This window comes from Phyllopteryx taeniolatus, chromosome 9 (genome assembly GCF_024500385.1).
Source record: "Phyllopteryx taeniolatus isolate TA_2022b chromosome 9, UOR_Ptae_1.2, whole genome shotgun sequence".
In the NCBI taxonomy this organism is placed as follows: domain Eukaryota; kingdom Metazoa; phylum Chordata; class Actinopteri; order Syngnathiformes; family Syngnathidae; genus Phyllopteryx; species Phyllopteryx taeniolatus.
Window position 1 is genome coordinate 701,562 of NC_084510.1, and position 280,000 is coordinate 981,561.

General features: G+C 42.9%; 7 protein-coding genes and 1 long non-coding RNA gene across 30 annotated transcripts in view; 4 read left to right on the forward strand and 4 right to left on the reverse strand.

The window, feature by feature from the left end:
* Positions 1-31,778, reverse strand: part of csnk2a4 (casein kinase 2, alpha 4 polypeptide) — a 46,888-nt gene extending 15,110 nt beyond the window's left edge. The window contains exons 1-9 of one of the 6 annotated variants that reach the window (XM_061785467.1): positions 31,624-31,778; positions 27,081-27,544; positions 26,879-26,980; positions 19,545-19,695; positions 13,683-13,733; positions 12,601-12,660; positions 12,417-12,500; positions 5,660-5,770; positions 2,044-2,145 (exon numbers count right to left, since the gene is read on the reverse strand). In XM_061785467.1, coding sequence (XP_061641451.1) covers positions 2,044-2,145; positions 5,660-5,770; positions 12,417-12,500; positions 12,601-12,618 — 315 coding nt within the window. In that variant the 5' untranslated portion in view covers positions 12,619-12,660; positions 13,683-13,733; positions 19,545-19,695; ... (1 more) ...; positions 27,081-27,544; positions 31,624-31,778. Of the gene's footprint in view, positions 1-2,043; positions 2,146-5,659; positions 5,771-12,416; positions 12,501-12,600; positions 12,661-13,682; positions 13,734-19,544; positions 19,696-25,426; positions 26,079-26,878; positions 26,981-27,080; positions 27,545-31,623 lie in introns of all 6 variants that reach the window. The other 5 variants (XM_061785465.1, XM_061785466.1, XM_061785463.1 and 2 more) reach the window with 5 other exon arrangements.
* Positions 31,779-32,272: 494 nt separating this feature from the next.
* On the forward strand, positions 32,273-58,148 carry LOC133483774 (uncharacterized). 2 transcript variants are annotated; one of them, XR_009790199.1, is made up of 5 exons: positions 32,273-33,285; positions 42,401-42,512; positions 46,905-47,042; positions 56,340-56,498; positions 57,802-58,148. It is a non-coding gene; the product is annotated as an uncharacterized LOC133483774 (long non-coding RNA). The 2 variants fall into 2 exon arrangements; XR_009790200.1 differs by lacking the exon at positions 46,905-47,042.
* LOC133483773 (transcription factor 15-like) lies at positions 34,342-38,893 on the reverse strand. The gene has a single exon (XM_061785471.1). The coding sequence runs from the start codon at positions 38,476-38,478 to the stop codon at positions 37,927-37,929; it is 552 nt and encodes a 183-aa protein (XP_061641455.1). The 5' UTR covers positions 38,479-38,893; the 3' UTR covers positions 34,342-37,926.
* LOC133483770 (transcriptional repressor scratch 2-like) lies at positions 43,062-57,074 on the reverse strand. Its single transcript, XM_061785462.1, has 4 exons — positions 56,832-57,074; positions 55,446-55,583; positions 47,580-47,748; positions 43,062-45,347 (listed from the first exon to the last, which is right to left on the reverse strand). Exons 1-4 carry the CDS (start codon positions 56,991-56,993, stop codon positions 44,617-44,619), a joined length of 1,200 nt encoding a protein of 399 aa, XP_061641446.1. The 5' UTR covers positions 56,994-57,074; the 3' UTR covers positions 43,062-44,616.
* A 1,269-nt stretch (positions 58,149-59,417) lies between the features above and the next one.
* On the reverse strand, positions 59,418-72,456 carry ube2v1 (ubiquitin-conjugating enzyme E2 variant 1). The gene is made up of 4 exons (XM_061785470.1): positions 72,327-72,456; positions 71,320-71,468; positions 64,835-64,960; positions 59,418-60,682 (listed from the first exon to the last, which is right to left on the reverse strand). Exons 1-4 carry the CDS (start codon positions 72,346-72,348, stop codon positions 60,539-60,541), a joined length of 441 nt encoding a protein of 146 aa, XP_061641454.1. The 5' UTR covers positions 72,349-72,456; the 3' UTR covers positions 59,418-60,538.
* A 7,293-nt stretch (positions 72,457-79,749) lies between these two features.
* Positions 79,750-242,262, forward strand: plxnb1b (plexin b1b). 9 transcript variants are annotated; one of them, XM_061785764.1, is made up of 43 exons: positions 79,755-80,138; positions 99,754-99,814; positions 153,576-153,625; positions 154,069-154,122; positions 154,264-155,431; positions 159,414-159,596; positions 163,726-163,854; positions 164,133-164,233; positions 164,960-165,092; positions 175,666-175,822; positions 181,746-181,854; positions 183,014-183,122; positions 185,033-185,665; positions 185,735-185,911; positions 186,317-186,451; positions 186,610-186,732; positions 196,697-196,790; positions 196,904-197,070; positions 197,211-197,362; positions 197,483-197,588; positions 197,979-198,115; positions 199,488-199,664; positions 199,777-199,984; positions 200,063-200,305; positions 200,716-200,895; positions 201,013-201,161; positions 203,173-203,273; positions 210,013-210,230; positions 210,311-210,489; positions 210,575-210,641; positions 212,407-212,553; positions 212,673-212,838; positions 219,261-219,364; positions 219,479-219,563; positions 225,104-225,270; positions 228,355-228,515; positions 228,684-228,831; positions 228,905-228,969; positions 229,079-229,154; positions 232,201-232,396; positions 236,849-237,069; positions 239,689-239,763; positions 240,324-242,262. In XM_061785764.1, exons 4-43 carry the CDS (start codon positions 154,106-154,108, stop codon positions 240,426-240,428), a joined length of 7,068 nt encoding a protein of 2,355 aa, XP_061641748.1. In that variant the 5' UTR covers positions 79,755-80,138; positions 99,754-99,814; positions 153,576-153,625; positions 154,069-154,105; the 3' UTR covers positions 240,429-242,262. The 9 variants fall into 9 exon arrangements, 5 of the variants coding, with proteins under 5 accessions (XP_061641752.1, XP_061641748.1, XP_061641747.1 ...); XM_061785763.1 differs by having other exon boundaries at positions 185,033-185,911; XR_009790237.1 differs by lacking the exons at positions 239,689-239,763; positions 240,324-242,262 and adding exons at positions 232,459-232,733; positions 232,825-232,860 and having other exon boundaries at positions 79,756-80,138; positions 185,033-185,911; positions 232,201-232,367; positions 236,849-236,970.
* Positions 242,263-249,770: 7,508 nt separating this feature from the next.
* On the forward strand, positions 249,771-260,877 carry si:dkey-19e4.5 (UBA_like_SF and PTH2 domain-containing protein). Of its 3 annotated transcripts, none has more exons than XM_061785769.1 (7): positions 249,772-249,952; positions 250,920-251,036; positions 251,228-251,299; positions 251,405-251,476; positions 257,311-257,408; positions 259,766-259,880; positions 260,007-260,877. In XM_061785769.1, the coding sequence occupies exons 2-7, from the start codon at positions 250,926-250,928 to the stop codon at positions 260,091-260,093; spliced, it is 555 nt and encodes a 184-aa protein (XP_061641753.1). In that variant the 5' UTR covers positions 249,772-249,952; positions 250,920-250,925; the 3' UTR covers positions 260,094-260,877. The 3 variants fall into 3 exon arrangements, with proteins under 3 accessions (XP_061641755.1, XP_061641753.1, XP_061641754.1); XM_061785770.1 differs by lacking the exon at positions 249,772-249,952 and adding an exon at positions 250,641-250,765; XM_061785771.1 differs by lacking the exon at positions 251,405-251,476 and having other exon boundaries at positions 249,771-249,952.
* Positions 260,878-278,981: 18,104 nt separating this feature from the next.
* The window catches only part of setd5 (SET domain containing 5), an 81,955-nt gene continuing 80,936 nt past the window's right edge, over positions 278,982-280,000 (forward strand). For 5 of the 7 annotated variants that reach the window (XM_061783973.1, XM_061783971.1, XM_061783975.1 and 2 more), the window contains exon 1: positions 278,982-279,448. The gene's annotated coding sequence lies outside the window, so the exon portion shown is untranslated. The remainder of the gene's footprint in view (positions 279,449-280,000) is intronic. The other 2 variants (XM_061783977.1, XM_061783979.1) reach the window with 1 other exon arrangement.

A 280,000-nucleotide genomic window follows, 5' to 3' on the forward strand; every position in this document is an offset into this window, starting at 1 on the left:
GCTATAGGGCGCCAGTTACTTGAGCCGGAAGGAAGTGTTTTTGGTGTCCAGGATGCAGCTGAAAGTTGGTTGCTTAAACCCCTATTAATTTTATTAATGAACCTGTATATGAGACCTAAGAAATGTGACCAGCTCTGGCTGATAGGCCATCATGGTTCAATAAATGCAATTTGAGATATTCATATTTTCTAATTCCACATTTAATTCCCTTCAAAATGACATATAACTCATGGAAGTACCTCGAAACAACACGTAGTGTACTCATTCAATGATTCGGCGACCTTTTTGGTCCGTTTTTCACTTTTAGAGGCCATAATGAATTGCTACCAACTGTTACGAATCATCCAACAGTTATCTTTTAAATATACGCGTTACCATTTGTTAAAAAACAGATTACACAGGGGTGTCCAAACGTTTTTCTCAGAGGGCCACTTTGAAATTATTAGACGTTGTAAAACCACGCATTATTCACCATACCACTATACAAGACGACTGATGACGCAGAATATGTATCCTAGTTTTAATCATCACATGGAAAACGTTTCGAAAGAGCAAGTACACGTTACAATTCTGGGACAACATTTCCTGGATTTATTATTATTGCCAAAAGTATTTGCTCACCCAGCTGAATAATCGGAATGAGGTGTTCCAATCACTTCGATGGCCACAGGTGTATAAAATCAAGCACCTAGGCATGCAGAGTGTTTTTAGAAACATTACTGAAAGAATGGGTCGCTCTCAGGAGCTCAGTGAATTCCAGCGTGGAACTATGATAGGATGCCACCTGTGCAACAAGTCCAGTCGTGAAAGTTCCTTGCTCCTAAATATGCTTTGTGTGTTTAGCAAGTTTTCCAATGAGACTTGACTTTTGAAAATAGGATAAAGATTAAGAAAGTTATGAACGTTTGAAACTTGGATTTAACAAAAAAGGGGGCTGTGTAAAATGTTATTTTTTAGTCCATGCTGGGAAGCCCAAAAATGGACGGCGGGGCGCAAATGGGCTGTAGTTTGGATACCCCAACAGTACAATGTGCTGGCATCCTTGTTGTTTTGGTTTTCTTGCCGTCCGCATACATTGAATCTGCGGACTACTTTGACCTCCCTATCTTAGTGTCGCCGTCGACACGCAGCACCTGTTCATATCTGTTCTGCAGCAGCAGCTGCTTTTGTTGTTTATTCGTTTTCATGGGATTATACAGTAGCTGCACCCTCTGACCCATCCATCCATTTTATGAACAATTTATACTCAACTTATGCTGGCCCCTATCTCAGCTGACTTCGGGTGCGCGGCGGGGTACACCCTGAACTGGTCGCCAGCCAATCACAGGGCATGCGCCCTCTCAATGAAAGCATTTTTTTCCATGGAATTAAGGTAGGAAATTCACATAGATTCCAACTCATTTATTTCTCTGGTGTTTGAATCTGACGATCGATAGTTTTTACGGGCTCGAGCTCACAATACGCCCGTGCTACTTCCGATCGGATTCACGCTGGAGGGTGACATTATGGTGTACTTTCGCCTGTTATTGGTTGCTACGGGCATTTATATAAATAATTTATGGAATGAAATCAAAGGCGAGGAATCCCCAGTTATTTTGATACCAATTTGGCTGGGGGGTTCCGCTCACTATGAATTGGTGAAAAAACATTTATGATGCTCATTGTTTACTAATTATTTGTTTTCATACACTTCGGCAACAATTTTACCTTTGAGCTGCTGGGAAATGAAATTAGAGATGTTCAGAAAGTTTTTGGGGAGACATCACAAAATCGAAAATATTCACCATCTGTTCTATTTTTGTCCATGAGGTGAAACTTTACCTTGCGGACTCTTTAGCCAGAGCAAGCAGAATAATTATTATTGTGCAGAGGTTCAACAACATTTTGTTTAACACTGACATTTAATTGAAACAGATGGCGCTAGTGAGGTATGAATGAATCTTTGCGTAATGAACCTTATAGCAAAGCAATTGGGCCCTGAAGCCTCATTGCTTCATGAAGCTTTATTTCACTACTTGAGGTCACCCTTCAAACTATGATTACCTGGTCATAGTTGTCATGGCCGTGGAAGAAAGGCTCTTTCCTGAAGATCATGCTGGCCAGCATACACCCCAAACTCCACATATCCAGACTGTAGTCATACATCTAAAACACAAAGATGTCAATCTTGCTGTAGCTCTGCGCACAATTATTTGAATAATAAAGTACAGTGGACCCCCGCAATTAGCAGGGGATAGGGACCGGGGCCTGAAGGCCAATAGCAAGAAAAATATATATTATTATTGCATTGAAAGGTGAATAGGTGAATCTGCGGGTGCCGAACCACGAGTACGCGGGGATCCACTATACATGCATTTAGCTTTATATAAACATGTCCTGTCCATGTATAAATCCACCCAAAGACATCACCGGTTTCACTCAAAGCATCAAGACCGATTAAGTATACAAAACTTAGTTTTTACCCAGTATGTGCTGTACTGAAAATATTTTTACACAAGTACAGATGGAGAGCTGATACTTTTTATACATTACCCTAATAGCTACATTACCTACCATAATTTCTTGTGTATAATACACTCGAGCATGATACGCACCCTGAAAATTGACCCCAAAAATCAATAAAAGCCTTCTTCCCATGTATATTACACACCCATGACTTTCTATGCATTGATAGATTTATATGCAATATATGTTAGTGGTGACCCTCTCCTAATTTTGTTTTTCTCATCAATTTTGATCAGTAATATTAATACTAAGGTTTACTTGTTCTTAATGTATTTAATACAGTGGCACACCCTACTGTTTTGTTTTGACACTGCAGCTTTATGGCGGTATTTTCCACCTCTTACATTGGCCAGGCACATCAACCAGCTTGCACAATGTACTGAAAGCTAGAGAGGTCATGTGCCCGGACAACATGTGCAAGATAATTATGGGATTAGGGGACGAAATGACATAATACAGCAATTTAACAACTATACAACGGCGCTAGCCACCTTGTTTTCTGTCAAGTTAGTCCCCTAATTTAGTGCTTCATACAGTACATCTGCCAAACATTCCACAAGAATATTGTAAGGAAATATTTAACAATGAATAATTTCAAATTATGTCCAGGCTGTATACAGGAGAATAGGCTGAATCAGGTTTGCGCAATAGTATTTTAGTTGGGCCTTTGTAAAAAATTCAGATGACATCAAAATGGAACCCTAATGACATATTTTAATCCAATTACACGTTTGTCACTACAGCACACACTGGCATACAAATTTGGCTAGAACTTAAGAAAGAAATGTAGTTGATGGCGTTCTGTATGTCTTGCCGACTACTTGCTTTGTCACATGGTATGTGTTTGCTAAATGACTCAGCGAGGGTTTTCTGAGTGTGTTGTGCAGATCCATCCATTCATGGAACAATCATGGATGGATAGATGGATAGATTTTTTTTCATCCCTTGAGGGAAATTTGATTTAGTAGCTTCATATCAAAGTTTTCAAACTTTTCCACATGACTAGGTGTTTCTTATGAAGAGTGAAATGGAAAAAAGATCAAGGTTTACACGCGCACTCACTTGTAACTTTGAAACGATGATGTGATGTCATGACCACAGAATCTTTTCCCGGTGACAAGTTTAGCAGCTGGTATTGGTAATATAGTACAGGGTTTAAATACTGTCAGTAAAGCAAACAGCTGTGGCAGTAGGGCTAAGCTAGCTCGCTCTTCCATTAGCCTCACCAGCAGCTGGGATGACTTTGACAGTGCAATTTTCTTGGTATATGTTATCCAAAATGAATAAATCCTCCAGGGAATAGACAATAAAAACTGGCCGCGTTTGGGAAGCCAGCACGTACATAGGTGGCCTGTGTCATTTTCCTGTTGGCCAACAAAAAGCTATACATGCGTTCCATTGAGGTCCATTGCGACAATGCACCCACTTGTTAAGCTGCTAAACTCCTGAAAAGGTTGCTCGGCCTGCTAGTTTGAGAGTGAGAGTTTGTTTTGCTTGCCACAGAGTCACGTGATTGAATCATGTCCGCTGATTTAGCGATTGACGACTTTCATGCACTTCCTCCTCTCTCTCCTCTTCCTATGCTGTCCATTTAGAGGCAGTAAGACTATTCAATAACGTCCAATTGGACATTGTTAAAACAACGTTCATGATAATATCAAAGGCGATATATATGACCCACCCCTAATCATAGCCTTATTACTTAACACAGAACATAGGGTTAGATGAATTATAGTATTTTGAATGTGAATCTAAACACAATACAAACTTATAAATTACAAGATATAAAACTAATTTATGGCTTTTCTAAAACAAATGTATTCATATACCTAATTTCACTGTTAAGGAATTTTCTCGCTTTTACTATACCCATGTATACGACCTATGTATGACTTTGAAGATTTTTTTGGGGGGGAAAGTACATTTTTATTCACGAAAAACGACAGTTAAGTCATTTTTAATTTTCTGTTACTGAAAATAGATAAATAAATACCAATGTGCTTCCTAAAAAATTATTTTTTTCTTGTTTTCCAAAAACTTTCAAATATGACTTAGGCAACTATGCTATTTGGCTGATAATATGCAATAGAGTGTTTGTATATTGATAAAACAAAGATACAGTGGGTACGGAAAGCATTTAGACCCCCTCAAATTTTTCACTCTGTTATATTGTGGCCATTTGCTAAAATCATTTAAGTTATTTTTTTCCCCCTCAATGTACACACATCACCACATATTGACAGAAAAAAACGGAATTGTTGACATTTTTGCAGATTTATTAAAAAAGAAAAACTGAAATATCACACAGCCATAAGTATTCAGACCCTTTGCTGTGACACTCATATTTAACTCGGGTGCTGTCCATTTCTTCTGATCATCCTTGAGATGGCTCTACCCCTTCATTGGAGTCCAGCTGTTTGATTATACTGATTGTTCTTGATGAGGAAAGCCACACACCTGTCTATATAAGACCTTACAGCTCACACTGCATGTCAGAGCAAATGAGAATCATGAGGTCAAAGGAACTGCTTGAAGAGCTCAGAGACAATTGTGGCAAGGCACAGATCTGTCCAAGGTTACAAAAAAAGAATTCTGCTGCATTTAAGGTTCCTAAGAGCACAGTGGCCTCCATAATCCTTAAATGGTAATCCATAATCGTTTGGGACGACCAGAACCCTTCGTGACTGTTCTTGAATGGCCCAGCCAGAGCCCTGACTTAAATCCAATTGAGCATCTCTGGAGAGACCTGAAAATGGCTGTCCACCAATGTTCCTGGATCTGGATCTGCAAGGAGGAATGGCAGAGGATCCCCAAATCCAGGTGTGAAGAACTTGTTGCATCATTCCCAAAAAGACTCGAGGCTGTATTAGCTCAAAAGGGTGCTTCTACTAAATACTGAGAAAAGGGTATAAATACTTATGGCTGTGTGATATTTAAATTTTTCTTTTTTAACAAATCTGCAAAAATGTCAACAATTCCGTTTTTATCTGTCAATATGGTGTGCTGTGCGTACATTAACGAGGGGGAAAATGACCAAATGATTTTAGCAAATGGCTGCAATATAACAAATAATTTTTTAAAATTTAAGGGGGTTTGAATACTTTCCATACCCACTGTATGTTCTCCTTGAACACCCTCGCAATCTCATCTGTACCTGATAGTCCACCAAGAGTTCTGGTCCTTTAAAGTAGCGTGAGGCGACCCTGACGTTGTACTCCTGTCCTGGGTGGTAAAATTCGGCAAGGCCCCAGTCAATAAGACGTAACTATAGACAGATACATTGAACAGTAAATGATAGTTTGTGACATATACATAGACATGTGGACATACACAAAATGATGTGCTCTAAAAATAAGTTTCAAAAAGATTGGTTGGAAACAGCCTTACACAGCGATGACAAGGCATAATGGTGATTTGACCTTTTCTACCTCGGCCATTTTGTTTCTAATATCATTAGGATTTATTGTTCTAAGTTTAAATAGCAATGTGACAAGAGTTCCCAAAAATGAGTATTGTTGTTGTTATTGCTGAGTATTGTTGGAATGGCCAGTTCAACCAGAGTATAACGCACTGGTTAAAAAAACAACAACTTGGGGTGGGTAAAAATATAAATTCATCAATGCATTGCAATATGATTTTGCTTCTACCCATATGATCCCATGTGATCAAAACATGAAGTATTATCTGTATTTTGTTAGTTTTTTTTCAAATAATTATTCTGAAGTTAAGCACTTTATTTGAACACGTAATAGTTTATTTTTATTTACTTGCTCTTACTTTGAAATTCTCAGCCCTACTTTTATTTAGTAAATGAGAAAACACAGTTGTGCTCATATGTTCACAGTTGTGCTCGTATGTTTGTTTACCCAGGCAGAATTTGTAAGATGGGTACAATTCTTTAAAGAAGACATGTGAAACACATTTAATTTTATTTGAATGTGATTCAACTTAAACTGTCAAGCATTTCAGAAAAGCATTAGTATTCAACAAAACACAACCATAAAGAAATTAATGATGGTTGTTGTTCAGTCCTCAGTTGTACTTAAAAAAAAAAAAATGTTAATTAAAGAGAAATATTCACAAATTCTGCCACGGTATGTAAACATATGAGCACAACTGTACATATATGTAGTCATATTGGAATGAAGGTGTAGGCTACACCTTTTTCATAACCTCTAGGTGGCGGTGGCATCTTAGAATGAAAGTGTACACCTCTCTCACAACCTCTTGGTGGCGGTGGCATATTGGAATTAAAGTGTACAGTTTTTTCATAACCTCTAGATGATGGCATATATTTATAAAATGTGAAAGTTTTTGTTTTCATTTTCCCCTATACTTATGTATAATCCGCACTATTGACTTTGTACAATATTTTGAGAAAAAAATGCGGATTATACATGACAAATTACGGTACTCTGATTGGATTGCTCACCATCACTCATTTAAATATGGAAAACAGCATGGGTCTGATTGGTCTATATCACTCCAGCTAAATGCACAGAAGCTTTCCCTCATGTTGAAAATACATTTCAGGGTTTAAAAAAATAAAAATACAAAATAAAAAACTAGAGCTGCGAGCACTCTGGCCCCATTGGGGTAGTGGCACTTTAGGGTATTGGCATGATGGAGTAGGGGCCGCAAATGGCCAGAGTGGTAGGTTGAACACCACATTGTAGGACAAGTGCAAAGTTATGGCCCATTCAAATCTGGGAAAAGGGGCCACAACTTCACCATGAAAAGGTAATAGGTCACTTCCTGTTGGGTTTAGGATATGGGTTGTAATGACATAATTGGTGGATGAAAACATAATGTAGGGCTCTGTAACAGGATTCGACACCCACGGTTTGCATGCTGGCCACCACCTTTTATAAAACATGGGCCACACAAGAATGGAGGATGGCCTGCAAATGGCCCCAAGGCCATAGGTTAGGTATTAGTGTAGTAGTATACTACATAAGGTATCATACAGTTATAGTAGTACTATAATTACTAGTACTACTTCTAATGTACATCCTCCATAATGGACAAAATGCGACCATTTAGGAGTAGTCTAGACTCCTGCACTGTAACAGTGGCCGCACATAAATGAAGGACGGGCAGCAAATGGCCCCCGGGTGGCAGGTTGGACACCACAGCTGTCAGAAAGATGCAAAGCCGTGTAAAAGGTTATATTGAGAAAAGGCGGGCCGCACATGAATGGAGGATGGCAAAGTGCAAGTGCAAAGGTATAACCCATACAAATGTTGGAAAAAGGTCCACAGCTGTATACTGAAAAGGTAATAGGTCACTTCTTGTTCGGTTTGGCATATGGGTTATTGTTCGTGTCGGGGTGCTACACGTGTCTGAATTTTCAAATGCCTAGGTGTGACGTCGCGCGAATAGGTCTTTGATGAACTGGAATCATGTTCTGTTTTGTGGCGACATCAGAAAAGCTAAGGTTGAAGAGGCGTTTTCGTCATATACAGTGGGCACGGAAAGTATTCAGACACCCTTAAATGTTTCATTGTTATATTGCAGAAATTTGCTCCAATATTTTTAAGTTATTTTTTCCCCTCAATGTACACACAGCACCCCACCCATATTGACAGGATTTTTGCAGATTTATTAAAAAAGAAAAACTGAAATATCACACAGCCATAGGTATTCAGGCTCTTTGCTCAGTATTTAGTAGAAGCACCCTTTTGAGTTAATACAGCCTGGAGTCTTTTTGGGAATGATGCAACAAGTTTTTCATACCTGGATTTGGGGATCCTCTGCCATTCCTCCTTGCAAATCCTCTCCAGTTCTGTCTGGTTGGATGGTGAACGTTGGTGGACAGCCATTTTCAGGTCTCTCCGGAGATGCTCAATTGGGTCGTCGTCCTGTCCCTGCAGTTGAAAAGCACCCCCACAGCGTGATGCTGCCACGACCATGCTTCCCTGTTGGGACTGTATTGGACAGGTGATGAGCAGTGCCTGGTTTTCTTCACACATACCGCTTAAAATTAAGGCCAAAAAGTTATATCTTTGTCTCATCAGATCAGAGATTTTTATTTCTTGGACTCCTTCAGGTGTTTTTTTATTTAGCAAACTCCATGCGGGCTTTCATGTGTCTTGCACTGAGGATAGGCTTCCGTCGGGCCACTCTGCCCACCAGGTCCCGACTGGTGGAGGGCTGCAGTGATGGTTGACTTTCTACAACTTTATCCTATCTCCCGACTGCATCTCTGGAGCTCAGCCACAGTGATCTTTGGGTTCTTCTTTACCTCTCTCACCAAGGCTCTTCACCCTCGATTGCTCAGTTTGGCCGGACGGCCAGCTCTAAGAAGGGTTCTGGTCGTCCCAAACGTCTTCCATTTAAGGATTATGGAGGCCACTGTGCTCTTCGGAACCTTAAATGCAGCAGAATTCTTTATTTGTAACCTTGGACAGATCTGTGCCTTGCCACAATTCTGTCTCTGAGCTCTTCAAGCAGTTCCTTTGACCTCATGATTCTCATTTGCTCTGACATGCACTGTGAGCTGTAAGGTCTTATATAGACAGGTGTGTGGCTTTCCTAATCAGGTCCAATCAGTACAATAAACACAGCTGGACTCCCGTGAAGGTGTAGAACCATCTCAAGGATGATCAGAACAAATGGACAACACCCAAGTTCAATATATGAGTGTCACAGCGTCATGTCAGTGTCATGTCTGAATACTTATGGCTGTGTGATATTTCAGTTTTTCTTTTTTAATCTGCAAAAATTTCAACAATTCATTATTTTTTCTGTCAATATGCGATGCTGTGTGTACATTAAGGAAAAAAATTAACTTGAATGATTTTAGCAAATGGCTGCGATATAACAAAGAGTGAAAAATTTAAGGGGGTCTGAATACTTTCCGTACCCATTGTAGATAGACAGTGCTGTGAAAAAGTGTTTGGCCCCTTCCTGATTTACCCACTGTATGCAGAAAAAGGTTTAGATCTTGGATTCCAGCTCATGAAAAATGGGAGCAAAAACAAAAGTGTATTATTTTTGTTCAGTATATGAACTAAACACTAGGTCATTTTTGGAACTATGAACTGGACTTTGAACTAGTTCGAGTTGGAGTAGAAATTGAACTTGCCCTTTGTTTTTGTTTTTTGTCCTGTTCGACTGTTAGGTCAAGCAGAATGAAGGCTCTGTATCCCTTTTATGCCGGAACAGTTTTACTGTGTCACAGTGGAGTTTTTAAGATGCCGCTGTGGTTTTCATAGTATTATAATGGATATTTATTGAGAATCACAGTCGATCAGTCGAACAGAACAAAGTTTCTAGAGGGGAGTGAGAGATGAGGACAAAAGACAAAGCACTAACTGTAAACAAGAAAGTAAATCATTATATACCTAGAACAATGACATTAGATATGAGTGTTGTATGGGGCAGTAGTGCTACACCCTGTGTGGGAAGGACAGGACAAGATAGGACAAGGGTCGTGACCGGCTGTACAACTGAAGTGTGGTGGGAGTGGCTATGTAAATTATAAACGTTTATAGGACGAGTGTGAGTGAGGGGATACTGTCGCAATAAGTGAGTGGCCCCACACCCAGCGAAAAAGTCTCAGGGGTGTGTGCCAGCAGACACATGCAAGTGAATTGACACCGTTTGGCATGCACAATGACTGACAGAAGTGTCCTGTAATTGCTGTGCCTGGGAGAACCCCACCCAATCAATCGAGAGGCAGGATCAGGCCCAAGAGTCCACCCGGCGGACGGGACATGTCCCACACCGAGGGACTCATTAGGCGCTCCGCCACCACCACCACCTCCCCCAGGAGAGCAAGACGCCACCCCAACCAACAAGGCCCACGGTGCAGCCAGTCCCAGCACAGCCTGAGGGTGGGATGCTGTCCCTTGTTTGTTGGAAAGATGGGCTGATAGGGGCGCCCGACAAGGGAACGATAAGTGGGGGGAACAGCTGCGGGGCATGAGAGGGGAGCCCCAACGCCAAGCAGTCATCCGTCCCAGGGGGCCCGGCCTCAGGAGCACTGCCACGAAGCTAGTGAAAACCCACCTTCCCCCTCTGTTACTATCTCCCTACCCCGTGTATTAGTGGTGTGGTTCATAACACTGCAATCTAACAGCCAAATCCCCCCCACCCAAGACCCACCGCCCCCCAGAGATGGGTGTATGTGGTGCATTATAAGAAATGGGGATGAATGTGTGTGATGTATTCAAATCCTGGGGGGCAGGCAAGGCAGTGGGGCACGGCGCCAGGACAGGAAAACAGCACTGACGTGCTGAAAACCGGTCCGACACACGCATCGTCCCGACCCCATACCAGTCCCCCATAAACCCCTGGATATGTGTGTGCCTAGATGTGACAAGTGTGAAAAATATTTACACTGAGTGGTGTGAGTGTGTGCTCGCTGAGTGATTAAGAGGCATGGCTCCTGCAGGTTGGCCCCATCAGGCAGGACAACCACGGACAAAGAGGCCCGCCCCACCCAGCCCCGCAGCACCGACCCCAGTACTCCCCCCACATTCCAGCCAGCACCCACTACCCCCGCCCCCAAACCAGGCAGGGACGAAAACCGCACAGCAGGCCCCGCAGCCCGCAGGGGACCACCCGGCCCCCCCACGAGAAGAGGAGGCGACCGCAGCGGGACGATGAATGAACTTTCCCAACATTCATCCTGTATTATTTCATATCCCAATATATATCGCAGGCCTATATTGCAGATTTTGATTACAGTTGTTCCTCTATTTTTTATACTGTTTGTACAATATTTTTATGGTATCCATTGCGCTTGCTCTCTCTCAATGTATTTGTTTAAATGTGTTTGAATTTTTTAGGGTGTGTTTATACAGTGGGGCAAAAAAGTATTTAGTTAGCCACCAATTGTGGAAGTTCTCCCACTTAAATATATGAGAGAGGCATGTAATTTTCATAGGTATACCTCACGTATGAGAGACAAAATGAGAAGAAAAAAAATCCAGAAAATCACAGTCTGATTTATTATTAGAATTTATTAGCAAATTATGGTGGAAAATAAGTATTTGGTCACCTACAAACAAGCAAGATTTCTGGCTCTCACAGACCTGCAACTTCTTCTTTAAGAGGCTCCTCTGTCCTCCACTCGTTACCTGTATTAATGGCACCTGTTTGAACTCATCAGGATAAAAGACACCTGTCCAGAACCTCAAACAGTCACACTCCGAACTCCACTATGGCCAAGACCAAAGAGCTGTTAAAGGACACCAGAAACAAAATTGTAGACCTGCACCAGGCTGGGAAGACTGAATCTGCTATAGGTAAGCAGCTTGGTGTGAAGAAATCAACTGTGGGAGCAATTATTAGAAAGCGGAAGACACACAAGACCACTGATAATCTCCCTCGATCTGGGGCTCCATGCAAGATCTCACCCCGTGGGGTCAAAATGATCACAAGAACGGTGAGCAAAAATCCCAGAACCACACGGGGGGACCTAGTGAATAACCTGCAGAGTCTCCTCCTCTCCGGTTTGGGAACTATTTTTGATTTCAGCGTAATATCGGAACACTTTCAACTGCCTAGAACAAAAAAATACACCCAATCGGAGCATTTGTAATCTAAATCATTTGTAAGTCTCTTTAATCAAAACTTAGCACGTGTTAAAATTGCTGGGGGGACCATTTATCAGCCAGGTAGCTTCAGTGTATATATAGTCGTAGAACAATATTCTATGGGTCTTAAAAAGTCAGTCAAAATGCTTTAAAATGGCTGGCACGCTAGGCGTTGCGTTTTCTGAAACGGCTGGCACTGAATGTGTTCAAGTTAGCTATAAATGTGATAGCTGAAGAATCTTGCAATTGTAAAATTGATGTGTCAGCAGCAAGAATTCACTCTGCATTGCTGTTTTTTTTAATCATTAATTTAAACATTAATTAATCTTCACTAATACATCGGGTGCCAGGTGTTCAAGAACTTACCTTATGGTGTTCATGATCAATCATCACATTATGCGGCTTGACATCTCTATGCATGATTCCCATACTGTGGCAATAGTCCAGAGCCTATTGAAAATAGCCATACATCAACTAGCACAAAAGATCATTTGGAAAGAAAACGGAGCCTATAGGTTTATCTGCAGCAGACAATTCAAGGTCGACTCACCTTAAGGATCTCGTACATATAGAACCGGATGTCATAATCTGTCAAAGTTTGGTACAATTGCTGGGGATCAAAGCAAAGTCATCAGGGTGGGATCATATTACACAGAATAATGACTGTATGACTACAACAATACATCACTCCGTGGAAAAAAGCAGTCAGAATGCACCAGTGATTGAGGATAGAACTGGAATACATGGGACTGGACAATAATGGTCCTCCATCAGATACGGTGTCGGAAATTGGAATGTGTGAAGTGTGCAACCACACAGGGCAGGCAACCCCCTCCCCCCCGCTGATGAATGGATTTACAATGGTAATATGAATTTACCGATTTCACATCCATCCATCCATCCATCCATTTTCTGAGCCGCTTCTCCTCACTATGGTCGCGGGCGTGCTGGCGCCTATCCCAGCTATCTTCGGGCAGGAGGCGGGGTACACCCTGAACTGCTTGCCAGCCAATCGCAGGGCACATACAAACAAACAACCATTCACACTAACATTCACACCTACGGGCAATTTAGAGTCGTCAATTAACCTACCATGCATGTTTTTGGGATGTGGGAGGAAACCGGAGTGCCCGGAGAAAACCCACGCAGGCACAGGGAGAACATGCAAACTCCACACAGACGGAGATTGAACCCCGGTCCTCAGGACTGCGAGGCTGACGCTCTAACCAGTCGCTCACCGTGTCGCCCCGATTTCACATATATAGGAAAAAAGAAAAAAATGGTCGATGGCAAATGGACTGCACTTATATTATATAGCGCTTTATATACACCATCACAGTGCAGAAAGCGCTTTACAAAGTCTCACATTCATCCACTCACACACAGATTCATACACCAGTGGGCGACTGCTGCCATGCAAGGCGCTGCCAGGCCCAGTGGGAGCAAATTAGGGTTCAGTGTCTTGCCCAAGGACACTTCGACACGCAGACAGCCGGGATTCGAACCAGTGACCCTTAGGTCACTGGACGACCTGCTCTACCTACTGAGCCACAGCCGCCCCGCAGCAAAAAGCAAAAGAGCAACGAAAGGAAGCTTTAGAATTTAAGAATATTTTAAAGAAAAACTTCTCACCTTGAAGTCAGTGTTGTTAACGTGTTCAAAGACCAAGGCAGGTGTACGAGACTGAAAAACAACAAAGACATTTATAACACTGCAGATAGAAGTGACCTACTGGGACTGACGAGTATCACATTGCAGAACGTTTCCTAATATGTCCAGGTTTTATTTTGCATTTAATCAGGATATATTTTGTTTATTTTAGGTTCAAGTCTGGGTTTTGGAAATACCTTTTCAGTTAACTAGTAGTAGTCCTCTGCTGTTCCATTCTCTCAAAACATATCAGTACCACTGGAAAGTCAAAACCGTGCCCAGAGCAGGATCCCTCTACCATGAACATGGTCCCAAAGAAATTAAAAATTTCACTAAGAGGCTTGACAGTGTCGGTATCGGTGACGTGGATTCTTTAATGCATTGGTGTTGGGTTGACATTCACTAGAATGGGTAGGGATTTCACTTTTGACCTCAACCATCTTGTGTGAGGTATCTTTCAAAATCAGTGTGGCTCTTACTTAGAATTATCCATAAAAGTTGTGAAGTGAAGGTTGGTTTAAAATGATGACTGGTGGAAAACAGAAAGCTATGTTTCCCAATAATTAATTTGCCAGCAGACATCCGTCCATTTTCTTCCGCTTATCCGAGGTTGGTTCAAGGGGGCAGTAGCTTTAGTAGGGACGCACAGACTTCCCTCTCCTCAGCTACTTCATCCAGCTCTTCCGGGAGGATCCCGAGGTGTTCTGAGGCCAGCCGGGAGATATAGTCGCTCCAGCATGTCCTGGTTCGTCCCCGGGTTCTCCTCCGGGGGGACGTGCTCGGAACACCTCACCAGGGAGGCGTCCAGGAGGCATCCTAATCAGATGCCTGAGCCACCTCATCTGGCTCCTCTCAAAGTGGAGGAGCAGCGGTTCTACTCTGAGCCCATTGCGGATTACCGAGCTTCTCACCCTCTCTCTAAGGAAGAGCCCGGACACCCTGCGGGGGAAACTCATTTCGCCAGCTTATATCCGGGATCTTGTTCTTTCGGTCACGACCCACAGCTTGTGACCATAGGTGAGGGTAGGAATGTAGATCGACCGGTAAATTGAGAGCTTCGCGTTTTGGCTTAGCTCCTTCTTCACCACAACGGACCGATGCAAAGTCTGCATCACTGCAGCTGCTGCACCGAGCCACCTGTCGATCTCCCGTTCCATTCTTCCCTCACTCGTGAACAAGGCCCAAGATACTTGAACTCCTCCACTTGAGGAAGGATCTAATCCCCGACCTGGAGAGGGGATGCCCCCCTTTTCTGACTGAGGACTATGGTCTCAGATTTGGAGGTGCTGATTTTCATCCCAGCCACTTCACACTCGGCTGCGAACCGCTCCGAACCGAAGCACCCCCCCACAGGAATCCTCGAGGGACACGGTCGAACGCCTTCTCAGACTCCACAAAATACATGTAGACTGGCTGGGCAAACTCCCATGCAGCCTCGAGGACCCTGCCAAGTGTAGAGCTAGTCCACCGTTCCATGGCCAGGACAAAAACCACACTGCTCCTCCTGACTCTCGACTTCCCGACGGCCCCTCCTCTCCAGCACCCCTGAATAGGCTGTGGAGTGTGATCCTTCTGAAGTTGGAACACACCCTCCAGTCCCCCTTCTTAAAAAGGCGCGGAACATGGTCCACTCTGACTCAATGTTCCCCGCCTCCCCTGGAACAGGCGCAAAGTTCTGTTGGAGGTGGGAGTTGAAACTCCTTCTGACACGGGATTCTTCCAGACATTCCCAGCAGACCCTCACAATACGTTTGGGTCTGCCAGGTCAGACCGCCATCTTCCCCCACCATCGGAGTCAACTCACCACCAGGTAGTGATCAGTTGACCGCTCCGACCCTGTCTTCACCCACATGTCCGAAAGTCTGATGGCACAACCACAAAGTCGACCATCGAACTGCGACCTATGGTGTCCTGGTGCCAACTGCATGTGTGATGCTTGAACATAGTGTTCGTTATGGACAATCCGTGATGAGCACAAAAGTCCACTAACATTGGGGGAAGGTCGTTCCTCCCGATCACGCACTTCCAGGTCTCACTGTCATTGCCCACGTGAGCATTAAAGTCCCCCAGCAGAACGCTGTCCTCCAGCGCCCCTTCCAAGGACTCCAAAAAGGGTGGGTACTCTGAACTGCTCTTTGGTGCAAAGGCACAAACAACAGTCGGGACCCGAAGGCGGAGGGAGGCTACCCTCTCGTCCACCGGGGGTGAACCCCAACGTACAGAGCCAGGGAGCAATAAGTATACCCACACCTGCCTTTCACCGTGGGCAACTCCAGAGTGGAAGAGAGTCCAACCCCTCTTAAGAGGACTGGTACCAGAGCCCAAGCTGTGTGTGGAGGCGAGCCCGACTATGTATCGTCGGAACTTCTTGAGCTCACACATCAGCTCGGGCTCCTTACCTGCCAGAGGTGACATTTCACGTCCCTAGAGTCAGCTTCTGTAGGCGGGGATCAGATCACCACGGTCTGAGCAAGGGAAACCTAAATCCATATATATTGTTCCTCATAGGGGTCTTTTAGCCGTGCTTTGTCCCGTCCCTCACCTAGGACCTGTTTGCCATGGGTGTCCATACCAGGGGCATGAAAACCCAGACAACTTAGCTCCTAGGATCATTGGGACACACAAACCCCTCCACCACGATACGGTGACGGCTGCAGGAGGGGTTTGCCAGCAGACATTGAGCGAAAAAAGGACATTTCATAGCTACCATTTAAACTACAGTATTTAGCTCCCAGGCATAATTAAATCATCTACCTTACCATTGCTCCTATTGGTCAGTAACTTAGTCACTGTCACTTTTGTAACCATGTGTACTTGACAAACCATCTGAACAGGCTTAACCCTTACGTAATGTTGTAAAGAAAGTATTAGTGGAGGGTGTTCCCTGATGACAGAAAGACACTAGACAGCTTCATGACCCTTAAGGTGTTTTATACTTGACATTTTTGGTGATTTTTTTTCTTGCAGGATTCAAGTTTTAAGTTTAGCTTTTGTGAGTGCCATCCTCAAAAAGGCCCAGCAGAGGATGTACTTCCTGCGGCTTCTGAGAAAGCATGGCCTGCCACCGGAGCTGCTGAGACAGTTCTACACAGCGGTCATCGAATCAGTCCTGTGTTCTTCCATCACAGTCTGGTTTGGTGCTGCTACAAAAAAGGACAAACTCCGACTGCAACGGACAATCAAAACTGCTGAAAGGATTGTCGGTACCCCCCCTACCCACCCTTGAGGACTTGCACGCTGCCAGAACTAAGACTAGGGCGTGCAAAATCCTCTCGGACCCTCCCCACCCTGGTCACCAGCTCTTCCAGCTCCTTCCCTCAGGTAGGCGCTACCGATCAATGCAAACTAGAACTAGTAGACATTCCAACAGCTTCTTCCCTCTTGCAATCAACTTCTTGAACAGCTAACTTACAATTCCATTACAACAAGCTGCCAATTTTTTGACTTGAGTTCGTTGTCACATTTCTGTATTATGTATTACTCGTGCACTCACTGTAGTTGTCTCGCCGTGCTGCACTATTTGCATATAGTGGCCACTCATGCCAGAGTAGCATCTGCTCCATTTGCACACTGATTGAGGAGTATCTGTAACATTTGCACAACCATTGTCCCAGATTATCGCAGTACTCGTCACTTTAAACCGCATACACTCCTTGAAGTCTCAGTGCCCTTTGCACAATGGTCATTGCACCGGACTATTGCGATATTAGCCATTCGAACTGAGGACTCTGCATCTTTTTGCACAATTGTTGTTTGTTGTTGTTTTTTGTCAATGTCTTTATGTCTCCAAAGTGTTCTGTAAATTGACTGTCTGTTGTACTAGAGCGGCTCCAACTACCGGAGACAAATTCCTTGTGTGTTTTGGACATACTTGGCAAATAAAGATGATTCTGATTCTGATAGTCATTTGTGGATAATGGCTCTCACTGTGGTTCGCTGGAGTCCCAATGCTTTAGAAATGGCTTTATAACCTTTTCCACACTGAAAGATCTGTTACTTTTGTACTGATTTGTTCCTGAATTTCTTTAGATCTCGGAATGATGATTTTTCCATACAGGGCCATGTAAGTTTGGATTTTTTTTCGTCCTTAATAAAAAAAACATTTTAAAAGTTTGTGTTTACTTGTGTTGTGTTTGACATTTAAATTTGTTTGACGATGGGACACATTAACGTGTGACAAAAATGCAAAAAATAAATAAATCAGGAAGGGGCCAGCTGTCTACAGTGGGTACGGAAAGTATTCAGATCCCCTTAAAATTTTCACTTGTTATATTGCAGCTATTAGCTAAAATCATTTAAGTTAATTTTTTCCTGAGTGTAGACACAGCACCACATATTGACAGAAAAAAACAGAATTGTTGAGATTTTTGCAGATTTATTGAAAAAGAAAAACTGAAATCACACAGCCATAAATATTCAGACTGCTCAGAATTAAGTATTTTTCACACCTGGATTTGGGGATCCTTTGCCATTCCTACTTGCAGATCCTCTCCAGTTCTGTCACGTTGGATGGTGAACGTTGGTGTACAGCCATTTTCAGGTCTGTCCAGAGATGTTCAATTGGGTTTAAGTCAGGGCTTTGGCTGGGCCATTCAACAACAGCCACAGAGTTGTTCTGACGCCACTTCTTCGTTATTTTAACTGTGTGTTTAAGGTCATTTTCTTGTTGGAAGGTGAACCTTAGGCCCAGTCTGAGGTCCTGAGCACTCTGGAGAAGGTTTTCGTCCAGGATATCCCTGTACTTGGCCGCATTCATCTTTCCTTCGATTGCAACCAGTCGTCCTGTCCCTGCAGCTGAAAAACACCCCCACAGCACGATGCTGCCACCACCATGCTTCACTCTTGGGACTGTAATGGACAGGTGATGAGCAGTGCCTGGTTTTCTCCACACATACCACTTAGAATTAAGGCCAAAAAGTTCTATCTTGGTCTTATCAGACCAGAGAATCTTATTTCTCACCATCTCGGAGTCCTTCAGGCAATTTCTTTTAGCAAACTCGATGCGGGGTTTCATGTGTCTTGCACTGAGGAGAGGCTTCAGTCGGGCCACTCTGCCATGAAGTCCCGAGTGGTGGTGGAAGGCTGCAGTGATGGTTGACTTTTTAGAACTTTCTCCCATTTCAGGACTGCATCTCTGGAGCCCAGATATTTGGGTTATTCTTTACCTCTTGGCTCTTCTCCCCCAATTGCTCAGTTTGCCCGGACGGCCAGCTCGAGGAAGGGTTCTGGCCATCCCAAACGTGTTCCATTTAACATTATGGAGGCCACTGTGCTCTTAGGAACCTAAAGTGCAGCAGAATTATTTTTGTAACCTTGGCCAGATCTGTGCATTACCACAATTTTCTCTGAGCTCTTCAGGCAGTTCCTTTGATCTCATGATTCTCATTTGCTCTGACATGCACTGTGAGGTCTTATATAGACAGGTGTGTGGCTTTCCTTATCAAGTCTAATCAGTATAATCAAACACAGCTGGACTCCAGTGAAGGTGTAGACCCATCAAGGATGATCAGAAGAAATGGACAGCACCAGAGTTAAATATATGAGTCTCACAGCAAAGGGTCTGAATACTTATGGCTGTGTGATATTTCAGTTTTTCTTTTTTAATAAATCTGGAAAAAGTTCAACAATTCCGTTTTTTTCTGTCAATATGGGGAGCTGTGCGTAAAAAAATTAACTGATTTTAGCAAATGGCTGCAATATAACAAAGAGTGAAAAATATAAGGGTGTTTGAATACTTTCCGTACCCACATACACATATATCTATAAACACACACATATGTACACGAACACACACACACAGACACACACACACACACACACACACAGTATATTAGGTTCCCTCACCCGGTCGTGGGTCACCGGGGCCCCCTTCTGGAACCAGGCCTGTTGGTGGTGCTCGATGGCGAGCGCCTGGTGACCGAGCCTACATCCATGCGGCCCTACCGGGCTCAGCCCAAAGAAGTAACATGGGTCCCTCTTCCCACGGGCTCACCAACTGCAGAAGGGACCAAGGGGGTCAGGTGCAATGTGAGCTGGGTGGCGGCCGAAGGCGGGGACCTTGCGGTCCGATCCAAGGGTACAGAAGCTGGCTCAAGGGACGTGGAATGTCAACTCTCTGGCAGGGAATGAGCCCGAGCTGGTGTGCGAGGTTGATAAGTCCCGACTAGATATACTGTATTTTCACAACCATAGGGCGCACCGTATTAAAAGGCGCAGTCTCAGTTACGGTGTCTATTTCTGTATTTAACACATACATCAAGCGCACCGTATTATTGGGCGCAGGCATGGTGAAACATATGCTATCTTAAAACATACGGTAGCATGCATGCACGCTAAAACAATGTTTTTAAAAAGGCAGCGGGAGCAAAACTGACTTCGGTTGTACTTTAAGTATTTAACGATGTACTCGCGTTATTTTTTTTGCGTTTTGTTGTAGTCAGTCTCGTTGCCGGGGGGCTATTCAGCAATGATGCCGGCTTTCGCAAGAGCTCAGACAACAGTCAAAGCAGATACCTTAGCCCAAGCATCCACAATCCATTCACATATGGTGGCGTAACTCGCTTGGCGTTGCCTCCCAGTCTTAGTTGCACTTGGTTTTTCACAGAGGCTGTGAGATGGGCGCGCATGGAGTCACAGATCAACAGGGACGGTGACGCGTGGAAAAAACTATCCGGTCTCTTTACGTACACCTCACTCAGCCACTCTCTCATTTTCTCCTCGTCCATCCAGCCCTGTTGATTGGCCTTAACGATGACTTTGGGTGGAAACTTTTCTTTAGGCAGCATCTTCCTCTTAAAAATCACCATAGGTGGCAGTTTCTGTCCATTACCATGGCAACCAAGCACAACAGTAAAAGCCGACTTCTCGTGCCCCGTTGTGAGTATCGCTACCGTGGTGGTCCCCTTATTCTCTACAGTGTGGTTCACCGGGATGTTGAAAGTGAGTGGCACCTCGTCCATGTTGGTGATGTAGTTGGGCTGGATGTCTTTGTCGGCAATCTTTTTACTGCAGTAGGAGCGGAAGATGGCCAGCGTTTCCTTGTAATCCACCACGGTAGTCCTTGCCCGGATGGATCGATAGCGCCGTTTCATAAAACGAAAGCACCAAGACGGACCTCCTTGAAAATGTTCTATTTTCATTTCTTCTGCAAGCGTTATTGCCCTCAGTCGAATGGTGACTGTAGAGACGCTTCTCCTGGCTGTTCTTTGCTCATTAATCCATTGCTCTAGTTGGTCTTCCAACTCGGGCCACCTCACATTCGTAAGCAAAGCCAAACTCAGCTTCGTCTTCTTGACTTGGCGAAGCTCGTTTTCCTGCTTCCTCCACTTGCGAATCATGGATTCGTTGATCTTAAATTCTCTCGCGGCTGCTCGATTCCCATGGTCCTCCGAGTAACTGACAGCTTGCAGTTTAAATTGTCCTTCGTAAGCGTGTCTCTTCGTAGGTACCATTTTCGAGGGTCCTTAGCCAAACCGATGTTTTGCACAATGCACATACCGGCGCTATATAACTACTGGGGCATGTCTTCAGCGTCCTGCTTCACGGTTACCCTTCCCCCTTTACGTCCGCATGCTGTAGTCAGTCACGTCCGCCTTTTCTCTATATAAGCAGCGTGTCGGCAGGAAATGCTCCCAGTCAGTCAAGCCGAGCACTCATCACACAACAACATTTATAGATTTTGGAACTTGGTGCACACATAAGACGTGCCGCATTATAAGGCACCCTGTCCATTTTGGAGAAAACTTAAGACTTTTAAGTGCGCCTTATGGTTGTGAAAATACAGTAAGTCAAACTCGCCTCACCACACAACTTGGGCTCTGATACCAGTCTTCTTGAGAGGCGTTGGACTCTCTTCCACTCTAAAGTTACCCCCAGTGAGAGGCACCCAACAGGCTTGTGTATATTGCCCTCCGACTCGATGCTTGTACATTGGGGTTCACCCCGGGGACGAGAGAGTAGCCTCCTTCCGCCTTGGGTATGGGGATGGGCTCTGACTGTTGCTTGTGCCTATGCACCCAACAGCAACTCAGAGTACCCACACTTTTTGGAGTCCTTGGAGGGCGTGCTGGAGAGCGCTCTTGCTGGGGACTCCCTCGTTCTTCTGGGGGACTTTTAACACTCACTCGGGCAATGACAGTGAGAACTGGAAGGGCATGATTGGGAGGAACGACCATTCTACCAGAGAGCTCTACAACTCTACAGATTATGTGTGGGTGGGACTTTACCTGATTTATATTTTTTATGGTGCTTCTGGGTGATAGTTTAGATGGACATCTACAACCCCAATTCCAATGAAGTTGGGACGTTGTGTTAAACATAAATAAAAACAGAATACAATGATTTGCAAATCATGTTCAACCTTTATATAATTTAATACATTACAAAGACAAGATATTTAATGTTTAAAGTGATAAACTTTATTGTTTTTAGCAAATAACCATTAACTTAGAATTTTATGGCTGCAACACGTTCCAAAAAAGCTGGGACAGGTGGCAAAAAGACTGAGGAAGTTAAGGAATGCTCATCAAACACCTGTTTGGAACATCCCACAGGTGAACAGGATAATTCGTAACAGGTGGGTGCCATGATTGGGTAGAAAAGGAGCTTCCCTGAATTGCTCAGTCATTCACAAGCAAAGATGTGGCGAGGTTCACCTCTTTGTGAACAAGTGCGTGAGAAAATAGTCCAACAGTTTAAGGACAATGTTCCTCAGCGTACAATTGCAAGGAATTTAGGGATTTCATAATCTACGGTCCATAATATCATCAAAAGGGTCAGAGAATCTGGAGAAATCATTGCATGGAAGCGGCAAGGGCGAAAACCAACACTGAATGCCCGTGACCTTTGATCCCTCAGGCAGCACTGCATCAAAAACCTGTCTTAATTGTCTATAGTGTTTTTATCAAACCTTTTTAGTGAATGAACACCATATCACAAGCATGTTAGTCAACTGGTGTACGGAGTTGTTGAGCCGGCACATCGAGGACGGCTCAGCAAGCAGGGGACCCAACCAGGGGGCCGCCACCGACCACCCAGGGAGGTCACAAGCCCGACCGAAGCACCCCTACCAGTCCCAAGGGGAGGGGCAAGCCCACAGCCATCCACCCTAATGGGCACACACCGGAGCCCAGCATCCCGACACGAAAAGCAACCTCACACGGCACTGACGAGCCCCCATCCCTTCAATGGATGGAACCAAATGCCACAAAATGTCGATTCCCTCCCCACGAGACACAAAGCCAGCACCCGCGAGACTACGAGACAACACCCATGCGAACCACGTCCCAACCCACTGCGGCGCAAAGCTACCACAGCAAAGCTCCAGCCCAATGCCAAGTCCCCCCCTGCCATCAGCGCGCATGCCCGCCCGAAGACCAAAACAAACGGCAAAAACCCTAAGCGCAAAAGCGCAACGAGCTGCCCCAACGCTGGCACAGACAGACTCCACACCCTCACCCATCGAAGCCCCGTGTGGCGCAGGCCGAGGCCCGGACCGTGCCAGACGTCACACGCTGCGAAAGTCCCCCCCCCTCACAACACAATCCCACCCCAAGCATCGCACCAAGGTGTCTGGCCACCAACACCAGCAGAGTCAAGACACACCCCCGCCCACCACCGCTGCAGGGCACAAGCACGCCGCCACGTGCCCCCCGCCAGCCTCGCCGTCCCCCGCCACCACCTCCCTGGTGCGGACGGACCGCAGGTACCGAACCAAGACCCGAAATCTCCAAACCTAAACGACCCCATGAAAACCGGAACGCCAGCCCCAACCGGCCCCAGAGCCCCGACACCCAACCCCAGGGGGAAGCCCACCCCACGGCAAATCCCCCCACCCCCCAAAAACAAATGTAGGCCAGTGACCAGAGCAAGGCCAGAAGGGGGGCCCGACAGAGGCGGGGCGGGGGGGGCGAAAGAGGTGGGAGGTGCTGACACCCCACCATGAGGCCCCAAGTCAGCTGGGGACCCCACACAGCCTGAGGGAGAGAAGGGCGACGACCACGGCGGTGCGCACCGGGAGGAGGGAAGAGGAGGGCACGGGCCCGGGAAGCAGCAGCACAGGCCCCAAGCCCCACCCGGACACCACGATGAGATCCCCGGTGTGGGGTCAATGGGCACCACCCCAGTACCCAGGGATGGAGAGCAGCCCCAGGATCCGCATCCCTCAGGAGGGCAGCACGGACACGACCGGACCCAAGAGCGGCAAGGGCAACAGGCCCAGCGTCCCCAGAGGTCAACCTCGCAAATCCAGAAGGATAGGGTTAAAGTGCATGCAAGTGACCCTTTGGCGTGCATAGGGGTCTAAATGACAAGAACTGATTTGGTCACATTACATTGGATTTACATTACACTTTACATTTCTGTATGACACTCTTTCACAGGCAAACTGAATCAAGCTTCGAGGTTCACCATTTTAATGAAAGGTGACCAACTTTTCTTAAAGTTACCCATTTGCTTATTACATTTGGCAGAGGAATTTTCTAGTGTCATATACTCTACGACTAGGTTTTGGCATTGGCTAATGTTGATAGCTTGTTTATTTTTCCAGTTTAAAAGTATTGTTTTTTTTTAGCGATAGAATTGCAGGAGTTAGTTGTCATAGTATTATTGATTTTTAACCAATTGATAACACATTCTGATAATTGCAAAAATGTCTTAATGAGGTTAAAAACTGTTTGAAGTGATGCCTTGGGTTCTTGTAAATAAAGAAGGATATCATCTGTGTAAAGATTAATTTTGTGTTCTGACATAAGAGTACTGATACCTTTAACATTAGTGTTCTGCCATATTGCGATTGCTTCACTAAATAGTGAGAATAGCAGGGGCGAGAGAGCGCATCCTTGTCTAGTTCATCTTTGTAAAGTGAAACTCTGTGATGTGATCCCATTTGTGGTGATAGTTGCTTTGGGTGAGTTGTACAACGTTGCAATCCAGTGAATATATGATCCACTACACCGATTAACAAGTGCACTTCGGCAAGTGACTCCACAGGTGAAAATGATGCGCTTACATTACACCTTCGTGGAGGCTCGCTTTTCTCTTCAGACTGTGGCTGTTTAGGAACAGGTACAGAGAAAATAAGAAGTCTACAGAACCCCTTTAAAATGCCAGGATTTTGTGTTACAAAAGAGAAATAAGCCCAAGATAAATCCTTTCAAAACCTTTTCCACCATTAATGTGAATACAAACTATACAAGTCAATTGAAAAAAATAATTTAGAGAGGGAAATCAAACAAACAAGTGTGCACACGCTCTTACAACTGGGGATGAGGCTGTGCTGAGAATTAATCTTAACCGTATTCAAATTCATGTTAAATGGAAGAGAGCACACGCCTGCCACCATTTAAAGTGCCTGATTAACCAAAAATAAAGTTCTGATACTCTAGTAGGCTTTTTTTTTTTTAAATCAGGTTATAGGTGACAATAGTGGAAAATGTTGTAAAATTATTAAACTTGGTCTCATTTTATTTTATACCACAAAAAAACTGGCATTTAAACAGGGGTGTGTAGTACGATAGTCCCACCAGAAAGTATTCATACCCCTTCCGCTTTTCCACATTTTGCTGTTACAGACTTATTCTAAAGCTAATTTGAGTATAGTTTTAACAAAAAAAAAAAAAAAAAAAGAGAAACCTACATAACATATCCCATAATGACAAAGTAAAAACATATTTTCAGACAGTTGAGCAAATGTATTGAAAATGTAAACATTTAAACATAATAGGTACCTAAGTATTCACGCCCTTGGCTTAATATTTTGTTGAAGCACCTTTGGCAGCAATTACAGCCTCCAGTCTTGGGTATGTCTGTACGAGCTTGGCACATCATTTTCTCCCATTCTTCTCTCCAGATCCTCTCAAGGACAGTCAGGTTGGATGGGCAGCGTCGGTGGACAGCCATTTTTAGGTCTTTCCAGAGATGCTCGATTGGATTCAAGTCAGGGCTCCCGCTGGGCCACTCAAGGACATTCACAGGCCGGTCCTGAAGCCACTCCTTTGTCTTCTTGGCTGTGTACTTTGAGTCATTGTCGTGTTGGAAGGTGAACGGACGACCTAGTCTGAGTTCCAGAGCACTCTGAAGAAAGTTCTCTTGAAGAATTTCTCTATTTGGCAGCGGTCATCTTCCCCTCTATACGGACTAGTTGCTCAGTTCCTGCAACAGAAGGAGGGGGTTTTTGTTCACATCTCTGACGAAGAGCCTTTTCCCCCGGGTACTTAGCTTGGTTGGACGGCCAGATCTAGGAAATGGTCCTTGTGGTTCCAAATTTATTCCATTTCCGAATAGTCGAGACCACAGTGCTTTTCGGGACCTTCAATGCTGCTAAAATTCTTTTGTATCCTTCCCCTGATTTGTGCCTTGACACAATCCGGTCTCGGAGGTCTGCAGACAATTCCTTAGACTTCATTGCTTGGTTTCTGCTCTGATATGCGCTGCCAACTATGAGACCTTTTAAAGACAGGTGTGTGCCACTCTAAATGATGTTCAATCAACTGAATTTACCACAGGTGGACTCCATTCAAGTTGTAGAAGCGTCTCAAGGATGATCAGTGGAAATCAGATGCACGTGAGCTTTAATTTTGAGTGTCATAGCAAAGGGTGTGAATACTTATGTACCTATTATGTTTGAATGCTTACATTTTTATAAATTGACACAAAAGTCTGAAAATGTATTTACTTTGTCATTATGGGATATTATGTAGATATTTCCCCTAGAAAACTACTCAAATCAGCTTTACAATAAGTCTGTAACATAGCAAAATGTGGAAAACATGAAGGGTGTGAATACTCTGGTGGCACTGTATATACACTCTCCATTGTAAAGGTGGGTGAGATAAGCAATGACCCATTGCACGCGACAAAACTGCTCCCCAAAGTCTGGAAATTTCCACGAGTGTCCTAAGCAGATGTTAAGTGCATTGTAATTCTTTATCCTATATGTATTTTGACCTGAAATTGTCAAAGACCTGGGAAATATTTAAATTATAGATAATTGCATTTCTCCGTTCAAAGAAATCCAGAGCCATAACATGCCAAGAACATAGACTGTTCAAATGGAATTAATGAGCTTACACAGATGACAGCATCTCCACGCTATTACACGTGGTGACAAGAGAAATAAGTCTATAATTGACCTGAACATTACTAAGTGCACAGTATGTCAATGACCTAAAATTACTTACCACAGGGTCTTTCACAATGTCTATAAGGGAGATAATATTAGGGCCTCCTCGTAAATTCTCCAAAATCTTGATCTCACGCTTTATTTTCTTTTTCTTCACAGGCTGTTGGGACATAGATTTGGCTAATGTTTGTGGAATCAAACTATAGCTAAAATCAATAAGTGAAGCAACGAGGGCAGCAATTTCTTTTTTTTTTACTTACCTTGAGGATCTTTACTACAATCTTCTCATTATTGGTGATGTTGATGGCCTCAAAGACTTCACTATATTTGCCACGGCCTAGCTTTCGCACCAGCTGAAAGTCATCTTGGTTACTGTGAGTACATCATACAGGTTGGAAATTGCAGCTGCGACATGCTGAAAATCGAGTGAAACAGGCAACAACCACTTTACCCCCATTCCACAACGTGGGATTCATAGTCCCAGTACTCCCTCGGCCGGTGAGTGTTGACCTCATTGTACACTCTGGCCCGGCTTGGCACAGGTCCTGACATGTCCGACAGCTTGGCAGAGTGGGTGGTGGATTCCCTCAGCAGCGGAAGGCTCAGGAAGGGAGAGGTACGAGGGAAGGTATGGGATGTGGAGTTTGATTAAAAAAGGGAAAGGGGTATGGGGGAGGGGTTACTTGAGGACAAGGGAGGGGGCACCAGGGGCACGTGGTCGTCGCTTTAAAAAACAAGAAAACGAATTAAATATGGCCAATTACATCAGTGTGATCTGCAGTCCAGATCAATTCATATAGTTTCCCATTACAATAATGTGTAATGTGTATGTATGTAGTAATTTGAATTAGCTTGTTCATTTTGTGCTCAATCTTAATTCTCGGGGTGGGAAAATTCATCAATTCTTGGATGCAGTGTGATGCAGATGTAAACAATTCTGAATTGATTCAACATTTCAATGAGCGATTATTAAATAACTTGAATGTGTAAAGCTGTCGGATGCGGCGCATACAGCCGAGCAGGTACGAATTTTTTTACAAGACAAAAATGTAGTATTGCTTTATTGACTGTTTTCCAAGTACACACAGTTTGCTCCACAGATACAGTGGGGCAAAAACGTATTTAGTCAGCTACCAATTGCGCAAGTTCTCTCACTTAAAAAGATGACAGAGGCCTGTAATTTTCATCATAGGTATACCTCACCAATGAGAGACAAAATGAGGGGAAACAAATCCAGAAAAATCACATCTGATTTTTAAAGAACTTATTAGCAAATTATGGTGGAAAATATTTATTTGGTCACCTACAAACAAGCAAGATTTCTGGCGCTCACAGACCTGTAACTTCTTCTTTAAGTGGCTCCTCTGGCTTCTACTCGTTACCAGTATTAATGGCACCTGTTTGAACTCATCGGTATAAAAGACACCTGTCGACAACTTCAAACAGTCACCGTCCAAACTCTACTATGGCCAAGACCAAAGAGCTGTCAAAGGACACCAGAAACAAAATTGTAGACCTGCACCAGGCTGGGAAGACTGAATACCAATAGGTGAGCAACTCAGTGTGAAGAAATCAACTGTGGGAGCAATTATTTGAAAATGGAAGACATAAAAGAGCACATCTCCCTCGATCTGGGGCTCCACGCAAGATCTTGCCCCATGGGGTCAAAATGATACAGCCAGATCTAGCCAGTCTCCGGATGTCAACCCCATAGAAAATCTTTGGAGGGAGTTGAAAGTCTGTGTTGCCCAGCGACAGCCCCAAAATATTACTGCTCTAGAGGAGATCTGCATGGAGGAAAGGGCCAAAATACCGGCAACAGTGTATGAAAACCTTGTCAAGACTTACAGAAAATGGTTGATCTCTGTCATTGCCAACAAAGGGTATAAGACAAAGTCTTGAGATTAACTTTTGTTATTGACCAAATACTTATTTTTCCACCATAATTTGGAAATTATATTATATTAACGTTAATATAATACAAATTTTGAATATGAGATAACCTTTGTTAGTCCCACGGTGGGGAATTTGCAACATTTCAGCAGTAATAGTGGATACAGGATATACAAAAAGAGCATGCAAGACTTTTGGCTGCAAATGCATCTGCCATTACAAAGGTGATTTAAAAAATACATTAAAATAAATATTGAAGCCATAATGTATCAACGATTAGAATGATGGACTAATGATTGTGTTGTGAAATTGAACAATAGGCAGAATTATATTTATCCTATTAGACAACATACTGCAATAACTGTCCCACGGTAATGTTCTTAATGTTAACTATATAGAAACTTTAAAATAATATATATTCAGACCAATTGTTCTGGAAGTGAATTTCTATTGGTTGGCACCTCTGCAGTCATAGCCATGAATGCCATTTTACTAATAACTGGCAGAGTTTTACAATTAATAATTGGCAGGTTTGATTTATTTTGATAGTTTAACTAATGTAAAGCGCTTTGTGTTGCATTTTTTTGTATAAAAAGCGCTTACAAATTCAGTTTGATTGATAATTTTTTCCCCATGTTTCGGCTTTTGGGTTTCGGGCGAGAATGTTCTTTTCGGTAGGGACGTAACAATATACACGATGCGGCAATATTGCAAAATTAAAAGTGGCTCGATATTGTCGCGATCTTATCTCCGTATAAAATAATGAGTTGCGTTTAAAGTTTTGTTTTGGGCACTACGGAGTAGACACTATGCTGGTGTGAGGGAACTCTCTTCAAATGAAATGTCCACCTCTATCCATCCATCCATTTTCTGTACCGCTTCTCCTCACTAAGGTCGCAGGCGTGCTGGAGCCTATCCCATCTATCTTAGGGTGAGAGGCAGGGTACACCCTGAACTGGTCGCCAGCCAATCGTAGGGCACATACAGACTATCATTCACACCCACCGACAATTTAGAGTCTTCAATTAACCTACGGTTTCGTTTTTGTGAGCAGCACAGCAATAATACTGTTTTTAGGTAGTGTATGAATGTAAACATTGGATGGACGGGGATAGAAGTGCACGGTATTATATGATATGAAGCTGTCTTTTTCACAAAAACGGGGGAAAACGGACAGAAACTACTAAAATCTATTGAGAAGGACTCAACAAGACTCCTGCTTTCACCTATTTGCCCCATATGTACCGTGAAACTTCCTGCAATACCATGAGTCTTCTTGCAATACCGTGAGCTTTCCCAGGATATCGCAAAATTTATCGTACCGTGAGATTAATACCGTGATAAAACCGAACCATGAGATAGAACTATCGTTACATCCCTATTCGGTGCATCGCTTAATACAAGCTAATGTAAGTAAATGCATGTTGTTGTTTTTTTATATAGAATATAAAAATGGGTCATTACAAATACTACTGTAAAAGTAGGACGTGTCACTGTCACACAGTAAGAAAAATGTATATAAAAAAAAATGCATCAATTCAACGTGCTGCAATAAATCCAATTGCAGCCCCGTGAATCGTATCGAATTGAGAGATCGAGGCAGCTTTTTATCCCTACTCAAGTCCAGAATATACAAGGGTATCATTTGCTGCTAGCTGGCAATGGGCTTGACGACAAAAGAATCCAGAACCATGGTAAACCAGAAACTCGGGGGACTGCTGGTGTCCCAGTGGTTCCTATATAAGCAGAATTTCGTTCACTTTACGAACCTACTCCACAAAAATGTGCCACTTAGGATACAAGATGACCGCGGCTGTGAAAGTCAAGGGTACAACAAATCAGTGTGTAAACAACTAGACTATGTGGTTATCTTGGAATACCGACATGACCACCACCTCCGACCACTGCTGCGCATTACTATCAGCCATTTAATAATTTCCTCTGCGAATAAATCACTTCTCGACTGTGACCAAAGTTACACAACTGTCAAACCAAATTTTTGAACTGTGGGTGTGTTGAGTCCAGATCAGTGTTTAGAGCTGGTAAAATGATGATGAAATAAAAATGGTTTTCATTTAAACCTGGCGTGTTACAACATGAGTGACGTCATTCACTACATCATCGCATCATCTAGGGTCCACTGGTGAAGGGAGACCTCCTCTTCCATCTATAACTAAGAAGGTATGTAGGACGACGTTTTTTTGTTTATTTTGTCGTCTTTTAGGCTGTGGCTCTGAAGAGATTTTGGCCCTCGGTATGTTCCACATATATTGAGGGTTGACTTGTGACACTTTTTCCTGAATGGTGATTGTGAGCGAAGAAGAAGACAAATATCATACACCAGGTGTTACTTCTCATGTCATTCAGAGCCATGCTAGTGGGAGCAGAGGCGTTGGTGTAATGCAATTCTGTTCTGATTGATGTTGGCTTGATAGGTTGGACCGACAAACGAAGCTCTTTCATTTGGTTATTCTGTGACTAACGTCATCTCAGTAGCCATCTAGTTTCAAGTGCAGACAGACGCGTTCAAATTGAGAGTCTTGAATTGACCTACCAAGCATGTTTTGGGAATTTACTCGGTTTGTGTTTAGTTTGAATCGTGGGTTATCGGCTGCTTGGTAAGACTCTTCGTACAGAATTAAATGCATTGGACCACACCCACCTGAATACAAGTTGGTCATCAAGTTGTGCTCTACGTGCATGTGTAAAAACAGTGTTTTGAACGAGAAGACAACACATTGACATGTGAGACGGTTTCAGTAGTTGACCGGGTTTACTGCTCGCTAACTCGTCCGCGTTGGGCGGACCCTAGACATTAGCATTAGCCTTAGCAAACGTCAAAACTTTCATTGTTTTACCTGTCACACCTGACTGGTTAAGAGCATCAGCAGATATACTGTAAATGCTTACCCCCCGTGATCAACAAGACCCCCAGAAGATCAGTTGTCAACTGTAATGGTCAAATTTGGGACAGTCGCCGGTATGTGTCCTGTGAAGTGCGATTTCTGCTGTATCAGAGACAATATGGCGGATTCCCCCCTACGTCAACAAGTACCGGGAAGGAAGCCTCAGAGGGACAAGCACCTCCAATCGGCATTTTGTAGTTATTAAGTTCAAAAGATAAACGTGAAATATTCTTTGTGTTCATCCATCCTTCTTGTTCCTGCTTATCCAGGGTCAGTTCTCAGGGGCAGCAGCCTGAGGCCTGGTGCAGACATAAGAATTTTCAAAATGGGAAAACTGTGTTTATCGCTTACAGACCCCACACGTGAAGATTTAAACAAATCAAGCATTGAACCGTGGTGGTTGTTTCGTGTGTGGTGTGCGAGTCGCAACACCACATAAATAAATAAACTTTCTGTTCTACCACCCACCGAGAATCCGGTCCTCAAGGCAGGGGCGGAGCCAGAGGGGAGGCGGGGGTAGCGCTGGACCACCCTGAAATATGATTGGACCCCCCAGATCATTGACATATCGCGGCACTCTTCTTTTCCTTTCGGCTTGTCCCGTTAGGGGTCGCCACAGCGTGTCATCCTTTTTCCATGAGAGCCTATCTCCTGCATCCTCCTCTCGAACACCAACTGCCATCATGTCTTCCCTCACGACATCCATCAACCTTCTCTTTGGTCTTCCTCTAGCTCTCTTGCCTGGCAGCTCCATCCTCATCATCCTTCTACCAATATACTCACTCTCTCTCCTCTGGACGTGTCCAAACCATTGCCGAAAGGAGCTGTTTGCATTTTGAAATCAGTGACGCCTTTTGACTGCTAAGTCCCTCCTGTACAGTAATTGGCGCTATGTACCACAAAGAGTTGTAGTCCACATTTATTAGGTGAAGAAGAAGAATCGCCGCAGAAGAAGATAATCTACGACGTCATTCTAAAGTAAGGTTTACGACTGTGGTGTCCTACCTAATGAGTCACTGCTTAGAAACAATTTTGTGTTCAGATAGCAGATCGTTTTGCTAGCAGCCACGGGTATCAAGCTAAAGTTAGCATGGAGTGACATCTCATGGCGGTAAAAACGAAAACTTATCACTCAGCGCTTGCAGTGTTTCAATAAGCAGCAAATAGGTATAGCCTACCTGTAATTCAAGTGAATTCTGCCTTTTTATTTCAGTATTTTGTCTGTTTTATTTTATTATTTGATTCAAGAAGTCTGCATTTTTCAACTACAAAAAAAAGAAGTCTGCTTGTTCATGTTTCATATAGATAAACTTCATGTTTTCAGCATAAAGGCTTTTGTATGACTGGGCTATTTTTTGTGTGAAATAAATTTGAGTTGCTAAAGAATGTCAAAAATGTAGGTTGTGACTTAATGACTAAGTTAAATTTTGGGTCCTGAGGCAAAACCAGTTGGGAACCACTGAGAAGCTGAACGTTTGAATATTAAACAGTGGTCTATTTCCCCTGACGTTTTTTAGGCTTTAAGTGGGGATTTGTTAACATTGTTCAATTATAAGTGATGCTAAGAGTAACAAAACTGGCCTATTTTTTCCCCATAGGGTCTGTTGAGAAATGGAAAGACAGGGGGACAAGACATATAACTTCTTTTTAAAGAGAAGCAAGTCAGGTAACTGAGTAAATATCTTGTGTGTGCGTGAGTAACTGTGAGTGGGTTACTCTGGTTATTGAAAAATTGTTGCAGTTGTTGAAGTTGTCTTTTTGTGTACACTGTGTTGTAAACATTAATAAACCTTAATTTATGCGCACAAACCTAATCTTCTGTGTGCTTAGTATGTACGTTGGAACATTTAGAGACTCAAGGCTTCTTTATACTCGCGCAGACAGCGACCGCGCTGACGTCACTGCGGCTATCCGGCGCGTAGTTTGCCTTTATACTCGAGCGCAACCCACACGTGCAGTTTTGACAATGTACTGCAGTTCACCTCCAGGTCGAGAGTGTCGCTTACTGCTGGTATTGGCTAGGACACCACAGGGTGGAGTTTCCTCTGCATTTTTGGGCCATCTCTTAGCCGTTTTTACTTTCCTTTCAGTAGCAAGGAACAAAGCAACAACAATGGCGACCGTGAAACAGCGTCTGCTAGAACAAATGGACCTAGATGACCAGGTGATACGTTTAACTATGCTGCAAAATTGATCGAGAAGGCGGCGGCGTAGGTGGTATGTAGAACCGAGGGGCACGCTGAGTAGGTCATCACAGCATGTGACTATAACGGACCAATCACAAGAGATGCTCCCCGCGGCGTTCGACTCGCAGCAATTATTTTCAAGCTACGCAGAGGGGCCACGCGCGGCAATTCGTCGGTCACGTGATGCAATGCTGGCATTGTCGGCCGCTTGACCGCGGGAGTATAAAGAGGCCTTCAGATTGCAATTCATTGGTTGAGTAACAATAGTCTGCGACCCCCTGAAATAGTCTTGGCCACCCCAAGGATAAAAGTCTAGCTCCGTCCCTGCCACCAGGGCACAAATCTCACATGATAAAATGTGATCCGAAGAAGAAGGAGGAGGAGGAGAGACTTTTTATTTACAGCCACTTCCTTGTCCTTGTTGAGGACGCTTCTTGATTGGCTACATTCCGTTTCATGTCACAATTAACAGAGTCATGTGTAAATCGGTGTAAGTTGCCTTTCCCCACACACAGGGCCACCCCTGGCCAAATACGGACCCTAAGGGAAGTTTTATTTGGATCGACTATTGTTAGGCTTGGGGAGTAACGGGATTACATAATCACATTACAGAAAAGGGTACCTGTATTCTATTACAGTTACAGAAAAAAACGTAATAAGATTAAAGGTACATTTATTTTCAAAATGGAGTTATTTTGCAGGATTACAATTTTAAAACAGGGAGTGGACAGTCGTGTCGGCGAGGGGAGGGGTTAAACTACCGCTAACCGGAATGGAACAGTGGTGAATCTTCCCAGGAGTGGCCAGCCTACAAAGATGACCTCAAGAGAACAGCAATGGGTTCACTTGGGTTCTGCCGCAGGATAACGATCCAAAACACACCAGCAAGTCAACTTCTGAACGGTTTAAAAAAACAAAATGAATGTTTTGGAGCGGCCTCGTCAAAGTCCGGACTTGAATCCGATTGAAATGCAGTGGCGTGATCTTAAAAAGGCGGTTCATGTTCGAATACCCTCCATTTTTGCTGAATGAAAACAATTCCGCAAGGAAGAGTGGGCCTAAACATCTCCACAGAGATGTGAAAGACTCATTGCCAGTTATAGAAAAGGCTTGATTTCAGTTGTTGCTGCTGAGGATGGCCCAACCAGGTTTAGGGGGCCATTATGTTTTAGCACACGGCCAGGAAACTGAATAGTTTTTTTTTTGTTTTTTTTGCTTAATAAATGAAATCACCATTTTAAAAAAGGCTGTTTAAGTTCACTTGGGTTATATGTGTCTGATATTTACATTTCTTTGATGATCATAAACATTAAACGTGGGGAAACTATGCAAAAATATAAGAATTTGAGAAGGGGGCCAATGCTTTCACGGCACATACATACATAGATACGTACATAGATGCATACATACAGACCCTTTCCAAAAAAATTTGAATATCATGAAAACATTTATTTATTTCCATAACTGCGTCAATTTTTTAAAATTGTCTCAGTTGGGTTCAATATGGGGAAGACTGCAGACTTGACAACTGGCCAGAAGACCATCATTGATACCCTCCATAGGATGGGTAAGCCACAAAAGTTCATAGCTAAGGAGGCTGGCTGTTCACAGAGTGCTGTGTCCAAGCATATCAATGGAAGGACAAAATGTGGCAGGAGAAGATGCACCGGCAAAAGAGATGACCGTGGCTTCAGCGGATTATCAAACAGAGAAGATTCAAGAATCTAGCAGAGATCCAGAAAGAGTGAAATGAGGCGGGAGTCACAGCTTCAAAAACCATCACATTCAGACGCATCCGGGAGATGGGCTACAACTGTCTGGATCCCCGGGTCAAGCCACTACTGAGCCTGAGCCGACGTAGGAAGAGTCTCAACTGGGCCAAGGAGAAGAAAGACTGGACTGTCGGCCAGTGGTCCAAGGTCCTCTTTTCCGATGAAAGGAAAGTCTGCCTTTCATTCGGGAATCAGGAATCAGCAGGACCTGGAAAAACTGAAGTGTTTTCAGCTGGAATGTGCAGCTTTAACTGTGATTATTCCATTTTGTGGCTCAGCTCGTTGGCATATGTCCAGCAATGTCATCAGCCATCACAATAGATGCAACACAGCTAATTTGTGTCTTTCCTGTTGTGCCTGGATGCTATTCCCAGAGCTGACCCTGATTCATACCTTCCTAATTGGCACTCCGTATGAACTACCACCCTCAAAACCGCGCTAAGGCACTGCTGAAACACAAGGATTCCACAGTGATCGCACTGAGGGAAAAGATGAATGGCTTCCTCTGTTGTGATTCTTCGGCATTACTCAGATTGATTAGTTCATCCACACTGGAAATCCCCGTGCAGGTTTCCACCCCTGAGCAATTACAGGCAAAAGATGACAACAATAATACAAGTTAGAATGAGTCTGTCAAAAAAATTCAATCAATACTATCCTAATGCAATCAATGTGTTGATTCCGTAGTGTCCGAGATTGTCGTTATTTTCCTCGGACTGTGCAAAGGACCAATTTCCAAAAACAGGATTGAACTAAAAACAATGCGTGTACAGCTAAAACTAGCTATAATCTAAATGTTTAGTTTGTTTTTCAATTGTATAAGTATCTACACAAGTGAACAAAGGCTTAAACATGAATGGATTTCACAGCACTGCATTGTCATACACAGATTTGTGCAACATGTAGAGCCAAGCAAGATCCGATGCCATACACGTGTCAAAATATATTTCATTCTTATGTAAATGTGAAAGTCAAGCATAATAATGTTCCTAAATGACGTAGGTTCCCTCTCACTCATTACACCCGGCCGGGACTGGGGATCTATAGAACATTTGTGAATATAAAGTAACAAAACAAATACATCTCCCTGATGACGGTATGAAATGTGGAGCTAATCGCTGCTTTCCCAAGTAGGGTTTGCTATTGCTTTAGCATGTGCTATAAATGCAACTTTATTTGGTGAACACTTTCATGGATGAAACAAAAAAGCTGTGCTGACTCCCAAAACATCAGGCGAGCTGATCAGTCCGCCATCAGACGCTGTTGAGCAATCAAGCAAAAGTGGTGAATTTTAATAGCGTCCATGTAATAATTGTCTGCCGGACACATTAGGCAATGTGAATGCAAAAGCAGCAAAAACATCAGAGGGTAATGTTGGAAATGGCCAGGAAGAAGAAATACTAGCTCTGTAGTTATTTTCTTCCAACATTCTTTTTGCTCTCCTCTGAAGTCACACCGTGGAAGTGTTTTGCTCATACAGTTTTTGTTTTTGGCTCAACGCAGCTGTTTGTGAGGCCTGCTGCAGAAACCATTTACGAGCCTTTCGTATCATTTCATATTCAGTGAATGATTGACTTTGCAGCATTTCTTAGTAGTTGAGTGCACATAAACAATAGAGTATTGGACTAGCGTTATGAAATTTACCATGTTTGACAATAAACATGAACTGATCACCAAATGATGTTGCTATTTCATACTTGATTTTTTTTCCCCCCACATTAAAATGATCCACTGTTGGCATTGTGAAGCATTAGTAGAGGCGCAACTCATCTTGTTTGGTGATGCCTCTTCATGGGCAAAAACAAATAAATAAATCAAATGACAAAATCAATATCACAAAGTGAACAGTGGCTGGTAAAGAGTCTCGGGTCTCTGGTGGCGGGCGGTGCAATTTTCAATTCCAGGGGAGAGTTTTATCGAGAGTGGAATTGAATTTTCACACGGTCTCGTCCGTCTTTTGCCTCCGAAGGAAGGAAAGCGCTGTCAGTCGGAATATTTCAAAGCTGCAGTGTTCGGATCATTTCAGTATACTCGATAGGCTGCTATCCAAAGGCAACATTGCTAGGTTCAGTGGCAAAGACAGAAGGCCTGGATTGCGAAGAAAATATTTCCTGTGTTAACGTATCGTTTGTATAGATTGATATATAAAATGCCGTGATTAAGACACATTCGCAGAGGTATGATCAACAGCAACAAAATCACTGGATTTCTGTGGACGTCGTATTCTCTAGCGGCCATTCTGAAAATGCGGCGCCCGGGCCCCTTTGGGTGCATCAGCACAGTTCAGTTGTATTTCTCTTTGATGTTGAAAATTTCCCCTCAAGTCACAATTGTTTGTGCAATATTTATTTAGCTCCAATTTCTTTTGGATTTGATACATTCGAATGGAATGATGACTTGAATAGTTAGATTTTCTTCTGAACTTCTGCCAATTTGGCGTCCTTCTCCGAAAGCGCCTCTCCTTTCGCGGCGGGCGGCGACGGTTGCCCCCGTCCGCTGTCTGCTGTGGCAGAATGTGCAGATGCTCCGGGGCCGTCCGGGGTCTCCGCCGCCCCTCCCCTCCTTGTACACGGCGCTGAGGCACGGCGCGCCGTCCTCTCTCTCCTCGTCCACCCCCAGCACGTTCGTCAGGTGCCAAATATAGCTGGACGCCAGGCGCAGCGTTTCGATCTTGGACAGTTTCCGGTCCACCGGTTCCGTGGGAATGAGTGTCCGCAATGCGCCGAAAGCCGTGTTGACGTTCTGTGTCCGGTGCCTCTCCCGAGCGTTCGCCGCGTTTCGCCGGGGGCCGCCGTAGCCCCGGTCGGCGCTGCCTTCGCTCTCGCCGCGGTGCCCATTGTCCTCGTCCGACGCGAGGGTCGGCTCAACGGAGAGGGAGAAGGAGAAGGAATGCGCGGACATCGGCCTCAGCGTGGCGATTAGAGCGAGACCGCTCTCTTGCTCTCCAGTCTGACAGCTGCACGCAAAGGAGGCAAATGCCCCTTTCTGCGAGACGTATTGCGGGAGTGTCTTCCATGGCGGGGGTGGGCCCTCTTGCAGGGGCGGGGTCGACCCCTTCCGGAAAGGAAGGAATAGCCCTACATTCGGGCGCGTGCACACATAGCCCACCGGGTGGTACTCAAGCACCTGCCCTTTTGCCCTGGCCTGGATTGGAAAAAAAAGGCCGTCTTAGATAAGATACGGCTTCCAGTTCTCGGTCATGTCACTGCCCTATTTTCTTTGTCATGATGACCGTTTTAGCGGCGTTCCTGCTTCAGTCGATGCTTCGCAAATGTTTCGGACCCTTCTGTGCAATAGAGATCTTTGCAGAGCACGGGTTATGTTGGGAGATGTGACGACAAAAATGGCAGAAAAGGCCTACTAGAAAATGTGAAAATGTATTTGGGGTACATCAGAGATACTTTAAATGGTGGCATGTGTGTGCAACCTAATATGACTTTGAACGTGCGCGGTTAATTCCGAAGCCAGCCATATCCCCAGTTCTAACATGGTGTGCTCACTGGTGAGACCACATTATCTTGTTGTTTATTTTCACCTCCTCTCAAAAAGATTTGTTTTTCTGATTGGGTTGTAAAGGTCATAGGTCACATTAAAGTGGAAAAGTTTGAAAATGATTTAGTTTGGTCTAATTTCTTTTACATTACCAAAAGCTGGCATTTGAGCAGGGGTGTGTAGACTTTTTATAGCCACTGTTGCTTCACTTCACCTCCTTTTTTAGTAATTGTACTATTGACTTGAGAGTTTCAACAGCAATAAATAAGTTAAATACATATGACAGTTTTTTTTTTTTCTTACTCGTATGAATAATTTTGGCAATGGGTGCCCTTTTTCGGGTTTGAGCACCCGCCCCCGAAAACGTCTGCGGACGCGCCCGCGTATGTCTCCGTCCTGAGCCGGCGCCGCGGTCGTCCCGGTCCCCACGAGGGCCCCGCCTGAACATGCAGCCGCCCGGCGTCCAGTGATCGATCCGGATGAAAGCCGCCGACAACGCGGAATGAGAGAAAGGACCAAATGAGACACATTGGAACTGTTCCTTCTGTACGTGCGTTAAAAAGTGCGTATGGCGGAAACACGGTTGAGCCCAGGATTGGCTCGTGTCCTCAGAGGGTCACTGTGATGGGTTAAGTGCTGAGGGTAAATAAACTGTCAGCCAGATGCGGAGGCTGATGAAGCCTGAACGTTCTTGGTGCAAACTAAGCAAATGGCTTCCAGACTGACTCGTGCTACGCAGGCAGAGTGGGACTGAGTGGCGGCGAGCGACGTCCCATCAAAGCGCCCGTTTTTACAAGCACCACATCTCAACACATCGAAGCGGGCCACCTGCGTCCGGCCGCACTAACAGCCGTGACCGGTGCAGAACCTGGCCGCGCTCATAGAGCGGGACACCGTGGTGCGTTACCGCATTCGGCCTGCCGGCAGCACGACCCCACTGCGCTTTCTTTCCCTGGGCGCCTCTGCCAAGTCCCACTTTGGAATCATATGTACTACGGCCTCGAAATCAAGCTAACTATTCAATTGTGCGTTGTGAACACTTGTAATGTTTAAATACTCCAATTTCCTGTACCGCTTTCTCGTCACGCGGGTCGCGGGCGCGCCGGAGCTTCAGCTTTTTCTGCTTCAGTTGCGGTGCTGCCATGGACATCTGCGCAGCTCCTTGGGCTCAGCTGTCGGACGCCGAACACTGATCCATGATCAACAGAAACTATGCGCGCTGAGTTAAAATGGCGTCGGCCATAAAAGACAGGCTAGAAATCGTGAAATATTTTTGATTTTTACTGTATATGATCCATTTCTCAAAGAGTAAAGCAAAATTTGGCCACTCTGTACAGTAGCCAGAGCATGATTTTTTTATTGGACCCTTGCTCCTATCCGACCACTCCATTCACTCCCGTACGTCCTTTCCAGTTGTATTTTACAGATCCTGACCCGCTGAGCTGTCATGGCAGGCGGGGCATTTTGTCAGTAAAAGTTCAACAAACGGCGTCAGCGCCTCAGTCATCCACATCTCGATTCAAAGGTAGCGCACAGATGCTCCTCGGTGTACAAAGGTGGCGACAGTCGGCATTTCGGGTTGCAAACGCCACGCGATGGACTGGTCTGCGCAGCGGAATTTGGAATAATTTGGATACATTATCACGCTGCAAAACAAGGCGCGCTCAGTGACCGCCATACATACTGTTTTGCATGTCATTGTTGTCTATTCGTGGCATAGAAGGGTTTCATTGTGCGATGTTTGCAAAGACGAAATATGCTGTGCACCTTTGTAAACCGAGGGCCCCCTCTTTACCCCGTGGGGCTGCTAGCTTGAGAAAGCAGCTGCTTCTTGATCCCGGACTGATGTGCAAGGTTGTCATCTTCTCCTACGGGACCCCTAAACTGACAGAACATCGCGTCATCCGGGAAGTTGACTCACTGACGACAATTCGTTTCGCGAACGCCACTCTGCGGCCTTTAATGTCCACGGGGCCTGCTTTTGGTGCTTCTCCAGCACTTCCTCTAAAGCCACCTGGGACGTCTGAGGGAAGGCTTTTGCTGATAACGGCTTCATCCAAATCTACGAGTTGGTAGTAAATCTCTGTCTGACATATTGTAAAAGACTTGCGTTGAGGTCTGATGAAGGAGGCTATAAAAAGGCTCCGCCGCCGCCGCGTGTTGTGGAGACGCCAGTCATGTGCTCCTTGTTCATTGGTAAGCAGTTAATTAATTTTACTGGAGTATTTGAATTATTGGCAGTAATACTTGTCTCTCAGAAAAGAAGTCCAAAAGTGATGTATATCACACTTTTAATGCCAGATTGTCTTTAGCGTTATGGACCCAATTAAACTGAATAATTTGCAACATTTTCTGAAGATGCTAATTCCATTTTTTGAAATGGGATTTTCCTCTTATTGATTAATATGAGCAAAAGTATTCCCAACTTTTAGTATGTGTTCTGTGCATGTGTGTATCGCATGGCTTGTAAGTTTTCAGTGTTGACCATTGTGTCTAAAATAGCTGGATCCAGGCCGAGGTCTATTGAGACGCATACTTGTTATTTCCCACGAGGCTGAAGGGGCCGAAGGTCACCGAGAGTTTAGTATGGAGCTTGGTCTGGAGCGGCACGCCCGGTTCTCATGACTCCTGACCCGGCGAGCTCCCTGTGGTCGGGCCGCAGCAATTTCCAGACATGAATGAAAGGACGCGGGTGCGTCTGATATGACCCGCAGTGCTGTTGAACACCGTTGAGTTTTTCTGCAACAATTCTGACTCGACCACAAAGGAGGCCAGGGTTGAGTTTGCGAGGTGCTCCCTCTGTTGGCGAGAAGGGGTAACCATCCATCCACTTCCTGCACCGCTTCTGCTCCCTCACTCGGGTATGCTGGCGCCTCTCCCGGCTAACTGCGGGCGAGAGGCACGGTACACCCTGAACAGGTCGCCAGTCAAGTCACATTCACACCTACGGGCAATTTAGAGTTGTCAATGAACCTACCGCGCATGTTTTTTGGGGTGTGGAAGGAAACCGGAGTAAAGCCACGCGGGCACGGGGAGAACATGCAAACTCCGCAGAGGCGAGGCCTCAGAACAGGCAGATGTGCCGCCTAAGAAGGGGTAACCAAATATAGAAATATATATATTGTCGGTAGCCAACCCAGAGATGTTAGGGGAGGGGTGTTATCAGTTCCGAAGCGGAATAAGAGAGAAAAAGGCACCGTCACACAATGATGCATTTCTTCTAGTCACGCTTTTTGCACTCCATTCTTCTTTTCCACAATAATAATAATGGCTGTTATAACTGGGGACGCCGATTGTGTTTGTAATGATCTGAATTCTTTGTGCTTCTCAGGTTCAGCGTCTACAACTCATAACTCCAAGTTCACCGCATAGTTGAGTTGCCGATCACCTTAAACGAGTGACACGAGCGCACGAGTTTGTGTGGGAAAAGGGCGAGCCGGAAGGTAAACGGCTTTCAATTCTTTTCAAACTGACCGAGTTCAGCTGTATTCTAGTTTTCTGGGAGGGGCCAACATTGACTCCATATGTGTGATATGATTTGAAAATCAGAAAAATAACCAAATTTTTTTTTATACGTTTGCTCCTTTCACCTAATATGGCAACTTGTCCATATGTAACCGCGCCACGTGGAATGTCAAAACGCGTCCGGTGTGAATGCAGCGTGACACGTGACTTAAAGACTTTTCGGATGCAAGCGGGGATAACCGAACTAAATTAGAAAATAATGTGAGGACGTCATGTGAACTGAATGCGCTGGAAGGAACCATTACAGTTGCAAGTAGATATATATATATATATATATATATATATATATATATATATCATATACATATACTATGTTTGAGTTTGTCACAGCTTTAACAACTTTTAAAAAATCTGTTTTTTTTCTTGTATTTGTGCATTTGAAGCCGTTTACTGTGTATTGTTTGCATAATTTGACAAACACCAATAAACGAGAGGGATATTACATGATTTCATTTCATCGTCTTTATTGTTTTCACCAAGCTGATGAGCGAGAATAAATATAATACGGCAGAATATCTTTTCTCCAGTTCATTCGGTCCCACAATAAATAAGAATAAATACCAAGAAATAGTTGAATAAATGAATCCATCCGTCCAATTTGTATGCTGCTCATCCTCGCTAGGGTTGCAGCAGCCAATCGCAGGGAAAGAGCACATTCGCTACGGTATACCAGGGGCGTCGCTACTTTCAGTGGATTCGGGTGTCCCAGCCCTGAAAATGATTTTGTCAATAGGGTGGGAGGGGGGGGTCGAGGCTTTAGCCCCTCTAAAATCAGCCTAGCGACTCCAGTACAGCAAAAATAAAAAAGAAATCATTCACACCTAAGGGCAATTTAGTCCTCACCTAATTTAAGAAGCATATTTTTGGAATGTGGGAGGATGCCGGAGTACCCGGAGAAACCCCACACAAGCGCAGGAAGGCTGGAGCCTGGAATGCAGACCCCCCCCCCCCTCCTCCCCGCCTCACAAGGGTCGGTGCCGCACCAAATTAATGCATACAAAAAAAATAAACCATTATTCAATTTAAAAATGTTGATGAAAAAAAAAAAAATGAATGTAAATGGAATGAATGAATTGAAATCAAATTTATGGAAAAAAAAAATTGTGAATCATTTTTATATGATTTGATCAATCATGGTGAAGACGTGGCCCACCAAATTTCCTATTGAAAATCATTTCATTTTACTGATATGAGTATTTGAATTATTGGCAGTTGTTATCCATCAAAAGGTAATTGGTTCGAAAGAAAAAAAGTAGCATTTTTCCATCTTTGAATGCCCAAATGTCTCCAGCATTTGGTGTCCGACATGAAGTTGAATGATTTGCACGGTTTTCTGAAGATGCTCCTTACATTTGGGGATTATTACTTCATATGCCTTTCCCACGAAAACATCCTCTGTTCGGTGGTTCTTTTCCAAACGGTCAGTGTTTGTCACTCGTGCTGTCTTTAGCGTTTAACGCCACTGGAGAGACAGGATGAGGCAGCCATTTTGTATTCGCACAATAGCGGACAGCAAAACAAATGGTGCCATTTCGGAGATATGAACGAATATGTGAAAGTGTCAGAACTGTTGCATGTGTTCACCAAAGTATAAAGACGAGAGTGCAACGGGTTTCGTGAGTAGTTGGGATCATCGGAGAGTTTGAATTGTGTAATCGCACAATTTGGATGTCTTTACCGTGATGCACTCATGTCCCCTTCATTCGGTGAGCCACCAGCATTTCAATAAGGATCCCCTTTGCTATGAATGCCTAAAGTTTAAAATCATCCAGAGACATCGACCCATGTAAAACCAAAGAAATTGCTAAATTAGAATTTTTTTTTTTTCCACAAGTGTCTTTGCCATTATGGATTCAATTAGAATTCAAATAACCCTTGGCACAGAATTCCTGAAGAGTTGGAATCATCATTCAAATGTTGCCGCATGAATCAAGAGGCGGGATTACGTATGCGTGCGTGCGTGCGTGCGTGCGATGAGCCAGCAGTATTCCTCTTGGCAGGAACGGTTCCCTTGTCAGTCAGTCAGTCCGAGCCGCAGCCGTCCTCTGCTCGGCGCCCTCTGAAGCACGCCGACTCGTAGTGCTTGTTCAAATAAGACTTGAGCGCGAAGCTTTTGCGGCAGCGTTTACACGCGTAGCGCTTGAAAGCGGAGTGCGTCTGCATGTGGGCGCGGAGGTTTGAGCGGTCGGCGAAGGCTTTACCGCAGTGGGCGCAGGCGAATGGTTTCTCGCCAGTGTGGGACCTCATGTGGCCCTGCAGGAGCCAGGGCCGGCTGAAAGCTTTACCGCACAGCGTGCATCCGTGCTTCAAGTCGTGGGTCAGCATGTGCATGGACAGCGCGGGCATGGACACGTACAGCTTGCGGCAGGTGGGACACTTCCTGGCCTGCCGGCTGTCCGGGCTACGGTGAGTCTGCTTGTGTCTGCTCAGATTAGAGGAGGTCGCGTAACATTTGCCACACTCACCGCATACGTGGCCACCTTTGCTTTTACGTTTTGAACCGCGCTCCGCTGACCTTCGACTCTCGCCGCCGTCCGACGGACACTTCCGGCCGGAGCGTCCGTCGGAAACGAGGAACGCGTCGACGGCGCTCGCTACCGGTTCTGACTCGACCGGGCTATCCGGATCGTCCGTGTCACGGTCGGAGAATTCGTCCCCGGTGCTGCCACCGACGCATCGTTGGGAGTACGACGCCCCAGAGGCCGCCTTGGACATCTCGGTGTTTTGCAACATTACGTAATCCCGAATGTAGCCTGGGAAAAGAAGGACACATTTCACGTAAGGAGGAAATGAAATCCCCAACTCTTTGACTCAAAACATTCACCAAAATGAAAACTGTAGCGCTACATTTGATGACGGTGATGACAGTGACCAATAGGAAAGGCCCGCTGAACCTTTTCAAATCAATACATTTTACTGATATCTGTTATCCATAAAAAGGTCCTAATTGTTTCTCAGGAAAAAAAGATTTTTCAAGTTTTGAATGCCAAAATGTCTTCACCATTAGGCGTCCGAAATGAAATGTCACGATTTGCAACATGTTTTCTGACGATGCTCATAACACATTTTTGCATATATCGGATTATTCTCCAATTGCTTGATCTGCCCTTTTTTCCGTGAAAACGAACACAAATGCGTCTTCGTGTCTTCAGAGTTACATTTTGTGCTTCGTTTACAAACCCGCTCAAACTTTCTTTCTGGTTAGCGCCACTGGGGAAGAGCCCCATTATGTTGTGGCAATCCACCGGAGGAATTTGTGAGGTCAAGTGCCAGGATGAGGCAGCCATTTTCCATTCACGCAGCAGCAGTCAACAAAATGGTGTCATGAACGAACATGTATGATTGTATGATTTGGTGAGAGTGTCACAACTATTGCATGTCTGTGCTGTTATTACAAATTATATTATAAATTATACAATATGAAAATGGCCAATGTGAGAAGTGTCACCTGGAGCACTGTTGTACAAGGACTGTTCACTCGCTGTGGACAGGCTTGAATGAAACTACTGTCTCGCGCGAAACGGAGTCCTTCGTCATCTAATTACAAAAATGAATACAGGAAGCGTTTTGTAAGAGGCCGATTCAGCAGGCTTTGAGTATGAAATATTCATGAGTCCTTAGTGCATAGTCGTCCGGATCAATACAGCTTGTGATTTCAACAATACCTTAAAAAAAAAAAAAAAAAGCCTTTCAGAAAGGACTATGTAGGAATGTAAGTCCAACATAATGTGCTGACTTTGGCAAAACATCCCGAGTGCAAGCATTTGGCTCCCAATCGCTCCACCTGTCGCCGCCTCACAGCTGGGGCGGCATCGCTGGCGTGAAAGCGCAGCGCCTCAGTTTTAGCTGGGAACCCCCCCCCCCGCTAAATCATTTTAATCACATCATTGTGCCGAGCTGTCCCATTTTTGAAGGGGTTCGTGAGTATGCTAATGGGTCAAACCGAGTGACAGGTGGTGAGCTGCGTTTTGGCCCAGGGGGAAAAGGAGGGTCTTTATCTCCGAGCGTGTGATTCGGGGTGGGGGGATCTTGACAGCGGTCTGTGGTTTTATTGAGCCCCACCGCCACAGACACAAAAACAAAGGCAAGAAGACAGCTGGCACCCCGAATCTGGGGGGAAAAGATGATTCCGTTCAAATGGGCTCGGTGGAAAATCCGGTCGTGCATTTCTTGAGATGCTCCTCGCCGCCAAATACAAAGCAGCGCATGCTGCTAATATCACAACTCACAGCGATTACAATCTACTGCTTGCCAATGTACTGCTCATGTGGCACTTTATCAGATTACCTGCAGCACTCTCTCTTTTCCAGTCGATACCCATCCTGCTCAATCACCTCTGACCGCTCCACACGGGGATTGTGTTGCCGCAATCCCACTCCCTGTGGCTACCTAACATCCTGCATGATCAGACGGAGAGATGAGCGAAGTGGGGGTGGGGGCGAGAAGAGGTGAGATTCGAGGGCACCTGCAGCATTTAAGCGCGACTCGGTCCCATGCGGCGGTCTGTTTTCGTTTCATGTCTCTTTGTGATTTGCATTTGGAGCCGACAAAAGCTTGAATCCCACATACTGTACACACATCAGCATTATTATTGGAGTCCCAAATTCAGCTAAAACCAAAGACCGATCTTTCATCGACTTTGAGCATTAATCTGACGGAGCCGGTGAAAAAACAACCTCTTCGAGCATCCCGAAATGAACAAATGCTACTAGACGACACGGCAAAAACGCAAAAATGTATCTTATTTCTAGTGAAACCATCTTACCTGAAGATAGTTTTGACTTTTTTCCCAAATTTTCAGCAAGACAAAAATATTAGTTTTAAGATACAAGAGGTTTTTTTTTGATAGTCAATTTATACTCGTTCCGTTGGCAGATTTTTAGGGACAAAATGAATAAATTCACAGAAATAAGATGCGTTCGCTTGGTAATATTTCGCGTTTTTGCAGTCCAGAAGTATTCGGGAAGAAGTGCAAATCAACTCACCGTTTTCACTCAGATGTACAGCCAAGTTGGTGGCTGACTCTGTGATGGCACGTGTCACAGAGCAGGAATCATCCCAGTCATGCTGACTGTGGTGATAGTAGTTGGAAGGCAGGGAATCATGAACCTTGGGCTGCTTCACCAAAAACGAGCGGGGCATTTTGTTCCCGAACTAAGAAAAAAAAAAAAACGACAACTTCAGCCTCAGCAACTTCACATGGACAAATGTGAAAAGACAAACAAACGGCAAACAAAGTACAGAAAAGCTTTGACGTGTCCGCATGAGCTCAGCTTTATAGGAAGGGAAGAGAAGAGGGGAAACAAATGTGTGAAAAACACCAGGAACAGAAAAAGTATCGACAGGCTGGAGATGAAGATGGAAAGCGGTGAGGAGGAGGCAGAGGCACAGAAAGAGAGAGAAAGAGCTAAGGGGCGGAGGAAGCGGGGGGATAGACGGCTCAACGAGCTGAGCTCAGCACGACTGCAGCCTTTTATGTGCGGGGCACGAGCCCCGAAGATCAGGTGGCGCTTCGGCGGAGGGAGCTGCTTAGCATTAATCCATCGAACGCCCCGAGGGACACGCATCACATTAACGCCGGCCGTCTGTGCGTTCTCCCAACCAAAGCGGAAAGCATCACCGCCGCAACTCCTACCGCGTGCTCCTCCCCCTTTCACCCGTCCGAGTGGGGACAATAGATGTGCGGGGGCACGCGGGCGACACGACACAAAACATCTTGTCGACCATTGTCTCTCAATGAAGTAGCGAAAACGGTTTACAGTATACCACACCGAACACACGCCACCTTCGTCTTTGATCATGACCACACTTACAGTATCTGAAACTGGAAATCACACGAAATCTTTACTTCTATTTATTTTTTGCAGTGATAGACAGGTTGATTGAGGTCTCTAAGTTGCCCTTAGGTGTGAATGCGTGCGTGAATGGTTGTTTATTTCTATGTGCCCTGCGATTGGCTGGCGACCTTTCACCCAACAATCTCAAAAACTTGCTTGAATGGTGTTCGAAAATGAGGAATTAAAACAAAAGCAGGACCTTTCGCCTTAATGTACAAACAAAAACATGCAACACTGTATGACAGGACCGATGGTGAAAGGACATTGATAACTTTGCATTCCTCGCAGCTCTAGTTGACTGCATTAACAAAATAATTTATCTCTGTCCCTCTGCTGGTCACTTTGAATATTACGGTTGATTTACTGTATATTACAGTACACCAACATCGCAGCATACCCTGCGATGTGAATAAAGTGCATTGTGATGACGATATATACACACACAGACACACACAAACACAGAGAGGCTGAAATAAGTACAACCCCAATTCCAAGGAAGTTGGGACGTTGTGTTAAACAAATAAAAACAGAATGCAATGATTTGCAAATCATGTTCGACCTATATTTAATTGAATACACTACAAAGACAAGATATTTGATGTCCAAACTGATAAACTATTGTTTTTAGCAAGTAATCATTCACTTAGAATTTTATGGTTGCAACATGTTCCCAAAAAGCTGGGACAGGTGGCAAAAAAGACTTGAGAAAGTTGAGGAATGCTCATCAAACACCTGTTTGGAACATCCCACAGGAGAACAGGCTGATTGGGTAGAAAAGGAGCTTCCCTGAATTGCTCAGTCATTCATAAGCAAAGATAGGGCGAGGTTCACCTCTTTGTGAACAAGTGCGTGAGAAAATAGTCCAACAGTTTAAGGACAATGTTCCTCAACGTACAATTGCAAGGAATTTCAGGATTTCATCATCTACGGTCCATAATATCATCAAAAGGTTCCGAGAATCTGGAGAAATCACTGCATGTAAGCGGCAAGGCCGAAAACCAACATTGAACGCCCGTGACCTTCGATCCCTCAGGCGGCACTGCATCAAAAACCGACATCGTGTAAAGGATATCACCACATGGGCTCAGGAACACTTTAGAAAACCAATGTCAGTAAATGCAGTTCGGCGCTACATCCGTAAGTGCAACTTGAAACTCTACTATGCAAAGCAAAAGCCATTTATCAACAACACCCAGAAACGCCGCCGGCTTCTCTGGGCCTGAGCTCATCTAAGATAGACTGATGCAAAGTGGAAAAGTGTTCTGTGGTCCGACGAGTCCACATTTCAAATTGTTTTTGGAAATTGTGGACGTCGTGTAATCCGGGCCAAAGAGGAAAAGAACCATCCGGACTGTTATGGACGCAAAGTTCAAAAGCCAGCATCTGTGATGGTATGGGGCTGTGTTAGTGCCAATGGCATGGGTAACTTACACATCTGTGAAGGCACCATTAATGCTGAAAGGTACATACAGGTTTTGGAGAAACATGCTGCCATCCAAGCAACGTTTTTTTCATGGACGCCCCTGCTTATTTCCGCTCCACTATGTCTGGAACAAAAAAATTAAAATGAGTCACTGGATATGACTTTCAACAGCCTCCTTTATCAGCATAAAATAGGCTGGTTAAAGGGTCAGGATAGAGTAGTTTTTTTTTTTTTTTTAAGGAGGAAAAATGTTTTTCAAAGCTACCTGGCTCTGTGTAAAAACATATTTGTTAACTCATGAATTAAGTCGGGCTAATCACATTTTTTTGGAAAGCTGAGTTAATTTTCACTGACTACATCCAATTCATACAGGTCACAATGGAACCCAGGACAACATCTAAAGAACTGCAGGCCTCCCGATTGACTAACGAGAAAAAAGTTGGCTGAAATGTAACATTTCAGAAAAAGAACATCAACATTAGACAATCTAACGCTTGTTAGAAAGCCACATCTGTTTGTTTATATTTAAGCTGAATATTCATCTTGCAGACAATGCAAGTATGTCATGCACACTGTAATCGCAAGATGACAATGTTAGCATCATGCCGGTCAGTAGAGACCACTAATGTTCCTCGCTCTCATCGACGAACAGCTTCACACGATAGGCTGTGCAACGAGGGAATAAAACCTCCTGTATGCCAAATGTCAACGTGAAGGGAGCGCTTCTTGGATAATTTAAGAAGAAAAGAATATCCATCCATCCATTTTCTGAGCCGCTTCTCCTCACTAGGGTCGCGGGCGTGCTGGAGCCTATCCCAGCTGTCATCGGGCAGGAGGCGGGGTACACCCTGAACTGCTTGCCACCCAATCGCAGGGCACATACAAACAAACAACCATCCGCACTCACATTCACACCTACGGGCAATTTAGTGTCTCCAATCAACCTACCCTGCATGTTTTTGGGATGTGGGAGGAAAGCGGAGTGCCCGGAGAAAACCCATGCAGGCACGGGGACAACATGCAAACTCCACACAGGCGGGGCCGGGGATTGAACCCCGGTCCTCAGAACTGTGAGGCAGACGCTGTAACCAGTCGTCCACCGTGCCGCCGGCTAAAAGACTCCTATGATGAAAAATATAACCGGATTGAGGTTATAACATGTAAACATTCACAGGACAGGGAGGACAAAGGAGATAAACCTCGAGGCTCCATATTCTCCAAGATAGCTCATCACAGCAACCGAGTCATCAATGAGACAAGATTGAAGGTGTGGCTTCAAGCTGATCTGGCCAGCTTTAAAAAACACACACCAGGTTAGAATTGTCTCCTGTCCTGATGTGGAGCATGCCTTGCTCAAAGACCTCGCAGAAGACCTACCATTAAGAATTGTTAACTTGTATAAAACTGGAAAATGGGTATTTTCCCTCACAACCCTAAAACAGGATTAGCGTGACTGAAATTTGTTTTGCATTTGTAAATAATGTATTTACTTTAGTAAAGAAACCAACCGTCTTACAGATGTCTGCCATCGCTTTATTGCTATTTAGATAAGGAACGCCATGAAAACTAGAAAAACCAAAATATTAAAGCAATCCCATGAATCAATTTGTAACTCATTTGCTTTACACAAAGCTCAATAAAAGAAGGAAACGATGCACGTTAAAAAGCGGCAGTAGAGAAATGACAGATGATAGAAGTAATCCACAAGATTTTTTTTTAAATCAGGTGTGATGACAGCCAAATATGCAGATTTCAGAGACTTTTATTTTGAAATACAATATCGTGGAGTCGTTGGTGGTCTCATGTCCCACAGATCAGGACTGGTCTTGCGATACCGATGGGATTCTTTTTTATATTTTGGGGATAAAAGATATACTTGCATTCATGTATGCAGATATCAAATAAAGTTTATTATTTAATGCATCTCAAGATTCGAATGAACCTTGCTGGTTGCATTCCCGGTTGCGTTATAACAGAGAGCTTTTTTAATATCATTATTTTAAATCCGAAGCATTGACGTCCCTGTCGGCCTATTGGCGGTAGGCTTTTATTTGGAAGGTGGCTTTCGCCGCTAGTTGGCGACTTATTACCGTAATACCTAGTATGAACAAAAATTAGGGCGGCTGGCTTGACTTCTTGTTTACGAGCGGAGGCTGGCTTGACCCCAGTTCCAAACTGACATCGCAATGAGACGTTGAGGGTCGGAGAGCTTTGTAATGGCACCTCGTACTCGCAGGTTTGTTGGAAATGCATTGACAGCACAGCAAAATGAACAAAAATAGCGGTGACGTGTTACATGACAAAAGCAGTAGCGCCAGTTTGTCTCGTCAGACAAGCGTCACAAAAAGTTGACTGCTCATTACTAGCTAACATTAGTTAAACAGCAGACTCGCTAATAAACAGGTTGAGTCAAAACAACATATACCTGTTTGAATTTGTTTACACTGAACAGGTACAGTATATTTGCCATGTTGCAAGAAGTTAGCGATTGGCTGGCGACCAGTTCAGGGTTCAGCTGTGAGAGTAACATTAACAAGACATTTGTAGGGTTGGGGGGCGGGGGCACCCGCTGAGGACATGCGATAACGAACCAAGAGAAGACGGAAAAGGGAAGGATGGGATGTGAGAAAATGAGCAAGGCAGTGCTACTGACGAGTGGGGCGGTGGGATTCTTTTTTTTTAGTGTCTAAACACCTGGAATAACCCCTTTATAACCTGCCACAGTGTCCTCCAATGTGGAATGACCTTTCACTCCTACGCTGATGACAACCAACCACTCAACTCCCCCCACCCCCACCCTACCCCCCTCCTTTGGGTTCAAATTCAACACATAATCAACTGATAGTGCCAGTGAGGGTGACATTGTCTCTCCAAGTATCATTGGCTGGCCTTGAGAGCACTTATCCTAAATGGCTCTTCACCAAATAGCCCCTCAGTGTAGGCCAGTTCAATTGCACTGTCAAAAGGAGAATTACCTGCCAGGCGGGCCCAAATGGGAACTCTTAACTGATAAAGGACAGCAGGAATCATTTAGGATAATGTCTCCATGTTAATTTAACAAGGATGACAATTCAAGGTTAAATTGCTGTTTCTACATGAACAAGAAATGAAGCTGATGCTGTAGATTTGTCTTGAATTGGAGAGAGAGCAGGAGAGAGAGAAAAGGAGAGTGTGTGTGTGTGTGTGCCTGCTGGACAAGGTGCATTTGTGCTAGTTGTTGGGGGGGCTCTCATCCTCACACCCTCTTTGTCTCCAGGCCATCTGCTGGGATTTTGTAATTGCTGCGTGCGTGGGTGGGTGCGATTAGTGGGTTGTAGCAGGGGACATTCCAAAACCTAAAAACATTTCCCACTATGGACCCACGCAGGGCCTGGTGAGTCAACCCACAGGAGGCAGCAGACACCATGTCACATTCAGTCACACTGGGAGAGAATTTGCAGCCTTGGCGACCACCCGTGCTAGGGTCAACTCTTGGGATTTGGGGCCCTGGGACTAAATGATCACTTTTTGGCCTCACCACTTCAATGCCACAAATGGAGAATCCGATTATCTAGGGCCCTTGTCATCACTCTTCTCCCGCTTACTGCACCCCTGCCCTGCCCTCAAATTTCTCCCAAAGTCACTCTAGTTCATTGGTATTTTTTTTGTTACGCAGTGGAGCCATTGAAATCTATTCATGCCAAAACTATAAATAAGAACAGAGCAAATGGTAAATTGACACCACCTCTCAGCGGCAGTATTTGTATTTGCACCTTTGGCATTGGAAACCTTGAATAATCTTTGAGGTTTTAGTTGAGTTGACCCAGTAACATCGTGACGGCTACATCCGATGCACGACTCTCAGATCACCGAATTCATATAAAAAGATCAAGAGGAGCTTCAGCGGGAAGAAGTAAGTAGTTAAGTCAGCACAGAGCTCAAAGGAGCAAGCGGCATGCATGGAGCTGGTCAGACTGGGTTAGCAGGATGTCGCTCCTCTGAGATCTACAGTTAAACTGGTGCTACCTGAACATCTGTGAAGGAACACACCTACCACACGTGTTTACGTTTTGACATCTAACTATTCATTCAATAGCAGTGTGGGAAAGGGTTGGATGTCTCTCATTGTCACTCTAAAAGACAGAATCACATACCCTGCACATTATAATAGTTAGTGTATTATTTGAACAGTGACTGGACCAATACAATAAGATGTGGCCACTGACGTAATTGTGGACTCGGTACTGTACACGGGACACATGAACAACACAACATGAAAAGGAGGCAGATGACATTCAACTCTGTAAAGTCTTTGTCAATATTCTCATGCAAGTATTTTGTGCAAGGATTTTAACCAGCTGGACGACTGGTTCGAGCGTCTGCCTCACAGTTCTGAGGTCCGGGGTTCAATTCCCGGCCCCGCCTGTGTGGAGTTTGCATGTTCTCCCCGTGCCTGCGTGGGTTTTCTCCGGGCACTCCGGTTTCCTCCCACACCCCAAAAACATGCGTGGTAGGTTGATTAAAGACTCTAAATTGCCACGTAGGTGTGAATGTGAGTGCGGATGGTTGTTTGTTTGTATGTGCCCTGCGATTGGCTGGCAACCAGTTGAGGGTGTACCCCGCCTCCTGCTCGACGACAGCTGGGATAGGCTCCGGCACTCAGCGGCTCAGAGAATGGATGGATTTCAAAGTATATGTTTTCTTTGTGTTTTTTTCTCTTTGTTTTTAAATGCCTTTTAATCATGTAAAGCACATTGAAATACCTCATGTATGAAATGCGCTGTAGAAATACATTTGCTTTGCTTTGCTGTGTGTGAGGAGAAACGCGGTATTGTATACAGCGGTGCGTCTAACCCTGATGACAATCCGAAAGTCGAGCTCACTGTCGATAAAAGCATACGCGCTCCTTTGAATGCAGCAGAGCTTTGACCACGAATGGTCGGTCATTTGTTTTGCCATATTCCAGAGGTAGACAAAAGCCATAAGAAACACAAACACAAACAAGGTTTAGGACAAGGCAGGAAAAAGAAGAAGCTAGAATTCAAATCTATCCAGGAAAGAGGAAGCTATGTGGTGATGTCAGAGATGAATTGTTAAAATGATCGCAAAAGTGATTCCTAGGGATTTAGGATGCGCGTTTCCCATTCCATTATTTAGTTAGGAATGGGATGAGGAAATATCCATGACTCAATTATCCACTATATATGATTGATCTCACTGCACAAAATGGTTCAATGTTTACTCTCCCATATAAATAAAGAGTTGTTTTAATCATAATTTTGCCCACACTAAACCCATTTGCGGACCAACCTTGGACAGAAGCATCCGTGACCAAAAACATGATACAGTACATTCCATTCAGTGTCATTTTAAATGCATATCACTTTGCGTAACATCTGTTTGTTGTCTTAAGAATACAACATGATGTTGCTTGACTGTGGAAGTTTTTGTGAAGGCAGACACACTACGTACGTTCTGTATTCAAGCCATTTATTTTTTTTTGTACACATTTTAGTCTGATATTATGTCACCTGGAAAATGCATATGAAGTTTAAATTGTTTTGTCTTTTTTGTTGTGACTGAAGTCACTGAGGTTGAAGGGGTTCACTCACCTGACGTCTGTGCAGGCAGCATGAGTTTGCGTGCGGATGCTTGTCAAGTCTCTTTATGTGGCCTGTGATTGGCCGGCCACCAGTCCGGCGTGCGGTCTGCCTTTCGCATGACGTTGGCTTGTGTGGGCTCGCCAGTTCCTAGTAATGCCGAACAGGATAAGTATAATTAGGAATGCGAGTAAGTATAATTTGACATATTAATCAAGAAATATTCAGATGCTTTGTCAGATCTATGATTCTTAAAGAGTAGTATCCAAAAGAGTCCACGAATTAGATACAAATACAATTTACAACCTGCGATTTGGTGGCGACCAGTTCAGGGTGCACCCAGCCTCCAGCGTGCCCGCGACCCTAATGAGGATACGTGGTACGGAAAAGGGATGGATGGATAAAATTTACATTTATGACATGATACAGTCAAACATACACGATTAGAATGAAGCTTGTTATGCATACAACCAGTTGAAATGTTTTTTTTTTTTTTTTTTTTTTTTTAAATCCAGTACAGTACATTTGTATTCATTTTCAAATACAGTTGAGTTGTACTCAACTTTTAGGTACAGTACTACCCATCCATCCATTTATAAGGACATTTCATCCTATTGTTAGTCCCTCGACACACCTACGGACAATTTAGAGTCTCCAATTATCCTACCTTGCAAACTCCACACAGACGAGGTCGGGGATTGAAAACAGTTTTTGATACAACGCAGCAGTTTAAAGGAAGAAATTATCAAAGGAATGAAAAACAAGAGATTCATATTTTCAACAGTCTGTAAAAAGTGGCTACAAAACATTTCTTAATGACATAATTTTATATATATTTTATAATATTTTCCATTTATTTTAATGTTGGCTAATTTCATGTTTTTTTTTGTCCTGTTTGGCTGTTAGGTGGAGCAGAATGGAAGATCAGCATCCCTTTTATGCCTGAACGAGAGGAGGAAGCGGGCCCGAGGAGCGACAGAGGGGCCCCACCGCCCCCACCAGCAGCCAGAGCAGGTGACCCAGGTGGGCACCAGCTGCCACCGCTCCAGCACCCATGGAACATGGGTGGGTCACCATCAGACCACCAACACTCCTCTGATATTTAACCTGATGGATTGTATTTTTTAACAAAAATAAGCAAATTCAATGCATTTATCTGCTGTTAGGAGTTCTGGAGCTAATTTGGGGGAGGGGGGGGGGCTTGTCAACCACAGCAAACAGAGTGCGAGTATTGTTGAAGTTCTTACTGATGATTACAGAAAAGTGTTGCTGTCGAGCCCTGACTAACTCTTGGTTAAAATTACAAAGACTTTGTCTGTAGAGGTCGTAGTCAATTTGGAGTTTAGTTTTTCTCCAGTTATGTTTTGCTTTCCTACACTTTGATTTAGAGGTCTTTACCATCATTGTGCTCCTCCACGGTGTTCTAGGTCGCCTCAAGATTGTCTTAGTTTTAATAGGAGCGACAGCATTCATGACATTTGAGATTTTCCAGGTGAAATTATCCAAAATTTCATCAACTGTCTCAGCATTCACAGTTTGAGGCACAGCAATGGTCTCCATAAACTTAGTGGCGATGCTCTCATTTATGTACCTTTTCTTAATAGACAAAGAGGTTGTCTGAACTTTTGGGAGAATCTGTAATTCAAAGAATACACACAAATGGTCAGAAATAGCCATATCCTTCATGTCAACTCATAGAATTTCAACATCCTGAGAGATGACCAGGTCCAAGATGTGACCTGGAGTGTGGGTTGGACTCTTAATATGTTGAGAGAGGTCAAATGTGTCTTGTATAGCAGAGAGTTCTTTCGATTTATTTTCCATGTTATTGTGCTACATGAATGTTTAAGTCTCCCATTATGACAAAATAGTCAGTACAAATAACTGACAGTAGTTCTGAAAAATCCTCCATAAATTTTCCGTTGCATCTTGGAGGCCTATAAATTATTAAAACAATAACCTTTAGGTCACCTTTAACTAAAAAGACTGAAATATGCGAAAGAGCTCAAATAAACCAGTATCATTTCTTTACCCTGAAATAATGAGTTAAAAATAACAGCAACACCACCACCTTTTTCCCTCTTCGACAGTTGTTCATAAAATGAAAACTTGCTGGAGTTGCCTCATTTAAAATGGTATTACAGCTACTTTCTGTTAACCACGTTTCATTTAGTAGCAAAAAGTCAGTCATTGGTTGTAATGATGCTATTAATAAACATTGATTACCCAGTGACCTGATCTTGGAAAGATGCAGAGATAATTGGAGACAATGGTTTGATCGATTCCCATTTTATCCTCACTAAGTTTGTAGTTCTACTTTTTTTGTGCCATATTTCTTTGACCAACTTTCTGTCCCTTGTAATTACAGGGATGAAAAATGGGGTCTGACTTATTCTGGATAAGACCCCGCCGATATCAGTCAGATTTTTTATGGCGGTTTCTGGTGAGGGGGGATGGGAGGAAGATCTTGGCTTGGTGTGTGTTGGATTCCAATATTGACAACAGCCCTCATCCTGTCCATCACACCTAACAGTTTTTCTTTTTTTTTTAATAAATCAGCAAACATTTTAACAATTCCGTCTTTTTTTCCTGTAAATATGGGGTGCTGTGTGTACATTGAAGAAAAGAAATGAACTTAAATGATTTTAGCAAATGGTTGCAATACAACAGAGTGAAAAATTTAAGGGTGTCCGAATACTTTCCGTACCCACTGTATATAATTTTCTGGAACGAGCAGATTGTTACATATTCAGAACTGATTGGGAGAAGCGACCATTGTTTTCATGCATATAGTGCTCATTTATTTTTGATTTTCCCAAAGCATGAAACAGGGGCGAAGACAGGAATTTTTCAGTGAGGTGGCCCGAAAGTGACCAGAAATCTTTTTGGGGTGGCCACAAATTCAAATTGTCGCCAAGGGTGAGGGGGCAGATCGAAATTAGACCGGAAAAGGTTTTCCCGATAATTCACATCGCATGTGCGGGGTTGGCCAACAGGGTGCGGCCACCTCTGGCATAAAATTCCAATTGACAATGGAACCTCATTGTCAATGCATCCATTTTCCATAACACTTATCCTCATTCGGGTCACGAGTGCGCTGGAGCCTATCCCAGCTGACTTTGTGCAAGAGGTGGGGCACACATAGACAACCATTCACACTCACATTCATACCTACGGGCAATTTAGAGTCTTCAATTAACCTTAATTAACCCAATGCATGTTTTTGGAATGTCGGAGGAAACCGGAGCACCCGGCGAAAACAGTAGCGTTGTGTATTTTTGTCAAGACTCACCTCCCAGGCACACGCATACATACTCCCACAGCATCTAATGAATGTGTAACGCGCTACACTTCATTATGTATTGGTTGTCTTACATATATTATATAGGTATACATAATTTCATATGTAAATGTATGAAATTTATCTGATTATGACAGCTAACAATGTCAAAATGTTAATCAAAACATGACAACATTGGAAGTTTCTTTTATAGTTAAGAGTCTGGAATGAATTACTAAAGATGATATACTTTGTAATGCATTTATTTGTTATAGGAATAACTGTTGTAAATTGCAACTCAAGAGGTTCCAGTGCAGCGCAGTAGGCAACATGGCATTGACATTCCATGGCTGTGTAGATATGGTCAGTTCCCATTTTGATATTTTGCCATTTCGTTTAAAGAGTTCAGAGTTTGGTTAAGACTTTGGTCATGACACTTTATGGTTATACCTTGTGACCAATAAAGATGGTAAAGAGCGTGGAGTTTAGTTCAAACTTTGGTCATTACACTTTACTCTGTATGGTTCTACCTTGTGACCAATAAAGATGGGAGACAGACCTTTAAATGCAGTATTGTTTTCAACCACGTGAGAGATAGAAATGTGTTTTGGGAAAGTTTGTAGCATTTGCATTCTCTGCTCACTAACAATTTCTAGTCCTTTGCAAAATTTACTTAAGGCCTTGGGAAATCACAACACAAAGTGCAAAAGTAATAACATTTAATTCAAACAAAACCATGCAACAGGTCCCCATCACCCTGATCGATTTCTCCTGTTATAAAATAAACATCCAAAGCCATACATTGCTCAGTGGGCACTCACTACATGTAAGTTGACTACCTTCAGGTTGTACACAAAGGTGACACAGAACAGCCCAGAAAATAAAACCAAAAAAAGAACCCCAGAGAGAAAAAAAAAAAAAAAAAAACTGAAAAAAACCTGAAACCAGGAAAAAAAAGAGAGAGAAAGAAAAGTGAGCACAAGCCACTGTAAATTGGCGATCCAGAAAAGTGCCAAATACAAACTCTGTTCTATGCAGAGGTCTCCCCACCCAACCCACAGAATTAATCACCATCACAAAGCGCTATGAACCATATGACACACACGAGTGATGAGCCTACAGTGCGTTTGTTGATGCACAAGTTGCTGAAGTTCCCCTACTCCCGTGAACCAGACATGCACTTCTTTAAAGAAGCCCCAAATAATTCACATCTTTGGGATTGCAAGAAGTGGGGATCGAATTGAAGACTAAAATAGCCTGTCAGACTCAGTGAAGTATTGTTTGGGACATGGGACTTTAGTTCAGACAAAGAGGAAAAAGTGTGTTTTTTTTGTTTTTTTTTGTTTAAAAGAAATTGGAATGGTCTTAAAACGGAACCTCATTTAACACTCAGGGTTTTACTTAACAGCACAGTGATATAAATCCCTAACCAGAGAACAGTGTCAATCATGAAGAATGCACACGGTTATTTAACAATCTTGATGATAACACAGAGGCCCAAAAAAAAAAAAGAAAAGAAACAAAATGCACAGTATTTTGGGGGATTGTAAAGTCAGGTCGTCTTCTGTAGACCGAAATGGTTAACTGGGCACTGGGTGATGAAGTCACCTGTCTATTACTCCCGCTTCCAATGGGGTGTTTTCAATGAGGGCGCTCGTAGTCTAGGATATTGGACAAAATGACAGTTGTGTAGCCAAAGTGGTAAAGCCCGTGTTGACGATGTGGGATGTGGTGTATGCGTGTGCCTGTGCGTACGTATGTATTTATTTGTGTGTGTATATGCCTCTGTGCATGTACATGACAGGGAGGAGTAGGGGCAGATGCATCAGTTGTACGTTTGGCCCTCAGGTGGCTGGGAAAGCTTGAAGTTCTCTTTCATTGTCATATGTTCTTTGAGCTCCAGGAGCACTGTACGCATGGTGTAACTGTTTTTCCATCTGCACAGGGAGGTCAGAGCCTTTATGTCCACCTATAAAGAACAGCAAATTATAGATGTGTTAGGTAACCCATTATAAACCCAATAGGAAGGCTACATTTACATACAGTGCCATGAAAATATTTATTTATTTATTTTGCATAGGTTCCCCACTTTAACGCTAAAGGTAAACAAATGTAAATATCAGACAAACACAACCAATGTAAACATAAAATGCAGTTTTCAAATGGTGATTTTATTTAAGGAAAACCACAATCAAGCCCGATTACCTCCAGACCTGTTCAATTAAGAAATCACTTAAATAGAACCTGTCTGACAACATGAAGAGATGAAAAAAAAAAGGAAAAAACCTGCAACAAAATGCCGCAATCCAAAGAAATGCAAAAACAGATGACATCACTGGTGCTCGGGAGAGGACTGCTTGATGTATGTTCACGTATTTTAAATACAAACAAATGTTATGTAGCCAAGCAAGCTTGTGCTAGCACTAATGATTGTACGTAAACACGGCGGCGTTCCGTCGAATCATCTTAAAAGGCGTCGGTAAACATTGGTTGGTGCGCATGAATTAATGTTGACAACGGCAAGCACGGGAGGCGATGCGCCGGTCACTATACGCAGTCCTATTGGTTGACGATGTGCGCTGTCGGAGAGTTGTCGTTGATATGTCACACTACACGCAAGACATCCCCCCAAAAAATTATAGTAATAAATAAAAAATAAAAAATCAAACATTCAAGACTTTTCATTTTGGCATTGTAGGGCCGAATCGCTGGTCGTGGACTATGTCACACTACAGGAAGTTTTGTCATTCCTGACAAAATACGTCGGGTCCAATCTGGGAAATCGGCGGCGATAGCTAATCAGGCCAATATCAGGGCTAGAATCCTCTAGTCTGAACTAGACATTAAGAGTAAAAAGTACACAGTGAAATAATTACTCAAGTACTGAGTAAATAGCACAAAAAAATAAAATAATAATAATACATTTGCAATTTCCTGCACTGTGTTTTCTCAAGTTATAAGTGTGCTGAAATTTGATGCAGCCCTATGGGAGGCACAAGTGAGTGCAAACTGTTGGCCGGTCCCAAGCCCGGGTAAATGCACAGGGTTGCATCAAGAAGGGCATCCGGCTTAAAACTTTGCCAAACAAATATGAGCGTTCAACTAAAGAATTCCATACCGGATCGGTCGTGGCCCAGGTTAACAACGTCCGCCCCCGGCACCGTTAACCTGCAGGGCGCCGGTGGAAATTGAGCTACTGTGGGTCGAAGACCAAGGAGAGGTGGAAAGCGGGTTCTTTTTGGCAGAAAGGGAAGAGGAAAGCACAGAGCCTAGAACTGAATGTGGGGACTTTGAATGTTGGGCTATGACAGGAAAATCTCAGGTGTTGGTTGACATGATGATGAGGAGAAAGGTTGATATATTGTGAGTCCAGGAGACCAGGTGGAAAGGCAGTAAGGCTAGACGTTTAGGGGCAGGGTTTAAATTATTTTACCATGGTGTAGATGGGAAGAGAAATGGAGTCGGGGTTATTTTAAAGGAAGAGTTAGCTAAGAATGTCTTGGAGGTGGAAAGCGTATCAGATCGAGTGATGAGGCTGAAACTTGAAATTTAGGGTGTTAATGTATTATGTGATTAGCGGCTATGCCCCACAGGTAGGATGTGACCTAGAGGTGAAAGAGAAATTCTGGAAGGAGCTAGACGAAGTAGTTCTGAGCATCCCAGACAGAGAGTCATGATTGGTGCAGATTGTAATGGACATGTTGGTGAAGGAAACAGGGGTGATGAAGATGTAATGGGTAAGTATGGCATCCAGGAAAGGAACTTGGAGAGACAGATGGTGGTAGACTTTGCAAAAAGGATGGAAATGGTTTTAGTGAATAGTTTCTTCCCGAAGAGGCAGGAACATAGGGCGACCAACAAGAGCGGAGGTAGAAGCACGCAGGTGGATTACATCTTGTGCAGTCGATGTAATCTGAAGGAGATTAAAAAGACAAAGGCAGAGCAGAAAACTATGTGGTGGAAGCTGAGAAAGGAAGAGTGTTGTGCGGCTTTTCAGGAAGAGCTGAAACAGGATCTCGGTGGACAGGAGGAGCTTGCAGAAGACTGGACCACTACAGCCAAGGTGATCAGAGAGACAGCTCGGAGAGTACTTGGTGCATCTTCTGGCAGGAAAGGAGAGAAGGAGACTTGGTGGTGAAACCTCAAAGTTACTAAGAAGAAGTGGGACACAGAGAGGAGAAAGGAATACATTGAGATGTGACGTAGGGCAAAGGTAGAGGTGGCAAAAGCCAAACAAGAGGCATAGGATGACACGTATGCCAGGTTGGACACTGAAGAAGGAGAAAAGGATGTATACAGGTTGGCCAGACAGAATGATAGAGATGGGAAGGATGTGCAGAGGTTCAGGTGATTAAGGATAGAGATGGAAATGTGTTGACTGGTGCCAGTAGTGTGCTGGATAGATGTAAAGAATAGTTTGAGGAGTTGATGAATGAGGAAACTGAGAAAGAAGGAAGAGTAGAGGAGTCAAGTGTGGGGTGACCAGGACGTGGCAATGATTAGTAAGGGGGAAGTTTGAAAGGCATTAGAGAGGATGAAAAATGGTAAGGCAGTTGGTTCTGATGACATTCCTGTGGAGGTATGGAAGCATCTAGGAGAGGTGGCTGTGGAGTTTTTGCATGAATGAGAGGGGTGGAGGGGGAAGAGTGAGGCTACAGGGAGAAGAGATAGCAAGGGTGGAGGACTTCAAATACTTGGGGTCAACCGTCCAGAGCAATGGTGAGTGTGGTCAGGAAGTGAATAAACAGGTCCATGCAGGTTGGAACGGGTGGAGGAAGGTGTCAGTTGTGTTATGTGACAGAAGAGTCTCTGCTCGGATTAAGGGCAAAGTTTATAAAACAGTGGTGAGGCCAGCCATGATGTACGGATTAGAGACAGTGGCACTGAAGAGACAACAGGAAGCAGAGCTGGAGGTGGCGGAAATGAAGATGTTGAAGTTCTCTCGAGGAGTGACCAGGTTGGATAAAATTTTAAATGAGCTCAGCAGAGGGACAGCCAAGGTTAGATGTTTTGGAGACAAAGTTAGAGAGAGCAGACTTTGATGGTTTTGACACATCCAGGAGAGATAGTGAGTATATTGGCAGAAGGGTGATGATGATGTAGCTGCCAGGAAAGGGATCGAGAGGAAGACCAAAAAGAAGGTTGATGGATGTCGTGAGGGAAGACATGAGGGCAGTTGGTGTTCGAGAGGAGGATGCAGGAGATAGGCTTACATTGAAAAGGATGACACGCTGTGGCGACTCCTAACGGCACAAGCCGAAAGGAAAAGACGAAGATAAGTGAGCTGAAATATCCACCTTTGGGCAGACAGCATCAGACAAATACATGAAAGCTGTTGTTTTTGTTCGTCTAAATGGAAACACGAGTAGCATGCTGTTGCCTTGGTAATGGTAATGAGACCTTCCCAAAATGGTGGCTATTTAGGCACGACGATCAGTTGGGCTGGTTTATCTAGTGTTAATACGTATGCCCGAGAAGCCCAATAGAAGACGTTGTATGAGGTCATGTGACTTTCTTTTGTCATTTGATTAGTGAACTAGACAAACGTTACTAGTGCTTAGATTATTAGATTGTCGCAAACAGCGCCCAATGCGGAAGTCGTAGTCTCGCGCACGAAATAGTTGATAAATAAGCAATAATTGAGAAATAAAAGTAACAAGCGAAATTTACAGTGGGTACGGAAAGTATTCAGATTCCCTTGAATTTTTCACTCTTTTTTAGATTGCAGCCATTTGTTAAAATCATTTAAATTTATTTTTGTCCTCATTCGTGTACACACATTACCCCATATTGACAGAAAAAAATATGGAATTGTGGAAATTTTTGCAGATTTATTAAAAAAGAAAAACTGAAATATCAAACAAGTATTAAAATCCTTTGCTCAGTATTTAGTACCCCCCCATACGATTCACATTAACGTTCAAAACGGCGAATTTCGCCGGAAGGCGACTGATTTATACATGTATGTGCGTATGTAACTAAGAAATGGAAGCAAATTTGTTAACTCTCCCCACGTTTTGTGCACAACTGTACTCTACATGAGTTAAACATTAGATTACCATTCATGTCACTATGAGTGGTTGTGAACATGCTAGTGTGCTGATGAAATCTGCATACTTACAACACCATTTGATGTATGTACTCCAACCATGTTGATCTTGTTCACAAAGCGTACATGAGGAGGATGATCCGGGTATCTGGGTCCACATTCGATTTTTAGACCGTATATTCTGCCATCATAGGCAGTCTAAAAACAAAAAATGGGTTATTAGTTGACTTTGTAACTTCAGAAAACTTGAGGAAACTGTATGAAAAGTCAATCCTGATTATGTGAACAAAATTATCACAATTATCTGAGTTATAACATTAATATTGAAACATAAACAAACAAAAATCAAAATGATACACACACCAAAAACAATGCAATACATTATATTTCCTTTCAAAAATATATAAAAATCAGCAACCCTATTTACTATTTGGAATGACAAACTGGACAGCAACAACCAAAATAAATTTTCATGCAAGCTAGACCCCACAAAATTTACTTAAAATGACTAAAACGACAGTGATGTAATGGTGGGAAAACTGAAACGTGAATATAATGAATGAATGAATGTTGTTCTTAATCTCATTTTAAAATAAATATTTGATACAATAACCAATGTTTTCAATTCACAAAATGTTTTGAGTGAATCCAGCAGACCTATTTGTGTATAAGTACCAATTTTGATATAATAACCTTGAAAAATATCACGGTTCCACGGTATTGCAATTATAGATTTTTTTTAAAAATCGTATTTTTTAAATGTTGGGGGCAAATAACTTTTTCCCATCGAACTAATCGTTGTGGATAACTTTTTCCCATCGAACCAGTCTATACTAATTTTAAAGTGCCCAAAAAATCCCCAAGTGCAAAGGGTAGAATGACACTCTGCGGCCCGTGAAAGCGTGTGCTATGTGCATCGCTCCTCTCCCCGCAGATAGGAGCCTCGATAGTAGTATTTGATTGACAGCGGGATAGACGGGCGGGATTTGCAGAGCACCCAGCGACACACCCACAGCATCTGAAGCTCAAAAAATTTCTCAATTCTTGACGATTTTGAAGTCTGATTTCACTTCTTTTTTTATCCATTCATTCATTCATTGTCCTCCTTGTTAACATTACTCTTCTGTGTTGTATCGAATTTACAAAAAAATAAGATAAAAATTGGGCCCGTTTTGTGGCACTCGAAACAACGCAAGGTTCGAAATATTTGTTTTTCTCGAGGAGCAGTTTTGCTAATCATTCATCAAGACAATATAACGGGGAAATTGAAGGAATGACTGGAGCTTTCGAATATCTCAGAACTTGACTAGCTTCCAAACCCCTCTTCTGTTTGAGTGCATAACCCATTTTACCCCTTATTCCTCTTGTAACACATTTGCCACGTTTGTCACCAACAACCCCAATTCCAATGAAGTTGGGACGCTGTGCTAAACATAAATAAAAACAGAATACAATGATTTGCAAATCATGTTCAACCTATATTTAATTGAATACACTACAAATACAAGATATTTCATGTTCAAACTGATAAACGTTATTGTTTTTTGCAAGTAATCATTAACTTGGAATTTTAGGGCGGTAACGCGTTCCAAAAAAGCTGTGACAGGTGGCAAAAAAGACTGAGGAAGTTGAGGAATGCTCATCAAACCTGTTTGGAACATCCCACAGGTGAACAGGCTAATTGGGAAAAGGTGGGTGCCATGATTGGCTAGAAAAGGAGCTTCCCTGAATTGCTCAGTCATTCACAAGCAAAGATGGGGCGAGGTTCACCTCTTTGTGAACAAGTGCGTGAGAAAAATAGTCAAACTGTTTAAGGACAATGTTCCTCAATGTACAAATGCAAGGAATTTAGGGATTTCATCATCTACGGTCCATAATATCATCAAAAGATTCAGAGAATCTGGAGAAATCACTGAATGTAAGCGGCAAGGCCGAAAACCAACATTGAATACCCGTGACCTTTGATCCGTCAAGCGGCACTGCATCAAAAGCCGACATCAATGTGTAAAGGATATCACCGCATGGACTCAGGAACACTTCAGAAAACCAATGTCAGTAAATACAGTTCGGCGCTACGTCCGTAAGTGCAACTTGAAACTCTACTATGCAAAGCAAAAGCCATTGATCAACAATACCCAGAAACGCCGCCGGCTTCTCTGGGCCCGAGCTCATCTAAGATGGACTGATGCAAAGTGGAAAAGTGTTCTGTGGTCCGACGAGTCCACATTTCAAATTGTTTTTGGAAATTGTGGACGTCGTGTCCTCCGGGCCAAAGAGGAAAAGAACCATCAGGACTGTTATGGACACAAAAGTTCAAAAGCCAGCATCTGTGATGGTATGGGGCTGTGTTAGTGCCAATGGGATGGGTACGTCAAGTAAGAATGGAGAAAGAAAGAATCTGTGAAGGCACCATTAATGCTGAAAGGTACATACAGGTTTTAGAGAAACATATGCTGCCATCCAAGCGACATCTTTTTCATCGACACCCCTGATTATTTCAGCAAGACTATCCCAAACCACATTCTCCACGTGTTATAACAGCGTGGCTTCGTAGTAGAAGAGTGTGGGTACGAGACTGGCCTGCCTGTGGTCCAGACCTGTCTCCCATTGAAAATATGAGGCGCATTATGAAAATACGACAACGGAGACCCCGGACTGTTGAACATCTGAAGTTGTACATCAAGCAGGAATGGGAAAGAATTCCAACTACAAAGCTTCAACAATTAGTGTCCTCAGTTCCCAAGCGTTTATTGAATGCTGTTCAAAGAAAAGGTGATGCAACACAGTGGTAAACATGACCCTGTCCCAGCTTTTTTGGAACGTGTTGCAGCCATAAAATTCAAAGTTAATGATTATTTTCTAAAAAGAATAAAGTTTATCAGTTTGAACATTAAATATCATCTTTGCAGTGTATTGAATTAAATATAGGTCGAACGTCATTTGCAAATCATTGTATTCTGTTTTTATTTATGTTTAACAACATCTCATGACTCAAAGTGTACCCACTTAAGAGATCAAATGGGCGTATACTGGTATATGTACAGTGACTACACAGAGCAAACCTTTTAAGCACACTGTATGGAAGTAACATCAGTGTTGGGAAAGTTCATTTTCTATGCAAACTAGTTCAAAGTTCAGTTACCCCCCTTCTAAAAATTAACTTGTTCACGGAGCTGCCAACCTATAAAAATTAGACTTTGCACTGATTTTATTGGGCTGATCGGTATCGGCTGATATTTAGTATTTTATGCTGATCGGCTGATCACCTTTAATGTCATAATTCGCCGATCCGATCAATGACGTCATTGCTCAGCGCCGCAAAAGACCTTTACTCCACGTCGCCATCGTGCACAGTATATTTGAATCCAAAAGCTAGTTTATTTTTAACCTTGTTGCATGTCTTTTGACATAGACCTGTAAATATCTGACAGACAGCCAATAAAGTCATTTTAAAAAACAAAAAAATAAACAACATGGCGGTGTGGAACAGTCAACACGTCTGAGACAGACAACACGTAATGAGTGAAAGACAAATTTGCTCTCTCAAGACTACTGCAATAAAATCTTGTATTCCGATACCGCCGCATCCCGTTTTTTACGATCATTGGGCTTTATCTTTATCAACTCAAATGCGACCGGATACACTCGTTACCATGGCGACGATAAGAGTGGAGCGCGTCGACTTTGTATTATAAGAACAAAATGGGGAAAAATGTGTTATGGTGGTCACCGGTGCTTAGGACAGGAGAGGACATTCGTTTAAGGCTTGCTAGAGGTATGTTCACATACTTTGAATATGATACGGCTCGCAAGCAGGCAACAAAACATTATGTAGCCTAGCAAGCTATTGGTACCACGAACGGTTGGACGCAAACATGTTGCCGTTCCTGTCGAATCATGCTCTAAAGTTTCGGTGTGGGTGAAGTCATTTAATTAAAAATAAAATAATTTAATTACAGTAAGTTAGCACCTATTATTTCTGTCATGTAATGTTAGTTTGACTTGACTGATTAGAATACACGATCTGACTAGAGCAGTGATTTCGAACCTTTATGGAACATTTACAATTGAAAAATCTCAGGGAACACCAACAAACAAAAATGTCACAAAAAAAGACATTAATTACTGTATGTACTTATATGCATGTATATAATTTTTTGAGCAAGTACACACACAGTAAATAAATTAAATTGACACATTTGTCCATGTAGTGATCGGATCGATGATCGGTTGTTTTTTTTCAACTCGCTGATCGGTAATCGGCCCCAAAAATCCTGATCGTGTGAAGCCTAATAAAAATTCACTTCTGAAACAACGCAAATGTCTCTACTGTGGGACTAATAAAGATTATCTTATATTACAAATTTACACGGAATATACAGTCCCCTCCAAAGGTATTGCAAAGGCAAGGTCAATTCCTTTGTTTTTGTATACTGAAGACATTTAGGTCTCAGATCAGAAGATGTATATAAGACAAAAGTTCAGAATTCCAGCATTTTTTTCATGATGTTTGCATCTAGATGTGTTAAAGAACTCAGGACAGAGCACCTTTTGTTTGAAGCCACCCACTTTTCAAGTGAGCAAAAGTATTGGAACAGACAAATTAAAAGTGAATAACATTTAATATTTGGTGGCAATCACCCTGACTTGCAACAACTGCATGAAAGCTACGACCCATTGACTTAACCAAACTGTTGCATTCTTCATTTGAAATGCTTTTGCAGGCCTTCTGCAGCCTCTTTCAGTTCAGGTTTGTTTCTGGGGGTTTCTCCCTTCAGTCTCCTCTTCAGGAGGTCAAATGCATGCTGTATTGGGTTAAGGTCCAGTGATTGACTTGGCCAGTCTAAGACCTTCCACTTTTTCCCCCTGATGATGATTGTGTTGGCAGTGTGTTTTGGGTCATTGTCTTGTTGCATGATGAAGCTTCTCCAGATTATTTTGGATGCATTTTTCTGTAAACTGACAGACAAAATGGTTTTGTTGACTTCAGAATTCCTTCTACTGCTACCATCATGAGTTACATCATCAATAAAGACGAGTGAGTCCGTTCCAGAAGCAGCCATGCCAGCCCAAGCCATGACATTACCTCCTCCATGCTGCACAAATGAGCTTGTGGGTTTTGGATCATAAGCAGATCCTTTCTTTCTCCATACTTTGGCCTTTCCATCACTTTGGTAGAAGTTAATCTTGGTCTGATCAGTCCATAAAACTTTGATCCAAAACTTTTGTGGCTCATCTCTGTACTGCTTTGCACAATCCAATCTGGCCTTCCGATTCTTTTTGCTAATGAGTGGTTTGCATCTTGTAGTATGGCCTGTATATTTCTTCTCTCAAAGTCTTCTTCGAACAGTGGATTGTGATACCTTCATCCCTGCCCTGTGGACGTTGGCAGTAATGTCACGGACTGTTGTCTTTGGGTGTTTCTTCACACTTCTCACAATGTTTCTGTCATCAACTGCTGTTTATACTCTTGGCAGACCTGTTTTATGTCTGCTGCTCAGTACACCAGTGGTTTCTTTCTTTTTCAGGACATTCCAAATTCTTGTATTGGCTATGCCGACTGTTTGTGCAATAGCTCTGATCGATTTTCCCTATTCTCTCAGATTCAAAATGGTTTGCTTTTCTCCCCTAGACAGCTCTCTGGTCTTCATGTTTGCTTAACAGCAAATGCAAATTTCACAGGTGAAACCCAAAGTCATAAGCAACCACTATCTAATGTTTAAGCAATCTATCTAAAAGGCAACACATGAGCAACTAGAAACACCAATCAGTACCTTTTCAATACTTTTGCTCACTTGAAAAGTGGGTGGCTTCAAACAAAAGGTGGTCTGTCCTGAGTTGTTTAACACAACTAGATATAAATAGCATGAAATAAAAGCTGGAATTCAGAACTTTTGCCTCATATTCATCTTTTGATCTGAAACCCAAATGTCTTCAGGATACAACAAAAACAAAGGAATTGACCTTGCCGTTCCAACACTTCTGGAGGGGACCGTACCTTCAACAATTCTTGAATGAACGTCCTCTCCCGAGCACCGGTGACGACTACCACGTTTTTCCTCATTTTGTTTCGCCCCCGGTCCACAAAAGGATCTTTATTACTGTTTAATTTTACAAGGAAATCTGAAGTGTACATTTTGTATCTGATAGATACAAGAATATCTCAACGTTTTGGCTCCTGAGCCTTGATATCAATTGTTAAGGATCAGGTTTGCTACTGCTATGCTGCCATGATGTGTTGCTCCTATTTAGTTGACAGAGCTTGAATAAAAGGCAACATGAATTCCTCCGTGTTGATAAGGACTTTCTCTTATCCCATGAATCTCTTTAGAGACTAAACATTTTGACAAGTTCCCTGAGAGGAATACCCCTGATGCTATGATTATGTATTGTCAACATCATGAATCACAAACAATTTATCGTAAGCCACACCTGAAAACATATTTATTAATTCCCATAAATCAACAATGTCAATAAACCTGATAATTGTTGTTGTTAATACTTGCTGTAGTCTGCTATGAAGCATGTATGACAAAAGTGCGAGAGATGCATCTCACCTTGGGGGGGCCAATAATGGTGGCGTTCCAGTGAGTGAGGGTCATGTCGTCATCGTTGGAAAGGCCCCAACTAACTGTGCCATCTCCAACTCCTTTCTGACCTTCTTCCAGTTCCTCCAGAAGCCGGAAATTGCGGGGAACTACGACATCTTCACACAGTGCAACATAGGTTGTACTAGTTGAGTAAGACAGTTTCAACTAAACGGGTTTCTTTAACCACACACTGATGACCAAATTTGAGTCAAACCATAGGTGGGGGTGATCAAAATCACAGTGGGCCTGTGACAGATTTCCAAGCAATATGTGCTAAAAGTTACTAAATACTATTACAGACCAGTTCGAAATCAGTGCCATTCGTATGTATTTAAATTAGCATCGTCCTGCAACACAAACTATCAGTTACAGTATTTGACAAACATCGAAAAGTATTACGTGCTTTGTTGAACGCTTAACACGGTTTTCAGACTATCCGCTGTCGGAACCGATAAAATGTTTTTTGTTGTTGTTGTTGTTGTATTTCTTCAACAAATAGCTTTTTTGTCAGCATACGGCGACTCCACCAACATTAGTTGTCAAGTTAAAAATAATCTTCGAATGAGTATGAAATTTGTTGCGAAAACGAAAACGACACTGAATACGAGTGGACTCTTTCAGCCTTACTGTCAATTGCTAAGCAGGGCTACGCTGCATACAACCATGAGAATACAATGACGACTAGGATCATGTTGAAACTGCGTCGATGATTGTGTTAAGTGCGTTCTTCTCTTGAGCCGGCAAACCTCATAATAGCTCATAAAGGTTGGCGGTTTTGCTAGTCACTAAGCTATCAAGTACCAATGCGGGTACCATGTCAAGCACAACTGCTGAAGTCCAAAGCACCTACACCTCACACTTCAGCTTGTTGAACTATCTTATTGCTAAAAGTCAGACGTTGGAACGTGTACCATCTTAAAGTAAATACAAAATTCAAAAAAAACATTGGCTGGGCTAACGAAGAGTGGGCTTACTTGATCCGGCGACAGACGCCATCTTGGTCACAGTTTCTCGGATACGCGCACGTACGATGTTGAGTACGCTGTGGAGCGCGCGCGTCCGTCCACGGGGGGGGGGGGGGGGGGGGGGGGGACGTGTACATGAAGGCATTGTTTATCCAAGCATCTACATTTCATTCTCCGTGATACTTGTGAAAATAAGGTTTAAAGGTATAGATTTGTTGCCATCGCTTTTTCTAAATGTCTACACTCAATAATATGCGATTCATCTACAAACGGAACCCGAACCGAGTTGCAACTTTGAATTCTCAACAGCCGAGCAGCGTTTACACTGAGGAAACCTTGGTGGTATGTGATCGCCGTCTACTGGACAAAATGTAGACAGCACCATGTGAAATTACAGCGTTCTTTCAAAGTCATATATTAAATAATAGCGAGTGTGTAGTGTCATGGGTCTGTGTTCCGGTTGTTGTCTCCCCCCTGTCTACATTTTGGCTGCCTGTGTACCGACCTCTGCCCGTATATTAAACCTCTCTTTTTTTGAAACTGTCCATTTGTTTTGGAGTCGTGCATTTTTGGGTCCTGTCCTCTGTTCCGTTCTTGACATGTAGTGACAATGCATATAGCTGGGGATTCCTGTTGTCGTTCATTTAAACCCAAATATGCACTAATCTGCACTTTTAGTAGACCGCAATGTTGGACTTGCATGTCTTGAACACGATTGAGGCAGGCAGGTCAAGCTTCCGGGTGTTCGGCCGGCCCGGTCCGCACGGGGAACACTTGGATTTACCGGGAAGGAAGGAAGAAAAAGGAAAAAGGGAGCACAAAAAGCTCCCATGCAGGATGGCCGGAGCCCGGGTGTCTCTGCTCGCAAGACGGTCGGCGCAGACGCGTAGTGCCTGCTTCCGTCCCCAACGGGGTGTGCTCAGGCCCCCGAAAAGGGTAGGTTGGAGCGCTTGCAGGATGCTCTGCAGTCGGGGATGGTCCGACGTATCCTCTCCCCCTCGTGGTGAAGTGGGCTTCCTGGCTGGGCCAGTCTTCGGCAAGTTGGCCGGACGAGACAAGAGCTGCCCCCGGGAGAGCGTGGCTCCGGCCTTTTTATGGGCAGGAGGCAGGGTACAGGGAAAGAGTACCTGCAAATTCCAGGTCTTTTTGAAGCTCTCCACAGGTGGTCCTTGGCTCCTGGACAACTCTTCTGATTATTCTTTGCACTCCTCAGTCAGAAATCTTGTGAGGAGCACTTGATCGAGGTGCTATGATTGGCTTTCCGCTTACGTATTATGGCCTCAGCCGTGCTCACTGGAACATTCAGAATCTTAGATATGCGGCCGGAACCAATGCCATCGTTATGTTTTGCAACAATTAGTTTGCGATGGTCTTGAGACAGCTCTTTGCTCTTTTTCAGGTCAATAGCGCCGTTGGAAATATATTAAGTGAGAAAAATGGTGACGTGTTAAATACTTAGTCTAGTCTCTGGATCTTCTAAAGAAAAACTAAATTCTCTTGTGTAACCTTTTCATTTGAGCCACAGAAAAGTTTGTTGTAAATGTAATCTATACTACTTTTTTTTTTTTTTTGTCCGGTCCAAGATTCTGTGTCCTTTATTGTCTTAGTCACTATGCTGTTGCATGTCTCAGCCAACAGATGGAAGTGTGAGCTAAATAATGGAATTCAGAACCACTTAAGCGATGAAAGAGACAAATACTGTTTGGATGAAGTAATGATTAAATGGAAGTGAACTGTCATAACAAATGTGAGGTATCTGAAATTCCTTTGGGTCATTTTCACTCAAACTGTTTTCATCATTGTTTTGTATTTACACAGTTGCTAAAACACATTGATTTTCAATGTAAACTATACATAGTACATGTGGAAAATTGACATGGTCTTCCACGTGCAGTGGGACAGCAGTTTTTAAAGAGTGAGTAGATAAATATTGGCAAATGCCATCAAAGTAGTTTAAAAGATGCTTTTGGCCGATACTGATATCAGTCCGATCCGCTATCAGCAATAATCATACATACTTTATTTATTTTGTAGTATGAAATATTAGAGAAGGCTTGATGAAGCAATATTACTCAAACAGAGAACAATAATCAGCAACACTTGGTATGCAAAAGATTTACCCATTTATTATTAACCAATGGTTTACATAAAGTCATAAAATATCCATCCATCCATTTTCTACCGCTTATCCGAGGTCGGGTCGCGGGGGCAGTAACTTTAGCAGGGACGCCCAGACTTCCAGCAACTTCATCCAGCTCTTCCAAGGGGATCCCGAGGCGTTCCCAGGCCAGCCGAAAGACGTAGTCTCTCCAGCGTGTCCTGGGTCGTCCCCGGGGTCTCCTCCCTGTGGGACGTGCCCGGAACACCTCACCGTGGAGGCGTCCGGGAGGAATCCGAATCAGATGCCCCAACCACCTCATCTGGCTCCTCTCGATGTGGAGGAGCAGCGGCTCTACTCTGAGATCCTCCCGGATGACCGTGCATCTCACTCTATCTCTAAGGGAGAGCGCGGACACCCTGCGGAGGGAGCTCAACGTAGATCGACCGGTAAATAGACAGCTTCGCCTTTCAGCTTGGCTCCTTTACCACAACGGACCGATACAAATTCCGCATCACTGCAGACGCTGCACCGATCTGCCTGTCGATCTCCTGTTACATTCTTCCCTCACTCGTGAACAAGAAATCAAGATATTTGAACTCCTCCACTTGGGGCAGGATCTCATCCCAGACCCGGAGAGGGCACGCCACCCTGGTCTCAGATTTGGAGGTGCTGATTCTCATCCCAGCCGCTTCACACTCGGCTGCGAACTGCTCCAGTTGGAGATCACGGGTTGATGAAGCCAACAGAACCACATCATCTGCAAAAAGCAGAGATGCAATACTGAGGCCACCAAACCGGACCCCCTCTACGCCTCGGCTGCGCCTAGAAATTCTGTCCATAAAAGTTATGAACAGAATCTGTGACAAAGGGCAGCCTTGGTGGAGTCCAACCTGCACCAGAAACTAGTCCGACTTACTGCCGGATATGCGGACCAAACTCTGACTCTGGCTTTACGGGACCGAACAGCCCGTATCTAGGGGTTCGGTACGCCATACTCCCGAAGGACTCCCCGAGGGACACGGTCGAACGCCTTCTCCAAGTCCACAACAAGTTGGAACACACCCTCCGGTTCCCCTTCTTAAAAAGGGGGACCACGATCCCAGTCTGCCAATCCAGAGGCACTGTCCTTGATGTCCACACGATGTTGCAGAGGCGTGTCAACCAGGACAGCCTCACAACATCCAGACCCTTTAGGAACTCCGAGCGAATCTCATCCACCCCCGGGGCCTTGCCACCGAGGAGCTTTTTAACCACCCCGGTGACCTCAACCCCAGAGATAGGAGACCCCGCCTCAGAGAACCCAGACTCTGCTTCCTCATGGGAAGCCGTGTCGGTGGAATTGAGGAGGTCTTCGAAGTATTCTCCCCACCGACTCACAACGTCCCGAGTGGAGGTCAGCAGCGCCCCATCCCCACTATACACAGTGTTGGTGGTGCACTGCTTCCCCCTACTGAGACGCCGGATGGTGGACCAGAATTTCCTCGAAGCCGTCTGGAAGTCTTTCTCCATGGCCTCACCGAACTCCTCCCATACCGAGCCGGGGGGCAATAAGTATACCCACACCTGCTCGGCGCCTCTCACCCTGGGCAACTACAGAGTGGAAGAGAGTCCAACCACTCTCGAGAGGACTGGTACCAGAGCCCAAGCAGTGTGTGGAGGCGAGTCCGACTATATCTAGTCAGAACTTCTCGACCTCACACACCAGCTCGGGCTCCTTCCCTGCCAGAGAGATGACATGCTACGTCCCTAGAGCCAGCTTCTGTAGCCGGGGATCGGATCGTCAAGGACCCTGCCTTCGGCCACCGCCCAGCTCGCACTGCACCCGACCCCTATGGCCCCTCCCACAGGTGGTGAGCCCATAGGAAGGAGGACCCACGTTACATTTCGGGGTGTGCCCGGCCGGGCCCCATGGGTGCAGGCCCGGCCACCAGGCGCTCGCCTTCAAGCCCCACCTCCAGGCCTGGCTCCAGAGCGGGGCCCCGGTGACCCGTGTCCGGGCAAGGGAAACCTCGATCCACTTATAGTTTTCATCATAGGAGTCTTTTAGCCGTGCTTTGTCTGGTCCCTCACCTAGGACCTGTTTGCCATTGGTGACCCTACCAGGGGTGTGAAGCCCCAGAGAACTTAGCTCCTAGGATCATTGGGACAAACAAATTCTTCCACCACGATAAGGTGATGGCTTCCAGGAGGGGGTCAATTAGTATGAATAAACTTGAAGTGAGGTCCAATCATGGCCTTGCCTGCCTGAGTGATGTTTTTTAATTCAACTGCTTCCAAGTACACTTTTCAGATGCCGGATTGCACATAAAGGAAAATCTGATAAAATAAAAAATATATAAATTTATATATAATATATATAAATAAATGCTGCTGTAAATCAGTGCATCAATTAGTAGGCTAATGCATTGAAACGTCCGTTTTCACTCTCGCATTTCTTTCCTTCTCTGCCACAGCAGTGTTGCTTTTTTAACGGAATATACACATACATTCCATTTTCTGAACCGCTTATCCTCACTAGGTTCGCGGGCATGCTGGAGCCTATCCCAGCTGACTCTGGGCAAGAGGCGGGGTACACCCTGGACTGGTTGCCAGCCATTCACAGGGCACATATAAACGCATTTCCATTTGCACCTATGGACAATTTAGAGTCTTCAATTAACCTACCATGCATGTTTCTGGGATGTGGGAGGAAACCAGAGTGCCTGGAGAAAACCCTCGCAAGCACGGGGAGAACATGCAAACGCCACACAGGCGAGGCCGGATTTGAACTCGGGTCCTCAGAAATGTGAGCCAGACGTGGTAACCAGTCGCCCACCATGCCACCTACAGTACAGTACTTTCATATTCCTATACAACTGCATAAGCACCTCCAATTCCAAAGGGGAAATAAGTAACTGGACATGTTTCTATTTCCATGATGAATGGACATATCAAGACTCCATTGATTTTTGTTGTGGCCACGCACGGGTTTAGCTCAAGGTGAGCGTACGCAGACTTGGGGAAGGGGCCCACTGGTTAAGATCATCGCCTGCCACCGTGGGGGACTTAGGTTCAAGACCCTGACTGGACCATCCGCCAACATCCACCGCACTCACGGCTGTGGTGTCCTTGAGCAAGACACTCATACCCTGAAATGCTCCCTGGGTGCTTCAGCTGCCCCCTGCTCCAGTGTGTTCCACTAACGTGTATGTGTTCACTGTGATGGGTTAAATGTAGAGAACAAATTTTGTGTGCATGCATGCATGTTCATGACAATAAAAGGTGATTCTTCTTCTTCTTCTTGATTGAACAAATTCAGATCAGGTGTTCTGGACCAGAATAATCACAGTTTTTTTTTTAGTTCAGGGGGAGTCAACTCAGACCTCAGGTTTAGATTAAGAGGATGTTGAACCTGCTTGGTGGAATACCCTCCAGAAAACAGGAGACAGAGCTGGAGGCGGCAGAGTTGAAGATGCCAAAATTCTCTTTGGCCGTGACGAGGATAGCTCGGGAATGATTTCATCAGAGGGACAGCTTAGACTCGGATGGTTTCGAGACAAAGCGAAAGAGGCCAGATTGAGACGGTTTGGACATGTGCAGAGAAGGGACAGTGTAAATGTTGGCAGAAGGATGATGGAAATTGAACTGCCTGGTAGGAGGCAAAGAGGATGAGATTCATGGATGTGGTAAGGGAACACTTGCAGATATGTAGCTGATGTAAGAGCAGAACAAGAAGACAGAGAGAGATGGAAGAGGATGATGGCCATCTCTGAATGGGGTGAAGCTGAAAGGGAAAGATTTCTAAGAATGATGTGCCAGAATAATTGTAATGTTGTGGTACCACTGCCACCATTCAGGTTGCTAGCGTTGCTTTGATTGCCGCGCTATCCTATGCCACTATTATCTTTCATTAGATTGATTTAATCATTAGTTTTAAAATGTCATTATTATCTATATCGTTGCTGATGGCATATGTTTTGACTTAAATTTTAGTTGGCAAATACGGCTCCTTGCCCAAGAGCCACAGCAGACTTTTGCTGGGCAAATTAGAGCTCAAATACCCTGAATGTGATATTTCTATGTGTTTGGGAATAATCAACATTTAACGGGGCCGGGGGTATTTCCCTTTGACCTATCCCTCCCAACAGTTCCCCCAGCAAGCTGGCAGGTCTCCATCCCCCCAATTCAAGAGCGTGTGTGTGCATGTGTGCGCTGGGGGATGGTGGGGCATGAATGGGTTAGTGTTTTTTCCCAGGGAGATGACTGCAGAGGGTTTCTCCTGATTTGACAGGAACGGTCTTTCATGCCCTGCTTTTCCACATTTCCCACTCGTTTTCTCTGCAAGCCTGCTATGAATGCAGGCCTGTACTGTGAAACCTATGCACAAACAGCCACACAGACTTAAAAGCCCCCTGTAGAATGTCGCACTGCAATGCTACATCTGAAAGACTTAATCACCTGAATCATTATTTGATTAACTTTGTTCAAAATATACCCTGACCCTTTATTTTTGAGATTATGAAGCCGTCGTTGACATCTGGCATCGAGACAAACACAATATCACTTTGTGGACCGAATTAACAAAATAGCTTAAAACGAGCCTCCAACCGATGGTTTTGGTCGGCCTGTGTTCAATTCACATTCACGCCAAAGGATTTTTATTATTATTATTAATTATAAATAGATTACATTTCATTCAACGCATGCGGCTTAATCTACGCTCATTTCATTTTTTTCCCCCCACAACATTGCGACCAGTACACAATCTAATGAAATTCAATACAAGAGCACAGTTCAAATGTTTCCCACAATATCAAACAATGTTAGAATAATAGCTCTCAAGAAGCATTATTATCTGTGTGAAGGCAGAATTTTTGGATTCAGGTCCTGTATTGGATCTCAGCTGATTGTGCAAGTGATCTTAATGCTTAATCTTAACCCAAAACTACTTTGGTTGATCACAAATCGTAAATAAAGGCTGAGAATGATTTGACATTGACTTGTCTGTCAATAAAGTGCTGATTGACCAGCATGGTGCTTCGTGAGACGCATGTTTTTAGTCGGCCAGATGGTGTCAGCAAATTACCAGAGGTTTTTTTTCTTCTTTTTTAAAAATGGTATTAAACCGGCAACTATGCTGCCTTCAATGTCTGTTGGAAGTCGTACTTTTCTGTTTCTGTTTTCTGACTCCGCTCCTATTTTTTTGTCCCGCTCTTCTATCTGACGCAAATTAGTTCAAAGAAAGGACACAGTTAGCAATCAGCGCGCTTCCACGACACGGTCACAGGAAAGGCATTTTACGTCGTTGCACGATACGTTGAGCAGAGGATAGGGTTTTGGAAAGAACAAGCAGCCGTGAATGCGGCAAGATATGCCCCCCTTTGCAAATGCCCCTTTGAACTCTCAGAAGAGCTGGGCGCTGTTTCTAGCTCGAAGCCGCTCGCACGACTCCATGCGGGGGCATCTCAACCGAGATGATGGGGAACTTCGCGCGAATGTTAACACGTGAACCGCCTGTTTGCGGATACGAGTGAACATCGGATCGTTGAGAAGGAATGTGCAAGTCCGAACTGGCCGACAGTGGAATTTCGTAACTCGGAAAAAAAGTTGACTGTCCGGGCCAACGGGATAGCGTGGATATTTTGCGTGGAAGTGCTGAACTTCGGCGCACTACAGCGAGGAGGAGGAGGAGGAGAAAGGCACCGTTTGGGGAAATGGACGGCATCGTCGCACACGTAAAGGTGAGTGGCAGTAAACTTTGAAACTCGTCTCGCTCGCTCGGGCTCATCCAAAATCCCAGCGTCCCGTCCATGCGAAGTCTCGTGATATCTAACCCTGCGCAATGATCTTCTTTTCACGCAGCCCCCTGAGATGTTTACCTGAGCGGCACTACTCTCACACACTTGAAATCGCGTCCATTCAATTGAAGTCATCGGCTTGCGCCAAGCTAGCCCCGCTGTAGCTAAACCGGCAGCGCTTCTTTGGGGTCGGTTGACTTAACTCGCCGAGCCCGTTGGCGGCGTCGCCTTTCCGTTCGTCACGTTTGGTAACGGAACGGAACGGAACGTGAGTTTCAAAATCGGTAGGCTTTTGCAAGGAAACCATTGGTTATCAATTCACAGCTGTGTTTAACACGTGATCTTTGTATTTAACCATGTCAGTGTTGGGGTGCAACTAATTACATGTAACAGGTTCTATGTGCCCTGCGATTGGCCGGCGACCAGTTCAGGGCGTGCCCCGCCTCTCGCCCGACGATTGCTGGGATGGGCTCCAGCACGCCCGCGACCCGCGTGAGGAGAAGCAGCTCAGAAAATGAATGAATGAATGAATGTGAATTTCATTTGATGGCAAAATTATGCAGTTATAATCTTTTATATTCGTGGGCGAAAATGTGTAATTAAATTACAGTTGATTTTGGAAATTTGCATTATTATGATTTTGGTTTGATTTGAAAAAAACAAAACAAAACAAAACATTCTTTTTCCTATCACGTCCTCCTCCCGAAGATGAGGCACGTGATTGGCTCTCTGTGGTCGTGTGCCATTCGACCGTAGTCTGTAACGTGACAAAGTTTTCCAAATATGACCTCGAAGCTTGAAAAGGTTAGATTCAGTTACTTTTGAACACATACTGTAGAAGAACATTGATTTTTCAAGTTTCATCTTTGCAATTTTGGACTTTTTTCATGGCATTTTCAAGTTTCAGAGTTGTTATATGAAGCACTATTGTCTGAATTGTGCACATTGGCCATTAGAACAACATGTTATGTATGGTGTGTGTGGTGTTTTTCCATACATTGTACACATAAAGCAGCAAACACTTTTTTATTATGTATTTGCATTTAATCATTTTTAGAACAGATGTGTGGTTAATTCCAAAGTAATGATCTATGATTTTAATGCACTTTTTAGAGCAAACAGCCAAGTACCCTGTTGATGCATTTATTCAAACTTAAGAAAAGTAAATCAATGTAATCAAATAGAATTAGTTGTATTACTTTGAGAAACTAATTGAAATAGTGACGCTGCTATTACATTTTCAACAGGGTAACTTACAATTGTAGCCAACTACATTTCCAAAGTCATCTTCCCAACACTGTTTACAATACACAGAGATGCATAGAACTACATCAAAGTTCTTAAAAAGAATATGAGTAACAATTAATTCTGGAAGTCGTGGCTGTGAAAATTGTCAGGAGCTCATTGATGTGGATTTTAACAGTTGAATTAGGTGTTGCATTAGGTTTATGTCTAAGCGCTGTGTTTCAAGTGTCTTGAAAGTTCACACTGTGGTGGGTGTGTCAATCTCACGAGTATCACCTTCACGCCGTGGAGCGTCTTCCTAAAACGGCAGCCGTCTGTTACTGTGGCCTCCCTAATGTACTTGGTGGCTTAGTATAAACCAGCAAATGAGATCGAATATCCCCTCTGTGACGATCATTTCATATTCCATTTGGGAAATTTTCATTTTTTTATCTACATCTGCCTCTCTCTCCGTCCTCCCCGTGAAACTTGTCTTTGGGTGACATTTTTAAAATTCTGTTAGTTTATGGTTTGTTCCGCATAAATTTAAACGGTAACTCAAACTCATGGACTCCGGCAGATCAAATCCCAGAGTGCCCAATTCCTACAGGAAACATTAAGTATTTAGGTATCAATATTTCAATCTAAATTACACACCACTTCTGGAAAAAATCTCAGCTCATTTAGGACGCTGGAATAACTTGCCTATATCATTACTGGGAAGAAGAGCTACAATAAAAATGAAAACCTTACCTCAAATAAATTATTTATTTTCAATGATTCCATTTAACCCCACATTTAAATGGTTTCAAACCTTACATTCTGCTGTAATACATTTTTATTCAAAAAAATAAGAAAAATGGAATCAGTCTATCCACTCTTCAGAAAAGTAAACAGGAGGGAGGCCGAAATGCTCCTAATTTTAAACACTATTATTTAGCTAATCTATTACATTACCTCATTCAATGGTTGCACCACAGTGAGTTTGTCAAGCAAATAATGAAGCTTCTCCCGCAAAGTAAAAGAAATCTCTCAAAAGTTTCTAAATTAATTTTATGTACTAAATCAATGCACTTACAAATCAGCAAATGGGAAGAAGACCTCTCCGTGTCTGCTGACCGTAGCTAGTGGGTACAGATTTGTAACAAATACGTTTAGAATGACAGAAAACACAAATCTACATCTTATACAATATAAAAGTGCTCTGTAGAACACACTTTACTCGGTACACTATGGATAAAATGGGCTTCTCTCCATCGAATATATGCGTGCAATGCACCAAAAACACCCCAGACACCTATTTTCATGCTATATTTCCTCAACATGCTAAATCTCGACTCTTGATTCCTTTGCCTGAGTAGGGTGCCATTTGACATTTGACAATAGCAAGACTATTTTCATAAGTGTGAGAGTAAACAATGGAATTCTTTTTTTGTCGAGGTTGTTGTTGAGTGGGCAACAATACTGTTAACTGCTGAGATGTGCAGAAGTCTCATTGAAAGTTACAAAATCGTTGATTGCAGTGATTGTCTCAAAAGGTTGTGCAACAAAACATTAAGGGTACCATCATTTTTGTCCAAGTCTGTTTCATGAGTTAGTTTTTTAAAATAGTTCTGTTGAACCACAATTCAAAAGCATTGTCTGATTTTCATTGGTACATTTTCAGAATTGTTTTTATTTCTTATTACTGTTGTCATATTCAAGTTATTTCTGTGACTACTGTGGGTTTTTCTATTATTAACAGAGGGGTACCAACAGTTTTGTGTATGTGAAATCAGGTTTCTAAATGGTCAAGATTTGAGACATTCTTTTCGGCTTCCAGACGCTGTGGGTGTTTTGCTAAATGCTCTCAAAATTCTGCCTCCTAAGAGGGGAGAGAAGAATTGGCAGCGATACACACTGCACGCTCTCACGGGCCGCAGAGGGACATTCAGGGGCGGCCACCCTATTTTCTCGGTTGAAATCTAGCGGTCCGTTAATCAACGGCATAAGATGACCCAAATGCCTGCATGGGACCTCCGGTGGCTTCTCTAACCACTGGCAATGTTGTGATGATGTTTTTTTTTAGTTGTGGGCATAGTTTGATGGCCAATTGCACGCTATACTGGTCAAGTTAATGAATGATCAAGTGGCAATTCTGCTGAATGGCCACTGAATAAGGGCGCTTGGTGTTTAAATGGTGGGGGAGCGCCTCATGCTCGAAAGAATACGCTCCAGCTCCGTGATGTCACGGAGCGAGGATTTAGTCCCGCCCCGAAACTCCAGCCAAAAGAGATGAAGAAAAAGTCTGAAGCTGTATCTCAACAATTCATTACTATATTGCTCTCAGTCTTTGCATGTTTTCAGCACTTATCTTCCAACACATTTAATGTACAGTATTTGGGAACAAAAACAAGGATATGCGTTTAGTTGCACTTTTAAGTCAACAAATTGTGTCACTTTGAACAAGGCTTTTGTGTCTGACAGCTGGAGGGGCTGCTGGGAACGCATGGTATCAGAACCTTTCATCCTTGCCCAATTTCGAACCAAGCTAAGGTTTGCCATGACTTGTTCAGTATCTACTATGGCAATTATGTTGACAGTGTTGTAATGAACAAGTGAGGAGATGTCAAGGACAGATAAAAGAGACAAAGCTGAATGCTCTTCATCGCTCAGGTGTTTATTGTAACAGCTTGGTTAGGTTAGTGCTTATGAACTCAGTAGAGCTGTGCAATAGAGACTACTCAAGGGGCACCATGTAAAAGGAGTTTGTAGATAAAAGATGTAGATAAGATGACGAAATAAGAGATGGGGAAGTAGTGTTATGTCTAGAAGCCCATAATGTAATAACAGCTCATAACATAATAGGTTTGCCCTTTTTAAAATGTAATTGGGCCCATAACGTAATAATTGGTGAATAACGCAATAAAAGTCCTTAAGTTCTCGGAATGTTGTTTCATCCAACCATTCATTGTCCTTTTATGTGAACCATCAATCCAAAGGAGATGCAAATAGATTCTGTTCGGAAATGTCGCAACTTGTGATCTGGGGTCTTTGTCTCCTCTGCTACTATGGTCAGATTAAATACTCAATTTAATTTTGTCACCAAGCATTAAGTCGCTAACCTTATCAGTATGGTCTGCCTACTTAATGGGGCTCTGTGAGCCAACAGATCCAATAAGATTAGAGACAATATGCTGCTGGGGCAAACCCTGATTTTGAGGTACACTCTCCTCCAAAAGCTCACAACAACAGTGAGGCAATTTCTTTTGTTTGGTGTCGACCGAAAAGATGACTTGGAGACGAGGTCAACGTTTTAGTTTTTATTTCCAGGTACATCTGGATCAGGGACAAATCTTTCTTTTTTTTCCAAGTTTCTTGTGGGCAAACAGGACTTACAGATGTGTTTTGTTGTCTCCTATTACATTGATTCATCAAACAATAAATAGTGCTAAAAATCGATGCTCAGTTTTGCCTGTGTAATGTAGGTTTATAAAAGCGAGAGGTACACACGATATTGCCAAAAGTATTCGCTCATCTGCCTTGACTCACATATGATTTTAAGTAATATCCCATTCCAAATCCATCCATCCATTTTCTATCTTCAGGCGGGGTACACCCTGAACTGGTCGCCAGCCTATTGCAGGGCATATATAAACAAATAACCGTTCGTACTCACATTCACACCTATGGGCAATTTGGAGTCTTCAATTAACGTACCATGCATGTTTTTGGGATGTGGGAGGAAACCGTAATACCCGGAGAAAACCCATGCAGGCACAGGTAGAACATGCAGGAGTCGAACCCCGCTCCTCAGAACTGTGAGGCAGATGTTCTAATCCATAGCTCACCGTGCCGCTCATTCTAAATCCATATAGTTTATCATGATGTTGGTCTACCTTTTACAGCTTCACCTCTTGTTGGAAGGCTTTCAACAAGGTTTAGGAGTGAGTTTATGGTCATTTTTGCCCATTATTCCAGGTGCATATTTGGGAGGTCACACATTGATGTTGGATGAGAAGGCTTGGCTCATTGTGTGCTCAAAATCAACCCAAAGATCTTCTATCGGGTTGAGGGCAGGACTCTGTGCAGGCCAATAAAGTTCATCCACACCAAATTCTCTCGTCCATGTCTTTATGGACCTTGCTTTGTGCACTGGTGCACAGACATGTTGGAACAGGAAGGGGTAGTCCCCAAACTGACTGTCCAAAATCATTTGGTATGCTGAAGCATTGAGGGTTCCTCACACTGGAGCTCAGGGGCTAATATTTTGGACATTTCCAACTTTGTGGGAGCAGATTGGAGATGGCCCTTCCTGTTGCAACATGACTGTGCATCAGTGCACAAATCAAGGTTGAAAAGACACGGACGGATGAGAGAGTTTGATGTGAATGAACTTGACTGGCCTGCACATCGCTATAGAACACTTTTTTTTTTTTTTTTTTTTTTTTTTTTTTAACCTGTCCTGTTCTGCTACATGGCCATGCAGAATGGTGGTTCTGTATGCCTTTGTGCTGGAACAGTTTTGCTATTTTTTTAAATTATTCTGATGTTTACTGAAAATGCAGCCGGACAGAAAAGGGCTTTAGGGGACAAACAGAGGGACAGAACGGACAAGGGGAACAGGGGTGCGAACCATAGTTAGTCTAGATATTTGACCTCAAGTAACATACAACAGTGAAACTGTGTTCTTATTTGTGGGTGGGGGGGAATGAAGAAGAAGATGAAAGAAGATGGAAAAGGGCAGAGCACGACAGGATGTAGGAAATGAGCAAGGCAGTGCTCCCGAGTGGTGTGGTGGGATGCTTTTATCGTGTCTTAAACACCTGTAAGAACCTGTGAGTTGATATCTTAATTTAACCTGTGTTACTGTTAGTTGTCCCAGCATAAAGAATTCAAGCCTATAGCATGTCTATTGAACGTATTAGTGAATGTTAGTCAACTGGTGTACGGAGTTGCTGAGCCAGCTCATTGAGGAAGGGTGGGTTCGGTTCCCACCATCCGCAAGGGAGGCCAAGCCAGCGAGCCCATCCCGCCGAGGACGCAGCCAGGGGAACGCTACCCTCTCCCCAGGACCCAGGGCGGCCCCCCAGCCCAACCGAAGCACCCCGACCAGTCCCAAAGGGAGGGACATGGGTACTGGATCCCCCATGCACAATACACCCCACCCAGCTGGCAACCTCTGCCGCCATTACCCCCGCCACCCCTGGAAAGCATGGGGGCCCTGACCATTATCCCTGTACTGTGATTGTGTGGTGTCATGCATTAAAATTGGGGAGACTGGTGGGGTGGGGCGAGACAGTCACAGGGCAATGATGATCTGCAACTGTCACCACCACCCAGGCCAACCAGCGCCTCAATGGATGTGCGAATGTATATGGTGCATTAAAAATCCGCGGGGGAACGGCATGGCGGGCCAGAGAGCAGGCCGGAGGGCTGGAACACCTGGCCAAGTGTCCTCCCCAACCCGACACTGCCCTCCCCCCACTGATGGCCGTATGATGCATTAAAACTGGAGGACCAACAGGGCAGAGAAGGGGGGCGGGGGACCACACCAGAGAACAGCACAGATGTACCAGGACCCGGACCGGCATCCGCCCCATCATGCATCGTGCCAGCCCCCCAGGGGACCCTGAATGAGATGTGAATGTGCTCGACGTGGGAAATATGTACAGTGTGAATAAAGAAAATGTGCTGAGTGTCTAAAGTAAGAGGCGAGACTCCTCGAGCACACTTTTGGATGAATACATTGAATACAAAACATCCATACATTGTGGAAATATTTGCATGAAAATTGAATGAATGACCATAGAAACGATATAAGACAAATGGCACGATAGACATTTTTCTGTCGTCCTCACGATATTCACTATATTGCCAAAAGTATTCGTTCATGTGCCTTTAGTTACATATGAATTTAAATGATTTCCCATTCTTAATCCATAGGGTTTAGGACATCTGTCCACCCTTTGCAGCTATAACGTCTTAAACTCTTGCGGGAAGGCTTTCAGCAAGGTATAGGAGTGAGTTTATGGGAATTTATGACAATTTTTCCAGTAGCGTATTAGCCCCTGAGCTCCAGTGAAAGGAACTCTGAATGCTTCAAGAGTTTGGACAGTTCCAACTTTGTGGGAGCAGTTTGAAGATGGCCCCTTCCTGTTCCAATATGTCTGTGTATCAGTGCACAAATCAAGGTACATAAAGACATGGATGAGAGAACTTGATGTAGATGAACTTGACTGGCCTGCACAGCTCTCCTTGGCCTATGCCACAGGTGGTGAGCCGATGGGAAGGGGGACCCACGTTGCCTCTTCGGGCTTTGCCCGATCAGGCCCCATGGGTGCTAACCCGGCCACCAGGCGCACGCCATCGTGCCTCACCTCCAAACCTGGCTCATTGGTGACCCAATGTCCGGGCGAGGGAAAACGGCGTTCATTTATTGTCATCGTCATCGAGGGTCTTTGATTGTGCTTTGTCTGGTCTCTCACCTAGGACCTGTTTGCCTTGGGTGACCCTACCAGGAGCATAAAGCCCCTGACAACTTAGCTCCTAGGATCATTGGGACGCACAAACCCCTCCACCACGATAAGGTGCCGGCTCAAAGAGGGGTGCTTTGAAATAGTATTCTGAAAATTGCCATTTCACACAGTGTGGTTTGGTTTTTGCATTGAGTCACTAAAAGTACTGTATGTGACGACATGCATTATGTAAATGCTGTTTGAAGTGTAAACAGCACCCTGCCGACCAATTCTTTATGGAACAAGTCTTGTCCCTGAGCCTAATACTCAGTGTTACCGAATTACTAATGCTATGTTGCTGTGAGTGACAGGCTGTACTGAAGCTACTTGCATTTTTATTCTTTCCACATAATCACTTGGGTGGTACCTCTTCAAATGAATATACAGGTTTGTTATGTTGCCCATTGCCCACAACCGACGTTGTGGGCAACGTGGGCCAGGGCGAGGACGGGCCGGCGAGGACGCAGTGGTCTCCGTGGGAGGATAGCTGAGTCTGTGTTTTGATCTCGGTTTGGGGCGGACCAGTCAAGCAGATGTGGTTTCCGTTTACTCCTACGACTTGCAAAGGGAGGTGGAGCAGGAAAAGGACGACTCTAATTGGCTTTGTTCACGCACATTCCCGCCATGTTAGATTGAGGAAATACACACACAGCTAATCAAGATTGATGGGAAATTTATTGCGATCTCTAATTGCGATCATGTAACCGCCTAGCCCAACTGTTGTCTCTCACTTTTCTGGTTTATGGTACACTACACAACTTTATTGCTGTGGTATATTATACTAACAGCAGCCACAACACTACCCAATGCGTAACTGTTTTACACGATCAGGATTTTTGGGGCCGATCAGCGAGTTTAAAAAAAAAAAGATCACCGATCCGATCACAAGATGGAGGAATGTATCTATTTAAATGACCCGGGGCCTCATGTACTTGCGTGGATTTCCTCCTAAAACATGGCGGACGCTCAAATCCAGAAAACGTCGTCCGCACAAAAATATTCAGATGGATGAAACTGCGTACTCATGAATCTAAGCACGTTTCCTTCGTACATTCCAATCGACGTGGAAATGAGCGCACATGTCGGAGTAGTCGACTCCTCCCTGTCCACGGCCACACTTGAATATGCAAATCATATTTAATTGAACCCTGCACCTGAGATGCCGATCTCTGCATGATCAGAAAAAAAGTAAAATGAGCAAGGTAATGAAGAAAAATATTTTTTCTGAATGTGAAGTTGCTCAATGAAGTGGAGGTGTGCAAGAAAATCCTCTTTGTCACGCTTTCGTCCGGCGTTAACAACACGCGAAAGAGGAACGAATGGGACAGCGCGTGTGCGGCTGTCGATGCTGTGGAGACAGAATAGCGCGCACACGCTGAACTAAAAAAGAAGTGGTCAGACATGAAGGTGGATGTGAAGCGGAGGACAGCTGCCCACCGCCAAAGTGTGGCCAAAAAAAGGCGGAAGAACTGGCGCGGAGGGCCTCACCCGTTCGAGGAGAGAATCGCTACGATCATGGGTGACGCTGCTCTCTCAGGGGTGATGGGATCACATGTGGCTGACTATGATCACCCCACAAGGTTAATACCATGTATTTTTAGAACTCATAACAAATGTGTTCATACAGTAACCTGCACTCAGCCCTGTGAGATGAAGGTTCATGCGTAAATGTTGCATGTATGGTATTTTTAATAAATCTTTTGATTTCTATTAGAAGCACATCAACATATCAAAGAAGATATCAAAAACTTTGACTCCTTTTTGGTGACTCAATTTATTGTTTTAATACACAGGAGAGGACACGCACACTGACAAAAAAAATCATGTTTTCTTTTTTCGGAGAAGAGGGGTTAATTATGTCAATTTCAACACATTTTAATCATGTGCAACTGATGCACATGTTTAAATGAAGTCAATTCAAAGGACACTTTTTTTCAGTGCAGATTGTGAGGGCAATCGGCGGCATAAATGATCGCCTCGATCAATTAATAGGTGTCCTCACAAATATCAGTGGTTCATTAAATACGAATTGACAAATGAATTCTCAGTCCTTTCCTCAATTGCATTGTTGAAATCAAATGTTCATCGGTGCTAATTATTCATGCGTCTCTGGTGTGCAGATTTATGAGAACAGTTTCCCAGCATCACCTCTAAGTGTCGCCAAAGCACCAAAAGGTGCAGAAACGTGCGTACGCCAGGCATGCAGTTGGCGTGAGGCACCGCAGATTTCCACGCTCATGTCACTCTTGATACATCTGAACTTTGCCGTGAAAAAGAACGGACGTACGCACCTTTTGTACATGAGGCCCCTGTTCATTTACTGTATGTACTTGTGTACCTAATTGCTCAAAAAAATCTATTTACAATAAATAATGTATCTTTGTTCCTCTATTCATGCCAGTGAGGCATAGTGACAGACAGAACAAATGAATGGTCTTCTATTACATGGTCTTCTATTACACAGTCATTAATATATCCACTTTTTGTGACATTTTTGTTTGTTGGTGTGCCGTGAGATTTTTCGTGAGATGTTCCTTGGCTCCATAAAGGTTGGAAATCACTGCTCTAGTCAGATCGTGTATTCTAATCCGTCAGGTCAAACCAACATTACAACATGACAGAAAGAATGGGTGCTAACTTACTGTAATTAAATGACTTCACCCACACCGAAACTTTAGAGCATGATTCGACAGAACGGCAGCATGTTTACCTCCAACCATTCGTGCTAGCAGTAGCTTGCTAGGCTACATAACGTTTTGTTGCCTGCTTGCGAGCCGTATCGTATTCAAAGTACGTAAACATACCTCAAGCAAGCCTTAAACGAACGTCTTCTCCTGTCCCGACCATCGGTGACCACCAACACACGTTTTTTCCAAATTTTGTTTTTATAATACAGTCGGCGTGAGCCACTGTTGTTGTCATCGCCACGGTAAGGAGTGTATCCAGTCACATTTGAGTTGACAAGATAAAGCCCACTGATCGTAAAAAACGTGATGCGGTGTTATCGGAATGGAAGATTTTATTGCAGTCGTGTGACATAGTGCAATCGTGAAAGAGCAAATTTGTATTGCAGTCTGATCCGGGCGTTACGTGTTGTCTGTCTCAGACGTGTTGTCTGTTCCACACCCCCATGTTATTTATTTATTTATTTTTTAAATAACTTTATTGGCTGTCAGATATTTACAGGTCTATGTCAAAAGACATGCGACAAGGCTAAAAATAAACTAGCTTTTGGATTCAAATATACTGTGCACGATGGCGACGCGGAGTAAATGTCTTTTGCGGAGCCAATCGATGATTAATCGGATCGGCGAATTATGACATTAAAGCCGATCAGCCGATCACCACAAAATGCTAATTATCGTCCGATACCGATAAGGCCGATAAAACCGGTGTAAAGTCTAGTTTTAGGTAGCGTACCGTCCCACAACTGTAGCTTGACACATAACGCAGAAGCATGGTTCCCAGTGTGCTTGTTGTCCTTCCCCCACCAGCTTAATGGTGGTTCAAAAATGCCCTCCCTCCCCCATTAGTTGGTTTTATACAGACCAGTGAGGTTGAGTAATGGCAAAACACTACTGCCTGGAACTGGCTATTTAAAGGGGCTTTTGTCTGCCCCGTGCTACTATGACAGTACCCTCATTCCAAAGAATGACATGCACTATACAGTTTCACATAAAATGTGATCTGTTGTTTAATCAACCTGACTAGACAATAATTGTCTCTGTACTTTTTTTTTACTCTACATCTATCACATATGTAGATTTGTGTTTCAAGATTTTTAGTTTTCACTTGTGATTTGCTTTTTGGTCTGTTACATTTTAAAAGTGGTGGTCTGAAGCTCTTGTGTACTCTGCCTTGTTTCCACAGAGGGTTGCAAGGTCCTTTTGTTTCTGTTGTTGAGTGTAGCTGAATGGAGCAGCCAACTGGAGAGGAGGATTTGTAGATGGGGAGGGAATAGGGGTGGGGTAGTGGCGTTGTGTTGTGTTGTGGGGGTAGAGGGGGAGAGAGAGTTGAGACGTGAAGGCATTCCTCAGGGAGAAAGTGACTACGTTTAGAGCCACAAATTAATCCGGTTCCTGACATAGTTTGGTTTCATGACTTTTTTCATACTTCTCTGTAATGTCCCAGTTTACATGCACGCAGTTAAATTTCAATCTTTACCCAAACCGTCTGCCTCTGACTGCTCGGTGGCAACAATGTTCCTTTCACCTGGTTTAGCTGTGGATTTTTCAACAAGGAATGGGTTGCTGCGCAGAGGATGTATGCGGTGTCTACTTGCTAACTTGTACAAATCGAGTGGTTCATTGGAGAACTATACAATACTTTACATCTTCCAATGCTTGCTGATGTGTTAGGTTTTGGACAAAAGGGGCCTTAACTCATGGCCACGGTGGTGCTAAAAGGCAGAAAGAAATAATTGCCGAAAGCTCCTGGTGAGTTTCGGCACAACACTTTTTTTCCACTTTTGCAACAAAGGTCCTCGTGGAATAATTATTATAGACTGCAAGTAAAGTATATAAAATATGTAAATAAACACTCCATAGCAACAATATGAGAAGCATTTCCTGTGATTTGTTTTTCTCTTGAGTGTTTTTGGCATCTTCATGGCAAGCAGACAAACATGATAAGCAGCTTTGTGTGATGACTTTTATATGGACAGCTTGTTGCTAAGTGATGACACTGAAAACGTTAGAAAACAGCTAACCAGAAACCCATTTGCCCGAACACTGTCTATATCGAGTCTCTTTAAACACATGGGGAAAGCGAACATATTTCCTGGGAAAAGGGGGTTGCCATGGAGCGCACAATGTGAATGTTAAGGCATGTCAAAAGTCCACAACCTTGGCTGAGTCCTGCAAGGAATGTACAAGAGCAGCACAGTGTTCTAGGATATCTGAAGCTCCCAAGCTTCAGGCATGCAAGTAGAGCAGTGTGACATGATGCCCTTTGAAATTTTGCACAATAGTCAAATAAGCAAGAAACAGTGCTTCATTTTTTTTTTTATCCGCAATGAGTCAATTTGTCATGACTGAACAAAGAATACCACAGATGAGGACAAATATCAAAGAAATATGGCTACCAAAGGTGATTGATGCACCACAAATGAAAGTTTGTTGAAAAAATCTAAAAAGTAGATATTGTGATGCAATTTCTTTACCTAGCGAGCTTATTATTGTTAACTAAAATGAACGAAATTATAAAAATGAATTGTTTATGAAATGAAAACGATTGTTTTTTAAAAAAGGAAGGTATATTTTACATTTACAAAAATAAAGGGAACTATAATTATTAGGCTTTACATGATCAGGATTTTTGGGGCCGATCAGTGAATTTAAAAAAAGGATAACCGATCACAAGATGGAGCAATGTGTCTATTTAAATGACCTGTTCATTTACTGTATATACTTGTGTACTTAATTGCTCAAAAAAAAATCTATTTACAATAAATAATGTATCTTTGTTCCTCTATTTATGCCAGCGAGGCATAGTGGCAGACAGAACAAATGAATGGTCTTCAATTAGATGGCAGGAAGTACATACAGTAATTAATGTGTCCACTTTTTGTGACATTTTTGTTTGTTGGTGTGCGGTGAGATTTTTCAATTGTAAAAAATGTTCCTTGGCTCCATAAAGGTTGGAAATCACTGCTCTCGTCAGATCGTGTATTCTAATCAGTCAGGTCAAACCAACATTACAACATGACATAAATAATGGGTGCTAACTTACTGTAATTAAATCACTTTATTTTTAATTAAATGACTTCACCCACACCAAAACTTTAGAGCATGATTCGACAGAACGGCGGCATGTTTACATCCAACCGTTCGTGCTACCGCTAGCTTGCTACGCTACATAACGTTTTTGTTGCCTGCTTTTGGATTCAAATATACTGTGCACTCGGCGACGCAGAGTAAATGTCTTTTGCGGAGTCATTGATCGGATCGGCAAATTATGACATTAAAGCCGATCAGCATAAAATGCTAAATACCAGCCGATACCGATCAGCCCGATAAAATCGGTGTAAAGTCAAATAATTATACTGCGTTCCAAATATATTATGCACATTTTTTTTCTCTGCAGCATTAGGATGTCATGTGTCGTGAATCATGTCATGTGTCAGCCAATCGCAGCGCACCAATTAACCCACCATGCATGTTTTTGTGATGTGCGAGGTGGACGACTGGATTGCACATCTGCCTCACAGCTCTGAGGACCCGGGTTCAAGTCCAGCCTCAGACTGGAATAACCTACCCCATTCAATTCGACCTTCTTATTCTTTGTCAAACTGCTCTTGTGTGTGTGTGTGTGTGTGTGTGCGGCGTAGGCAGGGCCGGCCCGTCAATAGGTTGGGGTTAGCAAATGCTAAGGGCGCCGCGGCCTCAACGGGGTGCCAAAAATCCGTTTTGGAAAGAAAAATGGGGTGGGGGGCGGGACATTCACCTTCAATTGAAATGAAATGAGAATGAAATGAATATCAACAATCAAATAAAAGAAGAGGAACAATGTGAACTATGTTCAGTAGTTTGAAATCAGGCTCTCTTTTTCTCCCATTTATCCCGTTTTGCAGAGCGATGCATTCAAAGCCCCTCGGACTTAACAGCGCTAAGCACAACATAACTTGCTCACACAACCCCCCCTCCCCCCAACAGCAACACACAACAATTAACACATATAACATTTCGTTACAGTATTAAAGGGCAATACGAGTATATAAGTACATTCATTATTTAGTGTTAAATGAAACAGTTTTTAAAAAAACAGTGAGAGCCTCATTTGTTGTGGAGAAAATTGCAAAATGAATAAATCAAAGACTGGACCTCGATGTTATAGAAATTACAGATTTTTGTATTATTTCTCTCTTACTAACACTCATTCACAAGAACTGTATTTTCTCTTATTTTTGTAGATATTTCTCAACATCCGAAATGTAATCAAAATGCAGATGCAAATGCACTTAAAGCACCTCATTGCTAGAGACAAATGTAAGGAATGAAACTTCTTGATGAACTGTCAAACTACTACTGCATGCTAAAATACAATGAGACAAAAGGAAAATGTTTCTTGGTCAATTGATTAAAATCCAGATGAAGCAGTTCCGTTCACTTTGCAGGCAGAGGTACACATTATTACATGTCATGCATCACACAAGAGACTTCCCAGAGCAGCCTTGTTCTCTGCAAGGCATAGGATTTTTAAGGCAACCATCTCCAGGAGATGGGAAGCACTGAAGCGGACGGACTCAGACGTGGGGGACTGGAGTGACCCGAGATGTTTTGACTGGTGGTGGAAGGTGTCCATTGTCATTCTCTGCATCTGCAACATGAGCATCTTTATGAATGACATCACGCTTGTTACCTGAGCCACAACCCTCCGAAACTCCAGAAACTTCATGCTCGCTTTCCTTGGGGTACCAATTACCTGGTTATCGCTGCGGTACAGGAGCCAGCTGTCAAGATCTTTTGCATCAGCATGCAAATGGTCCACTTCTTTGTTGGCAAACTCATTTGGCGATAGCTTGTCATCCTGTCTTGGCAAGTCAACTCCTCCCAACTTTGAGTTTTACTCACGCACAATTTTTTCGACTTTCGTGGCACGTACTGCCCTAATGGACATGCCCCTTTAAATGAGATCACCTGTTCAACTACTGAGACACATTCTGGTCGAGCCTGAGCCTGAAGGCGGCACCCTTTGATTATTCTCACCCTCCACAATCTTTTCGGTTTTCCTAGTGTCTTCGGGAAGATCATCATCGATGACCACTTTCAAATGGCTCCGCAGTTTGAAGAACCAAGCATGTTACATTTTAATGGTAAAATGATCAAATTAAGTCCAAATTCAAATCAAAACCTATAGCAGAGACAGATGGCTGACATATATTGTAGTTATTTAGCTTTTTGGCTAACTAGCAATTGACTGGGGTAAAAGAATTTTCATTTAAGTGTTGATCAAAAGTATCCTTCAGTTCTCTATGAAAAGATAACATGGAATAATTTTTACGTTATCACAAACAACACTCTAGTAAACATAATTGAAATACTTTGTGTTGCAGCTTCAATACATATACAATCCAGTCTCGCTTTTGGGCCAAGGGTTGTATTGGTTTTGCACAATTACTTCATGACTTATAGACGAGGCAATCAAACGACATTGGCATCATTTTTGTCGGTCACATAATTTACAGCTTTTGTTTTAAAAACATTTGTTCAAATGTAAAAGTATGTGCTTCTTATGGGCAAACGCATAGTCCTGTTGAGCTGCATTAATTTGCAGCGAGCAAGGCAGCTGCGAAGCAATTAGTTCCTTGTAAAGTGGATTACAGGTGTGATCAGCTAAAGGAGGAAGTCATCATCTTAAAAGGACCATGATTCAGGTTATCCTGATTTGACATTAAATCGAACATTCCAACCAAATGATGTGTCCTGGATAGTATGATCCTCTCTATTTAAGTAGAACAATTAATTCAGTTACTGTGAACACACATTGGTTGTTAAACGAATAATGTTTGGTGGGCTGAAATTAACACCACAAGGCAACACACTGGGAAAGTATTGGAAAAACAAATTGATTGACCCTGGTTGTGTTGCGCGTATCCTGCCCAATCAGATACAGATACAGTCGTAGGTTTCTGCTCGACACAGGCAGAACTACCTTTAAAAGTCTACTCTCATTGTGGAGCTACGGAACTGCAGTCTGGTCTGGCTGCCTATAGCAACTCCGACCCCGACTCCTGCATCGCGCCCACAGTGGACACGCCACGAACGGCAAAGGAGGAAGCAGCCACCACAGCTGGTCCGTGAGAAAAATGCCGACTCCGAACCGGTCCTCGGTGCAAAGAAGGTTGGGGAACACTGTCCCTTGTTGGGACATGGTGGCCCTCCACCAAGCATCCACTACTCCATCCATCGGGACCATCTAGGCTTCCCTAGAGCATCTGGACAATCTCATGCTGCAAAATATAACTCTGAATCATTTGCTATTCTGGGCATAAAAGGAGAGAAAGTCATGTTGCACTCATCCTCCCCTGACCTCCAACCCGATTAAGAACCGTCAGAGCATGGCATGGGGGCGGCATTGCGGAGGTGGTACAGTGTTCATCTCTTAACCCAGAGGTTGTAACCATCTCCAAGTGTCCTTGAGCAAGATACTGAACCCCCAGTTGCTCCTGATGCTGCGTCATCAGTAGGTGAATGAGGAGACAGTGTTAAAGCGCTTTGAGTATCTTAGGTAGAAAAGCGCTATACAAGTGAACGGACCATTTACCATCCTCAAGCAAAAGACTGTTGACTTTGGGAGGCAGTTGACATCCAAACGGCAGCACTTGGGAGGCTTTTTTGACACCCTGCAAAGAAATTCAAGTAGAAACTCTTCTAAAACTCATCCATCCATCCATCCATTTTCTGAGCCGCTTCTCCTCACTAGGGTCGCGGGCGTGCTGGAGCCTATCCCAGCTGTCATCGGGCAGGAGGCGGGGTACAGCCTGAACTGGTTGCCAGCCAATCGCAGGGCACATAGAAACAAACAACCATTTGCACTCACAGTCATGCCTATGGGCAATTTAGAGTTTCCGATTAATGCATGTTTTTGGGATGTGGGAGGAAACCGGAGTGCCCGGAGAAAACCCACGCAGGCACGGGGAGAACATGCAAACTCCACACAGGCGGGGACGGGGATTGAACCCCGCACCTCAGAACTGTGAGGCTGACGCTCTAACCAGTCGGCCACCGTGCCGCCTTCTAAAACTCATATTGTACATATTGTATTTGGGCAGAAACATGCAGAAGAGAGAGAGCTTGTCAGCACCTTTAAGGTCCCTGAAGGTGTGAAAATGACCTGAAAAGTACATGGAGTTTCTGACTGACACCTTCCTTGGTACCAAAAGAAGAACCGTGCTTCCATGAACAAAATCATCTTCAAGGATGACAATGCACTCTCACAAAGAAACTAGGGCTGGTCGAAGAATCAAAATTGAATCGTGATTTTGACTAAAAACATTATAATCAAAGCGAAACGATTAACGTGCCGAACAGTGGCGTGTGTATGCAAGTTCCTGTGTTGCAAAAGCACCCTGACCGCTGTTGTTGCTTGCTGCCCTTCCTGAGTGTGCTCAAAGCTGTTTATTGGCACTGCAGTTGGAGTTTACTGTATAACTAAATACAAAACAACTACAATTACACACATTGTATATTTAGGTACAAGACACACTTGGGTTTAGAAACAAATTAAGCTGTAGCACCCTCTCAAAGATGATCAGTGGAAACATGATGCGCCTGAGCTCAATTTTGAGCTTCGTGGCAAAGACTGTGAATACTGATGTACATGTGAAAAAACTCACAAGTTTAAATCGATTTAACAATTGTGAAGCTGCTCTCAAATAAGGGGTCCTATGTCAAAATGTAACTTGTAAAAAAAAAAAAAATGCTCCAAATTCCATAAATTACTTTTTTCATTTCTTTAAAACCTCTCAAATGTCTTGAAACGCTGTTGTGCGTAATAATTTGGAATAGTGCCTTTGAAGTTGTTTTTTTCGTCTTGGGCCAGAGGGGAGAATCTGTTGTTCAGATGGATGTGGTGAATGGGAGAAGAGCGGCCGGGCTCTTCTGCCATGACCAGCAAGTACGTACCATTCCCTTTTACTGTCTGTTACCTTTGCTGGGGGGGGAAAAAAAAAAAAAAAAAAAAAGCATTCTGCACTTCATTGGTTTGTGTCATTTGTGGTTTTTATATCCAAAGGTTGTGACTTGGGGGACCAGTATCACTCCCACAATGATGATACAGTGAGAATGGGCTTCTCTTCAGCGAGGGTTATGACTGATCAACAGTCAGTCATGAAAGTGCTATTCCCAGTGTGTGCTCGCATGCCGATATGTCATGTTAGATTTTTGTTCATTTTATATTTCGTCTTTAAACCAAACATTAATTGAACAACAGTCAAGTCTTTCTCATCATCACGTCTCAAGTCAAGTCCCAAATCATTAATACCCAAGTCACAATCAAGTCTCTTTGTTTTTGTCAAGTCACAAGTCAATACAGTGACTCCCAGTCAGCTCGAGTCTCAAGTCACAATGACTCGAGTCCCCGTCTCTTGTCACGGGTTCTAATTTTTTTACTCAGATGAAAAATGGGCGGATTCAAACAAATTGTGCTGTCTTCTTAGTTGTATAAATACCTAGAAATATAAGACATGAAATGTTGATCTCTCATTCATCTTTTCATGTCAAACAGTTCAGTCCGAACTCCTGCTACCATCCATCCATTTTCCGTACCGCTTTATCCTCACAAGGGTCACAGGCGTGCTTGAGCCTATCCCAGCCATCTTGGGGCGAGAGGCGCGGTACACCCTGAACTGGTCGCCAGCCAATCGCAGAGCACATATAAACAAACAACCATTCGCGCACACATTCACACCTACGGGCAATTTAGAGTCTTCAATCAACCTACCGCGCATGTTTTTGGGATGTTGGAGGAAACCGGAGTACCCGTAGAAAACCCACGCAGGCACGGGGAGAACATGCAAACTCCACACAGGCAGGGCCGGGATTTGAACGCCGGTCCTCAGAACTGTGAGGCAGATGTGCTAACCAGTCGGCCATATACAGTTTAAACAATGATTGATTATGGATAATGTGTTGATGTGTTGGCCTTATTCCAAACATACTGAATCTATTTTTAATTTGCATAACTCCCAGACATTTTGTGATACCTTTTTATACTTGGACTAGTATAACGTAACTTGACTTTGTCATCCGTCCACGTCTTTCATATCTTGTTTTGATTGTCGTCTTTCAGTCATTCTCTCAGTTACAGTATATAACTGAAGTCATGTTTTCCTCTAGGTTTTGGAACTCAAGTGAACCATGGAAAGAAATAAAGGAAACTAGCTGTTTGATCCCACAGGTAAGAAAACAAAAACAATTTTGTGTTGATTCTGTGTCCAAACATAAATAGCAAGATTAAGGGGGGTGATCTTGCAGCCATTTTGTATCGTTTCCCTCAATTCATAAGATGGACGCAATAACTCATCAATTTGAATTTACTCCACCTGCAGTTTCAAGTCCACTTCAGAGCCGTATATAAAGATACAAATCTAGCATATAAATATAATATATACATATATCTTTATATCGGGCTCTGCTTCACTTCCCTCCTTGCCACACACCACAACCCACCAGTTATTTAAAGCGTAAGCGGCTGGTCCCAATTACTCCTCCCCATGTTAAACCAGTAGCCCAAGCCACACAAACAGACGCCTCCCTACCGAGACTTTTCTCTTTTCATATTTCCCTTCCCAAACCCTCATCTCTTGTACTTTCACTGTTTGTCTTTGCCAAGATGGCGCCTAACTGTGTGGTCGCCTCGGTTACGTGCTCTCAAGTATTTCTATGTTTTTGTGTTTTTCGTTCGTCTTTGGAGACATTACGGGACTCACTTCTTACAACGGAAGACTTGCTAAACATTGGGGAGTCTACCCCGAGCTTTGTTTCACCAACTTTCAAAAATCTGCTCAATTTTTTCCTCTGAGTTACTCAGCGGCGCGGCGGCCGCGGTGTATGGCGTATGGAGGTGTAGACGACACAGGGGGAACCGAGCAGGAGTGCAGATCAAGCTGCTACAGGCAAAATCTTAAATGTGTGAAGCCTATGGTGAAAACAGTGAAGAAATGGACTAATCAAGCAAAGATAGAACTTCGAAGCTGTTTGGACTGCACAGACTGGAGTGTCTTTGAAACTTCAATTGGCAGCCTGGATGAATATACGGACACTGTTACATCCTATATCCGTTTCTTTGAAGATGTGTGTGTACCAACAAAGTCATATTGCACGTTGAATAACAACAAGCCGTGGTTCACTGCCAAACTTAAGCCACTTCCCCAGGCTGACGAGGACGCCTATCGAAGTGGGGATAGAACCCTATGTAATTGCGCTAGAAACCAGCTGACAATAAAGGACTAGCTGACGACTTGAACACCTTCTACTGCAAATTTGAAAAGGACACTTTCAGACCCCACACCCACCCACCCAGCCGCACCACCGACCACCATCACACGTCTGACTCACCCTCCTGCGTTGACCATCCACGAACAGAATGTGAGACGTATCTTCAAACAACAAAAGATCAACAAAGCGGCAGGTCCAGACCTTGCGTCTCCACCCTGCCTCAAAGTCTGCACGGACCAGCTCGCTCCAATCTTCACACAGATCTTCAATAGATCTATGGAACTGTGTGAGGCACCATCCTGTTTCAAAGCTCCACCATCATCCCAGTCCCCAAGAAACCTGCAATCTCGGGTTTGAATGACTACAGGCCTGTCACCCTGACATCTGTGGTCATGAAGTCCTTTGAACGCCTCGTGCTGGACCACCTCAAGAGCGTCACAGGTCTCCTGGTGGACCCTCTGCAGTTTACCTACTGAGCAAACAGGTCTGCGGATGACACAGTTAACATGGGACTGCACTTCATCCTACAACACCTCAACGGTGCGGGGACCTAGGCGAGGATCCTGTTTGTGGACTTCAGCTCTGCCTTCAACACCATCCCGAGCTCCTTTCCTCCAAGGTTCTCCAGCTCAGCGTCTCGCCTGCGATCTCCCAGTGGCAGCTTCCTGACGGGCAGGACACAGCCGGTGAGGCTAGGGGACACGCACCACCAGCACCGGGGCACCCCAAGGATGTGTCCTCTCTCCGCTGCTCTTCTCTCTCTGCACGAACGACTGCACCTCAACGCACCCGGCTGTCAAACTCCTGAAGTTTGCAGATGACACCACTGTCATCGGCCACATCAAAGACTGTGACGAGTCTGCGTATTGACAGGAAGTGGAGCGACTGGAGCTTTGGTGCGGCCGACACAGCCTGGAGCTAAACACGCCCAAGACTGTAGAGATGATTGTGGATTTCAGGAAGTATCCTTTGCCACAGCTTCCCCTCACATTGTCCAACTGCCCTGTGTCAACCGTCAAGACCTTCACGTTCCTTGTAATTACAGTCTTTCAGGACCTAGAGTGGGTGACCAACATCAACTCCTTCCTCAAAAAGGCCCAACAGAGGATGTACTTACTGTGACTTCTGAGGAAGCACGGCCTGCCACAGGAGCTGCTGAAGCAGTTCTACACATTACTCATCAAATCAGTCCTGTGTTCATCCATCACAGTCTGGTTTGGTACTGCTACAAATGAAGTTGAACAGTTTGAAGATTAAATATCTTGTCTTTGTAGTGTATTCAATTAAATACAGGTTGAACATGATTTGCAAATCACTATATTCAGTTTTTATTTGTTTAACACGTCATTGGAATTGGCGTTGTACATTTAGACACTACAATACATGAAAGCTGTTGTTTTTGTTTATTTGTCTGGCACTGTCTGCCCAAACGTGGATATTGCAGCTCACTTCTAACTTGAGAAAACACCGTGCAGTAAATTGCAGACGTTTTGTTGTATTTTTGACTGCGCATACACACACACACACACACACACACACACACGCGCACACACAGCAATATCAGAATTTGCACATTCACATTTTATTTTGTAATTCTTTTTTTATTGATGTTCATGCTGTGGTTAAAAAAAATCTGAATTTACTATTTTTGAATAATTATTTCATTGTGTACTTTTTACTCTTACTCAAGTAATTTTTTAGAGGACTACTTTTTACTTTAATTGGGTCACATTATTGTCAAGTAACACTACTCTTACTTGCGTACAATGCTACTCTACCTACCTCTGAAGCGGACATCCTCTATTGTATGTATGTATAATACGCACCCCCAAAGTTGACCTCAAAATTCTAGAAAACTCTTCTTCCCATGTATAATGCATTTTTACAATGTATGATTTTGCTTCTACCCATATGATCAAAACATGAAGTATTATCTGTATTTTGTTAGTTTTTTCAAATAAGTATTCAGAAGTTAAGCACTTTATTTGAACATGTAATACTTTCTTTTTATTTACTTATTATTTTTTTTATTTTGAAATTCACAGCCCTACTTTTATTTGGTAAATGAGAAAACAGTGCTCATATGTTTGATTACCCGGGCAGAATTTGTGAGATGAGTACAATTCTTTAAAGAAAACATGAAGGGCCAGTCGAAACACATTTAGTTTTATTTTAATGGGATTCAAATTAAACTGGCAAGCATTTCAGGAAAGCATTATCATTAAACAAAACATAACCATAAAGAAATTAGTCATCAGTCATATTTACAAAAAACAATATTTCACAAATTCCGCCAGGGTATGTAAACTTATGAGCACAACTGTACATACTATGCAGTCATACATTCTCCTGTCATATTGGAATGAAAGTGTAGGCTACACCTTTTTCATAGCTTCTAGGTGGAGCTGGCATATTAGAATGAAAGTGTACACCTTTCTCATAATCTCTAGGTGGCAGTGGCATATTAAAATGAACATGTACCGCTTTTTCATAACCTCTAGATAGCGGCATACATTTATAAAATGGGAAGGTTTTTTTCATTTCCCCCTATACCCATGTATAATGCACACCATTGATTTTTCGGGTGGGGGTGCGCATTATACACGATAAATTAGTTTAAGGATGTTAATGTTAAATGTATTAAGCGACAGAGCGATGTTAGGGATTATGTCACAACACAGAATGAACTTCAAATTCAGAAATGGACGATAAAAACAGAAAATGATTGTACTTAATATTTTACTGGAGGATGCATTTGGGATTAGCTTTTGAAGTTGGTAATAGTGAAAAATGAAGTCAAACAATGATTTTAGTCAATTCTTTTCCAGAATGAGTGTTCTTAAAGAAGAGGATGCTATTCATGTGGCACAGCTTCAGAATCAGAATCAGAATCATCTTTATTTGCCAAGTATGTCCAAAAAACACACAAGGAATTTGTCTCCGGTAGTTGGAGCCGCTCTAGTAAGACAACAGACAGTCAAATGACAGAGAACACTTTTGAGACATAAAGTCATTGACAAAAAACAGTCACTGAGCAATAAAGGGTTGCTAGTTATCTGGTAATGCCGGTACATTATGATTTTTTTTTGACAATTGTGCAAAAAGATGCAGAGTCCTCTAGCACTTAGAGCAGTTCAAAAGACTAATATTGCAATAGTTCGATGCAATGACCATTGTGCAAAGGGCGCCAAGACTTCAAGCGAGTAGTACAATAATCTGGGACAATGTTGATTGTGCAAATGTTGCAGATACTCCTCAATCAGTGTGCAAATGGAGCAGATGCTACTCTGGCATGAGTGGCCAGTGTTGGTCAACAACAGATGTGCAAATAGTGCAGCGTGGCGAGACTACTACAGTGGGTGCACGGGTAATGTATAATTGGCCCCACAGAAATGTCACAACAAACTCAAGTCAAACAATTGCCAGCATGTTTTAATGGAATTGTAGGTTAGGTGCTTAAGAAGTTGATTGCAAGAGGGTGTGTGGATGAGGTGGCCTTCACCTGCTGTGTCCTGCCCGTCAGAAAGCTGTAAATCCACTGGCAAGATGGTGTTGAACGCTGAGCTGAAGTCCACCAACAGGATCCTCGCATATGTCCCTGCACTGTCGAGGTGTTCTAGGATGAAGTGCAGTCCTATGTTGACTGCATCATCCGCAAACCTGTTCGCTCGGTAGGCAAGCTGCAGGTGGTCCAGCACGAGACGTTGAAAGGACTTCATGACCACAGATGTCAAGGCGACAGGCCTGTAGTCATTTAGATCCGAGATTGTAGGTTTCTTGGGGACTGGAATGATGGTGGAGCGTTTGAAACAGGATGGTACTTCGCACAGTTCCAGAGATCTATTGAAGATCTGAGTGAAGACTGGAGCGAGCTGGTCCGCGCAGACTTTGAGGCAGAATGGGGACACATGGTCTGGGCCTGCCGCTTTGTTCATATTTTGTTGTTTGAAGATGCGTCTCACATCCTGTTTGCGGATGGTTAACGCAGAAGTCGGTGGAGTGATAGTGGTCGGTGGTGTGGCTGGGTGGGTGTGGGGTGTGAAAGTGTCCTTCAAATCTGCAGTAGAAGGTATTCAAGTCATTGGCTGGTGTGCTATTGTTCTCAGCTTGGGGGGGATCGTCGCTTGTAATTAGTCAGCGATTGGAATGCATGCCAGACTGATTTAGAGTCGTTAGCGCTAAACTGTTTTTCCAACTTTGCTGCATAGTTTCTCTTTGCAATGTTAATTTCTTTAATCAGCTGGTTTCTAGCGTGATTATACAGGGCCCTGTCCCCGCTCTGATTTGCACAATTGTAAAAAAAAAAAAAATGTATTGGCAAATACCACATTACTGGTAACCTTTTATTGGTCAGTGACTGTGATTTTATGTTTTTATGTCTCAAAAGTATTCTCTGTCAATTGCGGCTCCAACTACCGGAGACAAATTCCTCGTGTGTTTTTGATATACTTGGCAAATAAAGATGATTCTGATTCTGATTGTTTTCTCTTCTAGCTGATCTTTGTTGCATAAACTCCTGACCCTCTGTTCTTCTGTGGTAGCCCTACTTGTGTAATTCTTCTATTGTGTCCAACTTTTCTGTCAGGCTCCTCTCCTCTTGGCACTCTCAGAAAACCAAATGTTTTGATTACACTGTATGCAAGCCAGTAGTCTTTATTCCCAGGCAGGCAGAATGGAGTGGACCTGTTGGGGGTCGTTGTGGTTTGAGGTAAATGGTGCTTCTGGTGGTTGACTAGTCTTCTCATTCTTCTATTGTGGGTTGAGTATCCAGCCAGCTGTTATAAATAATAGTATTACATGTCTGTGTTCGCAGTTTCTGCATCACCCAAACCCCAATAGGTTATGGTGGTGAATTTGCACACTGGTTTGAAAAGTTACGGAACTGTCAGGTGACTTAACAGCTTTTAAGCACAAATCTTGTGCAGCCAATCCCTGCTAATGTACATCCTGGTACAATACCCTTCTGAACTGATCACCAATTATTCAAGCGTGGTGCTGATGTTGGTTATATATTACATCAAGTCCAATTCAAATCTCCTTGAAAGATTGTCTTCACTCATTTACGCAAAAACTCTGTACAGTTGATTTAATTAAAAAAGAAAACTTTAAAAGTTTCCCACTTGTCTTATCTTTCAACATCATCATAAAAAAATGGTCAGAAAGAAGCAATCACAGGTGCAGACATTCAACAGGTTGATGTCCTGCTGTCTGGTAAAAAAGTTAAAAGGGTGCAACACCATTAATACACATTACTAATCCAGCCACAAAAAAAAAAAAAAAACAACTAAACAGACCTGCTTTAATGGGTCCATATGATGTCAACATCAAACTAGATCCAGTACATGGGCTACTGTATTTTAAACGCTCATCCCGCCGGAAATTTGGTTTAGCTGATATTTTTGGTGCACAGTCTACAGTACACAGTTGTGGTCAACTATTGACTCAAATTTTTAAAGTACATACAGTATATCGTAAATGACTCTCTTTACAACGGCACTTCCTCTACCTTACGTAGAATAGCTAGTAGTTACCATCTGATCAGCTGTTAACTTCCACCATTGCCAAACCCAATCCAGACCTCTCTCTCCATTGGGAAATTTACCACCCTACTTTTTCTGGCATCACCTGCCTGTCAGACCTCTACTGAATGCTTCAACACGCTGTTGTTTGCGTGTTCAGCCGGCAAGCTACCAGCTGGTTGCCAACGCTAGCTACTCCTGTAAACAAAATTCCTCACATACTCAACATTTTAATTACTCCTGAGTTATTTTTAAGCACCTTTCGTCACTTGATAGGCGCTGTATTATTATTATTATTGTTATTGTCCTTGTTATTAGTGGCTGTTCAATGAGGCTTGTCAGTGACTGTTCAACTGCCGCTACTCCTGATATAAAGGACATTTCTTAACAATATACAGGTAATGAAAAACCGTGCATGCTAGTCTGAGTGTTAAATATATAAGGTACAGTAAAATAAAGCATGGCAGTTTTTTTCTTTTTCTGCTACATTAGTGTTGTGCATGGACCATAGTGCAAATGCTTCTCCAGCTGAGTCCCAGAATTAGAATAGCTGACTCAACACTTAATTAGTCCACCGTTAACACATCACCCTCCACTTCGTGGGATTGTGCCACTGACCTTTGGAATGTTACTGCAACCTTCTTCGTAGATACATGCAAACTGCTTTTCAGCCTGTGGACACAATCAATGCAAGCAAGCAGTGTGCTGCTCTTGGCTCACTTCATTTAAGTCATGATGGTTGCATATGGGCAGCAAGATGAAATAATGTTTAATAATGTTTGTCTGCCTCACATTTCTGAGGTTCAGGGTTGGAATCTCTGATGCGGCCTTCCCGTGTGGAGTTTGCATATTCTCCCTGTGCTTGAGTGGGTTTTCTCTGGGTAGGCCAGCTTGCTCCAATATTCCAAAGACATGCATGTTAGGTTAACTGAAGACTCTAATGTGTCCATAGGTGGGAATGGGTGGGAGTTTTGAATGTTTGTCTTCATGTGCCATGCGATTGGCTGGCGATGGATGGCAACCAGTTCATGGTGTACCAATCCCCTCGCATAAATGAGGACAAGTGGTATAGAAAATGGATGGATTGATGGATGAATGCATGTTTTATAAAGTATTTTGTCCTCAAAGTAATAAAAACATATTTTTCCGTTCTAGGAGAGCGCACAGAGCTGTAAAACGTGCACTTGGTAACAGCCACATAAAAAACTGTGGAAATTCCCTCAGCTAATTAATGGCAGAAGACTCGTATAATTATAGGATTTTGAGTATGATTGTAGTGGCCTGCGTTGGATGTTTACAAAATGGTACCCTCAGGAGACTGTCCGATGAATACATAATTTTAATAATAATAAAAATAATGTTGGAATGTCAATAATGAGATGATGATCATTTTCTCTCTTTATTGTTTGTATGTCTTTTTGTGCCACATTTTAAATACACAAACCGTCTGAAATTAGCACTAGAGCCCTACGGTTACTTGCATTTGTGATATACTGATATGATAAAATCAGATTTTTGTAACTGCAACATATGTGAGCGAGTGTTAATATGGTTACATGATGAGCATGCTAGAGAATAGAGGGCGGCATCAACTTCATGATATTATGAGCCCAAACATAGGAGAGGTCAGCATGTCAGCACAATGGGCCTCATTCACTAATTGTACGCAGGTTTGACGCAAAAACCTGTGATTTATCAGTATGTTCATACTTGATTTTGTTTGTACTCTGCAAACAAATTTCGAACACCCTCAGACCAGTGACGTGCGGTGAAGTTCATGATTGATGAGATACAGACTAAGTCACGTGACGTCTGGAGCTCGATGAAGCTCAACTCAACACTGCCACATGCTGGTTGTGGCACCGTACATACCAGACTCCACCGTGCACCTTTAGTGGCTTTTCTGGTCGATAAAAAAGACTAAATGTCGCACACTTTCATTAAATATATTACAGTCTGTTACACGTCAGTAAGTGCAGTACATGTGACAAAACATATATTGTTGGCGATGAAATGAGGAAATACCAATGTCTCTTGTGTGAAGCCACGGACCAATCGCAGCCTGCCTGATGAATGGATGTGTGCGTGGTCTCTTGAAGCATCATGGGAGCGGTGACTCAACGTGACTCTGAGCTGCACATCCTATGCATTTGAACAGGAAATATGAAAATTCAGCTATTTTAATGATGAAATCATTGAAATTATTGGATTGAAAAAGAAAATCGATGTAAAGCACGGACCATAAAACTAAAATGGAACAATTTAATGTAATCATAAGGTTTTATTTATGCTTCACATGTAGTAGAAAGGAAATACCACCAAGGGGCAGTGAGGCTCTGGCCCATTTGCCTACCCTGACCGCACGTCACTGCCTCAGACCACGCACAAATAATGTAGGATCAGCAGTTGAAAAAAAAACATCAAACACAACTTTTACCCAAGATGCACAATGTATTGATACACAATCATTCATAGAAAACTAATAATTTTAATGATAATAACGTAACTTAGGAATTTGCTAATGAGTTGGCTAGTGTCCTAACCATAAAAAGTACACTTCTCGTCAAATTTACCCTTGTTTTTTTCAAGTGCTTTTATCGGGTAAGTAAATTAAATCGGTGGTGTGTTGTATAATGGTACTATATTATGTGTATAGGCGGAGGATTAGATGACGCGATCAGGGTGTGTAGTCTTGAAGATCAAGAGCCAATTCATTCAATTTATTCACTAGTAGTTATAATAATAATTATTATTTAATCACTAGTAACCAGAGGAAAAACTAATTATTGACAGATGGATACAAAGTCTGCATCACTGCAGATGCTGCACTGATCAAGTTAATGAACAGAATCAGTGACTAAGGACAGTCCAACACTCTCGAGAAACGTATTTGACTTGCAATGCGGACCGCACTCTGACACTGGCCGTACAGGAACCGAACAGTCCGTATCAGAGGGTCCAGTAGCCCATACTCCCGTAGCACCCCCCACAGGACTCCCGGAGGGACACGGTTGAACGCCTTCCAGAAAACACATGGAAAACCTGGTTTGAGGAACTTCCCTGCACATCCAGAGCCTTTAGGAAGTCCGGGAGTATCTCATCCATCCCTGGGGCCCTGCCACTGAGGAGCTTTTTAACCACCTCGGTGACTTCAACCTCAGAGATAGGAGAACCCACCTCAGAACTCCCAGACTCTGCTTCCTCCTGGGAAGGTGTGTCAGTAGAATTGAGGAGGTCTTCTAAGTATTCGGCCCTCAGGCTCACAACGTCCCGAGTTGAGGTCAGCAGTGCCCCATCCCCACGATACACAGTGTTGATGGTGCACTGCTTCCCCTTCCCGAGATGGCTGATGTGGACCGCAATTTCCTCTTAAGCTGTCCGGAAGTCGTTTTCCATAGCCTAACCAAACTCCTCCCACGCCCAGGTTTTTGCCTCAGAGACCCCCAAAGCCACGTTCCGCTTGGCCAGCCGGTACCCATCAGCTGCCTCCGGAGTCCCACAGGCCAAAAAGGCTTGACAGGACTCCTTCTTCGGCTTGACGGCATCCATCACCGCTGGTGTCCACCAACGGGTTTGGGGATTGCCGCCACAACAGGCACCAACGATCTTACGGCCACAGCTCCAGTTGGTCGCCTCAACAATGGAGACTCACTGTTCCCTGCTCCCCCTGGGACGTGGGCGAAGTTCTGCCGGAGGTAGGAGTAGAAACTCCTTTTGACAGAGGACTCTGCCAGACGTTCCCAGCAGACCCTCACAATACGTTTGGGTTTGTCAGGTCGGACCGGCATCTTACCCTGCCATCGGAGCCAACTCACCACCAGGTGGTGATTGGTTGACAGCTCTGACCCTCTCTGGATCTGAGTGTCCAAGACATGTGGACGCAAGTCTGATGACATGACCACAAAGTTAATCATTGAACTGTGGCCTAGGGCGTCCTGGTGCCAAGTGCACATGTGGACACCTTTATGTGTCAACATGGTGTTCATAATGGACAGTCTATGACGAGCACACAAGTCCAATAATAGAAAACTGCTAGGGTGCTGATTGGGTGGGTGGGGGTGGGCGTTCTTTCCAATCAGCTCCTAGGTGTTACTGTCATTGCCCATGTGAGCGTTGAAGTCCCCCAACAGAAAAAGGGAGTCCCCAGCAGGAGCAGGGGGCAGCGTGAAGTCTTTGTGCCTTTTTTAAAATTAATGCCTTATGTTTTTGATAGGCGGCATGGTGGGCGACTGGTTAGCACGGCTGCCTCACAGTTCTGGGGATCGGGATTCAAATCCCGGCCCCGCCTGTGTGGAATTTGCATGTTCTCCCCGTGCCTGCGTGGGTTTTCTCCGGGCACTCCGCTTTCCTCCCACATCCCAAAAACATGCCCGTAGGTGTGAATGTGAGTGCGAATGGTTGTTTGTTTATATTTGCCCTGTGATTGTCTGGCGACCAGTTCAGGGTGTATCCCGCCTCTCGCCTGTCACAGTGTTGTCTTCAGGTAACAATCTGTGCGTCTGTAGCCACAAGCGCCATTCCCTAGGATGTTTTTGGAGTTGGAGTGAGAGAGAAATGGCCACAAGCTTTCGCGCTTGTCCACAGCTCGCTGACAAAAAAAGGCACGGAGCGAGATCTGGAAACATTTTGCTTCCACGACTAACCATTAGGGGAAGCCGAAACATACTACTAATTAAGTCTGCAAAGGCTGATATACAGCTGAGCGCACCAGATGAGGTACCACCTCTGGATGGAAGCCACCATTAGCATTCATGGTTTCACTAAATTCAAATGTGTTGGATTTCTTTATAGATTAAAATTAATTGATGGGTTAACATGTTTACAGTTCAAATGAATGAACTTGAATCAATTACATTTGATTAATTACTGTAAGTGCAACAGCAATCTAGGACCCTGTGTTGTTTGAAATCACCACTGATTTAAAAAACAAAACAAAAAAATGTAGATTTAATACTTTGGCTTTCTATTCAGGCGACACGACTCCGGCCTTTTTGTGGTCAAGTCCCTTAAGTAAGAAAATAAATATAACACCTCGAGGTTGATCAGCTGTCTCTCCATCTTCGCGACTCTATGCGCGCTGATGGCGTCATGTATCCGTCCGCCTTGTGCTATTCACATCATCTAGTACCTTACAACACACCACCGATTGAATTTACTTACCCGATCCTCTTCACCGAGGAGGCATGGCTCAACGCCCGTCCAATAAGAGTTTTTTGAGATTTCGGATAACGTTGCAGGATTTTTATCCAAATCCTTCTTCTGTGCCTCCACATGATTGTGCTTGTCAACATTATCTTTTTTTTGGCCCGCTGCCTTTAACACCCTCCACAAACTTCGGCGAGTAATTTTGGCAATATTTAATTCCATTTGCGTGCTGGCCACAAAGGGATTAATATACTGTATCTCATCTACGACGACCTCTTTGAATGTAAAACAAAGCCACATGGGGCTTTTTGCCCAGTTTTCAACCGCTATTGAGCTTGGCGTGTCGCATTTTAACGTCTGCTAGCTGCATGAATCTCCCTCCGACTGACTTTTGACCAATCAGCGATCTCGTAGCTGTTTACCTCTGCATGCTACACACTTTTCATTTCTGTGATGACTCAATCCTCTCTGCATCGAGTTACGAGAAATTAACGCTTCAAAACATGCATTGCATATTGTACCGATGGAAACTGAGAAATACATCGGCAAATACCTCATTTTACGTCACATTTGGTGATGTAATACCGGATATTTCAGAACCTGGAAGATGATGATAATTTTTTTCAAATATCATGAGCTGCTTAATAATATTTTTGAATTAATACAGTTTCATGTTTCGTTGTCAATGATTCCACTGCTTTTACTGAGGTTTTAGGTTTTTGCCATGATATGGTTTCAGTATTAGTATCGAGGTACTTTATGCAAGTATAGTATCGAAGGCATCATTTTGGTATAATGTCCAATATTGATCTTTATGCATTTCCTACCTTGTTAAACCATGTTCTGTCTCTGTTTTTAACCTTCATGAAAACGTTAAAGGACAAGTGAACATGTTTATCTCCACACCCAAAGCAAGTCAAGGTGACATTTCTGGAGCAAAGTAGACATGCTTGCAGTAAGCGGAACAATATAATCAAATTCTGTCCTTTCGGTGTCCCCTCCTTGTTTGTCAGGAGCTGAATGGGCCATGCCCAAATTTTACATAACTTTAACAAAGAAGACAGAGAAGAGGATTCCAATGCTGTCATTTAGATTGTTTTGTTGCTGTTCTTTTCAAAGTCACCTTATTTGTCTTGTTTTCCCTGATAGGTAGTGTATGATACACTAAACTGAGCACTTGTCAGTGTCTGTGATCATCCTGGGCCCGGTTGTTCAAAACTCGCTTATTTTACTTATTTTGACTTCCGGTTTAGCGCAAAAATTGTCATGAGCACATTTCGCACAAATGTTGGTGAACTTTCCTGTCAGATTACACAACCATAAACGTAATATTGTTTCGTACACTGTAACATAGTCTGCAGGAACGATTATGGCGTGTCTATCGTGATAATGGGTAACATATTGAAATGAAATTCACTGAATTTATCGGTAATATTAATGTTCCAAACACGTACAGCTCTCTGTTTTGAATACAGAGAAGGGGCATCACCTACAATTACTCTTAGTTTTATAGGCGATTCATTGATTTTTATGCTTCATATCAAGCAATAATTATCATACCCCATATTTAATTTTGATAAGCATGTTTTGAAAAAAAAAACAAAAAAAAAACACAAAATGAACTCATCTCTTTTATCATTATTATACTGAATGCCAGTTTAGGTTTCATTGTACTTTCTATTGTTTATTTATTTATTTATAATATTTTGAAATATTATAATCAATATAAACACGAATGACTTCTCCATATATTCATATAAAATGCATAATCATTGCGATGTGTCTTTGAACGAACTTTAAATGGTATTCAATGATCCAGTGAAGAGAGAAAATCAGTCCAAACTTTACAGCTGATATTTTGTGGGTGCTTCACATGGATGGAATATGATTCTGTCAATATCTCTTACTGAAAAACTGATGAATAAATCCATGAGCTAATTCTTTTGGATTGTTATATCTATTTTAACCTATATTATATCTAATTGAATCCAATTTTAGACTGTTATTCAAGTTACCGTGGACAAGGAAATTGAGATTTTACGGGCGCTTCATACAGACGCAATGTTTATCTATTTACGACATTTGTTTTTGACTTCATTATTTAAGATCGTTCAAATGTCCAAATAGATCACAGTCATTCATGTCTTGTTTATTGAATAAATCTATGAAATATATGTTATTTTCCCAACTTTGAATGTCCCATGTCTTGAGATGATACACACCAAGTTTGAAGCCATCTTGAGAGTTAACCACACTGTTAAAATGTTAGAGGTGTGTTAACTTTAACGTCAAGTTGCCAGCTGGTTAAAGTTAACAGAGTTTTGGACAACAAGATAACAGTGCCGTTAATGTTAACGGTCGGTGAAGTCTACTTAACCAGTGGTTAAAAAATAACCGGGTTTTGAACAACCGGGCAATGGTCGATAAAAGTAGATCATCTCAGCGGGCTTTATCGGCCACACCCTGGACTGGTCGCCAGTCAAACACTGGCCACACAACCATTCACAGTCACATTCGAACCTCTGGTGTTCCCTAACGTACATGTCTTTACAATGTGGCAGGTAGCCGGTTTATCCAGAGAAACCCCGTGCAAACACGGGGAGGACAATGCAACCTCCACGCAGGAAGACCGGAGCCAAGATTCAAACCCCCACCCTCACAACTGCGATGCAGACGTGCTAACACTACTTACCGTGCTACCCAAAACTACCATTAATTATTTGGAATGAAATAAAAGAAGAATGTTCTCTTGTTGGAAAGAGAGATTCTAACACAGTACATAAGAACCACCCTCTGTCACAGACGAGACACTAGTGTTTTAGTGAGCTTGGATGAGTCATAAATCAAGCGTATGATGTGTTCTACCTCCCCCCTTTTTTTTTTTAATCAGATGTGCATCTGGCCTGAGTTGGATTGGTTTCTCTGGGAATAGATTTATACCATCATGTGATGTAGGAGGAGGGGTGAGGTGCACTATTATCCCCTCGGTTTTATAGCACTCTCAGACAAATGGATTTTCACTTGGAGCAGAGGCGTGTGAGAGCGAGGACCAATATTGACAGTGACAATAGACTGGAGTAAATATTTTTAGTTTGTCAGGTAAAAAGTATAGGTTAATAAGCTTCAGAGAGAACATTAATGAGAAATAAAAAAAAAAAAGAAAACCTTTCCAAGATAGAATGTTTGACAGTTAACATGCAAATTGACAGTGCAAGATCGACTGCATCTGGTTGAGACCAAGTGGCGTTTTCCGAGCATGAAGTCCTCATTTTATCTGCATTTACAATAAAATACACATTTTAATGAGAGACGACAACTCTCATCCGTCCATTTTCCTGTACGGCTTTCTCCTCACGCGAGTCGCGGGCGTGCTGGAGCCTATCCCAGCTATCTTCGGGCGAGAGGCGGGCTACACCCCGAACTGGTCGCCAGCCAATCGCAGACGACAACTCCCAAGTTGTGAAAATATAAACTTCTGTATGAGATGGTCCTCATTTAAAAATAAAACGGCTATTGTAAATGATCTGTTTATTGTTGTTCAATCTCACACGCACAATAAAGAAAAAAAATCCATTCTAGTATCCTCTCCACCAGAAGTACTGTTGTGGCTTTTATCTTCAGCTGCTGTGTGTATTGATGAAAACATTAGTGCAAAAATAATAATTCAATTATCAATTACATTGTAGCCAGGTTTCACATGTCAGTGTAATGAAGGAGTCAAGTGGGTGGGATCTGTAGTCTGAATGGAGACAACTGGAAGTGAAAACTCAAATGTGGTCATTAGTCTTTCCTTTCACTATAAAACATGGAGAGATTTTTATGTGAAGAGTGTAACACGTAGTTGTAACAATTCGTGGTTGCCAGTTCGATTCAAGGACGATATTGGTTTATTTCATTTCAACAAATTCAATGGCTGGAAATTGATTCAGGAACTTTTTAGCCCAAAATTCAACCGCCGTCTCTGTGAAATAAATACCTGGATTGGACAGTCCAGGTTCCTGTTGTTCAGCGGAATCAGGTCAAATTAATTATGGTCATTAAATATAAAGATTTTCCTGATTTACTTGTATTTCTTAATTTGAAATAAAGGGGGAAACAACCACTTAATATTTGTATTTTTTTTTTTAGCTATGATTTTACTGGTTCGGCTAATTTTTTTCCTCAAAAAGACATTTAATTGGTGTTAGAGTTATGACGGGTCCTCAGGGACAAATGTCTCCATTTTAAGGGGTCCCTGGACACAAAAAGGTTTGAGAATCTCTTTTCTAAACTGAAATACTAATGGCAAAAAAACAAAGCACTGTGAGGTTTCCGCAAGGAAAAGCTTTTAGTAATAGTGTTAATAATACATAGAACTAGTAAAGAAGTAACAAACCGGCTCTTTGTAACACATCGAAGGGTCCAACCACTAGGGGCAGTACGGAAAGGAGTGTCTAGATATGGGGCGTACATAGCATATGAGGAAGAAAAGAGACAAAGAAGAATTTAGTGTTGTAGAAGAAGAGTGCTGTGAACAGAGTGAGTTGGTGGAAGCTAATTGCTCTGTGCTAGCTGAACAGTAGGGCTGAGTAACAAGAATTGCAAGTGTGTTTCTTGGAAGTACGACACACACATACACACACACACACACACACCTTCATATGAAGTCTGCTGTGTGTAAAGCCAATGTGCTATTTCCTAGTATCGATACAATCGATTAATTACCTTTTGAAATTATTTAGACTAACTTTCTGATGACAGTTGGATTGTAGAAATATAAATCGATAAACCGATATAATGAATGAATTGTTACACTCCGAGTGAAGAGCGTATTGTAAAGTTTTTGCTCACATTATGGCCACTGAAATTTCACCTAGTTAAAACAAACTAGACTCATAAGCACTCATAAGATTTGGAAAACTAAGACAAGGTAACTGGTATAGCAAAACATTTGTCGCATGTTATCCAATCAAAGCAAAACATTATACTTTTAAATTTTTCACACAGTCAATGGACTTGGCTCCAAAACCCTGGACTTGGCTCCAAACCCTGTGATATCAGAATCATCTTTATTTGCCAAGTATGTCCAAAAAAACACACAAGGAATTTGTCTCCGGTAGTTGGAGCCGCTCTAGTACGACAACAGACAGTCAATTGACAGAGAACACTTTGGAGACATAAAGACATTGACAAAAAACAGTCACTGATCAATAAAGGGTTGCTAGTTATCTGGTAATGCCGGTACAATTTTGGTTTTTTTTGACAATTGTGCAAAAAGATGCAGAGTCCTCTAGCACTTAGAGCAGTTCGAATGACTCATATTGCAATAGTCCGGTGCAATGACCATTGTGCATAGGGCGCCGAGACTTCAAAGAGTGTATGCGGTTTAAAGTGACGAGTAGCGGGATAATCTGGGACGATGTCGATTGTGCAAATGTTGCAGATACTCCTCAGTCAGTGTGCAAATGGGGCAGATGCTACTCTGGCATGAGTGGCCAGTATTGATCAACAACAGATATGCAAATAGTGCAGCGTGGTGAGACTACGACAGTGAGTGCACAAGTAATATATAATTGGCCCGACAGAAATGTGACGACAAACTCAAGACAAAGAATTGGCGGCATGTTGCAATGGAATTGTAAGTTAGCTGTTTAAGAAGTCAATGGCAAGAGGGAAGAAGCTGTTGGAATGTCTACTAGTTCTAGTTTGCATTGTTCGGTAGCGCCTACCTGAGGGAAGGAGCCGGAAGAGCCGGTGACCGGGATGCGGAGGGTCCGAAAGGATATTTTTGTCCTAACAGCTTTTACAAACATCGTTGCTAGTGTGGCTCATCAACCAATTAATTATTCCTGCCTTCTGGCCAGATGGAAGCTGAGTGCGGCCTGACCTCCAAGGTCAGGTCACTCCGAGTTTGTTTAATGTGGATGATGCTTTGTGTGAATTCAGAGCAGAGGCAGTAGCTGTTATCCGGTCTTCCAGTATAAATATATTATACAGCGTGTGTGCATGTCTGTGCGTAACGAGTGGTGGATCAGTGACCCTTGTGCTGTCTGGGCCCCATGACGAATGGGCCTATTCAAGTGGATATGTTGTATTTAATTAGCGATAACAAAAACAGGGGCTATTTTCCAAAGCAAATTAAAATGTAGGACACATAATTATGCAGCGTGTGCCTTTAGATTGTGATTAATTCACCCATGTAGAAATGACAAGTGAGCTGCATACTGAAAACTAGTGCTGGGCAGTATGACCAAAAAATATATATCACTGTGTTTAACATTTTCACGCGATATGGAGTTTTGTTTTTTTTTAATGCATAATCAGGTGTTCACAACATTTTTTTTTTTTTTTTACTAATTCAGAGAGGAATGACTGTACTAGATTAATTTAGGATGGACTATTTTTCTGTTATGATGAGTAGTGGTTCATTCATTACATTGACGTATCGATTCATATTCCTACTATCCAGCCGTATAGTGGGGAGTACAGAAGCTTTTAAATGGGGCTACCTTAACAGGAACAGAGCACATGCTAAATTTATGACACAGCTTATTTGCTTGTGCGTACAATTTACAACATTGTCTGTTTATACCTTTATCATCCGAAAGATCATTACTGATAAAAATGTCCAAGGTATTTAACCTCAATACTTTCACCAAGTGCAGAGCCAGTTAAAGAAAAAAAGGGGAACTTAGATTGGCGCTCCTTTTAGCACTGAATTTAATATCACACTCTATCCCATATTGGGTGCATACTGTAGGTAGGTTGTAGACCAACATTGCACGGGCTGACTCACCAGCCGTACAACCTGTACGACATGAATTGAGACTCTTGTTAAGATCATCCATAGAAATATTAAACAAAAGAGGAGCAACACCATTGCTCACATGGATCGAGTCGGATGTAGAATTGCCCCATTTTACCCTCATGGTCTGATGAGCATAGGATTCCATGAACGTGACGCTCAGTAAAACATGGCCTCAGTAGAGGACAGTTTCGTACTTGCATATTTCAAATGTTTTGCAGTTATATTATCCATGCCGCCTGCCTTGTTGTCGCCAAGATTCAGAATTGCATCACTAACTTCAAAGGGAGTAACCAACCCCTCATCTTCAAAGGGAGTAACCAACCCCTCATCTAAGTCTACTTTAGCAACAGCAACATTTTGACACAGTTAAACACATCGTATTTCACTGCCACAGCAGGGAGAGTTCATCTGGGCCACTCACACCAGAGTCCTTATTTTGATTGCAAGACGATTCAAATGTTCATCTTCCACAGTAGTTCCCGACTAATAGTTTTATAAATCTCGGGTTTAGCACGGAGGCGCACAGAGCCACCCGCTCATGCCGCCGCCATGACCACACATCAATCAGACGAGAAGGCGGCGAGCAAGAAGTTATCGATAAGGATGCGTGTGTGTGACTCACGGCACTCGCCATGCACGTTGAAGCCTTTCAAGCTCGCTAGCTTAACTTAGGACGCTAGCTGCTAACGCGTTTGTGATCAACACATGGCTCAGTGTGTACAGTAGAAATGCTGAGAGTGTTGTTGAATGTGACACCATGTGCGGCCGTCGAAGAAATATTTGCAGCTTTTGAAATAACTAGTAATAGTTGTACTATTCCAAATTATAGTCCAAGAAATGAAAAGTCCAATTTGATTCTTTGAAAACTATCTTTTGAACCGGTAACAGAGGATGCGGGCGTGTTTAGACTTTTGACTGGTGCATTTTAGCTACCGTGTCTCCGTAAAGAAAAGATCCGTTGCTATAGCTCAGCCACAGGTCGAATCTCGGCCGGATCTGTTTTGCGCCAAAAATCCTCATGGAACAAGCTGCCACCTTTCCAGGCTGCTGGCTACCGAGCTGCTGTAGTTTCATGCCAGTGGCCGCGGCGGCGGTCACGATCGCCTCCGTTTCCATTATATCCATGTAGCCCATTGGACAGCCAGGCTAACAGCAAGCCTCCTTTAGCCGTGACCCCGTTTTTTTGTATTTTATTTTTATTTTTTTTAAACTAACTTTTTGATGCTCCCTGTGAATCCACAATGCGAAATACATGCCCGAAAATATGGGACAATGTCAATTGTGCAAATGGTGCAGATACAGATATTATTTTTTATTTTTTTGTCCTGTCCTCTTAGGTCTAGCAGAATGGAGGATATGCATCCCTTTTATGCCGGAACAGTTTTACTGTGTCACGGTGGAGTTTTTAAGCTGCCGCTGTGTTCTCTTACTATTATAATGGATATTTATTGAGAATCAGAGTCAATCAGTCAAACAGAACAAAGCTTCTAGAGGTGAGTGAGAAAAGAAGACAAAAGACAAAGCACTAATTGTAAACAGGATGAGAAAAGTAAATCATTACATATCTACAACAATGAAGCATTCGATATGAGTGTTGCATGCAGCTGTAGTGCTACACCCTGTGAGGGAAGGACAGGACAAGATAGAACAGGACAAGGACAGGAGAAGAAGCATGCAGGACAAGGGTCGTGAACCTGGCTGTACAACTGAAGTGTGGTGGGATTGACTATGTAAATTATAAAAGTCCATAGGACGAGAGTGTGAGTGAGGGGATACCCAAGCAATTCACATATTCATGAGTTATTTGATGTGCCCCCGGACACATCCAAGTGAATTGACACCGTTTTGCATGCACAATGACTTGACAAAAGTGTCCTGTAATTGCTGTGCCTGCACCGCAGTGGCTGAGGACCCCACACAATCAATTGAGAGGCGGGATTGGGCCCAGGAGTCCACCTAAGAGCAGCCCGGCGGACGGGACATGTCCCACACCGAGGGACCAAGGGTCCCAGACTGGCAGTCATTGGCCCAACCCCGTGTATCAGTGCCCATGAGTGGTGTGTGGTGCATTAACATCTGGAGAGGCCAGTGAGCCGGGGCGGCTGGGCTGCCAGGCACTGCTGCCTAATAGCCAAATCCCCCCCACCCAAGACCCACCGTCCCCCAGATATGGGTGTATGTGGTGCATTAAAAGACACCTAGGGATGAGTGTGTGTGATGCATTAAAATCCAGGGGGGCAGGCATGGCGGAGGGGCAGGGCACCAGGACCGGGAAACAACACTGAATCGGCAACCACGAATCGTGATACGAATCGAATCGTTGCTAAAATGAATCATTACACCCCTAATGATCAGTGAATATTGTAGAATAATCAAACACCAGTAGTAATACAGGTGTGCACCCCCTCCCACACACACACACACACACACACACATACACACACACACATACACACATGATGCTGTTTACTTAAAAGAGCCACTCATGATTCTAATGAAGTGAGGAATCAAAATGCAAAGACAATTGCAGTCAAAATACAGAACTGTTACTATGGATATTTCACAAACATCTTTATAAAATATAATATATGTGAAGTGTAGTCTGATTTTCACCTGCTGTAAATCACAGAAATAAACAAACAAATGCTACTTAAACTAATGCAACCAATTATGCACTATTTTTTTTCACATTTTTTTTTTTTTTTTCCCCCCAATGGAGCACAACATGTACGCCCATACCATGATATACTACGCCCCTCCACCATGCTTCACAGTTGGGAAAAAGTTTTTATGTTTGTGTGCTGTGCCATTTCTCCTCCACACATGGCATTGTGTGCTCCTCCCAAACAATTCAACTTTGGATTCATCTGTCCATGGAATATTTTAAAAGTAGTGCTGTGGAACATACAAATTCTCTTTAGCAAACTTCAAATGTGTAACAATGTTATTTTTAGACGGCAACGGCATGCTCGTTGGTGTTCTTTTTTAATGGTTTACGTATGATAGTTTTGTCAAATGAGAGGCTGGCATGTGCCAGTGATTTCTGGTAATCTTTAACTGGCACTCTTGGGTTGGTTTTTATCTCATTGAGCATTCTGTGCTGTGCTCTTGCAGTCATTTTTACAGGCGGGCCACTCCTTGGAAGAGAAGTAACAGTGCTGAAGTTCTCCATTCATAGAAAATGTATCTAACCGTGGACTGATAAAGATCAAGACTTTCAGAGATCGTTTTGTAACCTTTCCAGCTTTATACAAACAAGCAATTCTTAATTGTAGATCTTCTGAGAGCTCTTTTGGGCAATGCTTCTTGACAGGAGACAATGCTAACCTGTTGTGTATTTTCTAGTGGCCAAATCAGCTATAAGCCACACCTCCAACCTTGGATCATTGATTGGACTCCAGGTTGGCTCATACTTGAGTGATTAACTCATGGAGCATCCATAGCCGAGAGGTTTACTTACTTTTTCCACCCTGTCCTGTGAATATTTACACGTTACGTCCAAGTACAACCCCAATTCCAATGAAGTTGGGACATTGTGTTACTCCATAAGTGCAACTTGAAACTCTACTATGCAAAGCAAAAGCCATTTATAAACAATACCCAGAAACGCCGCCGGCTTCTCTGGGCTCGAGCTCATCTAAGATGGACTGAAAGTGGAAAAGTCTTCTGTGGTCCGACGAGTCCACATTTCAAATTGTTTTTGAAAGAGGAAAAGAACCATCCGGACTGTTATGGACGCAAAGTTCAAAAGCCAGCATCTGTGATAGGTATGGGGCTGTATTAGGGCCGATGGCATGGGTAACTTACACATCTGTGAAGGCACCATTAATGCTGAAAGGTACATACAGGTTTTGGAGAAACATATGCTGCCATTCAAGCAATTTCTTTTTGATGGACGCCCCTGCTTATTTCAGCAAGACAATTCCAAACCACATTCTGCACGTGTTACAACAGCGTGGCTTCGTAGTAAAAGAGTGCGGGTACTCGACTGGCCTGCCTGCAGTCCAGACCTGTCTCCCATTGAAAATGTGTGGCGCATTATGAAGCGTAAAATACGACAACGGAGACGCCGGACTGTTGAACAGCTGAAGCTGTACATCAAGCAAGAATGGGAAAGAATTCAACCTACAAAGCTTCAACAATTAGTGTCCTCAGTTCCCAAGTGTTTATTGAACGTTGTTAAAAGAAAAGGTGATGTAACACAGTGGTAAACATGACCCTGTCCCAGCTTTTTTAGAACCTGTTGCAGCCATAAAATTCTAAGTTTATGATTATCAACTTTATCAGTTTGAACATTAAACATCTTGTCTTTGTTGTGTATTCAATTAAATATAGGTCGCACATGATTTGCAAATCATTGTATTCTGTTTTGATTTATGTTTAACACAAGGTCCCAACTTCATTGGAATTGGGGTTGTAATATATGTAATCATACAATTGTTTGTGTGGTATTAGTTTAAGCAGAGTTTATTCTTGTGATTTAGATGAAGATCAGACCACATTGTTTGAATAATTTGTGCAGAAATCTAAGAAATTGCAAAGTGTTCACATACCTTTTCCTCCCCACTGTCATAGTAAATTACAAAAAGGTTTCCAACTTGATTTAGTCAAAGCCCAGGTAGGTACATTACACGTGAATTCAAGTAAATCTAAAATTTAAAAAAACTTGGATTGCCTTTAAGGTCTATATACGCTTTTAAACAAATAAGATAATAAAACAAACAAATGCTGTGCAATCAAATACATTGGTATTGCGGTATATAAAAAATGCATTTAATACTGAAACTGTACACCAGTGTTTGAACCGGTATATTGCCCAGTACAACAGAAAAGTTTTTATTATTTTTTTTTAATCTCAGTCTTGGGACATTGTTAAAGGACCAATACAACGGACCTAATTGATACAAAGAAAAAGGTTACACTCACTGTCATTCAATCAAGTGTTTTGTATAAAAGCATTGCTTTATTGTAAATTTCTTAATTCCTTAGATTTCATTATATCTATAGTCAGTAGCATGTATCTTATCGGAAGATTGTAAAATACACTATATACTTGGTTAACTTCAATTTTCCGTGTAAGTACTCAACTTATCAACACGACATGTTAGACACAATAGAAAAGTCAAATGTGATGTGATGAAGTCATTGACAGGTTTTTGTTTATATTTTGTTCATTGTATTCTCTATATTTCATAACTCAGGGCTTATTACTGTTACACTGCTGCTTCTTTCAAATTAAAAGCTTTGAGTTAGAAAATAACCTTGAAAGTATGATGAGCAACTACCAAAGATGTCGTGCCTTGGAAAACAAAACAACGAGCTGTTAAAAAGCAGATTTAAAGGACAGTACCACGTATATAGGCTTATTGAGAGCGTACTCACACTGGGACATTCAAATTATTTAAGATTGTTGGCCCCGACCTGTTTCGGACTCAAATCCGGACGAATCCTTTCTTAACACACGAAAGACCTAAGGACAATATTATAGAATAATCTTAAGATTGTTTGGCGTTTGGCGTGTTTGGTCGGGAAGGGGCCGAATCGGCACAAAAACAGGCCAATTGCCTTTATGTGTGTACCAGGCCTTAGCGCGAGCATGTACTACTAGCTACAATACCATTCTCAACACCAGATGTTGCCCATGATGCTGTTCTGTTTTTTATGGAAGTTAGCTGCAAATGTTTGTGTTGACTAAGATCATTTTTGTAAAATTCTGTAATGTTTGGAAAAATGTAACTGATTAAGCATTCGTTCACCTTAAACTTCCATTTTCTGCCTTGCCCTTCTGCTCGATACAAAATTGTATCGCTAGAATTGTGGGTAGATTGGAAGAGACTGTTAAAGTTGAATTGCAATGTGTGGGACTGCTGGTAAAATACACTCTCACATTTGCACCTTTTGGAGTCAGGTACAGTTGAAGGGTGCATAACTAATTGCTTCATAATGTTGACTTCAAAGAGACATCATGTCTTTGTATTGATTTGAAGTGGAAAAATAAAAGCACTCCCTAAAGCCCATTATTATGGGGCTGCCATAAAATGAGGTGTTTAAATTGGTCTCTCATGCCTATGTGTGACGTTAAGTGTGTCGAATGGGAATTGTTGCTTCTGACGCTTCCCTTTTCTTCTCCCTCGCTCACACCTCCCCTGATTAATAAACAGCCTGACGTGTGTCCTTCGGGACCTTTTAAATGCTTGGCTTTTGCAACAAACACAGATGAGACGAAGACAGTCAAGGTGATTCTTTTTCTAATTGTCTTTCGGGCATGCGCACAAAAACACAGACTAAATCTATGTTAATGGTATTGGAAATATAAATTGTTAGTACCCAGTTACATATCAATGTGGACATTTTTACATATGGTCTTAGTTTGTTATTTACTTTATTATTATTATTATTATTATATTTTTTTCATTATTATATTGAATGTCCATCGTGTTCTTTGGCGAGTCACTAAACTATTATGGCAAGTCCGCCTTCAGGGTGGCCCACTCTGGCAGAGCAGCTTTGTTGTTCGACATTGCTGATAGATTCAGACAGTGTTTATTTTTCTCGTGCCGCACTAAACTGAAAGGTAGCTCGTTCGAGTTGTCACCGAGTTAAATTGAATTATGCGACACACATTGTGAACTTGCACTGGTTGTTGGAAATGTATCCAGGCAGACAAAATAAGAGTACTTTGTGTGTCGAACAGTGAAAAAGTAAAGAACCCAACTCAAAGTCAAAACACAATAATACAAAATAGAAAACGTGAAATGATTGATAACACCCTCACTATTATTGCTAAGCAATTTATAGATACAGATTCATGGAATGTCACTCGCTGTTTTTAGTTTCTATGCATGAGGTAAAGAACATTGAAAAAACATCAAAACCAAACAAGCCTTGACTGTGTAGAATATGAATGTTTGCTTTTCTGATAAGACCTATGACTTATTATTTCAGTTATGTGTTGTTGCTATTTACTGTTCTGTACATTTTGTGTATGCTCAGTTTTTAAATATTGATATTTCCAAGCAGAATGTTTATTAAATTGTAATGCTAGACCCGGGGTCGGCAACCCGCGGCTCTTTCGCTTCCTTGTACTGGCTCTCTTTGACCTTGACAAAAAAAAAACCCAAAAAAAACGTAACTTAATGTAAACTTCATTTGTGATTTATTTATATTACATTTATTTTGTTACACAGTTGGAGTTTGAAGTGATACATTAACATTGAATTTGTATTTTTTTTTTTATAATTTATGAAATGAAAATGCTTTAAGCACAGGAGTCCTGCTTTGGCCTTTGGCTTGTGATACAGTGTAAATTCCTGTAACTCTCTGTATGTAAAACATCTAATTACTCCGTTTTTTATTAGCATTTCGACCACCAATCACGGTTTGCTCTCTGATTTTTTTTGAAACTGTGGGGGAGGGCTTCAGCGTCGTCACTCCCATCCCTCATATTTAACAATATGTTAAATTATTATTTTAAAAAAAAATGTAAATTAAATAAATGTCACTCGAATATGCACAAATCTGACTTCAATGTTACCTTATTGTTCACGTGTGTCCTTCTCGCTTCTCCAATGCTTGTCCAGGTCGATGACTTCCTCTGCTTCTTGCTTTGACTTTATGCGTGTCAGCTGGTCCAAATGTGCCACTTCAAGACCATTTCTGGATGTTGTTTTGATATGATTCATTCAACTAAAACCTCTTTCACAATCTGCACTGGAAGCTTGAAATGTAGCACAAATATCCACAAGCTGTGAGATCTCCTTTAACTCCTCACATCTAAGTGCTGCAGCAACCATATGTGAGAATGTGCTGATTGACCCCTGTTGAAGTTTTTGCTTCATTATGTACTTGTCACATATGTGGTTAGGGCGAAGGTGAGGAACGCAAGGCAAGAACATGGTGGACCCAATTGCAGGGAGGCAAGGCAGGAGTGCGGGAGTCTCAAAATAATAATATTTAATCTTCAAAAAAAGGAAAACAAGGATATTGGATAAAGCAAAACTGAACGAAGTCCCACAACAGATAACCAAAATGAAAGTAACAAAGAAACACTTGAATATCTAAAACTGGAAACAAACTATGACCTGTGAGTAAGACGTGGAATAGATAGGGAAAATTACACCTGACAATGACATAGCACAATGATAAAGACAACTGGTGACTATGACATGGCAAAGACATGTGACAACGACAATGAACCGACAAGAACCGAAAGAAACCAGGGAACTAAATACAAACAAATTGACGAGACAACGAGGAACACCTGGACATGACACGAGTGGCTGGAGAGAGCGGATTGGTCGACAAAGTAGACGAGAACAGGTGGACACAACAACCTAATGAGCACACGACAAACATGGAACACAGGAAAACATGGAACAAAACTAAACACAACCCAAACCAAAACACAGACCATGACAGTACTTGAATTCAGCATATTGACTGTTAATGGCCTTCACAGACCGTGGGTGCTGGAGAATGGCCTCATACTTCTTTGCCAGTGTGGCAATGTCTGCTGATCCATCGTCAAAAGCGATGTTTGAGCTCAATGCTTCAATGTCAAATGCAGACCACTCCTTTAATTCATCCTCTGGAAAACGAGCATCCATGTGATCACAGAGCTTAGTAATGAAAAGAGTCATCTCACCAGTATTTAGACAAATCAGCTGATGAGGTCCCTGTTGCCTCTTTGACACGGTCACTCTACTGTACATCCCTCTCCCTCAAGTATTGGGAACGCAACTTCTCAATATTTGCTCTTGCAAAGCAGTGTCCTTCCATCACAGTCAGGTTGCGTCTTGGTAAACTGAGGCAGAGTTGTGCCAGCTCACCCAAAACATCTCCCGGAGCAGTGACAGTAACCTTGAACTTTGAACCACTCAGCTTTTTGTAGCAGTACTTTGCCACTGGATCTCTGTTATCGGTGAATTCTTGAAGCACAGTGTACTTCCTCAGAACAGCATTGAACAGTATTCGGCGCTTTAACAAAGCCGCAACTCCGTTGTGTTTTCCTCGCATTACTGAGGCACCATCGGAGGTCAACATCACCATTCTCTGCATGTCCCGTCCATGTTTGGAGTAAAACTGAGTTATTGCCTGCACAATATCCTGAGCGGTGCAAGCTGTCAGTTGGATGATGCCACCAAACACACTTTTATGGTTAACATCATTTTCCTCCCTGTTTTTAATATATAGGACTAGCATTTTGTGTACTCATCTACTATCAGGGCATGCCAGGGTGCATTTTTAACACTGCACATAGTCTCATTCTGCACTATTTCATTGATTGAGTTCACAAATTCAAAGGCATAGTTTTTACTTCGCCAGCTTTCTGGTATACTTACATACTTTGCCATGTGATCGTGATTTGTTTAAGTGACAGCATTGATGCATTCATTTTGATAGCAAGTAAAATATTGTCAATGAGAACTTTAACTTGCTCGGGGTCAGATTTTGCTTTGTGTGACAGCTCGTTCTCTTTTGCGCTCTCCCGCAATAATGCACCGATCCCCTGTCCCATCTTGAGTCTTCGTACAATTCCAACAGCTTTCAAATGACATTTCTGCTGAATACGACGCTTGAGGTAGTCCTACCTCCATTCAGTCCACATTTTCCCTCCGAAAACTCACTTGCTACTTTGGCTTCGCTGCATGTTTTGCAGAGTACACCTTTCTCACTAGAAAAGGATAAAATATCACCCAGTTTCATCGCTTATTCTTCTTATTGCACGTACTCCGACAGCCATTCCATCTTAAAAGAACTGCATGATAAGGGGTTAGCGTTTGCGTCTCTTAACTCCACCGTTGTTAGCTCGCTAACCTGCACGGCGCGTATGGGCAGGGCACATATGCAAGCATTGTCAATGCTATGATTGGCTGTGTAGCGTAAGTGAACCGTATCGTATCATTGGCTGGGCACCTGTCGCTCACTGAGTTACATTGCAAAATGGTACAGAAAACAATATTATTGGTCTAATTAATTAGATTATATCAGGCGTAAAATCAGACATTATTTAATACGTTTCTGTTGAATTAGAATTTTTTTGCGCAGCATAGATTTTCTTGTGTGCTGAGTATGTGCTAGCAGTGCGCGATTGCGCAAGTGCGCAGCTTAGAGGGAACATTGATCACGTCTACGTCTATAGCCCTCGCCTTTACCAGCAGGTGGCTAATTCTGGAGTGTGCAACACCTGCGGTAAGCTAACCATGAATAAATCCCAAAAAAGAAAAGTCTCAGAAGAACAAATTTCTTTCCACATGGACAGATACATTTGCGTTCATTGCCAACGACACTGGCTTACCGTCCGTGTGCTTGATATGTCGCGAGAAAACAAAAAAAGTAACGTTGAAAGACATTTTCAAAACAAGCACTCAGCATTCGCTGAAAAATACCCAACTGTAGATGAGCGAAAGAGAGCAATTTTGGAACTGCTACGGAAAGTTGAGCAGAGTAAACATACTTTCAAGGAGTGGATCACTTCTCCACAGTCAACTACAGCTGCTGGGTTTGTGGCAGCTCAGGAGATCGTAAGGAGGGGGAAGCCGTTCACAGATGGAGAGCACATGAAATAATTGTTTTAAACACAACCAGGAAATTGTTCAGAAAATTAGAAAAAATGTCTCTCTCTGCAATGAGCGTCAAGGAAAGGACCATTAAAAGGGCAACAAGCTGATGATAAATTCAGCTCGAGCATTTTCAATTGCCTGTGATGAGTCAAGCGACATAAACAATATTTATCAGACAGCACTATTTATGCAGATATGTGAACTCTGATGGGCCGCAGGAAGAGCTGCTTGAACTCATACCGCTAAAGTGCCAAATGCAGAGACAGGACATTTGTGAGAGGCTGTTGTGAGTTGTCTAACAGCCAAAGGAATTAAACCACTGACAGTTCATTGTGAGAAGAAGTCGACAGCGCATCTCCGGGTCTTCTTCTGCACAACGCGGGTTTTTGACAGCTAGTTTTTATTTTTATTTTGCACAAATATAGGAAGGGCTCAAAAAGGCCTGCATGGTCCAATGTTTATTTCAAAGTAGGCCTAAAAATGCACAATGCACTTCGATTTGTTGTATTCCATGGTTGTAAAAGGTCAAATGTAAAGAAAAGATTCAAAGTTGAAAAGTTTAACTGTGTTATATTTTATGGCTCCAGACTATTTTTCTTTGGTGAAAGATCAGGCAAGAATAATTTTTTTTGTGTTTGTTTGAAATTAAAAATAATAATAAAGGTTGCCGATCCCTGTGCTAGACTTGGATTAATAAAGTTTAGGGAAAAAAGTCACAGCAGTGGGAAGTTGCTCAGGTTTGAATGAACGAAGTTGGAAATGTAAGTGAAATGAATCTATTGTTTTGTATCCATGATTGATGTCACTTGTGGATTGTCATAAACCAGCAATATTCCAACTTGGTTCATTAAAACTTCTGCAACTTCCTGAATCAGTCACTTCGTCCATAGGCAACAGGAGTCCCAGGTGACCCAGACGAATTATACAATCAGAGGGAGTCTGCCGGTCACTTCAGTTGTAACTTCATGTCGCTGTGTTGTGGGCTAATGCTGTTGTGTCGTGCCATTTGCATTTGTTGGGGCATTTGCAATTGTAATGACCTCTTCTCAGTCACCCTAGTTTTCACTTAAGGAAGAAATAATAAGCCAGTTAAGTTTTGGAATCATAATATACAGTGCCGTGAAAATGTATTTGCCCCCACCCTAATTTTTGGGCATATTTATTACATATAAGAAGAAGAATCACCTTTTATTGTTATGAACATGCATGCATGCACACAAAATTTGTTCTCTGCATTTAACCCATCACAGTGAACACATACACGTGTGGAGCAGGGGGCAGCTGAAGCGCCCGGGGAGCATTTCGGGGTATCCGTGTCTTGCTCAAGGACACCACAGCCTTTAGTCCGGGGGATGTCGGCAGATGGTCCAGTCGGGGTCTTGAACCTAGGTCCCCCACGGTGGCAGGCGATGATCTTAAGTGTTAAATGCAGTTTCTAAATGCTGATTTTATTTTTTAAATGGAAAAAAAATCCAGAACGCAAGCTGTAGCCAGTCATTCCACCTGTACACAAATAATAAATGTTGCCACACTGTTTCTTCTGCTACCACTGACTCTGGGTGGTTGACATCCCCCAACACCCTGTCTTTTCTTCCCAAGTCTAATCATCTCGACCTGAGCTCCATGGCAGTATGCATTTGTTGTGGACGGCCAGCGAGATCTCTAGCCGATCTTATCAGAGCAAAACTCCAGGTACCGGCTCCAGGAACGTTGCGGGAAGCTATAGCTAGTAATTACACTTTTACACAAATAAAAAACGTTGCCACACGGTTTCTTCCGCTGTGTGTAACCCGTAGTGGTGGTGGCCATCGTGCTCGTATGTTTAATGTTGTGGGTGGGACATCTCTTACCCAACAGATGGGTTAATAGTTTAATCTAATTTTAATCCAATGTTGGGTAAAATTGACCCAACCTCTAAGCCAACACTCTCTGCCCAACAGTTGAATTATAAACTTGACCCAGCGGTTTTAAGGGTGTAATAAATGGTTTTGCCACTCTTTGCAGCAAATAACTGAAATCCAGCGTTTGTGATAACTGGTGATGATTTTTGCACACCCTTCTTCACAGGATTAATTTAACTCTGTCATATTGGAGGATATTCAAGCGTGAGGATCTCAATTGGATTTAAGTCTTTTGTTGTTGTCCTGCTGGATAACCCAAGAGTGATTGAGCTTGAGGGCACAAACTGATGGCCAGATGTTCACTGGCAGGATTTTCGAGTAGACAGCAGTATTCTTTTTTTCTATTAATCACAGCTAGTCATCCAGTAGAAAACAACCCCAAAACATCACGCTGCCACCACCATGTTTGACTATGGGCATTGTTTTTATTGTTGTTGTTCTTTTAATCGAGTGCTGTGTTAATTTTACACCAGATATAACAGACCTCACACCTTCCAAAAAATTCTGTTTAAGTCTTGCCAGTCCAAAGAGTATTGCTCTAAATGTCTTGGGCCTCATCAAGATGTTTTTTGACAAATGTAAGACAAGCCTTGGAAATTGTTTATTAACCATTTCCAGGAAAATATATAGATTTCCCTTCGTTTTGTTTCTCATTTGTTTTGGAATTTCTCAATGTAGTGTCAGGATGCATTTATCTTAAAAATTTTGTAGACTGCCTCACTTTGTCTGAGAGCTACTATTATGTGATTTTTTTTTTTCTTTCTTTTTTTTTCTTTTTTTTTTTGATTCAACAAATGTGGCAGTAAGTCAGGCCTGGGTGGGGCCAGTGAAATCGAATGCACTGTAACAAATATATGGGATTGTGGTCTATTGGATGTGTGCCGCTGACAAGTGACGTCATCGGGCGGGGCCTAGTTGCCACCCTAAATTCTCACCAGTTGATGGCCTTGTTAGAAGACTTGACACAGTTCGCTATCGCTCCTACATTTTCGTTGGACTACACAACTCACGCATAACGCAAGTGTGGTTGTTTCCGCGGTTCCTGTATGAAACAATGGACCTTGTATCGCCGGGCTAGTTTTCCAATGTGAATAAATGGCCAGATCCCCAGCATTGGCGTGGATGTGGATTATATTTCCTCTTGTCTTTTTCTCTTCACCAGAAACGTTACAGCACCTTTCCAAAAACGTAATTATATTTAATTTAATTATTTAACACTTTTTCACGTTGGGTCAGATAGGTTTGGACGTTTTCCATTTAATGAATTAAATCATCATTTAGAAACTGCATTTTATTTTTACTTGGGTTGAGATATAATATTTTTTTATCGGAAGCATTTAAGTGTGATAAATATGTAAATGAAAATCAGAAATCAAAAAGGGAGCAAATACCGTTTCACTGCACTCTACATACATAAAAATGCAGGTTAATACCTTTAACCTTTATGCCTTTGATGTTTTTTGTTCTCCCCCACGAATCTTCTTTTCCCAAGAAATCATACATCATACAGAAAAATTATGCAGACAATATTTGCATTGTAAGCGGCTTCTTAATACAACCCCAATTCCAATGACGGGACGTTGTGTTAAACATAAATAAAAACAGACTTCTGTCATGAACAGAACAAAGGACAGGACTCCAATTCAAATGGACAGTTTCAAAAAGAGAGCCGAGGTCAGTACACAGCCAGGCAATCCGTAAAGGCAACAGTATCCAAAAAACATGAGGCAAAAAGGCAAGGTCGATAATCAGAACAGGGTCTAGGCTTACTGAGCGAGTCATCAACGATAAACTTAGACGGCACCCATGAACGTTCCTCTGGCCCGTAGCCCTCCCAGTCCACCAGATATTGCAACCACCTCCCCCTCCAACGATACGACAACAGCCTCCTCACTGTGAAGACGGGGCCCCCGTCCACGAAACGGCTGGGGGGCCTGGAAGGCGGGACCAGAGGGAACCCCCGGGCTGGCTTGAGCAGGCCAACGTGAAATGCAGGGTGGATCCACATCAACCTTGGGAGCCTAAGCTTCATGGTGACAGGGTTAGTGACCTTCGTGATGGGGAAGGGCCCAACTAAGCGAGCTTCCGGGACTCCACCCGAAGTGGAAGATGCTTGGTCGAGAGTCAAACTCGCTGACCAAATTTTGTAGTTCAGGGCCGGTGTCCTCTTACGGTCACCTGCGGTCTTGTAGGACTGTCCTTGGCGTAGCAGCATTTGGCGGGCTCGCTCCCAGGTCCTCCTGCAGTGTCTTACCAAGGTCAGTGCAGCTGGAACCGTGGACTCTGGGGCTATGGCAGGAAACAGAGATGGTTGGTAACCATGCACAATGTGAAAAGGCGATAGACCAGTGGATGCAGAGGGGAGAGAATTGTGAGAGAACTTGACCCAAACCAGCTTCTGAGTCCAGGATTGTGGCTCCTGTGACGCGAGACATCGGAGCCCAGTCTCCAGGTCCTGGTTCAGCCTCTCAGTTTGTCCGTTGGTTTCAGGATGAAACCCAGATGACAGACCTAGCACCTATTAAACTGCAAAACTCCTTCCAAAATCGTGAAACAAATTGGGGGCCCTTTTCCGATACCACATTCTTGGGAAAACCATGAAACTTGAATACCAGTTTTATCATCAACTCGGCAGTTTCTTTAGCTGAGGGGAGTTTCGGCAGTGCAATGAAGTGTGCCATCTTAGAGAACCTGAGAACCTGTCAACAACTGTGAGAACGGTGGTATTTCCTTTAGAGGCCGGTAATCCTGTCACAAAGTCTATGGAAATGTCTGACCAAGGACGTTGTGGTATTGGCAGGGGTCGCAATTCCCCAGAAAGACGTTGACGAGAGGGCTTGTTAGCAGCGCATACCTGGCAAGCATTGACGTAATTGATAAGCTCTCGTCTAACATTAGGCCACCAAAAGCGCTGTTCGACCACAGATTGCATTTTGGCAATGCCTGGGTGACATACAGTCCTGTTAGTGTGAGCCCAGTGGATAACTCTTCCCCTTAAAGTCGGGACCACATAAAGCTTGTTTTCAGGGTAATCTTCAGGGCTAAGAGTGTTCTTCAGAGCCTCTTTTACCGTAGTCTCAATGTCCCAAATAAAAGCAGAAATAAAACATGACTTAGGCAGAATGGTTTTAGTGTCGGACAAAGAATTCTCTACGCAGAAAATACGCGATAAAGCGTCTGGCTTACCATTTTTAGAACCAGGTCGGTAGGATAACGTGAAATAAAATCTTGTGAAGAATAGAGCCCATGTAGCCTACCTAGCATTTAATCTTTTAGCAGACTTAAGATACTCAAGGTTCTTGTGATCTGTCCATACTAAAAACACTCCACCAAAGCCACCTTGACAGCCAGCAGTTCATGGTCACCTATGTCGTAATTTCTTTCAGCTGGAGTCAGTTTTTTAGAGAGATAAGCATAAGGATGTAACTTACCATCCTTGAGACATTTCTGGGAGAGCACTGCTCCTATTCCGGCATCAGACGCATCAACTTCGACAACAAACTGTTATTTGAGATCTGGCAAAGTGAGGATGGGAGCGGAGGTAAAGCTCGATTTTAGTTTCTGAAAAGCTGACTGACAAAGCTATTGAATGAAATTTCTAATGAACTTTCTATAGAGATTTGCGAACCCTAAGAACTATTGTACGTCCTTGCGTGACGTGGGAGTATTGCAAGGTCAATAATCAGAACAGGGTCTCGGCTTACTATGAGTCGGTGACGTGGAAACAAAGAATGCTGGAACGTGAAAACAAGGTACAAGGAACGAGCGACCAGAAAGAATGAGACACGAGGTTAAATGCGTGCAATAATTAGGGTAAACGAGGCACAGGTGGGTAAGATGCTCTCAGGAGCAGGTGTGTACGAGACAGGGGGAAGACAACAACCATAACACACACCCATGACAACTACAATGAATTGCAAATCATGTTCAACCTATATTTAATTGAATACACTACAAAGACAAGATATTTAATGTTCATACTGATAAATGTTTTTAGCAAATAATCATTAACTTAGAATTTTATGGCTGCACGCAACACGTTCCAAAAAAGTTGGGACAGGGTCTCCGTTGTCGTATTTTACACTTCATAATGCGCCACACATTTTCAATGGGAGACAGGTCTGGACTGCAGGCAGGCCAGTCTAGTACCCGCACTCTTTTACTACGAAGCCACGCTGTTGTAACACGTGCAGAATGTGGTTTGGCATTTTCTATGTTTCTCCAAAACCTGTATGTACCTTTCAGCATTAATGGTGCCTTCACAGTTGTGTAAGTTACCCATGCCATCGGCACTAACACTGCCCCATACCATCACAGATGCTGGCTTTTGAACTTTGCGTCCATAACAGTCCGGATTGTTCTTTTCCTCTTTGGCCCGGAGGACACGACATCCACAATTTCCAAAAACAATTTGAAATGTGGACTCGGACCACAGAACACGTTTCCACTTTGCATCAGTCCATCTTAGATGAGCTCGGGCCCAGAGAAGCCGGCGGCGTTTCTGAGTGTTGTTGATAAATGGCTTTTTCTTTGCATAGTAGAGTTTCAAGTTGCACTTACAGATGTAGCGCCGAACTGTATTTATTTATTCACATTGGTTTTCTGGAGTGTTCCTAAGCCCATGCGGTGATCTCCTTCACACATTGATGTCGGTTTTTGATGCCGTGCCGCCTGAGGGATCAAAGGTCACGGGCATTCAATGTTGGTTTCCGGCCTTTCCGCTTACATGCAGTGATTTCTCCAGATTCTCTGAACCTTTTGATGATATTATGGACCGTAGATGATGAAATCCCTAAATTCCTCGCAATTGTACGCTGAGGAACATTGTCCTTAAACTGTGTGCCTATTTTCTCACGCACTTGTTCACAAAGAAGAAGAAGAATCATCTTTTATTGTCATGAACATGCATGCATGCACACGAAATTTGTTCTCTGCATTTAACCCATCACAGTGAGCACATACACATGTTAGTGGAACACACTGGAGCAGGGGGCAGCTGAAGCGCCCGGGGAGCATTTCGGGGTATCAGTGTCTTGCTCAAGGACACCACAGCCGTGAGTCCGGGGGATGTTGGCGGATGGTCCAGTCGGGGTTTTGAACCTAGGTCCCCCACGGTGGCAGGCGAAGAGGTGAATCTCGCCCCATCTTTGCTTGTTAATGACTGAGCAATTCAGGGAAGCAATCATGGCAGCCGCCTGTTCCCAATGAGCCTGTTCACCTGTGGGATGTTCCAAACAGGTGTTTGATGAGCATTCCTCAACTTTCTCAGTCTTTTTTGCCACCTGTCCCAGCTTTTTTGGAACGTATTGCAGCCATGAAATTCTCAGATGAAATGATTATTTGCTAAACACAAATGTTTATCAGTTTGAACATTAAATATCTTGTCTTTGTAGTGTATTCAGTTAAATATAGGTTGAACATGATTTGCAAATCATTGTATTCTGTTTTTATTTGTTTAACACAACGTCCAAACTTCATTGGAATTGGGTAAGAAGACACCCTTCATGTGAGCAAAGGTATTGGAACGTGACTGACGGGTGGTTCCATTCATGAATTTCATGCGTTTCGTTTTACCTTCGTTTTTACTGGTGTCGTGTGAAGTTACTTTTGCCAAAATGCTGAGTTCCGGTGCATACCCTTCAAAATACAAGGCTACAAGCTTAAAACAAGAAGTCAAGTTAAAACTTGCACATATTAACCATTTGATGTGATGAAACAGAATACAGGGGCAGCTATATAGCATTGTTAAAATAACTATTTTAACAATGCTGTCAGTGAAGTCAACTCTCAGTCAACTGGGTGAGTGAAACAATAAAATACTTAAAACAGTTAAAATAACTATCTTAATATTGCTATATTTAACTTTTAGCTGAAACATTAAATAATATTAAGTCAATTGGGTTAATTCCACACACATTGGCTTTTAGTTCATAGGTATTGATATTGATAGGTATTGATATTGATACTGGTTATAAAGAACCTCGAGTCAAATGTTCATTTTAGTCTATGCTGCGGGCTGCTAAGAAAATACATTTTCATAATTTGGACACCCTTTATTTAAACCATGCAAACCTTTTTGACCCAGCCCCCTAAAGAATCGGATCGAGAATATTTTGGAACCGGACTCAAACTCAGGAATCTGAACCGGAATTGCTCAAATTCAAACAATGCCCAACCCTAGGCAGCTGTAGCGAAGGATGTTTTCTAAAGTCCACGATCATCTCTACCATCTCGAGGGTGTTCAGCTCCAGGTTATGTTGGCCGCACCAAAGCTCCAGCCACTCTACTTCCTGTCGATACGCAGACTCTTCACCGTTTTTGATGAGGCCAATGAATGGTGTCGTCTGCAAACTTCAGGCAGTTTGGCACTTAACAATTTTTAAACTTTTTTTTTTTTTCCAGAAATTCTGAATCAAAATTCCAAGTATTTGGAGAATTTTACATTGATCTTACTATATATTATCAAAATAGTTTTTGATTAATTTCATCGACAATTTGTCGATGAATTGATTATTATTGTTATTTTGAATCCAAACACACCAGATATGCCACTAACTACTATGCAGAATACTCTTAAGGCCTATTTCAGGGGCCAGATAATATCTTGTTCAGTTTACAGGACAAAGAAATGCAAACAACCCTTGAGTATGAGGGGCCACGAGCGGCATAATTCAGGAATAGCTTTCTCACTTACTCTCACACACACTACTGAAAAGCTCTCATGCACAATACTGAAATGTTTTCGCTTATAACACTTGTCAAATGCTCTCATAACACTAGTGAAATGCTCTCATACACAGGACAATGTCTTGCTCTTATATACACTACTAAAACGCTCTTATACGCGCTTGTCAACGCGATCACATGTTTGTCAAACACGTTCACACGCGCATGTCAAGACTGCTTCTCATGACACCAACCAAACAAGTCTGTCTGAAACAGATGGGCCAGCCAGCGAGAGCCAGCGCAACCCAACCAAACTGTGCCAGCTCTTAACAGTGGATCACTTGGCTTGTGCAGCGATGAAAATAGGCCTGTGAATATTCTCATTCATCCAGGTCATTTTATTCTACGGGCATTGAATCAATCGCAACAGGACTGTTCTGGTTGTCTGTGTGAAAGTACAACCAAAACTGCAGTAAGGAGTTTCCTCTGTGACGCATGAGCATATTACTGAGTAAAGGAAAAGAAACTACAGGATTCCCTCAGTAGATGCGAAGGAAAATTAAAATCTAAAATGACGATATAAACGTTTTTATATCACACTACAATATACAGGTATGTGCCCAAAAAACTTAATATTGAGGGAAAGTCCATTTATTTCAATAATGTATTTCAAAAAGGGGAATTTTGTTATATTAGTTCACCACACACAAAGTGAAATATTTCAAGCCTTTATTTGTTTCAATTTTGATGATTATGAAAAAAAACACAAATTCAGGATTTCACAAAATTAGAATATTTCATTCATTCATTTCATTCATTTTTCTGAACCGCTTCTCCTCACTAGGGTCACGGGCGTGCTGGAGCCTATCCCAGCTATCAACAGGCAGGGCACACCCTGAACTGGTTGCCAGCCAATCGCAGGGCACATGTAAACACACAACCATTCGCAATCACATTCACAATTTAGAGTCTTCAGTTAACCTAGCATGCATGTTTTTGGGATGTGGGAGGAAACCGGAGTGCCCTGAGAAAACCCACGCAAGCATGGGGAGAAACTCCACACAGGATTTGAACCCAGGTTCTCAGAACTGTGAGGCAGACGTGCTAACCAGTCGTCCACTGTGCCGCTTTCCTCTTGACAATACCCCATTAATTTTCAATGGGGTTCAAGTCAGGGGAGTTTGCTGGCCAATAGTTTTGGCTTTGTGGGCAGGTGCCAAGTCCTGCTGGAAAATAAAATCATTGCCTCGTTGGCAGCGGGAAGCATGAAGTACTGTAAAATGTCCTGGTAGCCAGCTGTGTGGACTCTGGACTTGACAAAAGACAATGGACCCACACCAGCAAATGACATGGCTCCACAAACCATTACTGATTGTGGAAACTTCACACTGAACTTTAAGCCGCTGGACTTTTGTGTTTCTCCAGTTTTCCCCCAGACTCTGGGACGTTGATATTCAAATGAAATACAAAATTTACTTTAATCTGAAAAGAGGACTTGGGACCACTGGGCAACAGACCAGTACTTTTTCTCCTTAGCCCAGCACAGATGCTTTTGATGTTCTTTTTGGTTCAGGAGTGGCTTGACACGTGGAATTCCACAGCTGTAGCCCATGTCATGCAGACGTCTGTATGTGGTGGTTCTTGATGCACTTTAGAAAGAAAAAAAAAATAAAAAATGAAAAAAATAAGGTACCAGCTTGCCTTTGTGCTTTACAGCATTCAAGAGCAACATGACACATCACTTTTATGGGGCTTCCCATTAATTTGTTTTGGGGCAATCACATCTTCATGGTTTCACAAAATGTCCTCTTGTAATAAACAATTAATTGATTTTGCATGTATGCCGGGCATTATTATTGGGATTCCTTATGGTCAGATCTTGCCCAAGCTTCTCATAACATGAATCTGAAGCTGCCTGGCTTCTGTCTCTCCCCCACCACTAATTCTAATAATAACTTTGCTTTGATACTTTCTGTACCCAGGGAGTGAAAATATTTGTCTTTCCGCCCATTGCTGCCCCCACCACTACCAACAATTGGAAGCTAAAAGATTACCTCGCTGCAACTATCTGCCTATTCTTCACTTACAACTTCAATAATGCATTTTTTTTACATTAGGTTACGTAATAAGCTTTTTTGTTATTATTGTTGAAATTGATGGGCAGGAAATTATCTGAGGCGGCACGGTGGACAACTGGTTAGAACATCAGCCTCACAGTTCTGAGGACCGGGGTTCAAATCCCGGCCTCGCCTGTGTGGAGTTTGCGTGTTCTCCCTGTCCCTGCGTGGGTTTTCTCCGGGCACTCCGCTTTCCTCCCACATCCCAAAAACATGCCCGTAGGTGTGAATGTGAGTGCGAATGGTCGTTTGCTTCTGTGTGCCCTGCGATTGGCTGGCGACCAGTTCAGGGTGTACCGCGCCTCCCGCCCGAAGATAGTTGTGACAGGTTCCAGCACACCCGCGACCCTTGTGAGGATATGCGGTACAGAAAATGGATGGATGGATAGCTTAGCTGAAATGACATGGATTTTGGAACCAGAGGGATCGTGGTTTGAGACAAAAATAAAGTAAAATGGCAACTTGCTTTTGGAGAGAGGCAAGTCTATATCTGACTACTGTAGAGGAAGAAAGAGTTTCAGTGACAGAGAGAGGTTGAACACAATCTGATTTCCAATTCCTTTCGATTTTCAAACAGTTTCCCCATGTAATGGAAATAGAAATACAATTGTCTACTGTGTTCCAGGTTCAAAACACATAATATGTTTCGGTGAGACGCGCCTCAAGCATCATGTTATGAACATTATTTTCCTTCATACTTGTGTAAAAAGAGTTATACCACTACAAATAGTAAAAAATATTTTTTTTAAACTCCACCTCAAATTTCAGTAAGAAGTGACAATGGGTATAGCTAGCCAGCAACTAGCAGCTACATTGTAAATTGTGTGTATGCTCCAGGCCTAAATGATAAACTTCAAACTGTGTCAAATCAGCAATCATTACTGTTGTTCTGTGTGTCCAACTGTTGAGAATGAGACATTCGGGGGAAATCCTTTTATCCTTCATTCATTTTCCATCAGACTGAATAGATTCTATATTTGTACTGTGAGCTGCTGGACAGAACTGCTGCACTTTGAGTGTGACAAATGACGGGTTCACTCTGCCTACCAAAACACACAGACTGGGTCCACAAAATGTCCACCAGTTTGGAGCAAAGTCCAAGAAGTCTTGCGGCAACAGGCTCGTGTCCATAACTGGCCCTTTACGTGTGATTGGCAGGGCCAGAGTCAGTGAGACATGGCGGACCAAGGTCAAAGGTTGTGTTTGCATAATTTGCCTCTCGATAACTGTTGCTCTGCCCACTGAAGCTCCCAGCGGGACAGCAAAGTCGTTAACTGCTCTGGTGTGACAGAGTTTTACTCCAATAACGAGCCCTCTAATCATCTCAGTGTAATTTTTGGATGGATGATGTACTACTGTGTGTGCATCCTCTTCCTCCTCTGGCTTTAAAGGTTTACGTATTACATTCAACCTATCTTTATAACTGGGAAATTGATGGCGATCTCATTTCACAGACCCTCAAGCTGTTAAATGCACTCTAGTACAGGGGTCACCAACGTTTTTGTAAAGCGACAGCTACCCGGTACATCTTGGTCATTATTAAAACCAAGGGCTACCAGTTTGATACAGACTTCTGAATAGGCATGATCAGGGATTTTATGCTACTTTTTATGTTGCAAATTGGCCCAAATTTACCTGACTAGAAATCAATGGGAATCTTTGGGAAATTTGCGAGCAAAACCTTGACGCCTGTAGGTTAGTCTTATTCGTTCTAATGTGATGTTTAAAAAGGCTATTTTCAGATTTTTCAAGGCCAGCGTCTGCTCAAGCCATCTCATTTTCTGGGTCAACCTGAGAGTAAGCGCATCGTCAGAATTACTTTAAAAAAATAAAAATAATAATAATAATAATAATAATAAAACAAAAATAATTAAAATAACAAAATCAACAAGAATAATGATTGTGAAACACAGACAATAATAGATTTCTATCGTGGTCGAAACCTGTGAACGTGTGAATTTTGACGGCGAAACCGAGGAACATTTTGATCTCATCTGACTTCAAATTTTCGGAAACGAGATGGTGAAGGGATTTCCCAGTAATGTAATCTTGAAAGAACAAGGATTACATGATTAAAATCCACATGCCCAAAATCTGGCGCTGAAAAATGAAAAGAAAATTGCTGCTGTTTTTTCTGGATTTAGTAACAAACCTACAAGGGAAGGAGAGTGAGTCATGAAGGCACTGATAAAGAATAGTTAAGGAAATGAGGGACAGCAGCAGGAAAAAGAGAAAAATCTGGATACATTTCAATGTTATTGACAATACAAAGCCAGAAAAAAATATGTATTAAGTTGCCTGTATGTCTAATGCAACTGTTGCTAACTTGCTGCTGATGCTGGAGACTGTGCATTGCAGCAACGTCAGTCCCGACAAGGTTGTTATAGTAAACGAAAACAAACGGAATACCTAAAACGTAAAATTTAAAAAAAAACATTTTTGTAAACGAAATAAAAAATGAGTGTTTGAAAAAAAAACTTTAAATAAAACATTTTATGTTTGAATAACTAACAAACCAACTATAATTATACCAAAAATGTCCTTCGTTTTCGTCTTTGTCAATTAATTTCATACATGAGCTTTCGGCTTTGATTCTAAATGTCTTTATTTCGATACAGCCATAGATACAGAACGGATATGGAAGGACGGTCGAACAGTTGTTTGGGAATTGTAGTTCACTTACTGTGTCGCCTGGAAGTGACATCCTCAGGCAGCTCCGTCGTGTTTGCTGCTTCCCAGCCCAAGCGGAAGTTTTGCCTCGAAGCTAATTTTTACGTCCGAGCTGTTTTTGTTGCTACATGTTGCTCATGGAAATGGCTAAAATGGCTACGAACTAGCTATTGCCTTCATGGAACCTGCACATCGGTTATTCGTCTTTTGGGAAAAACTCAGAAAATGATAACTGCTAAACGTCTCAAAATGCCGCTGTTTCCCGCCACGAAAGGCCGATGGAGTGTAAGTTACCCATCCCATTGGCACTAACACATCCCCATACCATCACAGAGGCTGGCTTTTGAACTTTTGAACTTTGCGTCCATAACAGTCCGGATGGTTCTTTTCCTCTTTGGCCCGGAGGACACGACGTCCACAATTTCCAAAAACAATTTGAAATGTGGACTTGTCGGACCACAGAACACTTTTACACTTTGCATCAGTCCATCTTAGATGAGCTCGGGCCCAGAGAAGCCAGCGGCGTTTCTGAGTGTTGTTGATAAAGGGCTTTTTCTTTGCATAGTAGAGTTTTAAGTTGCACTTACGGATGTAGCGCCGAACTGTATTTACTGACATTGGTTTTCTGAAGTGTTCCTGAGCCCACGTGGTGAACTCCTTTACACATTGATGTCAGTTTTTGATGCAGTGCCGCTTGAGGGATCGAAGGTCACGGGCAATCAATGGTGGTTTTCGGCTTTGCCGCTTACATGCAGTGCTTTCTCCAGATTCTCTGAACCTTTTGATGATATTATGGACCGTAGATGATGAAATCCCTAAATTCCTTGCAATTGTACGTTGAGCAACATTGTCCTTAAACTGTTCGACTATATTCTCACGCACTTGTTCACAAAGAGGTGAACCTCACCCCATCTTTGCTTGTGAATTCTAAGTTAATGATTATTTGCTAAAAACAATAAAGTTTATCAGTTTGAACATTAAATATCTTGTCTTTGTAGTGTCTTTCAATTAAATATAGGTTGAACATGATTTGCAAATCATTCTATTCTGTTTTTATTTGTTTAACACAACGTCCCAACTTCATTGGAATTGGGGTTGTTGAAGCAGTATTATGCACTGCACTTATTGCACTTCAAGTTCTGTGGACTGTTATACAGTACCTGTATTTGTCTATTTGATAGATGGATGTTTGTTCATCTGCGAGTAAGTTAATATTTTTTTTCAATATGTAGGGTTACGGTTCAGCGACACAGTTGACGACTGGTTAGCTCATTTGCCTCACAGTTTTGAGGACCCGGGTTCATTCCCCGGTCCCGCCTGTTTGGAGTTTGCATGTTCTCCCCGTGCCTGCGTGGGTTTACTCCGGTTTCCTCCCACATTCCAAAAACATGCATGGTAGGTTAATTGAAAACTCTAAATATCCCATAGGTGTGACTGTGAGTGCGAATGGTTGTTTGCTTATATGTGCCCTGCGATCGGCTGGTGACCAGTTCAGGGTATACACCGCCTCTCGCCCGAAGATAGCTGGGATAGGCTCCAACACGCCCTCAACCCTCGTGAGGATGAGCGGTATAGAAAATGATGAATGAATAAATGGGTTACGGTTAGAATTATTAAATGTTTTTATTACACAATACTCATTGGGATCTTTTTTTATATATAATAATATACCCCTTATATAAAATAAATATAATCCTGAAACTAATAAAAATTAAACTAAAGCGAAGCATTTTTGAAAAAATAAAAACTAATAAAAAGTAACAAACCTGGTTTACAAACTAATTAAAACTGAATTTGAAAACGAAAAGTCAAAACGAAATAAAAAAGAACCGTGATGGAAAACCAAAACTCTTACCCTAATATAAACCCTGGTCCCTACTGAGAGAATCTTCTCCAAAACAGTCCAGATAATTTCCAGATAGACAAAAGAAACCAAATCAGCTTCTCAAAGCTTGAGGCACTTAGTGTTTCTCAATGCCAAGCTTAACTACAGGCAGGTTTTGCTGATTATTTTTTTTTCTTTGGGTTGTACATATTTTAATTTATATTTTCACTTTAAATTTGTTTAGTAGAAAAATTTGAAGCCTAAAACACTTAGAAGTTTAAATAGTTACATTTGTTTTGGGATTTTCTACTGTATATATTTTTGTCGCACTATGTAAGAGCAAGGATCACCAAAAATGGTGCCCGCAGGTACGAAGTAGCTCAAAGGACCACATGAGTAGCCTGCCGGTCTGTTCTAAAAATAGCTCACCAAGGATGGGACATTGTGATTTATTAACATGGAACACATGTACCAATTATTATATTTTTTCTTTAGAGAAAATAGATTGTGTTCAATGAAAACATTGTTTTTATTTACCTAATTTTTTCAAAATAATAAATTTTAGAGCTGGAATTGCAATACCGTGATCCCGCAATATTTTTGCCCGAGGTTATCATATCGTCAGAATCTGATACCGGCCCATGCCTGCTTCTGAAGTCATACATTTGCTGAAATTACCTTCAGTTAGGTTATAAGGGCTATATAGGGATGGGAAAGTTTGCAACTTTGGGTTTGTCTGATCCCTGTTTAATCGAGTTAATACCAACAAACAGGCACAAACCTAAATCTGCAAAACCTGTGGTGAAAACAGTGAAGACGTAGACCATTGAAACAAAGCTGAAAGTACAGGTTTCTATAGACTGTTCAGATTGGCGTGTCTTTGAAACTTCAACTGGCATTTTGGATGAATATACAGACACTGTGACGTCCTACATCAGTTTTGGGATGATGTTAGTGTTCTAACGTAGATGTTCCACTTGTTCACTAACAACAACAACCCGTGGTTCACTGCCAAACCTTGAGGAGTGGGGACAGAGTCCTGTACAAGTGGGCCAGAAACCACCTGCCAAAGAAAATTAACATCGCTAAGAGAACCTAAATTTTTTTTTCTGCTAACGACTTTAGACGTTAGAGTGACAAGGGCTGCAAACCATCACCAATTTAGACCATCCCCCCAAATGAAGTACAATAATGGCATGGCTGATGACTAAATCTGTTCTACTGCAGATTTGAAAAGGACATTCACACCCCATACTCACCCATCCCCACCACCAAGGACCGACTGTACACCGTCTGGCTTTCTCTCCTTCCTTAACTATTCATGAACAGGATGTGAGGCGGCTCTCCAAGCAACAAAATATCAAGAGGGCTCCTTGCCAGGATGGCGTCTCTCGCTCTTGACTAAATCTCACTCAAATCTTCAATAGATTTCTGGAACTGTGTGAAGACCCATCCTGCTTCAAATGTTCCACCATCATCCCAGTTCCCAAGAAATCTGTGTTGGGACTGAATGACTACAGGCCTGCTGCTCTGACATCTGTGATAAAAGTGTCATAGGACCCCTGCTGGACCTTCTGGAATTTTCCCATGGTTGGTGGAGGATACAGTCAACATGGTTCTGGTCTGTATCCTGGAACACGTCAAAGTTGCAGGGAGCTACGTGAGGATCCTGTTTGTGCACTTCAGCTCTGTGTTCACCACGATCATCTCTGAACTCCTCTCCTCCAAGATCCTCCATCTCGGCATCTCTCTTGCCATCTGCCAATGAATTAACAGCTTTCTAATGGGCAGGACACAGCAGGTGAGGCTGGGGGAAACCATCTCATCCACACGCTCCATGAGTGCCACGGCCCCCCAAGGATGTGTCCTCTCTCTGCTGCTCTTCTCTTTCTACATGAAGTACTGCACCTCAACACACCCAACTGTCAGGCTCTTGAAGTTTGCCAATGACATCAGTCATCGGCCTCATTATCAACAGAGGTGACTCTGCATATCGACAGGAAGTGGAGTGGCTGGTGCTCTGGTGCAACAACACAACCTAGGGCTGGACAAGCTCAAGACCGTAGCGATCATTGTGGACTTCAGGAAACATCCTTTGCTACAGCTGTCCCTCACACTTTTTCAAACTGCCCTGTTTCAACCACTGAGACCTTCAAGTTCCTGGGAATTACATTCTCTCAGGACCGGAAATGGAAGACCAACATCAACTTCATCCTCAAAAAGGCCCAGCATTGGAGGATCTACAGTGTATCACACAGCTGCTGAAGAAGCACGGCCTGCCATTGGACCTGTTGAGTCAGTTCTACATAGCAGTCATTGAATCAGTTCTGTGTTCATTTATCAGTCTGGTGCTGCTCTAAAGAAGGACAAAGTCTGACTGCAGCGGACAGTTAAGTGAATCATCGGTACCCCGCTACCTACTCTTGAGGACTTGCACATTGCAAGAACTGCAGAATTCATACTTTCTGCACCTTGCAGACATGCAGCCGCAGAAAGAATAATTTGGCCTTAATTTTCCAGGCATGACCAATTAACCTAGTCTTAATCCAACTGTTAACATTCGCATAGCAGTTGGAGTGAGCGTAAATCCATTAGTCATGCCTGGAGATGGAACTGTGAGGCAGATGTGCTAACCAGTCGGCCACCGTTTTATCTATCTTTATCTTGTGCTTTATACATAAAGAAAATATTTTTTTAAATGCCAATACAATTATGTAATTTAAAGGAAAAATACTAATCGAGGTATGAAATTACCGATATCGACTATCAAATTTGGTCCATATCGCACAGCAATACACAACACAGTAAGAGTGTTCCGGTCTTGGTTGCCCAGTTGTCACGGTAACGGCTGGAACTGATTGTGAGGGAGCTAGCTTCCGTTAAATAGAAAGGATAGAATTTTGCACTCTTTGGACACTTCATTGACAATTTAGCCTGTTTGCTTAATTTTCTTGTAGTGTTGAAACGACAAACCCTAATTCCAATGAAGTTGGGAAGTTGTGTATAATGTAAATATAAGATTTTTGGGGTCGAGGCTAACCTTTAATTAGCCAGGGTTAGTTCTTTGGGCTATTAAGTTCAGCAATCATGGGAACTTCCCTTGACCCATCCAGTTCCTCTGCATTGACAAATGGAACAACCACACACCCTGTCAAAACTTGAAGTAACTTTTAGTTTATTTCTGGAACAGGTTTGCATTCATGGCCAGATTTAATGCAGTGATTGCTGCTTTATGCTTACTATAAAAATGTTCAAAGCCAACACTATAGCCCATAAGACTTTTCGTGATGCTCTATACTGTATTTCTGTTGGAGTCTGCCTTTTGCCTGTTTTGACTACTGTACTGCCATCAGAAAATGACACATGAATATAAATAACCATGCACTTTCATTGTATATAAAAATGATCTCTGGAGATCAGAGTTGATGACAAGCATTCAGTTATTACATAGCTAGCCTTGAAGCTGTATCCAAATGTTATTCGTAGACACCATAATTATAGCAATTCTGGCAAAATGTTACCACCAAGATAGGTCAACTTCACTTTCACAGCATGTCTTGAATTAGATGCCTTATTGTGGTTTATGTAAAATTTAAATATAAAATGGATAAGATTTGCATATCTCCCTGATTGTTTGGTTGCCTCCAATTTTTTTTTCTCCCACAAATTTGTGCAAAGCAAACCACAATGCGAGCTAATTATATATGTAATGCCTTTGTGCCTGTGCATGTGGGGAGGAGGTTATTTCCAAAACATATTTGCTCAAATTGTACTGGGGAGACAAAGTAGCACTTCTCATTAGAGAATGAGTGGGTGTTGAAAGAGACATTGTGGGTATGCCCTATAATTAATGTCTGTCTCCCACTCTTTTTATCATGATTAATCACATTCCATCATTTTTCTGTGCTCACTGAGGCTTGCAAGTACAAATATACTTGTGTGTCATTTCCTTTGCCATTTCTCCAGTTTTGTTGTGTTACACCACAGATCACTCGAGTAATTATTCCAGCATTTTGCTGCAGGTGAAGAATGTTGGCTGGTTGAGTTTACAATAAAAAGGTAAAGATTCAATCAAGGGGGTAATGACTGCACTGAATGTGGGGCATCGAGATTCGAGAAACGACGGGAACCGAGACTAACATGCCGGTTCTCCGGGAATCGTTCAAATTTTAAAAATTCGGTTTTCAGCTTCGCCTAGAGTGCACCGAGGACGAAGAAGAAAGTGGCGAAAACCAACGAAGTGGTGAAAACCAACGAAGAAGAACGCGCACGAAAACGTGCTTTTGCCCAATGGCAGCGGCGAACAAAAGTGTTAACTGTGTTAAAATAAATGACCAGTCATCTCAGGGGAGCACTTGGGTTCAGATTATATTATGGAAAGGAGGCTTTCACGATGTATAGAAGTCTGACGCGCTCCCTCCCGCTTCAAGCCTCAGCCTACACCGTGCGAAACTTCAGTCAATTGAAACAACAAAATACGTCTATGCCAACGTTGAGGCAGCTAACAAGTTAAACGGTGGGTTGCACTCTTTCTTGCACTGATGGTTTGGAGTGGTTATTATTTATATATTTATTATTGAGCAAGGGAATTCACTGCCATACTGCTTGTGGCTGTCTATATTCCTCCAAACTCCAGCAATAACAGGAGTCAGGCGCTAAATGAGCTTTACCATCATATCAGTGAACAGCTGACGGCCCACCCGGAAGCTTTCCTCATCCTAGCTGGGGACTTTAACAATGGTGACCCCAAGGCTATGTTTCCGAGACTCTACTCAAACATCGACTTTCCAACAAGGGGAAATGACACTCTGGACAATGTCTTTAGACCCCTGAGAGGGGCCTACAAGGCCTTTCCCCTCCCCCACCTCGCCGCCTCAGACCATCTCACTGTTATGCCAATGCTTACAGGCCACTGGTTAAAGTCTTCCACCAGTTAGGAAACAGGTACGAGTGTGGCCATAAGAATCCCTTGAGGCACTTCAAGACTGTTTCGCCACCACAGACTGGACCATGTTCAAACAGGCTGCCACCTACAACTCCATCACAGACCTTCAGGAGTACACAGAGACTGTTACTGCCTACATCACCAAGTGCATGGATGATGTCACCACCACTTAGTCCATCACTGTCTGTGCTAATCAGAAGCCATAGCTGTCGGGGGAGGTCTACAGACTACAGAAGGTCTGCAACACGGCTTTTAGATCTGGGGATGAGGAGGGCCTGAGGACAGTCAGGGCCAATCTGTCCCGTGGGATCAGAGAGGCCAAGAGGGAGTACTCCAGGAAGATCGCCCACCGCTTCAGTGACAGCAGTGACGAGCGACTAGTCATGCACCACATCAAGTCCTCCCCCCCTTGGACTCCTTCCAGTTTGCATATCGGTCCAACCAGTCAACCGATGACGCCGTTCTCCACTGCCCTCCACTCTGCCCTCACACACCTGGGGCCTCATGTACAAAGACTTGCGTGGATTTCCTCCTAAAACATGGCGTACGCTCAAATCCAGAAAACGTTGTACGCACAAAAATATCCAGATGTATGAATTTGTGCGTACCCTTGAATCCAAGCACATTCGTACATCCCAATCAACGTGGAAATGAGCGCACATGTTGGAGTAGCCGACCCCTCCTTGTCCACGCCCACATTTAAATATGCAAATCATATTTAAATGAACCCTACACCTGAGTTCCAGATCTCTGCATGATCAGGTGAAAAAAAAGGAAAATGAGCAAGGTAATGAAGAAAAATAATTTTGCTGAATGTGAAGTTGCTCAATGAAGTGGAGGTGTGCAAGAAAATCCTCTTTGGCACGCTGTTCTCTGGCGTTAACAACACGCGAAAGAGGAATGAATGGGACAGCGCGTGTGCGGTTGTCAATGCTGTGGTGACAGAATAGCGCGCACACGCTGAACTAAAAAAGTAGTGGTCACTAAGGTGGACGTGAAGCGGAGGACAGCTGCCCACCACCAAAGTGTGCCCAAAACAGGCAGAGGAATCGGCGCCGAGGGCCTCACCCCGTTCGAGGAGAGAATCGCTGCGATCATGGGTGACGCTGCTCTCTCAGGGATGATGGGAGGACGTGGCTGACTATGATCACCCCACAAGGTTAATACCATGTATTTTTAGAACTCATAACAAATGTGTTTATATAGTGTCTTGAGCCCCCTCCTCTGCACCCTGCTGACCCATGACTGCACACCGACATACAGCGCCAACATTTTCATCAAGTTTGCAAACGGCACAACTGTGGTGGCTTCATCAGCAACGAGGATGAGACAGACTACAGGAGTGAGGTGAGGCGCTTGGCTGGGTGGTGCATGGACAACAATCTCTCCCTAAATGTGGAGAAAGCCAAGGAGATTGTTGTGGACTTCAGGCGAGCGCACTCCCAGCATGCTCCCCTGAACATCAATGGTGGAGAGAGTGTGCAGCACCAAGTTCCTGGGAGTGCACATCACCGAGGACCTCTCCTGGACCAGCAACACCTCATCACTGGCCAAGAAACCTCACCAGCGGCTCTACTTCCTGTGCAAGCTGAGAAGAGCCAGAGCCCCAACCCCCATCATCATCTACAGAGGGACCATAGAGAGCACTTGACCAACTGCATCACTGTGTGGTAAGGAGCCTGCGCCGCATCCTGTCGCAAGAATCTCCGTCATATAGTGAGGGCAGCTGAGAAGATCATTGAAACCTCTCTTCCCTCCCTGCAGGACATTTACAGCACCCGCCTCACCCGCAAAACCCTCCGCATAGCGGTGGATGCCACCCATCCATCACAGTCTCTTCAGTCTGCTGCCATCAGGGGGGAGACTGCGGAGTCTGCGGCCAGGACTAGCTGACTCAAAGACAGTTTTATTCATCAGGCTGTCAGGAATCTGAACTCACTGCCCGCTCCCCCTTCTACCTCTTGTGTCCTTTGCCCACCTGAACTCTGACGCCCCAGATACATGCACACACACACACATACACACCAGAGTAAGGGTCGCATCAGCCACTTTCGCAGCATTGGGGTTTTGTCATCTAATTTATTTCAACTTTGCCTTGGTTCTCTGAACTTGACTATGTTGCACATGTCTCCCGATCTTTGATATCAAAATCAGAATCATCTTTATTTTGCCAAGTATGTCCAAAAAAACCACACAAGGATTTTGTCTCCGGTAGTTGGAGCTGCTCTAGTACGACAACAGACAGTAAATTGACAGAGAACACTTTTGAGACATAAAGACATTGAGAAAAACAGTCACTGAGCAATAAAAGGTTGCTAGTAATCTGGTAATGCCGGTACAATTTTTATTATTTTTTTGACAATTGTGCAAAAAGATGTCCTCTAGCAATTAGAGCAGTTTGAATGACTAATAGTGCAACAGTCTGGTGCAATGACCATTGTGCAAAGGGCGCCGAGACTTCAAGGAGTGTATGCAGTTTAAAGTGATGAGTAGCGCGATAATCTGGGACAATGTTGATTGTGCAAATGTTGCAGATGCTACTCTGGCATGAGTGGCCAGTATTGGTCAACAACAGATATGCAAATAGTGCAGCGTGGCGAGACAACTACAGTGAGTGCACGAGTAATGTATAATTGGCCCCACAGAAATGTGACAACAAACTCAACAAAAATTGCCAGCATCTTGAAATGGAATTGTAGGTCAGGTGTTTAAGAAGTTGATCGCAAGAGGGAAGAAGCTGTTGGAATGTCTGCTAGTTCTAGTTTGCATTGATCGGTCGCGCCTACCTGAGGGAAGGAGCCGGAAGAGCTGGTGACCGGGATGCGGAGGGTCCGAGAGGATTTTGCACGCTCTTGTCTTAGTTCTGGCAGCGTGCAACTCCTCAAGGGGGGGTAGGGGGGTACAGACAATCCTTTCAGCAGTTTTGATTGTCCGTTGCAGTCGGAGTTTGCCCTTTTTTGTAGCAGCACCAAACCAGACTGTGTTGGAAGAACACAGGACTGATTCGATGACCGCTCTGTGGAACTGCCTCAGCAGCTCCTGTGGCAGGCCGTGCAGAGTCCTGACGTCAACCCGATAGAACACCTTCGGGATAAATTCGAGCAGGGACTGAGAGTCAAGCCTTCTTGTCCAAATTAAGTGTGTGGCCTCACAAATGTGCTTCTGGAAGAATGGTCGAAAATTCCCATAAACACACTCCTAAACCTTTTAGACAGCCGTCCCAGAAGAGTTGAAGCTGTTATACCTGCATAAGGTGGACCAACATCATATTGAACCCTATGGATTAGGAATGGGATGTCACTTAAATTCATATGTGATTCAAGGCAGGTGAACGAATATGTTTGCCAATATAGTGTAGATGAAGACCCCAAAGACTAATTTATTGTCTTTATGGGAGCTGAGGTATGTGTTATGTGGGATCGACTCCTGTTGGCTCCCGTTGAACTCAAACCCTGATGAAACGGATGTTTTTCTTTTTACATACCAGTTTGTTTACCTCAATTTCTTCTTTGTGACCACATTTGGACACACTTGCACAGCTTTCCACGATCACCAAATTCATTAAATAGTTGCAATAATGTGACATCAATTTATACTGATAAAATGGTAGTTAACAATATTTTACAGTGAGCCTGCAAATTGCCTGGGGCCTCATGTACAAAGACTTGCGTGGATTTCCGACTGAAACAAGGCATACGCTCAAATCCAGAAAACGTAAGCATAAAAACATCCAAATGTATGAATCTACGTACATATGAATCCAAGCACATTTCCTTCGTACATCCCAATCAACGAAGAATTGAGCGCACACGTTGAAGTAGCTGGGGTCGGAAGAGCGCACACACGGTGAACTAAAAAAGAAGTGGTCAGACATAAAGGTGGATGTAAAGCAGAGGATTTCCTTATTTTCCTTTTGTAAAAAGTGTATTCGATTGTTGTTACTTTTTTATTTACACATGTAGAATACAGTTTTACTGTAATGGAAAATAACCACCAATAAAGAATGGATTCTAACTCTTTCTTTGGTAAGGAAACAGGTAAATGTGCTCTAATTGAAGATTCACATTGTTGAATAGTATTTCTTTCCATTTTCTTTATCGGCTAAGCCAATTTAAGATGCCCCTGAACTTTTCAGTGATAATCCTGTTTCTCAGATTTGGCATGTTGGGATGTGAAAGAGTAAAGGGAAAAAATTGTTCACAAACTGAACATGGGACTACAGAGTCAGGTTCTTTGGTTGTGCTGTTGATTTGGCTGTATCTTTGAAACTAAAGACCTTTTGCATATTGTATCCTAGCAATGATTGAAGACCTTTTACGAGGACCAACTCACTGGAGGGTACTCAAAGCCCTCTTCGATTGACACTATTTACTGGGGGCTTTTTTTTTACATGCAAAAAGGATGTAGTAAGTCAAACAATAGTGTGACAGGAATTTGATTTGGAAAAGGCTTCCCACGGTCTTTCCAGTGATGAAGTCCAAAGTTTACAACATTAGCTTTCCTGCCAAAACTCATACTGTATGGAAATCACATTTAATCCAAAAAATAATTTTGATTGATTTGGTCTTTCTCGGTGTGTTTCAGATTATGTACGCCACAACTGCTGTACGATTAAGAGGTGAAGAAAACAAATGGTAAGTTGTCAAAACATTTATATGAGGTTGATATGAAAAGAAATCATTTTTGACTCAAAGTATTTTTTTTTTAGTATTTTTTGCCTCATTATTCATAAAGCCACCGTTTCATGTCAATTCAATGGAAGACAGCTATAGGCCCTCCTTAAAATGTTTAGACATACCCGCATATTAATAGTTTACACCATAAATGTACCACAATTTACGATCCCAAAACACCTCAATATAATTTCAAAATCATTTTACCCTTAAAAACAATGGCTGAACGGTGATTTGATTTCGACAAAATGCACCAGGAGTGTGTGTGTGTACTGTACCTGCACATGCGGCGAAGCGTCTAAGCTAAATTAAGCTGCTCTTTGACTTACAAAGATGTTGGCCACTCAGTTAAGCTTTATCACTGCAACATACTTCCTTGACACCAATGACTGCTTTTCTTTTAGGAGCCATCTTGTGGCATCTTAGTGTTATAGGAAGAGTATGAAACCCGGGAATAGGTAAGTTTTTGAATGAATAGCTGATGAATAGAATAGGTTCTACAGCAAAAAAACAAATAGGTGAATTCGAAAATAGCCAGCAGTGACTGTCGGGATGTATATTCTGTTTTTAAGAGCCTCTTCCTTTTTTCTTTTCATTAGATCTGCTGCCATGCCAGTGTGGGTGATATGTCATCTTCCAGTGATAGCAGTGCGATCACTGCTATCACTTGTGCTATTAGCAACAGGCTGGGGCCTTACCTCGAAGCCTGGTTTTGTGGTACAAGGAAAGGACTCATATTCTGCCTTTTATCCCACTTTCGTACGGAATGACACAGAATTTGAGCACTTGGCCTTGCATCCTCACCCCAATGTGGGTCGAGTTTATGTTGGAGCTTGTGACAACTTGTTTCAGTTGGACAAATTGCTCCAGCCTGAACTCCAGGATCACACTGGACCAGTCAAAGACAGCCCAGAGTGCTTGCCTCCTGTAACCGAGAGTAACTGCCCTCAAGCAAGGCTCACCAGCAACCACAACAAGCTCTTGCTGATTAACCCGTACTCCATGGAACTTATTACTTGCGGCAGTGTCAACCAAGGTATCTGCCAGAAACGAAGTCTTGATTCTATCAAAAAGGTGCTGTTCTCCACTGAGACACCAGTGGATACTCAATATGTAGCAGCTAATCACCCCAATGTTAGTACTGTTGGACTCATCGTTCAGTCGCATCCGCACAGGCAGCCGGTTCTTTTTGTTGGTCGAGGCTACACAAGCAGCCACCCACCCATCGCCACACGAAACCTGGACCAGGAGCCCATCTTTTCTTATGAGGAAACTGCAAAGTTGGCTGTGGCTGGTCGCCTCTCTGAATATGACCATCATTTTGTAGCATCCTTTGCCCACCATCATCACGTGTACTTCCTCTTCTACAGACGAGACTTGAAGTCAAAATCACGCGAGTACCGCACCTACATCTCACGTGTATGTTTGGATGACCAAGCCTATTATTCGTATGTGGAAGTGCCCCTCACATGCCATTCCCGGGCAGGGAAAAATTATAATCTCCTTCAAGCAGTCCAGCTTGGGTTCTCCAAAGATGGCACAGGGAGTCAAGGGTCTGAGATTGTTCTTGGTGTTTTTTCCACTCGGTTGGCTTCATCAAATCGACCCAGTGAGGACTCTGCCCTATGCATGTTTAACCTGGAAGATGTGGACCGCAGGATTAACTCCACCAGAGACCTGTGTTACACAAAGATGGGCAGAGTGTCCGGAACGGAGGCAGCCTACATCGAGTACGAAGTCAAATCTAAATGTGTCAACCTGCTAGAGGTGAGTTACCCAAACAAAAAATAAAATTAAAAAGAAAGCCGTGTCTTTATGCTTTGAATTACTGAAGTGTACCCTGCTATTATTATTATTATTATTTATTTTTGTTTTTTTATTATCCATCCAGTTTCCGTACCGCTTATCCCCACTAGGGTCGCGGGCGTGCTGGAGCCTATCGCAGCTGACTCTGGGCGAGAGGCGGGGTACACCCTGAACTGGTTGCCAGCCAATCGCAGGGCACATATAGACAAACAACCATTCGCTCTCACATTCACATCTACGGGCAATTTAAAGTCTTCAATTAACCTACCAAACCATGACCATTGGTCAGAATTAACTTGAATGACAGTTTTTATGCTTTTTAAACAAGTTCCACTTGTGAAGCTCATTAACAGCACTTTTGTGATGCCCTCAACTCCTCAAGTTTTCGTTGAAAGCGCTCCACTTGTTTGTCTTAAATGTGTTTTTAGCTAGCCTGTTGTGCAGTATGCATGAAATAAGATGCTCCACAGAAGAGAAATAAAATGCAGCAGCAACACTTTTGACACTGTAGCGGTGTCAGCTTTAAAGCTTTTAAACAAACATATCAGTATACCAACAGTTTAGAGACATAACAAAGGGCAAAACGTGAATGATAATCCACCAACCTCCTTCGCGTTATATTTCATTTAAGACAGCCGAGCATGAAACATCGAACTGGCCAATTGTCTGCTTGTTTCATTCCTCTAAAATCATTGGCGAAACGTAAATATAAGCAGCAACCCGAATTAAATGTACACGTTCATGTGGAGTGGCTGTTGGAAGCTGACACTGGTCATGTGTCGACGTCACTCCATGCTAACTTTAGCTTGATACCTGTGGCTGCTAGCAAAACGATCTGCTATCTGAACACAAAGTTGTTTCTAAGCAGTGACTCATTAGGACACCACCGTAAAACTTTAGGATGAGGTCGAGACGTAGACTGGCACTTCTTCTGTGGCAATTCTTCTTCTTTTCCTAATAATTGTGGATTACAACTCCTAGTACATAGCGCCAACTACTGTACAGGATGGACTTAGCAGTCAAAAGGCATCACTGATTTCAAAATGCAAACGGCTCCTTTCGACGAGACGTCTAGAGATGTCAATCATCTGGGGAGGTACCTGGGGGGTCCAATCAGATTTCAGGGGGTCGGTCCAGTGCTACCCCGGCCTCCCCTCTGGCTCCGCCCCTGCATGCAGCTCTTAAATTGTGATTGCCCAAACTATTTCAGCCCTGTTCTAACTTGAGAAAACACCTTGCAGTAAGTTGCAGATGTTTCTCTTGTTGTTTTGGCAGTGATCTGACAGCATTAGCCTTATCATATGGTGTCGCACACGCAGACACAATCACTAAGTCCGGTCAGCAAACAGCTTCTCCATGAAGTCATTTAAGTGAATAAAGCAAATAATGTTTCTGTAGGGCCCAATGCATGTGTTGTTGTTTTTTGGGCAATTTAAAATTGGTAAAATGGTGGCAGATGTGTGTCAACTCTCATATATTATTATTTTTTTATATTTGATGTTCATGCTCTGATTAAAAATTATTTTATTTTTTTTTAAATCAGAAGTTACTCAAGTTACTCTTTACTTGAGCAGTTTTGTCATTGAGTACTTTCCTTCCATCCATCCATTTTATACCGCTTATCCGAGGTCGGGTCGCGGGGGCATTAGCTTTAGCAGGGACGCCCAGACTTCTCTCTCCCCAGCCACTTCATCCAGCTCTTCCGGGGGGATCCCGAGGCGTTCCCAGGCCAGCCGAAAGATCTAGTCTCTCCAGCGTGTCCTGGGTCGTCCCCGGGGTCTCCTCCCGGTGGGACATGCCCGGAACACCTCACCAGGGAGGCGTCCGGGAGGCATCCGAATCAGATGCCCCAGCCACCTCATCTGGCTCCTCTGGATGTGGAGGAGCAGCGGCTCTACTCTGAGATCCTCCCGGATGACCGAGCTTCTCACCCTATCTCTAAGGGAGAGCCCGGACACCCTGCGGAGGAAACTCATTTCGGCCGCTTGTATCCGGGATCTTGTTCTTTTGGTCACGGCCCACAGCCATAGGTGAGGATAGGAACATAGATCGACCGGTAAATTGAGAGCTTCGCCTTTCGGCTTAGCTCCTTCAGCGACCACCAAAGCTGCATTCCGCTTGGCCAGCCGGTACCCATCAGCTGCCTCAGGAGTCCCACAGGCCAAAAAGGCCCGATAGGATTCCTTCTTCAGCTTGTCGGCATCCCTCACCGTTGGTGTCCACCAATGGGTTCAGGGATTGCCGCCACGACAGGCACCAACCACCTTACAGCCACAGCTATGGTCGTCCGCCTCAGCAATGGAGGCCACTTGGACCCCGCCTCCCCCGGAACATGAGCAAAGTTCTGTCGGAGGTGGGAGTTGAAACTCCTACTGACAGTGGATTCCGCCAGACGTTCCCAGCAGACCCTCACAATACGTTTGGGCCTGCCACGTCGGACCGGCATCTTCGCCCACCATCGGAGCCAACTCACCACCAGGTGGTGATCAGTTGACAGCTCCATCCCTCTCTTCACCCATGCGGCCGCAAATCCGATGACACGACCACAAAGTCGATCATCGAACTGCGACCTAGGGTGTCCTGGTGCCAAGTGCCCGTGTGGACACCCTTATGCTTGAACATGGTGTTCGTTATCCGTGATGACCACAGAAGCGTAATAACAGAACACCGCTCGGGTTCTGATCGGGGGGCCGTTCCTCCCAATCACGCCTTTCCAGGTCTCACTGTCATTGCCCACGTGAGCATTGAAGTCCACCAGCAGAACGATGGAGTCCCCAGCGGGAGCACTCTCCAGCAACCCCTCCAAGGACTCCAAAAAGGGTGGGTACTCTGAACTGCTGTTTGGTGCATAGGCACAAACAACAGTCAGGACCCGTCCCCCCACCCAAAGGCGGAGGGAGGCTACCATCTCATCCACCGGGTTGAACCCCAACGTACAGGCGCCGAGCCGGGGAGCAATAAGTATACCCGCACCTGCTCGGCGCCTCTCACCGTGGGCAACTCCAGAGTGGAAGAGAGTCCAACCCCTCTCGAGAGGACTGGTACCAGAGCCCAAGCTGTGCGTGGAGGCGAGTCCGACTACATCTAGTCGGAACTTCTCGACCGCACACACCACCTCGGGTTCCTTCCCTGCCAGAGAGGTGACATTCCACGTCCCGAGAGCCAGCTTCTGTAGCCGGGGATCGGATCGTCAAGGTCCCCGCCTTCGGCCACCGCCCAGCTTGCACTGCACCCGACCCCTATGGCCCCTCCCACAGGTGGTGAGCCCACGGGAAGGGGGACAAACCTTGTATAGGGATAGTCTGCTCTTTCGGGTGAAATTTCAGGATGAACCTAAAATGCACTGTAACCTTTACAGGTACAGTCGTGCTCATCATTATTGGCACCCATGAAGTTTAGGTACTAAATGTGGAATATCTCCTAAAGAAAATGAATCAAGTGAAACAACATTTTTCTATAGAGAACTTGTGTTTGCATCTGCCTCACAGTTCTGAGGACCGGGGTTCAATCCCCGGCCCCGCCTGTGTGGAGTGTGCATGTTCTCCCCGTGCCTGCGTGGGTTTTTTCCGGGCACTCCGGTTTCCTCCCACATCCCAAAAACATGCATGCTAGGTTGATTGAGGACTCTAAATTGCCCTTCGGTGTGAATGTGTGCGCGAATGGTTGTTTGTTTATATGTGCCCTGCGATTGGCTGGCAACCAGTTCAGGGTGTCCCATAAATACATAAAAACATAATTGTTTGCGTGATATTAGTTTTAAGGAGACTGTGTCTATTGTTATGACTTAGATTTAAAAAATCTGCTCATTTTATGACCAGTTTATGCAGAAATTGTGTTATGGTGTTTCCAAAGGGTTCACATACTGTTTTCTTGCAACTATACGTTTTATGAGCCATCATTTCATGACGTGGCACCAACTGACTACCCATATCCTGTCATACAGAATACTCTCGATAGGTACCCTTGCGGCTCGGATCACACGCCCAGCCCCATGGGTAGTCGGATTGCTGTGGAAGCTGAAACCATTTTGGACAGCCCCTCTGCTCGACTCACAGCGGTTGCCGTGAGCATGAGGGCGCGCCATACAATTGCATTCTTGGGAGACTCCAAGGGAAACCTGCACAAGGTAAATCTTCACAGAGGCAACTTGCACCTTCACGTTTTCACATAAACACATGCATACACTTGTGTCTTGATGTTGAGTTCATGTTTTACTTCCTGGAGATGCAGTTGTAATAAAAACGAAATAAATACAAAAATTGCATCCATCCATTCTCTTATACTGTAAATATTTATTTCGCTCTTGGAGTCACACCCTCTATTCACCAGCTGCCACTGACTTTGTGCCAGCTATTCATTTCCCTAAAATGAATGAAGTCTGTCCTGTCTGCGTGTTTGTTCGCTACGGTCACGGACGTGCTGGAGCCTATCCTAGCTATCTTCGGGTGAGAGGCGGGGTACACCCTGAACTGGTCGCCAGCCAATCGCAGTGCACATATAAACAAACAACCACTCACATTCACAACTATGGGCAATTTAGAGTCTTCAATTAACCTACCATGCATGTTTTTGGGGTGTGGAAGGAACCCGGAGAAAAACCACGCGGAACATGCAAACTCCACACAGGCGGGGCCGGGGATTGAACCCCGTTCGTTAGAACTGTGAGGCAGACGTTCTAAGCATTCGGACCACCGTGCCACCTGCACAAAGTTATTATAAATAAAGATAAAAAAGCTTGAAAATGTTTGAAAAGTTTAAAATTTCATCTAAGCTTACCATGCTGGTGTGCTTGATGAGATTGTTGACGTACTCATCATAGGCGAATTGAGGTCGCTTTCATTAGCCCCGAGGAATTGTTTTTGCTTCCTAGTTCCAAATCCGTTGTCATAGATGAACAGCTCGACATGTTGCGGATCTGTTAGTAGAACATCTTTGTAGTTGGGAAGCATGAAAAATTATACATAATAGTTGCCGTAATGACAAAATGGCGACTTCTTTGCATTTCGATGAATTACACAGTATGTGACTTAGGCCTGAAAGCCATTTACACTTTGACACTGATCAGAGCGGTGATGCTCTTGGAAGACCCTTGATATATCATACATTTCCGTATTTTTAGCACACCTGCAAAGACAGGGCTCTTTGTATCATTTTGTGGCGTGTGGTTGAGCCCCCCACCCCCACCCCCTGTCCAAGCAACAGCAGTACAATGGCACCCATTCACATACAGTATTACGGCACGATTACATCACTGAGAGTTTACAGACCACCCATTGCTTTGCGTGGCCATCCAACAGAGCTTCACACTCTTGTTGTGCACAGCTACAGCTGACTGGTGCATGTACTTCCGAACAGAAACCACATTCAGAATGATGTGGAGTTGAGTACATGACATGACAGTCCATGATGTCTCGCTACCCCACCATCGATTCTAGTTGCTTGCACTAATAATTAGCAAATTAAAGTGTTTCAATACTATTAACTTGTGGTGTTAAGGCCCGGCAAAGAAACTAACCCAGAGGGAGCCCGGTCAGTCTGGCTTCTTGGTAAATGCTCACGTCATATAATGTTGCATGTGCGTAGGTAGACAGCTTCCTGTGCTGTGATTGTTAAGAGGCAAATGCTCTCGATAATAAAAGCACTAAATGAGTCATTTTGCATCAGAGAGATAAAGGCTTTTTTTTTTTTCTGGAGGTCATCCTATTGCAGAATGTTGATTTTAAAAAATGTGGTGTTGGATGAGGAGCTTATTTATTACTCTCAACCCTCCTGTGTCTGAATGTTTTACCTTTTTTTGCCAACAAAATATTCTCCAAGTCTCATGCTTGGTGTAGCAGCAGTTAATGAGTTATAAACTGGATGGACAATTATAGAAGCCTGGATTGTTTTGGTCGAGACGACTCATTGAGATCAAAGAGTGTTGGACTCCAAACTGACTTGAAATCCTTCACCTATCCACCACATACTGTACCTGAAGGATCCACTTGCAGGGCACGACAGGGGAAACTACCCTGCCTGCATCTCTGTCATAGTCATCAAACGCCATACTGTCTACTATCACACGCACACAACCAAGAGTTCCTTCTAACCTGCGCCAGATTTTCCCATTAGGAAGCTTATTCTTACACTGTCTCATTAATAACATGTTAGATGGAAACTAGCTGTTGTACACATGCATGTAAATAACTTTGAAAGGCTGATGTGAAGCAGTTTGTCATGTTACTCTCCTGTATTGGCCCACAAAACAGCAGCTTTTGAATTTCAGATGGATTACGGTCTGCACACCACTTGTATTAGAATTTACTACATGACATTTTGTAGTGTAGTCCATAATTATTCTTACCTTGGACATATTTTGAGTCATTTTCTCTTTGTGAATAGGTTTTTTTCGAGTTAAAAATGAAAAAAAAAATTTATTGACTCTAAAATTTGGCCCGCGATGTAATTATATTTGGCCCACAAGACCGTATCAATTGTGTATTAGAGCTGGCCCGTGAGTATACAGACCCTTTCCAAAAAATTTGAATATCATGGAAAAGTTCATATTCATCCATCCATAATTCCATTCAAAAAGTAACATTTTCATAGGTTATTGATTCAGGGCCCACAATTTCAACAATTTCAAGTATTTATTTGTTTATTTTTACATAATTTGGGCTTCCAGCTCATAAAACCCACAAAATCAGACATTCAAAAAATGTTAATGATGTAAGGAAATCAGCCCAAATTTTGCATGCCATGAATGTTTTAAACTGAGTGTAGCTTGTATGTTGGTCGTTGAATCACATTGGCCTTTGTTGGAACCAAAACACTCCTCACAAAGCCGTTGGCATCCAGAAAGGTCTGTATAGTATGACCTAGAATCCAAGAGTTTCTTGGTGCTGCGTTATCAACGATGATGACCAGATCTCCAGGACTGAAGTTCCTTTTTATGCTGTTCCATCTGCTTCTTTTTTGTCCTGTTTGGCTGTTTGGTCAAGCAGAATGGAGGATCTCTATCGAATAGCACAGGGACCGAATAGCACATATCAGGGGGTCCGATACCCCATACTCCCAGTTGACCCCCCACGGGACTGCCCGAGGGACATGGTTAAACGCCTTCTCCATGTCCACAAAGCACGTGTAGATTGGTTGGGTAAACTCCCAAGCAACTTTGAGGACCCTACCAAGGGTTTAGAGCCTGTCCACTGTTCTACAGCGACAACGAAAACCACACTGCTCCTGTTGAAACTGAGCTTCAACGTTGCCGTGGATCCTTCTCTTGAGAACTCCTGAATAGATCTTACCATTGAGTCTGAGGCGTTGGATCCCCCTGTAGTTGGAACACACTCTCTGGTCCCCCTTCCGAAAAAGGTGCCGATGTCCACCCGACATTTTTTAAATGCATGTCAACCAAGACAGCCTCACAACACCCAGAGCCCTTTAAGAACTCTGGTCGGCTCTTATTTACACCCGGGGCCTAGTCAATGAGGAGATTTTTAACTACCTCAGCGACCTCAACCCCAAAGACAGGAGAGCCTGACCTACCTCAGCCTAGCTATGTTCCGACCGCACATATTCAGAACATTTTCAGCCTCACACACCAGCTCGGGCTCCTTTCCTGCCAAAAAAGTGACATTCCACATGCCTGGAGCCAACTTCTGTAGCTGGGGATTGGATGGCCAAGGTCCCCACCTTCAGCCATCGCCCAGCTCTCTATGCACCCTACCCCCTTTTTCCCCTACCCCAGGTGGTGAGACAGTGGGAAGGAGGACCTATGTTACGTCTCTAAGCTGTGTCCGGCCAGACCTCTTGTGTGCAGGACCAGCCACCTGGCGCTTGCAATTGAGCCCCATCTCCAGACCCAGTTCAAGATGGGGGCCCGCGTCTGGGCAAGGAAAACAAGGCCTCAAAAATTGGCTTCATCATAGGGGGTTTCGAGCCGTGCTATGCCTTGTTCCTCACCTTGGACCTCCTAATCCTGTGTGGCCCTGCCATGCAATTTAGCTCCTATGATCACTGGGATACACGAACCAGGATAAGGTGACTTCTCAGTGTGGGGCAACAAATACACTGATAAATCTCACTAATTTCAGATTTGCTAAGGGTATTAATAATCTATAGCAATGTGCTGTATACTTTATATACAAACTACCGACATTTGTATGCTCACACATCACTTTGTCACGGTTTCGTAAAATTGATGAATGATTGTGATCAACTAGTTCTCCACTGTCCGAGCTGTAACATTTTCTATGTGCTTTTCCATTCCTCAGGTGTTCCTGGGGCCAAATGGTGAGGTGGAGGAATACTCCATAAGTTCCATTCAGCAGAACACAGCCATCAACTCAGACCTTGTCCTGGATAAAGAGGAGCAGCATCTCTTCATCATGACCCATAACATGGTAGACATATAACTTGTTGCCATATCGTGTGCCTTTTTTTCTTAACTCCCTTGCCTCTTTTGCAATACCACTCATAAAGCGAAAATCTATGGGAATGATGCTTTGGTTTTTGATGATCCAACTTTGTCCCTTCTAATTTGGCAGCCTGTTGTTGACCTGTCCTAATCACTTTTCCATTTGCATTGTTCTGGGTCAAATTAGGTCTTTCATTCTGTTTCAAGAGAGCTTATTATGGAAGATTTGCATAGCTGAACTTAGAAGTGTTGTCATGGTTCCAGCTGCAGAAGAGGCCGGTAGCTGAATGCAAGCAGAACCCCGACTGTCACTCCTGCCTGCAGGCCCATGATCCTTACTGTGGCTGGTGTGTCCTAGAAGGAAGGTGAGATGCACTCCAGGAGACTTGTATGACGGAATTAAAACAGTTCATTGACCAAGTACAGTGTTCCTTTACAAATGAGTATTCTCTGACACAATCCGTTTTGATTTTGTCCACGACAATGACAAAAATGTCGGTGTTCTTCAGACTTTCAGTACAGTTTCTCTTTGTCAGAACAATAGGCTTCTGATTTAGAGAGACATAATTGAATTCAATTTACTTTATCTACATGGTGATCACACTCCCTGGTAGTGATGACGATGTTTTATTTTTTTTCCATTGTGAGCAATTTGAATGTTTCAGCTGGTTTTCCTCATTGCTTATCAGAGATTGTGCACAGTGATTACATCCAGTAATCTGTGTAGATATTTATTTTTATAGTAAGAATAATACAGGCGGCACGGTGATCGACTGGTTAGAGCGTCTGCCTCACAGTTCTGAGGACTGGGGTTCAAATCCCGGCCCCGCCTGTGTGGAGTTTGCATGTTCTCCCTGTGCCTGCGTGGGTTTTCCCCGGGCACTCTGGTTTCCTCCCACATCCCAAAAACATGCAGGGTAGGTTAATTGAAAGTGACCTCTGAAAACAAAATTAGATGAACAATATGTACAGTATGTATTAATACGGTATAATTTACAGTGGAGTTGTGCAGACCAAACCTATGCTTTTAGGATCACATATTTGACAGTGTTGACAACAAACGAAAAACAGTCTTGGCCTTTTCTATGCAGATGTGTTTTGCAGTCAGAGTGTCCTCGTGGGAACCACCCCGGCCAGTGGCTTTGGAGCTTTGACATGGAACAGCAGTGCCTGGCTGTACAAGAACTCAACCCATCAAACATCAGCAGGGGAGAAAGCAGGACAGTAAGTACAGATTAAAATATATAATATGCCTAATATATATATTTAAAAAAAAAAAAAAAAAAAAAAAAAGCTCAGAATTTACTTAAAAATTAAATGTCTCAACAATTTTAAAAGTAATAAACTTTTGGAAATACATTTATAATTTTGAGACCATGAGAGCAATTTGTAATTTGTTTTTAAAATTTAACAACAGTTCTGTTTTGATGGAACAAACCCAAAAAGAAGCCAAGGAGAAGAATCAGTGTAGTTCTGTGTTTGGAACAGAGACAAACTCCTCAGAGGCCTATTTTCTTTCTTGTAAAATTACACAATTGGTTTATTAGTACTACCCTAGATTTTCTTTTGTCAAATTACAATTTTTCCCTATTACTATTAGTAAACCTTCATTCTTGTAAAAAATAAATAAATAAATAAAAAAATAAAAAAAAATATGGAAATATTTTGACCTTATTCCATGGTCTCCAGAGTATCATCATTGGTCCTAATACTCTTTGTGTATGACAAGGTCTCATCAATGTTGTTTAGCAAGGAAACCCACCTCTTGTATGTACTTGAATTGTATATGCAGTACAGTGCCGTGATGTCTTTCTAAAAAAATATATATATACAGCCCCAATTCCAATGAAGTTGGGACATTATGTTAAACATAAATAAAAACAGAATACAATGATTTGCAAATCATGTTCAACATATATTTAATTTAATACACTAAAAAGACAAGATATTTAATGTTCAAAATAACCATTAAATTAGAATTTGAGGAACATTGTCCTCAAACAGTTCGACTATTTTCTCACACAGTTGTTCACAAAGAGGTGAACCTCGCCCCATCTTTGCTTGTGAATGTCTGAGCAATTCAGGGAAGCAATCATGGCACCCACCTGTTCCCAATTAGCATGTTCACCTGTGGGTGTCATGAACAGAACAGAGGATAGGACCCAAAAATGCACGACTCCAAAACAAATGGACAGTTTCAAAAAAGAGAGGTTTAATATACAGGCAGAGGTCGGTGCACTGGCAGGAAATCCAAAAAAGGCAACAGTATCCAAAAACGTGAGGCAAAAAGTCAATGTCGATAATCGGAGCAGGGTCTAGTCTTTACTGTGAGTCGATGAAGTGGAAACAAGGAATGCTGGAACGCGACGACAAGGTACAACGAACTGGCGACCAGAAAGAATGAGACACGAGGTTAAATGCAAGGGGTAATTAGGGTGAACGAGGCACAGGTGGGGAAGATGCTCTCAGGAGCAGGTGTGTATGAAACAGGGGGAAGACAAAAACCGGAACACACACCTGACATGACAGTGGGATGTTCCAAACAGGTGTTTGATGAGCATTCCTCAACTTTCTCAGTCTTTTTTGGAACGCGTTGCAGCCATAAAATTCTAAGTTAATGATTATTTGCTAAAAACAATAAAGTTTATCAGTTTGAACATTCAATATCTTGTCTTTGCAGTGTATTCAATGAAATATAGGTCGAACATGATTTGCAAATCATTGTATTCTGTTTTTATTTATGTTTAACACAACGTCCCAACTTCATTGTAATTGGATACATATATATATATAAAATACAGTTTTGTTTTTCCTGATCAGCAAGCCAATTTTAATATCTCACAAATACAACCCAAAGCTGTGCAGCCCTTGGCAAAAATAACTCAACTGAAAACAACTTGCATTGGTTTTGGGACATGTTTGTTTACTTGCTGTCTGTTCTTTTCCATTAAAACAGCGAAAGCCAGCTTGGTGCTATCAACCCAAACCCCGATATTACATTTATTTAGTGAATACAAAATTAGACAAAAGGTATTTAACTCATTCAGGGCTAGCACTGGTTTTCACAGTAGCCAAACTCTTCTGTGTCAGCCGTTTTAGAGGATTTTGACTGATCTTTCAAGGTCCACAGAATATTATATTCTAGGGCAATGTAAACATTGAACCTACAAAAAGACAGACAAGACTCTCTTCTTTCACCAGAAAAAAAAGTTGGTTTCTACTTTTTTTTGTTCTTTAGCAATCAGCTGTAGAATGCAGCCCTATGGGGGGCACAAGCCAGTGCAAACTGTAGGCCGGTCCCAAGCCCGGATAAATGCAGAGGGTGTCATCAGGAAGGGCATCTGGCATAAAACTTGACCAAACAAATATGACCGTTCATCCAAAAAATTCTATACCGGATCGTTCGTGGCCAGGGTTAATAACGTCTGCCGTTAACCTACAGGGGGCAGGTGGAAATCCAACTACTGTGGGTCGAAGACGGAGAGGTGAAAAGCGGGTTCTTAGCCAGAAAGAGAAGAGGAAAGCACAGCGCCTAGAACTGAATGTGGGGACTTTGAATGTTGGGACTATGACAGGAAAAGCTCGGAAGTTGGTTGACATGATGATTAGGAGAAAGGTTTATTCATCGTGTGTCCAGGAGAGCAGGTGGAAAGGCAGTAAGGCTAGAGGTTTAGGGGCAGGGTTCAAATGATCTTACCATGGTGTAGGTGGGAAGAGAAATTGAGTTGGTTTTTTTTAAAGGAAGTGTTAGCTAAGAATGTCTTGGAGGTGAAAAGAGTATCAGACAGAGTGATGAGGCTGAAACTTGAAATTGAGGGTGTTATGTATAATGTGATTAGTGGGTTATGCCCCACAGGTAGGATGTGACCTAGAGGTGAAAGAGAAATTCTGGAAGGAGCGCGACGAAGTAGTTCTGAGCATCCCAGACAGAGAGAGAGTCATGATTGGTGCAAATTGTAAGGAAACAAGAGCGGAAGTAGAAGCACGCAGGTGGATTACATTTTGTGCGGACGATGTAATCTGAAGGTTACTGACTGTAAGGCAGAGGTAGGGAAGCATAGGATGGTTGTGTATAAGATGAATTTGGTGGTGGGGAGGAAGATTAAGAAGGCAAGGGCAGAGCACAGAACATCGGTTGCACATGACTAAAATTATTATTAGTTTTTTTTTTTTTTGGAGAAGAGGGGTAAATTATGTCATTTTAACACAATTTAATCACGTGCAACTGATATACATGTTCAAATGAAGTAAATTCAAGGGACTCTTTTTTCAGAAATCCTCCACGTCTGTGACACTGGAGACATCGGGACGGTGGACGAATCCCCAGACATGTAGCACATGGATGCGACTGCGTGTCCTCTCCTGTGTATTAAAATAATTAATTGAGTAATCAAACAGGAGTCAACATTTTTGATATGCTGATGTACTTCTATTTGAATTCAAAAGATTTCTTACAAATACCATACATTTACGCATGAGCCTTTCTCTCATAGGCCTGAGTGTAGGTTACTGTATGAACACATTTGTTGTGAGTTATAAAAATACATGGTATTTACGTTGGGGGTAATCAGAGTCAGCCACGTGAGTCTCATTCGCTCCTCTTTTGCTTGTTGTTAACGCCAGAGGACAGTGTGACAAAGTGGATTTTGTTGCGCGCCTCCACTTCATTGAGCAACTTCACATTTAGAAAAATTATTTTTCTTCATTACCTTGCTCATTTTCCTATTTTTTCTGATCATGCAGAGATCGGGATCTCAGGTGCAGGGTTCATTTAAATATCCATCCATCCATTTTCTGAGCCGCTTCTCCTCACTAGGGTCGCGGGCGTGCTGGAGCCTATCCCAGCTGTCATCGGGCAGGAGGCGGGGTACACCCTGAACTGGTTGCCAGCCAATCGCAGGGCACATAGAAACAAACAACCATTCGCACTCACAGTCATGCCTACGGGAAATTTAGAGTCTCCAATTAATGCATGTTTTTGGGATGTGGGAGGAAACCGGAGTGCCCGGAGAAAACCCACGCAGGCACGGGGAGAACATGCAAACTCCACACAGGCGGGGCCGGGGATTGAACCCGGGTCCTCAGAACGTGCCGCCTCATTTAAATATAATTTGCATATTTAAATGTGGGTGTGGACAGGGAGGACTCGGCTACTACAACGTGCGCTCATTTCCATGTTGATTGGGATGTCCGAAGGAAATGTGCTTGGATTCATGCGTACGCACAAATTCATACATCTGGATATTTTTATGCGTCCGATGTTTTCTGGATTTGAGCGTACGCCATGTTTCAGTAGGAAATCCACGCAAGTCTTTGTACATGAGGCCCCTGGTGTCACTGCTGTCATTGAAGCGGTGGGCGATGTTCCTGGAGTACTCCCTCTTGGCCTCCCTGATGCCACGGGACAAATCGGCCCTGGCTGTCCTCAGCCCCTCCTCATACCCAGATCTAAAAGCCATGTTGCGGACCTTCTGTAGTCTGTAGACCTCCCCCGACAGCCATGGCTTCTGATTAGCACGGACGGTGATGGACTTAGTGATGGTGACATCATCCATGCACTTGCTGATGTAGACAGTAAGTCTCTGTGTACTCTTGAAGGTCTGTGATGGAGTTGCAGGTGGCAGCCTGTTTGAACATGGTCCAGTCTGTGGTGGCATAACAGTCTTGAAGTGCCTTCTGGCTACACTTGTACCTGTTTCCTAACTGGTTGGGAGACTTTAACCAATGGTCTGTAAGCTGGCATTAGCATAACAGTGAGATGGTCTGAGGCGCCAATGTGGGGCAGGGGAAGGGCCTTGTCGGCCCCTCTCAGGGGGGTAAAAACATTGTCCAGAGTGTTATTTCCCCGTGTTGGAAAGTAAATGTTTGAGTAGAGTTTCGGAAACACAGCTTGCTTCGTCTCTGTTGACATATTTTCTTGCTGATAAGCTTGTTTTGCTTCTAAAAAAAATAGAAGCAGCGACTCCTCGTCGGCCAGCCTTGGGAACGCTGATTGGACTTGTTTCCTGAAATTGATTAGTTGTTAATGCGCAATACCTGAACGATTTGTATGCCTATGGGCAGATCTGGCTTTGGTAGACCTGAATGGATCCGGTCCAATGGAGTGCCTGCAAAGACAATCTCAAAAAGGGATAGGGGGCACACGCATCCTCATATATACTTGACCTAATTTGATTGACTTTCCAGCATTTGTGTCTGTGTCACCACAAGGTCATGTCAATAACGAGCGAAGGGTTTCGAGTAGTCTGGCAATTGAAGGACTTTCTTCCATTGGATAAAATCTGTGTCAGCACTTTTTGTCCAAGGGATGCCAATGACACGGTCAGTTAAGCATAATTACTGATCCAGGACGTGCAATAATTTGTCAAGAATAACATCTGTACCATTATTAGATTTTTCGTCTGAAGTTTCGGGCTTTGAAATTTAGAAATTTAGTTTTTCAGGCGACAGTTAAAATGTATCTCTGCTGACCGTATGCCAGTATCAGCTCAGAATTTTAGTAAGGCCCGTGTGTGACTTTTTCAACCATAAACATTCTATTGTCTACAAGTCTTGTACTTTGTGTAATTTGTAATATACATACTGTTTGTAGACAGCCACTATATCATACCATGTTGACCTAATGACAAATGTGCACAATTTAGTCTATATCGTTTCATATGTCAACCCAAATAGGTGAATGTTCCATAATGAGTTCAAAATGATACACATTGTGTTTGTAGAACAATCATCATATGTATCACTGTAATAATGCTAATATCGGTGCTGTGTTTGCAGCCTGTTGAATTGGCCGTTGAGTTTTCAGACCGCCTTAAATTTTTCTCTCTTTGTTATATTGCAGCCATTTGTTAAAATCATCCATTCATCCATCCATTTTCTGAGCCGCTTCTCCTCACTAGGGTCGCGGGCGTGCTGGAGCCCATCCCAGCTGTCATCGGGCAGGAGGCGGGGTACACCCTGAACTGGTTGCCAGCCAATCGCAGGGCACATACAAACAAACAACCATCCACACTCACATTCACACCTACGGGCAATTTAGAGTCACCAATTAATGCATGTTTTTGGGATGTGGGAGGAAACCGGAGTGCCCGGAGAAAACCCACGTAGGCACGGGAAGAACATGCAAACTCCACACAGGCGGGGCCGGGGATTGAACCCGGGTCCTCAGAACTATGAGGCTGACGCTCTAACCAGTCGCCCACCGTGCCGCCTTGTTAAAATAATTTAAGTTAATTTTTGTTCCTCATTAATGTACACACAGCACCCCATATTGACAGAAAAACAATGTTATTGTTGACATTTTTGCTGATTTATTAAAAAAGAAAAACTGAAATATCACACAGCCATAAGTATCCAGACCCTTGCTGTGACACTCATATATTTAACTCGGGTGCTGTCCATTTCTTCTGATCATCCTTGAGATTGTTCTCCACCTTCATTGGAGTCCAGCTCTGTTTGATTATACTGATTGGACTTGATTAGGAATGCCACACCCCTGTCTATGTAAGACCTTACAGCTCACAGTGCATGTCAGAGCAAATGAGAATCATGAGGTCAAAGGAACTGCCTGAAGAGCTCAGAGAAAGAATTGTGGCAAGGGAAAGATCTGGCCAAGGTTACAAAAAAATTTCTGCTGCACTTAAGGTTCCTAAGAGCACAGTGGCCTTCATAATCCTTAAATGGAAGACGTTTGGGACGACCAGAACCCTTCCTAGAGCTGGCCGTCCGGCTAAACTGAGGAATCGGGGAGAAGAGCCTTGGTGAGAGAGGTAAAGAAGAACCCAAAGATCACTGTGGCTGAGCTCCAGAGATGCAGTCGGGAGATAGGAGAAAGTTCTACAAAGTCAACCGTCACTGCAGCCCCCCACCAGTCGGGGCTTTATGGCAGAGTGGCCCGACGGAAGCCTCTCCTCAGTGCAAGACACATGAAATCCCGCATGGAGTTTGCTAAAAAAAAAACACCTGAAGGACACTAAGATGGTCAGAAATAAGATTCTCTGGTCTGATGAGACCAAGATAGAAATTGTTGGCCTTAATTCTAAGCGGTATGTGTGGAGAAAACCAGGCACTGCTCATCACCTGTCCAATACGGTCCCTACAGTGAAGCGTGGTGGTGGCAGCATCATGCTGTTGGGGTGTTTTGCAGCTGCAGGGACTGGACGACTGGTTGCAATCAAAGGAAAGATGAATGTGGCCAAGCACAGGGATATCCTGGACGAAAACCTTCTCCAGAGTCCTCAGAACATCAGACTGGGTCGAAGGTTCACCTTTAAAAAAGACAATGTCCCTAAGCACACAGCTAAAATACCGAAGGAGTTGCTTCAGAACAACTCAGTGACTGTTCTTGAATGTCCCAGCCAGAGCCCTGATTTAAACCCAATTGAGCATCTCTGGAAAGACCTGAAAATGGCTGCCCACCAACGTACACCATCCAACCTGACAGAACTGGAGAGGATCTGCAAGGAGGAATGGCAGAGGATCCCCAAATCCAGGTGTGAAAAACTTGTTTCATCATTCCCCAAAAGACTCATGGCTGTATTAGCTCAAAAGGGTGCTTGAATACTTATGGCTGTGTGATATTTCAGTTTTTCTTTTTTAATAAATCTGCTAAAATTTCAACAATTCCATTTTTTTCTGTCAATATGGGGTGCTGTGTGTACATTAATGTGGAAAAAAATGAACTTAAATGATTTTAGCAAATGGCTGCAATATAAAAAACAAGAGTAAAAAATTTAAGGGGGTCTGAACACTTTCCGTACCCACTGTATAAATTCTGATTTTGTGGCAATCCATTACGTGTCAAACATAATAATGCAACGTGTGATGCGACTTGTGCTGCTAAGCACAAAAATAAAACAATCCACTGCCTTTGTACTCCAGAGAACAAATCAAGACAAAACCAAAAACAAAACCAACAAAACAAAAAGAAGAGAAGGAAACAAAAACAAACGACTCCAGACATCACCCACCACCACTCTTCTGATAATCATCCCACCCATGCTCACTTTGGCAAAATACTAAAACAAAAAAACATTCTGTACAACCAAGAAGCGGACAGAATTTGGCCCAATGGGTATCGACTCCAGTACTGGACAAATATCGTCAACAGCATCCGTGCGAAGTGGATGCTGGCAGTGTTGGCGGATGGGCAGTTTAGGTTCAATTGAATCGGCGACTGTGATTGGCTGGCAACCAGTTGAGGGTGTACCCCGGCTCCTGCCCAATGACAGCTGGGATAGGCTCCGGCACGCCCGCGACCCTCGTGAGGAGAAGCGGCTCAGAAAACGGATGGATGGATGAATCGGCGGATAGTTCCTGATTAACCCTCTATTTGCTGGTCACAGTGGGATTTGACTTGGGACTTGAGAAATGTCAAGGAAGCGGAAAAGAACATTGTACGTGAAGTTCAATTTGTAAGAAGGACGCCATGCAAAGCATGTACGCGCGTTGTGAAAAATCTGTGTTCTTTTGACCGACAAATAAGGTGCCCAATTAGCCGTGCGGCTACAGATAAACAAAAGGCTGACATCCTTCTAATCGCGCTGACGTTTGCTCTGTCAGAGAAATGTACACATAAGACACACAGCTCCGCATAAACACACAAACAACACAACATAAAAAAAATATCACACAGCTGGCAGTCATGACTGCAGGTTGCAGCACATAACAGTCCTTTTAAAGATTAAATATCTGTTTGATGTTGATGTAAAATTGGACTATATTTAACTTTGAATGCACACTGATAATTATCTCAATCTAATAATGTAATCCAATCAATATAATTATTTTGTGTGAACGTGGAGTTGTACTATAAGATTTTGAGCAGGCTCCTTTTCTCCTTTATTTCCCCAATGAGATCTACTTTATCAGTAGGCTACTCCCGTTCAGGTCTCAAGGCCTCATTCTCACTACTTCATAAAAACAAAACAAAGCTCTTGCTCTACAATATCACTGCGTCACATTAGTTCTAGAAATCCTCCCCAAAAAAAAACTTACTTTCCTCTGCAATAATTCACAACGCATTACATTGTCATGAACGGAACAGAGGATAGGACCCAAAAATGCACGACTCCAAAACAAATGGACAGTTTCCAAAAAGAGAGGTTTAATAGACGGGCATAGGTCGGTACACAGGCATGCAATCCAAGAAAGGCAACAGTATCCAAAACATGAGGCAAAGAGGCAAGGTCGATAGTCGGAACAGGGCCAAGTCTTACTGTGAGTCTGTGACGTGGAAACAAGGAATGCTGGAACGCGACGACATTGTACAATGAACTGGCAACAAGAGGGAATGAGACACGAGGTTAAATACAATAGGTAATTAGGGTGAACGAGGCACAGGTGGTGAAGATGCTCACAGGAGCAGGTGTGTGTGAAACAGGGGGGAAGACAAAACCCGGAACACACACACACACATGACATACATGAGTAATATGCACACAGATACAGTATCCATAGTGAACAACAGATCTACCTGTAATCAGTCACTTTCACCACACACTTGGCCCAGATTCCAGCATTCGTCTTACAAACACCACACTCACACATAAACATCCACGCACCAACAGATCAGTAATCAGCAGACACACAGTCACAGTCACTCACACCAAGTCCTTTTTGTGCATAAGTTGAACGCACGTCTTGTCAGTCAGATAGTCTTATGTCGTCCGTCTCAAATGCGTTGTTGGTCTTCTTCCAGATTGCACTCTCCTTGATCTTTGTCATCAGGTGATTGATTTGTGGAGGCCACTGTGGAACCCAGCTCGCAACCACAACCTGACATCCTCCCCTTGGCCAACTCGGACAGATTAGACCACAGGCAATATACAGTTATCAGTAACTTGCCCTTCTTTTTTTGCCAGGAAGCTTCTGTCCCTATTCGCATCTAAACCTAACAGTCAACCACATATGCAGACATTTTGCATTTTTCTCAATTTCGTCAAAAGCCAGAACTTTAATTATTTTGTTTTTGTTCTTCAAATGACTTTTTTCTTCCTCCAACCTTTCCTTCAGTTGCTGCAACTGCCGAACACTTAAACTTCCCGCCACTGGGAAACCATATTTAGTTTTCCACTTCTCCACACACGCTACAGATTTTTTTCCTCGTATGGGTCATGACAGGTGACGTATACACCAGTAATTCTTTTTTGCTCTTCCCACCTCCCATTTTCCAATACCCGTGAGAAGCGCTTCTCTTTGTTCACAATATTCGAATTCGAATGAAATATTGGCACCCCAGGACCATACCTGCAGTGAAGCACTGTGGTGGCAGCATCATGATTTGGAGCTGTTTTTCTTCAGCTGGAACTAAGGATGGATGATGGAAAAAAAGTTTTGAAGTGATTTATCTGGGTTTCATTTGTTTTGACCACAAATGCCTGGCATTTGAACACGGTTGAGGAGACTTTTCATTTCCACTGTATCTAATAGGAACCTCTCAAGAATGCACAACAGTTCAGGCTGCCAAAAAGGTGAAATTCCACATCTTCTAGAGCCAACTTCTGTAGACCACGGGTGTAAGGTCCCCACCTTTATCATCCAATTATATTGTTCCTGCTGCAGGAATATTGAATGTAATGTTTCCAGCATTATCAATTTGACAGTGAACAAGCCAGCCAGTTCAGTGATTGAGCGGGCAATGTAATAAATTGTGGTTATTTATTGTGACTTTCAATCAGCACAGGCTGTTATTGGAAAGTTATTTGTATTTCAAATGGTAGGAAATTGTTGCGGTTTTACATAAATGGATAGTGAAATGTGATATTTCAAAAGTGATAAATCTCTGATCTCTCCATAGGTCTCTTTATCAGTTCCAGGGCTTCCAGTGTTAGAAAAGGGGGAGTCCTTCTCCTGTTTCTTCCAAGGGCTCCACAGCCCTGCCGCAGTCACTGGAAGTGGTGTCACCTGTCATTCTCCACACACCAGCCAAGTGCCTATAGTACCTCCAGGACAGGGTGAGTTTTTGGGGCGTGTGTAAAATAAAACTTAAACCTTTCTATTGGAATTTGCATTTTTAATTAAAGCAAATTAAACTTGTGTTGAATTATTGGTTTGAATTGTTGATCTATTTCATGTTTTCCTGTAATGAGATTAATCATGTTTTATAGAATTGTCTTGGCATGTGTTTGCATGCCCACTCATACCGTACCAATATATATAAGAATCAATGTTTCAGTGAATCGAAAAAGAAATGCAGAAAATCACATCATATGATTTTTTCAGTCTTTGGTTTTTATTTTAATGCGTGAAATAAGTATTTGACCACCTATCAACGTAAGCCACATTAACAAAGAATTTGTTGAATTATTTTGCAGCTAGAGACATGTCAGTGATGCGCGCTTATTAGACTGGTAGTGGTTAGGATATTGAAGCCTCCAATATCTTTTTTTCAAATTCGTATTTTGTTAATAATAGATTTTAAAACTTTCCACGTCTTCTTAATATTGTTTTTGTTGTTGACCAAAAACTTATTACAGTATTCCATTTTGCATCTCATGACCTTAGTTAGCTTGTTTTCGTATGCTTTATATTTTTGTTCAGATACCGTGGTTCTTTTCGTCAAAAATTCTTAATAGAATGAGTTTTTCTTGTTTGCAAGCAATCAATATTCCCTTCGTTAACCACGGTTTCTCAGGATATTTTTGGATCACCATTTTCTTAACTTGAGGGAAATTATTAATTCTATTATGTGTTGAAATGATTCATGCGCTTCATTTATATCTTCAAATGTCCTGTATTTTGGCTATTTAGACCTCCATAGAGTGACTCTCAGATGGATTTAGTACGTGTCCATTTCATTTCAAAAAACACCTTGGTTTTGTCATACGAGTGTCCAGAAAAGGCCCATCTGACAGCTACTTCTATTTGACCCAGTTTTGTATCTGCTTTGTCCATATTTGGCTAAGACCGCCCCCTTTCCTCTGATTGGTTGCCTCTGTGTAGAAGACTCACTTGTGAGAGCACACGTTTGTTAAATTGATAGGGCTCGCTCAGGAGCAAAGAGGTCGGCGGAGATCTTTGCTGGTGACGTAGATATATGCACGAAGTTCGAATGACTTCGAATGATTTCAGGCCTCTTGGCAGAAAAACATCTGAAACTCAAGAATGCGTGGACAATTTTAATTAATATTTCAACTGTTTACTGAGGCACCCTAGAGACTATTACATACCAAACACTCAAAAAAGTTGGTTTGGCAAAATATGTCCCCTTTAACATACTGTATACTTTGGGTCCAGTCTTGAGTCTGCAGATCTTCTCTGAAATAAATTAAAGCACTTTCGGTTTTATGTCTAGTTGGGTTCGGCTGCCAGTTGACCATCTCTGCTCTCTTTACTTAAGGAGACTTCTAGACCCATACTGTGATGAAGAAAATTGTATGATGAGACAGGACAAAGAAAATAAGAAACATTTATGCTGTTCCCCCCTACCACTTGTTTTGGAAAAGCCTGTATGTGTGTTCTCACTTGTCAAGGGTGTGGAGTGCTCATGGTTTTTATTAACTTTCTCCCATGTTATCTCAATGTACAGTGGATACGGAAAGTATTCAGACCCCCTTAAATTTGTCACTCTTTGTTATATTGCAGCCATTTGCTAAAATAATTTAAGTTCATTTTTTCCTCATTAATGTACACATAGCACCCCAAATTGACTTCTTCTTTTCCTTATGGCTTGTACTGTTAGGGGTCACCCCAGCGTGTCATCCTTTTCCATGTCAGCCTATCTCTTTGGTTTCCTCTAGCTCTCTTGCCTGGCAGCTCCATCCTCATCATCCTTCTACCAACATACTCACTATCTCTCCTCTGGACCTGTCCAAACCATCGAAGTCTGCTCTCTCTAACTTTGTTTCCAAAACATCTAACCCTCGCCGTCCCTCTGATGTGCTCATTTCTAATTTTATCCAACCTGGTCACTCCTAGAGCGAACCTCAACATCTTTATTTCCGCTACCTCCAGCTTTGCTTCCTGTTGTCTCTTCAGTGCCACCGTCTCTAATCCGTACATCATGGCTGGCCTCACCACTGTCTTATAAACTTTGGCCTTCATCCGAGCAGAGACTCTTCTGTCACATAACACACCTGACACCTTCCTCCACCCGTTCCAACCTGCTTGGACCTGTTTCTTCACTTCCTGACCACACTCACCATTGCTCTGGACTGTTGACCCCAAGTATTTAAAGTCCTCCACCCTTACTATCTCTTCTCCCTGTAGCCTTACTCTTCCCCCACCACTCCTCTCATTCATGCACATGTATTCTGTCTTACTTCGGCTAATCTTCATTCCTCTGCTTTCCAGTGCATGCCTCTATCTTTCTAACTGTTCCTCCACCTGCTCCCTGCTTTCACTGCAGATCACGTCATCTCATGGTCCACGGGGATTCCAATCTAACCTCATCTGTCAGCCTATCCATCACCACTGGAAACAGGAAGGGGCTCACGGCTGATCCCTGATGCAGTCCCACCTCCACCTTAAATTCCTCTGTCACACCTACAGCACACCTCACCACTGTTCTGCTGCCCTCGTACATGTCCTGTATTATTCTAACATACTTCTCTGCCACTCCAGACTTCCGCATGCAGTACCACAGTTCCTCTCTGGGTACTCTGTCATACGCTTTCTCTAGATCTACAAAGACACAACCTCCTTCTCCTTCGAACCTTCTCTGTACTTTTCCATCAACATCCTCAAGGCAAATAATGCATCTGTGGTACTCTTTCTAGGCATGAAACCATACTGTTGCTAATACTCACTTCTCTCCTGAGTCTAGCCTCCACTACGCTTTCCCATAACTTATTGTGGGGTTCATCAACTTTATTCCTCTATAGTTCCCACAGCTCTGCACATCACCCTTGTTCTTAAAAATGGGCACCAGCACACTTTTCCTCCATTCTTCAGGCATCTTCTCACCTGCTAGAATTCTGTTGAACAAGCTGGTCAAAAACTCCACAGCCACCTCTCCTAGCTGCTTCCATACCGCCACAAGAATGACATCAGGACCAACAGCCTTTCCATGTTTCATCCTCTTTAATGCCTTTCAAACTTCCCCCTTACTAATCATTGCCACTTCCTGGTCCACCAGACTTGCCTCTTCTACTCATCCTTTTCTCTCATTTTCCTCATTCATCAACTCCTCAAAGTATTCTTTCCATCTGTGCAGCACAGTACTGGCACCAGTAAACATATTTCCATCTCTATCCTTAATCACCCTATCCTGCTGCACATCCTTCCCATCGCTAACCCTCTGTCTGGCCAACCTGTATAGGTCCTTTTCTCCTTCTTTAGTGTCCAACCTGGCATACATGTCATCACATGCCTCTTGTTTGGCCTTTGCCACCTCTACATTTGCCCTACATCACATCTCAATGTATTCCTTTTGCCTCTCCTAAGTCCTCTCAGTGTCCCACTTCTTCTAAGCTAACCTTTTTCCTTGTATGATTTCCTGTACTTTGAGGTTCCACCACCAAGTCTCCTTCTCTCCTTTTCTGCCAGAAGATACACCAAGTACTCTCCTGTCTGTCTCTCTGATCACCTTGGCTGTAGTGGTCCAGTCTTCTGGAAGCTCCTCCTGTCCACCGAGAGCCTGTCTCACCTCTTCCTCTCACCTCTTCCCGAAAAGCTGGAAGAGGTGGTTCTCTGCTCTGCCATTGTCTTCCTAATCTTCCTCCCCACCACCAAAGTCATCTTACACACCACCAACCTATGCTAGCTAGCCACACTCTCCCCTACCACTACCTTACTGTCTGTAACCTCTTTCAGATTACATCGTCTGCACAAGATGTAATCCACCTGCGTGCTTCTACCTCCGCTCTTGTAGGTCACCCTATGTTCCTGCCTCTTCTGGAAAAAAAGTGTTTACTACAGCCATTTCCATTCTTTTTGCAAAGTCTACCACCATCTGTCCCTCCAAGTTCCTTTCCTGGCTGCCGTACTTACCCATCACTTCTTCATCACCCCTGTTTCCTTCACCAACATGTCCATTACAATCTGCACCAATCATGATTCTCTCTCTGTCTGGGATGCTCAGAACTACTTCGTCTAGCTACTTCCAAAATTTCTCTTTCACCTCTAGGTCACATCCTACCTGTGGGGCATAGCCGCTAATCACATTATCCAGAACACCCTCAATTTCAAGTTTCAGCCTCATCACTCGATCTGATACTCTTTTCACCTCCAAGACATTCTTAGCCAACTCTTCTTTTAAAATAACCCCGACTCCATTCCTCTTCCCATCTACACCATGGTACGATAATTTAAACCCTGCCCCTAAACTTCTAACCTCACTGCCTTTCCACCTTGTCTCCTGGACACACAATATATCAACCTTTCTCCTCATCATCATGTCAACCAACTCCCGAGATTTTCCTGTCAAAGTCCCAACATTCAAAGTCTCCACATTCAATTCTAGGCTCTGTGCTTTCCTCTTCTCTTTCCCGCTTTCCACCTCTCCTTCGTCTTTGACCCACAGTCGCTGAATTTCCACTGGCGCCCTGCAGGTTAACGATGCCGGGGGCGGACGTTGTTAACCCGGTCCAAGACCAATCCGTTATGGAATTCTTTAGATGAACGCTCATATTTGTTTGACAAAGTTTTAAGCTGGATGCCCTTCCTGATGCAACCCTCTGCATTTATCTGGGCTTGGTCTTGGCTTGGGCCTACAGTTTTCACTGGCTTGTGCCCCCCATAAGGCTGCATTATTGACAGAAAAAAACTGAATTGTTGACATTTTTGCATATTTATTAAAAAAGAAAATCTGAAATATCACACAGCCATAAGTATTCAGACCCTTTGCTCAGTATTTAGTAGAAGCACCCTTTTGAGCTAATACACCCATGAGTCTTTCTGGGAATGATGCAACAAGTTTTTCACAACTGGATTTGGGGATCCTCTGCCATTCCTCCTTGCAGATCCTCTCCAGTTCTGTCAAGTTGGATGGTGAACATTGGTGGCAGCCATTTTCAGGTCTCTCCAAGATGCTCAATTGGGTTTAAGTCAGGGCTCTGGGTGGGCCAGTCACAGAGTTGTTCTGAAGCCACTCCGTCGTTATTTTAACTGTGGGCTTAAGGTCATAGTCTTATTGGAAGAACTTTCTCCCATCTCCCGACTGCATCGCTGGAGCTCAGCCACAGTGATCTTTCGGTTCTTCTTTACCTCTCTCACCAAGGCTCTTCTCCCCCGATTCCTCAGTTTGGCCGGACAGCCAGCTCTAGGAAGGGTTCTGGTCGTCCCAAACGTCTTCCATTTAAGGATTATGGAGGCCACTGTGTTCTTAGGAACCTTAAGTGCAGCAGAATATTTTTTTGTAACCTTATCCAGATCTGTGTCTTGCCACAATTCTGTCTCTGAGCTCTTCAGGCAGTTCCTTTGACCTCATGATTCTCATTTTCTCTGACATGCACTGTGAGCTCTAAGGTCTTACATAGACAGGGGTGTTGCTTTCCTAATCAAGTCCAATCAGTATAATCAAACACAGCTGGACTCCAATGAAGGTGTAGAAGAAATGGACAGCACCTGAGTTAAATATATTAGTGTCACAGCAAATGGTCTGAATACTTATGCTATGTGATATTTCAGTTTTTCTTTGATAAATCTGGAAATATTTCAACAATTCGATTTTTTTCTGTCAGTATGGGGTGCTGTGTGTACATTAATGAGGAAAAAAATTAACCTAAATTATTTTAGCAAATGGCTGCAATATAACAAAGAGTGAAAGATTTAAGGGGGTCTGAATACTTTCTGTACCCAATGTATATTATTGAAAGAACCGCGTACTCATCTCTTGAGGCTTCCTGCAGCAGACTTGATAAACCTAACCATTTATTTATTTAATTAGTTTTTCCTCATGTTGTCCTTAAATCTGCCTCTGGTTTTTGGTCCTCACAGATTTTGTCACAGTCCTCTTGTCTCTTCGTTTTGGTGATGTCACAGTTGCAGAGAGTGATTTCACCTTTTATGACTGCTTGGCTGTTAAGCAGCTTTCAGGGAGTATGCTGTGAGTATACTCGCCCCCGCCAACTCCCCCCCCCCCCCCCCCCCCCTGCCCACCCCCACCACACACACAAACACAAAATCGTTGTACTCACATTATTTGGAGACGAAGATGGACTTTAACTGATTTTGCGCCGCTCGTTGCCCTGATTCCTATACTTCACTGGTGAGCAGATCAGACTAGCCAAGGCTAAGGATGCACGGCTAACTGTTCTATTAATCCACAAAATGGCCAGCAGGGCCAGCACATTTTTCATACTCTCAGACCTGCTCAGTTGTACACGGACTGTGTCGCCTTGTTGGAGGACACTGCTCCATTGACATGTAACTAGTGAAAAGTAAAAGTGAGAGTAAACCACCAGACGTATTGGCGGATTCCTTTCAGACAGCGACGGGCAAGTCGGAAAAAGTAGTCAAAAATAATAATAATATTAATTATAAGTTTGGTGGCACTCCAGTGAGCTCATGTGGCTGTATGTAGAATGGAGGAACACAGCTGAAAGGGAGTGTCGTGGTTCTGCCATTTCAAAGTCGACACAGGTTTGTGTATTTGAATACCGAGATTTTCAGTTTCGATACAGAATCGTCACAGCCTAAACGGCAACATAGTGCGCATTTCCGGTGGAAAGGTTAGATCGTAAAACAGTTTCCGCTGTCAATGTGTTACAAACTACTGTGACGCCATCTGACAGAAAAATAGCTTCTGTTGTTAAATGTGATAACATGAGCTTGTGTAATAGATACAGTATATTCGGTAGTTTGGTGCTGGTACTTTCGTGGTTGAAATGGCATCAAAAGTTTTTACTTTTCAAAGACAAGCAGATATCTCCTTCAGCCAAAACCTTTTAAGAAACGTAACACGCTTCCCATGTTATCACTATGCATCTACATGCTAACCGTAAGTTAACATGTCACCTTACACCGGACGTGGAAGTGAATTCTATATATTTCCAACCCCCATACCAAAATTTTTTGCTCATGAATTATCAGTTCGGGTAGGTGAAGAGCTGTGTTTTTTATGTGACAGCTTGGATGAAGGTACTATGATATCAAAGAGAAAAGCTAAGCAGAGATGCAGTGTGGGAAGCAGAGACTTGCATGCACTAAAGCATTATCTGTACATATGTCAACACATATCTGCTTTGTGTTCGATCCATTTACAGCTGCCGTGGTTGTGTTCTGAGCCGATGGGGTTGTAATTGGTGTGTTCACCAGCACTTATGTACCCACAAGCCCACCTGTGAGGAGGGCGTTATCATCTATAACCAACATGTAAGTTACGGACAGCATGGTACCAAATATCCAAATTATAAAGCAGCAATGACCGGACAAAACCCCAAAAGAAAGTTAGCCATTTTCCTTGTCTTATTTTTGTTTAGAATTTTTTTCATATGCCAAATGTTATCAACAATGTTGAGAATCTAGAAGATCCTGCTTGATAACTACTACCACAATCTAACCATTCTAATCATGTACTGTATAAATAATTTGCACAGAAGAAATTAATATTTGCATGTATTTATTTTAATTCCTATTAATGTTTGGCTTAGTATGGTATACCAATACCAGCTGGATACGTTTCAATGTTGTGAATGTATTTTATGTTTATCACATCAACACAGGCTGGTCGAAGACAAAGAAGAGGTAGATTTCTAGGAGACAGAGCAAGAAAAGGAAGGTTAGAAGTGTTGGACTGAGAGCTGAAACGTTAAATGTAGCCTCAATAACAAGCAAAGGTAGAGAGCTGGCTGATATGATGCAGAGGAAAAACGTAGACATTTTGTGTGTGCAGGAGACTAGATGGGTGTACAGCAAGCCTAGAAGCTTTGGAGGTTTCAAACTGTTCATCACAGCCTGAATAGGAACAGTATGCAAAGAATGTTATCGAGATGAGACGAGTCAGATAGGATGATGATTGTGAAGCTAGAAATTGAAGGTGTTGTGATGACTGTTGAAGAGAAGGCAAAGCTCTGGAGTTGATTTGGATGAGCAGAGACTGTAAGGTGGTGACAGGAGAGAGCGTAGCCAGACAGCATCAGCTGTTCGTGTGTAAGGTAACGATGGTGGAGAGAAAGTAAGAGAGTTAAGTTATAGCAGAGAGATGCTAGTCTGTTTCCAGGCTTCGGTTGAGGTGCCCATGAGTGGTGAAGGTATGGAAGTGCCTCGGCCAGATGGCAGTGGATTCCTTTTTTTTTTCTTTTTTCAACAAGATTGTTCAACATGAGCTTAAAAAATGAGAGTATGCCGGAGGACTGGAGAAAAAGTGTGCAGGTGCCAATTCCTACGAACAAGGGTTAAGTGCAGTTATAGAAATTACAGAGGAATTAAGTTGAGCCATAAAATTAAAACCTGGGAGAGTAGTGTCGCCCAGGTTTAGACAAGTAGAGATTTGTGAGCAACAGTATGGTTCCATGCCTTGAAAGAGCACTACAGATGCAGTATTTACCCAGGAATGCTGCTGGAGAAGTACAGGGAAGGTCAGAAGGAGCTGCCTCGTGTCCTTGTGAATTTTGAAAAACACATGACAGGGTGCCAAGGCAGGAGCTGTGATACTGTATGAGGAAATCTGGAGTGGCAGAGAAATATGGTAGACTAGTCCTGGACATGTATGAGAACAGTAAGACAGTGGTGAGGTGTGCTGCTGGAGTGACAGAAAACTTGGTTTGGAGACAGTAGCAATGACTAGACGACAGGAGACAGTTGGAGGTGGCAGAGTTGAAGGTGCCGAGATTGCCTTTTGAAGAGATGAAGATGGACGAGATCAAGAACGAGCATCAGAGCTACAGTACAGGAAGGTTAGCAGACAAAGCTACACAGCCGAGATTGTGATTATTTGGACATGTGCAGAGGAAGGACAGAGGCTATATCTGAAAAAGGTTCCTGGAAATGAAGCTGCCTAATATGAGGCAAAGAAATAGACCAAAGAAGAGATGTGGTGAGGGAAGACAGATAGCTGGCATTAGAGCAGAGAATGCAGAGGACAGGGAGAGATGGTGACTCCTGAACAGGGTTAAGATGAAAGGGAAAGAAGAACATTAACAATAAATACTAGTGTAGGAAGGTTTGAGTTCTACTGTATGTGTTTTCATTTAGTTAAATTTTTGTTTGTTGTTTTTGCTGTTGGTTTTATTTTTGTCTCACCTTCTCCCCATTGTCCTACCCCACCACTTAAACCACCACAGTTTGAACTCCCCACCTCAGCTCCTACCACTACCAAAACGCTAAAGGTTTTCACAACGCCCACCACCACAGCTGTGGCCACGGCCACCGCGACAGCCATCACAGTAGCTCCCACAACAATGGCAACAACTATTGCCACAACAACTACAGCTCCTGTTGCTGCGTTGACCACTCAGGCACCTATCACCCCACATTCCATTGCTCCTGAGATGACTACCACCCCTCAGCCTTCCAGTAGCTTGGCAATCACCAAACTCGCATCTATCACATTCCCACCCATAGACATTACAACCAGGAAAGAAGACTCTTCTGATGGAGTTGAAGTTATGTTCATCACCGAAACAGGCTTGGAGGGTGCTGACGTTACTCCAAGTGCAGAATTACTGCCTGTGACCATTGGTGGGGATCTAAAGCCCATAATGCCTCTGGTGATCCCACCTCCTGACTCTGACTCCCTGGAGGTGATGACAGAATTACCCCACACTGAAACCCAGGAACTTGGGGGAACACTGAGCTGGGTGGATCCACTCACCCCGACATCATCTGGCTTCCCTCTGCCAACACCCTTTCTCACAGGCAAATCAACCAACTCTGAGTCTTCCATCTCACTGGATCTGATTGAGGCAACAACTCTGGTACCACCTCTAGACTCTCAAACTCAGTCTCAAAGCAGGGATGTCAACCCTGATGTGCTCTGGCCCAAGGAGGAAGACGACATCCCTGGTGATGGCACTTTCCTTGCAGACAACGACACCGCCAATTTTTCAGCTGGCACCGTGCTTTCAGGTGATGGTGAAGTTGACCGTGCATCTCCAGTTTATCCCCACTTGGTGGATACTGAGCTGGACTACCAGTACGATCCTGCTGAAAGCTTCCTCCCGGTGAGTTTAGACACACACTTTCCACAACCACTTCCTTGTATTACTCCATTCCACATCTTCATAAGCCCCCGACAGCCACCCCCTCTCTCAACCCTTGCTTGGACTCCATCCTCCAACTGTAGGACTTTCCAAATCGTCCTTTAGTTAATTTTGTAAACATTTTGACACCTGTCTTTTCTTGTGTGTTTACTTTTGATAGACAGATAGGTGTTGATCTGTGTGTTTCTATTTTCAGGTTCGTTTTCAGCTCTTTTTTTTTTATTCTATCTGAACTTAGGGGAGTGTACTTTATTTAACACTTTTAGGGATTTGAGCTTGCTTTGCTAAGGTAGTTAGACCTTGATCAATTGGCAAGCGAGAACCAAGGAATAGTGTTTTTGTGTATGCGCATGTGTTGAGCAACAGGGTGATGAGGGCTCCTATGTCAGCTGGGGTTCTTCAGCTTGCCCTTGTGTGGAGAAGGTCCAGGGTTCATCGTTACTCCCTGTCAGAGTTGAGAGGAAAATCACTTTACTTGCCCACAACCTTCATCTGTATCAGGTACAACATTACAAAGAACTACACTCTAACACAGTCTCACACACACATACATGCACACACACTCACACACACAAAACCATCCAGAATCTCTGTATTCTCTATCAAGCAGGGTTACCATTGCCAGTAATCCTTCACCAAAACTAGTCTTGTTTCTGCAGGATACTGAGTTGGACTACCAGTGTGTGTTGGTCATTGAGGGGCAAACGGTGGTGGTGGATGCCTATGTGGAGACTGATGAGATGAATCCATCCAACTTTGACATCACCTGTCAACTACACCAGGTGTGTTGTTGTATGGTGGATATAAAATTGTCTACACAGCCCTGTTTAAGTGCCAGGGTTTTGTAATATAAAAAAATGAGACCAAGATCATTTCACGACTTTCCACCGTTAATTTGATTTATAACCTGTGCAACTCAATTGAAACAGAAGTAGCAATAAACGACTGAGATAATGTGGTTGCAAAGGATTGAGCCCATTAGTCGACAAGTCCACTTTTTTCACGCGTTTTTGGGATCTCATCTTCCATTCAGCTAATTTACTTAGGACTTCCATGTTGCACATTGCTGCTAGTGCTATAACACTCTGTGGAGCAGTGAAATGTCCAGCTTCCAGAGATGTCAAAAGACTGGTGTTCAGTACTTTGTAAAAGTACTGACACTTGAGCAAAAACGTCACATTGTGTCAAGTTGCTATTTGTATTATTAAAATAGTTATATACCAGTAATGTTTTAAAAAAGAAGATACATTTAAATTATTTGCCCACTACCAAACATAACGAGGAAAAAACTGAAACTAGTCGAAAATGAGCAATTTATGACGACTTTCATTTTTTTTTTAACAGTTTTGTTTTGGCATTGGGGAAATGTTTGACATAATGTTAATGCTCAAACGTTGACATACTCTAATTTACTGCCAGCAAGCCAGACTTTAACAGGCTAGCTTTCTAACCAACTAACATGGTGCACCCAAAGTATCGGACGGCGAATTCTTGAATGCAAAACGTTTTTTTTCTGGGCAAGTACAGAAGGCACTGCATCCGCCATGAATCATTCTTACTGTCAACAACTTCGAAACGTTCTTTCAGGTTAAGGTCATGGGTGTCAAGTTTCTTGACTTATGGTGTCTGTGGTGTCATCATTGATTACACTGTTCGCTTTCTTCCATATCGACTCAGACAAACACAGATGTGTGACCATCCATGCGTTTGACTCGCGTACTTCCTCTAGTTTCAGGTTTTTCAGCGTTTTGGTTTTGACCCAGTTTTACGTCTTTTACGTCAAGTTATCGCTCACTTTAAAAGTTTTTTTAAAAGTAATGAGCTAATTTTTTAAATGTAAGGAATAAAAAGTACAGATATTTGTGGGGAAAAAAGTAAGGAGTTAAAGTAAAAAGTCGCCAGAAAAATACATGCTCAAGTAAATCTACTTACTAAGTACAGTAACGGAGTACAAGTACTTCCCACCTCTGCCAGCTTCATACGTATTAATTCGTATCATACGTATTCAGGAGTCTGAAAGTATGAAAATAAACGGGTTGTGAATGAGCATAGTGGTTAGCCACAATAGCTTCAGCTAGAGCTAGTCCGAGTGGCGCTAATCTTAAAACATTAATACCAACGCTACCATGGGACACAGGTGTTGCAATGTTGGTGTGTGTTGTAGCAAACAACCTTCATGATGAATAAAGTTCTTGTTATCACACAGTTGTTGTTGTAACATTTTGGCAACAAAGATAGAGCTTCATTTTGCGCCGCTGCCCTCGTTCCTCACTGCCAGTCCCGTGGTCGCACTGGTATGAATCTATGAAAGACTAGCAGTGATCAGAATAGTCAAAGCAAGCTAGGTTAACCGCTATTGTCATCCACCAGTTTATTTTCATACTCTTGGACCCGAAGAATATGATAGTATGAAGACTGTGTCGCCTTGTTGGTCAGACAGAGCGTTATAGTCCGGTGACGGAAGCAGACGGGCAAGTCGAAAGTCCTCGATGGAACACAAGATGAGACCGACTGGTTTGTTGAAGAGAAACTTACGCAGGACTCACAACACATCACACAAATCACAACAACTACGATTAGCGGAATGGTGAGTTGTAATTTTAATCTTTATTAAAAATTAGTTTTTATGCATGTCCGTCAAAATTTCCATCCATTTTCTGAGCCGCTTCTCCTCACTAGGGTCGCGGGCGTGCTGGAGCCTATCCCAGCTATCATCGGGCAGGAGGCGGGGTACACCCTGAACTAGTTGCCAGCCAATCGCAGGGCACATACAAGCAAACAACCAGTCACACTCACATTCACACCTACGGGCAATTTAGAGTTGTCAATTAACCTACCATGCACGTTTATGGGATGTGGGAGGAAACCGGAGTGCCCGGAGAAAACCCACGCAGGCACGGGGAGAACATGCAAACTCCACACAGGCGGGGCCGGGACCGTCCAAATATGTCTTTGTGAAACCGGTCTGTGGGACAAAAAAGGTTGGGAACAGCAGTACTATGCTGAAAATAAATAAATGATGAATCAACCTCATCTCGACTTTCATCACATTATAGTCAGCAACAAAAAATCTTAGTTTAACGCCTAGTGGTTCTGTCAGTCTGTCATGACAGACAGCCAATTTGTCAGCCAATCACATTCTACTAGCCAAAGTGATACAACCCCTATTTAAGGCTTTGTTGAAGATGCAGTCAGTGTCAGAGTGTCCGCCGGCCATCCATGCAATCCATGAATCCAGTCCGCTTTCTGTCCCAAAACCGGGAGTTCTGTCGGATCAAGTTTGTGTGCCTTTCCCCATCTCTGCTCTCTTTCAATCGTGGATTAAGACAACAGTGAAATCTGACCGGGGGGGGCGGGGGTTGCACCCAATGAGGACATGCAATAACTAACCAAGAGAACAAGATAAGAGAGGACAGAAAACGGCAGGACAGGATGTGGGAAAATGAGCAAGGCCGCGCTACTGACTAGTGGTGCGGTGGGATTATTTTTGAGTGTCGAAACACCTGTGAATTGATATGTTCGTATAACCTGTGTTGTTGTTCGTGATCCGAGCACAATTAATTAAAGCCTATAGTGTGTCTAGTGAACTTATTAGTGAAAGAACACCATATCACATGCATGTTAGTCAACTAGTGTAAGGAGTTGCTGAGCCGGCACATCGACGAAGGCTTTTCCACCAAGCTGATAATGTGGCAGCAATAGTCGGATTCTTAAAACAATTGTGGCGTTTGAGACTTGTGCTGATAAATGGGAGGTCTGAAAGTTTGGTGCTATTTCAGTCTATCTCTTCTAGTTCTAGTCAAGATTGTTGCTCAACATTTGGATGTAACCATTTAATACGGAATTTATTATCTTGGAAAACCAAGATGGCGCCTCGGTAACGGGCTCTCGAGTATTGTTTTTGTTTTTGTGTTTTTCGTTCGTCTTTGGAGACATTATATGACTCACTTACACAAGGGGAGACTTGCTAACCATCGAGGAGGCTACTCCGGACTTTCTTTCACCAACTTTCGCAAATCCGCTCAGTTTTTTCCCCCCGAGTTACTTACCGGGGCAGCGTCCGCGGTTTTCGGCGCATGGAGGCGGAAATGGCGCTACAGAGGGAAGGGAGCCGGCATTCAGGTGAAACTCCGCAAGAGAGGACACAGATTGGCGTTCCCGTCGATCCACCTTGCGAATGTACACTCCCTACCCAACAAAATGGACGAGCTTCATCTTCTGTTAAAGACCAGTAAAGACTTCAGACGTTCCGTCGCCATGTGCTTTACAGAGACCTGGCTTTGCGACGCTGTAACCGATGGCGCCGCCATGCTTCCCGACTTCCATATTCATTGAGCAGACCGCGACATGGAATCATCGAGGAAAACAAAGGGCGGCGGGATATGCTTCTATATCAACAAAAAATGGTGTACAGACGTCACGGAGCTCAGCACACACTGCAGCCTGCATTTGGAGTCCTTGTTTTTGAACTGTAAGCCATTCTACTCGCCGTGTGAGTTTGCATCATTCATCCTGGCTGGCGTCTACATTGCGCCTCAAGCTAACACGAACGCCACACTGCTAAGGCTCGCCGAACAAGTCAACAAAATTGAAAAAAAACACCCTGACTCACCCATCATTATTCTCGGGGACTTTAACAAAGCCACAAACTCCCTAAATACAAGCAGCACATCGACTGTCCTACCAGGGAAAATAACATTTTAGACCACTGCTACACTACGCTAAAAAACGCATACCTCGTGCAGCACTGGGCTCGTCTGATCACTGCTTAATTCACTTAATACCGACGTACAGGCAAGAACTTAAATGCGCGAAGCCTACAGTGAAAACAGTGAAAAAGTGGACCAATGAAGCAAAGATGGAACCCTCGGCATCCCGGTCACCAGCTCTTTCAGCTCCTTCGCTCAGGTAGGCGCTACCGATCAATGCAAACTAGAACTAGCAGACATTCCAACAGCTTCTTCCCTCTTGCGATCAACTTCTTAAACACCTAACCTACAATTCCATTGCAACATGCTGGCAATTTTTGACTTGAGTTTGTTGTCACATTTCTGTGGGGCCAATTATACATTACTCGTGCACTCACTGTAGTACATACACTCCTTGAAGTCTCGACGCCCTTTGCACAATGGTCATTGCACCAGACTATTGCAATATTAGTCATTCGAACTGCTCTAAGTGCTAGAGGACTCTGCATCTTTTTGCACAATTGTCCAAAAAAAAATAAAAAATGTACCGGCATTACCAGCTAACTAGCAACCCTTTATTGCTCAGTGACTGTTTTTGTCCATGTCTTTCTGTCTCCAAAGTGTTCTCTGTCAATTGACTGTCTGTTGTCGTACTAGAGCGGCTCTAACTACCGGAGACAAATTCCTTGTGTGTTTTTTGGACATATTTGGCAAATAAAGATGATTCTGATTCTGATATGATTTTGATGTCCGTATTAATTAGTGACAGCGGTCGGTAATTAGCTGGATGAGTGGGGTCTTTTCCTGGTTTCACTAGTAGTTTTATTGCGGCTGTATTCATATGACTTCTAAATAGGCCTTTATCTTTTATCTCGCTCACCATTCTGAAAAATAGTGGTTCTGGTATTCACCAGAAATGTTTATAGAACTCTGTGGAAAACCCATCATTGCCTGAGGCTCTACCTGTTGGCATATCGTTTATGGCCTTATTTAAGTATAATACATTTTTACAATGCATGATTTTGCTTCTACCCATATGATCAAAACATGAAGTATTATTTGTATTTTGTTTGTAATGTAAGGAGAAAACACACAGTTGTACTCATATGTTTGGGCAGAATTTGGAAGATGTGTACAATTCTTTCAAGAAAACATGAAGGACCAGGCGAAACACATTTAATTTTATTTTAATGGGATTCAAATTAAACTGTCAAGCATTTCAGAAAAGCAATATCATTAAACAAAACATAACCATCAAGAACGGCGGCACGGTGGCCGACTGGTTAGAGCGTCAGCCTCACAGTTCTGAGGTGTGGGGTTCAATCCCCGTCCCCGCCTGTGTGGAGTTTGCATGTTCTCCCCGTGCCTGCGTGGGTTTTCTCCGGGCACTCCGGTTTCCTCCCACATCCCAAAAACATGCATTAATTGGAGACTCTAAATTGCCCGTAGGCATGACTGTGAGTGCGAATGGTTGTTTGTTTCTATGTGCCCTGCGATTGGCTGGCAACCAGTTCAGGGTGTACCCCGCCTCCTGCCCGATGACAGCTGGGATAGGCTCCAGCATGCCCGCGACCCTAGTGAGGAGAAGCGGCTCAGAAAATGGATGGATGGATAACCATCAAGAAGTTAATGGTGGTTGTTGTTCAGTCATCAGTCGTATTTATAAAAAAAAAAAAAAAAAAAAAAATATTTCACAAATTCTGTCTGGGTATGTAAACTTATGAGGACAATTGTACATATATGCAGTCATATGTACCCCTGTCATATTGTAATGAAAGTGTAGGCCTTTTTCATAACCTCTAGGTGGCACTATATTAGAATTAAAGTGTACACCTTTTTCATAACCTCTAGATGGCGGCATACATTTATAAAATGTGAAAGCTTTTTAATTTCCCCCTATATCTATGTATAATGCGCACTATTTACTTTTGACAATTTTTGGGTGGGGGAAATGCGGTGAGTGATCTTTCCCATAAAACTGTCGTCTGCAGCATAAGCGTTACGGTGACGTCTTACTTGAAAGGTTCTAAGGTGCATACGTCTAACGAGGACAGAGTTGAGTAAAATTGCGTCAGAACCAGAGTCAATCAATACAGATGTATGACTCTCGATCTGGAGAGCATAGTGTCACTTTAGGAAGAACCTGGGTAGGGTCTTCCTTAATGATGTTTAGATTCATCGCTGCCGTACCCGTTACCGGCACCGGCAACATTGACTTGACAGTTGCATGGGTTCATCCGTGGTGACACTAGCCAGTGGATTGAGACCGGCAACAGGGGATCTGCCTTGGTTTGGCTGGTCACCGAGGCTCGTCCTCCAAGTGCGCGGTGACGCATCCTTCGGCCGATCTCCGTCCACCTCGCGATCCAAAAGCCTTTTGTCGATCTTTATGGAGAGAGCGATGAGAGTGTCCAAGTCGGTCGGCAGATCTAGTGGGACCAAATGATCTTTGACGGCAGGGGATAGTCCGTGAAAAAATGCATCGAGTATTGCCCTGTTGTTCCACTGACTCTCAGCTGCAAGAATGCAAAACTCAATCGTGTAATCTGAAACCCTGCGCTTGCTTTGTTGTAAGGTGACAAGGGAGCGAGCTGCCTCATGATCTGGTGTGGAATACTGAAAAATTTGCTCCATAGTCTTTACAAAAGAAGCCCAAGAATGACACGCGGCGGAATTGCGGCTCCATTCAGCAGTAGCCCACACCTCCGCACAACCAGTCAGGTGGGAAATGACAAAAGCGATCTTTGCCCGCTCGGTGGGGAAGCCAGCTGCCTGCAGCTCAAAGTGGAGTTCGCACTGAGTGATGAACGGCTTAATATTCCCAGAATCTGCAGGGAACCTCTCCAGTCGAGAGAGCTGTGGGTAGACAGCAGCGGAGGTGGCAGGTGGCTGCATGGTGACTGCTTTACATGGAAATGGTGGTGAAGTGGCGGTATCGGGTTCTGTGCCAGCTGGTTCCTTCTTCTGAACCATATTCATTAGAACTTCAAACTGTGAGGCCACCTGTCTCATCATAGTGTCCTGATGCTCCAACAGTCCCTTTAGATGAAGGTGGAAGGCAGCACGCTGCTCATCCTGCTTCGAGATGCGTTGGCCCTGCGCTTGAAAGGCTTTGCGCACCGGGTCTGAGTCTGCCGGGTCTATTTTATGGCCAGTTTGTTCTGTCATGAACGGAACAAAGGACAGGACCCAAAATGCACGACTCCAAAACAGATGGACAGTTTCAAAAAGAGAGGTTTAATAAACAAGCAGAGGTCGGTACACAGGCAGGCAATCCGAAAAGGCAACAGTATCCAAAAAACGTGCGGCAAAGAGGCAAGATCAAAAATCAGAACAGGGTCTATTCTTACTATGAGTCAGTGTCGTGGAAACAAGGAATGCTGGAACATGACGACAAAGTACAACAAACTGGCGACCAGAAAGAATGAGACACGAGGTTAAATGCAAGGGGTAATTAGGGTGAACGAGGCACAGGTGGGGAAGATGCTCTCAGGAGCAGGTGTGTACGAGACCGGGGGAAGACAATAACCGGAACACACATCCATGACAGAAATACTCATATTGTATTCATACTTGTTACAAAAGGTCTGTGCTTTTCTGACAAAAAAAATAGACTAATAATAACGTATTGAATAAATAGATAGGCGGCACGGTGGCCGACTGGTTAGAGCGTCAGCCTCACAGTTCTGAGGACCCGGGTTCAATCCCCGGCCCCGCCTGTGTGGAGTTTGCATGTTCTCCCCGTGCCTGCGTGGGTTTTCTCCGGGCACTCCGGTTTCCTCCCACATCCCAAAAAACATGCATGAATTGGAGACTCTAAATTGCCCGTAGGCATGACTGTGAGTGCGAATGGTTGTTTGTTCCAATGTGCCCCGCGATTGGCTGGCAACCAGTTCAGGGTGTACCCCGCCTCCTGCCCGATGACAGCTGGGATAGGCTCCAGCACGCCCGCGACCCTAGTGAGGAGAAGCGGCTCAGAAAATGGATGGATGGATGGATGGATAAATAGATATACATATTATTATTATTATCATAATTATTGTTGTTATTATCGATTAGTGGTGAGGCTACGCCTATTTTGGATCATCCAACAAATTGTCTTTTTCAAGATGTAAAAAGTTTGATCAAATTTTAGAAGGGTACTTTCCAAAATTAGCTCAGCCCACACAGAGTACCTGACCTAGACTCGCCCCTGATACCTACAATAAAGCATCGTGGTGGAAGAATCATGCTTTGGGGCTATTTTTCTTCAGCTGGAACTGGGGCTTTAGTGTCAAGCAGAATGGAGGATCTGTATCCCTTTTATGCCGGAACAGTTTTGCGGTGTCACAGTGGAGTTTTTAAGCTGCCGTTGTGGTTTCTTCGTATTATAATGGATATTTATTGAGAAGCAGAGTCGATCAGTCGAACAGAACAAAGTTTCTAGAGGGGAGTGAGAGAAGAAGACAAAAGACAAACCACTAACTGTAAAGAAGAAAAAAATGAGAAAAGTACATCCTTATATCCATCCATCCATTTTCTGGGCTTCTCCTCACTGGGGTCGCCGGCGTGCCGGAGCCTATCCCAGCTATCATCGGGCAGGAGGCGGGGTACACCCTGAACTGCTTGCCAGCCAATCGCAGACATCCTTATATATCTAGAACAATTGTATGGGGCAGTAGTGCTACACCCTGGGAGGGAAGGAGGGCTGCCAGGCAAATCCTCCCCACCTCGTCCCCCAGAGATGGGTGTATGTGGTGCATTAAAAGACACCTGGGGAGGAGTGTATGTGATGCATTAATATCCTGGGCGCAGGCAGGGTGGAGGGGCAGGGCGCACGGACCGGGGCACGGCACTGACGTAATTTATCGTGTTGAAGAAAGTCTTGGAACAGTTCATCACGTGTCCTAAAAACATTATCGTTAATAGTTGTTGTAGGTGGTCAGGTTCATGTTGTTCGCATGTGCTAAAAAGAAGGGGTATATTGTTAATTTTGAAACCAAAACCTATGTTATGTTATTCTAAAAGGAAAACATTGTCAGAAAAACCCTACTAGAATAGCTTAATTTTATTTGGGGTTAATCAAAGGTACTTTAAATGGTGGCAGGTGTGTGCTGACTCCCATTTAACATGTTTGAATGTGATTTGTTAATTCTAGTCAGAGGCACATCCACAGTTACAAGAGGGTGTGCACACATGTGCAACCACATTATCTCAGTTGTTTATTTTTACGTCCCCTTTCTAAAATGTTTCGTCATGATTAATCTTGGTCTTATTTTCTTAGATTAATTATATGTAATGGAAATGTTATTTTATATCACAGCGACCGTAACTTTGCTTTCCTTATTTATGCTTAACTTTCCCCTTTTTTGGAAATCCAGCCCATAGCTTGTGTTATAATAACACAGGTATAATACACACGAATGTATTGGTGTGATCCTCTGATTTCCGAGTTTCTTCAATACCTCTAAATTCATTGAACTTTTTTTCAGCAGACAACACAACCTCAACTCTTTGGGTATTTCTTTGCACCCGCTTCTTTCTCTCCAATGACATTTCCAAAGTCCAATGTCATTCTGATTTGTCTTCCCCCCTAGTGCTTACTGTATGCAACCATAGCCACAGAGAACACAGGACAGTCCAAACTATTTTAATTACTTTTATTACTATGAATGAAAGACTGACTTTACCACATAAGTCCCGGGTAATTGTTATCACAACGCACTGCAGTTTCATGTACCACCCGCTTGTGTAACACTATCAAAAAATGCAATAGTTCAGTCACATTTGCATGGGGTCCACATCAATGAACATTTGCTGCTAAGCTTCTAACCTAAAGGGGAGCCTCATAAAATGCCAGCATTGACAATATCTCCTGAAGAATGTCATTGATTGTCATATACTACATATACAATTATTGCTCAATTTATGTTAAGAAGGGATTTGGTTTTTGTCGTATCTGATAAAAGTGGAGAAAAGAACTAACCCAATTTGCAAGAAACAAGTAGACACACTATTTGTTTAAGTGGGTCCCTGGGCCTTGATTTTGACACCTGTGCAAACCATGTTGCTTTTCTAGTACACATATTCTGCTCCTGTGGAAGAATATCAAGCTATGGTGTATGTGAAGAGGAGGGACAAATTCCATGTTGACAGCTCTCCTGATCTTTATGGTGATTTGTTTTCCTGTTTCATATTGTCTCCACTCAGTCCCTTTACAGCATGAACTTTTAGCAATCAACCAAACATCCATGTCTGCTGCTCTTGTGTGCTTGTGAATCTGCAGTGACTTTGTACAACTGCTCGGTGGGACGGTCTGACTGCAGTCGTTGCCACACAGCAGAGCACAAGTATGGTTGTGTGTGGTGTGGAGGTGCACGGGCCAGTTGTTTATATTCTGGCTCATGCAGTGAAGCGGTACAGCAGACATGCCCAGCTCCGGTCATTCATTCTGTGAGTACTTCCATTTCTCCGCTGACCCCTTACAAATGAATTATCTTTGCAAAATGTGATGTTCTATGTCATGTAATAGAAATGTTTCAAGTAACAAGCACCGTTCTACTCAAAAGAAACCTTTTTTCTACTTCCTTCAGATTGACCCACTCTCTGGCTTGCTCGAAGGTGGCACTATGGTGACCATAACAGGCTCCAACCTGGGCCAAAAAGCAGAGGACATCCTCAGTTCTGTGTCGGTGGCTGGTGTGCCTTGCGTAGTCATAAGCAGTCTCTATGAAGTCTCCTCCAGGTACTGAACAGTTGGATTGAAGGATGATTTAATTTTGTCTTTTGTCATTTTTATAATTCTTCAAGTTAATGGTATCGATCATTGCTGAAGCAATTCAAACTGAGGACGACTGTTTTACAGGATTGTTTGCAGAACAAAAGCTAGTGAAGGAGAGAAGGTGGGCCATGTGTCTGTTAAAGTGAGCAAGGGAGAGTTTGGCTTTTCCAGACAGACATTCAGCTTTCAGGTAATTAAAGAAAAAGGCTAACAATCAACAACAAATGCTTAGCATTTAATTCATCCCTGCGGAGTAGTAGGCAGGGACCAATACTGTGTCCTTGGTCAAGGAACATACTAGAAATTGCTTGTAAATTTTTTTTGGGAAGTGGGGAGGAAACTGGAGCATCTGGAGAAAACACACACAGGCATGGGGAGAACATGCCAACTCCACACATGTAAGGGCCTTACACGTGTGGTGCTTCATGGTTAAAGCAGGGACCATCTACCATCAGATAATACAAAACCTCTTGGTGTAAGATTGTGAATTGGTGATGTAATCAGTCAACGCAGAACTCATTCAATGTTTTTGAGAAATAGAATATTGATGCATTTTTCAATATTCTGTCTGGCCCTTCAGGATCCATTTGTGATGGGAGTATTGCCTGAAAGAGGTCCCAAAGCTGGTGGAACAACGCTGACAATCAGTGGCCGAAACCTGTTGACAGGACGTCCTTCTGATCTCACCGTCACTCTGGGAGGAGTGCCCTGTAACATGTGAGCAGTGTTGTGCAAATTAACTGGAAAAAAGTCATTTGTTGGAGTTACTAAGAGTGTTCCCACAGTTACCTTGAAAAAGTACCTTAGTTACTTTACTGATTACTTGATTGTTTGGGATGACCGGAACCCTTCCTAGAGCTGGGCGTCCGGCCAAACTGAGCAATCGGGGGAGAAGAGCCTTGGTGAGAGAGGTAAAGAAGAACCCAAAGATCACTGTGGCTGAGCTCCAGAGATGCAGTCGGGGGATAGGAGAAAGTTCTAGAACATATATGTCAAACTCAGGCCCAGGGGCCAAATTCTGCCCACGCTGTAATTATATTTGGCCCGCAACACCGTATTAAATCACAGTCTGAATCATCTTTATTTGCCAAGTATGTCCAAAAAACACACAAGGAATTTGTCTCCGGTAGTTGGAGCCGCTCTCGTACGACAACAGACAGTCAATTGACAGAGAATAGAGACTGGTTGGGCGAACTCCCATGCACCCTCGAGGACTCTACCGAGGGTGAAGTCCACTGTTCCACAGCCAGGAAGCCCTTACTTGAGTACAATAATTGGTTACTCTACCCACCTCTGGCAAGAAGTATGTGCTCAAATATGTCTGTCATGTTGTGTGATCCACAGGCTGAATGTGTGCCGCAGTGTTTATTAAACAAGTTAATTTTCCCCGAAGTGTCTCTCTAATATGGACCCACACACAATACTGAGCGAGGCGGTGACGTATTAGACGACGCCACCACTGGTCTGTGGTGATTTTAGCCTGTGAGATAGCTAGCTAGCGGTTAGCACCAAGTCGTCGCGGCATGGAAAGTCCCTGCGACGACTCGGTGGTATGTATTCCAGGCACCGCAGGCTTTAAGCGGATCTATAATCGCAACTCACACATGTAGAGACGTGTAGGCATACACTATGCTCGCCGCACAAACGTATTTGAGTGAGGGGTGATAGTGGAGTGGGGCGTGTTTTCAGATTATTCAGTGGAAATGCCCACGGCGTTTGAATGCTGAGAGAATGTCTTACTTCTTCACCATTTTGAAGCCTTATTTCATATACTATATACAATGTCCACATTCTTCTCTAAGGTGTGTCAAAATTTGTGAAACATTTTGATATTTTCATTTGACAGGGATTTTAAGGTAACGTGACACATAATTCAGCAGTACCGGTCACGGCGGTATCATGATTGAAAAAGTAATTAATTAGATTCCTGAAAAAAGTAACACGTTACTAAAGTGTTTACTTATAACACCGTTACTGCCATCACTGCATGTGAGGCACACACAAACACACAGGTTTCATTGCAAAACGGTGAGCATTTTTCACCCGAGTTGAAAGAATCAATCGAATATCCTTTGTGTATCCGTCCCAGGGTGTCAGAGGTTCAGAGCTCCCGTGTTCAGTGCGTGACAGGTTGCAGCAACAAGACAGGAAATCACCAGGTCACTCTGCATTACGGCAGCAGCCAACGCCACCTCCACACTTCAGCTTACCGCTACACTCACAACCCCAACATCACCCACGCCAAGCCAACTAAGAGCTTCCTGAGGTAAGTCTCAAATAGTTTATTGGTCACTCCACGTTAACGTTTTCCAATTCTAAGCTGCTCATTTCCATCATATGAAGAGATGGGAGTTTGACATTATCGTTCTCCTGTTTAGTGGTGGTCGACTGATCTATGTGTCAGGCCACAACCTGGATGTAGTGCAGGTACCCCAGATGGTTGTGACTGTGTCTCCTTACGAGTCCATCCAGAAGAATAAGAGGAGAAGAAGGAAGAAGCGCAGAAGCAGAGACGAGAAAGTGGAACAGACCAAAATGGTTCCTGACCCAGTTTGTCCGGGAGATCTGCTCTGCTCTGTCAAACAGGTCCGTCTGTCTCGGTCTGTGTGCTTCCACTGCCCATTACAAAACCTATCGTTAGTTTGTCTTTTTGCATTTTATCAGTTCACAGAACGTTGTGAGGTGAATTCCTCATCCTTGATCCTGTGTCGATCTCCGATGGTGGACTCTTCTGTTTGGCGGTCAAAGGTCACTGTGGAGTTTCTGCTGGACAACCTGCGCTTTGATGTTAAGATTGTGAACCCGCAAGCCTTCAGCTATGAGCCCAACCCTGTCCTGCGCCCGCTGAATCAGCAGGACCCTCTGAAGGCATATCGTTACAACCCTGGCAGCTTCATCCAGCTAGAGGTCAGATAACTTGAAGTTAAATATAATGAGGCAAATCTATTTATTCATGGCAAGCTATTTGTAACAACACATACCATGCAACTTACTGTTGATAGCAATGCAATGTGGTTGCAGGAGCTGAGGTCAGATGTGAAGCTAGTGTTTGTTGCAACTCTCATTCTTTTTTTTCCACTGCTAATAAGCAATTTAGCACATTATCAAGTCAAGTCTATTTTGAAGTTTCTGCTCTGTAAAAATGCGAAAATGAAACTGCATAAAACCAATGGAAAATGATATCCTTTTTATGCATCTCCATGCTTTATACGGTATGAGTTCTTACTGAAGCTGTTGGTGTCTTCCCTTGAACCACGCAGACAGTATATTGGATATGATACTGTATCATGAATTATAATCCACTGTATGTTTCTCAGGGGGAAAATTTAGACCTAGCTATTAACAAGGAGGAGGTGGTTGTGTTAATCGGGGAAGGTGTGTGTGCTGTGAAGACACTTACAAGAAACCATCTGTACTGCGAACCGCCACCACATCAGCCAGCATCGGGAACTAATGGCAAGAAACGAGACGGTTCTGACACCCTACCAGAATTCACTGTGAGTCCTCCATAAAATTCCGAACGACATAACACTTCAAAATCGCTTTCCCTGTCAAGCAGGGACATTTGATGTAGTTTGCCTCTTACTGTATAATTCATGTTTTGTGTCTGCCAGGTCCATATGGGAAACTTAAACTTCTCCCTGGGTAAGGTTCAGTATGACAATTTAAGCCTGGCCACCTTTCCCTTGGAAGCTCAGATTGGAGTCGGAGTTGGGGCATCCATCGTGGCACTCATTGTCCTAATCATTGTACTTGTATACAGGTTTGTAGTTCAATTGGCAGAAGGCAGACATGACATATATTGTACATAACAGAGATGGGGACTCGAGTCACTGCTTTTAGGACTTGGGACTTGACGAAAACTATGACTAGACCTACGATGACTCAACTTGGACTTCACTTGAGATGTGATAGACTTGATTATTGTTTATTGTATATGTTCTGTTTAAAATGTAAAAACGAATGAGGCTATCATATAACATGTCGATATGTGAGCGCACGCAGGAAAGGGCACTATCGTGATTGGAGGATTAACCTGTCACTCAGTCAAACCCCTCGCAACGGAGAAGCTGCCTCTCATATCGGACAGCGACGTCATGTCGGCTGGAACTTTATGATTTGAAGACCCATTCTGCCCTGTGAATATCTATACATTTCTGAAAGGTCCCATAGTTTGGCTGTTTAGACCTCCATAAAGTGAATCCCGAACAAGGACTTTCAAGTGTAAACCACCTTGGTTTTGTCATACGAATGTCCAGAAAAGGACCCTCTGAAAGCTACTTCTGTTTGACCCAGTTTTGTATCCGCTTTGTCCATATTTGGCTAAGACCATCCCCTTTCCTCTGATTGGTTGCCATCAAGTTCCCCTGTTGAGGTCTTTAGCCATGGTGGAATCTTGATGAGGCCACATCGTGCAAGATGCTTTCAAAAGCTCATATTTTACAATTGCAACAAAAATGCAAACTACTTCTTGCGATATTCTGCAAACGGGTAGATGTTGTAGTCTTCATCAAGTCTCAAGCAAGTTCCAAGTCATTGGGTGCATCTCATTTCTATATTTGGAACTTCCTAGCTCCTCTGTTTACAATGTAGCTCCTCCCACCAGAAATTCCAGTGAGGATCCAGGACAGGAGGAGGTAGGACTGTTTGGGAAAAATAAGACAATGCTTCCTCTATGACATCATTTCATTGAGACGTCTACTAAAGATGACATCACGTCGTTGACGTGTCATTATTACTATCGCCACAAATGTCCACTTGATGCTTTATATATTAAGTGGGAATACGTTCAACTCAAATATGATCAACACAGTTACTCTTACTCTCGCATTTTTGGAGTGACTCTTAAATATATCTAAAGTGTTGAGATGCTGCTTTTTGTATAAAACAGTGGAGAACCAGCAGAGCATTTTTTTTTCTTTATGTGCCCAAATGTATTTCACAAAATGATTACTATACAATCCTCGCTCCTCTATGCGCGTTTAAGACACTTGAGACTCTCCTTAATATGGCGGTGTGACAACAACTTCCGGGTCGCGTTCAATGTTTTGAGAAACGTTTAAATCCATTTAAATGACTTGAGATGCACCCATTGTGTGTGATAAGTCAAGTGGCTTTATTAATGCAGTCTTGCCTGCAGTATCTGGTCTTCAAACATGATATTGTTGGCCTATTTATTTAACCCGTGTATGATACCTCTCAAGAAAATGCACTGCAATACAACACCACTTCATAACACTACTTCACTCATTACTTTGCAGTTTAATATCAGTGTCGATCGAATTTGATCCCATCTGTCCGTACATACTGTAGCATGTAGCAATGTGTAGTAGTGACTACTACATATTGTATGTGATATATACATACTACTACTACTGTTAACGTCATTAAACTTACCAAATGTAAGGCACACAATCATTTCCCTTTCACACTTGTAGTGCTTTTATATATTTATGATGAAATGTGGTTTCAAGTGTAGTTATATTCATTTGTAAAATGTACTGTTATTTTGTAATTGAATTGCCATCTAATGGTCACTGAATTATTTAATCTAAGTCATTACGTCAGGGAAGGGTAATCACAGGATGAGGATAATCTCCGAAGCATTTGACCAAATCTGGCCCCGTTTCCATTTTGCTTTAACCCCGATCCCAACACGTACAATATAGTGATTTGAAATGACTTGAATCAGCTTGACTTGTGTGCCATTCGTCCGATGGAAACCTGCTTTGTTCTCTTGTCTCTATCCACTGATTTATTTTTATTTTTTTCAGGAGAAAGAGTAAGCAGGCTTTAAGAGACTACAAAAAAGTTCAAATCCAACTCGAAAACCTTGAAACCAGCGTGAGGGACCGTTGCAAGAAGGAGTTCACAGGTAAGCACATCGGAAGAGTAAAGCTAGAAGAGAATGGCAAATATTGGTTGGAAAACATGTACGGTGTTCCCCCACTATATTGCGGTTCATCTTTCACGTCCCTTTCTTTCTTTCTGTTTCCATTTAAGCCCTTTATTGAACGGCAAGTAAGACACAAAACACAATGGGCCTCATTCACTAACCGTGCGTCCGCACAGATTTATGCTTAAATCGTGCATATGCACGTTTGACGCTCAAACCTGTGATTTATCAATATGTTCGTACTGGATTTTGTTCGTATTCTGCCAACAACTTTAGAACACCCTCAGACCATGCGTACGCAGAAAATTGAAAATATCAAAAATGCTGTACGTCAAACACACAACTTTTACCCAAGATGCACAACATTGGAAACCTAGTCATTCATCAAAACAATAATAATAACTTTGGCGGTAATAACTCAAACCAGAAATTTAGCTAGTGGGTTAATTGTCCGAAATAACAATTAAAAGCAGCGCTAGAACGGGACGAGGGTAAAAGAGATGAGACACGTGTCACGTGTGGGATGTAGCTGGACCCAAGAGCAGGCGGAGGCTGATGTAAAATGATGAACAGTTTATTGAGCAAAGGTTATGGAGGTGGTCCTGGATGTGTTGGCAGGCGGCGCCGTGGACAGGTGCCAGGCGGCTGGCAGGAATGACGTGGGTCAGGAACACTGGGAACGAGGAGTTGAGTGGCCTACTTGAGTACGGTGAGCCGTGGTACCGCTAGGAGAGGCTGCAATACTTTGGCGCGGAGTTCCTGGAACAGGCGGACTTAAATACCGGTGGTGATGAGGCTGATTGGAGACAGGTGCTGAAAACAGAGAGGACGCAAAGAGCCCTCCAGGCTACTATAATGGAACTGCAAGGCAGTATATGACAACACGTCTCATCTCTTTTACCCTCGTCCCGTTCTAGCGTTGCTTTGCACAGTAGGATTGTGCAATTTCCTAGTTTTTCCGAGGCTTCAATATTCTTTCTAATCAATACAACAATCTGATTGATATATTTTTCTGTGATTCTGAATGTGCAGATGTGATGTAAATTGATCTATTCACACACACACACACACACACCAACGCAGGCGTGAATTATGACGCACTCCGATCGGCATTTATGGCTCATGTATTTCCCTTTGCTTCCAACGCTAATTTCATAAATCTTATCAACTAAAAATGCCTCTTTACTGTGCTATATGTATTACGTACTAGGTAACATATGCAATGTTTGCTCATTCTCAGCTCTTCAATTGTTTTTGTATGGTTGTTTTGTGCCACATTCTGTCATTGAACTTTGAAATTAATTAGAAAGGATTCATATGAGTATTATACAGTATGTTGTTGTTTTCTGTGTTTTGCAAGCTTTGCAATGCTACCAAGCTTTTGAATATCGGATAAAGATGAAGAACGTTTTTAAAGTTTTGGATTTCAAATTAATTTGTGTTGAAAAACTAGTTGAATATATGTGTCTAAAGCGTGTGAGAGGTGTAAAACAATTTTTTTTAAAGTTTTTTTTTTCTCACTCACTCTCGTACAGTCCAGACGCTGCTCTGCTTGCTTCACCTCTGTTTACACTTTTCTTGCTGATAAGCTTGTTTTTCTTCTTCCAAAGAAATTAGACGAAGCGACTCCCGGATATTTTTAAACTTGTGGGACTGTACTTTTTTTTTTAAATACAGTCACTTGTTGCCATATTCCAATATTTTTTGATAACCCTTTAAGATTACATGAGCGTGGCCTGCTAATTAGCGTAAACCTGCTATTAGCAACGAGACCAGCAACAAGATGCCTCCCATTTCCAATGAGGACTATCACGGGCTGCTGCAGAGGATGTCCATCCAGGAAACGAAAATCCACCGTCTTGCAGTGTATGTGGATGTAAATGAACAGTCGGGGAATGAAACCACTTTACCGCTGTCTTAAAATGGTGAGCGGAAGCAAAGTAAATTGACAGGATGAAGCCTATTGTCAAGATTGGAATCCAGGGCACACAACGCCAAGATCTTCCTCCCATCCCCCTTCGCCTGAAACCGCCGTCCACTAAGATGCGAAGGGCCCCTCCTCCACCCATGAAGAATCTTATCTGCAAATCTGACTGATATCTGTGGGGTCTTTTCCAGAATAAGTCAGACCCTTATGGAGATCAGGCATTTTTCATCCCTGTAATTCCAAGGAACAGAAAGTTGGTCAAAGATTTATGCCACAAATAAAGTACAGCTACAAACTTAGTGAGGATAAAATGTGAACCTGTCTCCTGTTATCTCTGCGAGACTAGCTCTTTTCAGTATCAGGTCACTGGGTAATAAATCAGTGTTGATTAATGACATCATTACAACCTATGATCTAGACTTTTTTTCTACAAAATGAAACGTGGTGAACAGAAAGTAGCTGTAATACCATTTTAAATGAGGCAACACTAGCAAATAAAAAATTTATGAACAAGTGTCGAATAGGGAATAAAGGCGGTGGTATCGCTGTTATTTTTAAATCATTATGTCAGTGTAAAGAAATTATACTGGGTGATTTTAGCTCTTTTGAATATCTCTGTTTTTTCGTGAAAGGTGACCTCAAGGTTGTTGTTTTAATAATTTATAGACCTCTGTCAGTTTTTTGTGCTGACTACAACTATTTTGTCATAACAGGAGACTTTAACATTCATGTTGATAATAACATGGGGGAAAAAATCGTTCTTTAGATTTAGATTTTAGATTTTTCTCTGCTATACTAGACACATTTGAGCTCCCTCAACATATTAAGAGTCCAACCCACACTCAATGTCACATGTTAGACCTGGTCATCAAGAAAAGGTACATACAGACCCTTTACAAAAAAATTAATATCAGGGGAAAGTGTATTTATTTCCATAATTCCATTCAAAAAGTTAAACTTTCATAGATTATATATTCAGGGACCACAATTTACACAATTTCAAGTATTTCTTTGTTTGTTTTTACATTTGGGCTTCCAGCTTAAAAAAAAAAAAAATCAGGAATACCAAAAATTACAATACTGTGAAGAAATCACCATTTACTTCTCAGTTTTTGTAGATAAAAAAAAAAAAGAAAGAAATTAGGGTCACATTAAATCAATCAAAATATGGTACTCTCAAAACGATATGTTAATCTTCAATACTTGGTTGGGAATCCCTTTGCTTTAATCACTGCCGGGATGCGCCGTGGCATTGAGGCAATCAGCCTGTGGCGTTCATTGCCTGGGAGTTATGGAAGCCCAGACTTCCTTGATGCGTGCTGTCAGGTCTTCTTTGTGTTTGGGTCTGGTGCCCTTCATTTTCCTCTTGATAATACCCCATAGATTCTCAATGGGATTTAGATCCGGCGAATTGGCTAGCCAGTCAAGCACTGTGATGGCATGGGCATCAAACCAGGTTTTGGTGCTGGAAGATGAAATCTGCATCTCCATACAGATCTTCATCAGAAGGAATCACGAAGTCCTCTTGGATTTAAGAAAGTAGAGTTTACCAACACCTGCACTGGACATTGCACCACAAATCATGACTGACTGTGGATATTTCGCACTGGAGCTGAAGCCGCTTGGGTTCAGTTCTTCACCCGTCTTCCTCCAAACTTTTAGACCTTGATTGCCGAATGAAAGGCACATTTTCATCGGAAAAGAGGACCTCAGACCACTGGCCAACAGTCCAGTCCTTGGCCCAGTTGAGATGCTTCCTACGTTTCCTCAGGCTCAGAAGTGGCTTGACCGGAGGAACCTGACAGTTGTAACCCATCCTTCGGATGCATCTGAATGTGGTGGTTTTTTAAGCTGTGACTCCTGCCTCATTCCACTCTTTCTGGATCTCTGATAGATTCTTGAATCTTCTCGTTGATAATCCGCTGAAGCTCATCTCTTTTGTTGGTGCATATTCCCCTGCCACATTTTGTCCTTCCACTCGACTTTCCATTGATATGCTTGGACACAGCACTCTGTGAACAGCCAGCCTCCTGAGCTATGAACTTTTGTGGCTTAACCATCCGATGAAGGTTATCAATGATGGTCTTCTGGCCAGTTCTCAAGTCAGCAGTCTTTCCCATATTGAACCCATCTGAGACAATTGGACCAAAATGTAGCAATTTAATAACACCCGGGGAAAGCTGTGCAGGTGCTTTGAGTTTAGGAGATGATTAGTGTGTGACACTCAGTTTAAAACATTTACGGCCTGCAAAATTTGGGCGGATTTCTTCACAGTATTCTAATTTTTTGAATTCCTGATTCCGTGGGTTTTATGAGCTGGAAGCCTAAATTCAGAAAAATAAATCAATAAATACTTGATTTTTTTTCAATTGCGGGCCCTGAATCTATAATCTATAAAAGTTTAACTTTTTGAATGGAATTATTGAAATAAATAAACTTTTCCAGGATATAAATGTTTTTTGGAAAGGGTCTGTAAATGAGAGCAACGCCACTAAGTTTATGGAGACCATCGCTGTGCCACAAACTGTGAATCCTGAGACAGTTGAACTTTTGGATAATTTCACCTGGAAAATCTCAAATGTCATGAATGCTGTCGCTCCTCTTAAAACTAAGACAATCTTGAGGCTAACGAGAACACCGTGGAGGAGCACAATGATGGTAAAGACCTCGAAATCAAACTGTAGGAAAGCAGAACGTAAGTGGAGTAAAATTACACTCCAAATCGACTATGACCTCTACAAAGCCTTTGTAATTTTAACTAAGTTAGTGAGGGCGAGACAGCAAAACTTTTCAGAAATTATCATGAAGAACTTCAACAATACTTGCACTCTGTTCGCTGTGGTTGACAAGCTCACAACCCACACACACACCCCCTCCCCGAATCAGATAGCTCCAGAACTCCTAACAGCAGATAAATGCAATGAATTTGCTTGTTATTTTAGTGAAAAAATACAATCCATCAGGTTAAATATCAGCACAAATCAGCAAAATGATCAAATGACACTGCATCTGAAGTCACTCAGGAAAAACTCTATTACCATGTCAGAGTTTGATACAGTTGACCAAAAAACTGTAGAGAAAACGGTTCAGCAGCTGAAACCATCGAGCTGTCTTGACTCAATACCATCTGACTTTTTCAAAGCTATTGTGAAGTCTGTGCTAGCTAATTGGCAGCAAATAATCAATTGTTCAATTTAGTCAGGTGAGTTTCCTAAAGCTCTTAAAGTAGCTGCCATGAAGCCTCTGCTAAAAAAAAATAGAGCACTGGACGCTTCCATGTTAGCAAGCTATAGACTCAGCTCAAATCTCCCTTTCATAGCCAAGATTCTTGAGAAAGTTTTTTTTTTAATCAACTCAGCAATTTCTTGAACTGAAATGGACATTTTGACAAATTTCAATCAGGTTTCCGAACTCATTACAGTACTGAATCTGCTCTTATCAAAGTGGTAAATGATATAAGGTTGAATACTGACTCGGGAAAGGTGTCAATTCTGGTCTTGTTGGACCTCAGTGCGGCTTTTGATACGGGAGATCATAATATACTGGTGAACAGGTTGGAAACATGGGTAGGACTAAATGGAGCAGTCCTTAAATATTTCAGGTCCTACCCGGAGGAAAGGAGTTATTTTGTAACCATTGGAAGTATTCAATCTCATCAAATGCCAATGACCTATGGGGTCCCTCAAGGGTCAGTTCTTGGACCCCCTCCTGTTCAGCCTGTATAACAAAACTTAGATAATTGTTTTTGGCCATAAAGAAAAGAGGATTGCTGTTAGTAAATACCTGGAGTCACTGTCTTTAAAAACCAAAGACCAAGTCTGAAACCCTGGTGTACTGATGATAGATTCCGACCTGATTTTCATCAGTCATATTAAAATAAATTACTAAAACCTCCTTCTACCATCTGAAGAATATATCCAGAGTGAAGGCTTGCATGTGCCAAGGAGACCAGGAGAAGCTCATCCATGCTTTTATCTCAGGTAGACTTGACTATCGTAATGGTCTTCTGACTGGACTCCCCCAAAAGAGCATTAAACAGCTGCAGCTCGCTTTCTGACCAGAACAAAGAAGTCAGAGCATATTACTCCAATTCTGAAGTCTTTACACTGGCTCCCAGTCAGCTTTAGAATAGATGTTAAAGTTCTGCTACTGGTCTATAAATCACTAAACGGTTTAAGTCCTGAATACATGAATGAAATGCTAATGGAATATTAACCCAGTAAGGCTCTGCGATCGACAGACTCAGGTCAAATAGTGGAGCACAGAGTCCAAAGCAAACATGGTGAAGCAGCATTTAGCTATTATGCTGCACACAAATGGAAGAAGTTGCCAACAGAAGTGACGTGACGTCAGCCCCAAGTGTGCATGTTTTTAAATCCAGGTTAAAAATGCTTCTTTTTTCACATGCTTTTTAGAGCATTTCTACTTTTAAATATGTATTGCACTGTATCCTGTTTTAATTGTACTCTTATTCTTTTTTTATCCCTTTGTTTTAAATGTTCATAAGCTTTTTTTTATCTTTGTTCATCACGTAAAGCACATTGAGTTACCTTGTGTATGAAATGCGCTATATAAATACATTTTCTTTGCTTTGCTTTTATATGGTGTCTCTACCGAAGATTTTCCCCTTTAGCGGGTCGGTCTGTAGCGTACCCCCTGCAATTAGGGGTTCCCTGTATTATGTTATTGAGGGAACATCTCAGAAACACATTGGAGAGTTAATTTTTTTGTCTGTCGTCTCTGATAAAATATTGTCTGACCTTTCACCCCTGCCCACTCTCTCTGTTCCAGACCTGATGACAGAGATGATGGACATGTCAAGTGACCTCGTTGGTTCTGGAATCCCTTTCCTTGATTACCGGATGTACGCTGAACGCATTTTCTTCCCCGGCCACCGGGAGTCACCACTGAGGCGAGACCTGGATGTTCAGGAGTGTCGCAGACAGACAGTGGAGCAGGGTCTGGTACAACTATCTAACCTTCTCAACAGTAAACTCTTCCTGACCAAGGTAATGTAAGCATCATCACTATCTGTACATTGAGAAAACTTTGTTTTGGTTAATATTGAAACAACTTCTTTCCCCATAAGTTCATTCATACCCTGGAAAGTCAACGAACTTTCTCTCCCCGAGACCGTGCCTATGTTGCCTCTTTACTTACGGTGGCGTTGCACGGCAAACTGGAATACTTTACTGATATCCTCAAAACCCTCTTGAACGACCTTGTGGAGCAGTATGTGGCCAAGAACCCCAAACTGATGCTGCGGAGGTAAGAGAAGAGAGAGGGAGTTTATCAATTCAAGTCATCATTCAGATGCTTTTACAGGGTTTCAAACTTTTTTCATCTTCTGCAGAACCGAGACAGTGGTGGAGAAGCTGCTGACCAACTGGATGTCCATCTGTCTCTATGCTTTCCTCAGAGTCAGTCGGTTTTCATTTTGAACTTGTGCTACTCAATAGGACACAGAGGAGCGATAAGGGAATTGTGTAGAGCAGATCACTGGCAATTAAAAGAAGTTAATAAATGATCTTAGACCTGCACAATATTTTGTTTGGGCATCGACATCGTGATGTTCATGTGCGCAATAGTCACACACAGACACACACACACACATATATATATATATATATATATGTATATATATGTATGTATCTAGATAGATAGATAGATAGATAGACTGAACAAATATATAAATGCAACACTTTTGTTTTTGCTCCCATTTTTCGTGAGCTGGACTCCAAGATCTAAAACTTTTTCTCAATACACAAAATGCCATTTCCCTCAAATATTGTTCACAAATCTGTCTAAATCCGTGTCCTGATTAGACAGTATGATTATTGCACAGGTGTGCCATAGGCTGGCCACAATAAAAGGCCACTCTCAAATGTGCAGTTTTATCACACAGCACAAGGCCACAGATGTCGCAAGTTTTTAGGGAGCGTGCAATTGGCATGCTGACTGCAGGAATGTCCACCAGAGCAGTTGCCCATGAATTGAATGTTCATTACTCTACCATAAGCCGTCTCCAAAGGCGTTTCAGACAATTTGGCAGTACATCCAACCAGCCTCACAACCGCAGACCATGTGTAACCACACCAGCCCAGGACCTCCACATCCAGCATGTTCACCTCCAAGATCGTCTGAGACCAGCCACAACAACAACAGCTGCAACAATCGGTTTGCATAACCAAAGAATTTCTGCACAAAGTGTCAGAAACCGTCTCAGGGAAGCTCACTTGCATGCTCGTCGTCCTCAACGGGGTCTCGCCCTGACTGCAGTTCGTCGTCGTAACCGACTTGAGTGGGCGAATGCTCACATTCGATGGCGTCTGGCACGTTGGAGAGGTGTTCTCTTCACGGGTGAATCCCAGTTTTCAGTGTTCAGGGCAGATGGCAGACAGCGTGTGTGGCGTCGTGTGGGTGAGCGGTTTGCTGATGTCAGCGTTGTGGATCGAGTGGCCCACGGTGGCGGTGGGGTTATGGTATCGTATGTTATGGGCAACGAACAAAGGTGCATTTTATTGATGGCATTTTGAATGCACAGAGATACCGTGACGAGATCCTGAGGCCCATTGTTGTGCCATTCACCCGCTCCCTCAGAACTTGCCACATCTGTAATGATAAAACTGCACATTTCAGAGTGGCCTTTTACTATGGCCAGCCTAAGGCACACCTGTGCAATAATCATGCTGTCTAATCAGCATCTTGATATGCCACACCTGTGAGGTGGGATGGATTATCTCGACAAAGGAGAAATGCTCACAAACACAGAACAATATTTGTGGGAAATGGCCTTTTGTCTATGTAACAAAATTGTTGCGTTTATATTTTTGTTCAGTGTAGTTTGCGGCGAAAATGAACTTTCCCAACACTGAGCCTGAATTATTAAACATTGAAATATATATCGCAGGTTTAAAAAAAAATCATAAAAATTGCCCCTACATGATCTCACTGGATCCTGTCATCCTTGTGCTTTTCCAACTGGTGATTGTTAAAAAAACATAAAAATAGTAACAATTTATTATCTTCACACTAAGCAAAGCACGTGGGATTTATCACATTAACACTGGCATTGTTGTTTGGGCTGGTGGGACATCTCCGCTCATTCACTCACTCAGTAGAGTGTTGTAGTTCATTAAGTTTTTGAAAGAGGTAGAAGAGGAAAGTGTGTCTTTGTTTTTACAGGACTCTGCCGGGGAGTGCCTTTACATGCTTTTCAGGGCAATCAAACACCAGGTAGATAAAGGACCGGTTGATGCTGTCACAGGCAAGGCCAAATACACACTCAACGACAACCGCTTGCTGCGAGAGGACGTGGAGTACAAAACCTTGGTGAGCAGGAATGATCCTACTTCATGGTTCTACTTCAGGTTACCTCAACATGCATGTCTTTAGAAATGTTTTGGTGGGTGGGGTGCAACCATTTATCTTCTTTTTTTCTGTTTTTGCAGACACTTAATGTACTGGTGCAGGGCGGAGGAATTAATGAGTGCCAGCCGCTACCCTCGAAAGTGCTGGACTGCGACACCATCACACAGGTGAAAGAGAAGCTGCTGGATCAGGTGTACAAAGGCACCTCTTTCTCTTACCGACCGCATACAGACTCATTGGACCTCGGTGAGAATACACTGCTTTATCCATACATACTCTGCATTCCATATGTATTCTAAAATGAACACTGGGTACTTAGCGTATTTTCACGACCATAAGGCGCACTTAAAAGTCTTACATTTTCACCAAAATGGATGGGGCGCCTTATAATGCGGCGCACCTCGGTGCACACGCACTGAATTCCAAAATCTGTAAATGTTGTTGTGTGACTTTAATGAGCGCTCCGCTTGACTGACTTGCCGACACGCTGCTTATATAGAGGAAAGGCGGACGTGACTGAGGACAGCATGCGGACGTAAAGGGTGAAGGGTCCGCGTGACAGAAGACGCTAAAGACACGCCCCCAGTAGGTATATAGTTCCGGTATGTGCATCGGTTTGGCTAAGGACCCCTGAAAATGGCACCTACGAAGAGACACGCTTACGAAGCACAGTTTAAACTGCAAGCTATCAGTTACGCGGAGGAACGTGGGAATCGAGCAGCCGCGAGAGAATTCAAGATCAACGAATCCACGGTTCGCAAGTGGAGGAAGCAGGAAAACGAGCTTCGCCAAGTCAAGAAGAGGAACTGAGTTTCTGCGGAAACAAGCTATCTGCACTCGAGCAAAAAATAACGTGAGTACATTGTTAAATACTTCAATAAAGTACAACCGAACTCAGTTTTGCTCCCGCTGCCTTTTTAAAAACATTGTTTTAGCGTGCATGCATGCTACCGTATGTTTTAAGCTAGCATATGTTTTAGCATGCCTGCGCCCAATAATATGGTGCTCCTTATGTATGTGTTAGATACAGAAATAGACCCCGTAACTGAGACTGCGCCTTTTAATACAGTGCGCCTTATGGTCGTGAAAATACGGTATTGGTTTCGTACCATATTATATACCTTTTTGCGTTCATAAATGCTATAGTATAGATTTCACAAGGTGCTTGAAACATTGTCCAGAGTGTGGTCCATTGTCCAGAGTGTGGGAGGAAACCGGAGTGCCCGGAGAAAACCCACGCAGGCACGGGGAGAACATGCAAACTCCACACAGGCAGGGCCGGGGATTGAACCCCGGTCCTCAGAACTGTGAGGTAGACGCTCTAACCAGTCGTCCACCATGCCGCCTCAGTAGAATCAGTTCGTTAAAAACATTCGTTGACCGAATCGTTCAGTTCTTTTTCACAGAATCATGCAAGTGCTTCCTCATTCAGTTCATGATTCAGCACTGAGGTTCAAGTTCACTCAACACGTACACCGACAGACTATGCGTTGTTGTTGTCACGTATTGTAAACTAGGAAAGGTGGGGAGATTAAAAAAACAAAAAAACTTAAGATAAGATATAACCTACTTCTCTCTCTCTCAGCAAGTGTATGTGTATAGTTTGTTAAATGTTGTAGCCTGTATTATTTTGTGTCAGCCCTAGGTTCCGCTACTGTACAATTTATTGTAAAAAAGTAGTCTTTTATGAAATAGTATTGAGACTCGTCTTTGTCTGCTGTTATAAAAAGCCGAGATAGCCTGAGTGAAATTAGTCAATGAGGCATTTTTCTTCTGTTTCAATAAGGTGCATTTCTTGTAATTTGAGGTCTCTTTTATATATATAATATACAATCCATAATCTTAATTCTCTTTGCCTGTGATCAAATGCCATTGACATTCGATGACAAAAAGTTAAGTGTGACATATAATGGGTGCGTGTATCGTAATTTTAAATTCCGTATTTTCCCCACCATAAGGCATAAGGTATTATTCGGTGCATGCTAAAACAAGGTAACGGAAGCAAATCAGTGAGTTTGGTTGAACTTTATTCGACTACATATTTAAAAATACACTCACATTATTTTTTTGATCCATCTTTTGTCACAAATCCATGGAAGTCCTCATCTTTTGTATCTGAATTGAACAGCTGGGTAATTTCGCCATCAAACATGCCGGGTTCCCTCTCGTCATGGTCGGAGTCAGTGTCGTTGCCGGGTGGCTGTTCAGCAATGATGCCGGCTTTCGCGAAAGCTCGGACAACAGTCAAAGCAGATACACAATCCATTCACATATGGTGGCGTAACTCGCCTGGCGCTTCCTCCCTGTCTTAGTAAAGGTGTGTTTGCCGTGTCTCACCCATCGCTCCCACGCCCCTCGCAACTTCACTTTGAACGCCCTGTTCACACCAATGTCCAGCGGTTGGAGTTCGCTGGCAGTTGCTGCGCCATGGTAGTCCTTGCGCGGATGGCGAGATGGCACCTTTTCATAAAACGAACGCACCAAGACGGACCTCATTGAAAGTGTTGGATCTTCATGTCTTGTGCTATCGTTATTGCGACCCCGTTGCTGAAAAAAACATTTTGTTTAAAGTTTGCTGAACAACATTTGGACAAGCCAGTTAAGTAATGGGAGAACCTAGTCTGGTCGGATGAGAGTAGAATTTGACTGTTTGGATGCCATAATGCACACCACATTTAGTGGCGAAATGGCACTGCACATACCCCTAAAAACAGCATACAAACTGTCAAGTTCAGAGGGGGGAACATGATGGTGTGGGGTTGATTTTCATCAAATGGCACTGGTAAACTTCACATTATTGAAAGAACGATGAATGGGCAAATGTACCGAGACATTCTTGACAAAAATCTGCTGGCATCTACGAGGATGATGAAAATGAAACGAGAGTGGACATTTCAGCAGGATAATGATCCAAAACATACTGCCAAGGAAAATCTCAATTGGTTTCAAAGAAAAAAACTGCTAGAATAACCTGACTTGAATCCAATCGAAAATCTATGGAAATAACTGAAACTCAAGGTCCATAAAAGAAGCCCACAGAACCTTCAAGATTTGAAGACTGCTTGTGTGGAGGAATGGGGCAAAATCACACCAGAGCAATGCATGCGACTAGTTTTTCCATACAGGAGGCATCTTGAAGCTGTCATTGCAAACAAAGGATTTTGTACAAAGTATCAAATAAATACCAGTTGGCGTGTTCAATACTTTTTTCCCTGTGTCATTTCACATTATTATACACAACTTAATTTCTGGTCTTATTTTTTCTACGTTCTTTGTATGTATGGATTACTTGGGTTGTTCCCAAAATCTGGTGAAATTTACATGTCAATAGCACCTTTGGAAATATATTTAATGAGAAAAATGGTGACGTGTTAAATACTTATTTCAGCCACTGTATCTGCATTTATTGTTAATTTACATCTATTTTATTTTTTTCTTGGCTGACTCAACATTAGCCATTAGCTTGGAGAAATGGATGCTAGTGAAAGCAATCCCCGTGAGGACGTTCACTGAATAAGTCAAATCGTGTTATTATTTGTGGATTGGGGGTGGGGGGGGGGAGGGCAGTGATGGCATGCAATAACAAACCAAGACAACAATATGAGAGAGGACAGAAAAGGGCAGGACAAGATGTGGGAAAATAAACAAGGCAGTGCTACTGACAAGTGGTGCGGTTCGATTCTTTTCAGTGTCTAAACACCTGTAAGAACCTGTGAGTTGGTATGTTACAACCCCAATTGCAATGAAGTTGGGACGTTGTGTTAAACATAAATAGAAACAGAATACAATGATTTGCAAATCATGTTCGACCTATATTTAATTGAATACACTACAAAGACAAGATTTTTAATGTTCAAACTGATAAACTTTAATGTTTTTAGCAAATAATCATTAACTTAGAATTTTATGGCTGCAACACGTTCCAAAAAAACTGTGACAGGTGGCAAAAAAGACTGAGAAAGTTGAGGAATGCTCATCAAACACGTGTTTGGAACATCCCACAGGTGAACAGGCTAATTGGGAACAGGTGGGTGCCATGATTGGGTATAAAAGGAGCTTCCCTGAATTGCTCAGTCATTCACAAGCAAAGATGGGGCGAGGTTCACCTCTTTGTGAACAAGTGCGTGAGAAAATAGTCCAACAGTTTAAGGACAATGTTCCTCAACGTACAATTGCAAGGAATTTAGGGATTTCATCATCTACGGTCCATAATATCATCAAAAGGTTCAGAGAATCTGGAGAAATCACTGCATGTAAGCGGAAAGGGCGAAAACCAACATTGAATGCCCGTGACCTTTGATCCACCAGGCGGCACTGTATCAAAAACCGACATCAATGTCCCAGAGGATATCGCCACATGGGCTCAGGAACACTTCAGAAAACCAATGTCAGTAAATACAGTTCGTCGCTGCATCTGTAAGTGCAACTTGAAACTCTACTATGCAAAGCAAAAGCCATTTTCAACAACACCGGCTTCTCTGGGCCTGAGCTCATCTAAGATGGACTGATGAAAATTGGAAAAGTGTTCTGTGGTCCGACGAGTCCACATTTCAAATTGTTTTTGGAAATTGTGGACGTCGTGTCCTCCGGGCCAAAGAGGAAAAAAAATTATCCGGACTGTTATGGATGCAAAGTTCAAAAGCCAGCATCTGTGATGGTATGGGGCTGTGTTAGTGCCAATGGCATGGGTAACTTACACATCTGTGAAGGCACCATTAATGCTGAAAGGTACTTACAGGTTTTGGAGAAACATATGCTGCCATCCAAGCAACATGTTTTTCATGGACGCCCCTGCTTATTTCACCAAGACAATGCCAAACCACATTTTGCACGTGTTACAACAGCGTGGGTTCGTAGTAAAAGAGTGCGGGTACGAGACTGGCCTGCCTGCAGTCCAGACCTGTTTCCCATTGAAAATGTGTGGCACATTATGAAGCGTAAAATACGACAACAGAGACCCTGGACTGTTGAACAGCTGAAGCTGTACATCAAGCAAGAATGGCAAAGAATTCCACCTACAAAGCTTCAACAATTAGTGTCCTCAGTTCCCAAACGTTTATTGAATGTTGATAAAAGAAAAGGTGATGTAACACAGTGGTAAACATGACCCTGTCCCAGCTTTTTGGGAACCTGCTGCAGCCATAAAATTCTAAGTTAAAGATTATTTGCTAAAAACAATCAAGTTTATCAGTTTGAACATTAAATATCTTGACTTTGTAGTGTATTCAATTAAATATAGGTTGAACATGAAATCATTGTATTCTGTTTTTATTTAGGTCCCAGAACAAGCAATTAAACACCATAGTGTGTCGATTGAGCTTATTAGTGAACGAACACCGAATCACATGCATGTTAGTCAACTGGTATACGGAGTTGCTGAGCCGACACATTGAGGAAGGATGTCAAAGCATGTCGCGGTCCTATGCGTCACTCCTCCATTCAGTTCAATTCAGTCCCTCCCCCGCCTGCACGGTACTGCCTGACGCTTGCTGCTCATTGGTCATTTGCCGAAGTGAGTGACAATGCTGGCGGATCCCAAATCACATGGCAGTACGTTAAGTCCTGCAACGCTGGCTGCTCATTGGTCATTCGCTGAAGATTCAGAAGTGAGTGACAACGTTACAGCAGTTCCGTTTCTGCTCCCAGCCGACTCGCTCACGGCGGCGGCCAAACTCAATGAACGAGTCATTTCATAAATTGATTCAATTCAGTACGTTCACGAAAAAGATTCTTTCATTTGAACGAAACAACACTAATATTGACATGGTGACTATTCTCATTCATCCAGGACAAATGCAATCCCTTGAGGATGTTTGACTGTGCATCCATAACGTGACTCTCCCATTTCACTACATCCCAAAGTACCTCGATTAAATTAAGATCTGGTAATGGTGGGTGCCGAACACATTATGTTGAAGTAACCAGACTATGATTCTTTGGGTTTTGTGAACAGTTATCCCACTGCAATTAGCCACCAGAAGACATCACATGGTCATTGTTTATTGTTTATCAGTTTATTTTTGAAAGGGGACAATGCAATTTCATAAAACACATGAAGTACACATGGTTAAAAAAGCCAGAATTAGCCAGAAGGCTAGTTTTCATCTGTAGTCCCCTGGCCATGATGTAAAAAAGCAGTAAAATACATCTACAAGACAATATAATACAGGATACATAATCAAACTATACTATTAAGAGAGAATAAAACCATATTTTTTTTTATCATAACAAAAAGACAACATAACATACTTGTCTTTTAGTGTTGGCAGCTATAGGTGTTAACTAGCCACATTTTCAGTTTTTTTGTGAAGGCCTTGTATGTTGTAAGCAGTTTAACCATGCGTGCTTCGTCTGTTTAAGTGTATCAGCATTTCTTTATACAGAACTGCATTCTTCCAAATTTACTGCCTTTTAAACATTTTGGCATATTAATTACATAAACATACGCACATGTATGTGTATGTGTGTAACCGAATGTGCTTTTTTTTTTTTTTTTTTTTTTCCATCTACATTTTTATAAGTCCCAAAAATATATAACAAGTTTATCACTGTAAGTATAAATATTTTAAGCAGTCCTGAGACATACACGACAAGTAAAATGTTTGGACACAGTTTCTCAATCACTATTGTACTCACTCACGCCGGGCTGGTCGTGTTGTGTCAATTAGAGTGGAGGTCTGGTGTTGCCGGTCATCTCATCTTGTCAGATGAGGACTTAACATCTGTGTTCCAGGGCAACTGGAAACGTCTCAACACCTTGCAGCACTACAAGGTCAGTTCTTACACACGAATATACACTTCATTTCAACTGAGAATATAATCAAATGTATGTTAAAGTGATGAATATTAATACTGATACTAAAATTGTATTTTTTGCTGTATTCAGGTCCCAGATGGTGCAACAATAGCTCTGGTCCCTCGGCACACGAAACACATTCACCATGACAACCATGACTACGTGGCTGGAGAGAGTGAGTGCTTTCCTGTGACCACTGTAAATGGGTTTCCCTTCACTAAAATGCAGTTTTTAGTCCAATGTACTGTAAACTTATTGACCTTTCGTGAACAGTAACTCTATTTGTCCCCATACTGAGTTTTCTTTTTATTATATATATATGTATATATATATATATATATATATATATAAACACACACACACAGCGGATGAAATAAGTATTTAACGCGTCACCATTTTTCTCACTAAATATACTTTCAAAGTTGCTAATGACCTGTAAATTTCATCAGATGTTGGGAACAACCCAAGTACTACAACCCCGATTCCAATGAAGTTGGGACGTTGAGTAAAACATAAATAAAAACAGAATACAATGATTTGCAAATCATGTTCAACCTACATTTAATTGAATACACTACAAAGACAAGATATTTCATTTAAAATTTAATATTCAATGAAATATAGTTTGAACATGATTTTCAAATAATTGTATTCTGTTTTTATTTATGTTTAACACAATGTCCCAACTTCATTAGAATTGGGGTTGTACAAAGAAAGTAGAAGAACTAAGCTCAGAAATTAAGTTGTGGGTAAAAATGTGAAATGACACGTGGAAAAAGTATTGAACACATGAAGAAAGGGAGGTGCAAAAAGACATGGAAAGCCAAGACAACACCTAAAATCTATTAATAATCAAATAGCAATCCAGCCCCTTGTCAGTCCAAATGAATTTCAGCTGGTTCGGTCCTAATTGATGGCCTACAAAAAGGTCTCATTGCCAAGGTTTGAGTCAAGACACCTATCCTATTCTGAACGTTCCAGTGAGCACGGTTGGGGCCTTAATACGTAAGTGGAAAGCCAATCATACCACCATAAATTTGCCTCGATCAGGTGCTCCTCGCAAAATTTCTGACAGAGGAGTGCAAAGAATAATCAGAAGAGTTGTCCAAGAGACAATGACCACCTTTGGAGTGCTTCAAAAAGACCTGGAATTAGCAGGTACTGTTGTCACAAGGAAAACGGTGAGTAATGTACTCCACCGCCATGGCCTGGATGCACGCTCACCACACAAGACCCCATTGCTGTAAAAAAAAAGCATGTCAAAGCTCGTTTAAAGTTTTCTGAACAACATTTGCACAAGCCAGTTACATACTGGGAGAATATAGTCTGGTTGGATGAGAGCAAAATAGAACTGTTTGGATGCCATAATACACACCATGTTTGGAGGAGAAATGGCACTGCACATCACCAGAAAAACACTATACCAACAGTCAAGTTCAGAGGTGGGAACATGATGGTGTGGGGCTGCTTTACAGCAAATGGTACTGGTAAACTTCACATTATTGAAGAAATGATGAATGGGCAAATGTACAGAGACATTCTTGACAAAAATCTGCTGCCATCCACGAGGATGATGAAAATTAAACGAGGGTGGACATTTCAGCAGGATAATGATCCAAAACATACTGCCAAGGAAACTCTCAGTTGGTTTCAAAGAACAAAAATAAAGCTGGTAGATTGGTCCACCCAATCACCTAATTCAAATACAATCCAAAATCTATTGAAATAACTGAAACTAAAGGTCCATAAAAGAAGACTGCTTGTGTGGAGGAATGGGTCAAAATCACACCAGAGCAATGCATGCGACTAGTTTCTCCACACAGGAGGTGTCTTGAAGCTGTCATTGCAAACTTTGTGCAAAGTATTAAATAAATTCCAGTTGGCATGGTCAATACTTTTTCCCTATGTCATTTCACATTCTTACACACATCTTAATTTCTGAGTTTATTTGTTCTACTTTCTTTGTTTGTATGGATTACTTGGGTTGTTCCCAACATCTGATGACATTTTCATGTCAATAGCACCTTTGGAAATATATTTAATGAGAAAAATGGTGACGTGTTAAATACGTATTTCAGCTGCTGTGTATGTGTGTGTGCATATATATATATACACAGACCCTTTCCAAAAAATGTTAATATAATTGAAAAGTTTGTTTATTTCCATAATTCCATTCAAAAAGTTAAACTTTCATAGTTTCATAGTAGTAAAAGTTTTACCGTCAGTAACACATTATAACGCCAGGGACTCAAATCCTGCAGTGCCAGATGTGTCCCCCTGCTTAAGCCAGTACATGTCCAGGCCCGTCTGAAGTTTGCAAGAGAGCATTTGGATGATCCAGAAGAGGATTGGGAGAATGTCATATGGTCAAATGAAACCAAAAGATAACTTTTTGGTAAAAATTCAACTTGTCGTGTTTGGAGGAGAAAGAATGCTGAGTTGCATCCAAAGAACACAATACCTACTATGAAGCATGGGGGTGGAAACATCATGCTTTGGGGCTGTTTTTCTGCAATGGGACCAGGAAGACTGATCTGTGTAAAGGAAAGAATGAATGGGCCATGTATCGTGAGATCTTATGTGAAAACCTCCTTCCATCATCAAGGGCATTGAAAATGAAACGTGGCTGGGTCTTTCAACATGACAATGACAAACACACCGCCCGGGCAACGAAGGATTGGCTTCGTAAGAAGCATTTCAAGCTCCTGGAGTGGCCAAGCCAGTCTCCCGATCTCAACCCCATAGAAAATATTTGGAGGCAGTTGAAAGTCTGTGTTGCCCAGTGACAGCCCCAAAACGTCACTACTCTAGAGGAGCTCTGCATGGAGGAATGGGCCAAAATACCAGCAACAGTGTGTGAAAACCTTGTGAAGACTTACAGAAAACCTTTGACCTAAGTCATTGCCAACAAAGGGTATATAACAAAGTATTGAGATTAACTTGTAATTGACCAAATACTTATTTTCCACCATAATTTGCTGATAAATTCTTTAAAAATCAGACAATGTGATTTTCTGGATTTTTTTTTTTCTCATTTTATCTCTCATTGGTGAGGTATACCTATGATGAAAATTACAGGCCTCTCTCATCTTTTTATGTGTTAAGTGTTTTTAAATATGAATGCATTTAACAGTTATTTGCCACAATGGTTGGTTTTTGTTTATTTTTTCCATAATTAATTTTACCTGATACCTTTACAAGAAAAAAAAAAAGGAATTTAGGAAATTTCACCTGCACTGTCCAGTATCCAGGCATTGATTTAACTGTCACATTGGTTGAATTTTTGGCTAAAAAGTAACTGAATCAATATCCAAACAATCGTTTCGGATCGTATTGTTCGAGATCAGGGGTGTCAAACTCATTTTTTCACGGGCCACATCGTAGTTAAGACTTCCCTCGGAGGGCCGCTACGACTGTGAACCCATATAAATGAAAGATTACCACATAGATTCTAATTACATACAGTATACACAACACATTGATGAATAACCAGTTTTGAAATCAGAAGCCAATAGTTTTTCAACTATGGTATTTCTTTTCAAGGGGGCATTGGTAACAAAAAAATGCTTGCAAATATCTCAATGGTATTTCACCAGAACTCAATGAGCAATTTTGATTTGCTTTCGTGGGCCACATAAAATGATGTGGCGGGCCGGATCTGGCCCCCGGGCCACCAGTTTGACATCTGTGTTCTAGCTGAACCAATATTGTCTTTGCATGGAATCGGGAATCACGAATCATGATTCAAATCGAATCACTGCCAAAAGGAATCATTCCACCCCTATGATCAACGTATCAAAGGCAGCGGTCAGGTCGAGTAATAATAGTATTGATGATATGTCGCAATCCATAGCTAGTAAAAGATCATTCGTCACTTTTGCAAGGGCCATTTCAGTAGGGTGGTCTGCCCTGAATCGATGCTCAAGAAGTTCAAAAAGAGAACTCGAGGCCATGTGATCATTAAGCTTTTGTACTACATTTTTTTTCCAAGAAGTTTTTAAATAAATGAGATTTGACACCAGCCTATAATTGCAAATACTCTCAGAGTCAAGGTTGGGTCTTTTGAGTGAGGGTCGAAAACGGGTGTCAGTTGGCTCTTGCTCTCATACAGTGCAGAGGCTTTCCTGTTCGCTCTGCTTACTTCGCCTCTGTTTGCATTTTTTTCCTGCTGATAAGCTTGTTTTTCTTATTCCAAGGAAATTGGAAGAAGGGACTCCTGGATATTTTTAAACTTGTGGGACTGTACTTTTTTTTGTAGATTCAGTCAGTTGTTGCCATATTCCAATATTTTTTGTTTTTGATACCCCCTTACGTGTGAGAGTGGCCTGCAAATTAGCACAGGCCTGCTATTGGCAGTTCCCTCGCTATTCCACTGTGGACTATCACGGACTAGTACGGAGGATGTCTGTTCTGGAAACGAAAATCCACCGTCTTGAAGTGTATGTGCATGTAACTGGACAGTCGGGGAATGAAACTACTTTACAGATGTCTAAAAATGGTGAACAGAAGTGTGCTAACAGACAGCCACTTAGCTCAACAAAGAGGACGGATGTGGACTGTGGAAATGCTAATGGATCATCCAGTAGTTCTCCCTGGAATTTACTGGGGGCAAAGCCCAAAGAAATGGGACATCTAAAATGAGCACACAACACCACCAGATTACCGAGGAATCTGGCTGGCCTGCGTTGCGTGCTTCTTCAACCCCGAGTATGCGGCTGTGTACGGTCGCTACAGCGAAGGGCAAGAAAAGAGGACTTACAAATAGTTTTGAGCCACGTTTACAAGACCCTGGCCAAGAATGCTCATGCCCCACCGCCACTGAAAGGTATGAAACTAAATCATCCAAGAAGAAAAAAATGGCATCCCAAACGTTAATAGTTGGTGATGGAGCTGTCAAGGATGTGACACGTTTTTGCAGTGAGAAGAACACCAAAGTACTGTGTTTACCAATGACATGATGTCTGATATCTATAAAAAAAAAAAAAAAAAAAATCATGGAGTTCACTAATGAGCACCCAACTGTGAAATATGTCATTATACACACAGGGGCCCTGGATGTTGTCAAGCAGCAATCAGAGGTATTGAAGCAAGATTTCATTGATCTCCTAACAAAAGTACAATGGTTGGATGCCGAGGTTTTCATCAGGGGACCTCTCCCAATGGTACAATTTGGAGATGAACGTTTCGTTAGGCTCAGTCAATTAAATAAATGGCTCAAAGAAATGTGTACTGCACTATCCATGAGTCACTCTCTTTAAAAACCAAAGACCAAGTCCGAGACATTGATGTTCTGATAGATTCCGACCTAACTTTCAACAGTCATATCAAATCAATGACTAAAACTGCCTTCTAACATCTGAAGAACATATCCAGAGTGAAGGCTTGCATGTGTCAAGCAGACCAGGAGAAGCTCATCCATGCTTTTATCTCAAGTAGACTTGAGTATTGTAATGGTCTTCTGACTGGACTCCCTAAAAAGAGCATTAAACAGCTGCAGCTCATTCAGAATGCTGCGGCTTGGGTTCAAAGAGGTCAGAGCATATTACTCCAATTCTAAAGTCTTTACACTGGCTTCCAGTCAGCTTTAGAATATATTTTAAAGTTCTGCTACTGGTCTATAAATCACTGAACGTTTAAGTCCTGAATACATGAATGAAATGGCTCCTTTACTATTCTGTGAAAAACCAAGTTTTTGAAACCGTTTCACTGTGACAGAAACACCGATGTTGGAGGACGCAGAGGAAGGCGGCATGAGACTCTGGCATCTGGTGAAGGCCAGCGAAGAACCTGAGCTGCCCAAACATCGCAGAGGCAGTCTGAGAGAAAGAGAGAGGGCCAAGGCCATACCAGAGATCTACTTGACCCGCCTGCTTTCCATGAAGGTACACATCGGCTTCTGCACACATCCTTCAGGGATCCCCTAAATGTATGTGTGTTTAATGGTGTTGGCATGACATTTCTTCATTTAAATAACACACGATATTAGTTATTTTAATATATAAGTGCTTCTAATTTATTCCGCAGCAGTCACCAAATGTGGCTAGAAGATTAGGACAATTGAGCCTTCAAACTTATAGATGTAACCTCTGGTGGTGAGACTGTAGAATAGACCCACAAGGTTTTGGTACATACAGTGGGTACGGAAAGTATTCAGACCCCCTTAAATTTTTCACTCTTTGTTATATTGCAGCCATTTGCTAAAATAATTTAAGTTCATTTTTCCACATTAATGTACACACAGCACCCCATGATGACAGAAAAAAACGGAATTGTTGAAATTTTTGCAAATTTATTCAAAAAGAAAAACTTAAATATCACACAGCCATAAGTATTCAGACCCTTTGCTCAGTATTTAGGAGAAGCACCTTTTGAGCTAATACAGCCATGAGTCTTTTTGGGATTGATGCAACAAGTTTTTCACACCTGGAGTTGGGGATCCTCTGCCATTCCTCCTTGCAGATCCTCTCCAGTTCTGTCAGGTTGGATGGTGAACGTTGGTGGACAGCCATTTTCAGGTCTCTCCAGAGATACTCAATTGGGTTTAAGTCAGGGCTCTGTCTGGGCCATTCAAGAACAGTCACAGAGTTGTTCTGAAGCCACTCCTTTGTTATTTTAGTTGTGTGCTTAGGGTCATTGTCTTGTTGGAAGGTGAACCTTCGGCCCAGTCTGAGATCCTGAACACTCTAGAGAAGGTTTTCGTCCAGGATATCCCTGCACTTGGCCGCATTCATCTTTTCTCCGATTGCAACCATTCTCCCTGTCCCTGCAGCTGAAAATCACACCCACAGCATGATGCTGCCGCCACGATGGTTCACTGTTGGGAGTGCATTGGACAGGTGAAGAGCAGTGTCTGGTTTTCTCCACACATACCGCTTAGAATTAAGGCAAAAATGTTCTACCTTGGTATCATCAGACCAGATAATCTTATTTCTCACCATCTTGGAGTTTTTTTAGCAAACTCCATGCAGGCTTTCATGTGTCTTGCACTGAGGAGAGGCTCCGTCGGGCCCCTCTGCCATAAAGCCCCGACTGGTGGAGGGCTGAAGTGATGGTTGACTTTCTAGAACTTTCTCCCATCTCCTGACTGCATCTCTGGAGCTCAGCCACAGTGAGCTTTGGGTTCTTCTTTACTTCTCTCACCAAGGCTCTTCTACCCCGATTGCTCAGTTTGGCCGGACGGCCAGCTTAGGAAGGGTTCTGGTCGTCCCAAACGGAAATATGGGGTGCTGTGTGTGTGTGTGTGTACATTAATGAGGAAAAAAATTATTTAAATTATTTTAGCAAATGCCTGCAATATAAAAAAGAGTGAAAACTTTAAGGGGTTCTGAATACTTTCCGTACCCACTGTATGAAATTATAATCCTGATACTTCCATGCTTAATGGACCTATGGTGTCCAGATGGCGTATATTTGACTAACAAGTTCTCATCATCTATTATTTGCTCAAGAAAATGAAACTGGCAGTCATTTCCAATAATAGCAATCTGTTTTGGAACAATCGGTAAATAACTAATCGCCCTGGAAATGCCCCTTTTACAACCCCAATTCCAATGAAGTTTGGACGTTGTGTTAGCCATAAAATTCTAAGTTAATCATTATTTGTTAAAAACAATAAAGTTTATCAGTTTGAACATTAAATATCTTGTCTTTGTAGTGTATTCAAATAAATATAGGTTAAACATGATTTGCAAATCATTGTATTCTGTTTTTATTTATGTTTCTTCTTTCGTCTTTGCTGGGCCCGAGCTCATCTTAGATGGACTGAAGAAAAGTGGAAAAGCGTTCTGTGGTCTGACGAGTCCACATTTCAAATTGTTTTTGGAAATTGTGGACGTCGTGTCCTCTGGGCCAAAAAGGAAAAGAACCACTGTTATGGACGCAAAGTTCAAAAGCCAGCATCTGTGATGCTATGGGGCTGTGTTAGTGCCAGTGACATGGGTACCTTACACATCTGTGAAGGCACCATTAATCCTGAAAGGTACATACAGGTTTTGGAGAAACATATGCTGCCATCCAAGCAACGTCTTTTTCATGGACGCCCCTGCTTATTTCAGCAAGACAATGCCAAACCACATTCTTCACGTTACAACAGCGTGACTTCGTAGTAAAAGTGTGCGGGTACTAGACTGGCCTGCCTACAGTCCAGACCTGTCTCCCATTGAAAATGTGTGGCGTATTATGAAGCGTAAAATTGAAGCGGACTGTTGAACAGCTGAAGCTGTACATCAAGCAAGACTGGGAATGAATTCCACCGACAAAGTTTCAACAATTAGTGTCCTTAGTTCCCAAACGTTTATTGAGTTTTGATAAAAGAAAAGGTGATCTAGCACAGTGGTAACCTTGACCCTGTCCCAGCTTTTTGGGAATGTGTTGCAGCCATAAAATTCTAAGTTAATGATTATTTGCTAAAAACAATAAAGTTTATCAGTTTGAACATTAAATATCTTGTCTTTGTACTGTATTCAATTAAATATAGGTTGATTTGCAAATCATTGTATTCTGTTTTTATTTATGTTTAACACAACGTCCCAACTTCATTGGAATTGGGGTTGTATATCTAACCTCACTATTTTCACTTATTGTCGAAAAAAAAATCATCCAGACAAAAATTACAATGCACGGCTTACCGCACTTCCGCAGAATGAAGAAATAGTATCGAAGAAAAAGGTTTTACAACGCTTCTCAGATATTTTTAGGGTTCAAGAGCATATATACATTTGTTCTCAAGCTATGTTCACCGCTTTAAACTGGTTAATATTAAGATAAAATAACAGACGAAGTGGATATTAATAGTATGGATATGTGAAGCAACCAAGAACGTACTAGAATAAGGAAATACTGTATGCTCGCCATTTGTGGCGGGCCAAAACTGGTTGAAAATCAAATAATGAACTATGTTAGAAATTGTTTTGCTGGTACAAGAAAAAACATGCAATAAAATTATTATTTCTCTTTATGGTTTTCAGGGGACCCTGCAGAAATTTGTAGATGATTTGTTTACAGTTATCCTCAGCACCAGCCGACCCGTCCCACTGGCTGTCAAATACTTCTTTGACCTGCTGGATGACCAAGCTGGTCAACACTGTATCTCTGACCCAGAGACTATACACATTTGGAAGACCAACAGGTCCAGTATAGACACATGACCTCAAGAATACTAAATGTAACCTTTCATAAATATCCAAAGGCCGTTGCAGCCTTTCATGTTTTTCTCTAATTGAAGTCTAATTGGGTTTGTTAGAAATATCTGGCCAGTGCAACTTGTTTTATGCAAATGCATCCTCTGTAATTTTAGTCTCCCACTGCGTTTCTGGATCAACATTGTGAAGAATCCCCAGTTCATCTTTGATGTGCAAGCCTCAGACCATGTGGATGCAGTGCTGTCAGTCATCGCTCAGACCTTCATGGACTCCTGCACCATTGCTGAGCACAAATTGGGACGGGTAAGGGGAGGAAGCATAGTCGCTTTTCCAGGCCAGAAATAATCTCAGTTCATGTCATTGCCTTTTCAAACAGGATTCGCCCATCAACAAACTGTTGTATGCTAGAGATATCCCCCGTTACAAACAGATGGTAGAAAGGTATGACCACATTTTCTTTAAAAGTGAAAAACGCTATTTGGTACAAAGTTTGTTCTTCTGCATCTAAGGCAGCTTTTAACCTATTTCAACCAACATATCATTATTGCAGATACTATGCTGACATTAGGCAGACTATCTCTGCCAGCGACCAAGAGATGAACTCTGCTCTGGCTGAACTGTCAAGGGTGAGTGTAGCCAAACATTTTACAGAAGTCACTCTCCCATACCAATTATATTTGAAATATGTTCCAGAGACAGACCATCACTCTCCAAAACAACAACAACAACATACAGGCTATGTTTTAGGTCAAATTATAACATTCATCCAAGTTAGCCAAAATGTGTACACACCATACCTTCGATGACCCGCAATAAACGAGGTGATGAGCATGAAGACGTAGGGTTGTTAAGTAAGCCATATTCTCTGATCAGCAGGGTCACACATGCCTGTACCAAACATCAGGCAAAGTCCAGATCAGTAAAATGAAATAAAAAATAAAAAAAACAGGCATTTGCTTTAAAGACCCAGCTCACTTTCTGGTTTATATTCATCAGTGCATTGCAATCCGCCATTCAATATGTATTCAGCAAATGCTCTGAATCGATTCATCTCCTGGCCAGGGAGGGGCGCTTTGCGTGTGATTCACGTTGTATGAATGTTTGGAGGCATTTTGGATTCCCCTGTAAATCTGGAACACAGGAAATGGACAAAAGACACTCAAACCACGTTGTGCAACACCGACACGAAAACACGTCAGAAGTCGCCGTCCCGAAGCTGTACACAGAGTGAAGACAACGGTTTTGGAGTCGTTTAAGTCTGCAGAAAGAGTGACTTTTCATTTTTAACGAGTAGGAATTCTGCAGACTAGAGCCCTGCACGGAAAGCCACACAGGGCCCAAAACAGCAAGCGTGTGGTCAGGCAATAAATGAATGGGGTTTAACAGAGAAAGAACTGGCAATTGTCACAATGCTGCATACATGCTCCTTAATAAGGTATTACTTAAAAATCCTGCATATAATAATAGTAATCCTAACCCTAATAAGTTGTTTTAAGTATACAGTGCTGAATAAAAAATAAATGTCTTTACAGCCCCAACTCCTCTTTATGATAAATTAGGAAAGTCCTCAGTGATTTGCAAGTGCACTTTAGGAGTCTACAAATGCCATTGAAGCCACCACCATCATTCCATTAGCATTTCTTTCTTGTATTCAGGACCGAAAGGATTTAGTGATTTATAGACCAGTAGCAGAACTTTAAAATCTATTCTAAAGCTGACTGGGAGCCAGTGTAAAGAGAATTGGAGTAATATGTTCTGACCTCTTAGTTCTGGTCAGCACCTGAGCTGCAGCATTCTGAATGAGCTGCAGCTGTAAACACACAGCAGCTGCAAACGTACATAGGCTCAGTTAACATTCACAGATAGGCGCCAGCACACCCGCAACCCTACTGAGGATAAGTGATTCAGAAACTGGATGGATGGATTCTTACAACTATTTATGGGATTATGGGACTAACTGACATAAAAGAGTATTTTAACAACTATACAACTGTGCTAGGTATGCTCAGCCTTTTAAATGGTCTCAATCTGGTTTCGTAGAATTATGGAGAAGACTGCTAACTTGACAGTTGTGGAGAAAATCATAATTGAAACCCTCCAAAAGGAGAAATTGCAAAAGAATCTGAATCCTCAGAGAGCGCTGAAACAAAGTACATTAACAGTGTTAAGAGGAAGGAGAAAATGTGGCCGGGAAAGATCCACAAGTGACAGAGATGACCACAGCCTTGAGAGAATTGTCAACTAACGGCGATTCAGAAATCTGGGGGAGCTTCATAAGGAGTGAACTGAGGCTGGTGTAAGCACATCAAGAACCACCACATACAGACGTCTGCATGACATGGGCTACAGCTGTAGAATTCCACGTGTCAAGCCACTCCTGAACCAAAAACAATGTCAGAAGCATCTGCTGGGCTAAGGAGAAAAAGTACTGGTCTGTTGCCCAGTGGTCCTCTTTTCAGATGAAAGTACATTTTGGATTTTATTTGGAAATCAAGGTCCCAGAGTCTGGAGGAAAACTGGAGAAGCACAAAAGTCAATCTGCTAAAGTCCAGTGTGAAGTTTCCACAGTCAGTAATGGTTTGTGGAGCCATGTCATTTGCTGGTGTTGGGTCCATTGTCTTTTATCAAGTCCACACTCAACGCAGCTGTCTGCCAGGAAATTTAAAGCACTTCATGCTTCCTGCTGCCGATGAGCTTTTTGGAGACAATGATTTTATTTGCCAGCAGGACTTGGTACCTGCCCACAAAGCCAAAACTACCAATACCTGGTTTAATAGCCATGGAATAACACTACTTGACAAACTCGATGGGGTATTGTCAAGTGGAAGATGAGGGAACAGAAACCCCAAAATGCAGACGATCTGAAGGCCAATATTAAAAAAGCTTGGGCTACAATAACACCTGAACTGTGCCAAAGGCTGATCACTTCCATGCCACGCCGCCTTGATGCTGTAATTAATGCAAAAGGAGGCCCAACAAAGTACTGAGGGCATATTACTTTAATCCATCCATCCATCCATTTTCTGAGCCGCTTCTCCTCACTAGGGTCGCGGGCGTGCTGGAGCCTATCCCAGCTATCATCGGGCAGGAGGCGGGGCACACCCTGAACTGGTCGCCAGCCAATCGCAGGGCACACATAAACAAACAACCATTCGCACTCACATACACACCTATACACTTTTCAAAAGGCCAACATTTCTGTGTTTAAGATCCTTTTTTGTTGGTCACATGAAATGTTCCAATTTTGTGAAATACTGGATTTATTTTTCTGTCTTTCTGCCATAATCATCAAAAACGAAACAAATAAAGACTTGAAATATTTGACATTTTGTGTGGCGAACTAATATAAGTTTCACTTTCTGAAACAAATTATTGAAATAAATGGACTTGCCCTTGATATTCCAATTTTTTGGCACATACCAGTTTATCTTCTAAACTAAATCTTGAGTGAAGAGGGAGAATAATTGCTTACCTAAATCTAAGGATAGCTAGAGAATAGTTACAAACAAACTGTGAGGGGGCAATGGGCAACATTTGTCAAGCTTTCAGCTACTCCCTTACACTGTAATCACCTCTTCATAGCCCCTTCTCTCTCCTCCAGACATAGCAAAATGCTTCAACGATGGGACATGTTATTTTTATTGCTGCTTTGTCATGATCTGTGCTCTGCAGTTCCTCTGCGTAGCGTGGGTTGTGCCTTGTGCCTCTTTTTTCCGTCTCTCTCCAGCACTAATCGCCTCCTCACCTGCGCACCTGGTTCCAATCAGCACTCGTCACAGCCTGTACTTAAACCTGCCTGTTCCTGTGTTCCAGCGCCAGAGTATTCTCGCTCCTACACGGTACAACGGCCGACTCCTTGCTCATGATCGTAAGAATAGATTCCCTGACATACATGCCTGAACTTACTCCCTGTTTTTCCCCCTCCTCCAGTGCCCTCCTGTGTCTTCTACCACGACGCTCGCTCCAACCGCACTGCCAAGTTCACTCACCTGCTCACGCTCCAGTCTCCCGCACGCTCCCTGCTTCTACGGACCACCATCATGCCTTGGAATTCTTGACCTCGCGCTTCACCCTGATAAACTCCTTCTAACTGCTTCCTCAGTTTCAGTCTGCTTTTTGGTCCAGTCCAATAGCGAGACAGAATACTCTGGCCACTATGGACCCAGCAACTCTGAAAGCATTGAGGGAAGCACTCATCCACCAAGGTGCCCACATCAGCCGACAGGATAAGATTCTTCAGCAATTCATGAACTATATTAACACCTTCACACACAAGTATCCCTCATTTCCGCTCAGATGCACTCCGGCAACCCCCGCCTCACCGAACCCCCTGTGAGTATTCCTTCCAAGCTCGCTGCCTCCATATCTCCCCCTAACCCCCCGCGCCCCCACCCCTTACAAGGAACCTGACGTTCCCCCTTCCGAACCATTCTCTGGGGATGTAGGTTCCTGTGGCCAGTTTTTATTGAACTGCTCTCTAGTCTTCGACCTGCAGCCTCTGAGTTACTTCACCGATAAAGCTAAAATTGCTTATGTCATAAATCTCCTGCGCGGAAGAGCTCCTAGCTGGTTTGTGGCATAATTCCTCACCGGTGTTAGTCTCCTTCGAATGATTCTCCGCCAAATTGAAGAAAGTTTTTGACCACCTTGTTAAGGGCAGGGAGGCGTCTCGGCAGCTGCTGGACCTTACGCAAGGCTCCAAATCTGCCGACTCGCGTTTCGGATTCTGGCAGGTGAATGTGGGTGGGATGAGGCGGCCCAGATGGTAATTTTTTTCTAAAGGGCTGTCAGAACGACTAAAGGATAATTAGCGGCTAGAGATGAGCCCACTTCCTTAGAGGATCTAATTTCTCTAGCCAAAAAATGGACAATTGATTTAGAGAGAGAGAAAAAGAGAGCCGATCCCGCAGTCTAGCACCCTCTGAGGACACAACCTCTCCAGCTAATAGGCTGTTCCCGGAAGCCCGAGCAGACACCTCATCACCCCCCACTGTACTAGAGAAGCCAAAAAAACAGGCTCCCCACGTTTCCATAGCGCCGTGGTGAGCCAGGCCAGTTCCATCCCCAGCTCTCCCTCTCGCATGACCATTCCAGCTTGTATCCTTGGACTGAAACACAACTCCCCAGTAACCGCCCTCATCGACTCCAGAGCGGGCGACAGTTTCATTCATTCATAATGTGTTAACCGGTTCGTCTTCGTCTACTTAGACGACATCCTCATTTTCTCCCGCTCACTGGAGGAACATCGACAACATTTCCACCAAGTACTTCAGCGCCTCCTGGAAAACCACCTCTATGTCAAACCCAAAAAGTGTGAATTGCATCTCATCTCATCACTTTTTGGGATATATTATTGCTAAGGGACAACTACAACCAGACCCATCCAAAATCGAGGCAGTCATCAACCATACCTTCCAGCAGCAAGGAGATGCAACACTTCCTGGGTTTCGCAAACTTCTACCGCAGATTCATCAGGGACTACAGCAAAGTGGCCGTTCCCCTCACTAGCGTTACCTCTAACAACTTCACGTTTCAGTGGACACCTGCTGGTTCCCAAGCCTTCAATCGCCTCAAAGAACTGTTCACCAGTGCCCCTATCCTGAAACACGCTGACCCCTCCCACCAGTTCGTGGTTGAGGTTGACGCCTCGGACACTGGAGCTGGAGCAGTCCTCTCCCAGCGGGACCCCAGACACAGAAACTCCACCCCTGTGCCTTCTTTTCCCGTCGCCTGTCACCCTCCGAACATAACTACGACGTTGGTAATCGTGAGTTGCTGGCAATTGTATGGGCGGAATGGAGGCATTGGTTGGAGCGGTCCGGAACTCCCTTCATTATTTGGACAGACCACAAGAACCTTTCCTCCCTCCACACTGCTCAGCGGGCTGAACCCCCGTCAAGCACGCTATGCACTGTTCCTCAGCCATTTTAATTTCAGCCTCTCCTTTCATCCGGGGTCTCGCAACACCAAGCTAATTGCCCTCTCTCGCCTCCTTCCAGCTCTGAGGAGCCTGAACCCATCCTTCCCTCCTCCTGTTTTGTCGGGACTGCTACCTGGGAGCTCGAACAAGTGGTTAAGGCGCCTCAGAGAGACCAACCAGACCCCTGACTGTCTTTTCATGCTCGAGTCTGCCCGCTCTCAGGTGCTTCAGTGGGGTCACAGCTCCAAACTCATGTGTCATCCCGGAAGCACTCAAACCTTGGTAGCCCAGCCTGGCGAAAGATACCCGGGAGTTCGTCCCAGCCTGCTCCGTCTGTCCCCGGGGAAAAGCCTCACATCTGCCCTTTCATCTCTTCCCTTGCTGCGCCCTTTTCCTATCCCAAGCCGTCCCTGGTCCCACATTGCCTTGGACTTTGTTACTGGCCTACCCCCCTCTGAAGGTAACACTGTCATTCTTACCGTCAAAGATTGTTTCTCCAAGTGTCCACTACGTACCCCTTACCAAGTTACCTTCTGCTTTCGAGACCACTAACCTTCTTGTCGTTCACGTATTCAAACTCCACGGAATTCCCATAGACATTGTCTCGGACCGAGGTCCTCAGTTCTCCTACCAGGTCTGGAGGGAGTTCTGTAAGGCGGTGGGTGCAGCAGACAGTCTGTCTTCTGGCTATCATCCACAGTCCAACGGCCAGACGGACCAGGCAAATAAAAATCTGGAGTCCGCTCTTCGCTGTGTTGCCGCACACAATCCCGCCTCCTGGAGCACCTTTCTCCCGTGGGTTGAATATACCCACAACTCTCTCACCAGCTCCTCCACAGGTATGTCTCCCTTCATGGCATGTTATGGTTTCCAACCCCCTCTGTTTAAGGAGCAGGAGCATCTTGTGGTGGTTCCGTCGGTGAGGGAGCACCTGCGGAGGATTCATACTATTTGGAAGGACGTTAGGGCAACTCTCACTCGTTTGGCCGAAAGAAACAAGCGGTTGGCGGATCTTCATCGCTCCCCTACACCGGAATGCAAGATGGTTCAGATAGTGTGGCTCTCCTCCCGAGACCTCCCTCTCCAAACGGAATTACGTAAACTCACACCACGCTTCATTGGGCCTTTTCCTTTTCACCAAAATCATTAACTCCACATTGGTACAGTTATCATTCATCGACAACCATCCTGCCTTCACTGTGTCACGCAACTTTGATGTGCGGCCCCGAGGTCGGGGGGGTTCCAGTTCTTAGTGGACTGGGAGGGTTACGGTCCAGAGGAGCGTGCCTGGATATCCCGTAAACTCATTTTGGATGACGCTCTCATCAAGGATTTTTATGCGGCCCACCCTGGGAAGCGTGGAAGGGCGCAAGGGGGCGGGTACTGTCATGATCTGTGCTCTGCAGTTCCTCTGTGAAGCCTGGGTGGTGCCTTGTGCCTATTTTTTCCCTCTCTCTCCACCACTAATCACCTCTTCGCATGTGCACCTGGTTCAAATCAGCACTCGTCACAGCCTGCACTTTAGCCTGCCTGTTCCTGTGTTCCAACTATCCATCCATCCATTGTCTTCCACTTATCTGAGGCCGGGTCGCGGGGGCAGCAGCCTCAGCAGGGAAGCCCAGACTTCCCTCTCCCCAGCCACTCCTCTAGCTCTTCCGAGGGGATCTCGCGGGGTTCCCAGGCAAGCCAAGAGACGTAGTCTCTTTAGTGTGTCCTAGGTCCAATGACCGAGCTTCTCACCCAATCTCTACGGGAGAGCCGGTCACCCTGCGGAGGAAACTCATTTTGGCCGCTTGTATCCGGGATCTTGTTCTTTCGGTCACGACCCACAGCTCGTGACCATAGGTGAGGGAAGGAACATAGATCGACCGGTAAATCGAGAGCTTCGCCTTTCGACTTAGCTCCTTCTTTACCACAACGGATCGATACAAAGTCCGCATCACTTCAGACGCTGCACCGATCCGCCTGTCGATCTGCCGTTCCATTTTTCCCTCATTCGTGAACAAGACCCCAAGATACTTAAACTCCTCCACTTGGGGCAGGATCTCATCCTCGACCCGGAGAGGGCACTCCACCCTTATCCGACTGAGGACCATGGTCTCAGATTTGGAGGTGCTGATTTTCATCCGAGCCGCTTCACCCTCGGCTGCAAACCGCTCCAGTGAGAGTTGGAGATCACGGCTTGATGAAGCCAACAGAACCACCTCATCTGCAAAAAGCAGAGATGCAATTCTGAGGCCACCAAACCGGACCCCCTCTAAGCCTCAGCTGCCTGTGTTCCAGCGCCAGAGTATTCTCACTCCTACGCGGTACACCGGCCGACTCTTTGCTCATGATCGTAAGAAAAGATTCCCTGATATCCGTGCCTGAACTTACTCCCTGTTTTTCCTCCTCCTCCAGTGTCCTCCTGTGTCTCCTGTCACGACGCTGGCTTCAACCGCACTGCCAAGTTCACTCACCTGCTCACGCTGCAGTCTCCTGCTTCTACGGACCACCATCACGCCTTGGAATTCTTGACCTCGCGCTTCACCCTAATAAACCCCTTCCAACTGCTTCCTCAGTCTCAGTCTGCTTTTGGGTCTAGTCCAATACCATTTGGTACAAACCGAGACAGCTATGAGGTGACCTATGACCTTTGAAAAATAACTTTTAGCACAGCCAAGTGTAAAGCATGAATTGGACAGTAATAAATGTCTATGAATGGACAATATAAAAGAACATCATGAGGATAAAATACTCTGTTAAGAATTAATGTTAACACAAGTTTAGAATTAGTCAAATTACACAACAACCGCTCTTTACCTTTTCAATACAGAGCTGTCATCATGTTTACCCTTGTACTATGCGCAAATAAGTTATTACTCTGGACATTTTTTTTAAATTAGAATTTCAAACAGGAAATGCACATTAAGTTTACATGCAATTTACCTTTTCAGTTTGTACACAGCTGTCTTTTTTTTATTTATTTTTTTACTTTTGCACTCCATGACCACAAGTAAGTTATGTGCAAATTTTTGTTTTCAGATCTTTTGCTTATAAAATTGACGTGACCTATGATATATCCTCCTGACGCCCAAAAGAAAAAAACATGATCTAATTACCTTTTCTTTTTTGATTCATGAAAAAAGGGTAGGTAACAAAGACCCACCCCTTCACATTTGCTATCATTGAAAAGCTCTTAATGTCCTCTGTAGGGGGCAAAAGGAGTTAACTCAGTAGTATGCAGTGGGTTGGAGATATTCAAGTTTACAAATGTCTACGACAGAGGACACATTTGAAATAATATTGTCAAAATGTATTCTTAATTGTTTGTGTATTTCTACTTCTTGCTGAATTGATATCAGAGCATTTAAATCAATGTCAAATCGAACTGCAACCTAAATAAACAAAATCTAATGAATCAGTTCTATAGTATATCCTACACAATAAAGTTATTTCTCCTCTTTGCTATCAATGGTAACCTTTCTGTTGTGGCATCATGATTACAAAAAACACAAAACTACTACTGATATTGATCTGAAATCGCACAGTCTTATGAGATATATTCAAATTTGGATGAGAAGATTAATATAAGATTTGAGTTTAAGACACAAACTGTCCACTTACAGTATTCAGACCCCTTAAATTTTTCACTCTTTGTTATATTGCAGCCATTTGCTAAAATCATTTAAGTTATTTTTTTCCCTCAATGTACACACAGCACCCCATATTGACAGAAAAAAAATGTAATTGTTGAAATTTTTGCAGATTTATTAAAAAATGAAAAACTGAAATATCACACAGATAAGTGATCAGACCTTTTGCTGTGACACTCATATTTAACTCTGGTGCTGTCCATTTCTTCTGATCATCCTTCAGATGGTTCAACACCTTCATTGGAGTCCAGCTGTGTTTGATTATACTGATTGGACTTGATTAGGAAAGCCACACACACTTGTCTATATAAGACTTGACCGCTCACAGTGCATGTCAGAGCAAATGAGAATCGTGAGGGCAAAGGAACTGCCTGAAGAGCTCAGAGACAGAATTGTGGCAAGGCACAGATCTGGCCAAGGTTCCAAAAAAATGTCTGCGGCACTTAAGGTTCCTAAGAGCACAGTGGCCTCCAGAATCCCTCCTAGAGCTGGCCGTCCGGCCAAACTGAGCAATCGGGGGAGAAGAGCCTTGGTGAGAGAGGTGAAGAAGAACCCAAAGATCACTGTGGCTGAGCTCCAGAAATGCAGTCGGTAGATGGGAGAAAGTTCTAGAAAGTCAACCATCACTGCAATCCTCCACCAGTCGTGGCTTTAGGGCAGAGTGGCCCAATGGAAGCCTCTCCTCAGTGCAAGGCAAATGAAAACCCCCAGGGAGTTTGCTAAAAAAAAACACCTGAAGGACTCCAAGATGATGAGAAATAAGATTCTCTGGTCTGATGAGACCAAGATAGAATTTTTTGGCCTTAATTCTAAGCGGTATGTGTGGCGAAAACCAGGCACTGCTCATCACCTGTCCAATACAGTCCCAACAGTGAAGCATGGTGGTGGCAGCATCGTGCTGTGGGGGTGTTTTTCAGCTGCAGGGACAGGACGACTGTTTGCAATCGAAGGAAAGATGAATGTGGCCAAGTACAGGGACATCCTGGACGAAAACCTTTTCCAGAGTGCTTAGGACCTCAGACTGGGCCGAAGGTTCACCTTCCAACAAGGCAATGACCCTAAGCACTAAAATACCGAAGGAGTCGCTTCAGAACAACTTCGTGACTGTTCTTGAATGGCCCAGCCAGAGTCCTGACTCAGACCCAATTGAGCATCTCTGGAGAGACCTGAAAATGGCTGTCCACCATCGTTCACCATCCAACCTGACAGAACTGGAGAGGATCTGCAAGGAGGAATGGCAGAGGATCCTCAAATCCAGGTGTGAAAAACTTGTTGCATCATTCCCAAAAAGACTCCACGCTGTATTAGCTCAAAAGGGTGCGTCTACAAAATACTGAGCAAAGGGTCTGAATACTGAATACTGTGTGATATTTCAGTTTTTCTTTTTTAATAAATCTGCAAAAATGTCAACACTTCCATTTTTTTCTGTCAATATGGGGTGCTGTGTGTACATCAATGAGGGGGGAAATGAACTTAAATGATTTTAGCAAATGGCTGCAATATAACAAAGAGTGAAAAATTTAAGGGCGTCTGAATACTTTGCCTACCCAATGTCACTGTATCTTTTATATTTTGGACTGACGGCTAATATGACTTTTGTTTCAGAACTATTCAGGAGAACTGAACTACTTGGTTGCGCTGCATGAGCTGTACAAGTATATCAATAAATACTACGACCAGGTATGTTACGTGCTCAACCTCCCTGTGTATCTGTGCATTGTGGAGCCCAGTGAACTTTTGCAAGTGGCTGGGGAAGCAAGATGAATGAGCAGAAAAAAAGAATCAGCGCAATCCTGCTGCATCTGCTAAAATTCCCATTTGGTTTATCCAGCTGTGTGGAGTTGTCATGTTCTCTGTGCTTTTGTGGATTTTTTTGGGATGGAAGATTGTGTGTGCGAATGGTTCGTGACCACCAAAATTGCAGATGGAAAAGCAACTTGACAGTAAGCCAGAGGTGGTTGTACGCCTAACTGTTTTCCATATAAAAACACCACTGAAACTGGTGAACACATACAATAATGTCTTGCCAATTGGTGACATTGACACGATATTCTTTGCAAATAGGGATGACTTAGCTTCAATGTGGCTGTGATCCAATTCAGTATAATAGGTGTGTAACATTAGATTATAAATGTGATAGGTGATGTATAATTTGTAACTTTCTAGTTTCAAAGGAATGATAAACCGATTCCCCCCCCACCCCCACACACCCTCAACAACTTGTTCTTATTTGCCCACAGATAATCACAGCACTAGAGGAGGACACCACAGCCCAGAAGATGCAGCTTGGCTACAGGCTACAGCAGGTCGCTGCGGCTGTAGAGAATAAGGTCACAGACTTGTGACAGAAAACTCCTCCCGGTGATATAAGAAACAGTGGAGTGAGCGGGTATACCTTGCTGGTTGAACTGAAACACACGATAGCACTGGAGATTTTTAGGACTGATCGCTTGCAGAACAGGGGCTTAGTTTTTAAATCAACTTTGTAATTTTATTACTAAGCAGCTGAAGATAAAGATGGCTGAAGTTGACCTCCTAGCTCTTTTTTTGTACTATTTGTATATTGTGGACTTTGGGTTATTGTAAGAATATGACAATTACCTGGAAAAATGAAGATGGGATATAAAATTAACACAGTTCACGCCTGCTGTTATGGTAATGTCAATTCATTTTGTTCTCTTGTTGCTGCTGTACGGTCAAATCGATTTTCTTGCTTAATATGTGTGAACAGTGATCCCTGGTTGTTTTTGCTGGTTGTCACTTAACCTGTATTGTTTTGGTGTCAAACTGCTCACAGTCACCGATGTTTTAAAGCGGTGAAAGTAGCTTGAGAAAAACCCCTTCTGTCCTCCGTAAGTGATTCATTGTACAGGGAACTTGTGACAACATTTGCCCCCCCTTCTACTTTCATTTTCAACACATCCCCTATACCCGATTAGCCGCAAGTTTCTCAAGTGCTTCTCTCTACCTCAACCTGCTCCGCTACATGACATGCTTTTATTTCAGTGCACCAGCTTTGAGTGTATTGTACGCACAGAACATCGCGATACTTGCTAGACATTGTGGTTTAAACGAACGCACGATTTTAATTGAAATCCTGCTCATGAGTAGTTTAAGGTACTTAGAACCTGAAATTGTCATTTTCCCCTTTTTTTTCACTCATTTTAGGGCTACTGATTTATCTTGATGTTACTTTAAGTGCACAAGTCACTGGACCAATATTAAAAACAAACCTATAGAACAGATTTTAGGACTAGTACTACCCAGCGATGTTTCGTCATTTAAGGTTCTGTCTTAACATCCCTTCTCATTTCAGCTTTTACATTCTCTTTTTTTGTTTTTCAACCTTGTGCTACCCTAAACTGTTGTGGCACAATGGTACATTATTGTTTGTACTATGTGCCATTTTGGGACAGAAACCATGTATAAGATAAAAGGTTTTAAATGTAAGCGGATGTATTTACTGTGCTGCTAGTCAGTTGGTGTCGATCTTCTGAATCTATTCTGCTTTTGATTGGGGCACAATTGAATTGTGATGCTTTGGTGGTGTTTTGGTTATTTAAAAAAAAAAAACAAGGGGTATTTGGGGGATAAATGATGCTCTCTGTTGGTCTGGGTCTTTCCCTTCTTTTATGTGTTAATGTCTGTGGTTAGGTGATTTTGATTTATAAGGCATCGCAGTCATGAACTGGTTGGGCTTTGGGTTATAGTTGGGTTTTGATAGGACGAGATAAACCATCAAATATGCATTTATATAATGTTTAAAAAGCGACCATTTGCATTTTAGTATCAAAGTTTGGTCAGTGCCTAGTGCTTACAGAGACCAAGACCTTTCTCAGTCTCAGTCTCAGTTCTGACTGTTTCCTCGTGTACAGAGCTCCAAATGCAGCCAGAAGCAGCTAATAACTTGTATGAACCGATTTTCTGCTCAAGAAAATACCAGTTCAGATTTGGATACAGGATTAGAAATGATCAAAAGGCAACTATAACTATGAGATTGAATACTTTTGGAGATGTAGAGCAGGCTCTGCAAGGAGCAATTTTAAAGCTGTTTCTAATTTTGTGTGTTAATAACATTGTACAGACTGTTTTCAAATGTTATTGTAGTGATTTAACCTGTTAATTGAGAGGAAATGCAAATTCTCTCAGATGCTGACGTAATAAAGTATTCTAATTTTGTCGTTGTGCTTTCCTTCAAAAACATACTACTCTGGGTATGTTGCATAACAGTACACAAAAACATTCACCCCCTTGGCTTTTATTTTTACATTGCAATCTCTAAACAATTTATTTATTTATTCTTTATACACTATATAAAAAGACACTTTTATCCAGCTGACTATCTGACATTAAACCACACTAAAGCTTTCATGTTTGAGGTCAATTAGGATGACCAAAATTATTTCTCTTTGCTGTAATGCCATAATAATGGTAGACATTCTTTGAAACAGTTTTTCAATACTTGCTTCAATGTTGGAAGTTAACATTTCATGAGTATTTAGTACCATGTACGGGTGATCTTTTCCTTAAAAAAAAAAATTATCTCTACATACTGTACGTTTTATCAAAGAATGATAGACATGCTTTGTCTTAGACTGGGACCAGTCAAATTAAGGGGTGGGCAAAGTACAGGGGGCCGCCCTCTGTTGTTTAATCTGACCTGACGAGGATTTGATCCATTTTTGCATTAAATCGAGTTTCCTAAAAATGGGATTAAATGTGTTTTTTTCATTTTCATTTTTTACAATTGGTTGATTTGTAGAATATAAATACAATTAAATACATATATATTAAAGGTGCCATATTTTAACAAACCAACTTTTTGTAGTATTTGGGATGTTATATTGACTCTATGGTGCCTCAGTAAACGTGAAATATGAATTAAAATCGTCCACGCATTCCTGAGTTGCAGACATTTTCTTGCCGAGAGGCCTGAAATCAGGTCATTAGAATGTTTCCATCTTATCTACGTCACTAGCGAAGATCTCCATCTACCTCTCCGCCCCCGAGCCAGCGCTGTCAACAAACACGGGTGCTCTCACAAGGGGGGTCTTCTACATGGGGCAACCAGAGGAAAGGGAGCAGTCTTAGTCAAATATGCACAAAGTAGATACAAAACAGCGGCACGGTGGACGACTGGTTAGCACATCTGTCTCACAGTTCTGAGGACTGGGGTTCAAATCCCGGCCCCACCTGTGTGGAGTTTGCATGTTCCAGTTCAGGTTGTATGGGACCTTTAAAGTTTGTTTTCCTCTCGATAGCTGGGATAGGCTCCAGCACACCTGCGACACATGCGAGGATAAGCGGTACGGACGATGAATGAATGGATACAAAACTGGGTCAAACGGAAGTAGCTGTCAGAAGGGCCTTTTCCGGACACTTGTTTGGTTTTTTTGATGAAATTGACACTTATATACTAAATTCATGTTAGAGTCAATTTATGGAGGTCTAAACAGCCAAAATATGGGACCTTTAAACTTTGTTTTCCATATTTTTAATAGATAATTGGTTATTTAAGCTAATTTAGCATAATTCTAAATAATTACATCTTAAAATGAGAATAAATTATTTGATTTGTAAAATAAACCAGTTTATTTATCATTTACTTTTTATTCATTCATCAAATTAAATAATTGGTTGATTGATTTATCCATCCATTTTCCGTATCGCTTATCCTCACTAAGGTTGCGGGCGTGCTGGTGCCTATCTCAGCTAACTCTGGGCGAGAGGCAGGGTACACCCTGAACTGGTCTCCAGCCATTCACAGGGCACATATAGACAAACAACCATTCACACTCACATTCACACCTACGGGCAATTAAGAGTTTTCAATTAACCTATCGTGCATGTTTTGGGGGATGTGGGAGGAAACCGGAGTACCCAGAGAAAACTCACGCAGGCACAGGGTGAGCATGCCAATTCCACACAGGGGAGGCTGGATTTGAACCCGGGTCCTCAGAACTGTGAGGCAGATCTGCTAACCAGTTTTTCACCGTGCCACCATAAAAGGCATAAAAGGCATAGAAATTGTACTGTATGTAAACCGACTGAAGAAGTCATGAAAAAAAGACTACAAAAAAAATCATCTTATTATTCTGGCATGTAGCAAATACAGTGGATGGGAAAAACATGTGATTGTGAACCCTTTGGAATTTCTCAAATTTCTGCATAAATTGGTCATAAAACTTTATCTGAGCTTGATCTAAATCACAAGACTAAACGGAGTCTGCTTAAAAAAATACAGAAACCATTATACTTTTTCATATACACAAGTACACAGCATAACGTAAACATTCACAGGACAGGGAGTAAAAAGTAATAACTGCTTGACCCTCCTTTGGCAGCAATAACCTCAACTAAACTTTTCCTGTAGTTTCAGATCATACATGTCCGATCACGATGAATCTTGGAGCATTCTTCTTTACAAAACTGTTGCAGTTCACTAAGATTCCTGTGAACAGATCTCTTGAGGTCATGCCCCAGCATCTGAATCAGGCTCAGGTAAGGATTTTGACTGAGCCCTTATTATTCAAGTTTTGAAGCCTGATTCTGATTCTTAGCATTTTTTTGTTTTTTTATTTTATTCAAATTTGGCAGGCTTGTTAACATTTCTCTGTGGTGTGTCGGATTTACATGACATTTTTGGGGCCTGTTTAGTGCCACTTTAAGTGTGGCGGCATTAATATGAACCACACTCACAATAACCCACCCTAATTTTAACCTTATAAGGTCTTTTCACACTTTCATTATTTCTTTTAGAGAATATGTTGGGACAGGGAAAAGGGCAGTACTGCAGGCTATGTCCACTGAAGACCCTCATCCAAGATACTGCAGTCACTTCTGCAGCCAACTGCAATAGGTCAACATGAGTTTTACTTAAAACTTAGACTGGACTAAATGAGTTCACTGAAAGATATAAAGGAGGAGGCGTCACGGTGGCCGACTGGTTAGAGCGTCAACCTCACAGTTCTGAGGTGCGGGGTTCAATCCCCGTCCCCACCTCTGTGGAGTTTGCATGTTCTCCCTGTGCCTGTGTGGGTTTTCTTTGTTCATTTAATAATGTCTGTAAATTCCCCGTAGCCATGACTGTGAGTGTGAATGGTTGTTTGTTTCTATGTGCCCTGCGATTGGCTGGCTCCAGCACGCCCGCGACCCTAGTGAGGAGAAGCGGCTCAGAAAATGGATGGATGGATATACAGGAGGATGAAGGTCTAAAAAAAATATAATTTAGTTTATTAGAAGAGCCTAGAAGAGAGGCAGGGTACACTCTGAACTGGTCGCCAGCCAATCGCAGGGCACATACAAACAAACAACCATTCGCACTCACAGTCACACCTACGGGCAATTTTAAAGTCAGCTTGTTTTTTAAAGATATTTTTAAACCTGTGGGACTGTACTTTTGTACAACAACTGTCATTTGTTGCTATATTCCAATATTTTCTGATACCCTCTCACCATTATGTGAGCGTGCCCTGCTAATCAGCACAAGCCTGCTATTAGCAACAAGACCAGCAATCAAGATGTCTCCCTTTTCCACTGAGGACTATCACGGACTGCTGCAGAGGATGTCAATCCTGGAAACGAAAATCCACCGTCTTGAAGTGTATGTGGATGTAAATGGACAGCTGGGGAATGAAACCACTCTACCGATGTCTCAAAATGGTGAGCAGAAGTGTGCTAACAGACAGCCACTTATCTCAACAAAGAGGACGGATGTGGACTGTGGAAACGGTAATGGACCATCCCGCAGTTCTCCCTTGAATTTACTGGGAGCAAAGCCCAAAGATATGGGACAACATCTAAAAGGGAGGACACAACACCAGCAGATTACCGATTAATCCGGCTGGCCTGCATTGCGGGCTGCTTCAACGCCGAGTGAGCGGCCGTGGACGGTTGCTACAGCGAAGGGCAAGAAAAAAGGACGCGAGTCAATGCAAAACATTGACATCAGACTTACAAATAGATTTGACCCACTTTTACGAGACCCTGGCGAAGAATGCTCATCCCCCACCACCCTGAAAGGTATGAAACTAAATCATACAAGAAGAAATGGCACCCCAAACATTAATAGTGATGGAGCTGTCAAGGATGTGAAACGTTTTTGCAGTGAGAAGAACACCAAAGTACTGTGTTTTACCAATGACATGGTGTCTGATATCACTATAAAAATCCTGGAGATCACTAATCAGCACCCAACTGTGAAGTTTGTCATTATACACACAGGGGCCTTGGATGTTCCCAAGCAGCAATCAGAGGTGCTGAAGTGAGATTTCATTGATCTCCTAACAAAAGTGCAATGTTTGGATGCTGGGGTTTTTATTAGTGGACCTCTACCATTTGTACGATTTGTAGATGAACGTTTCTCTCAGCTCAGTCAATTAAATAAGTGGCTCAAAGAAGTGTGTACAGCATTATCCGTTAGTTTCATTGACAATTTCTGCGTTGGTTTTGGAGTGCAGACATCTTTACAAGGCAGACGGTTTCTGTCTAAATAGACAAGGGGTTAAGTTATTGGCTGCCAACATTTGTTACTGTGTACGTCATTCAGCGGCCCAAAAAGAAAACACTGGCGTTGGTGAAGGACAAAAAGATGCAGTTGTTCCCAAACAATCAGAGGAACAGGAGATAAGGCGACACGAGGCGCAGACGGATTCATCAGGGTCATCCAAACAATCGGAGGAGCGAATGACAAATGAGATGAGCCAGCACATTGAATCTCCCACGCCCCTCCCTGCCCCATTGGTGCAAAGCCCAACGCAAAATTCACTCTCTACTAGCCTAAATTCTGTGCTAGGTGTGACGGACAGGATGAAGACGATTGTCAATATTGGAATCCAACGCACACCATTCCAAGATCTTCCTCCCATCCCCCTCGCCTGAAACCACCGTCCACTAAGATGCGAAGGGCACCTTCTCCACCCATGAAGAAACTTATCTGACTGATATCTGCAGGGTCTTTTCCAGAATAAGTCAGACCCCTATAGAGATCAGGCATTTTTGATCCCTATAATTACAAGGGACAGAAAGATTGTCAAAGAAATATGGCACAAAAAAAGTAGAACTACAAACTTAGTGAGGATAAAATCTTTCAAACCATTGTCTCCAGTTGTCTCTGCGAGACTACCTCTTCTCCATATCAGGTCACTGGGTAATATATCAATGTTGATTAATGACATCATTAAAACCTATGATATGGACTTTTTGTGACTAAATGAAACATGGTTAACAAAAGTAGCTCTAATAAAGTGTTGAATAGGGAAAAAGGTGGTGGTGTTGCTGTTATTTTGTAAGTCATTATTTCAGTGCAAAGAAATTATACTGGGTGATTTTAGCTCTTTTGAATATCTCAGTTTTTTAGTTAAAGGTGACCCAAAGGTAATTGTTTTAATAATTTATAGGCCTCCAAGATACAATGGAAAATTTAAGGAGGACTTCTCATATCTGCTGTCAGTTATTTGCACTGACTAAATCTATTTTGTCATAACGGCAGACTTTAACATTCATGTTGACAATAACATGGGGAAAAAAATCTAAAGAGCTCGCTGCTATACAAGACACATTTGACCTCTCTCAACATATTAAGAGTCCAACCCACACTCCAGGTCACATCGTAGACCTGGTCATCTCTAAGGATGTTGACATTCTATCCATTGACATGAAGGATATGGCTATTTCTGACCATTTGTGTGTATACTTTGAATTACAGATTCTTCCAAAAGTTCAGACAACCTCTGTCTATTAAGAAAAGGTACATAAATGAGAGCATCGCCACTAGGTTTATGGAGACCATTGCTGTGCCACAAACTGTGAATGCTGAGACAGTTGATGAAATTTTGGATAATTTCATCTGTAAAATCTCAAATGTCATGAATGCTGTCGCTTCTATTAAAACTAAGACAATCTTGAGGCGACCTAGAACACCGTGGAGGAGCACAATAATGGTAAATGTCTTCAATCAACCTACCATGCATGTTTTTGGGATGTGGGAGGAAACCGGAGGGGAGAACATGCAATCTCCACACAGGCCAGGCCGGGATTTGAACCCCGGTAAATAAATATATATCAATCCATCTTGGCGGCACGGTGGGTGACTGGTTGGCACATCTGCCTCACAGTTCTGAGCACAAAGCGGTGTTTGCATGTTCTCCCCGTGCCTGCGTGGGTTTTCTCCGGGTACTCTGGTTTCCTCCCATATCCCACAAACATACATGGTAGGTTAACTGGAGACTCTAAATTGCCCGTAGGTGTGAATGTGTGCGAGTGGTTGTTTGTTTCTATGTGCCTGGCAACCAGTTCAGGGTGTACCCTGCGCCTCGCCCAGAGTTAGCTGAGATAGGCACCAGCACGCCCGCAACCCTAGTGAGGATAAGCGGTACGGGAAATAGATGGATAAATCAAGTCACCAATGATTTAATTAGATGAATGAATAAAAAGTCAATAATAAATAAACTGGTTTATTTTTTACAAATAAAATAGTTTATTCTCATTTTAAAATGTAATTATTTAGAATTAAGCCAAAATGTATTGTGAGGGTCTGCTGGGAACGTCTGGCCGAATGCCCTGTCAGAAGGCGTTTCGATACCCACCTCCGACAGAACTTCACCCACGTCCCGGGGTGGGGTCCAGGGTCCATTGCTGAGGCGGTCGACCGGAGCTGTGGCCGTAAGGTAGTCGGTGCCTTTCGAGGCTGCAATCCCCGAACCTGTTGGTGGACACCAGCGGTAAGGGATGCTGTCAAGCTGAAGAAGGAGTCCTATCGGGCCTTTTTGGCCTGTGGGACTCATGAGGCAACTGATGGGTACCTGCTGGCCAAGCTCCTATCTGTGGGGTTGAGGTCACCGAGGTGGTTAAAAAGCTCCCTTTTGGCAAGGCCCCGGGGTGGATGAGATTCGCCCGGAGTTCCTAAAGGCTCTGGATGTTGTAGGGCTGTCCTGGTTGACACGCCTCTGCAACATCGCGTGGACATCAGTTACAGTGCCACTGGATTGGCAGACTGGGGTGGTGGTCCCCCTTTTTAAGAAGGAAGTTGAATCTCAGATTCAGGACGAGCAGTGTGGTTTTCGTCCCGGCCATGGAACAGTGGACCAGCTCTACACCCTCAGTAGGGTCCTCAAGGGTGCATGGGAGTTCGCCCAACCAGTCTACATGTGTTTTGTGGACTTGGAGAAGGCGTTCGACCGTGTCCCTTGGGGAATCCTGTGGGGTGTGCTTTGGGAGTATGGGGTACCGAACCCCCTGATGCGGGCTGTTCGGTCCCTGTACGACCAGGGTTAGAGTTTGGTCCGCATTGCTGGCAGTCAGTCGGACTCGTTTCCGGTGAGGGTTGCACAGGCGAGGCTGTATTTGAACCCGGTTCCTCAGAACTGTTAGGCAGACGTGCTAACCAGTCGACACTGTGCCGCCATTATTATTATTATTATGATTATTTTCGGTGGTACTTGGTGTAAAAAGTTTGAGACCCTTTTGCACTACATGATCCAATCTGTGGTGTTGGTACCACTGCTATTAAATAGTGTTTGCAGTATTTGGAATTGGTTTTATGATTCATTTTTTTTCGTTTCGTACAACAGCTTTTGTATCCAGTATGCCATGCCACCGTGATATTGCTGTTATTATGACAGAGGTGGAGCATGACCAAAACGGCCGCAACAACGCCTCACATCTGGTTTTATCAGTCGCGAGCTGTGCCAGTGGGAGGCTTCAAAATGGAGTAACGCAAGGTTCGCCTGCAACGTGGTAGACAGACTCCGTAGAGGAATTCCGCAGTCGTCGAGGATCCTTTTGAGAATAATACTTCAGAATAAACACTGCGGTAAAGCACGTCGTTGTACCTGTTACTGAAGTTGTGACTCGTCGTCCGCGACAATTGGTAAGTCAAGACTGAACTTACTGCTAGTGGCTAATGCTAACGCCAGCTCTCATTTGTAAAGCAAGCAACGACGAACAGTCCCAATACAAGTAAAAATGCGCTGATATCAGGTGTGCTTCGCATACTTGTTTTTTTCCCCAAACTTTCTTACATTTACTCAATGCTCGGTGTTCGCGAAGCAAGTCTTTGCTAGAACGATTTAATCTAATTTCCACAGCAGTGATCTCATCAATCGCTCAGCATGTTTGGTTAACCGCTAAGGTTTTACGTCGTTTTTCATATTCCATCGTCTCATATTCATAAGATAGTGGCGCGACCGTTTTCGTTTCTTTTCATTTTGGAATATGTGTTGAACCGGCTGAGACCGGAATCATCAAGTATAAGTAAGACGCATTGACGTATAAAGTCGTTTCAATATTTGTACGTACAGGCTTACCAGAGAGATGCCCGCTGTAACCGCATATGTATTTAATACGTAGTTTATCGTGTTAAGTGGGAGTGTAACGTTGCAAAAATACATTTGTGCGAAGACCTCGTTTCTCTTAGGCCTAAGCATTCTTATTCCGTAGTTCTAAAGGGTATCTGGCCTGGGTGGGGAGGGGGATGTTTTGGCAAATCGTTTTCTGACAGAATAAGTAAGGAAGCAATCTTGTCTTTGTCTTTACTGGGGGTTGTATTACAGAAAAGAAAGAAAAGTCTTTGCAAAGCGAGGAAAAGGTACAAGTCGTCACGAGTTGGCTGGGAACAGCTAGTACGCATATGGCCGAAAAACACCTCGTTGTCACAACATGGCTAGAACAATAAAACGTGAAGGTAGTGTAAAACTAATAGAAGTCATATTTGGTGTATATGAAACATACATTTTGCAACTCAGCGAACAGACAGAAAGATGCAGATGCAGCTTTTTCCTCCCCTTTTTTTTGTGCATTAGTTTAGTGTTGAGTTGTTTTGGTGTTCATCTTTGCAGTTCAATATGGAGCCATCGAAGCAACCAAGCCCCCAAGAGTGTGCTTCTCAGGACGTTAACCCTGTGTTTCTGCAACAACTTCGGGAGCTGGACATTCCAGAAGAGGCAGCTAAACAGGTAGCGCAGGAGACTCGTATCGTTTGGGGATTATGGATTGATTGGTCAGTGATTGGATAACTGTAAACTGGTCACAAAAAGATGGTTGAGGTCACAATGGTGCATGTTTTCTGTTTGCAAATTCCCATATCAGGGATTGGCTTCACGTGCCTACACACTGATTGTAATTCTAATGTTCTCCTCATTTCTAGGCACTCCTGCGCACACGGAATGTTTCTGCAGAGGAGGCGGCCATTTTCTACTTCAACAAACTGGAGAATGAGGTGCCCTTAAAGCTAGCCTTAGTCTCAACAGGTACACATTGGTTCTTTAGACCTCCTGAGTTTGTCCAAAGCCATATCTCAGTTTCTCGTGTGTCTCCTCTGCAGGAGGGAGATGAGGACCTCATGTACAAAATGGTGTTTGTGGTCAACATGGACCTTGCTATGGGGGTTGGAAAGGTACATTTGGTGCTGCTGCTCTGGGACATTGTCACTGTCGGCCAGGGGGTCCTAAGTTGAAATTTGGTCAATGTCAATTTTTTTTTTACAAATCGATACTATTAGTCAGTCCCCACTGGGGTCTGTAATTTTTACAAATTATTGACCAATCTAAAGTGTTAATGGCTTGCTGTCTTTGACGATGCAATGTCAATGGCTCGCAAACATGCTGTTATCTTGGTTTCCTGAAAAGTGATGGTTTTTGGCATGCGAGGATTCTGCCCGATGCCAGTGATATGTCTGTAAAAGAGTTCCTTTGAGTATGTGGTTGTCCAAATACAACCAGGTAAATTGATTTTTTTGTATCCATTGATCCAACTACAGTATGTCTTTACTATATTCTTCACTAGAAAAGTACTAGTGGGACAGTTGCCTTAGTACAAATGACATTCATCAATCTTTCACAGCTTCCTTGTGTTGAATTGTGATGAAGAATGTTAAAATGTTCACAAATCTCAAAATGGTTCTAATAGGAATGTAGACCTCTTCACTGAGACATACAACAGCTGTCCTTTCAGCAGCAGCACGAAGAAGAGGACAGAGGTGTAAAACACGAGGACTGATGTCGTTGCTCCTCCTCAGTGCAAATATACTGATCAACAACAATATGATCACTTTCACAATATAATGATCCGTAATACAACAGCTACAGTCTCCTCCGAAAGTATTGGAACGACGAAGTCAATTTCTTTTGATTTTGTTGTCGACTGGAGACATCTGGGTTTCAGATCAAAAGATGAATATGAGACAAAAGTTCAGAATTCCAGCTTCTATTTCATATTTACATCTAGGAGTGTTAACTAAGGAGAGAGCACCTTTTGTTTGAAGCCACCCACTTTTCAAGTGAGCAAAAGTATTGCAACCAACTTTATTAAATAAACTTAAAGTGAATAACATTTAATATTTGGTGGCATAACCCTTACTTGCAATCACTGCATTAAGCCTGCGACCCATTGACTTCACCAGACTGTTGCATTTTTCATTTGAAATGCTTTTCCAGGCCTTTACTGCAGCCTCTTTCAGTTCTTGTTTGTTTATGGGGGTTTCTCCCTTCAGTCTCCTCTTCAGGAGGTAAAATGCACATCTATTGGGTTAAGGTCCGGTGATTGACCTCCAAAGACCTTCCACATTTTCCCCCCGATGAAGTTCTTTGTTGTATTGGAAGTGTATTTTGGGTCATTGTCTTGATCCATGATTAAGCTTCTCCCGATTACTTAGGATGCATTTTTCTGTAAATTTCCAGACAAAATGGTTTTGTCGACTTCAGAGTTCAGTCTGCTGCTACCATCATGAGTTACATCATCAACACAGCCTAGTGAGCCCATTCCAGAAGCTGCCATGCAAGCCCAAGCCATGACATTACCTCCACCATGCTTCACAGATGAGCTTGTGTGTTTTGGATCATGAGCATATCCTTTCTTTTTCCATACTTTGGCCTTTCCATCACTTTGGAAAGTGACCCGACAATGTCCGCATTGCATCTGCGTCACTTGTCGTGCATACTGCAAAAAAATTTGCTGCGGGTAGAATGCCGCGGACATAATCTCTCGTGATTGGTCCGTTTTAGTCACATACTGCGATGACGTACTCAGGGTTCCTCTCTGTTCCACATACCACCTACGCTGCCGCCTTCTTGATCGGTTTTGCAGCATAATTAAACGTATCATCTGGTCATCTAGGTCCATTTGTTCTAGCAGACACTGTTCCACGGTTGCCATTGTTGTTGCTTTGTTCCTTGTTACGGAAAGGAAAGAAAAAAACGGCTGCTGGAAATGACCCCAAAAAATACAGAGGAAACTCCACCCTGTGGCGTCCTAGCCAATACCAGCTGTAGCGACACCCCGACTTGGAGGACAACTGCATTACATTTTCAAAGCTGCTCGCGTGGGTTGCGCTCGACAATAAAGGCAAACTGCGTGCGGGATAGCCGCAGTGACGTCAGCGCGGTCGCTGTGTAAGGAAGCCTGAAGTCTTCTTCGAACAGTGGATTGTGATGCCTTCACCCCTGCCCTGTGGAGGTTGGCAGTGATGTCACTGATTGTTGTCTTTGGGGGTTTCTTCACAGCTCTCACAATGTTTTGTAATCAACTGCTGTTGATACCCTTCACTGACCTGTTCGATGTTTGTTGCTCAGTACACCAATACTTTTTCTTTTTCAGTATGTTCCAAATTGTTGTATTGGCTATGCCCAATGTTTGTGTAATAGCGCTAATTGATTTTCCCTCACTTTCTCTCAAGCTTCAAAATGGGTTGCTTTTCTCCCATAGACAGCCCTCTGGTCTTCATGTTTGCTTAACAGCAAATGCAGTTTTCCCAGGTGAAACCCAAAGCCAAAAACAAACGCTGTTTACGCAATCAATCTAAAAGGCAGCACCTGAGCAGCTAGAAACACCATCAGTCACATGTTGCAATACTTTTGCTCACTTGAAAAGTGGGTGGATTCAAACAAAAGGTGCTTTGTCCTGAGTTGTATAACAAATCGAGATGTAAATACCATGAAATAAAAGCTGGAATTCTGAACTTTTGATCTGAAACCCAAATGTCTTCAGCCTACAACCAAAACAACGGAATTGATCTTGCCATTCCAATACTTTTGGAGGGGACTGCATATAAAATATTTTGCCTTTCCAACGATAATGTTCAGTTCTGGTTGACTGTGTCAGAGAGGTACTAGAAGAATAAAATATTGAATATGTTTATTGTCCATCCATCTTGAGCTTATCCGGGTTTGGGTGGCTTGGAGAGCAGCCTAAACAGAGAAGCCACAGACTTCCCTCTCCCCAGCCATTTCGTCCAGCTCTTCCAGGGTTACCCCAAGGGGTTCCCAGGCCAGCTGGGGGACGGGAGTAGTGATGGGCATGGCAGTTCTTTTGAGTGTATTGAATTATTCGAATCAGTTCTTTAAAAAGATTTGTTCACCAAATCGTTCAGTTCTTTTTCATAAAAACAGTGTTTTTGTTTATGTAAAGTCTTTCCTCAGCCGGCACGGTGGACGACTGGTTAGAGCGTCTGCCTCACAGTTCTGAGGACCAGGGTTCAATTGCCGGCCCCGCCTGTGTGGAGTTTGCATGTTCTCCCCATGCCTGCGTGGGTTTTCTCCGGGCACTCCGGTTTCCTCCCACATCCCAAAAAAATGCATGGTAGGTTCATTGACAACTCTAAATTGCCCGTAGGTGTGAATGTGAGTGCGAATGGTTGTTCGTTTCTATGTGCCCTGCGATTGGCTGGCAACCAGTTCAGGGTGTACCCCGCCTCCTGCCCGATGATAGCTGGGATAGAGAGACACAGAGGGAATATGTATGTGTACGAATATACATTTATTATTAATTTACTTTTATTTTAAATGTGTGCTTGACTGACTCAACCTTAGCTGTTAGCGTGACGAAACGGCTGCTAGTGAAAGCTATCCCCACGAGGACGTCAGGACTTGCGGTTAAAATAATTCATTAGTACATTCACTGCATTCGTTGCGCAAACGAATCACTCATCGCCCTAGTACATTGCTCCTTAGCGGATCAAAAATTAAGCAGTTCAACGAACGAATCACTCGTGTCTAACGGACCGCTAACGATAAGTTCAACGAACAAATGACTCTTCAGTTCTTAAGTCCCTCTCCCGCCTGCACGGTGCTGCATGACTCTGGCCACTCGCCGAAGTGAGTGACAGCGCTGGTGAATCGCAAATCACATGGCAGTACATTTAATGAAGTCCCGCTCCCGGATGCACGATGGCCGCTCATTGGTCATTCGCCGAAGATTCAGAAGTGAGTGACAGAACGCTTCAACAGTTCCGTTTCCGCTTCCAGCCGACTGGCGGCGGCCAGGCTAAAAGAACTAATCATTTCATAAACTGATTCAGTTCAGTTCGTTCACTAAAAAGATATGTTCTTCTGAATGAAACGTTCGCGAACGAAACAACACTCGATGGGAGACATGCCTCTCCAGCACGTCCTGGCTCCTTCTCGGGGCCTCTTCCTGGTGGGACGTGCCAAGAACAGGAAGGCATCTTGAACACTTTGTGGATGTCATTTGCAGTGGTGAAGAACTGTACTGCATCATTCTGGCAGCTGATCCTTAAAAAAAATTTATTAATTAATTTAAAAAAAATTCTCAACTATACTGAAGGTTACCAAAATATTACACAAAGTAAACATTATGCACTTCAGTGTACACTGCAGACCACTCTGAAATGCAACCATCATCATAAACTTTGGTGTGAAATTGCTTTTAATTCAGGTTGGACTTGCAAGTTTAACATAAACAAGCTGTATGTTTGAACATTAGAATTGTTGAGATTTTTGTAGATTTATTAAAAAAGAAAAACTGAAATATCATGCAGCCATAAGTATTCAGACCCTTTGCTGTGACACTCAAATATTTAACTCGGGTGCTGTCCATTTCTTCGGATCGTCCTTGAGATGGTTCTCCACCTTCATTGGAGTCCAGCTGTGTTTGATTATACTGATTGGACTTGATTAGGGAAGCCACACACCTGTCTATACAAGACCTTATAGCTCACAGTGCATGTCAGAGCAAATGAGAATCATGAGGTCAAAGGAACTGCCTGAAGAGCTCAGACAGAATTGTGGCAAGGCACAGATCTGGCCAAGGTAACAAAAACATTTCTGCTGCACTTAAGGTTCCTAAGAGCACAGTGTCCTCCATAAGCCTTAAATGGAAGATGTTTGGGATGACCAGAACCCTTCCTAGAGGTGGCCGTCCGGCCAGCAATCTGGGAAGGAGAGCCTTGGTGACAGAGGTAAAGAAGAACCCAAAGATCACTGTGGCTGACCTCCAGAGATGCATTCGGGAGATGGGAGAAAGTTCTAGAAAATCAACCATCACCGCAGCCCTCCACCAGTCGGGGCTTTATGGCAGAGTGGCCTGACGGAAGCCTCTCCTCAGTGCAAGACACATGAAAGCCTGCATGGAGTTTGCTAAAAAACACCGGAGGGATTCCAAGATGGTGAGAAAAAAGATTCTCTGGTCTGATGAGACCAAGATAAAACTTTTTGGTGTTAATTCTAAGCAGTAAGTGTGGAGAAAACCAGGCACTGCTCATCACCTGTCCAAGAAGTGGACAGGGTGGTGGCAGCATCATGCTGTGGGGGTGTTTTTCAGCTGCAGGGATAGGACGACGGGTTGCAATCGAAGGAAAAGATGAATGTGGCCAAGTACAGGGATATCCTGGACAAAAACCTTCTCCAGAGTGCTTAGGACCTCAGACTGGGCCGAAGGTTCACCTTCCAACAAGACAATGACCCTAAGCACACAGCTAAAATAACAAAGGAGTGGCTTCAGAACAACTCTGTGACTGTTCTTGAATGGCCCAGCCAGAGCCCTGACTTAAAACCAATTGAGGATCTCTGGAGAGACCTGAAAATGGCTGGCCACCAACGTTCACCATCCAACCTAACAGAACTGGAGAGGATCTGTCAAGAGGAATGGCAGAGGATCCCCAAATCCAGGTATGAAAAACTTGTTGAATCATTCCCAAAAAGACTCATGGCTGTATCAGCTCAAAAGGGTGCTTGCACGAAATACTAAGCAAAGGGTCTGAATACTTATGGCTGTGTGATATTTCAGTTTTTCCTTTTTAATAAATCTGCAAAAATTTCATCAATTCTGTTTTATTTCAGTCAATATGGGGTGCTGTGTGTATATTAATGAGGAAAAAAATGTACGTAAATGATTTTGATAAATGGCTACAATATAACAGAAAAAATTAAGGGGGTCTGAATACCTTCCGTCCCCAATATATATATAATTTTTTTTTTTTTTTTTTTGTGTGTGTAGGTTGCAGCGCAGGTTGGACATGCTGCTGTGGGGTTGTACCAGGGTCTGCAAGAGAAAAACAGCTGGAGGGAGATGGCCTGGAAGTGGGACCACGCTGGGTAAGATCTTCAAAATGATAAATTCAAGATGCATCAGTGGCTTTGTGTAAATGGAGCTCATTGTATACATATAAAACCGTGTAAGGATTTCAGATTTTTATACAATATAGTAGAAAAGCCAAATGCCCCAAAATTCGAATGTGCGTGCTTGCTGTACAAGCAGAAAAAAAGTAATATCCAATTACTGTTAATGCTTTCACCCACTCAAAGTTGTACAGTCCCCTCCAAAGGTATTGGAACGGCAAGGTGAATTCCTTTGTTTTTGTTGTATCCTGAAGACATTTGGGTTTCAGATCAAAAGATGAATTTGAGACAAAAGTTCAGAATTCCGGCTTCTATTTCATATTTACATCTAGGAGTGTTAAAGAACTCAGGAGAGAGCAGCTTTTGTTTGAAGCCACCCACTTTTCAAGTGAGCAAAAGTATTGTAGCAGGCATTATTCAATTAACTTAAAGTGACATTTAATATTTGGTGTCATAACCTTACTTGCAATAACTGCATCAAGCCTGCGACCCATTGACTTCATCAGACTGTTGCCTTCTTCATTTGAAAGGCTTTTCCAGGCCTTTACAGCAGCCTCTTTCAGTTCTTGTTTTTTTCTGGGGGTTTCTCCCTTCAGTCTCCTCTTCAGGAGGTAAAATGCATGCTTAATTGGGTTAAGATCGGGTGAATGACTTGGCCAGTCTAAGACCTTCCACTTTTTTCTCCCAGATGAAGTCCTTTGTTGTGTTGCCAGTGTGTTTTGGGTCATTGTCTTGTTGCATGATGAAGCTTCTCCCGATTAGTTTGGATGCATCATTCTGTAAATTGGCAGACAAACTGGTTTTGTTGACTTCAGAATTATTTCTGCTGCTACCATCATGAGTTACATAATCAATAAAGAATAGTGAGCCCGTTCCAGAAGCAGCCATGCAAGCCATGACATTACCTCCTCCATGCTGCACAAATGAGCTTGTGGGTTTTGGATCATAAGCAGACCCTTTCTTTCTCCATACTTTGGCCTTTCCATCACTTTGGTAGAGGTTAATCTTGGTCTCAACAGTCCATAAAATGTTGTTCCAAAACAGTTGTGGCTCATGTCTGTACTTCTTTGCAAAATCCAATCTGGCCTTCCGATTCTTTTTGCTGATGAGTGGTTTGCATCTTGTGGTATGGCCTGTATATTTCTTCTCTCGAAGTCTTCTTCGAACAGTGGATTGTGATACCTTCACGCCTGCCCTGTGGACGTTGGCAATGATGTCACTGACTGTTGTCTTTGTCTCGTCATCAACTGCTGTCGATAGCCTTGGCCGACCTGTTTGATGTCTGTTGCTCAGTACACCACTAATTTCTCTTTTTCAGGACATTCCAAATTGTTGTATTGGCTATGCCCACTGTTTGTGCAATAGCTCTGATCGATTTTCCCTCTTCTTTCACAGCTTCAAAATGGTTTGCTTTTCTCCCCGAGACAGCTCTCTGGTCTTCATGTTTGCTTAACAGCAAATGCAGTTTTCACAGGTGAAACCCAAAGCCAAAAACAAGCACTGTCTGTTTACGCAATCAATCTAAAAGGCAACACCTGACTAGAAAGACCATCAGTCACATGTTCCAATACTTTTGCTCACTTGAAAAGTGGATGGCTTCAAACAAAATGTGCGCTGTCCTGAGTTGTTGAACACATCTATCCATTTTCTGTACCGCTTTTCCTCACTAGGGTCGTGGGCATGCTGGAGCCTATCCCATCTAACTGCGGGCGAAGGCAGGGTACACCCTGAACTAGCCGCCAGCCAATCGCAGGGCACATTTAAACAACACATCAAGATGTAAATACTATGAAGTAAAAGCTGGAATTCTGAACTTTTGTCTGCTAGTCATCTTTTGATCTGAAACCCAAACGTCTTCAGAAAAAACAGGAATTGAACTTGCCGTTCCAATAGTTTTGGAGGGGACTCTCACTGTACCTAGCTTCAAAGTGCAGCTCACGGACGCGGTACAACGTAGTACACGTCCACTAGCTTGAGTGGAGAGAGAAATTTGAAGCAGCACCGAACTTCATTCAAACCTGGCGTGGATTATTTTTGGTTTCACCGTTGCATACTGTACAACAACAAGGGAGTAGAAACTTGACAGACATTTTACTGTTCGCAAGCATCGCTTTAAATGTCCCAACATTTTAGGAAAAACAAGCAATATGACCAAGCTTCGTCTTATGACGTTTAAATGTACCGACTGAGCAGATCTTGGCTATTCAGTTTGGTCCAGATTTGAGCATTAAAAAAAGCACCATTTGGACCCTTTGATCCTAGCCACTGTTCCTATTAATGCCAGCTACTGTAATGTTTTTTTGTTGTTGTTTGTTTTTAATTGTGTGATACAGAGCCAAGAAGATTGTGGTCCAGGGTACCAATGTGGCTCATCTTTTAGAGCTGCAGGCCCAGGCCATGAGCCTCAGTCTGCCCACTTACCTGGTCCGGGATGCTGGGCTTACTCAGGTGTGTGTGTGTGTGCGTTGTGAGAGTGAGATCAATAATGATTTTATCACACACAACTTTTTTTTTTTTTACTGTGAACATGATCACGAATCCCATGACTAAAACAGCCCAACTTGTCTTTGAAAGGTGGCATCTGGTTCCCGTACCGTCCTGGCTGTTATGGGTGAAGAGGACATAGTGAACAATGTCACTGGGAGTCTGAAGCTGCTCTGAAGGCCTCAAAACCACCGGAGGAAGTAATGCATCTGTGATGCCTCAAAGTGTCCAACAGAGGGCAGCATTTAGCGAGCAAGTGTGTAACCTTTAAAAACAAACATGGAGGAGGAGGAGGGTGCCCTGACAATTGTTTCCTTGAACTCTATGTATTGGTTGCTTTACTGGCCATTGTGAGTTGAAGAGGTGAGAGATGAGGTCTTTAACAGGGATCTAGTATAGAGGTTTTGGTGGAAGTCTTACTCTCATTCAAAATGATGAATGCTGTCATTACTTAATTTGGCTTTATGTTGAAATCAGTCAATTAATTGCGATTGGCAAGGAGTATTACAGTTATGAATAATTATTAAGGATGCTGACAATTCCGGCAAATAAGGTATTTCTGTGTAAACTTTTTTTGCCCTAAATATGTAAAAGGCTGAATTCTCTAACTCTACTTGGTGTGGTCCTAAATGGTTGTATTTTGGATATGTATGATAAAGGCATGGTTTGTTTTTGCCATAACTGATGAAATGATTCATGTTAACGTGCATGTACTTGTTCTACCGACTGTATTGTTCTTTACGGTTTGTGTGAATTTAATCAATACACCAATAGTATCAATGAGTGTGTATCAATGAATATGTAACTCTCTCGTAACTAATACTGGTCCATAGAATGATCTTGTTCTAAGACTTATTTATCGTCATCATTTGCCATTTGAGAAATTCCTGCCTTTTCTCAGTTTAGATTGTTAAATGACGTGCATGCAGTATGACGTATAATTAAACAAAACTTAGCCTCCCATAGTCTCTGTGCAGTTTCATTATTAAACTTCCTTATAGACGTCGCACCATGTGTCGTACAGCACTACGACTCAATTTACACTGCTTGGTTCAATGGCAATTTAGATTTTTTTTTTTTTTTTTTTGCTCTCAAATGAGAAATTTGATATGCTTTACGGAGCCCCTAAGGTGACATGGAAAAGAGGGGGGAAAAATCTTGCAATAACCTGGCGTCATCTCCCAATTTCAATGCGAAATAACGCAGTGATTGCGTTATCTTGCAATGACTTTCGTTCCGACGCAGTCTTTTTGAATACGGTTAACGTACTTCCCGGTCAACTTTCAGGTAGACATGCAACGAGTCATTGGATTCTACTTTGAAATTGGCCTCAAATATACAAAATGCAATCAGTTCTTGATGTTAAACATGGTTTCCAAATTGGCAAAAGAGATCTGAAACGAGTGCTAAACAATTTCGTCGAAAACGCCTTGTCAATTGCCCTGCTGGACTTTATTGAGCGAGAGAAAGTTGGCTGGATGTTTGATATTCGCCTGACCTTCAGTTTTCACACGCTCGTACTGGGCCTCATACCTACATTTTCGACTATCACGTCGTATGTGGAGGACAATTTCGCAAACTAACTAAAAAAAAAATAAAAATCACGGCAAGATTTGTTGTCACTACAAATCTATATTGGTCACCATTGGGCCTGGTCACCAACTCTTCCAGCTCCTTCCCTCAGGTAGGCGCTACCAAACAATGCAAACTAAAACTAGCAGACATTCCTACAGCTTCTTCCCTCTTGCCATTGACTTCTTAAACAGTTAATTTACAATTCCGTTGCAATATGCTGCCATTTTTTTTGTCTGAGTTTGTCGTCACATTTCTGTGGGCCAATTATACATTACTCGTGCACTCACTGCAGTAGTCTCGCCATGCTGCACTATTTGCATATCTGTTGTTGACTAATACCGGCCACTAATGTGCCTGAGTAGCATCTGCACTATTTGCACAATCGACTGAGTAGTATCTGCAACATTTGCACAATCGACATTGTCCCAGATTATCGCACGACTCGTCACGTTAAACGGCGTACATTTCTTGAAGTCTCGGCGCCCTTTGCACAATGGTCACTGCACCGGACTATTGCAATATTAGTCATTCAAACTGCTCTAATTGCTAGAGGACATCTTTTTGCACAATTGTCAAAAAAAATAATAAAAATTGTACCGGCATGACCAGATTACTAGCAACCTTTTATTGCTCAGTCACTGTTTTTCTCAATGTCTTTATGTCTCCAAAGTGTTCTCTGTCAATTTGTCTGTTGTCGTACTAGAGCAGCTCCAACTACCGGAGACAAATTCCTTGTTTTTTTTTGGACACACTTGGCAAAATAAAGACGATTCTGATTTTGATATGCAATAACGGCGCTTGATTTGACATGTCTCTGACCATCTGTGTTAGGGGCCGTCTACAAATTACCCATCCCATGGCGACATGTCTTAACAAATTACCATACATCAAACAAAAGATGTTTTTTTTTTGTTGTTTTTCCACTCATTTTGCTGTAGTAGTTTGGAATGGGAGTCTACCACTTACTCCAGGTCAAACTTTGTTGATATCTTGCATTTCGGTTAAACTGTGTGCAATTAATTGTAAAAAAAAATAATAATAATAAATATTCACCAAAAATCAGTAAAAGCACTTTTTCTCCTTATTATTGCTGTAGTAGGTGGCAATGGGAGTCTACTACTTACTATAGGTCAAACTTTTTGGTTACAATAGTGATTGTAAACAATAGTTTCACTTATAGGGCTCTAAAAATGTTAGAGTAATCTTTCAAAATATTTGAAGTAAATATTGACATAATACAGTGTTGGGATGGAATGTATGCAGTTTTACATGTTTGGCATAAATTGTCACATGACCAGAGCTGTTTGCCTCCTGGTTGCACCTTCAAAGGTGGATGGCTGCCTCAAACCTCTCCCCAAAAAGGTGAGTAAAGTATGTTAAAATAAAGGTAGGACAAAGATTTTCTGTACACATGATCTTTCGGGTGTTTAGTAATTATATATGTATTTGCAATGACTCAAATGTGTTTGGAGAATATGTAAACATGCATGGTCACAATAGTGACCAGTGGGATAGTACATTGTAGTGTTGTTCTTGGTCTTGCGGAACAAGGTGAGGTGCCTCAAGGTTGCAAATTCCACCAAGACAACCTCTTTAAATTCCCTTTCAGTCCTTGATGAGATGACGACGAGGGGTTATGGGAGCTGTGGGTCAATGAGGGAAAACCAACTCTTCGATGTTCCCTTCAAACCAAAGAGTCAATTTATGAAGTTACCCCGAGGAATCTCTGAAGTTTTAACACAAGCAGAAGAGCTGGAAAGACAACAACGTCGTCACTGCCGCGACAAACACGGCAAGACACTGAAGCAATGGTCAAGAGATGGAACAAAGAGCGACATGCCTTTGGTCAAGTCCATCAACCACAATGTATCAAACAGCATAACGAACACATGGGCGGTGTAGACCTTCATGACCAACAGGTCTCTAGATAGAGCATGACAATCAGGTCCAAGAAGTGGTGGTAGCCCATCTTTTCATGGTCTCTCAGCAGTGCACTCGTAATTAGCCATTACTTTCACAGATCCATTGATGCAGAGGTTTGGGACAAGGCCTTAGTCTCCCGGAAGGAGATCTCTACTGTCTGCTACAGTGCAAGATATGACCAACACTCTCACTGGTCAAGCAACACGGGGAATAGATTCCTGAGATCGTTTCTATGATAAACGCACAACCTATGCCTTTGAGAACTGCAATGCATCGGTTCACATCGAGTGCTTTAAAAAGCAATCAGAACGAGAAAAGGTGTTTTTATTGATTTTTAGTGAATATGTTTGCCAATTAATTGCATCCAGTTTAGTAAATGGTGGACTCACCTTGCCAACTACTATAGCGATCAGAATGAGAAAAAGTATTTTTATATATTGTTTTTTATTTATTTATTTATTTTGTGAATATTTTTTACAATTAATTGGACACAGTTTAGACAAAATGCAATATTTCCTCAGAATTTGACTTGTAGTAAGTAAAAAGTGTCATTATTGATTTTGGGTCTATATCTTTTACAATTAATTGCACACAGTTGGACAAAAAACGCAAGACATGCGCGAAATTTGACCTGTAGTAAGTGTCGGACTCCCATTGCCACCAACTACAGCAATCAGAATGAGGAAAAAGTGTTTTTATTGCTTTTTAGTGATTTCACCAAAAGCGAGACGACGGTGCTCGTTCTCTATAGGGCCAAACTTCTTTTGGCACATGGACTCTCCTATGATAAACTGAAACCGTGTGGAATATGTATCACTGGAAGTCTAGATGGTTTCTCGAGGAAAATAATATGGCTCAATGCTTACACAACAAGTAGTGACCCGATGTTGATTGGAGGTTATTATTAGGGGTCTGTCCTCGAATGGTGAGAGTTTATTTTGGAACTGAAAATGGCCATGTTAGAGGCTTCCCATGTTTCCTGGCCCCCATGCACCCAGGCAGCACCCTTGACAGTTACACCGCCAATCAAAGACTTGCGTATTGGACTGCGGTCAAGCCAGCCGCCCCTAATATTGTTCATACTGGGCATTACGGTAATAAGCTGCCAACAAGCGGCGAAAGCCACCTTCAAAATAAAAGCCTACCGATCATAGGCCGACAGGGAACGTCAACGCTTCGGATTTAAAATAATTATAGGAAATAAGATCTCTGTGATAACGCAACCAGTCCACTTCCAAGAGAAAGTAAACTGTGCCAAGATTGAAACCAGCAAGGTTAATTCGAATCTTGAGATGCATTAAAAAAATTGTTTTTAAAAAAAAATCTGCATACATGACCGCAAGTATACAGTGGGTACGGAAAGTATTGAGAGCCCCTTAAATTTGTCACTCTTTGTCATATTGCAGCCATTGGCTAAAATCATTTAAGTTCATTTTTTTCCTCATTAATGTACACATAGCGCCACATACTGACAGAAAAAAAACGGAATTACTGAAATTTTTGCAGATTTATTAAAAAATGAAAAATCAAATATCACACAGCCATAAGTATTCAGACTCTTAGCTCAGTATTTAGTAGAAGCACCATTTTGAGCTTATACAGCCATGAGGGACTGATGCAACACATTTCTCACACCTGGATCTTGGGATCCTCTGCCATTCCTCCTTGCAGATCCTCTCCAGTTCTGTCAGTTTGGATGGTGAGCGTTGGTGGACAGCCATTTTTCAGGTCTCTCCAGAGATGCTCAATTGGGTTTAAGTTAGGGCTCTGGCTGGGCCTTTCAAGAACAGTCACGGAGCCACTGCTTCGTTATTTTAGCTGTGTGCTTAGGGTCATTGTCTTGTTGGATGGTGAACCTTCGGCCCAGTCTGAAGTTCCGGACCACTCTGGAGAAGGTTTGCGTCCAGGATATCCCTGATGATGCTGCCACCACCGTGCTTCACTGTTGGGACTGTATTGGACAGGTGATGAGCAGTGCCTGGTTTTCTCCACACATACCGGTTAGAATTAAGACCAAAAAATTCTATCTTGGTCTCCTCAGACCAGAGAATCTTATTTCTCACCTTCAGGTGTTTTTTAGCAAACTCCATGCAGGCTTTCGTGTGTCTTGCACCGAGGAGATGCTTCAGGCAGGCCACTCTGCCATAAAGCCCTGACTGGTGGAGGGCTGCAGCGATGGTTGACTTTCTAGAACTTTCTCCCATCTCCCGACTGCATCTCTGGAACTCAGCCACAGTGACCTTTGGGTTCTTCTTTACCTCTCTCACCAAGGCTCTTCTCCCCAATTGCTGAGTTTGGCCGGACGGCCAGCTCTAGGAGGGATTCTGGAGGCCACTGTGCTCTTAGGAACCTTAAGTGCAGCAGACATTTTTTTGGAACCTTGGCCAGATCTGTGCCTTGTCACAATTCTGTCTCTAAGCTCTTCAGGCAGTTCCTTTGACCTCATGATTCTCATTTGCTCTCACATGGACTGTGATCTGTAAGGTCTTATATAGACCACACCAGGTCTCAACCAAAAGTGGGCCCATCCAAATTTGGTGTTGCATTTCAAAATAAAAGTCCCTTGAAATCAGCATATTTCACTTTCATTACCCCTGATTTAAAAAAAATAATCTTTGAAATAATTAGGGCTGTCAAAACGTTAACTTTGGAGATAATATTAAATTATTTAAAGCGTGAAACAAAATTAACACAGTTAACGCCGTTGTATTTACTTCCTGTAGCGGCCTATAACCTCTGCTCATGTACGTGTACAGCCTAACTTAGAGGAGTCACTGGTGCGAAGATGGACAAACACGGACTACAGGTACTTTTACTTTCAGTTTTACCTGCTTGACGCTTGTTGGAGTAAGTCATTTGTGCACTTTTCACAGCCAAATTCAAATACCATCATCTCAGCGCAAAAGACCCTGCTCAAGTTACCTCCACGGGGCCTCGCAAATCAACGGTGCTGGAGTGGACTAGAAAATAGTAGATGTAGAAATTTTTTACTAATTGAGATTAATTACTGAAAATTGTGCAATGAATTAGTTAAAATAATTTAATCGCTTAACAGCAATAAAAATAATACTTTCGGTATCGCAAGACCAGTTGAGTTAAAAAAAAAGATTTTTAAAATCCTTTTGGTACCGCAAGACCAGTCCAGTTCTGGAGGACACTCAAGTGGTTCTCAACTGTTGTCACCCTGGCACCCACATTTTCCTATTGTCACTAAGTTGTGACCCATTTTTATATTATTCAAGAATAAAGAAAATGTGTTGTTGGAAAATTGCCTTTGTAAAATGTGTACTGTAACATATTTTAAACACACTATCGGACTAGTCATAATTCATAACACAGTCAAATTCCAAACTCCACTATGGCCAAGACCAAAGAGCTGTCAAATGACACCAGAAACAAAATTGTAGACCTGCAACAGGGTGGGAAGACTGAATCTGCAATAGGTAAGCAGCTTGGTGTGAAGAAATCAACTGTGGGAGCAATCCTTAGAAAATGGAAGACATACAAGACCATTGATAATCTCCCTCGATCTGGGGCTCCATGCAAGTTGTCACCCCGTGGGGTCAAAATGATCACAAGAATGGTGACCAAAAATCCCCAAACCACACGGGGGGACCTCGTGAATGACCTGCAGAGAGCTGGTACCAAAGTAACAAAGGCTGCCATCAGTAACACACTACGTCGCCAGGGACTTAAATCCTGCATTGCCAGACGTGTCCCTTTGCTTAAGCCAGTACATGTCCAGGCCCGTCTGAAGTTTGCTCGAGAGCATTTGGATGATCCAGAAGAGGATTGGGAGAATGTCATATGGTCAGATGAAACCAAAATAGAACTTTTTGAACCTTTTTAGAAACTCAACTTGCCTTGTTTGGAGGAGGAAGAACGCTGAGTTGCATCCAAAGAACACTACTACTACTACTACTACTAATGTGGTAAGTATGGGGGTGGAAACATCATGCTTTGGGGCTGTTTTTCTGCAAAGGGACGAAGACAACTGATCCATGTAAAGGAAAGAATGAATGGGGCCATGTATCGAGAGATTTTGAGTGAAAACCTCTTTCCATCAGCAAGGGCATTGAAGATGAAACGTGGCTGGGTCTTTCACCATGACAATGATCCCAAACACACCGCCCAGGCAACGAAGCAGTGTCTTCGTAAGAACCATTTCAAGGTCCTGGAGTGGCCTAGCCAGTCTCCAGATCTCAACCCCGAAGAAAATCTTTGGAGGGAGTTGAAAGTCTGTGTTGCCTGGCGACAGCCCCAAAACATCCCTGCTCTAGAGGAGAGCTGCATGGAGGAATGGGCCAAAATACCAGCAACAGTGTGTGACTTACAGAAAACGTTTGACCTAAGTCATTGCCAACAAAGGGTATAAGACAAAGTATTGAGATGAACTTTTGTTATTGACCAAATCCTTATTTTCCACCATAATTTTCTAATAAATTCTTTAAAAATCAGACAATGTGATTTTCTGGATTTTTCCCCCCTCATTTGTCTCTCATAGGTGAGGTATCCCTATGATGAAAATGACAGGCCTCTCTCATCTTTTTAAGTGGGAGAACTTGCACAATTGGTGGCTGACTAAATATTTTTTTTGTCCCACTGTACCTGTCGTCAGTCTTTGTCCATCTTCACGCCAGTGACTCCACTAAGTTTGCACAGGTGACCAGAGGAAGTAAATACAACTGAGTTCACTGTTAATTTTAACGCTTTAATTTTTTTTTATTTATCTCCAAAGTTAACACTTTTACGTTGACAGCCCTAATTATTTTAAATATTTTTTGAAATCAGGGGTAATGAATCAGAATCATCTTTATTTGCCAAGTATGTCAAAAACAAACTAGGGATTTGTTTCCGGGAGTTGGAGCCGCTCTAGTACGACAACAGACAGTCAATTGACAGAGAATTCTTTAGAGACATAAAGACATAAAAAACACAGTCACTGAGCAATAAAAGGTTACTAGTAATGTGGTAATGCCGGCACAATTTATTTATTGTTTTTTTGGGACAATTGTGCAAAAAGATGCAAAGTCCTCTAGCAATTGGAGGAGTTTGAATGACTAATATAGCAATAGTCCGGTGCAATGACCATTGTGCAAAGGGCGCAGAAACTTCAAGAAATGTAAGCAGCTTAAAGTGACTAGTCGTGCGATAATCTGGGACAATGTCGATTGTGCAAATGTTGCAGATGCTACTCAGGCACATGAGTGGCCAGTATTGGTAAACAACAGTCAACCAGAAACTAGTGCAGCGTGGCGCGACGACTCCAGTGAGTGCACGAGTAATGTATAATTGGCCCGACAGAAATGTGACAAAAACTCAAAACATAATTGTCAGCATGTTGCAATGGCATTGTAAATTAACTGTAAGAAGTTAATGGCAAGAGGGAAGAAGCTGTTGGAATGTCTGCTTGTTTTAGTTTGCATTGTTAGGCAGCGCCTTTTCAGCAGTTTTGACTGTCCGTTGCAGTTGGAGTTTGTCCTTTTTTGTAGCAGCACCAAACCAGACTGTGATGGAAGAACACAGGACTGATTCGATGACCGCTGTGTAGAACTGCCTCAGCAGCTCCCGTGGCAGGCCATGCTTCCTCAGAAGCCGCAGGAAGTACATCCTCAGCTGGGCCTTTTTGAGGATGGAGTTGATGTTGAACTCCCACTTCAGGTCCTGAGAGACTGTAATTCCCAGGAACTTGAAGGTCTCGACGGTTGAGACAAGACAGTTGGACAGTGTGAGGGGCAGCTGTGGCGAAGGAGGCCTCCTGAAGTCCATGATCATCGCCCACGGTTTTAGGCTGGGAAGCCATGTTGGTTCTATCCCAGCTCGCGGTTACCAAGCCGTGTGCCCACACAAAAGACAGCGGAAACGGGTTTAAAATCAGATTCATCTAAAACACTCCCAACTTATTACTCTCACGAATAGAATCATTGTTTAAACTTTGGTAGCGGCAGATCGGTTGCTTATTGTTCAATACAGCATTTCGTACTGTTTGATTTCAAATCACGAGTAACAGTTCACAAAATCTTGCAGAGGACCTGTAAAACTGACAATAGTGACACAGACACCAAGGCATACATTTGGAATATTTCTACAGAATTCGTAAGATATCAAAACGGACATTTTATCTTCCGTTACCAAACATCAAAGGCGAGTCCACGGATTTGAGCTTGCAGTTCCTCTCAACGCCAGTTGGTGGTGGCTTACATGCATGTTTGAATATTAACCACATAGTCTTCTTGGTGGGAGGATCCCTCAACCTTTTGGTCGGGGAAGGAAGGAGTCTTTTGAAGCCAGGAATCAAGATTTGACGGGAAACTGCTAATGAGGTTAAGGTCCACTTGACGTGCACCAGGCATTCTCCTTGTGGCCGTCTCACAGCAGGGCAGCGTGGAGCAATGGGCTTATCAAGTGGTTGGGAGTCCTTGTGGCACCTCTAATTGCGGGAGTATATCCGCTACAGTGGGTCACAAGGAGGACTTGGAAAGGCCCCAGCCAGCGCTGATGTCGCCACATTTTCCGCCAGAAGTTCTTAATCAGCATGAAGTCGCCAGGTTTGATGACATGCGGGGATCCGTCGGCCAGCCCTGGGAGTGCTGATTAGACTTGTTTGCTGAAATTGATTAGTCGATAATGTGCAATACCTGAATGACTTGTATGCCCATCGGCAGATCTGGCTTTGGTAGACCCAAATGGATCCGGTCCAATCCGGTCAATATGCTCCAACCCAATATCCATTATCAACTTTATACGAAGACTGATAATCAAAACATGACTAAATGTAAAATGTAAAATAAAAAAATGCTCTGGGCCACAGGTGTCAAACTGGTCATCCCATCATTTGATTGGCCCACTAAAATTGCTAATTGTGTTCTGGTTTAATACCACTGACATATTTGCAAGAATGTTTTTGTTACCAATCCCCCTTTCAAAAGAAAATGTAATAGTTGAAAAACATATTTTTATAGGGTCCTGATTTCAGAACTGGTTATTCATCAACGTGTTGTGTATACTGTATGTAATTACAGTCTATGAGCTAATGTTTCATTTATATGGGTTCGTGGTTGTAGCGGCCCGCCAAGCTATGATGTGGCCCGTGACAAAAATTTGTTTGACACCCCCGCTCTAGACATTTTACCAAAATTTGGCTCTAAGTGAATCTATAAATTCAGGTTTTGTGGCAATCAATGATGTGTCAAACATAATAATGCAATGTGTGATGTGACTTGTGCTGCTAAGCACAAAAATAAAACAATCCACTGCCTTTGTCCTCCAGAGCACCAAACAAGACAAAACCTAAAACAAAACCAGCAAAACGAAAAGAAATGATTCCAGACATCAGCCCCCACCCGTCTTTTGAACAAGTGACACATCATGCCACCCATGCTCACTTTAGCAAAATACAAAAAAGAAAAACATTCCCGACAACCAAAAAGCGATTGATACGGGACGGAATTTGGCCCAATGGGTATCGACTTCAATACTGGACAAATATCGTCAACAGCATCCGTGCGAAGTGGATGCTGGTAGTGTTGGCGGATGGGCAGTTTCGGTCCAATTGAATCGGTGGATAGTTCCTGATTAACCCTATATTTTCCGGTAGCCCAAACGCTGGGATTTGACTTGGGACTTGAAATGTGCTATATAAATACATTTGCTTTGATCATTTGACAGCATTTGAAACAAACCTTATTTCAAACCAAACTGTTCACGCTGTGAGTGCAAACAAATCGTGGTTTTGAATTCAGTGTTGTGAATTGCGCATTTTCACACAAGAACAAAGAACTATTGAAGTCATAAAAATCACACAGAAACTATGGAACAATATAATAAAAGAATATAGGCTATATTTTGTCACAACCCATCCTCCCTTTCGATAATCAATCAATCGATCAATCAAATGAAAAGAAAAATCAGTAAATAACGATATGGGGTCTTTAAAGACCCCACTCTCCCGGCGAATTATCGGCCCTTATCGCTGATTAATGTAGATATCAAGATGATCTCGGAAGAGACTTGAAAAGGTACTCGCGTCGATAATCCACTATGACCAGAAAGGCTTCATTAAAGGTAGAAGTTCCACAAATAATGTCAACGTCTGTTGAATTTAATAAGCATGTCACAGCGTAAAAATCTAAACGCAATTATCATTGTCACTTGACGCAGAGAAAGCTTTCGATAAAGTGAACTGGGCTTTCCTGTTTGCAGTACTTCGCAAATTTGCCTTTAGAGATTCAATTATACATCGGATAGCAACATTATACAACTCGCCGAAAAGCGACAGTCACCACAAATGAGATTAAGAGGAACCAGACAAGGGTGTCCACTCTCACCAATGCTATTTGCAATAGTCATCGAACCTCTTGCTGCCGCTATACGTCAGAATGCTCATATTAAAAGGTATCTGCTCGATAGTGACAGAACACAAAATCAATCTGTATGCTGATGATATTCTTCTTTACTTACAGGAACCCAAGTATTCTCTTCAGGCAGTCTTCAATCTCATTAAAACATTTTCACAAATATTAGACTACTCTATTAACTAGACAAAATCAGCAATACTCCCAATGACAGCAAACTCATGGAGTCCTGCAGAACAAATCCCAGAGTACCCAATTCCTACAGGAAACATTAAGTATTTCAGTATCAATATTTCAATCTAAATTACACGCCACTTCTGGAAAAAAATCTCAGCTCATTTAGGACGCTGGAATAACTTGCCTATATCATTACTGGGAAGAAGAGCTACAATAAAAATGAAAACCTTACCTCAAACAAATTATTTATTTTCAATGATTCCATTTAACCCCACATTTAAATGGTTTCAAACCTTACATTCTGCTGTAATACATTTTTATTCAAAAAAATAAGAAAAATGGAATCAGTCTATCCACTCTTCAGAAAAGTAAACAGGAGGGAGGCCTAAATGCTCCCAACTTTAAATACTATTATTTAGCTAACCGATTACAATACCTCATCAAATGGTTGCACCACAGTGAGGAGTATCATTCTTGGCTAGAATTAGAACAAACAGACTGCAACAACATCAAACTACCAAAACTCCCATTTATTTCCAAAAGTCTTAAACGCCATAAATGTTTCAAGAACCCAATAATCGCATCCAATTTAACGGCTTGGTGGCAAAGTTTAGAATCGACAGGATCTCAATTAGCTCGCAGTATGCTCTCCCCAATCTGGCAGAATCCAAATTTCGAAATTAACAATATGCAACTTCATTTTAACACATGCAAACAACATTGAATTAACCACCTACAACAACTATTTAACAATAATGTTTTTAGGACACCTCCCACGCTCAGGGGCGGGTAGTGGGTGTTGGCGGGGATGTGGGGGGGGCCGGGGTTGGTGCTGCGGGTCTGCGTGGGATGGCCCTCTTCGTCGGTGGTTGTCCGGCCTAATGGGCCCGACCTGCGGGAGCCACGCCTCTTAATCACTCACTTAGCACACGCTCACACCATTCACTGTATATATTTCTCACGAATCACATCTGGGCACATACACATATCAAAGGGTTCCTGGAGGACTGGTATGGGATCGGGAGGGTGTGGGTGTCGGATTGGGTTTCAGCACGTCTGGGTCCCTCGGTGTGGGACGTGTCCAGTCCGCCGGGCTGCTCTCGGGTGGACCCCCTGGGCCTGTTCCCGCCCCTCGAATGATTAGGTGGGGTCCTCGACAGGACAGGACACTTTTGTCAGTCTTTGTGCATGTAAAACTGTATCAATTCACTTGCATGTATCCGCAGGCACACACCCCTAGGACTCTTTCACTGGGTGTGGAGTCACGCACTTACTGCAACAAATAACTCATGAATATGCAAATCACTTGTGTATCCCCTCACTTATACTCTCGTCCTGTAGACTTTTATAATTTACATAATTAATGCCACCACACTTCAGTTGTACAGCCGGGTTCACGACCCTGGTCCTGCATGCTTCTTCTCCTGTCCTTGTCCTGTTCTATCTTGTCCTGTCCTTCCTTCACAGGGTGGAGCACTACAGCCCCATGCAACACTCATATTAATGTTTCATTGTTGTAGATAATGTAATGATTGACTTCTCTCTTCCTGTTAACAATTAGTGCTTGGTCTTTTGTCTTTGTTTCTCTCTCCCTTCTAGAAACTTTGTTCTGTTCGACTGATCAAGTCTGATTCTCAATAAACCTCAATGATAATACCACATCGGAAGCTTAAAAACTCCACTGTGATACAGTAAAACTGTTCCGGCAAAAAAGGGATACAGATGTTCCATTCTGATTGACCTAACAGCCGAACAGGACAAAAACAAAAAAAAAGTAAATAACGATATGATATGGATAATGTATTAAACAAAACAACCTGAAAAAAACCCCATGGAGGTTTAAGAAAATCCTTCGTAATCAGGTTGTAATTCCGTCTCACAAAAAGGCTAGACCGAAGAATCTGTGTCTGGGTCAGTCATGTCATCCAAACTGTCAGCATGAGGAAAACGTCGGTCACAAGTAGGTGAGGACAGTGTTAGAGGGTCAATGGGGGCCACACGCGTATACTGGACAAACGAGGAGCAAATCATGCGGGAAACCCAAAGACTTGACGAAAGGAACTCGACAAGACAAGAAACAAAGTACAAGAAGAGCGACACTAAAAAGAAGTGCAATACGAGATAGCCAAGCCTGCCAACCGAGTCCAGTGAATCAGCTAGAATCAAGAACATCAAGGACGGTTTGTTTAAGGTACTGTGGATGATGAGGATGGAGCTGCCAGGCAAGAGAGCGAGAGGAAGAGCAAAGAGAAGGTTGATGGATGTCGTGAGGGAAGACATGAGGGCAGTTGGTGTTGGAGAGAAGGATGCAGGAGATAGGCTGACATGGAAAAGGATGACGCGCTGTGGCGACCCCTAAAGGGACAGGCGCAAAGGAAAAGAAGACTGGACTGATAAAAGAAGTTGAGGTGCTAGGAAGGAGAAATGACGAATTGGGATGTGGGGAAGACACTACATGTTGCTTTGCAGCAGCATGAAAGAAGAAACATAGCAATTAGAACAAAAAAATAGATGAAAAAGCTTGTATTTTCTTTCACATCTCTTCATCCTTCTAAAAGCCGACACTTGTGATTGGTTCTCACTGGTCATTCTGCTTGTAATCGAAAAAATGACATACTTTTCCAAATATGACCTCAAAGTGCAACCATGTGGTGCAATCTTTTAGTTTTTCTGAGATTTTTAAAAGGTTAGACTCGTAGTTAAAATTTGGACACAGTAAAGAACATTGACTTTTGAGCAATTTTATCTTCACAATTTGGGACTTTTTCGTGGAACGTTCACTTAACTGGGTTGTCATATGAAGCGATATTGTCTAACTTCTGCACATTTTTCATGAGGTCAACATGGTAGTTTCACATGGTGTACACGTATAATATAGTTTTGTTTTGTTCCCGGGTCACTGATGGTGTAGTAATACACACGCCAACCTGTGGTGTGGGCAGCGTGGGTTCAGTTCCCATATAAATGCCCTGCGACTGACTGGCGACCAGTTCAGGGTATAGTCCGCCTTTTGCCTGAAGTCAGCTGCGATAGGCTCGAGCACCCCATGACCCTGAACAGGATAAGCGGTGTTGAGAATGGATGGATGGATAGATGTTTAGTTTGTGAACGTTTTGTTCAGAAGAATGAAAGTTTTCTCGTGAATTTACTGAACTGAGTTGGCTGGAGGTGGAAACGGAACTGCTGTAGCGTTCTGTCACTCACTTCTGAATCTTCGGCGAATGACCAATAAGCTTGAACGTACTGCCCTGTGATTGGCGATTCACCAGCATTGTCACTCACTTCGGCGAACGATCAATGAGTAGCCAGCGTCAGGCAGCGCCGCACAGGCGGGGGAGGGACTGAATTGAACTGAATTTACTATTGAACTGAATGTACTGAAGAACTGAAAGTGAACCGAATGTACTTTTAGCCACGAATGATTCATTCGTTGAACTTCTTTGTTCATGAACCGTTAGCCACGAGTGATTTGTTCGTCGAACTTCTTCGTTCGCGATCCGCTAAGGACTAGTACGTACGTGTACTAGTACGTATGCAGTGATTCATGCGGAGGTTCACTACGAACTAGTACGATGAGTGATTCGTTGACACAAGGAACGACATACTACGCAGTGAATGTACTCATGAATTTAATACACACATGGGGCCATAATCTTAATAGACTACACATGAAGTCATCAGAGGACAGGAGACGGACATGCAAGTTAGATTCACCAGTGCAAGGCAAGCTGAAGCGGCAGCAACAAGGAGTTTATTTGAAAGGATTAATAAGAAATTTACCATAACACATATATTTACACATACATATTATCCTATCCCCCTCCTGGGACACGTCACCGTATCGTGGTGGAAGGGTTTGTGTGTCCCAATGATCCTAGGAGCTAAGTTGTCTGGGGCTTTATGTCCCTGGCAGGGCCACCCATGACAAACAGGTCCTAGGTGAGGGACCAGAGAAAGCACGGCTCAAAGACCCCTTATGATGACGACAAACTACGGACTCAGTTTTCCCTTGACAGGACGCGGGTCACCGGGGCCCTAATAATAAGAATAATCTCTACAAATACAATAGAAAGCTCGCAGGTCACCTGCTCGGGCCCTAATAATAACAGTAAGGTGGGTGAGCAGGAAGCCCAAGCGCTGGTGTCAGCGAAGCTGTCCACCGCGGTGTAATGCACACAAGTCTCGCCGGCCGGCGGGAGCCTGGCTTGGACGTAAGGGGATGCGGAAGGATATGTGCGGTAGCTGAGCTCGCCGCACGCATGTTCACGAGTCACAACTGAAGCCGGGTGTTCGAGAGCTTGCTGAGAGAGAGAGAGATACTGTAGGTTGGTGATAACTTTGCTCGTTTTTTGTACCTGTTGAGTGAACGTGAACCACAGGGATGAATCCTTACCTGAATGACGAAGTACTTGAATGATTCTGTCAGAAAGAAACAAATGATTCAGTGAACAAATCTTTCTAACAGACTGATTCTATTGATTCAGTTATACTGTAATAGTGATGCACCAGAATTTCGACTTTTTCCACCGAAATAACATGTCACATTACGTCACATGTATAACATGTTGAACACACTGACAACGAGCACAACCAAGTATACTCCAGAGTACAGAATTACTTACGACTAACAAACAGTACGTTGTTGCCAATTGTATTGACTGGATGGTCACTTGATTACACACACGCGACACTCACGGTTTCATAATGACATAGTGCCATAAATCATTTATAAATACGAAATAAGCATACATGTTAAATAACACATGTATTCAGCTAACTATGAGTAAAACACACATTAATAGCAAAGATAAACGTCTTTTTTACTGGAATAATTCTCATTTGCATGTCGCAATGGATTATGGGAACCGCGTGGCTTTTCCGTCATCATGCTAGCGGCTACGAGCCCCGACAGAGCGCACCTGTTGTTGCCCGAGCTCGGTGCTTTCCGTTGTTCGGGGGTGGAATGCTCGTTGCGGCTAAATACGATGCGAATGTACGTTGTAAGCGCAGCATAAGTCACTGCTCATCACCTCCATGACAGCGAATGAACGACATTTTCAGACGAGTACCGTAATAACGAAGGACGGGTCAAGGGTGAGACAAGAGACAGACGGCAACGCCATGCTAATCGCTAAGCTAGCACATGAAGTCGCAAAATCCCCAAAATAAGTGATCGGGTGGTACGGTACACTTGTCACATTAGTCTGGCTGGAACCGCATTATACAGAAGGTTAGCCAACTTTCAACAGCAAAATAGCAGGCAAATTCATGTGTTTATAGAGGAAGATAATAATATTTGATGCCGGGCAGCCATAACAGCGACCGGAAAGGAATTAGTATATCACTGCTTCTACGTCACTTGAGAAAAGGAACCTATCAAAAGTACATTCATATAATAAATCTTTAGGACATAAGAAAACCTTTTTCAGTCCCACAATGGGGACATTTGCATCATTTCAGCAGCAATAATGGCTAGAGGAAATACAAAAATAGCACGCAAGAGAAGACATTTGGCTGCAAATGCATCCGCCATTCCAAGGTTGATGCAATAAATACGTTGAAATAACAAACATTGAAGTCGTAATTTATTAACCATTACAAAGTAATGGTTACGTTGTGAAATTGAACAGTAGGCAGAATTATTTTGATCCTATTACATAATACCTATGTATAGTGCAATAACTGTTCTTGACATAATTTTAAAAATATGGAAATTCAGACAAATTGTTCTAGAAGTGAATTTCTATAGGTTGGCAGCTCTGCAGTCATAGCCACAAATGCAATTTTACTAATAATAATTGACGGGTTTGGTTTATTTTTATATTTTAATAAATATAAAGCGCTTTGTGTTTCTTTTTTTTTTTTTGCATGAAAAGTGTTTATAAATAAAGGTTAATTGATTGATTAATAATTGATTTCAGTATTTTGTCTTTTGGTTTTCCGCCCCACGTTCCCCAGTTTCGGTTTTTCGGTTTCGGTCAAGAATTTTCATTTTGGTGCATCGCTGACATAATGCAACAAAAAAAAATGTGTATGGTGTATTTATATTCCATCATGTTTTGTTATCATTTTATTGTTTGTGTAAAGAACAAATATGTGGTGAATTCCAATGATCTATGGTTTTAATCCAAGGGATGCATTCATTTAAAAGTAAGAAAAATATAATAAAATGTACTTAGTTATATTACGGCGGGCGACCGGTTAGCACGTCTGCCTCACAGTTCTGCGGACCCGGGTTCCAATGCGGCCTCAGAACTGTGTGGAGTTTGCATGTTCTCCCTGTGCCTGCTTGGGTGGCTTTTCTCCGGGTACTCCGGTTTCCATCCACATCCCAGAAACACGCAGGGTAGGTTGAAATTGAATGTGAGTGCGAATGGTTGTTTGCTTCTAGGTGCCCTGCGACTGGCTAGCGACCAGTCCAGGGTGTACCCCGCCTCTCTGAGATAGGCTCCAGCACGCCCGCGACCCTCTTGAGGAGAAACTGTACAGAAAATGGATGGATGGTTATATTGCCTGGACAAAGCGATAGAAATAATGACATTACTATTATATTTTCAACAAGGTAACTTGTCATTGTAACCAACTTTATTTCCTGAGTAACTTCCCAACACTGGTTACAATGCAGTGAAGTGAACGAACGATAAAAGCATATACCCACCCCAAAAAAAAAAAAAAATCCCTTTTAAGAATCCAAACCATTTACATACGAATACAATGATAATTTCTCGGGTCAAATCCTTTGTTAATCACCGAATCTCCAGAAACGACTTTGCTTGTCGTGCGACTTAATGGCATTCGCACATAGAATGCGCTATCTGCTTCTTTCTCCCACCACTCCTCAAAGCAAATAACGCCCCTTGACGGCTTATTCGGTGAAAAAAACAATCGACATTTGACTCGCAGCCAATCGGTGAAAGGTACGGCTGCATTTCCCGCGACTGACACACGAGTAGCCAATGAATGGACGGAGACCGATGTCGTGGTAAGCACCACCCAATAGAGAGCCCCTGCACGGTCGCCAGGGAAACCCCATGGCGTGGCAGTGTGTCAGTTTCGCTTGGACCCGCGGTCGATGCCGGCGAGGCGAGGGGGAAGGGACGGGGAGGGAGGGGGGGGGGATGGGCGCTTCTCCAATGCAAAGATCCGACACAGAATCAGAGCCCTGTAACATATACAGCAGTACCCCCTATTAAAAAAAAATTGCATTTGCAAATACATGGTACTTTTAAATCAATCGAGTTATTAACCTGGAATATATCGGAGGCATCCAATGGAAGTAATACATTTGGAATTAACAGGGGATTTAACTTTCCCTTTTTTTGTGGGAGCCGCGGAGAAGTTTGTTTCCTACTGCTGGAGAACGAGCTACTTTTAAAGGCAAAGGATACAGGAGACACCGCGGCCGACGGACGGGCCTACTGGTTTGATTGGAATTCATGTTGGGTTACTCCAAGGAATTCTATGAATTTGCCTCGTTTGTGCAAGATTATGATGCATCTTTAGGTGAGTGACTCGTTGTTTTGTAACACTAGAATCAGTTGTGTGAGACACTAACAATATAGCAGACACGTTCTCATAATATCAGTCATCTCGACAGAGCTAAGAAGCTAACATAGCTAGCTAACTAGTTAGCATCCACTTAAGTTTAGCAGAAGTAGTCGGATAGCGTCCACTGTCTTTCCTTTTTCATGATTGTGCGGGTGACCTGAATGTCCCTCAAACATTAGTCGATCATGTAGGGCTTCTCCTGGTTTGGGACTGGACTTCGTGGCTTCTTAGGAGCTCCTCGTGTTGTTGTTGTTGTTGTTTTTTTTAGAAATATAGCGATCTCCAACGCTCATATAGCAATTATATATATATATATATATATATATATATATATATATATATATATATATATATATATAGAACACAGACACATATATGCAGATACACACACATATATGTGTGTGTGTGTATATATATATATATATATATATATATATATATATATATATAGGGAGAAAGAGAGAGCACAGACACAAACACATATATATGTATGTATGTGTGTGTGTG

What these genes read in the sequence shown, in the direction of transcription:
- plxnb1b (XM_061785763.1), top strand. An exon ending in CTCTATGAAGTCTCCTCCAG is followed by an intron (nt 197,363 to 197,482) that starts GTACTGAACAGT and finishes ACTGTTTTACAG; the next exon opens with GATTGTTTGCAGAACAAAAG. An exon ending in CTCTGGCTGAACTGTCAAGG is followed by an intron (nt 229,155 to 232,200) that starts GTGAGTGTAGCC and finishes TGTGCTCTGCAG; the next exon opens with TTCCTCTGCGTAGCGTGGGT.
- si:dkey-19e4.5 (XM_061785769.1), top strand. Translation starts at nt 250,926, where the DNA reads ATGGAGCCATCGAAGCAACCAAGCCCCCAAGAGTGTGCTTCTCAGGAC. An exon ending in CAGAAGAGGCAGCTAAACAG is followed by an intron (nt 251,037 to 251,227) that starts GTAGCGCAGGAG and finishes CCTCATTTCTAG; the next exon opens with GCACTCCTGCGCACACGGAA. An exon ending in TTGCTATGGGGGTTGGAAAG is followed by an intron (nt 251,477 to 257,310) that starts GTACATTTGGTG and finishes TTGTGTGTGTAG; the next exon opens with GTTGCAGCGCAGGTTGGACA.
- LOC133483773 (XM_061785471.1), bottom strand. Translation starts at nt 38,478, where the DNA reads ATGTCCGCGCATTCCTTCTCCTTCTCCCTCTCCGTTGAGCCGACCCTC.
- LOC133483770 (XM_061785462.1), bottom strand. Translation starts at nt 56,993, where the DNA reads ATGGAGACCATTGCTGTGCCTCAAACTGTGAATGCTGAGACAGTTGAT. An exon ending in CGTGGAGGAGCACAATGATG is followed by an intron (nt 55,584 to 56,831) that starts GTAAAGACCTCT and finishes CGGCATTACTAG; the next exon opens with GAACTGGCGAGCCCACACAA. An exon ending in GCTGCCTGCACAGACGTCAG is followed by an intron (nt 47,749 to 55,445) that starts GTGAGTGAACCC and finishes TTTTTTTCTTAG; the next exon opens with TTCGGGAACAAAATGCCCCG.
- ube2v1 (XM_061785470.1), bottom strand. Translation starts at nt 72,348, where the DNA reads ATGGCGTCTGTCGCCGGATCAA. An exon ending in GGCGTCTGTCGCCGGATCAA is followed by an intron (nt 71,469 to 72,326) that starts GTAAGCCCACTC and finishes CACTGTGTGAAG; the next exon opens with ATGTCGTAGTTCCCCGCAAT. An exon ending in TACATACATCAAATGGTGTT is followed by an intron (nt 60,683 to 64,834) that starts GTAAGTATGCAG and finishes TGTTCTTTATAG; the next exon opens with GTGGACATAAAGGCTCTGAC.